The following is a 262,124-nucleotide window of genomic DNA, read 5'->3' as shown; positions in this document are numbered from 1 at the left end:
CCATCATCCATCCATCATCCATCCATCATCCATCATCCATCCATCCATCATCCATCCATCCATCCATCATCCATCATCCATCCATCATCCATCCATCATCCATCCATCCATCCATCCATCCATCCATCATCCATCCATCCATCCATCATCCATCCATCCATCCATCCATCCATCCATCCATCATCCATCCATCATCCATCATCCATCCATCATCCATCCATCCATCATCCATCCATCCATCGATCCATCCATCCATCCATCCATCATCCATCCATCCATCCATCCATCCATCCATCCATCCATCCATCCATCCATCATCCATCCATCCATCATCCATCATCCATCCATCCATCCATCCATCCATCATCCATCATCCATCCATCCATCATCCATCATCCATCCATCCATCCATCCATCATCCATCCATCATCCATCCATCCATCCATCCATCCATCCATCCATCCATCCATCCATCATCCATCCATCCATCATCCATCATCCATCCATCCATCCATCCATCCATCCATCCATCCATCCATCATCCATCCATCCATCCATCCATCATCCATCCATCCATCATCCATCATCCATCCATCCATCATCCATCATCCATCCATCCATCCATCCATCCATCCATCCATCCATCCATCCATCCATCATCCATCATCCATCCATCCATCCATCCATCATCCATCCATCCATCATCCATCATCCATCCATCCATCCATCCATCCATCCATCCATCCATCCATCCATCCATCCATCATCCATCCATCATCCATCCATCATCCATCCATCCATCATCCATCCATCATCCATCCATCATCCATCATCCATCCATCCATCCATCATCCATCCATCATCCATCCATCATCCATCATCCATCCATCCATCCATCCATCCTCCATCATCCATCCATCATCCATCCATCCCTGGCAGTGTCCAAGGCCAGGCTGAATGGGATTCTGGACAACCTGTTCTAGAGGAATGTGTCCCTAGGGGGTGGGACTAGATCTTTAGGTACACCTCTAAGCTCCCCTCCAACCCAAGCCATTCTGTGATTTTATGATTTACATTGTGCCCAGAGCATGAGGGGATCCCTGAGCTGTGCTACCCCATGGGACACTGAAGAGCAGCTCCTGTAGCAGAGGAGGCTCTCACCCCTGTGGCTGCATCTCCCTTACTGACCATGGCCTTGAAGTCAAAGAAGTTTGGTCAAATGCTGGATTTCATAATTTTGGAGGGCTTTTCCAACCTTAGTGATTCTATGATTCTAAGCAAAAGATCAAAATTGTCTGCAGTCCATCTATCCTTGGGTTAAGGAGTTAATCTCTTCTCATTCCTGCCCTTGGTCGCTCGCCTGCCTCCAGGGCAGCTCCTGGAAGTAGAGACTCAGCACAAGCTCTTTCTGCCCACAACATCTTGTGTAGCTGCTGATTCCTTCTGCAGTAATTCACTGGTGCCAAGATATAAGAGATGTGCTTTTTCACAGCAGCCTCTCTTCTCACTCTTCTGAGCAAAGCTGAATGTGCATGCTCAAATTTGTAGGGTAAGTTTTTAACCGAAGCCAGAAAGCAGCTTTGGTTTTTCTTGTGGCACCTGAGTTATCCTTTTTATGTCCCAGCCATAATCTCATGCTTTATTTTCTTAACGTACAGATAGCAGGGGAATTCCTCACCCACATGAAAGGGGAGGTTCTGTAGATAAATGAGATTTGGAAGCCAAGAGTTATAAATCATGATGAGACCAACAGTCGAAAGAGACAAAGGCCCTTAATGCTGAGACCTGTGCTGCCTTATCACTTTAATTTCCCCAGAAGAGGAAGTAAGATAGATGAGACGTTACAATTGCTTGAAACAAAAAGTAATAGAAGCACAAAACACTTCTTGTAATCGTGCACATAGCTAAGAAAAACAGAGGTTCTTCTGTGTTCATAGTATTTGACTTTCAAATCTTCTGGTTTATTTATCATGTGGAGTTTCTGGGTAAAATTCTGGTTAAAGTCAACATTGGCATTCTGGGCTGATAATTCTGAATTCAGCTAGAAGGGATTTTGTGCTGTCAGGATGGATCAAAATATAATATTCCTTAGCCATAGGAGAAAGTTCATGTTGGAGGTTCTCCCTCTTGAAAGTCGAAATGAAGCCTTGTTCAGGAGTAGAGTTTCTGGGATTATTGCAATATAAATACAATTTAATTAGTGAGAAGGAGAAACTCCTTACTGAAGACATGAATTATTAATTTTTTTTTTCCAATTTATCACACAGTTTCTAGTCAAAGGGTGCAGTGCAAATTCTGTACAAACTAAAACTTCTCCAAAAAGTTTTTTGGTACAGAAGATCTTTGCCTGTTCCTGGTAATTGTAAATTAGTCAGCATATGTTACCCCGAATTTCTGCCCTATGCTTGCAGAAAGCAGATGTTTGATGAATTTGGTATCACTAAGGGAGAACACTGAAAATGGAAAAATCACATTATGGCAGGGCCAGGGGAACTCAATGCTGTCTCTTTGAGGAAGAGGTGAATCTGAAACAACTCTTGTGTGTTTTGGTATTACCAAATCCTGTTCTTGGAGACTAACCCTTTCTGTGGAAAATGAATCAAGGAAAATGAATATTTGGAGTCACATTCCCAGAATATTGATATCTTTAGTGCTGCCAGCTTGCACAAGAACAGCTGCTGTTTAGGCTGGCTGGGTTTGAGTGAAGGGCTCTGTTATAAATAAAGTAAGAATTTTGACAACTAGGTCCCTTGGGTTAATGACAGTTTAATAAAAAATGAATACAATTTAGTGAATTGAATGGTAATTTGGTATAAAAGAATACAATTTAGTAAAAGAATTTAATAAATTTAATTTAATAAATTTAACAATTTAATAAAACAATTTAATAAAAAATCACAATTTATATATGTAATTTGCCAGTAATTAAGGATGATTAAAGCATAAGCAAAACTGACTGGGGTACGGGGAGGGCTTCTCACCCTGCCTCACATACAAAACAAAGCACTTCAAACTAAACTTATATACTGTATGCTTATACATATTCATTAATGTTTCTTGTAAGTTTCCTCCTATTTCTGATTTTTCTGACTTTACATCACTTTTCTTCACAGCACATGCCTCACTTGTTGTTAGGGGGTCTCCAGTCTTCTTTTGGGGGTCTTTTGGTGAAGGCTTCTCCTCTTCCTCGTTGTCCTCTGGATAACCTCACAGGTTTGTGTGTGTGTACTAAGTGTTGTGTTATCTAAGTCCACTAATTAGTCTGATATTTAATGAATTTTAGGCCCAATGCCTAAAGTCGTTCTAATTTTGTCCATCTCAAGGCCGTTTCCATCTTGGGACATTACTGATCTTCTAAACTACATCCTGTACCTCAATTTTAACATGTAACATCTGTAAAGGGATGCATCTGCCTTGTAACACTGATTCTTTTGATTGCTTCTAATAATAACTTTAATAGCAGTTCTAATTTAGTTAGCACAAATCAATTCCATTTATGACAGTTCAGTCCTGTGAGCAATTCCTCAAACCAAGTAATCTTCTGGGATCCCCAAAAGTGCATTTTTTCTGCTACATTCTCTAAGTGCAGCTGGTTTCCTTGTGCTAATTGCCATCACTGTCCCAGCCTGCTGAGGCAGTGGTGGCTGAGCAGCTCAGCCCAGCCCATGGCACAGGTGAGGTTCTGCTGCCAGGGGATGTTGTGGGGTGTGAATTCCGTGGCAGGTGGCACTGGGGAGTGCTGGGGACTTATCACCCTGAAATTACAGCCTTCTGATTGTATGGAGTATTATATTTTCCTATTACATATCCTTTTGATTGTTTATAATGTTGCTAGTTTCTTTGTTCTTTTTTCTTTTCTTTTTTTTAAACCAAAAAGGGTGAGATGTCGCCCTGAAAACTCAGCTTCTGAGCTTGCTGACACAGTTTTCTAAGGACTTTCCCAGGACAGTAACTGTAAACATAGATATGTGTACATTCTTTCTGTTCCACGTCTTGTGATGGACATCTCTCATGGCCAGTGCTGTGAGAAAGTGTTATCCTGACCACCCAATCCCTGGCTGGGGTCAGAAACCTATAAATCCTGGGAGGAAAAATAAACCTCTCTCTTTCTCTCACCACACCTCGACCTGTATCTGTGTGATCTATTCAGCACCAGCAGCAACAGGGACTGGCACACACCTTTGTTTGGAGCATAACCCCGCTGTGAAGTCACTGTCACACAGACTGTGCCGACACCCAGGGCGGGGGACACCAGGAAAACCCAACCTGGGGCTTGGGCTGACTGCAGGAGTGTCTACATCACCTTGTGCTTCATTCCTGGAAATGATTACCCACCTCATGCCTTACTGCTGACAGCATTCAACTCCTCTAGAGATGTAGAAACCTTATTTTCATGCTGGACGTGATCCTTCATCTTCAGGACCACCTTCCCTGCCTGAAGGAAGGGCACAGCATAAGGGAAACAAAGGGGTTTTGTTGTTGGCTTGTTTGGTTTTGCCTGTGTTTGTTGTGGTGGTGGTTCAGGTTTCTTTTTGAGGAAATGTCTCCAATTTACTGTCCTGAGCCTGAAACATGAGAGTGAAATGATAGACAAATGTCCCAGTTTTAGAGCATTTTTCTAACACACAGCTGCTGCCCTGAGCTGGGGCCACCCTCATTCCCTGGAGGGGCAGTGTGGGTGTGCAGCACAGGGATTAAATTGAAGGCTGATCAGTTCTGTATGATGTCTGCTGAATAAACTGAGTTTCCCTAAGGGTCAGCCTCCGCATCTTCCACTGCAAGGGCACAGGTGCTGCAGTGCTCAGCATAAACCAACCATGTGAATCCTTCCAGAATACTCTTTTTTATTTTCCCCAGAGCAAAATTTGCAAGCAGAAACTCCTTGTTTGGACAGTCTGGGCTGTGGATTGTGTGATTAAAATAGAGAGGAAAAGGGTGAACTGCAGACTGGGAGAAAGCATTGCTATTCTTAAATCCAGTTTGTGGCAGCCCAGGGCTGGGACTGCTGCTAGTGACTGGCTGGGGGACAGCTTGCACAGGGTGACAAAAAAAAAATAAATATTATTCTGTGTGTCAAAGGCAGGGGCCAAGTCAAGGTAAAAAATCTCATGGCTCTGTGGAGAGCTCTGGAGTTACAGGAAAGAGGGGAAAGGAGAGGGTCAGGCACTCTCAGGTCACTTCCCTGCTGTAACTTTGTGCTGCATTTGCTGAGAGTTAAAACCCGCTTTTTTAATTTGATTTGCCTCCTTGCCACCCCAAAAAACCCCACCCAAGAAAAGAGAGAAGAAAGCAGCAGATCTTACCCTCCTTCTGTGCCCTGTGCTTACCTGCCCTGGATTTAGAGCAGAGCCTGGGAGCCCCTGCATGGCCAGGCTGGGGAGCAGATCCCAAATCCAGTCACTTCACATCGCTGCTGCAGAACCTGGGGGACAGGGACACTGCCCAGGTACTTCTAAACAGCTCCTGGGAAGTTTTTGGGCATGCCATTGTTTTTTTTTCCATGTTTTCCAGCTGCAGTTCCTGCAGTTATAGCAGCACAGACTTGTGTTCTGTGACTGCTGATCCAGAAATGAAAGTGAAAATGCAGCTGCTTATGGGACTCGTTTAAAATGGGAGGGGCCAGTCAAAAAAGAGCTTTTTTCTGCGCTCAGGCTGATTTCTTCATTCCCTCTGGAAGGGAGCTGGATGAGTTGGGATTTGGAAGGGCTGTACAGGCACTTGGAGAAGGGAAGAGATGAGACATGAAGGCTTCCATGGACACAAAGAGCTTCTGAGGTACTTCTGAGTCTTCTTCTTTAGAAGGTCCTGTCTTCCACTCTGTTCTCTTACAAATCCTTGCTTTCTTGTTTTGAAATAGATATTCAGAAACAGGCACTGAAAAAATCTGTGGCAGGAAGGGAATTATCAGTGTGCTGCAGATTTTCTCCATAGGGAAGAGCATCTGGTGCTGGTGATTTTTGTAACTAAATAACACCACTTCTGTAGCCCAGACTGGGAACTTCCAGAGAGCTCTGTGTGAGCTCACACTGTTCATGGGAATGCAGAAACCAGAGTTTCCTCAAGTGGTGTGTTTATAGAAAAGTGTGAGTGACCTCAGGAATAACAGAATAAATGTATTAACAGCATTTTCCTGTTCATGTGATTTCTGAATAATTTTTCCCATATCCATTAACCTTTTTTTTCCTCATAGCTCCTTAGCGTGTCTTGCTAATATTTTCCTTTCCAAAAGTGCCATCCTGTCATGTTTGCAAATCAGGGAGAATTTGTCAGGAGGGTTGCAGGAGAAATCCCTTTTCCTTTGCTTTCCAGGGAGAAGCTGCCACACAGGCTGGAGCTGACCTTGCCTTTCCCCAGGTCCAGCTTGATTAATGAACAATCCAACCTTGTGGCTCTGAGTTCAGAATGAAACAAAACAGAACCAAATGCTGAGTTTAGACAGTGATTTTAAAATAGAAGAAGTTAAACCAGTAAAACACTTCATTCTACTTAATGTGCTGTAGGCAGTAAAAAAAAAAGTTACCAATTTTAAATTTAAATTAAATATTAATTAATTAAAATTAAATTTAAATAACCTATATAAAACCATGTCTTATAATGGTTGCTGTGGAAATTATTTTTTTCAGAGCAGGTGGAGGAAAGCCAAAGTGTCCTTTACATTCAGGATTTTTTGCAGAGATTTCCCAGCTCGACCACAACGTCCTGCTGGCTGCTGACTCTGCAGTGTCTTGTTGGAGCTGTGGATACAAACTGCAGTCATAATCTCACTCAGGAAAGAGCAGCTTTATCCCCTCACATGATTTTATTTTGCTTTGTTTATCAGTTTTTATCGCATAGGCTTATTGATAGTGATATACAGCGAGGGCAAAGTGACAAAGAAAGTGATACCAAAATCATCTTATGTAAATACTTCTCATTTTCTGGGAAAGGACTTAGAGTAGAAAATAAAACCTGTAGGATCTTCTGAAGTTCCTTAAGTTTTATTCTGTTACTGCCTTTCTTCCTTCAGTAGTATTATTTTCTCCAAACTGGCTGCAACTTGAACCTTCTCCATGAGACCCTCAGGGTGCCAGATAAATCTTTCAGAAATTGTTTAGAAATTGTTTCCACCCAGCTGGTTTTGACTATAAAAGCCACAGACTCAAATGCTCCTAAAGCTGCAGAGCTCAGGGTGTGTGGCTGGGAGAGGGACAAAGGGAGAGAAAATGCAGAGTTTACACTGGGGAGCAGCACTGGATTTTGTGTGTCCGTGACTGTGCTTAGGGAGAACATTCAAACCCTGGGGCAGCAGCTCTGCTCTGCTCTGCTGGCTCCTGGGGGTGCTGGGGGGACTCTGCTTTGGTCACTTTGGGGTCCCCACTGGACCTGTGCCAGAGGCAGAAAGCCTGAGGACATGCTGGGAAGGCAGTGAGCTGGTTAACCTGTGCTGGAGTAGGAAACATGGGTCAGCATATTCCAGATGATTTAATTTTAACTTTGACAGAGAACCTTTGCTCTGATGGAAGGGATGTCATTTCATTGGAGACCAAATTTCCTTCTTCTCTTGCTAAACAATGGAGATATTAATTGTCTTGTGTTTGTTATGGTGCAATGGGGGAAGGAAAAGTCTGAGAGTTTCAGGTACTGATGTTTCCTCCAACAGATCCTTTCAAAAGCAAAGCCAAAGGACCTTGTTATAGCTCTGCAGATTTCCTGTCAAATCCATTTTCCCCTGCTGGTCATCTCAGGTGGGCTGCTTTGTGGGTCAGGTCTGACTGGGGGAAGCTGAGTGTGAGTGGCTGGTGTTTGCTGAAGGAAATCCAGCTCTTCCTATTTGTTCCTTTATTCACCTACTGCTTGTTCCTGATCTGCTTTTAGGGGCTGGCTTTGCTCTGTTACAGCTCTGCAGAAAACTTCAGTTTCACTGACAAGTGAAAGTTTGTATTACTTTGAAAAAGAAAGGGAAGCAGACAAAAAAACTGGATGGAAAATACCTTCTGTCCAAAGAATGTGTTTCACTTTAGATTTGAGGGTTCTATTGAAGTAAGTTTAAACTGATGGCTAAGACAGCTGGAGAGTCTCCAGATTTTAAGACAGATCAGTGGGGGAAAACAGAGTTTAGTAGATGGTGTTCTGGCTGTTGAAACTGAAGAGAAGAGAGGGAGGAGGAGAGAGAAGAGGAAGGAAGATGTACTTTGACCAGAATGAGGAGAGGGGCAAGAAGACCACACAAGAGAGGACCAAATGAATGAGGATACAAGATACAGGCTTCAGGCTGAAAACTACTGGGGAAACACAAATCTTCACCTCTGGGCAAACAACTCTGCAAATGTGCTGCAGCTGTACTGTGCAGCTAATGTGAACTGGGGTATAAATGCTCTGAAGGCAAAGAAAGAAAGGCAAAAGACAAGAAGAGGTGGCACTCAGGGACATGATCTAAGTGGTGGATTTGACAGTGCTGACAGCTGGACTCGATGGTCTTGAGGGTCTTTTCCAAACTTATGACTCTCTGATTCCAAGATTGATGTCAATCTCTTGGAACTCTGCTCATCTGCAAGGTAGGAGTGACAGGCATTGTTAAGTGTGCTTTGAGAATCAGGAAATGGGATAAAGTAATGTGTGAAATATGAATGATCAGGGAAAAAAAAATTAAAGACAGGATGCCTCTGCCTCTCCTCTCCCTCCCCTGTTTTATTCCACAGGTAATTTCACAGCTGGTCTCAAGAGCTGGTTCTGCAGCTGCTGGCAGGTGGAACGGGCATTTCCTGTGGGTTGTGTTTCTCCTGGATCACCTGTTTCTGGGAAATGGGGTGGAACTCCCAGCAGATCTAGAGAGATTAACATTTATTAACTTCTGTCAGATGTATAATTAGGAATTAGTGTATGACTAATTTGGAAATTTCCTCAAGGTACTTCTCAGGTACAGCAAAAAAGTTGTTTTAATGAAAGTTTTGATGAAAAGCTCCCAGGAGCAAAGCAGTTTGTGTTTTCCAGAGCTAGTCTGGTGAGGAAAGTTAGGTGAATTTTCTTCATTTTTTCTCTTATTTGTGATGCGTGTTTTAGTAAAATACTTGCTAAATATTTATAAATACTTGCCAAGTTAATTTTAAACCATTTAAATAAAACCGTCACAACTTTGTGATATATGTTTTAGTAAAATACTTGCCAAAATCGTGATGGTTTTATTTAAATGGTTTAAAATGAACTTCCAGCTAAATCCAACGATGTTTTGAAAATAAATACCGAGTTATTGTTTGTTTGCTCATTTGACTTGAACAGATATTTCCCATCAGATCTCCTAAACTAAAAATAGAATTTGACTTGACAATGTTTCATTTTAGGCCAAGTAAAACATTCATTCAGCAAAATCCATCTTCCTTAATTAGTGTGTTTTGGAAGTGACAGCAAATCAAGCTGTTATTTGCTGCTCCTCCTGCGGGGTCAATCAGGGCCACTGCCTGGAGGAGCCCGAAGGACGTGGACACGGAAATCCTCAGGAGGGATTTTCCTCTGCCTGCAGAAGGACCTCGTGTCTCTGACTGCTGGGGTTGAGCCAGAGGTGGAAAGGGCTGAGTTTGGCCCTTGTGGAGAGCAGTAGAAGCTGAGCACTGTGAGGGTTCCTCTGCCTCGCTCCCATCGCTGTCACCTCTGCCAGCTGTTATCTTTTTGTCTGGACAAAGAGAGCAGAGATGCTGGGTGCTGAGCACTGCCTTTAATTCCCAACAGGGAGAAGACTGAGGCCTGCTGAGCCCGTCCTGGCACTCTGGAGGGTCTGGGAGAGCTCCAGCCCCGCTGCAGCTGAGCCCCCCGGGCAGCCCCATGGACTCTCCCCACCTCCTGCATTTGGGTTTCCTGCTCCTGGCTCTTGCTGCTCCCCATCCAAGTGAGTCTGGCTGGTTCCCAGAAACTTTCTGGTTCACCTCACTGCTTCTCCTGCACTTCCATAGCTCAAAACCTCTGAACCGTTAGGAGAAAGCTCAGCTGTGCTTAAAACCAAGACCATAAAACCTCTAAGGTGAGAAGAGAAATTAAGGTTGATGTGTTTGAGCTGTCACAGTCACCTCTTTTGGGAGTGGTGACTGTTTGGGTCTGTCAGATGCAGTGAGTCCTCTCCCAAAGGACTGACTCTTTCCCAGGAGAGTGTGAGGGAGGAAACCTGGGACACTACACCCAGAGTGGGCAGTCTGGCAGCTCAGCTCTGAACTTCAGTGGCCTTGGGATCTGGCAGTGTGTTGGAGGGACACCTGGTGGGATTGTGCCAAGGAGCTAGGGAAGGAAAGAGGACAAGAACAGATGAGCTCAGCAAGAGAAACATCTTTCAGCTTCCCAAACTGCCACTTTCCCAGTTAAAAAAACAGTGGAAGCAATGGAGGAATTCTATCTTGTTTCTACTCCAAAAATTATCCTGGGAACCGGCCCCAATACTGTATAAAATTTGCCCATTGGCAGACAATGTTTCCAAAGCCATGATTGAACTTGTCCACCAAAACCCATCCTCTTCCCTAACACTGAACATCCAGGGAGAAAACCTGTGGACATGTTTTTATTTTGTTTTTTTCTGATTTAGGTATTGCCATGCCCACTGTTGGCCCTGCTGAAGGGAGAGAAGATTCTTCCTCTGGCAGCACAACTGTGACAGTCTACCACTGTAAGGACTACAAGAGCTGCACATGCAAGTCTAGGGAAAATAATTTTAAAAACTTTACAATAATCGCTGAAACACAAAACAAGACATTTTCAGATGTACTAACTGAGCTGGTGACCAACGAAACACACATGACTGTTTGCTTTGAGCAAGAAAATTCCTGTCTTGAAGGAATTTATGGCGTCTTCTGGCAGAAAGCTGGGGGAGCAGGACTCTCCTGTGGCATTCTGAATTATGGAGGTATGCAGGGCTGGGAGCCTGGTTATTAACTGATGGAAAACCTCTTTCTGGGTAGGAAACTGAACTTATTTGGGCAGACAGCAAGGCTTTTGAGTTAATAAACTAGAATGAATGGGTTTATTCTGTGAAAAAAGTCATAAAGTAATTCACAAAAGTAAATTCAGTTCTTTCAAGTCAAACACTGCTTAAAACTACACTAGGAGAGATCCAGATAAACACATTACTCTGATTTATAAAGATATTATTTTATTTTAGGGTTTTTTTTGCTAACAGCTATTCCCATGGTGAAATTCTGTGCCATGTTGCAATGTGTGAATCCCACCAGAGCACACCCAGACCCAGGTCCAGCCTCGAGAGCTGCTCTGTGCTGCTCTTCTGTCCAACTCAATAAACACCCAGGAGCATCTTTCCAGCTTCCTCACAAAACTGCCAAAGTCAGGGATTCACACCCCTGTCAGTGCATGGAGCAAGCAGTTCCATGAGGGTAAAACTTCATTTTCCTTAGTTGAGCTCCATCCAAGTCAGTGACATTTCTGTCTGTAGTTGGTTCTCTGAGAGCAGCTTTTATCACCTCTCCTGTTAGAGTTAGAACATCCTTTCTCATTTTCTTGCTGACAGAAGAAAACAAAGAGTTCTCCCCTTTGTGTGCCTTTATTTAGTCCAACAATTCTGTATTTAATTTTTGGCCAGCATAAACCATTTCTCTCCTGTATTTATGCTCACCACTGCAAAATATCTACATGCTACTGTGTAAAACGTTGGTGACACTAAAACACTCACAGTGAAATGTGGAAATTGCTGTAGACAGGGATTCCTGTATCCCTTGAGAGGGGAAAGGGTGGATGTAGAGGTGAAGGTAGGAGGGAATTTTCCAGGTTCTCTTAGGAGAAGAATAAGCTCTATAATGGCACAGTGGCATGCAGGGTTGGTAGGAGATGAACTCCAGGGTCTTAGAGATTTACTCAGCTACTGGATTTGCTTGTTCCTCTTCTTCGGTTCCTGTGGGTAAGAGGCAGCTGCAAAATTTTTGAATAGATTTTTATTGCATTAAGGTAATGATAAGTTTTTTAGATATGTTTTGTTATTCTTAATTGCATGTGAAAACTTTCCTACCTTCTTCAAATATTTCCAATCTTGATTCCCAGAACAACTCATCAGCTTCAGTGAGAAGGAAATCTAATGACAATGGTTGATTTGGACTGGTAGGGAATGAAACATCTCCAATTCATAGCAATCATAGCAATCTCCAACTTTTTGTACAACATAATCCACTTTTTAAATCTATTAACCTCTTCAACAACTTTAGCCCTTCACTGAAGATCTTCTCCATGATCCATATTAATAATCAAAACTTTTTGCCTTTCCTATTTCTCAGAAAATGGAAGAGGTAACACCAATACTGAGGAGAAGAATATTTGCTGTGAAGCAGAGACAAATATCTGGAGACACAACCCTACCCTGAAGTGCTACACTCAAAAGTCACATTCAAAACCCATCACACTTCCAGTTGACTCTCCTGGTGAGGGAATTCTAGCTTAATAACTTCTTGTGTTTGTTTGCCTTTGGTTTTGAGAGGGGTTTGTCCAGACAGCTTTGTGTGAACAGAGTTTGGGTGGGGAGATGTCCTGTACATTCATAACTTGAGTCCACACATGCTGCAGCTGTTGCCATTTGATTCAATAAACTGTATTATTAAGATAGTAGCAAACGTTAACAGTTAGCATTAGTTGACATTAGTAGTAGTTATGCTAAGGCTTGGTAGGCCGCATGTAACCTGCAGATGAACTGTATAGCAGATATTGCAATGTAAGCAGTGTAACTAGGAGATAATCTAAGGAATGTACCTGTTGGCAGAATTTAAAGGTTAAAGAGATAATCGTACCAAGTAGTGAAAGTTTGTGATGATGAAGAAATCATGTAGAAAACATATAAAAACCCTGTGATTTTTCTGTGGAATGGGGCTCTGTCTTTGGACGCTTGTCCACAGGCTCCCGGGCCCTCAATAAAGCACCGCATAAACGACTTCGGTTGTTTGTGTTTTCTTCGGAACGGGCAACACAGCCATCCAGTCTCAGAGAGTATTTGTCAACTAAAGGTGACATTTATATATTCAGATTCCTTTCATGGCAGAAACCCCTGTCATCTTCCTTAGTTCATGGACAAAAAGGTTTTTAGAAACCAGTCAAAGTAGATTTCATTATGTGAACACTTCATCAAGGATGGGTCTCACACCACTTGTTGTTGGTTATTTTGGATAAGATTGATGTTCAAAGGTATCTGTTGTGGTGGGGTGACAAGAATTTGCTTTGGGTGTTGATAAAGTGAGCATTGTGGCAGGTACCTTCTGTAAGATGTGATGCACCAGAGGCTCTTGGTTCTCTCATTCATCTCAGTTCCTTCTCTCTTTATCAGAAGGAGCCAGTTCCTTTGTGTGGTGCTTACGAGGCAGCTCGTGGCTTGGCAGGCCTGCTTGCTTCACTTGGGTGCTCTGTTTTCTTCTACTCTGCAGGTAATCCTGAACTTCTCACCAGCAGCAAAAAGACCAGCATTGGCATCTTGCTCTCACTCCTGTTTGCTGGGGTTTGTGCAGGATGTGTCGCCACGTGTTACGTCCTGCGGCGGCGGCGTGGCCAAGGTACAGTCTGACAAATTCTGTGTCTCCCACACCTGAAAGTGGAAAAAGAATAAGGGGTTTTCCTCCTGGATCTCATCCCCATTGTGCTGCTCATGGAGTTCTTAATGATCTTCACTGGGCTGACAGCTGGAATGAACTCTCCTCCCGTGACAGAGCCCATCCAGAGGCTTTGTTAGGAAAAACAAGCACAGAAGTGTTGGAGTCAGAGGCACAGAAAATATTCCTTTATCTGTGCTGACAGGCTCAGACACTCAAGAGAACACTGAGCTTAATCTGAGACCATGGAGAAAGCTCCTAAAACTAAGTGGAGAAACTGGGAATGTGAGTAAATTAGATAGAATTACATTAAGTCACTGGGTGAGAAAGTTTGAGTTTAGGGTTTAAGCTGTATTAGTGAATGAGAGACAACATTGAGGACTCAGGGCGTTGTCCCTTTCTCCTTCTTCTTCCTCATCTTCTTTTTCTAGGGTTTTTGGGCAATATTAGGTGATTGGATAGAAGAATTTTTGTGGGACACAGCTGTTTGGTAATTGGGTTATAAGTGAAAATAAATTACTTGGCATTTCATTATTGGGTGGGTTGACACTTAAAAGACCTTGGAGAGATTCTTTGTCCCTCCATTTTGTAGTTTGTTAGCCCAGTGTTCATAGCTCCTCACTGTCTGTAAATATGGAATATAGATAAGGAAGAACAAACAATGAAAGCAGTTTCTCTTTCGTTAATCTTGCTCCTGGGGAAAAGAATTGAGCTATCAGTGTTGCACCCTGACAAGAAGGAATTTCCTCACTGCTTCCTCCTGAAACAAGGGGTAAGCACTGGCAGGACCAAGGAATCACAGGGCTCAGCCTTCCCTGCATGGGACCCTTGGAGCAGTCCCAGAGTGCAGCATTGCTGTGCAGCTCCCCTGGCAGAGCTGTGTCCCAGCCAGGACATGGATGGACATCCAGCCATGGGCTCAGAGTGCATCCCTCTCTCAGCCCTGCCCACTGCAGAGCCAGCTTTCATTTAAGAACAAATATTTCCCTAAATTCATCCAAGAGGGAAGTTTGTTTGGCAAACCAAGATGCATGGAGAGAGGTAGGATGGGTTCTGAGGAGATTTCTACAGACACTTCCTACCCTGCCATGCAGCTTTCCCCCTCATCCCGTGTCCATTGGCTCCAGGGATTTTGGCACCTTGTGTATGCCTGAGGCTGAGACTCCTCTCAGTTACCCAACTAGTCCATCCCTTAGAAACTGATGCTGGTTGTTTCTTTCTGAAAGTCAAAGGATTAAATTTCCAAGTGTGATTTTGTTTCAGGAGGAGTTGCACAAGTGCTTGCAAAGCCCAGCAAAGGGAGCACAAAGCCACTCTCACTGTTGTTGTTACATCAATAGATTAATGAGTAGATTGGTGTGAGGGGTAAAAAATTTACCAGTAATGACTGCCCTGAGGTCCTGGCCTGGGGTGCAATGTCCAGTGATGTCTCAGGTCTGCCCTAGAGCCCCACTAAGGCAGAGGCTGATGGGTCACAGCACCAGGGCAGGGTCACAGCAGAGCCCTGGACCCCTGTTCATGGCATGAAGCTGCCCCCTTTGAGGAGCAAGGCCCAGTAGCAGATGGGAGAAGGGAGGTGCCTGGAAGACTTCACAAATACAGGCATTTTGGTTATAATTCTAACTGGAATCTAACAGTTTCTTTGATGGCCTCACAGATTTTATTTATTTTTTTTTCCAATTCTGCAGCTGTTAGTCAATACAGACAGGCTTCTAATGAAGAAAACCTCGAGCGTCTTTGATAACCAAGCAAGGGAGAAAACCTCTTTGCCAGCAGCATCCTCCTCCTTTCTTACAATGTCCAGCCACCAGCTGAACACAGACTGATTTTCCATGAGAACTCCTGCTCTTGTATTCACAAAAACTCCCTTTTTCACAAATGTACCTTCACCACGTCCACACCTTCCCCGAGCACTGTGACTCTGGTCCAGCTCCAGGCCTTTGGGAGCAGCACAGGCAGCAGCAGGAGCCCCCATCCTCTGCTGGTGTTGGCTGCAGACAGCAGGAACCCCAGGAGTGTGGCTGACTGAGCAGCACAGGCTGGAACCAGCTGAATTCTCTGTGCCACTGTGTTGTGAGGTGCCTCAGGGAGACAAAGACTTCGCTTCAGAAATGCATTTGTCTACGTGAGAGGCGTGGCTGGAAGCCAGGCTACTGTGAATTTTGACCTCCTGCTTTGAAGGATGGGCAGTGTGAGCCCTGGATGAAATTACAACACCCCAGACCTCTTGGGAGGAGTGGCCCAGGAGTTCTGGTTGGGTTTGAGTCCCTGGGGGTTTCTCCTTTGTGTTTCTAGTGGTCCCTAACCCTAAACCCCACTCTCAAAGGTGGAGACCCTCAAGAGTTCTGTCCTTCAAAACCCCTCACCCTGCTTTTGTTCAGGACTCTCTGTCTCTGAATGACAGTTTGTTCCCATGCTGAAAAAATGGTTTCATGAACAGGGGCCTGTCTCTGCTGGTTCCCAGAAACTGTGGCTTCCCTGGCCATGATCCTGCAGTTGTGGACTGCAACACCTCTCAAAGTGTGAACTGCTCTGGAACAACGTCTTTCACTTGGTAATGCCACAGCAGCACGCAGGTTTTATTTAATAGTTCATATGTTTTTTAATTCTCAGGTCACCTCTGGATTCACCAAAGCCTTTTGCACAGTTGGCTGGTTGGTTGAGCTGGAGCAGTTTGGGTTTTTGAATAGATTTGAATTTTTGAATAGATTTTTGAATTTGATTTTTGCCCCCACCCACAGGCTGAGGACATGTGTGTGTGTTTGTTGCTGTGCAGGGCTGGGTGGGAGGCTGTGTCCAGCTCTCCCAGCAATGGCATTGTGTCACTGAGGCTTTGTTCTCCCCCCAGGATGAAGGTTGGTATCAATCTTCTGACAAATTAGGCAAGTTTAGACAGCATGAGATGAATACAACCCCTCAGCAATCCCACTGGGTGCTTGGTGTCTTTAAATCATTCCCCATTCCCGCCTGACTTGAATAAATCCTCACCTTTTGCATTGGATCTAATTTAGAATCGGGACTGTTTAGCAAAAATCAGTGGCAGCACAAGTGGAAAAGCAAATCTCTGAAGCAATGCGAATGTTTGCCATTTTCTCATGGTTTAGTTGCCCATAAACCTGGAGCTGAAACTTCCAGCAGGAAATCCCAAATGATATAGGACATTGTGTCCCTCTTGAACTTTGCTACAATCCAATCTAAAAGGAAAATTTCTTAATGCAAAAGATCCAAATAATTTTAATAATTAATTTTTAGAAAAATAGAAGGGCCTCTGTGCTTAAATTTACCTTTTTTTTTGGCAAAGGAGACCAATGCTTTGTTGGGTTGGAGGGGATTTTTTCCCCAGTCAGGGTTTTATACTCACACTTCTAACTCAGATCTCAGCTGATATGATGCAAATTTTCAATTTTAATGTGGTGGAATGCAGTCATATGTTTCTGAAGGGTTGGCAATCCAAGTATTCCAATGCTGCTAGTATTTACTGAGTTTGTGGTCTTGATTCAGTTGTCAGCTGTGTTTTATCATGAGGAATGTTATGTTAGCTCAATAAATCAAAAAACTAAGGTTGCCTGTAAAAAGGCCAGACTGTGGATGAACTAAGAAATAGGAGGAAAAATACTTTTCTACTTTATGTAGCATCTTATCACAATTGCATTTCCATTTTTTTCCCCTCAACAAAACCACTGGAAGCTTTTGACAGAGCAGAGCTGTGTAAAAGGAGTGAGGAAGGTTTTCTTTGGAAATTGCATTGACTTGAGGTGTTCATGAGGTTAATGATGTGCAGATTTAATTTCTACTCTGTAACAGCAGTTGAGGCCAGAGAGCCGGACGTGTTTTGAGAAGAAAAGTTTTATGGGCACCTCAGTGAGAACTGTCAGGAAACACAAGTCCCAGACTGATCTTCATGTCTCACTCACACACTCTGTCCTTCACATCTCTTCTTCCTACGGGTGATTATGCAGATTGTGATATTTGGGGACATTCCCTACCAGCTGATCCACTTTGCCCCTTTGGGGCTGTGTTGTGCTGGTGCACACCAAAGGTGCTACAGCTCAGGAAAAGTAGTGAGAACTTGCTTTAAAAATCAACAGTGTTTGTCCTCAGCAAGTGCATTTTGCTCTTGAATATACACATGGGGGTGAGTGTTTTTAATCATAGGATCATGGAATGGTTTGTGTTAGAAGGGCCCTGAACAATCATCTTACTTTTCTCATGGAATAAAAACATGACAGACAATACTAAGAGACCTGACTCACCAAAAGCCATAATTTGATAGCTGTTATTTCATTTGAGGTGTGATAATAATCACAATAAAACTTTGTCTTAAACACTGTCTGTTCATGGTGTGGTGGTGCATCCTCCCTGTTCCAGGCCACACTTTGATCTAAGAAATGCTGGGCCCTGATGAGCAGCCCCTGGCTCAGCTCCTCTGGGGTTTATCACAAGCACTGTCTGCTCCCAGGCACTGCTGCTGCCCAGAGAGCTCCTGCTTTCTTTAGGAGCAGCCTTGGGAATGATTTTTCTTGTCTGAATGGCACAACATCTCTATTCTCACACATCCAAAGAAGGCTGGTCTGAAGTGGGGCCAGGGTGAAACTGTTGAGATTAAATCCCATCTCTTGTGAGCCCATAAACAGCAGTGACAAACGGGACCCTTGGAGCTCTCCTGGACCAACAACCTTCCTCTGAATGGGGCCTCTCCAAGCTGGGATCTCTCCCATTTTCTTCTTTTGGTGGATCCCCAAACAACAATGGGTCCTGGGCTGATCCCCCAATGCTCAATCCTCCCCTTGGGGAGACACAAAAGCATCTGGAGTGAGCATTTCCCTGCCCTCCAGGGGAATTGCTCACAGGAGCCTTGCACTGACTTTCTGTGTCTGTGTGCAGGTGCTGTGGTGTGGGAGAAACACCAACAAGGTGCTCACACTGGCTTCTTTAAGTGCTCCTGTCTTAGAGCCAATCTCTTCACTTAGAAAGTGTTGCTCTTTCTACCTCTTAGGTAGACATGTAGAATATAATTGGCTTTCTGGGTTTCAAGTTTAATTCTCACTTTGAGAGAAGCTGCAGAAAAGGCTTTATTGTCTTGGTAAAGATTGGAATTATTTATTGTCTTGGCTTTGCAATGAAGTTAAGGGAGATGGAAAAGCCTGAAAGTTTCAGGTAATGCTTTCTCAAATAGATCCTTTTAGCAACAAGATCAAAAGACTCTGTTAGGGTTCTACAGATTTCCTGTCAAATCCTCTTTCTCCTGCTGGTGATGTCAGGTGGGCTGGTTTGTGGGTCAGGTCTGTCCTGGGGGGAGCTGGGTGTGAGTGCTGGTGTTTGCTGAAGGAACTCCAGCTCCTCCTGCTTGGGAATTATTCACATCTGTCAAGATGCAGATCAAATCTGCAGTGCTGGTATAATAACTGAGGGTTTTCCTGAAGTAGTGGAGCATCTCTCATCTCATTTCTCTTAATGAAGACAAGACTTTTGCCTCTGCAGCCACCAATCTAAGCCCGTGGGAGTCTTGACAAACTGAACTGATTGTACCAAGCCTCTGAATTTCCAGAGGAACCACAAATGGGGGACAACTGCCTGACTGTGTCACTGTGAGGAGCAAATTTGAGCCTCCCTTTTCTCAGATGTCTTCAGAGGGCAGGTAGACAGACAACAAAGTTGTCTCCCCATAGACAACTTTCTGCTGGGGGCTGGGGGTTGCTCAGGAGCAGGAAACCAGCGCTGGTTTAAGTGTGAAGAAACCCAAGATGCCCCTCCCAGAGAAATGGCTCTTCCCCTTCTATCACAATCATTGTGATACAAAGGCAGAAGCAAAGCTCTGTTTCAGCAGATAGCTCAAGAAGCTGGCAGGCAACAGCCACGTAAGAACAGCTTATGACCCTTTCCTTGGGACTTTAACTCATTGGTCTGACTGAGGGAACAACTAAAGAGACCTTTGAAAATGCTGTGGATGTCGTGTCTCCCAAATGCATTCCTCTTTCTTCTGCTCCTCCCGTGCTTCCCTGCCCAGAATGGTACGTACAACATCCATGCTCTTACATTTCTTACATTTCAATATTTCCTTTCCTTTCTTCCAACCTTTTCTAAGCTATATTTGTCTTAGACAATGCAATGCTCTCTATGTAATTTTCATCCCTTGCTTTTGGTGTAGTTTCTTTCAGGTGTTTCCCATCTGATCTCTCTATTCCTCGCTGTTCATTGCACAAGTACTCCCTGTTCAATTTCTTTGGATATTGGGGCCATTCCAGAACTCCAAGGGTCTCATTCTGCTTTTGCATGCCTTTGTTTCTTAAAATAGATTGAACTTACACCTTCTGCAACCCTCTTCCTGTACTGAATCGGAGAATCTGTATTATCCAGTTCCCTGATGTTATTAAATGCCACTTTAAAAACACAAGTGTGTTTTCTTCCCTTTTCTGCCACTTTTTCTTACTTTTAAATTCCTGATTTAGACCTGAAACAAATTATCAGGGTAATTTTAGTGAAGTTTGTATTTTGAGAAACAATAGGATTTTCCTGGGAATCTACAGACAGAACTACATTCTCTCTGTGAGTGACAGCAGCCACTTTTTTGCCAAGGCCTCTGAAGCTTGGGAAGGTGCTGAGCTGCTCAGGTCAGTGGGCATGAAAGGCACTACAGGTGCCAAGAAATGACATGTCCAGCACAGGGAGACTGAGGTCCAGTCTCACAGAGCAGTTCTGTTGATGGAGGAATTGGTTTTGAAAAGTTCTTTGATGTGAACAGACCGAGGGGAACTCTGATATTACAATTTCAATTGCATTTCTTATTTTTAGGTGGAGGAAATGAACAGTCAACAGACGTTATCAGTGCTTGGGAAGGAGACTCCGTCAGCATAACTTGCCCAATGAATGGTTCACAAAATCAAGTGGGGATGCACTTGACAGCTATCAGACAGAATCTCAATGTGATATATTTTCCCAAGGAGAAACCTCCAAATATCAATCCTGACTTTACTAATCGCATCAAGTATTCAGAGGAAGGGGAGAATTTCAGGATAACCCTGCACAGGTTACAGCAATCTGATTCCAAAGTTTACGTGTGCTCTGAGATTGTTAAAATCAATGACCATCACAAAGACCTGTATGGGAAGACAACCATTGTAGTGGTCAAAGGTACTGCAATTCCACCTTTTATGTCACGAATTAGTAAATACAGATCTGTATTTTAAATCAAAGATTGGAAGAATGGGAGTCTGACAAAATGTTTTCTGTGTCTGCTCAGGTCATGTACAGATTTGAAGGAATTTGTGGGTTTACTCCCTGAAACAAGGAAGAAAACACATGAGATAGTATGGTACCAAAAATCCCCCAAACCATCCTAAAAGATCAATTTGTGACTCATTAACTCCAACTACAGATTTTCACATGAGTCATAGGTTGTTGCAGCAGTTTGGAAACAGTGAAGTCCCACAGCTCTTTCCAAAACAACCTGTCAAACCTTTTTAAACAATTAGCAGAGCAAACAGGGTTTTTTGTTTTTGGTTTTTTTTGTAGCAGTTGTTTTTGCAAATCTCTTTTGTTTTTATTAATTCATCTTAAATGACAAATTGGTAATAATTGGGAAGCTGGTGTTAGAGTCTGCAGGTTGGGCCTGAATGACTAAAGGTTTTTTTCTTTTGTTAGTGAGGAGTTGTTGAATGGGCAGAAGTGCTTCTTTTGGCAGGTGTTTCTGGCTGGGGGAACAATTTTTGTGTCTTTATTTTTATTTTCTTTTCCATTACCATAATGTTGATTCCAGACTATTCTTTGTCAGTTTATTCCTCCATGTACCTGTCCTTCCAATGAGACCCTCTAACCTGAAACATCTTTTCCAAAGCTTTCAGGGTTTCCTTCCTTCCCTGTCCCCAAAGCATGTGAAACCTAATTAATTGCTGATCAGCAATAGTAATTTATATCCATGAAGCATTATCAGCTCCTTCCTTGTGCTTCTCCTTTCAAACTTCTTGGCTGTGTTTTCTCAAATGTATCACATCTTGTTTATTGTGTATTGTCTCTCTAAATTATTTTATTAAACTGCTTTAGATATGCTTGATCCTGATCCTCTTCTCTGAAATGCTTACAGCCTCCCCTTTACAAGCATGATAAATTCTGTCCTCGCTTTCTTATCCACTTTAATGATAATGTGAAATGGAACAAGTCCTGTCCTCAGAGGAACTCAGTGGAATGTGTTCCTGGCTGGACAGTGAATTATTAATAACCACTCCATTCTCACAGTCCATATTCAACACTGATGGGACACACACTGTGTGATTTGATCCAGAGCAATAATCCCCAGATCCCTCTGTGGTTTCATCTCACTTGAGAAAGCAGGCAATGATACATGGCTGCAGGATGTGCTGATCAGGCTGTATTCCCTATGAGGAGGTCAATATTTATAATTATTTAGGCAAATGCAGGCCCTTTACAAGCAGCTAAACCTGTTGGTCAGTCCTATATTCAGATCCTGAGGCAGGAAGATGTGCCAGGGTGTACTAAAATATATCCTTCTTCCCAAAGCCTGTGTAAAGCATGTTTAAAAATTCATTTTATCCACATTCCTGTGGTCTGCTCTTTCTGTCTGCTCTGTGCCCTTGCTCCCCAGTTAAAATGCACTGTGTTAAGATGTTGTAACCACCAATATCTCTGTTTTCAGCTAGATCCAGCAGGGCTCTGGAGCAGTCACCGCTCTACGCCAACCCTGAGCGAGGGCAGTCTGTCAACATCACCTGTGTGCTGAAGAGCTCACCTGCAGAGGAGGAGTTCTACCTGCTCAGGATTCACGTGCAGCCTGCCACTGTTCTGTCTGTGGCAAATCTGAGCGGCTCAGAGGTCTCTCCTGCCTTTGGGAACCGCTTGGAGTACTCCAGGGAAAAGAACACAATTGTGATAACTCTACACAACCTACAGGAACAGGACAGTGATAATTACATCTGTGCTGAGGGGCCCAAGGATTCCCCTCTGCTCTCAGCGAGTGGCACCATGCTGCTGGTTAAAGGTACGACCCTTGGGCTTGTTTAATCAGAAATATCTCTTGTGTTGTGGACAGAAAGCTTTTGGAACTTCAGTCAGGACAGGCAAAGCGAGGGGAGTTTGGAGAGTGAGCTCAGGCTCCTTTGTGCCCTGTTGAGCTTGGACACAGAACAGAGTCTGTGCTTCCACCTGCCTCGTACAGCCAGAGGGGAATTCAGACCTTGCCATAATCCTGCAGCTTAGAAAGAGAAAAAAGGGTCAAAACAAGGTAACAAACACCTCACTGTGTGCAATCAGTCAGTTTTAGAATATGAGTAAATTCTTCAGCACCAATTCTTTGACCTTAGCGTGACATAAACAGCTTTTAGAAATCATTCCCTCTAGCAAGCCTTGTGTTTAAAAACAGATCACACTGGGGAGCACAAACCAAGTCCTTGGGCATTTGCTTCAAGCACCACAGAGCAGAGCAGAGATGTTCTCACATACCCTTGTTACACACTGAGCACTCTGTGAGTGTGTGCTGCAAAGAGGGGATTTGATTTTCCTGTGTTCCAAAGAGGGGGTTTGATTTTCCTGTGTCCCAAAGAGGGGATTTGATTTTCCTGTGTTCCAAAGAGGGGATTTGATTTTTCTGTGTTCCAAAGAGGGGGTTTGATTTTCCTGTGTTCCAAAGGGGGGGGTTGATTTTTCTGTGTTCCAAAGAAGGGGTTTGATTTTCCTGTGTTCCAAAGAGGGGGTTTGATTTTCCTGTGTTCCAAAGAGGGGGTTTGATTTGATTTTTCTGTGTTCCAAAGATGAGTTTTTACCTTTCTGTGCTCCAAAGATGGGGTTTTTATTTTTCTGCAGGATGGTGCTGTACCCATTTGCTAAGCTCAAGTCAGAACCAGCAAGAGAGTTCTTGATCTTGGTCTCGTTGGTGGAATTTAACCCCGTGCACTGAGCTTTGCTGAGGCCTTTGTAAAATAAGGTTTACAAAGGCTCTAAAAGATGCAAAGGATTTTCCTGAAGTCTGCAAAGGCAACTGTGGTCCTGTTCTGTGCCACCACCCACAAATGGGGCAAGGACTCAGTAAAGTGAGGTGGGGGAAGTAACAGTAGCCCAGCAAAGCAGAGGTGTGATTATTAATTTATTACAATTTATTATTATAAATATTATCATAATTATAATTAATAAATAATGATAATTATTAATTAGTGTGTTATTCATATATGGATTAATTGAGGTTTTAGAGAGTTGAGACCCTTTCCACCAGCATTATTCTGCTCAGTGCATTTCATACCACAGCATCCTCCAGCTTGTGTCTGTACCTCCCACCAGACTGGCTCTTGGATAATTCAGAGCCCTCAGGGTTGCAGAAACACTGCAGGAGAAGTTTTCTGCTCCCATCAGGAGGGTGTGGTTCCTATCAGTGGTGTTGAAGCTGCCTTTGCTCCTTGCTGACCCAGCTACAACCAAAGGGAGCAAAGGGAATGCCAGTGGGAACACTGATGGACGATAAACCTGGCTCTGTAGCTGTTGGTACCTGAATTTTTGGTTAACAAAAAATTTGGTTAATAAAAAATTGGGGTTTTTTTCAGAATAAAAGCTCTGTCTGTTTGTATTTATAATAATTCTGCTGTAATTGTCAATGCAGGAGTGGAGCAGGCATGTGAGAAGAGCTCCTGGGATATGTACGCTCTTCTCATCGTGGTGGCTCTGCTGTTCTGTGCCCTGGTGTGCTGCACCTTGTACTGTGTGGATGTGAGTACTGGGCCAGGAGGAGCAAGCTGATATCATTTTTAATAATGCCTGAGTCAAGCAAACATCTGATAAACCTAAGGAATTGTGGCTTCCTATTGCTCTCCTATTTGCCCTTGTTTAATATCTTCCAGCTGTTGACTTTTGGCAGCTAACAGTGTCCTATATTTCTGTGACCCTTTGTAAATGAGATATTGTTTGTCTTTTGGTAACAAACCTCGAGTGAGCCGTGTGCTTGACACAGCCATGTGTTGTGTGTGTATATCCCTGAACAAAGCCCCTCTTTGTTCTTCTTTGCTTGCTTTTTTAAATTGTTTTTGTGAATTGGGACTGGAGCTGTACGTAGCAAGTTTGTAAGAGATGTAAGAAAATGTCTGGAGGGGAACACAAGAGCAACAAAAACTCCTAATATAGCCTGAAAATAGTGCTGGGAGAAAATGCTTTGCCCCTTTCCAGAAAAAAGAAAATACTAAATTTTTTTCCTTTACTGGGATTATTTCTATACATATACTGCAGAAAGTGCCCAGAAATTGTCTCTGACAGATCCTTCTTCTCCACAAAGATTACTAAAAATTAAGTGTATGATTCACAGGCTCCTGTCTCATCCCTCCAAATGTGGATCCAGCACTGCTAAAAACCAGTAGTGTAACATCATTCTGTCAAAGCCCAGTGGGACCTGGTGTCCTGTGTTACCAGTAACAGTGCAAGAAAGAGCTTTACTTATTATTATTGTCATTTATTATTTATGTCAAAGCTACAGTTACATCCAACTCTTGAAGGCACTTTTTGTGAAATTGCATCAGACTCATAAAAGAAAGTTAAATAAATAAACTGATAATTCCCATTTGGTTCTCTAAGACCTCACTGGGTTGTGAGAGGAATTTTAAAAATATGTTTCCTCTTCCAACAGATGATGTAGATGGACTCCTAAGATGGAAAATGACTCCTTGTTGGGGTCTTTCCAGGCTGTTTGAATGGCTGTTTTCTTTGCTTTGCAGGTGAAGAAATATTTCCAGAAGGAAAAGGCCAATGTGGTGTATGAAGACATGTCCTACAACTCCAGACGGAGCACACTGGTCAGAACCAACACCTATTCCAGAGGTGAATAAACTTCTGCCAGCTGGGACCATGTGTGCATCGACCATGCCCTCACAGGCAGCTCTGAGAGCTGCTTTAACCACCTGAACTGAAATTCCTATCACCTCCCTACTTCAGTGGAAAGAAAACCTCATTTCCAAGGCTGTTTCTACTTTTTTTATATAATTTTTTTTTTGTAATGTACAGAAAATGTAGCGAAATGCAGGTACCCTGGACATGTGTGTGCAGTTCAGTGTGAAAAAGCAGAATTTTGGGGCTAAATGCAGCATATGAGCTTGTTTCTTTGCTAAATAACCCTTTCTGGGAAGGTGGGATGGATGGAAGGTCTGGTTCTCAGCTTTGCTCAGGAAGAGCACCCAGGTCTGTTCAATGGTTGGCAATGGATCCACATGGATTCCAAATCTCTCAGGGGTCCTTGGGGTCTGCCCAAGAGCTCAAACTACTCAAGAGTTACAGCAGGGAAATCTATTTTGATGAAACCTCAGGGATGTGGGGGGTGAAATGCTGGATCCACGTGGGCTCAGCTGCTCCAAGGTCATGACAGAGCCAGGAAAACAGCATTGGCTCTGGATTTTAGTTCACAGCCTCTGTCAGAGCTGCTCACAGGACTGATGGAGATGTGGCTGATGAGCAAAGTGACTCAAGCTGGGTTCTGGTGGCTCGAGGGACAGCAGAGGTGTTTGTGATGTGCTGGTGTTGTCCCAGCAGGACGTGTTCCTCCAGCCCACTGACTCCACACTGTACAACACAAGGTGAAATAATCCAGGGTAGAGCCAATGCCTGCACTCCACTCTGGGTGGGGCTGATTTAAACCCCTCCTTATCAAAGGTGTGGGAATTCCAAGCACAGAAAATTCTCAAAATCTTGTGAGTGCAGGCCCAAACACAGAAATGAATAAAAAGTTCAACTTCAGACCTTAGAAAACACTTTGGGATTTAGACACCATAGACAAGAATGTAAGTTTGTAGTTTAAATAGAAGGACATTAAGCTAGGTAACAAAAAGTTTTAAAGTTTTAAAGATAAGCTTTAGGAGTAGGTATAAAAGTAATAAGAACTTTAAGATTTAGTGAGTAATTTTGTGTATCATCATATGATTAGTTAAGAATCTCCTCACTGCAGCAAAGACATCTAAAACAAAATTATTAACCATTAGTGTGAAAGTAGAAACATTCTTTTGTAGCAGTAATTTTTTTTGCTGTTTAACCTTTAAAAGACTTTATAACCAGTGGTCTTGTGACCATTGACCACAAAAATCTAGCAAACACAGTAAAAACATTCTCACTCCTTCATGAAACTGTAAAAAAGGAGTTATAAACCATGCTTTAAGATGTCTCCCAGTAGTCCCATCTCTCTTAAAATCCCACTGAAAGGGATTTATCAAAGCTCACATCAGGCAAGAAGAGGCTAAATTTGGTTTAGTAACAGCTTCTAGAGCAGGTGGGGAGCTGGGCCAGGGAAGGGCTCGGCCTCCCCCAGGGATGTTTTGGTTTGGGGCCTCTGTAGAAAGTCAACAATCTTCCAGAAAGGAATGCTGAATTGTTCCAGGGCAGGGCTGATGGGGTGGCCTCTGGCTGCTGAGGACAGGCTGAGACTGGAGTTTCTCTCTATTGATGCAATTGTTTTATTTTTATTTTTTTTTTGAGGGATTAGGGTCAGTTTGTCTTTGATGAGTGCATGTCTGGAGCAGAGCCAGGCACAGAGGATAATTCCTCTCCAGAGCTGAGCTCTGGCAAGATCCCAGCTTGCCAAGACAGCTCTGCCCCTCAGGAGAGCCCATTTCCCTCCAGACATCGCTCATGAAATGCTGCCCCCAGACCTGAGGGAGAAATCCCCTCACTGTGTGGGGTGGATGGTGCAGGTTCACCTTGTCAGCAAATTGCTGTCTTCACATGGCCAGAGCTGGATAAATTGTGTTTGTCTTGGGGTTTTGTACAGTTCCTCCATATTTTCATACATATATTAAAACCTGTTTAATATATCTTGCAAATAAATGGATGTTTCTTTCAGTGGTTTGTTGTGTTTTGGTTTTTTTTTTAATAGTGATTCAAGGCTTTTTGAAAATTCTGTATAAACTGCTCCTAACAGCATCCCACTAGACAACATAATAACTGTTTTCCACTTTAATTACAAAATCTGCAAGTGAGGATTTTCTTTTTAAAACCAGTCACTGAAGAAAATAGAAAAGAACCCTTCAGACCCTGTGTGTTCAATGTCTTGTTGCCCAAACTTTTCTTGAATTTTGCTAGACTTGGTGCCAGGACCAATTCTGACTTTGTCTCTGGAAAAGCCCAGCTCAGGGGTGGGTGAAGAGCTGGGGAAGAACCAAAAAATTAGGTACCAATCTAGGAACCATAGTCAGGCAGCTTTCATCACATTTTCAGTTTTAGAACAAGGTGCAGGTTTAGTCAGAAAGGGGCAAAACCCCTGAGAGGCAGCACAGGGAGGTTCACAATGAGCAAAGTGACATTTGAGATCAGCTCTCTGTAGCAACACTGCTGTGCAAACATAACCACAATGGTGAAGAAAACAAAAAAGCTGTGAAAAGAAACAGTAGTGGAGGTGGTTTTTTTGGGCTTGGTGTAAACAATGTTTTAAAAAAAGAAGTAACACCTTGCTGAAGACGATGACACACACTGTACCTGTGTAGAGGGGCAGAGAATCAGCACCCAGTTAACCCAAAAATGGTGAATGATCTGCTGGGGAATTCAGCTCCAGAGTGCCAGGGAATAATTGGGGATTTGGCTGCCCAAAGGGGTTGGAGCACTCTGAAGATGCAGAGTTGTCTCAGAACTTCCCTGGAGAGCAGAAAAACTGAAATTTTCACCCCCAGAGTCGCAGACAGAATTGCTCTGGGCTCATTCTGTTGCCTTTGCTTCTTTTTCTGTCTCAGCCTCTGGAGAGGGAAGGGATTTTCAAGGAGAGGTGGGAAGTGCAGTTTGAGGCTGGGATGGGACCTGCAGCAGTGAGAAGGGTGTCAGGGTGTTGGTGATGTCCCCAGCCCCATCCATGGGATAAATGACAGGAATTGCAGCAAAGCAGCCTCAGGTGGGAAGCAGGGCTGCAGCTTCAGTGTCAGAGTTTGTGGAACAGGGATGGAGGCAGCTGAGCAAGGGCAGCAGCTCAGAAGCAGAGAAAACCCAAGAGGCAAGGTACAAAGAGAGTCTGAAATGACTCAGGGGCCAGGTCTGAATGGAGTAGCCTGGGCTGGGTGCCTGGGAAGGGGAAGGCTCATCAAGAATACTTTTGGTTACTTGTAAAACTGAAGAGATCAGCCAGCAAATGTGGGTTAGTCTGATGGAGCCTATAGACTCGGGAAAATTTAGCTGGAAAAAGCATTTTAACCCCTTGACTCAAGTGTGGGTGACAAGGATGTGCCTGAACCCAGGTGCCAAGGAGGCTGATGAGCCGAGCTGAGCCACAAAACGTTTTGCAGGGGGGCAGGAGACAGGAGAGAAGCAGGTTCTGCTCTTTGTGACATACTGCAGGGCACTGGAACGTCTCCAGTGACTCCTGCAATCCTGTGTTTATGTGCTCCTGGCAGCTGGAAGTGCTACATGATCCATGGCTGAAACCCACTCTGGGAGTGCTCTGGAGCCACTTTCTCACACCTGTCTCTTGCTGGTGGCTGCTTGTGACTCCTTTTCCATCCAGGAACTCGTGAAGGAGGCATCCTATTACGGAATTCAGAGGATCTGACCAAAATATGTCCAGCACTGCTGGCTCTGCTGAAGGCAAGCTACTGACTGCTGATTTCTCAAGGTCCCTGTGTTAACAAAAGAACTATTTCCACTCACAGGATGCAAATTTTTGTAAGCACTTGTTTTCCAAAGCATGTAGTTTCTTTTTGAATGCTTTGGAACCTTCAAATTGCAATATATTAGCAGTCAGCGTACAGTCAGTTTGAAAACATGCAGGGATTTTTTCTGGTTCACAGATTTGGTTTTCTTACAGGTTCAAGCTTTGAGGTGCTGAAAATGCTTCATTGGTGCCATTTTTTTAATCTGACATATTTGGTTAATATGCTCCTGCACTAGTTAATGAATTCTTTTACTGCTTGTCGTATAAATTTAACAGTATTTATGTTGTTTTGCATGGTTTTGAACACTATTTCAAATCCTTCAGGAATGAATGGTTACTGGCTTTGTGCAACATGCAAGAAATCTTTCCAATTTTATTTGGAGTCTCAACAGGTTTTAACTCACTTTGTAGAAAATCAATATATTACTCATCATACATTAATCTCTCAAACAGCCAAAGCAACCCTGCCTTGTCTACAAGAATCTCACATAATCTTTTCATTTAAGAAATGGAAATAAAGCAACCAGCCTAAGTACTGACTAAACGGAATAAACCATTTTGTCCTAACACTAAAATTTTACAGTGTTGTCACAATCTGTCTGGTACAAGTAGATTATCTGTCCAATTGTGGATGGGAGGTGACTCCACTCTGTGTAATTAACTGCTGGTAGGGCTGGATGAGCTCTCTGGATGGTGCTAATTCCTGTGTAACTGCATCACAAAAACCATTATTTTCCTTTTGGCTGGTATTTGACTGCATCAACTGACTGACATATGTCTGAAACTCTCCCAGGAGAGCACATCCACGGCCCCAGAGATTTCACCTGAGATATTAGAAATGCTCTGCTGCACTCCTGTGCTTTCTGTCTGTAATGGGAATAATGTCTAAACACTGCACATGCCAAGTGGAAGATGATCTCTCATTCCTTCCATGAATTAGTAATTAGTAATTAGTAATTAGTAATTAGTAATTAGTAATTAGTAATTAGTAATTAGTAACTCTCTGGGAAAGCCTGTAAGTTCATCCCTCTCTGCAGTTCGTGACACCCTGAGACATTTGGAGCTCTTAGCAGAATCACAAAAGTTGTAAAATCTCCTTCTGGGGGCCATTGTAACGGTGATGCTTTACCAATGGTAGCAATCATGTCATCCTCAGGTGGTGGAATTTATTACCCTGCTCTGGTGGGACAGGAAAAAAGAGACACTTGGTTTGTGGGGTCTCTTTCCTCACACATCATCACCTTACAACTCGGGGCAAGTCTTCTGAGAAATCACTATGGTCACTTCACTGCTCGTGGTTTCCACTTCTGTTATGTTATCTCTGCTCAGAGATAATTGGCAGCAAGCTTGTGGGTGAGTGACATTTAAAGTCCCAGTGCAGAGATGACATTTTGCACAAATGCCTGTGATTTCTGAGAAATAAGATTGTTGAAGAAACTCTGTAACATTGTTGTGGATTTCTCTGTTACCCTCATTCTCATACTTTCTAATGCTCACAGTGGAAGCTTCTCTAGGAAAGTCTCCTCAAAGTGATGGTGTCTAAACTCTAACAGCTTTTGGATTCAAAACTCTTTATTTAATTAAAATTTTAAAAATCCTGAACAGTTCAAGGTTTCAAAAAAGAAATCTAGCATGTGTGTATACACTGCAGATAAAGAAATTACAGTTCCTGATGACTGTCAAGGCTAACATTAAAAACAAACATTCCTTCCACAGAGAGCACACACTGACAGCCATGTGCTCCTTCTTGCAAGAGTGTTTTGGAAATAAAGTTGTAGCATAGAAAAATAGATCATTATTTTCTGTCCTAGCCAAAAGAGGAAATAGAGAATTCCTACCAGGTTTAGAACTCACAGAGAAACTCAAATGAACAGCCCAAAGTGAGGCTTTGCAGCTTTTAGACTTGTCCAGGATCTGGTGAACCAGGAGGGATCCATCACCAGAAGGATGCCTGTTATCCTCCTGGTGCTTCTGTTGGTAAATCTCACCCTGATGGTCGTGGTGAGCTTCCAAATTATCTGAGTGTGCTTGGCAGAAGGCAGAGAAGAGCAGCTCTTCCAGTGCCTCTTACTCCAGGGCAAGCCCTGATGCTCAGACCTGGGGGCACCACCTGGGTGGAACAAAAAGAGAGGCAGAAATATCCACAATAAAAATAATGACATTCTGTAAGAGCCTGAGACGAGAGATGTGGGACATCAGGCAGCTCTTCAAAATGCTGTTTATTGTCTAGATGATTTTACAGCATTCCTGGGTCCTGGCTAACAGAACCACAGCTTTAGGCAAACCTGAAGCTCCTTCAGTTCTCGTTACAATCCATTATATATTTTTCTTTGCTGAGCATCTCAATACATAACAACCAATCAGAATCATGCACAATACCTTTCCTATTGCCTATAGCCCATCATAGCTACTATCATTGCCATATTATGGTCATTACTATCCAACCACATGAGTCAGTATGTTACAGGTTAAGCTTAAAGTTGGGGTTTTTTTGTTTTCTTGCAGTGGAAAATTCTTAGACTTTTTTTCCTACTTGCCACATCGGCATGTCTGTTTGCCTGTGGTATCTTCTGCTTTTCCTAAGACCTATTTCTGCTTAGTAGAAACATATTTTTTGTTTGTGGTCAACATATCTTTTGTTTTAGCCATAAAAATTCCTTCCAGCTCGACTTAACCTTTGCTTTCTTAGTTGTCCAGTAACAACTGTCTCAGCAATTCTTAATTTAAACATCTATTATTCTTCTATATCAAATCTTTCATTTCTATTGTGCTTTCAGGTTCTACATTCAGTGAGCTTTTTGCCAAGCATTCATATTTGTGAAACTTTCTTGCCAAACTTTCATCTTTCCCAGCATCATTCCTTAATACCATATTTTCAGCAGCTCGCTTCTCTCGGGCTGCTCTCACGTCTCAAGACAGAACCTGTGGTTTTGCGGTGGATGCAGCGAAGGCTGGCTGCTGCAGGGGGGCCTGGGCTGTTATTTTAGCTCAGAAGTGCTCTGGGGGGTTCTGTGTGCTGTGGCCTGTCCCCATGCTGAGAGGGACCTGTGAGCAGCTCCTGCCTGCAGCCTGTGGCAGGGCTGTGGCACCGCGTCTGCAGCGCTGCACCTCTGCAAACAGCCGAGCTCTTCTTCCCTGAGCTGCCACCCGCAGTGCCCTGACACCGGCACTGGCACTGGGACTGGCACTGACACTGGGACTGGCACTGGCACTGGCACTGGCACTGGCACTGGGACTGGCACTGACACTGGCACTGGCACTGGCACTGGCACTGGCACTGCCACTGTCACTGTCACTGTCATTGTAACTGTCACTGTCACTGTGCTGCAGCTGTGGGCCCTCAGTTCTGGCACTGGCACTGTGTTATAGCTGTGAGCCTTTGGTTCCCTCACTGTCACTGTCACTGTCACTGTCCCTGCCACTGTCACTGCCACTGTGCCCTGTGCTACAGCTGTGGGCCTTTGGTTCCCTCACTGTCACTGTCACTGGCACTGTCATTGGCACTGGCACTGTCATTGTCATTGTCACTGTGCCCTGTGCTACAGCTGTGGGCTCTTGGTTCCCTCATTGTCACTGTCACTGTCACTGTCACTGTCACTGTGCTACAGCTGTGGGCCCTCGGTTCTGTCACTGGCACTGTCATTGTGCCCTGTGCTACAGGTGTGGGCACTCAGTTCCCTCATTGTCACTGTCACTGTCACTGTCACTGTCACTGTCACTGTTACTGTTGCTGTCACTGTGCTACAGCTGTGGGCCCTTGGTACTGTCACTGTCACTGTCACTGCCACACCATGCTCTGTGTTACTGATGCCTTTTTCAGGCTTACCTAGAAACAGAGGCCAGGCAAAGTTAAAAGGATAAAAGCAGATTTATTTATTGAAGGGCCTTCAGGTACACTGAGAGCAGATGAAGCCTCCCGAAGGGGCTACGTGTACCCAAGCTGGACAAGGGTCACGGGTTTTTCAGACAATTAAAAGTTTGTTCTATTTGCATATCAGGGGTTAATTATCCAATTACAGCTTCAGGTAATGAAGTCACATTCCCCCCCAATTCACTTTTGTTTGCACTTTTTGGGGCCTGAGGCTGTGGTGTGTCCTTGGATCTCAGGCCCAGAGGGATTGTTTTGTCTGACCAAAATGTGAAGACAGTAACTAACACTCTATATGGAATTCATTGTTATAAACCAGTGGAGTACAGGATTTGAAAAATAAAAAGACTAAAATCTCAAGACATGATTACAGCTGCCTGTGACCCCTCAGTTCCCTGGCTGTCACTGCCACACCCTGCCCTGTGCTACCGCTGTCCCTGCGTGGGGACAGGTCCCTGCTGGCCCCAGGGCAGCTGGCATTGCAGAGGGGCTGTTGGCAGGTAAAAGCCACGGTGGTCAGACACAACAAGGAATTGCATGAACACATGGATGTGTCTCCCATATTTCCACAGCCACGCTCAGCCCCCGTGGCTCCTGCAGCCAGGGCACAGCTGCAGTCCTGCTGGCCATGCACTCGAACAGGGTTTGATCTGCTCCAGGCAGGATTCACTGCTTAAATGAACTCCATCTGCTGGTTTTCCCAGTTTAAAGAAGAGAAGCTGAGGCACTGGGTAGCTGATACCCCTGGCCTGAGGCCACTGAGTCAGGCAATAAAGCAGTTTTCATTCAATCCCACCAACATAAACACGTCCCTCATATTCCTATTCTGTTGTTGCAGGGACTGAGGTAGAAGAGATAACATGAAAATCAAACCTGTTCAGTGATGAGCTGGCACCACTCTCATTACTTCACATTTTTAAAATTTGATGTTTTGATGATAAAACCTCATCAGCTTCCTAGCACGAAGACATAAGAGAAATTGATTCCTGATTTTGCTTGTTTCTTTTTTCCAGCAGGATGTTCAGCATGTGCCAGTGGCACATTGTGTTTGGTGACTGTAACGTCTCCCTGACCACAAGATATGATCAGTGGCCGTGCTCTGACAGTCACAGATAATACAATCTGAAATACTATCTTTTGATGTGGTTTATTTATATCAAATTGAACCCCCACATCAGAGTGGAGAGTTGGTGTATAATATTTACAGCCACTGACATCCCCTGCTGAGCCTCTCAGCTCCAGCACTGCATCACTTTATTTGGGCATCTCTTCATCAGCCTGGGCACCTCCCTGTGCACTGCTAGCAGCAGCCTGGCTCCTGCAACCCAAACTCCCTCTGGGCTCAGAAACTCTGCCCACAAGCAGATCACTCCTGTTACCTCGTGTTAGAGCTTGTCTGGCTATCTTGGGTGTCCCAGTGTGGAGGCCATGCAGAAATGCACTTCACAATGCTCAACTCCTGGTGCAGCAGCCCTGCCTTCTACAAAACTCAGCATTTCTATAGATCCTGAATAAATCCAGTGGCTCCTGGGATGTTCTGAGCTCCAGCTCAGAGCTGTGATCGGTGCCTGAGCTTGCTGGGGTACAGCCATGAGCCTCAGCTGCTGTGTGGGTGCTCTTGGCACCTTCTGGAATCATGAATTCCTGTCTGGCAGGGACAAAACAGGGAGAGGGGACCATTAGTCTGTGGCATTAACAAAGAACCTACCTAAGAGACAGAGTAAATAAAAATTTATGTGTTGGAGGGATGGGGTTGCTGATTTTGGTTTTTTTTGTTGTTATGGAGGGTTTTGATTTGGTTTTGGTTTTTTTTTTTGTTTATTTGTTTCTTTGGGCTTTCTTAAATTGTTATTTGATTTATTCACTCTTTCAGCTATTGAAAACTGCTTTCTGGCTGGGAAAAACCATGTTCACACATACAGAGCTATGTCTCTGCTGGGTTCAGAGGTGTTTAGCAGTTACACTCAAAGGGTTACAGGGAAAATAGGGACATTCCTTGGAGGACTGGGCACTTCCAGGCATAAACCCAAGACTCAAAAGATCAGCAACTGGAGATAGAAAATGTTACCCACTACTCAGTTCATATAAGAGCTGTGTAATTACTTTTCTGCAGTGTTGATCTGCTGCCTCCAGTCCCCCTGAAATGTGATGAGACACGAGCTGCTACTGAACCCTGTCAGCTGCTGGGTGGCCCAGCTGGTCCATGCCGAGCTTCCTCCTAAAATGCTGATATATCCTTGAAGTGCCCTTCACTTTGAGTCCCATATGAACCAACCCCCAGAGTGTTTGTGTCTGCTTGGAGAGCATATTATCAGTTCTGAAATGTCCTTTGCTGGCTGAAAGATTCCTTTGCTGCTGGGAGTAAGTTTTCCCTGGTAAATGCTGCTCAGCTATACAGATAATTCTCTTTAAGTGACTCAAATGTTCTTACATTGCACAGCAGGGTATAGAGGCCATTTCACATCAGCAGGAGGCAGGAAAATAATTCCCCACTTCAGGTTCCCTGCAGTTCAGATGGCCAGGTAGTGAGGTGCAGCTGAGGTTTCCTAAGGCACTCGAGAGAGGAGGTTGGTTTGGCTGAGCCACTTAGCAGGATTTTTAGGTAAGTGCTGTTTTAGTCTTGTTGGAGGTAAAGCTGTGTTAGAAAAGCTGTACAAAGTCATTGTCTAGATCTGTACTGTGTTTTCTTGGGTGGTTTTTGTGTGTTCTGGGAACTGCAGGTCCTACAGCTCGAGGTTAGAGACACTGAGAGAACACACCTGGGTTTTTGAGGGAGTTGATCCTGGGGCAATCCCTGCTGGTATGGGTGAATGGAGCACCACTGCTGTCCTCCAGCAGCAGCTTGGTCTCGGAAACAACCCATCTCTGTGTGGTTAAAGTGAGAAACACGAGCTGTGAATTACTTGTAATTGTCAGACATCCTGGAAAGAGTGGGAGATGCTCACAGCTGCATCCTCGGGCTGCCTGCAGAAGGCAGGGAGTGCACCTGAGGCAGGTGTTTTGGGGAAGAAGGTGCTGGATGTTCCCAGTGTCCCCAGCACAGCCAGCAGCCCTGAGCTGGAGCTGTGCTCGCTCTGGGAGCGCTCTCAGCCAAGCCAGCAAGTGAAGGAGGAGATGTCACAACCTTTTGCAGCTCTGCTGTGGTTTAGTTGCACCTTGCACATCAGCTGGCATCCACCCCCAGCCCAGGCAGCACTTTCTGTCTCTGTGGCTGTCTCTTGTCTAACAGGGGCCTAAATCAAGCCCCAGGACAACTGTGGCCTTTTCATCTCCTTTGGAAGACTTTAAATAAAAAGGCAGGTGCATGCAATGCCTCAAAAACTCAACTCTTTGTTGTGAAATTTTCCTTAATATTTGTGCTGGCAGCGTATTTCCTCAGGAGCAAGTTTAGTTTGTAAGAATTGGAAGCTGCCTTTTTATTTTCTGGGTTCTTCCTCCCTGCTTTTTGTTTCCTTTGTATCAAAACAGGATGTGTCTTCAAAAACCACAAGTGCAACAAGTGTTAGCTGTGAGGTGCTTCAATTGTCTGCATCAGATTGTGGTTAAATCTGCCTTTAGCTCTGTCAAACAGCTTGGCCAATTGAGGGGAAGGGAAAGAAGGGTTGTTACTCTGGCACTCTTTTCAGCTAAAGAAAAAGGAAATACCAGTCTAAAAGAAGGAAATCCATAGTTAATACTCTGTGGCCTCAAACATCTTTATTTACATCAATGAAAGCACATGTAAAGGACTTTAAATGGTGAATACTGAGCAGGAGTTGGCATCAACTCTTAACAGGAAACCACGGGATCACATAGTGGTGTTTAATGGTGTAATAGTGTAAAAGCTTTTATTAATATGTGTTCCTATGCTTAGATTAGACACTGCCACACCTCTGGGCATACCCCTTAATGAGGGAGGGAACTCCCTGGCTGGTTAAAAATAACCATTTTATGAGAATGGAGAAAGACACAGACTGTTCCTAAAGCGTGGGAAGAAGGATGCTAAAGCAGTGTCATGGGCTAGGGCCAGCAAATCTAGAAAGGACTTGCACAACTCCAGCACACAAAATAATTCCCTGTGTTTAGGTCCTGCCCACCCCAGGGGTGAAGTGTCTGCCTGTCCCTGGAGCCTCCTGCTGGTGCCATCCTTCACAGTCTGTGCTCGAGTTGAATTCCCTGGTAAATGCTCTGAGCTGATACTGAGCTGTGCTCACACCTCAGCCTGTGCCCAGGAGTGCCAGGAAAACCAAGCTGCTCCCTTTCCTTGGCTCACCTCAGCGCTGGGGCTGGCCGGGGTCAGGGACCTTGAGGAGAGGGACTGGCAGTAAATCTGGGGCAGAGCTGATGCAGCCACACACAGGAGCTGCTGTGAGAGGGAGACTCTTGATGTCAATTTGTGCTGAATGAACCGCTTTAGGAACGGCGTTTTCTTGTGATAGGACCTGGAAATGCATCATGTGGTGGGGATTGAAATGGGGGTGAAGGGAGAGGCTGATGAACATCACAGTGAGGAGGAGTTGGTGCTCCCTGGCTGGCAAAGGAACACAGAAGGTGATGGTTGTGCTTTTGCATGGTGAAATCTCTTAATTTTAGACTCTTGGGTAGTGTCTCAGCCTCTAGAGCTTCCTGCATGTACACACAGATGTGTGTGGGAGTGAAGGTGCTCTCCACGTTCCATGCCCAGACTATTCCTATCAAATATTCATCAGAGGAAGATTCTCATCTGTACATCTTGTATTATTCAGGCTTAGAAATATTTCAGTGACTTTCATGTTGCCTACAGGATTTAGATACCAGGGATAAAACAGGAGGCTCTTTAATTTTCCACATTTAGGGTTTCTGCTTCATTAAAATTCTTTTGAAGATAAGTCCTAATGATAGATCTTCAGCTTTGACTCTTCCTCCCAGGAAAAAGCAGCTCAGAGCTGCAAACAGATGATCCCACTCCAGAGGAATCCCTGCCATCTCCCCATCAGCTGTGGGTGGAGGATGCAGGTAGCTGTATTTTTATTCAATATATGCCTTACCCCAAAGGGTCTGCATTTAGCCCCAGCGTGAAATAGCTTCCACACACTCCCCCAAGATAAAAACAGGAGGATTCTCCTTTGAGTGATTCTTTCTGAGACACAAACCAAATTATCAAGCTGGTTTGGATGGAGTTTTAAACCATCAATATTCAGCACTGTTTTTTACACACACAGTTCTGGTTTGATTTGTTATATTTGCCTGGTTTTTCAGAGACTTTGAAGCACCTGACTGGCTGCATAAAGAGACTGTGGGTGTTTTCCATCCTCTGCAAGGCCAGTGAGCTCTTTGCTGCCATCAAACCTGGGTTAGAGGCACATAACAGATGGTTCAAATCTTGGGAGCACTGTGGTGCTCTTCTTTTTTGAACATCTGCAGTTGCTGAACTGGGAGCTGAAACTAAACTGCAGACACCTGGTGATGTCCAAAATCTCCTGCAGAAGGACTTCTGCCATGGAAGAGTTACAAAGCTCTTGTGCTTTTGCTTCTCTTGCTAATTGGAGTTAATTGAAGCAGGGACCAGCACAGAGCTGCCTCTGGAGCCAAGCAGTGACTGGGAAGAGCTTGACTTGGAAGGTTTTGTCAACATTTCAAGAAATGGGTGAGAGAATCAAGTTCAGAAGATGTGACTGAACATGCAATATCAATGAACTGTACTTTCATCTTGCTGCCCTTCAGTTGTCCTCAAGGTGGGGGTGAAGCTGTGAGGCTGCTTCTAAAACCTGCTGGAGTAGCAGGATGTTGGCAGCACAGGATTAAAGAAGAAAGTGATAAATAAAAGGAGCTGGATGTGTCCTACAAACAAAACCACAACATCCCCTGGCTTGTGCCTCCTCTTCTCCCTGGACTGTGGCAGATTAACACCAGTTCAGGTGTCAATGTCCACGCTGCAGAGACCAGTTTGGACCAGTGGATCCCAGCTCTTGTGGTGGAGTCTCTTTTCAAAGCTCTGGAGGAAGAGCTGGGAGCATCCCAGCGAGGCTGGCACATGGAGAGAGGGGTGAAAACATTGCAGAAGCTTCCAGAGCTTTCATTCCAATCAGGGCTTTCATGGCAGGGCTTAAAATGGTTTACACTGAGCTTGGAAGAGTGTTGTTAATTAAATAATTAGCTGTTTAAAATGTATTTATTAGGGCTTAACAGCCAGGCCACAGATATGCATCAATTACAGAGCCACAATATCTGCAATAAATGTTTTTCACCCCATAATCAAATATGGCTTAATTAGGCAATGCTGAGAGAACAGTCATAATAAATAGAGTGGGTAAGACTTGCCTTTATAATTGAGATTTAATCAGCCAACTCTTGTATGTTCATTGAATAATTGATTATTCTACACATTTATCAAGGATTAAAAACTCAGTGGTAGATATGCAAATCCTCTCATATGAAATACATCTGAAATTCTCAAATAACATTGAATGCCTATTAACATTTTGATTAAATCTAAATGAGAAACACATTGTGGATCTCATGTCTGCAGTTGGCTATTTTATTGCTATTTATCACTTGTTTTTTCCCCAAGCTAAATTACTTGAGTGCTTGTGGCTTTTTGAGAGGATGTAGGAGATGGACAGAAATGTGCAGGGGGGTGAAATGGGAGATGGCACCTTGTGCACCCTGGGATGAACAAGCTGAGCCTGGATGGGACAGTGGGAAATGTTTTTACCCTGGCTGCAAGTGAGCAGACCAAACCAAATGAGGTAACCAAAACCTTTGGAAGATATGGTAATCCTCTGTGAGGGGCTGCTGTCATAATTAATGCTGTGTGAGACATGCTAAAATGGCCATGGACAAAAGCAAAAAAAAATAATAACCAAACCTGAAAATAAATTTAAAATAACCCAAATCAAACATAAAAGCCAACAACAACAAGAAGACAGTAAAACACCTCCCCACCCACAAAAAAAAAAAACAAACCCACCAAAGACCCAAACAAACACAAAAAGCTCCCAAAAATCAAACCCAAATGTAGAAATGATGGTGTGAGCTGGGGATGAGCAGTGCCAGGGTTAATGAGGGACCAGCTCCCAGTGCCTCCAGTTGTTTCTGGAGAGATGTCACCTCTGCAAGGCCCAGGAGAAAGTGCCTTGAGCCTGCCTGGAGAAAGAACAGAGAAACTTTCACTATGGAAAACAGGTTTGCCTCACTCCAGTGATGTCTGCAGATTTTTTTAAATTTTGTTTTGCCAAGGATGAAGTAAGCATGAGAAAGAACACGAAGTCGTGATTGGCGGTGACAGCTCATGTCTGAAGTGGCATCTGAGTGGCAGATTACCATCTCAATGAAAAATGAAATCCCTGTTTAGCTCACAGGACTGCCCCTTGGCGAATCCACCCCATCCCACAGCTCTGGGAGCACAGAGTGCCTCAGGGTCTTGGAGGCAAAGCCCAGAAATGTCCCAGGTGGGTGGCACACCGAGCTGGCAGATTTTGGTAGAAGTTTAAGTGTTAGGAGCAGAGCACTGGCTCAACAGCAGATGTACAAATATTTCATTCCTCTGCACTGATCCCTCCCTGATCTGTGTTTCCAGCCAGGCAGGCTGATTCTAGGAACAAGTGAGAGCCATGAAGGTCTCTCAGTGCTAAACTAGTATGCAAGTTAATTAATATCCATGTCATTTGACTTGTGTGTGCATGGAATCACTGCTTTTCACCTTTCACATCTTGCAGAATCCTAAATGAAGTGGGGTTGAGACCCTTGATTATTGAATTTAAAGCAGTGACAGCAGAGCACAACCCTTTCTTCAGGAGCTCTGGGGGCAGCTCCTTGCCCTCAGTCTGGAGACCACATCTCTAAATTCGGAATTGTCACCCCAGTGCTCAGCACCGTGCAGCTCTGGTGAGCTGGATGCCTTTATTTTCCACTTTTGGAGCATTTCTTGCTCGCTTCGCTTTGGACACAAGAGGGTGGTATTTCCTCAGGAATTTCTGTGTGTTGGAGAGTGAACAGGCTCGTAGAGGAACGTGCTTTAGGGAGAAAATGGCCATGTTTAGCTTCCCCTCCCATGGCAGGGTTATCCTTGCTTGGCACCACGGTGCCGCAGCTGGGTGGGCACCAGGACCTGCTGCCTCAGGCAGGCACAAAACCATTTCATTTCATTTAACCGACCAGCAGCAGTGGTTACAGCACTTCCCAACATCACCAGCACCTTCCTGAAGGCCCCTTTGCTTACCTGTTCTCAGGGATGGGTTGTGATAATCCTACAGCTCCTCTCCCACCTGCAGGCACAAACACCTGGAGCCTTGCTGTTGATTGTGCCACCATTAAATGGTTGATGGAAATGGAGCAAAAGAAGTTTCTACCCCAGGCAGGGATCAGGATTCCTGGCTGCACGGAGTGGTGTTGAGAGAAGGAGCTCTCTCCAGGATGAACATCCTGTTCCTGCACATCAGATCCTGCTCTGCCCAAACTGGGCTCACCTGCAGGCTGCTGCTTCAGGGGTGGAAATCTTAGGGGCTGGGGGCAGTGATGGTTCTGCTTCTCACTATTTGTACCTCCAGAATGAGGACAGGGGCCAGTGTAAACAGCCCCCAAATCACCACTCTTTAGAAAGTGACTTAGCTCAGCTCTGGAGGTGTTGGTTAAATCTGACCTGCTGCTGGAGGAGGTGAATGCCATCACTGCTGCTCCACCCTGCTGTGCCAGCCTCTGCCATCCCCCTGGCCTGGTGTGGAGCCTCAGTGCAGCCTGGTGCTCTGCTGGCTCACTGAGGTGCTTCCTCAAGGCTCTTGGTCTGCTTTGGTCTGACAGCTTTAGCTCCAGGCTTAGGTTGGTGGCACTGCTTGGCCCAGATGTTCAGTTACAGGTGAGTTTTGTCCCCTTTAAAGGCAGACAAATGAGAAGCTTTGTGTTCCTTAGGAGAAGGTGCCTCACAGCCATTGGCCTCCAAGTGTTTCTATCCAACCAAGCTCCCCTATCCAATCTCTCCTTCCAAGCAAAGTGAAGGAGCCTGAGTTGGAAATGGTTTTTTGCCAGTTGGAGTTTTTCTGCCATTTTAAGGATGCTGTGGTGGCTCTTGTGCCTCAGCCTCCCTGCCATGAAGTGCCCGTGACTGTGCCCTGGCAGGCAGGACTGCCAAGGACCCTCACCCCGTGCCCACAGCCCTGATCCCTGAATCACATTAATGACAACCCTCACCCTACTCCACACACTGCCAGCACACACAGACAGGGATTTGGGACTGTCTCCCCGAGCTGCCATTCAGCTCCTCTGAGTAACTCTGGACCATGAGGTCTCTCAACCTCTGGCAGCAGCGTGAGGAGTTGAGTCTCCAAAGCTCCAGGGTTTCCCAGAGTGCTGGATGCCTCACTGGATATGTAATTCCTGCGCTTGGACCCCGCACAAGACAATGCAAAGCAAATTACTGCAGACTAAATATATGGCCAGGATGTGCTGGAAGTTGGCAGCGTGGCTGGAAGGGATGGCCAGGGAGGGAGGAGGGACATGGTCAGCTTTCTTCCTTTGTGTTCAACTGGATAACACTTGGGATGCCTTAAAAGACTTTAACATGGGTTTGGAAGGGAAGAGCTGGAGGAGATTCAGCTGTAAAAAGCTGGATGGAGACTGAAGGGTGCAGTGTGCCTGGGAATTGAGAAGGGATCAGCAGCCAGCTCTCAGAGAGGATGAATTTGGGAGCAGGTAATCTTTCAGAGCAGTCCAGAACACGGCTGTGGAAATTCTTGTGGAAATTCCTGCTCTGATTCTTTCCGTGATCCACTGCTCTGTTCTGATCCTTTGAGTTCTGCTGTGTGTTGGCAGCATTTTCTCCAAGGCACTGTTTTTATCCTCCTTAAACACCAAACTCAAGATCAGTGTCTTGCCTGTTTTACTGTAATTCCTAATCTTGTTACGGGGAAAGAAATTGAAATTCAGAAAACTGAATTAGAGCTCTGTGCTTTAATGGAGTTATTTTTTTGTATTTCACCTGGTTTGCTCAGTGATATTAGAGTAGACTTTGCTTACTTTTTCTGTTCAGAGTCACTCTCTGGCCCTTTGCCCAGACCAGAAGAGCCTCAAGCTCTTCAGTACTGAATGCTGATTAGAAGTGAGGCCAAACTCTTCTCTAAAGTGCTCTGCTTTGAATAAGAAGACAGCTGTAATGATCACTGTGACCTTTACTTTTCCTCTCCTACAAACTGGAAAATCCAATTTGATGGTACTTGAAAACCTTAACATTTTTTGTCACTGGACAGTGCTTGTTAATGTAAGTAGTGATAGGAAAGGGGAATTAAGAATTATTATTTGTACTCTGAGGGCAAAAACCCACCTGGGCACCTTGGTTCTGCAACATTTAAGAGCAGCATGACATGTTGGATGGGGTCTAATGGTTGAAATGGCCTCATCAGCAGAGCATCCTGCCTGTGGGCAGCACATCACCCACACAGCTCTGTCATGAGTCACACTCATTGTCCTCTTTTCCCTGTTGAATGGAGAGGGCTTTGCTCAGAGCTTATCCACTAAAGAAACCTGTGTTTGATCACCTTTGTTCTCTCCCTGCAGGTAGAGTGATCTGTCAATAGATTTTATTTTAGGGTTTCAAAGGTAACATGCAGCTTCTGGAGTGCTGCTCAGGCTGCCTAATAAATTCCCTGCAAAGATCCCTTTTCTTGCTAGGCATTCATCCAGCCTGGGAAAAGGCACGGGGGACTCCCCACACACTCTAATCCAGACCATCCACAGGCACAGCAACTCCTCTGATAAGCCCTTCATACAGGGAGCAGGTGAATCATCCCCTCTGCCTGTGCAGGGATGGTGGGAATGGCTCTGTGTTCAACAGAGAAACCTTTGTGATAGACTTAAAAAAGCAGGGGATAAATCTCCTCTCCTAATGCCACTGGAGCTGGGCAGGTTTCCATCCCCTGAGCCTTGACTTCTGTGTGTATTTGAAACGTTCCCCAAGCTGCCCCTGTGCTGGCTCTGCTGCTGGGGGACCCAGATCTGTTCCCCAGGACCCCAAACCAAAAGCAGTGGGCACAAAAACTCCCTGCAGCTGGAGCCCAAGGGCTCTCTCCACCCCTGCCAGCAGCTCCTCCAAAGCCTTCCCTGCGTGGAGAGGTGGGAGCTGGAGCAGGGAATGGTTTGTCTCAGCTGCTGAGGAGATGGGGTTTGTGCTGTGCTGGAGGAGAGGTGACAACAGCACAGAGCTCGTGCTGCTCCTTGTGCTGCAGCTTTCAGCAGGCTGGGTTATCTCCAGCTCTGTGTACCTGCCTGCTGGAGCAGATTGAGTAATAACTTATAAATGATAGAATGATAGTCTCTGCTGCTGTTGAAATCTCCTGCTAGCACTCTCATTTTGCACATGTTGGTGCATGTTTGTGTGTACGTGGTTTGGTTTCCCTCACCCACATTGAGCTGAACTGGTGAAGGAGGGACCCTTCCTGTGTGTAAATACACACTGTGCTGAAAATGAATGTGTTTTTACAAGGTTATGTCCTTTTCATGACAGAACAGGACCATACTTGCAGCCATAAATAACATTAGATCTTACTTTATTGTTTGCAATCTGCCCATGTAGTACCGGGAGAATAAATAGATATCAGGTGCTCTCTCCCTCGATGGCCAAGGGGGCAACAGGAAAGCTTCAAAACCATTAAAAAACATTATGTGCTGGTATCTTGGCTTTCAAATTGCAATTCTGCTAAGGAGAAAGGGCATGACTGTGGGACTGACTACCCATAGGACAACTGAAAGCTGGAAAAATCCTAGGAGGAATCACAGGATAAAGGACACAATTGCTTCCAGCAATTCTTACCTGGCCATACAAAGCTGCTAAATATCAAGAGCTCCCCTTGTCCTTAGTGCTGGACCAAGAGACTCCATAAAGCAATTCCAGCTTCAGCCAACAGTTCAGCATATCTAATAGAGAGTTTATTCATTTCTTTACTGGTTCAGCTGGCAGTGAGAGATCAAATCAGGAAACCAAGGAGGGCAGGAGGAAAGGGATTAAGAGCTAAGACTCACCAGCCCCCATTGGGTTTTGTCCCCATGGGCAAGTGCTGATGAGCATTCCCCATTTTGTTTCCTCACTGATTAAACTAAGAAACCAAACCAAAGGATGCAGGAGAGAAGGGTTAAAGGATTAGGAGATGGTCTTTGAACTGCCATGTGGCAAGGTAATGAGGCATGAATTATTAAAATGATTTCAATTATAACTGGCAGCCACATGCTCCGCTTTTGCATTGGCTTTCTTCCTTGCTGTAAAAAGACAGCTTTTGTAAGTGCTCATGGTTTCTTGGAAGAGATATGCTCATCCAGGGCTGTTAATTGTATAAACAGTGTAATTTGTCATTGGCCAAGCTGCTCTTGTGGTTAGATAAGTTGAAGTGCCAATGGAATGGGCATGGCTCAGCAGCAAGACAGATTTGCTCCTCGAAAACCTCTGGGTTGGAACCACGTTGCTGAGGGGCTGTGGGTATCAACAACCTCTAATTCTTGAACCAGAATGGTGGGCTGGGAGGCACCGGCCGTGTGCTGCTAGTAATAATTATTAGAAACATGATTTGGGCTTTAATGGAAAGAGAAATATGTTTATAGTTGTGTGTTGCTCTCCTCGTGCATGGCTTGGAAGCAATGGCTCTGTTCAGACAGCGATCAGACTGATTTATGCTCAGCCTCTCCAAAGACAGGCACCGCACTGCTGGCTGTGCTCCCCACAGCTCTTCATGATAGAAAAACCCAGAGAAAAGGAAATACAATCGGGAACAGCTCCACCTGGTGACTGCTAAAATCTCTGCAAAAAGCCTGTATTTTGTGTCAAAATGAACAACCTTGGGTCTGACTCCTTGGGAAAATGCCTATGGCCACGAAAACCAAGCTGTACAATTGAGACTTGAAGGGTTTGGTCCTGCAGATGGCTGGGGAGATGTCCTGCAGAGGTCAGAATCTGCTGAATGCTTCAGGAAGAATTCTTTACCTAATGCATCCATTTATTTTTTTTTTGCTACTCATGAGCTGCCTGAAGGAGAGCTGAATCCACCAGTGCTCAGATCAGTGAGCAAATATTGAAATGTGAGGTATTTTTGCCCTAACACTCTCCTGAAGCTGCATCTCAGAGAGGTTTAGTTAAACTGTTACTGCTTTTCTCCTCTCCAAGACAGTGTTTACAGGCATTTATCCTCAGAATTCTGATGTACCCTGTTCAGAGATGCTGGCTGAAAGCCATGGCCAGGTGGATGCACCCCTAGTTACTTTCTGTAATTTCAGTTTTAGAGGGAAGGAAAAGGAATGGCAAAAGGATGATGTTTGTAGCTGACTTCAGGACACACAAGGACCTCACTGGAAAAGGAGCTGCCTGTGATGTTGGCTGCAGAGTTCAATGGGTTAAAGCCCTCAGACAATCACTACAACATGGAGCAGGGGCTGTAGCAGTGGGACAGCACCCGAGCCAGGGGAGGGCAAGGCAGGAACAACAACCTGAGTGGAAATTAATCCATCAGAGGGCAAGGCAGGAACAGTCACCTGAGTGCAAATTAATCCAAGAGAGGGCAAGGCAGGAACAGCCACCTGAGTGGAAATTAATCCATCAGAGGGCAAGGCAGGAACAACAACCTGAGTGGAAATTAATCCATCAGAGGGCAAGGCAGGAACAGCCACCTGAGTGCAAATTAATCCATCAGAGGGCAAGGCAGGAACAACAACCTGAGTGGAAATGAATCCATCAGAGGGGGCACAGGGGGTGAGGGCAGCAGCTGTGCCAGGCTGGGGACTGGCAGGGGATGGGAACCCTCCGTGGGGTCTGACTGCCCTCAGTCCCTGCTCCTCTGGGGAATCTGAGTTGTTAAACACAGCAACAGCAGGAAGGCTTTTGCACTGGGGCTTGTCACACCCCTTCTGTAGTTGCTGTTTTCCCTCTCCTCGGAGCAGAGCTGTTTGCCTTTGGCCACGGGTGAGGTGAGGGATTTTTGGAGCCTCGACCCTCCCAGCAGGTGAGTGTGTCTGCAGCTACTCCGTGGAGCTTCCCTTCGCAGCCCAGTGGGAATGGAGGCCAGATCCCCCTGGGGTTTCTGGATCACAACCCGCTTTTTGCAGCGGTTCTGCGCGGCCTGGGCCCGGGAGCAGCCGGGAGGCCGGGGGATGAGGAGGGAGGAAGCATTCCTTGCTGCTACATTCACAAAGCTCCTGGCACCAGCCAGCTCCTCCTGAAACCGCTCCAGACTCTGAATCATTTCTGTTGGGAAACCATTCATGCCCCAGCCTGAGCCCCAGCTGACTCCTCACAGCCCCAGAAACACTGGCAGCAGCCTCTGATGCTGCTCTCCTTGTCTTGGGCTGACACCACGGCCCTCTCTTGTTCTTGGGCACTGTTTTCCCTGCATCATTTTGTAGTCCCTGCCAGTTTGTAAAGAACTGGACTCAAACTCCAGCTCTGTTTGCTCACTTGCCCTTAATGCTGTGCTTGTCCCTCAGTGAGGAGAGAGGCAGCTTTGCTGTTTTGTGTGGCTGTGTTTTCTCTCCTCATCTCTGGTGCTGCCTTACAGGGCCTGTCAGCACAAAAAAACCCCACAATTTGTAAAGCTGAGGATATTTTAAAGAAACACATAAGATGAAAATACATATTCAGGCTCTAAGGTGCTTTTCCAGTAGCAAGGCTGGGGTTGTCCCCTATGGGGGCTCAGGGTGTGGGCAGGATTTGAGATTTGAGATTTGAGATTTGAGATTTGAGATTTGAGATTTGAGGTGTGCTCCTGCAGCCTCTCTCCCTGCCTGAAGCCCCTGTGGGGTGGGTATGTCAGGCCAGTCATGCAGGTACCTGCTGAACAGCAGCAGGCATGTTTCAGTGTTTAAATCACCTCCCTGCTCTTCTCTCAAGGGATGATTCAGGGTGATTGATCACTCGGAGCTGGCTGTGAGGGCAGCCCTGGCTGCATCCTCACTGGCACAGCAGAGCTTCAAACAAAGCTGATTTTTACCCTTAAAGCCACTGCCTGTTGCAACTCCTCTGTCTTTTAGATTTTCTCCATTCATTGTCAGTCGGAGAATCCCCCGGAGCTTTCTGGAGCTTTCCACAGGAATTTGCACCCAGCTAATTTGGAAGTCTTGGGCTTCTCAGCTTGGGGCTTGTTTTTCATGCGTGAGCTGATTGGAAGTGAATTTGGGTTTTGTTTCTCCACTCTCCTAAATCTTGGGCAGGTATTTTAGCTGCTGTTGGTTGATGGCAAAATCATCCTTTGAAATTCTGGAGTAAATGACATAGATGGAAGATCAAGAGCAATGAGAAATGAAGCTGTGCCAGTGCAAGAAAAGAGAAAAAAACAGTGGAATTATGTCCTTAGCAAGCAAGGCAGAGACACAAGTGAAGGCTGATGCTGGGTGACAGTATATCACAGATCAACCTGTCCCAGTTTCCAGGAATATTCAGAGTTTTATGTATAATGAAAAGTCCAGGACTAGAACTCTAAAGCTGGGCTAAACCCTTAGCCCTTTAGCTGGGCTAAAAAGGGCTTTCTGCAGCCCTTTTGTGTCTCAATTTCCCCACCTGTAAAGTTGGACAATGGTAATTTCCTCCCAAAAAGCTGCCAGTGCTGGCTGGAAGCTGCTCTGTGTTACAGCACTGAGGAAACAGTGGCTATAATTAATAATTCCTCGTATTTTTTCAACCTTCTGCATAACTAAATTTTGTTTGTTTTGATTTTTAAAACTTGGAATCGATAGCTGGACCAAATTATAGCTGGAAGCTGCGAGCTATAAGAAAAGACATCCAAATGCTGCTCAGTTTGTTCTGTAAAGGACAGAACTGCTGAGGCTGCATCACTTGTGGCTCCTGAGCCCGGTGCCAGCACACAGAATTCCCTCCTTACAGCTTTTCCATAGCACGTGCCAAGTATCCAGCTCCTCAGTCTGTTACAAATCATCCCTAATTCTGTAATTGCTTTGCTAGTGATTGTAGGCAGACTCTGGTTGATCCTTCAGTGGTTTTCCTTTATCCACGTTTTCAGTGGGCTCTTTAATTGTTGATTCTGTTTTCCAGTTCCTTGCTCCCCTTTCCCAGTTCTAGCAGGCCCCATGGCTCCAGTCCAGTGTTTTCCCTGCGAGAGACGAGGCAGAGCCCCCTGTGAATTTGGGGCTGCTTTTCCCTCAGGAGCTGTCAGGGGAAGGGGCACCTCGTGCCTTGCAGGCAGGCAAACGTGTAAGGTCATGCAGGTAGGAATATGCTCTGAATCACTCTCACAGGGCTGGGAGCTGTGCTCAGGGCTGGCTTTGGAAATCACAGCAGGCACGGTTAAGCAGAGCTCGCAGCACGGCTGTGCCATTCCCTGCCTAGCCAGGGATGTCTCTACACAGGCACAGCAGCAAACAAACAGTCGTGCCTGGCTTGTTGGCACAGGGTCAGCCTGCAGCCAGGCTGGTTGGTGCTGCTGAGGAGGTCAGGAGAGCTGCTGTGTGGTCCCTCTGCCTCCCCCAGAGCAGCCAGCCTGGCTTTTCACTGTGCTCTGCTCCCTTCTCCCCCGTCCCTAGGGGTCCATATTCACTTCTCTAAATGGCACTTGTGAAAATGCCCTGGGGAAAGGCCCTGCCCTGGGTTAGGTGTGATGCTGGGTGAAAATTAGGGATCCTTTCACTTGGTGGCAAGTAAGATCCAGATCCCTTCTGTACCACTAGAGAAGGACGTGACTGACACAAAGCTGAGGTTGTTGCTTAAGTCCCATAGTTTCAACTCAAACTCAGACCATAAAAGCCATAAACCAGGGTTCTTTATTTGTGAAAAATGGATTAAGCTGTGAGAGGCTTGAGAGTTTGACTTTGACCTGCTTTTGTTTTTTAAACTTGCAGTTAGATTCTGAAATGCTTAGCTGGCAGTTCTGAAAGCAGCTCAGGGATTTTACAGTGATTCTTGGAGGGGGGTGGGGGATGTATTCATGTGGGTCAGCTCATGAACCACCTTGAAGAGTTTTGTTTTCAGAAACTAGAGCTATTGAAAATGGAAAACACTTATGACCTTTCATTCAGACTTCCCTTGCATTCAGGGATTTTCCTTCTATTGAATGGGCATTGACTACTGCCTTTAATTTTTATTTTCTTGTCTGTTAATGCCCTCTTCAACTTTAATTTCAGGTTGGAGCATTCTCTTGCCTAACCAATCTATGAAAATGGCCATCTGATGTACCTTGTGGTTGAGCAGATGCTATCTTGTTTGGTAATGAAATTCTGCCCTGAGTAATTGGACATTCTTCCTGGTTCCTCATAATTAAGGCAGAAGAAAAGAACAAAATCTGCTGATTTGATACAAGTAATTGCTTCATTAAGTTATTTGCTTCCTTACCATAACCATCACCCCAACAGGAGCAGCCTCACCATCAGATCATACAGGATGATCCTTTAGTGCTGTGGGGTTTTTGGTGCTTCCTTGTCAGATGGAATCACAGGGAAAAAAGGAAACACACAGCTAAATTATTTACCTCTTAACCATATGCAGTTAAGACCACAGAGGGCCTGGCTGTGCTGTGTCCTAAGCAAATGAATCAACCTCTGGAAAAAGCAGAGAGAGAGAGTGATGAGGCTTTAGGTCACCACAGCTGCCTGGCCTCCTGCATCTGAGCATTGTGGATTGATGCTGACAGGCTGAACATCTGTGTTTTCCTGCTGTGGAGGAAGAAGGGCAGAGAGCTGCATGAAATCCTGCCCAGTGGCAAGGAAATGTGATTCAGGACTGGACTATGGCGAGTTTAACAGTGCTGGTGGCTTGTGCCATTGCTGTTGTTTGTGTTCAGCCATCCTGGGTTTGGCAGTCAGGTTTGCACAGACATTTGGGGACACAGGGATTTACAGGTGGCCACACTGTCCCCAGTGACACTGAGGACAGGGAAATAGGTGTGTTCACGTGCTAAATTACACAGATTTAGCTGAGATCTCAGCCACGATTTCCAGTAGGAGATTATTCCCCATCCATGTGGACCTGAGCTGCTCCCACACACATCCCACCACCCCATCTCCATGGTTCAGTGGGTTTGGTGCTCATCAATAACAGGTCACCCCAACTGCACTCCAATAAACCTACCCCTGATTTCCTACTTGCAAGCTTGAGAGTCAGGCTGCTGCATCACATGATTCCTATGTGCCTCCAGATGAAGTCAGGGCTTGGAGGATTTTTGGATGTGAATTCCACTGAATTATCCCCAAGTGCTGCAGAAAGCAGTTCCAGGTCACTGCCAATCAGTCCTGCAGAGCTCTGCATGAACAGCCTGTATGATCCAGGAATGCTATCAGGGACTTTGATCATCGAGCTGATTCCTATCTCCCTCTCCAAGATCTGGGCAGGTATGTTTTCATAAGGCTCCACCGAGCTTGGAGCAGCCAACATTCCTGCAGCTGAAAAGTTAGGCAGTAACAAGTTAGACAGCCCAGAGTTTTAATCCCAGTTTGGATAACCCCTTCCTCAAAGCTGTTAAAAATGAAAATATTTGTTTGCTTTTTTTAATAACTAAATGAGGGTAATGAATGTAAGTAAGCAGAGCACTGTATGGATTAACTGGCACAAGAGGTGCATTGTGTGAGTGAATGCTCTGCTAGGGCCGCAGGGGAAAGGGAGAGCCATCAGAGGTGCCTTAAGAGTTTCATTTCCTCAAGAAGGTGGCAGGGAGAAGGGCAGGTGCTGCCAGTGCTGGTTGCCAGGCTTTTGTCCTTTCTCACAAGCATCTCACTGTCCTGGGCACCAGCACTGGGAATTGGGCACAGACAGTGGGAATTGGGCATGGACAGTGGGAATTGTGCCCTGGAAAGGAGCACAGGCTGAGCTGTGCCACCAGCAGCCAGGCTGAGCTCCCCCAGTGGAAGTGAGCAGGTCCAGTGAGGTGACTGAACTCCTGGCCCTTTCTTCTGACTTAGTGAATCCCAGCTTTTGGGTTCTGGGGTGAGTCAGGTCCCACTGCACATGCAGCAGTGCCCAAAGCCCTCCTTGGAACCTGCCAGGGCAGCCCTGTCTTAGCCAAACCCCACAAGGTCTCGACTCTTGCTTCATTTCCCTTGAATCCAGGGGCTCTCCACGCTGGGTTTTGCAGGGATCCCCAGGCCAGGGTCCAGTGTCACCATTCCCCTCCTGCTCAGTTTGGCAGCTGCCTGCCAGCACTGGGCCCTGGGTGGAAAAGTCCTCTGAGTCTCCTCTCCAGCATCACAGCCACAAAAGAGTGACTGGTCAAAAAAGGAGCTTGGAGGATCATTTGTAAAACAAAGAGAGCTGGAGAGGGAGATGGGGGGAATTTATAGTCCTGACACCTGAGGTTCCACCCCTGTACCAGTCGGAGATGCTGTTCCCCAAGCTCAGGTCTGCTCTGCTGCACATGGACAGGTCTTTGCAGGGTAAATTCCTGCTTCTCCTTCTTGTTGGACACCCAGGGAGTTCTGTTCTCTCCATGACAGCCACTTGTGCCCACCAGTCAATGCCTTGGAGCCCCAGGAACCCTGAGCCTGACCACACATCCTTCTGGGAAAACCCCATCCTCCTCCTCTTTTGTGAGAGAAGCTTGCTCAGAGAGGCTGAATGAGTCAGTCAGAGAGGCAGTGACGCAGCCCAGCATTCCCAAATGTCTCAGGACATTTGTGTAAGTCCTTGTAATCAGTTTTTTTTCCATGGGGCTCATCCTTTCCTCACTTGTACCCTTTCCTCCTCACTCCAATGTGCATTTCTGGGTGCTGCTGCCTCTGCTGTCCTGTCTCTCCCTCTGACCCTTTCCTGGGCCTCTGGCTGCCAGCCTCAGCCCACGGTGTGGAGCTGGCCGTGCTTGTCTCTCCCTGCTCTGATCACTGCTGTGTTTAGTTTGGGAGATTGTGTTTCTGCCAGCAGGACCCCCACATGCTGGGGAACGTGGCTCCCTGGAGGAAGATGCTGGGGGAGAGACAGCACAGACCCCTCGCAGCTGATGCCTTAGGATTTTAGCTTTTTTATTTCTCAGATCCTGCACTGCATTAGTGCATAACTCTGAACCCCATACAGAGTGTCAGCTTCTGTCCTCACATTTTGGTCAGACAAAACAATCCCTCTGGGCCTGAGATCCAAGGACACACCACAGCCTCAGGCCCTGAAAACTACAAACAAAAATGAACTGGGGGGAATATGACTTCATTACCTGAAGCTGTAATTGGAGAATTAGACCCTGATATGTAAATGGACCAAACTTATTTCTGCCTGAAAAACTCATGACCCTCATCCAGCTTGGGTGCAGCCTCTGCAAGGCTTTTGGCTGCCCAAGGTGTATCTGTTAAAGGCCTTTAATAAATATTAATCTAATTAATAAATTAATTAATTTAATAGATTTATTTAATTTAATAAATATTAAATAAATTTGATCTGTTTTATACATATAAATTTAATAAATAAATTAATAATAATGATAATGATGATAATGATAATAATAATAATAACAACTACTTTTAATAAATACTTTTCTAGCCTCTGTTCTAGGTAGCCACCCCAAGGCATCCCAGCCAATGCTCTTCCTGCCTGCAACAATTCTAACACATGTGTTGCAGGAAGAACCAGCTGCTGAGGGCACCACAGCTGGGCCAGGCTCTGCAGCTGCTGCAGGAGGTGCAACATCTGCAGCACCTGTGGCTGAGAGCAGCCTGCCCAGGCTCATCCCTCCAAAGGTCAGTGCTGTGTGTGTGGGGCTGGGCACCCCGAGCTGGGGACACAGCCCAGCTCTGCAGGGTGGCCAGCCCTGAGCCTCGGGCAGTGCCAGGCTGGGGGTGTTTGGCAGGGGGATGTTTGGGGCTGGGGCAGGACGGGTGTTGGGTGCCAGGGCTGGATGTGTGCAGCTCACACAGCTCCTGCCAGGGCTGCAGCCAGGCTGAGCAGCAGCCCAAATCCCTCACTTTCAGCAACAGCAAATTCCCTCACTGACTTACTTATGAAAGAGCAGGGGGAGGAAAAAAAAATCTCTAAATGACTTACCTATTGGAAGCCTGTGGGCTCTGCATTGTATTAAACATTAACCTGCCCTTCTGAGCCAAGCTGCTGATTCTGTGGGCAATTCTGAGGCTGGGCAGGCAAAGAAAAGGATTCTTTGTCAGAGAGTATTTCAGAAAATTATCCCTTCAGCCATTTTCTGTCTCATCGTGTTTGTTTGGCCCTGCAGTAGGACGCCTGCCCCACAATTTGCTGTTTGTGTTTGTGCAGTGGAGCTGATCAAACGGCCACGGCTCCAAACAAGCTGCTCCCACCACAGCAGCCCTGGGACCACGGCACAGACACCCTCTGCATGTGTAACCACACTCCTACAGGACTGGACATTGAATTGCAGGTGGAATTGCACACTAAAGCTGCCTTTTGAACTTCTGTGAGGTGTATCCCTGTGAGTGCTGAGGGCCAGGCAGCTGTGACACCAGTGAGGAGCAGGCAGGAGCAGAACAGTGGCATCAGTGACCAGGAGTGGGTTCTGCTCCTGACTTTGCCCTTACTTTGGTGTACACGGTGGGACAACTCATTGTATTATTGTTTCTCCTCCATGAATTGTGACTAATGATTTCAAAAGCACCTGTGCAATCATTACTATTGCCTTAAATGTGTGCTTGATTAAGCAATAAACCTTTGGTGGTTCAAGAGGGTTTTTTTGATGGAAGTTTTGTTGATGACAGTTTTTGCAAACATCTCTCCCCTGCAGACCCCAGAAGTAGAGCGATGTAGTTCTGTCCTGCAGCCCTGGGTAGCTGTTGCTACAATCCTGGGAATGTGGAGTGCTCCTGAGCTGTTCAGTGCAAAGTCTGGCTGCTTAGCACTGAATCCCCCAGTGACTTCAGCCAGCTCTTCCAGTTTTGCACTAAAGCCGGAGAGAGACTCAGACAATCCTTTTCCTCAGATGTGTTACAGAGGGGATAATCTGTGGCTGAGAAATGGTAAGAAATGCTGATAGGACCATATCCTCTTAATCCAGCTCATCTACTGCCTTTCTCTGACCCTGTGCAATGCCAGGGTTACGCCTGGGGACAGAAAACATTTTTCCCTACTCCAGAAAAGTCCGAAACCAAGCTGAAAGCCCTTCCTATGGAATCCATGCCTTCCTTGGAGCTGCTGGAATTCTCTCATGTGAACAAGACTCGTGCTTTGCACCTTTATGTGTGGGTGACCCACCAGAGGGGCTGTGGAAATCTTTCCAGGGAGCAGCCTGGCCCTTCCTCCAGCAGTTCAGGTTCCTGCACTTCCCTGTGCCCTTAAAGCAAATTAAGAGTAGCTATGATTTTCTTCCTGTCTGTGTTTGTAATGCCCCCGGCTGATTGCATTTCTGTAATTAATTTCCCAACCTGCATGCTCTCCCTCCTGGCACACGGGGAACACTCAAATCCTTTTCCCCATACCTGGAGCGATGTCTGGGGCTGTTTCTGGGGTCCGTGGCTCTCTGTCCCCCCAGCCGTGAGTGAGTGAGGGAGGTGTGAGCCGGCTTTGCTCGGCTCGCAGCCTTGAATGAGCCCTGGACGAGCGGGTTTGGAGAGGAAAGAGGCGTTTTCACGGGTCACTAATGCACTTTGAACTAGAGACGGGAGAGCAGCGCTGACCTGAGCTGCTCCAGCAGCCAAGGGCTGAATCAAATCCATGGGGTGCGCCGGGCTGGAGGCGTGAAATTCCAGCCCTTCCCTTGGCTGCGGCGGCTGCAGGCAGCGGGGTTTGCAGGGCGGGGAGCCGGCAGGGCTGAGCCCCGGGCACGATGGGAGAGCCCCGGGGCTGAGGGGCAGCCCTGGGGGAGCCTGAGCCCCGCTCTTCCCCTGCCCGGCACCGGAGACTTGGAACAGCCCGCACCGGTGTGTGCGGCTGGGAAGGTGTGTGAGGCTGAGGAAGGTGTGTGAGCCTGGGGAAGGTGTGTGATCCTGGGAAGGTGTGTGAGGCTGAGGAAGGTGTGTGAGCCTGGGAAGGTGTGTGAGGCTGAGGAAGGAGGTGTGTGAGGCTGGGGAAGGTGTGTGAGGCTGAGGAAGGTGTGTGATCCTGGGGAAGGTGTGTGAGCCTGGGAAGGTGTGTGAGGCTGAGGAAGGTGTGTGAGGCTGAGGAAGGTGTGTGAGGCTGAGGAAGGTGTGTGATCCTAGGGAAGGTGTGTGAGGCTGAGGAAGGTGTGTGATCCTAGGGAAGGTGTGTGATCCTGGGGAAGGTGTGTGCTGGGTGCTGCCCCTGGGACGGATGCGGTGGCACCGTGCGCGTCCCCTCCCCAGCTCTGCCTACAAAAGGATCGCGGCTCCCCCGGCCCCGCGCACCCCACCCGGCCTCGCCCCTGCTCCCATGCCCGGACAGACGGCATGAAGAAATCCTCGTATTCAGGTGAGCCTCCCTGTCCTCTCGCCTCTCCCTTTGTGTGTCTACTGGGAAAAGGAAAATGTTTAAAAACCCCCCAAGCGCGACGTGCACAATCCCTCCTGGCTGTGAGCGCTCTGCGGAGGAGCCAGCAGCTGTTTCACTGTGTATAAACAAGTGGGAAAGCTTAAAAAGCAAAGCAAAGGCAGCGAGGCAGCTTGTTCCAGGCAGAGCCCGGCAGTGGGGGCACGGATTTGGCTCTCAGGAGGCTCCTGTGGCAGCCCGGGCTGGCAGCCAGCGCCCGGTGACCTCGGACAGCGCTGTGTGTGTGACACTGGCTGCCCCTGGGGCCACGGGCACTTCCAAACGGGTCTAACAGATGGCATCTCCTCATCCCGGGGTCTGTGTTCTCCCTTCTCCCCCGCCCGGCTTTGCCCTGTGGGGTGAGGGCGTTGTGCCCTCTGCTCCTTCCTCCCCGGCTGTCACAGGGTGCCACCATGCCTGGTGTGGTTCCGCTGAATTCCCGGTGGGATCCTGCCCTGGGAAGAGCCTGGTGCACCAGGGAGCGGACAGCTCTCCTCTGAGAGCTGCCCTGCTCACCCCGTGAAGCTCAGGTGCCTCTGGCAGCTCCTCCAGCTGCTGGACTTTGCTCTGCAGCTGATTTCTGCTCTGCTCCAGGCACCAGCCCCTGGCTCCGTGCTCTGCGAGCCAAGTTCTGCCCTGGCCACTGTGGGGACGAGGTGTCACCATGCCAGCATCCCCCCAGGGCCCCGAGCCACGGGACTGGCCACCCCTCAGGGGTGCTGGTGGCACATCATTGCCACGGGACTCTGCCTGAGCTCATGAGCCACAGGAGCTGCGGGTTTGGCTTCACTCAAAAAAATCCACTCTGTGATGCTGCTGCCTGTTTATGGTTAAAATTAATTAGCAACGTTTCTCTCTTGCACATTTTTCTTCTCTCATCAGAGTTGCTAAATGGGCTGCCGGGAGGGTTTATTAGGGCTTGTGTGCCGGGAACCTGAGACAGTCTGAGTGTGATGATTAGCACGTTGTAATGGATTAAATTGGGTATTAATGGTTGTGCAGTGTGTGTAGGGAAACCCGTTATTTGTTGTGGCCTCCTGAGGTGGTTGGAGCAGGGAGGAGCAGTGCGAGGAGAGGTCTGGATACAGCTGGCTGTCACACAGAAAAGCTGCTGTGACCTGCTCTTGTGACTCCTCGCAGATCAGGACAAGGGTCCTTGGCTGCTTTGCTTCTTTGGGGTGGGTTGAGCTGGAGTGGAGCTGGGGCACTGCAAAGCCCCTGAGGTGTCTCTGGTTGGTGCCAAACCCTCCCACACTCCGTGGGACAGCTGAGCTGGCATCTGGGCAGTGCCTTTGTTTCACAGGGGCTGTGGCTGCATTTTGGAAACCTTTGGAGATTTCCCTGGTGCAGCTATTTGAACAAAAAGAACAGAACTGCCGTGCCCAGAACGCACTGCTGGGAAGCAACAGGACAGCTGCAGTCCTTACAAACACCTCCCACCCTGCAAAGAGCACAGGCAGCGCTGCTGAGCTGCTCTGGGGTGCACAGGCTTTGCTTTGGGCGCTGCACCCAGCAAATCTCCCTGAATTGTTGGGCAGAAGGTGGGTGAAGGTGGAGGAATCACCACTGGAGAGGTCACCTTGGAGAGCTGCCAGCCCTCCGTGGCTGGTGTGTTCACAGAGCAGGGCACAGCAGTGGTCACTCGCTTTGGGGAGTTTCACTGGGAATCCAGATTGCTTGTGCAGACACAGATGTGCAGGGGGCTGCAGAGCCTCTGGGCTCCCTGCTGTCTGTCAGGAGCTGCTGATGTGACCAAGTGACTTCTCAGCTGATGCTGACAGCCCCTGGCAGGCTGGAGATGCGGTGCCTGGTTGAGAAACCCCTTAAAATGATGGCAAAGGAAAAGAAATGAACATCTAAACTCTTTTTGAAGCAAGGTACTTGTTTTGCTTGGCCTGATTTGTCCCTCTCTGGCATATTTTGGATCTCTTTTGTGGCCTGGATCCCCCTGAACCCAGCTGGAGTATCTTGCTTGACTTCCCAGGGCCGCACCTCCAGCTCCATCCTCCTCCATGGGTGCAGCAGTGCTCTCCTGTTTTCAGGCTGTTCCTTGCCCCAGGCAAGATTTACCTGCCCTAAAGCACTTCCAGGGCGATCCCAACCCATCTGCTGTGACTTCTGAGCACACACCACGTAGGTGGGGTCGGGATGAGGAGTTTACCTTGGGGTGCCTCACCTCTCAGGAGCAGAAAGGCTCAGTGAGACCTTTGTGCTGTAGCCACGGGCACGTGTGGCTCATCCTGGCGCTGCTTTTGTTCCTGGAACTCCTGGCAGCAGCAGCAGGAGGAGGGGAGAGCGTGGAACAGGGATTTTACACAGCAATAATTTTACTGAAGCCAGCTCTTACATGTGTGCCTTGGGGATATCTGTTATTTCAGTTGCTGAAGGCAAACTTGCCCTGGAATACTACTTTTTAAGGGCTTTTTTTCAATTCTCACTTTCCATTACTCAAGCCCAATTGCATCGCCAAAGAGGCAATAGACAGGATTTGTGATAAATGATATGATGATTTATAGGTATTTTCAAGGATGGTGCGAGTGGTTTTGGCCAAGGATGGTTTCAGTTTCAGAGCTGCTGGCACTCACTAAAATAAGGATCACCAGAATTACAGTGCCTCCAGAATTATTCATAGTGGTTATGTGTCACCCACCCTTACCTGAACTGCAGACTCCTAATTTATTGCTCAGACACTTAGGGAGAAATAACTCTTCATATATGAGCTAAAGCTGTAGGAAAAATTACAGGAATAACAGCAAGAGCTGTGTTTCCCTCACTGAATGAGGATTTTCCCATATTGTGACTTGTAAAATGATTCCCTATAAAACATGGGAAATAGAATATAAGTCAAATTGGATTTGCTGGTGCTGTCTAGAGAATTTGTGGCTGTCTCATCCCTGGAAAGTGCTCAAGCCAGGTTGGATGGGGCTTTGAGTAACCTGGTCTTGGGGAAGGCATCCCATGGCAAGGATTGGAATGAGACAATCTCTAAGTTCTGTGGTCCCATGTCAGCTGGGAAGCTTTGGGGAAACAGCTCTGTTGTCTGATTGTTGGTTTGTAGTGGGTTAGGGTTATCCCAGCCCCAGGGTGTCCTTGGAGCTCCTGCAGATGTTCTGCACCTCTGGATCTGAGCTGAGGCCAAGGTGTGGGGGGTTGTGCCCCACCAAAGGGCTCTGGTTTGTGCTGCAGTACATCCAGGGAGGGGAGAGAGACACGGGAGCTCTTTTTGGGCTGGGCAGGAGCTGTGGCAGCCCAGGGACTCGTGCCACAGCGAGTCCTCCTCCAGCACAGCGAGCAGCAGTGCAGGGGCTTGGCCCCCTCCAAATAATCCTCAAAGGCTGTGACTGGCCAAGCTCTGTCAGCTGGGGGGGTCCCCATCCATAGCTGGTCTGAAACAGGCTGGAAAACCGAGATTGGGTCTTTTTCAGGCTGATACTGTGAGAGAGAGACCCGGTGTGAATCTCTGAAAGGTTTTTAACCTCCCTGCCATAAAAGCTGCTGGGTGGGGTGGGGATGACCCGGTGTGTGCAGAACTCATTGTTTGCTCCTGAACCTGACCCCATCTCCTGTCACTGCACTGGCACCGTCTGTGTCAGAGCTGGGGAAAAATGAAAAGAGTTGTTCGGACCTGATTATTTTCGTATTTTCTTTTTCTCTAGTTCGCTGGCCAAACTGCAATATCAAAGAAAAAATACTGCTTGGATCCAACAAAAACATTCATTTAATTTTAGATTGTCATTTGCAACAGAAATTCAAAATAGTTTGTTTTGAAATCCACTTTAAAAAAAAAAAAGCAAGCCATTGTTTTTCAGCTCAAGCTCTCAGCTAGCTCTTACTCCCCAAAACTTGCATTGCTGGGCCAGTGAGAGGGAAAAAGGGGAAAAAAGAATGAGGAGAAAGTTTTGGAGCCTGGGAGCAGAGGGAAGGGGGAGGATGTTGGTGCTGGCAATGCCATCCTGGAGTGTGATTCCCCAGTCCCCCACCTGAGGCTGTGGAGGCTGTTCTTGCTGTGGGGTTGTGTTGCTGTTGTGTTACCTGGTGTTGCTGAAACAGCAGGAAGGAAAACACCAAGGATTACAAAATGCACTTGTTTTTGATATTCCCAGAACAGCAGGAGGCTCTGCACAGACAAAGGGCTTTGCATTATTCTCAGGATGCTGAAAGCTCTGCAGGTTGGCTGGGTCAGCTGCCAGGAATGATCTGCATCATTCACATCCACGTGAAAGCTGGTAGATACCAAACATCCACGGCTCCTTGTCCTTGCCTTAAGCCCCAAAACAAACAAAATGCTGTTCCTGCATGGCAAACCTTTGCTCTCTTTTGGACAGACACATCTCCAACCTGTCCGTACCCATCTCTCACACTTTTGAACCAGTGAGGAGCAGCCGTGGTGCCTGCTTACATTCACAACATTCACACATTTCTCTGGTGGGTTTTCATGCCCAGCCCCCCCAAACAGTAAATAAATGAATTATTTACTGTTTTTAACCACTTGATCCGTCACACAGTGCTGTTCCCTGCTCTGCTGCTTCCCCATTGCTGCACACATGTGGGACAGTGGCTTTTGATGTTCCCACTGGCTTCCCTGGGAGTGTTTGAGCTGTAACAACATTCAGAGATGCTCAGAGAGAGCAGCTGCCTTTGTGCACAGTGCTGGGGGGCCAAGGAAAAGCAGGAACCCCCTTTCCCCCCCACATCCCTGAATTTCTCCATGATTGGTGGGTGGCAGAGAAGAAGGCATAAGAGTAAGGCAGTGCTGCTCCCAAACCAGCACTGTGAGCAAGAGGCAGCATTGCCCAGGTCTGCACTGTGTAGTTAACACCTAAAACAATTCTCCTGATTGCTTTTAAAAAGAAAAAGTCGTATTTTTCAGAGAATTCGATTTCTAATACGCCTGTCCTCTCCTGTGGTAGCAAAGCCTGTAATTTTCTTGAGTGTTTCAGATTGTTGTAGCCTCTGTTGGATGGAAGCACCTTGATCCCTGGACAGACTGTTCTCTGCTGCCTTCAGAGCCTCATGCTCGGTTTCTGTGGCTTAGCAGATATGGAGAGCTGTTGATGGCACTTGGCATCAGTCCTGGCAAACTTTGCTCAGCTCTTCCTTGCTGCAAAACCAGAGGTGGGGGCTGTGAGAAGTCCAATCAAAAGGCACAATTGTTTTATTTTATTCCTGTGCTGACAGAATCCATTGCCATGGATGTAAATGCAATGTGCCATCACATGTTTCTGATGGCTTGTGATGATTGATGGAACCTTGTTATGAAAAACCCTCCTGTGGCAGCGTCGTGCTGTGCTGGGGTGGCCAGATCGGGGGGTGTGGAGGGTTTGGTTGGGTGTTCTGCTGTTTCCAGGCTTGGTGGAGTGTGTGGGCAGGGGTAGAGCTTTGCTCCAGGTAGGAAAAACATCCCAACATCTGTTAGAAAACAGTTTGGAGAAGCGAGGAAATTCCGCCTGTGAAGAAAGACAAATAACAAACCACAACACAATTTGCAGAACATAATGAAAGGTCCTGTGGGGCCCACTGGGGTGATTTCTGCCTCCCCAAAACACCCATCCTCTTCCCACCTGCAAGACCACCTGGAGGCCACCTGGGCTGAGCAGGGAGAAGCGGTGGCACGTGGAAGAGGGAGATGCTGACAGCGAGCCGGGTGCTTTGCTGAGGCCAAAGATGAGGGGTGTCTTGGGGTTTGCTGCACAAGGTGTGATCCAAATCCAAGGAAAGGTCTGTGGAAGAGGAGAGGGCTTTGTACTGCAGGGATTTGTGAGGATTGAACCTGTGGGACAGATGTGTGAAGCCAGAGAGCTCACAAAAAGCAGGCAGAGGTGAGCTGCAGGGGACAGCTGTCCCTTGGGGTGACACAGCCAGTGTGTTTAACACCCCACCAGGGAGTTCCCCTTGCTGCCAGGTCCTGGCACCCTCAGGAAAAGTGGCTGTGCTTGTGCAGCTCCCAGTGGGATCCCAGGAGCAGTGCTGAGGGGGCAGAACCTGTTCCCACAGTGTCCTCAGTGACTGACTGGTGACAGGGACAGCCCAAGGCACCCTCCAAGGTCTGTGTTCCAGAGGGGGACCCACAGCTGCCTGGGAAGCTGCTTCCTGCTGTGTCACTGCTCAGGTGAGCCTGTCTCGGGGCTCAGAGGGATTCAGGTGTCTCTAAAGCATCCCTGGGGGATGGCTCCAGAGCCTGGGAAAGGGAGGTGTTTGTCCAGTGCTGTGACACTGTGAGAACAGCTGGCTGTGCTGGGTGGAAGGGGCTCCTTGGGAAGTTCTTGCCTGAGTTTCAACACTGATCACTGCATGTTCTGAAGCACAATATCAGTTTTTAACATGAGCTTCTCATTTCAGGTTCAAATCTGATGGCCAGAGCATGTCACTGTCCCCTCCATTTCCCTCAAACACTGTGCTGCCTTCATTGCTCCCAGTCAAGCAGATGGAAGTTAAACTGGAGGGATGATTGCAAGTTGGAACTAGCAGCCAAAGGGTTTTTTTGCTTCCCTTTGTCCATGCCAGATGAGTATTATTTACAGGAAACACTTTGTACAGCTTCGAGATTTGTTTAGAGAAGGAGTGTAGGGGAGGAGACAGCTAAAGGCAGAATGGAAATTAAAAAGGTCACAGTAATGCTCAAGAAAATCCATAATTTCCTGGAGTGGGAGTGTTGCTATTCTGGGGACTGAGGGAACAGTGGAGCCTGGGCTCTGGCTCCCGGGGGAGAGCGTGCTGGGGATGAGCTGGCTCCCTTTGGGATGAGCTTGGCCTCATGGGGCCCAGCCCAGAGCAGCTGCTGGGGACAGAGGGTCCCTGACACCGCCTTGTTCCCTCAGCTCATCCACAGTCACGTCCCAAATGTGGTGCCCGTGCCAGGGAACCTCAGAACCCTCAGGAGCAGCCCCCAAGGGCACGCTGCTTTTGGTTATCCAGGGGAATGGGGATTGCCTGCAGCTCTGTGTGGTGGGGAGAAGAAACAAAGCAGCCAGGGTGAGATTCCCTCAGCCTCTGTGAATGTGGGGTGACTCAGTGCTCTGGGTGCCGGGGCACGTACTGGGGAGAGAACAGCACATCTTGGAGCAGGACAAGTCAGAGCTTGCACAGGACAGCTCAGAGAGGTGGCAGGGGGTGGGTGCAGGGACTCAGGGAGGCTGGAGACTCTGTTTTGCCTGCAGGAAAGGCTGCAAGTGTCACCCACCCTGGCTGGGGGGAGCCCCCAGCCTGCCCAGGTCTGTGATGGAGCCACCAGCACCCTAGAAAGGCTTTTCTCTCTCCGCATTTTCAACTTTCATCATTCTCCCAAAATGACTCTTAATTAACTTTTAAATTTAAAAGCAAAATCTAGGTACATTTTAATGGGTAGGAATGAGGATGGAACATAATTCTTTGCCAGCGTGGAATTTAATTTGAAGCATTGAGGTTGATGATGTCGCCAGTCCAAGCCCAATTCTCCTCGTCCTCTTTGCTTTGGGGAAAGTTTTCAAGCTCACTGATTTTCAGTGTTCTGGTGACAGAAGTCACATGTGCTGCAGTGTCCTTATCTGAGGTCAGTTGCTAGAAACTGAAATCCCTAAATCCGGACCTCTATCGTGTGTTCTTGCAGCCCTCTCTGCCACATGAAGGGCTTTTTCCCCTCTGGTGTCCTGCCTTCACGTGCTTTAGAGCATGTTTTGTAAAATCAGTTATACTGCTGAGAAAAGTGAGTTTGAGTTGTGCCCAAACTGTCCCAGAACCACCACAGGGTTCCAAGTGCTTGTTTTTTTTAATTTATTTTTTTTTAGCAGGTAGAGCTATGACTCTCAGAGCTGTTGAGTATCTACAACCTGAAGGACTGCCATTACTGCAGCTAATTACCCTTTGACATTAATTTCCATTCAGCTCCATCTGCATCTGTGAATGCTTTCCCAAATTGCTGTTCTGACAAGTGAGATGCCCCAGTTGCGGAGCCCCACATCTGAGAGCTGGGGAAGGCTCTCGGTGCTGTGGCTTGTTGGGGATGTCATGGCTTGGGTGGTCTCCTCATCCTGCTTGGCAGCTGGAGCAAGAGGCTGTGAGTTATTTCCCATGGTGGGTTTTTGTCAGATAAACCTCCCAGCAGTGATGTGAAACGCTCTGACAGCTGATTCCTGCAGTTAGTGTCGGGAGCAACGAGTTAATCCGGGCAAGGATGAGCTCAGCCCTGGAGAGCTTGATCCATCTGTGGAGCTTTCAGACCTTCCTCTGCTGTGCCTGGTCCTTCATGGGCCAGCCACTCTCCAGGAAATCATCATCATGCATGGGTGTTTTAAAATACATCTCTTTTAAATTGCACATGGAGGGGAGGAGGGTGTCTGTGGCTGTGCTCTGTGTGTTTGGCTTTGTTTTCAGAGATCATTGTGGGAAAAGCAAGAGCCCTGTGCTTGAGCCCTGATGGGGAGGGAATAGTGAAACAAGGTTTCATAACGTGTGTGAATTAATGTTCAGCTCTTACTGAGCCTTTCATCTCCTCTGGGCCCTGAATACAAGTATGGGAATGGGTATGAGGCAGAAAAGCCTCCCATGTCGATGTGCTGGGTGCTGATTATTGCAGGGTTTTGCATTAAACCCCTTTATAGACTTCACCTCTTCCCTGGTGGATGATTTTTGGGCTGCTGTTGACAGAGGTTGCAGCACAGGAGAAGGATCTGGAAGATTGGTACAGGGCACAGTCACACAGCTCCTGCTGAGCCAGGAGCAAACCCTCACCTTAGTCCTGGGTAAGAATAAGCAGTGTCCTCCTTGCTAGCCCTGTGGCAGGATTTCTGTGTCCTGGGCCCCTCCAAGAGGTGGACAGGCTGCTCTGGAGGCACACAGGGCTGAGAAGTGTTTCCCACAGCTCAGGTGTACAGAGGAGCATGGGTCAGTGGGTGGGAAAGGACAAGGGACTTGCACAGGACAGCCCAGGGAGGTGGCAGGGGGTTGTTGCAGGGAGTTAAGGGGGCTGGAGGCTCTGTTTTGCCTGCAGGAATGGCTGCAGGAAGCGTCACCCACCCTGGCTGGTGGGGAGCCCCTGGTCTGTGCTGGCAGAGATGTCCCTGGGCATCCACGAGCTGTGGCTTTCCTCCTCCTCCCCTCCTCGGGCTGCCTGGGGGCTGCCCAAACAGGCTCTGCTTCCCCAGGGCTGTTCACGCTCTCCTGCTTCCCATCTGGACGTGACCTTGTTTGAAGTTCTGGGAGCACGGGGCTGCCGGGCTGGCTTTGTTTGCTCTTCCCTGTGAGCAAACACCCGGCACAGGCGGCACCTCCTCCCCTTCCGAGGGGCTCAGGGACCCCTGGCAAAGCCTGGCTGGAGCACACAGCCTGCAGGAGCTCCAGCCCTGCTCAGGGCAGCGTGTGGGGCGTTCCCAGGAGGCTCCAGCCCCACAGAGAGGATTTGGCTCAGTGCAAACAAACCCTTGGACCGGGACTGCTCTGCCTGGCACCTGCAGCCTCTCTGTCCCCGCTGGGGAGCAGGGCACAGCAGAAGGGGTTGGCAAAGGGAGCAGTGCTGATGGAAAGCATCTCCTGGTCTCCTTTACACCGTTCTGACAGCCTGCTTCCCACCCTCACTCTGCAGTCGGGTCCATCCCATGTTTACAGGCACCTGCCTGCAGCACCTGTCACCCTCATCTGCTCCTGCAGCTGGTGATGACACGGCCCACGTGGGATATGGATCTCTTATGGGAACCTCCCACAACCACTGCCTTGAGTCTGGTGTGTCAATGAGCCCTTTGTGCTGGTCCTTGCCTGGTCACACTGTGTCCTGTTGGAGTTTTGCTTAGCTGGGAATAACCCATCAGGATGGCCGAGTCCAACTCCTGGCCCTGCACAGGACACCCCAAGAGTCCCACCCTGTGCCCCAGAGCATTGTCCAAATGCTCCTTGAGCTCAGACAGGCTCAGTGCTGTGACCACCTCTCTGGGGAGCCTGTTCCAGCCACCCTCTGGGTGAAAAACTGCTCCTCATATCCAACCTAAACCTCCCCTGACTCAGCTCCAGCCTTTTCCTCAAGTCCTGTCACTGCTCACCAGAGTGAAGAGATTGGTACCTGCCCGTGGTGCCCCTCATGAGGATGTTAAAAACCACAGTGAAGTCTCCCCTCTGTCTCTTTGTTTGGTTGTCCTTTTCCAGAGTATTTGGATTAATCTGAATTCTAATAATCTCTTAACATTCCATCCTCCCTTGGGATCGCCGTTATCTTTATTAAACTCTCTTCCCATTTCTGGTGGTTAATGGATGGTGTATCCTCAGGTCCAAACACAGCTGGGAGGTCAGATTTTGGATTAAGAGCTGCCTTGACATAGCCCCTAAGAACACCCTGGAAGCATCCAAGCCCGGTTGCCTATAGATTATGGGCAAAATAGGACTATAAACCAAGTAGAGGCCTCTGCTTTGGGGACTTAACAGCCTCCTCTGCTTTTCAAATCAGGTCATCATAATCTTTGCAAGATTAAGCACTGTTTCAGCTGGAGGGGTTTTTTTTAATTTCACTTTCTCATGGAATAAACTGATGGTGACAGATGCCCAGGAGCCCTGGAGGCCTGTGCTTTGGAACTTAGGGAGTGAAGGGTGACAGTTCCCCTGGAGAGGGACATGGATGTCACCTTCTCATGGAGCAGGGGTGTGTGTGGCAGTGACCTTCTCTGTGCTTCTGTCACCTGGGCAGGGCCTGCAGAGGGGTTTTGGGCTCCTCCAGGGGATCCTCTCTGTGGACATTTGTGGCCTTTTGCCCAGGGAACAGAGGAATGTGCTGTCTCATTCGGGTTGTGTGGCCAGCCTGGGGCAGCATCAGGAGCCCTGAGCCCTGCTCCTTGTCAGGGGACTGCAGAGGACCCAAGTGCTTCCCATTCTGGGTTCAGGTATTGATGTTAACGAGGGAGCTAATGGCCTGTGTTACTGAGGACCGAGGCCTGGAAAACAAGGTGGAATTTAATTTTGCCTGAGTTGAGCCATCTCAAGGCATCTCTGAATCAGAGCTGGTCCCTGCAGCCTTTCTCCAGCAGATGATTCACCCAATCTTCCCCCTCCATCTGGGGCTGGAGGTGACCCAGTGCTGCAGAGCCCAGCTCCTGCTGCCTGTGGCTTCTAGGAGCTGGTGGGGTGAGGATTCAAACCCTCTGGAGACCTTAGGTTATGATCCCATCCCTCCCTCAGGCACTAAAGCAGGTGGCTGTCAGCTCCCAGCCAGTGACAAGCCTGTGGTGGCTTCTTGCTGTGGCAGCAGGTTCCAAAAGCAGTGGCAGCAGCATCCCCCCTGCAGCTGGGGCTGCTGCCCCTGAGCTGCTCAGGGCTGGCTGAGGAGCAGCTGGGTCACGCTAAGGACAGCCACTGTCACAAATCTGATGTCTCAGACATGGCAAATACATCCAGTCTGTACCAGGGAATGTTCTTCTCTGGCTCTGAGACTGCTCACAGAGAGGTGCTTCAGTGGAGAGGAAGAGGAGTGCCAACAGGAAGCTGGCTGAGACAACACAGAAACATTTTCTACGCATGATCTCAGCCTCTGGAGATAAGGCTGGAATTCTGACACCCCCCAGAGCATCCTGCCTTGGCCCCGTGTCAGTCCTGCAGCCCTGGACAGGGGAGGGAGGTTCCTGCCTGGGTGATGCTCCTGCCAGGGGTACAAAAGGCAGGTTTGGGCTGGAGGGACGTGGCAGTGCCATGGATCCCCTCTGGACAAGAGGAGCTGGAGTGCCCAGGCTGCAGAAGGTGCTGTTTGTGGAAGGTCAGCTCATGTGGTGAACTCTGACCGTGGTGTCGAGGTCAGCAGAAGTGACCTGAGCCTCCAGACGGGGAAATACCTCTCAGGTCTGGCTGGCAGCAGGCTGTGCATGGCCCAGGGCAGGTTTCTCACTGGGAGTTCATTCCTTAGGGCACAAGGTGCCTGTGCAGGAGCTCCACGCTGTTGGAATCCCTGCTCAGCACAGCACAGGGGCTTGGCAGTGCTGGGGTCAGAGCACTGGGGTTTGGGTCACTCAGGAGGGGCAGAAATTGCCTTTTTTGTGGCAGGGATTTGCACAGTGGAGGCTGAACATCTGGGCTGTGGGGGTGAGTGACTCGGGGGGGTTCTGGATGGAACCAGGGCTCTGTTACACGGAGCGTGCCGTGTTCCATGGACAATGCTGCCTTTCACCACACCCACAGAATGGGCTTTGTGCCTCCTTGTGTGAGCCCTCTTTCTCTCTGTAAAGGCTTCCTCAGAGGCTGCAGGCACTGCTCCATGACTTGGCATGGTTTTCACCTGTGCCAGGAGTGATTTCACTCTGCCTTTTGCCAGGGCTGGGCTGTTTGGTGGTGCTTTGCTTTTCCCTTGCTGGCAGCTGGAGAAACCCATTAGAAGGAGGAGCTGGGACCACTTGGAACCTGGAGAGGGGTGTGTGTAATCATGGAGTAGCATCAAGAGATGGTTTTTATATCTGGGCTTTATTTAAATGAACCCATTCCTAATTTTCTTGCTGCTCTGCTCTAGAGGTAGTTTTTGGAGGAGAGCACGGCTTGGCAGAAAGGGAGGTGCTGGGTCTAGAATTATTCTATTCATAGAACCAAAAAATATTCTGAGATGGGACACACAAGGTTCATCAAGTCCAACTCCTGGCCCTGAACAGGAGAGCCCCAAAATCCCACCCTGTGCCTGAGAGCTTTGTCCAAACACTTCTTGAACTCTGGCTGGGTTGAGGCTGTGACCACTGCTCTGGGGAACCTGTTCACTGACCACCACCCTCTGGATGAAAAACCTTTCCCAATATCCAGCCTAAGCCTCCCCTGGCACAGCTTTTTGCTGTTTCCTTGAGTCCTTTTGTTGGTCACCAGAGATAAAAGATCAGTTCCTGCCCCTTGTCCCTTACAAGGATTTTAAAGGACAACCCAATAGGATATTGGCACTTACATATTGATTCTACTTCTTGTTTTTAAATGAACTTACTGCTTCTGTGCTGGGTATCTCTGATGGATTCCAGGGCACAACATGGGCCATGGGGACTTGTGAGAACCTGGCCCTTCATTAAATGCCTTTAAATGGTTTATAGAGAGAGTCTGGGAAGCAAAAGGGGAGCACACAAGAGATTTAATCTTGGAGATGACTGAGAGCTCTCTCTTCCATCTCCAAGTCAGAAAGACCAGCCCTGGTCCCAAAACCAGCTCCACAAGTGGCTTGAGTGTCTAAGTGCAGCATCTTGTAAGACCCAGCTGGAATTATACTGCAGTTTGTACAGGCCCTTCTGCAAACTCCAGTGAAAGCTGATCTGCAGCATTAGGCACTCAAATATGTCCTAAGTTTGGCTGAAGTTCTCTTCCAGCTTCCCTGCTGCGGCCACTATTAAATATAATTGTAAGATACAAGGAAAAACACCAAAGAATGTTATTAGTTTATGAAACTGGGTTGCCTTGGCTACTTCTGAGGTAGAATTAATAGGAGAAAACCCTCAATTGCATGAGGCCAGGGCTTCATTGTCGTCTCGAATTGTAATTTCCCTTCTCCCCCGTTTAAGGACAGCGGACATTATCTCAGGAATCTATAGATAGTGTCTGAGTCATTCTTTAAAGTACAGCTAAGATGTAAAACCATTAAATAATATATCCCTGCAGCTCTTCTGACCAGGGGAAGTGTTTGACACCTCATTTTACAGGCGGGGAAGAGTATGTGGAGGAGGAGAATTACGTGCAGAGAGTCATGTTGGAGCCCTGATGGTGGCTGAGCAGTTCTGACTCCTCTGCTTGCAGCTGGCTTTGCCCCATGGCTGAGCTGCTCCTCCCTGCCCAGGGCAGGATCAGCCTCACAGGAGCAGAGAATCGGGATGTGGCTGGGGTCAAGGATAAATGTGCATGTGTGATGTCCCAGGGGAGAAAATGCCATTCTGAGCTCAGGTTTTTTGTGTGGGGCTATGCAGGGAGCTGGCTGCTGAACCACAGCTCAGAGCTTGGGCTTTCTGACTTCCAGGCACCTCTGTGCAGTATCAGAGTAGCCCAGGGGCTGTGCAGACTCATCAATGTGTGAGCTGTGTGTATGTGGTGCTGAGAGTGTGTCCAGCCTGCTGCTGCACTGGGGCTGCTCAGGGAGAAGGGCTCTGGTAAATTTTGCAGCCTGAAGGATGTTTAGAATGTAAATATATATATCTATATCTGTGTGGGGAGAGAAGTCATTATCTGCTTGATCCTGATGCTCTTCCAAGGTTGCCTGTTCTTAATGGAGTGGCCAGAGAGTTTGTGGATCTTGACCCTGAATATTCCTCGGAGTTTCTGGCTAGGAAGGGGTTCAGTGACCGTGGGCCCTTGGCTGCTCCTCTGCCTGGTGCTGGTCCCTTCGCCCAGATGAAGTTACCTGGCTGCAGTGGAGCATCTCTCCCAGGGCAGAGGAAGGAAGAGGACATTTTCCAAATCTGGAATGAGACTGGGACTCGCACCTAAGGAAAATCCCTGGCTGAGCTTTTCCCTTTGCAGCATCTGCAGGGTCAGACATTGCTCTCAAAGCCAGAGGCTGTCCTGTTTCTCCAGCTGATGGGGCTGGGTGTTCCAAGGTGTCCAGGTCTGCTCTGGGTGTTCTGTTTGCTCCAGGTTGTGGCACCCCTCTGGCAGGGACCCTGGTGGGTCACCCCATGGTCACCCAGGCTCAGGAGAGCCCTTCACCCCTGCCCTTTGTCATCTGCTGCCCTTCAGCCACTGCGCTGCTGCCTCTCTGTTCTGGGCTCTCCCCTTTGTACATCCCCACCCCTCTCTGGGAAAAATCAACATTTGCCTTGCAGGGCCTGGCAAACAGAAGGGGTCTGTATTCCATCCTGATGGCAGCCCCAGGCTTGCAGGGCTCCCATGATAAATCCAGTGCTGTTTGTTGCCAGAGGGACCCTCTGAAGCACAAGTTTGGGAGTTTTGTGTGTGTATGAAACGAGCAGGGAAGCTGTGAGCAGTGACTGAGCAAAGGCTGGGGCTGAGAAAAAAAAATGTGATTGCATTGAGGTTATAAGAAGATGGCTAGAAATGGATTTAAAATCTAAGGATGACTTTTAAATTTTATTTTGTTTTTAATCTGAAGTACCACTTTGCTGCCTGGTGTGCTAGAGCTGTGTGTAGTGCTGGAGCAGAGCAGAGAGGCAGATTTGGGAAGTTTGCACCAGAACATCTCCTGTGTGGCCACAGCCAGAGCATTGCAGGCCTGTGGGAGTGGGGAGCAGAGCTTGGGGTGGCTCAGGAGTATTTGATCCATATGGAAATACCACACTGGAGTTTTAAAATTCCTTTCCTCTCCTTCCAATCTGCCCGTGGTTTTCTCCAGCTAATCCATGGCCATTGCCAGATGAACCCGAGGAAGTGAGGTGCACTTGTGAGGCTGGAAGCTGTAAATGTTGGGGGCTTTTGGAAGGTGAAGGATGAGTGGTGATTATTTGTTTTTCCTTTGTTTCCATAGTGCTCCGAGTGCTGAGCCTCGTCCACTTGGGCTCCTGGGGATTCTTACATTATTAATGTTAATTAACTAACATGTTTCTACCTTGCTGGAGCTCTTGTGGCAGCTGGTTAATGTAAGAGTTTGGTTATTAATGTAGGAGTTGTTTCCTTTTTTGAGCAAGGCTGCAGCTTGGGTGGGTTCAGGTGCCTTCCCTCCTTCCCATCTCTGCTGGGCTGCTGCAGGTTCTGCAGGAACATTTGGCACCAGGTCCAAGCTGCTCTTGCCATGATTTTACAAGCCCCAAACCCCCTCATTCAGTGAAAATGCCACGAGGCACCTGTTCACTGAGATCCAGTTCTTGGGTCCTGCTTCTCTCCCTTGGATTTTGGCAGGTAAGGACTGTGGGCAAGTGAGGAGCGTGGTGAAGACAGGGAATATCTAGAGGGACAAGACCTCTCTGGAAATCTGTTTGGCACAACAGTGGACTGCAGGGATTTTACACTTGACAGTGGTTACCAGGTCCACCCCCAACCCGCAGAGCTTCACAAGAGCAGTTTTCTATTCCCACATAATCCTTTTCCCTTGCCTCCTGCTGCCAAGTAAAAGAATCCCCTAAGCCAGGAGACCTGACAACAGGTACAAAAGGGCTGTTTTTGCAGTCCCTTCCCATTTGTGTGGACACTGGTGGTGTGAATATTCATCTGCAGGAGTCATCTGCTCTGGTGACGTGGCACCTTCGCCTCTGCCCGCCCGATTACTGGAACACTCCAACCAGAAGGATCACAGATGATGACTAACACACTTTTTTCACATGAAAAACTGCTTCTGCTAATTTATTTTTTTTAGTGCTTTCATGATTGTCCAGCATATCTCTGAATGAGTATCAGCTGTGAGGAATTTGTGGTCAGTAAAGAACAGATGATCACGAGGGGTGGTGAAACGATCTTGTTATTTCTATGAAGTGAATATCTGAGGACTGAGCTTACCTCAGAATAAGCTTGTGGGGAAAAGAGAGGGTCTCTGTATTGTCTGAAGGCCATTTTAAGTTCCAAAGCACTTGAGGTCACTCCAATGTTTTAGTCTTGACACTGAGATTGAATGTCTCCAAAAAGCCAAGATTTGGTTCAAGCATGAGCTCGAATCCACGTTGACCAGATCGAAGTGTGTGCTGTGGGTTTTGCAGGTCAGCCATGGCAATTTTCTGGCCTTGAGCTTTATGGATGCAGCAATTGATTTCCTGAGAATTAGTGCAGTTTAATTTGAGTTAACAGTTTGAATAAAAGCCTAAATTTGAGCCAAGGTTAAAGTGCTGTGTCCCCTGTCACCCTCTAGCACCATGTAGTCCTACCTAACACAGTCCTTTACTTCTGCAGACTTCTGCTGGCCTTGGGGAAGCCTTTCCAACACTGCAAAAATGGGGGCTTGAGTCTTGCTGCCTCTCATCATCAACACAAGCCTTTGGAACATTTTTTTAGTGTTTGAAAGCTTTTGGCACCTGCTGAAGTAGAGTGTTGTGGTAGGAATAGATGCATCTTGCTAATGCCAGCTTTCCTGTGGTTTCCTTGAGGGTGATTTGAGTTCTAGATGTGAATTCGTGGCTCCATGTGCTGGTGAGTGGGGCTGTGTGGCTCCAGCTCCCATGGGAGGGGAATTGGTGGTGTTTTAGGCTGCCAGTGCTCAGCCTTTGACCTGGACACAGCATCCAGGCTGTGCTGGGGAAGGCAGTGGAGCACTCCTGAGTCTGCAACCCGTGTCCCTTGGCCACAGCATCCCTCCATCCCAGCAGCATCCCTCCATCCCAGCAGCATCCCTCCATCCCAGCAGCATCCCTCCATCCCTCCAGCATCCCTCCATCCCAGCAGCATCCCTCCATCCCAGCAGCATCCCTCCATCCCAGCAGCATCCCTCCATCCCAGCAGCATCCCTCCATCCCATCATCATCCCTCCATCCCAGCAGCATCCCTCCATCCCATCATCATCCCTCCATCCCTCCAGCATCCCTCCATCCCATCATCATCCCTCCATCCCTCCAGCATCCCTCCATCCCTCCAGCATCCCTCCACCCCTCCAGCATCTCTCCATCCCTCCAGCATCCCTCCATCCCTCCAGCATCCCTCCATCCCTCCAGCATCCCTCCATCCTGATGAAAGCTCAGTTTGCTGCCAGAGATATTTGATCCAGAATGAAACCATGCACTGGGGTTGAAGTTTTTTTATTTTTCTAGCTGTGCTCAGCTTCTTTGTAAAGAGTTCCTGTTACACAGAATCTGGAAAAGTGTCTTTTATTCTTCAGTGCATGTTTCTGATTAGTACTGGAAATGAACATGAATTTTTTTTTCCCCTTTTTTTTTTTTTTTAAACTGTATTTCTTTTGAGGTTTATGTTGCAAGTGGATTTCAAGCTAATGGAAGAGGAGCTGTAATTGTGTGGTTCACTGGACTCAGAGCAACAGAGATTCTTCTTCCTTTGCTGCTCTGCACACCGATGTCCCTCCCTTGCAGTCGCTGTGTCCCCTGTGTCCCCAGCTGTCTCCGTGACACCCTGGGCAGGCTCTGCCTCCACAGGTGATGTCCTGTGTCAGCATTACAGCTGTGCAGCTCAGCCTCCAGCAGCTGGAGCACTGGGGAAGCCACAGAGGCAATGACTGTGCAGTGACTGCAGTGATTGTGCAGTGATTGTTCAGGGATTGTGCAGTGACTGCAGTGACTGTGCAGTGATTGTGCAGTGACTGCAGGGATTGTGCAGGGATTGTGCAGTGACTGCAGGGATTGTGCAGGGATTGTGCAGTGACTGCAGTGATTGTGCAGTGATTGTGCAGTGACTGCAGTGATTGTGCAGGGATTGTGCAGTGACTGCAGGGATTGTGCAGTGATTGTGCAGTGACTGCAGTGACTGTGCAGTGATTGTGCAGTGATTGTGCAGTGATTGTGCAGTGATTGTGCAGGGATTGTGCAGGGATTGTGCAGTGACTGTGCAGTGATTGTGCAGTGATTGTGCAGGGATTGTGCAGTGACTGCAATGATTGTGCAGTGATTGTGCAGTGATTGTGCAGTGATTGTGCAGTGATTGTGCAGGGATTGTGCAGTGATTGTTCAGGGATTGTGCAGGGATTGTGCAGGGATTGTGCAGTGACTGCAGTGATTGCAGTGACTGTACAGTGACTGTGCAGTGATTGTGCAGTGATTGTGCAGGGATTGTGCAGGGATTGTGCAGTGATTGTGCAGTGACTGCAGTGATTGTGCAGGGATTGTGCAGGGATTGTGCAGTGATTGTGCAGGGATTGTGCAGTGACTGCAGTGATTGTTCAGGGATTGTGCAGTGATTGTGCAGGGATTGTGCAGTGATTGTGCAGGGATTGTGCAGGGATTGTGCAGTGATTGTGCAGTGACTGCAGTGATTGTGCAGTGATTGTGCAGTGATTGTGCAGGGATTGTGCAGGGATTGTGCAGGGATTGTTCAGGGATTGTGCAGTGATTGTGCAGTGATTGTGCAGGGATTGTGCAGTGTGGCCCAACCCATGTCTGGGTTTTCCTCCTGTGACCAGCTCCAGGCCTTGCTGCCTGTGAGGCGTTCTCCGGTCACTCTTTTTTATCCCTGGAGCTTTTAGAGCCTGTCGGGGTGAAGCAAGGGTGAAATGCAGCTGTCAGTGAAGGTAATTCACCTGCCCACTCTCTGGATGTGAGAACAGCGAGAGACATTCCCCACCCTGAGCAGTCCTGGCAGTGTTGGACTTGCACAATGAACAAAGAGTGCAAACCCTCGTCCCAGCACTCTGCACTGGTACCTGAGCAGGGCAGTGACATCCTTGTGTCCTTTAAGTGCCCCTAGGGGACATCAGGAGGGCCTGGGGAGATGGCAGAGGGCAAGGTGGGGTGGAGGAGGTGGCGCTGGGGATGTGCAGTGCACAGGGGCTGCAGGTCCTGCCCCGGGGGGAGTCACCCCTGCCAGCCTTTGCTTTAAAAGCTGCTGGTGGTGTGAGGGTGCTGTGACCCCTCTGAAGGGTTGTTCTGCTGAGGATCCCCAGAACAGAAGCATCCAGAGGTGGCTCTGTGATTTGGAGTGTGGATATGTCCAGAGCAGGAAGCTGTCCCTGCATGGAGACATCTCCAGGGCTGTCTGGCCAGCCTGCTGAGCTGTGCTGGGTGAAGAAGGAAGCTGCTTTATCTGATCCCGCAGCCTGCAGTGAATTCATGGAACAGAAGCAAGGCTCACGCTGATGAGCTGGTGCCTCTCTGCTGACTCCAGCACAGTGTGGGATGGCTCCTGCTGGGTTTGGCCCATCCCTTTCCATCACCACCTTTGTTTGGCTTGGGTTCTTTTGTTTGTTTGTTTTTTGTTTTTACTGGACTGCATAGAGCGTTCCCGAGCTGTGTCCTCCATTGTTTGTCCTCACTGCGTGGTTTCTGCTGATAATGGGAATTGCTCACTTGTCCTTTTGGATTTTACATCATGTGAGTGTAGCAGCAGGGATGGCTTACTGTGAGGAGAAAATCAACCTCACCTGGGCTCTCTCTTCACTGCTACACGTACCCAGGTTTGGAGTGCCTCACCCAAAAACTCTGCTGTGTTTGGGACAATGGATGCATTGACTTCGTTTGAGTCTCTGAACATCTCTGGCAATTCCCTGGTTAGCTCTAGGTTCAGATTCAGCCAGAAAAGTCACACTGGACATTTCTCCAGATGAGCTGGATTCCATCCCCCTGCTGCCCTGCCCTGTCTGCATCCCCTGCAGCAGGATGAGGACCCAGAAGTTGCTCCCCTTTCCATGCTGAGATGCTTTACATCCATTGTGTTACATCAGCAGCTGCAAGAAGCACGAAACTGTAGAAAATTTGGTCCAGTATTGTCCAGAGGGAGCAGTTTAAATGTGAGCCTGGCACTGGCACGATCCTAGGGGTGATTCTGGGCTTTGCCAGTTGGGAAGGAGACCCCAGAGAAGTGCAGAGGGTTTGGGTGCTGCTGCCTTTCTGCTGGGCCACATGGCCCCAGCCCGTGGATCTGGAGGGAATTAGTCATTGATTGTAAAATGTGAAAATATTCTGCTCAGCCAGGGAGCCAAGGTGAGGCTGAGCTGGGCTTTGTCCTGCTGAGGCACATCCGCCAGGCTGAGCGAGCCACTCCTGCACTGAGTGGTTTTTAACTGCTGCACTCTTCCGTTCCGAATCCCTTCTGATGGGAACGAGGGGAAGAATTCCCAATTTCAGCTAAATAAAGCACATTGCTCTGTGCTTCTCAGTCCAGTGTGCTGCAGTGCATTTCCAGCGTGGCTTCGGGGCGTTTGAGCGGCGCTGAGAGGGGAGGCTCACAGACACCGTGTCTGTGCTGGAAATGGTTGATTTTCATTTCACAGCTCAAACGTGGGGCTCAAACTGCTGCTCCCAGGCTATAAATAGAGGTAACCCCAGAACAGGCTCAGCAGCTGATGCTCTCTGCCCCTGCCCCCTCCGCTGGCTTCCTGGCAGTGTGTTCACAGCAGCATATTTTTAGCTGTTGCTTTCTCGTTATTTATTTTATTTTCTGCCAGATCTTCTCTCCCTGCCTTGCCAGGCTGCCAGCTTTCCCTGCTGTTTATCTGCTTTCCAGGACTGTGTCTGGATCCTCCCTCTGTGGAGGGGCAGTGGGGCACCACAGACAGCAAGCTTGGCTCGGACTCTGCAGCTCTCCCTCCTCTTTCCAGGTTTTCTGTTAAGGTATTGAGCTGCCTGGATGAATTCCGTGTTTGCTCCTCATTTTCCCTTTGTCTGAGAGGGGATGAACAGCACTATTATGTATTATTAATGTTGTTAACAGGCAGTGAAGCAACAGCTGTCAGAAAAACCTCCCCTAATGCTGCCTCCAACACTGAGCAAACCAACTCAGCTTTGCAGAAAGGGTGTGAATGGTAATTCCAGCTCCCCAGAGAAAACCTGGGAGACAGGGCACACAAACAAATCCTCAGGAAGGCTTGCATAAAAGGCACAGGCTCAGCCAGGGCATGGATGCTGATGGCTGTGCTGGGTGCTCCAAGTGCTGTGTGTGTTTTTCCACTGCAGTTGCTGAAGGGAATAAAGCCTATTTCCTATATGTGATCCTGCCCAAGCTTGTAAGCTCCTCGTTCAGCTTCCGTCCTGCCTCGCCGCAGACTGAATGAAGGCTTTGAACATGAAAGGCTGTTTTAACCAGCTCAGCATGGCTGCAGATCTGCATTCCTCAGCCTGCCACCCATCAGGGATGGTTTTCTCTGGTTTTTGGAGCGATTCTGGAAGCTGGGTTCCAACACTGCACCTTGCCTGTGCTCAGGGAACTCGGAGGTGTTGTGTCTCTGCAGGGAGGAGAGCTGGGATGTGGCTGCTCTTGCAGCCTGGCTCAAGAAGAGCTGGGTAAAAATCTGTTCAGCAGAGGAAATGCAGCTTTTCGTCCTTGCTAGCGTCCAAAGGAGCAGCAGGCATTTAGAGAGGAGACAAGAATTAAGGAAAATATTCAGGCTCTGGGTTTAATCACAAAAATATGTTTAAAATTGAAAATGCTGGTTCTAATGCACAAGTTCCCAGAAGCTTCAGCCCTTGTCCTGCTGTCAGGGATGGCAAGTGAGGCTGGCTGCTGCCCTGCTGCAGTGCAGGGGATGCTCTGGAGCAGCCAGCCTGGTTCATGGGTGTGGATGGACAGTCCTGGATCGAGTTTTGGCTCTCTGGGGGCAGAGCTGAGGTGGGGGGACAGCTCTGGGTGGTGCTGCCCGTGGGTTCTCCCTGGGTCACCCTTTCCCAGGACCAGCCCTGTGGTTCAACCACATCACGTTGTAGGCACAGAGGCTTTTTATGTCAGAAAGGGAAAGGGAGAGAGCAAACACACACAGGCATAAATATATATATATATATATATGTGTGTGTGTGTGTAAAAATATATATACACAAGCAGGGTTCTGAGCATGAAACGCTTTTTCCATGTCCAGCTGCCAGGCAGCTTTTGTCCCTTCCCTCTCTCTATCCCAGGCCTTACTGGCATGAAAGTTTTCCTGCCTTTTTTCTATATAAATGTATCTATTTCTTTTTGAATATTTTTTTTTTCCTTTTATGATGCACTCTTCTTGCTGACAAGGTTTTGTAAGGTTGTGACTCTGTTACAAATCACAGTTTAGACCTGTTCTGCCTCTTACATTGATGCTCTTTTAATCCCTTTGCTTCCTGTCCAACAGATCTGGTGGATGGTGAGAAGATGGTTTAAATAACAGAATTTAATTATGTCACCACTCTCAAATCCTGGGGGCAGGGTTTGGAATGAGCTGAGGAGCTCCTGTGGCTTGGCAGGAGCCTGAGATGATGGACACTGTCCTGGAGCTGTGTCCATCCTGGACACCATCCTGCTCCTCCAGCAGGACCCCCGAGGCTGGGGAGCTGCCAGAGCCTCTGGGAATGTCATAGCAGGACATGATAACATCTGGGGGGATTCCAGGGTATGGCATCCCACCTGAGGTGGTTCACTGCATTTATTGTGGCCACTTTTATTGAGGTGAAAAGCCAGGAACTGAGGCACAAATCCATGTACAGTTTCACATGGCTGTGTTTTAACTAAATGGGAATTCTGGGGATTTTAAGGAGAATTCAGGTTCTTGCTGAGTGGGAAGCGAGTGCTGTGGCAATCAGCATTTTACAAACAGGCAGCTGGGATGGCAGAGGAATTAAAGAAGCTGATGATGGATTAGAAATGGTGTTGTAGTCAGCAGGTGCCACTGGTTTGCTGGGAGTCTGGGAGGCAGCAGGCACCTGGGAATTCCTGAGGACTCTGAAATGGGTGTGGAAGGGGAGGTGCACCCCTGTTCCACTGCTCTGACCCCACAGCAGGGCTCCCACACACGATGTGCTCCCAGCATGGGGGTGCAATCCACCCAGAGAGGAGTCTGTGAGTGCAGGACTCGTGCAAATCCTTAAATTCCTGTGTTCTCCTCTCCCAGCAGGGAAGTCTGTCTCAGGGAGTGCTGCACTTCTCTCTAGGATAAAATATCCTGGAGTGAGAGGTGAATGTGAATGTCCCACAAAATGATTCCTAAAGTCCCCTCTGGTGCTTCTGGAAACCATAAGTACATTTGTGGGTTTGGTGTGTTTGAATAATAATGTTTGACATCTTCAGGGAAAGGTGGAGGTCTCTCCTCAGGTGTTTTTTGGTTAAAATGACACGTAACTCTCCCTGGATCCGAGAGATGATTGTACAAAGCAGATTCCTGACAGAACTGTGCCTTGCCAGATGTAGAGTGATAGCAGGGAGGGATTCACACACCATATTCACATGGATTCCTTATTCCAACCTTCTTCTTGCTTTAGGAATCACCCGGACCTCCAGCGGGAGACTTCGGAGGCTCAGTGACCAGACAAGTCCGAGTAAGTGTGTGAATTTCTCTCTTTGAAACCTCCTCATCCGGTTTAAAAGGGAAAAAAAAAAAGGGAAAAACAGAGGGAATGCAAGAGGTGACAGTCAGAAATCACATATTCTGCCATGGTTTGGAAGGCAAACTGCTGCTGGTAAATGCAGAGCTCTCTGTGCTGGAGAAAGAAAGCAGTATGTGTGAAAAACAGAGTGAGATATATATATATATATATATATATATATATATATATATATTTAAAAGCCCCAACAAACTATGAAAAGAGAGAGAATATAAAATATTCCTTACTGTATAATGGGTCCAGAGACAATAATTAGCAAGCTCAAACCCAATTTAACACAAGGCAACAGAAAGCAGGAGAGGCCTGTGGTTGAAATCCCCTTTAGTCATTAGTAGCTCTTTTGGACTCTCTTTAGCTATTATTTTTTATTGAATGTGAAGATTTATGGATTATAAGTGCTTGTGGCTAAATTTACAGCCCTAATTGCAGCTTAATGTTTTGGGAGCTGCTTCTGATTCAGAAGGGAGGGTTTGTTTTTCTTGCAAAAGGTGTTTCCCAGCCTCAGGAAAGCAGCAGCAGGATTCCCAGTGCTTGTGAGTACCTGGGGCTGTGTGCTCTGTTTGTTTGTGTGTGACACGAGCTGAGGCTGCCCAGGGATTGTCTGCAAGTGAAAAATGTCACTGTTCTCATCTAAAATACACCAAGGGAAGCTGAGGCAGCCCAGATCTGGGCTTTTCCTTCTGGTAGCCTCTTTTGCTGGCAGTGTTAGCCCCTCTGAGGAGCCTGTGCTGCTCCCTGGTTCCAAGCCCTGTGGGAAGCAGTGGGTCTCCATGCCAAGGTGCTTTGGACATCCCAGACATTGCTCTCCACTAGCAGGTGCTTTGTTGCCACTGAAATCTTCCTTTGTGTTTCCTTCTCTGATCTCACAGAATCTTAGAATGGTTTGGGTTGGAAGGGACCTTAAAGATCCTCTAGTTCTAGCCTGGATTGAATTAGAAATTCTAGTCTAGAAACCTTCCCCTGACTATTGCTGCCTCCTTTTCTCTGCTGCCTGTGCCCCCCAGACCCCACTCACTTCAGCACCCAGCTCTGATCACACTTAGCTCTTATCCCCTCCTGTCCCCTTGGTCTCTCTGTCACTCAGTTGCTCCCTCCAGGCCAGATTTGCTGTTTCAATCCATCTTCTCATCCCTCATATCCTGCCTCAGCTCCCAGATGGACTTATCAAAACAGCGCTTTTCAGCTTTTCCCTCGGTGTGGGTGGCAGCAGAAATCCACCCTGGGGGAGCCTTCCTGGAGCAGTGGCTTCAGTGCTGTGCTGGCAGCAGCCAGCAGCACGTGTGGGATGGGGAATGGTCATGGCTGGCTGCTTGAACATTCACTTGAGTGCCCTGGGAGCTGGATCTGTGCCTGCCTGACCCTCTCTAGCTCTGCTCAGGGACAGCTGCTTGTGGCACAGGTGAGGGTGACGAGGGCTGGCTCACTGTGACACCGTCCTGCTGCTGCCATCTGGAGCTCCACAGCCTTGCACCATCAGTGGCAGGATGGAATTCTGCTCACAGTAGGCTACTGCACCCCAAACTGATGTCAAGGGGCAGCGAAGATGCATTGAGTGATAATTACTGGGGAGCCTTGGTGTTGTGTGGGTGTTAAAGCTCCGGGGCAGCAAGAGGCCGGGAGGACTGAGCTGAATTTTAGATCTGATGCTTCAGAACTCGGCCACCAGCGCAGAGCTGGCAGTTTGGAGCTGAAGTGTGTGTTTATCTTGTGCATATGCACAAACAAAGCTGCTGCCTCAGCCCTGGCACCGCCTGCTCTCATGTACAGACATCCGAGGACAGAAGGGGGAATTGGTGCAGCTCCAAAGGGAACTGGGGTGTAGGGAATCCACACTGACAGACACAGCACATTTGTTCAAGCTTGTTTTCCTTTGACTCTAATTATATACTTTTCCACTTTTCTGGTGAGAGACCTTGTAAATTTTATTATTTTTTTTTTTCAAGTTAAAAAATCAAATGAGCAGTTCAGTCCTTCGGTTTACATTGCAGTAAATATTTATGACTCCATATAACTGCAGCTCAATTTCCCCTTGTTTTAGGTCCAAATTTTCCCCTCTGCACATCTGGCCTTGCACCCAGAAGCTTTTTATTCCTGTAGAAGATAAATTGGGTTTGGGATGACTGAGCAGTGGTTGCAAGTGAGGCGTTGCAGAAGGGGCTCAGTTGCTTTGGGCTCTTTGCCACCCTAAACAAAGAAAGGGGTGATGTTCATTTCCACAGCCACCAACTCCTGGGATGCAGAGAGCTCCACAGGCATCCACACATGGCCTTGGGGTGTGCAGTGAGGGTAGGAACCTGCAGAAGTGATGCTGACCTCTTTTGGAAGCTCCACTCAAACGTTCCTCTCCCTCTGCACGTGGCAGTGTGGCACCAGCACCGGGCAGTGCTGGCTGAGCACAGCTCCAGGGCTGGGGAGCTGCTTTTGTTCAAACCTGCTGTGTAGCCCCAGGGGTGGGATTCACAAGTCCCTCTCCAGCTCTCCTGGAGCCTCTTCAGGCCCTGGAAGAGGCTCTGAGGTCTCCCTGGAGCCTTCTCCAGGTCACCCCCACCCAGCTCTCCCAGCCCTTGGAGCATCTCTGTGGCCTCCTCTGGACTCTGTCCAGCACTTCACATCCTTCTTGTGTTGATGGCTCCAGAGCTGCAGGAAGGGGTCTCAGGAGAGTGGAATAGAGGGGCAGAATCCCCTCCCTTGACCTGCTGCTCACAATTCTCACCCTGCAGCCCAGGACACATTTGGTTTCTGGGCCAGCAGTGCGCCTTGCTGGGTTTTATGGAGCTCTCATCAACCAACACCCCCAACCCCCACGAGGAATAGTCTTGATCCCTTCTCTGCCCAGCCTGTACCTGGGATTGCCCTGACCCAGGTGCAGGACACTGCCCTCGGCCCTGTTGAACTTCCTGAGGGTCACATGAGCCCATCCAGCCTGCCCAGGTCCCTCTGGATCGTGTCCCATCCCTCCAGCATGAGTTAGGAGCAGCGTGACAGAAAAGTTACTCCCACTTCGTTTTCCTACAACTGTACCTGATGGATTTGAAGCAGAGAAATATTTGCTGACATTTGCCATGTGGAGCAGTGGTGTGTTCACAGCTCAGCCAGAAAACAGCCCAGAGCAGTTGGAGTGGAAGGAACCGAGACCGTGTTCCTCTCGGGCAGCCAGCTGTGCTCTGTACTTTGATTTGTTTCCAGCCTACAACTCAGTTTTTGCTAAAGAGGAAGGAAGTTCCCTGGCAAGGGTAACACAAGGAGAGGGTCCATGAAAAGGTGGAGTTTACTGCTTTAGCTAAACCAGATTTTCCCTGTGTAGGTGAACGCAGGGGGGACGGTGCCTTCCAGCTGTGTTTGGGCAGCTCTGCTCTGGCCCTGTGCTATTTGTGGCTCAGGTGCTTTGTTCACGAGAGCTCCCAAAGGGCTGGGAGGGGAGCAGGTGTCTCAGCTTTCCTGTTTCAGCCTTTGTGTGGCCCTGAGGCTGCCTGGAGCAGGGGCAGCCTGCCAGGGCCAGGGCAGGCAGGGCTTTTCCATCCAAAAAGCGAGAGCACAGCTTCTGCCTTGTCAGCAGCTGGCTGAGGATCAGCCACAACTTGTCTCGGTGCTTTTTGGAAGTGCAGGGCATAATTTGGAGAGGCAGGAAGTCAAGGCCAGCTCTCTGGGTTGTGTTAGAAAGGGGCACTCACCGGGACCTTTGCTGGGACAGCTTGTCCTGTACTGCCCAAATAATTCACTTGAGGAGAAAGTGGAGGGGAATTTCCCTTCCAGACGTTGTTTGCACTCAAGCCCCTTGTTCACCCATCATGTTGATGGTGGAAGCTGGGCCAGAAGCCACAGTGGGTGGACCAGTGTGGGGTGGGGAAGTGAGGTGGTTCAAAGGTCAGATCAAGGTTTGAGCTTGTGTGCTTCTGCTCAGGGCATGAGCACCCCACTGACCCCATTGTCACCACACTGCCACACTGTCCAGGGCACCCAGGAGGTCTCTGGTACCTGGGACTAACAAAAATAAAAATATTATAGTCTTACTTGAAAATTTCCACAAGACTGGCACAGATAATTCTTGTCTTATTTGGTTTTTCCCTGATCAAGCCTTGCCTTTTCCCTTTAATAGTTATGGATGTTCCTATTTCATAGCTTGGGAAAACAGAGCAGCAGAGAACCTGCAGGCTGTGCCTTGAGTCCAGGGATCCTTCCCCATGGGCACTGAAATGGAAAGATGTGAGGCCAGGTGGGTGGAAGAGCAGAACACACATAGCTGTGGGCATGGTTTAAATTGGCATCATCGCTTCAGCAGGGTTCACTAATTTGGATTGCTCAAAATTCATGACAACAGATCTTGCTTTTTCCATCTCTTGACTTAATCCCTTGCCCTGAGGACCATCTCCTCCCTTTGTGCCTGGAGTCTGTGAGAGAACAAGTGTAGAAAGTGGTTTCTGTGAGGCTGTGGGTTAACCAGAACAGTGGAGATAAACAAGAGCGATGGCAGGAGCCGGGGGCTCCCCACTGGAGCGTGCATGATGCCTGTTACATAAGCAAATTCAGAGTGCTATAAAAACCATTAGGTGTGTGAGGGGTTTTTCCTCAGGGGAGTGCTGCCAGAACTGTCACACAAATACAGCTCAGACGTGGCCACTGCCACTCACAGCACAGCACAGCCCTCCACGTGTCGGTGTGGCATCCGAGCAAACTGAGCTTGGCATCTCCTGGATGTGGAGTCTGAGACACAGAGTGAGTGTCCCTGGCTCTGAGATCCAGGAGAACACTGAATTTCATAGAACATGAGATTTATGGGCATGTTCTCATGGTGATACATGAAAACAACTGTTAATGTTAGATGGAAAAGCTGAAAGTGTGAGTGTGTAGATTAGAGAGTTTTCTTAAGTCACTGGGTGAAAAAGTTAAAGTTTAAAGTATAAACTAATTTAGAAAATAGAAGACAAGATGGAGGGTTTAGAATATTGTCTCTTTTCCTTCTTCTTTCTTCCTCATTTTCTTCTTGTAGAGGTTTTTGGGTAGTAACAGGTGATTGGATAGAGAATGTCACAATGCAGCACACAGGTCATTGGGTCATTAAGAAAAATAATATACATGTCTATTGTTAATTGGATAAAAATAGATATAAAGATGAAACAGCCACGTGGTTCAGGACCATTTTGTGCCATCAGAGCCAAAGTGAGCCAAAAGGGCAGGATGAATTGAACTTGAGCAAAAAGTCTGCCAAGTCTTTGATAACATCCTAATAAACACGAGAAACAAGATCCTAACGAGGTTTGGAGTTTTCTTCCTGACCCAGAGAACTGAGATAGATGGAACTCTCCATGAGGGAGTATTCCAGAGGAGCTCAGCTCAGAAGAGACTGAGAAATCCAGGAGTGAGGAGAAGTGCAGAAGAAGTAGAGAAGCAGAATCAGAAAAACAGATTAAGAAGTTACACTGGAAACCTTGGTCCAGCCCTTCAACTTGTCCTGCATCTGTCTGGAGCTTCCTGCTGGCATCCTGGGATGCAGGCTGGGAGTGCAGCTCTGGGTCCAGCTGGAAGCTGGGGGGATGCACAGTGTGCACTGTGATGGCAGCACCTCTTTGCTGGGCGCTGAAACGTCCTCAGGCTGCAGCAGGGCTGGTTTAGATTAGCCAGCAGGAAAGGTTTCTTCACTGGGAAGGTGGTCTGGCACTGGGACAGGCTGCCCAGGGAAATGTGGAATTACCATCCCTGGAGATGTTCAGAAGTCGTGTGGGTGTGGCACTTGAGGACAGGGTTTGGTGGTGAACACAGCGGTGCTGGGCTGATGGTTGGACTCAATGAACCCTTGGAGTTCCTTCCCAACCCTAATTCTGCTGTGGTTCTGTGCCTGTAGCACAGAGGCGCTTTTCACTGCAGTGCAGCAGCTGAGGGGTTAACTGGAGCCTGTGGTTGCAGCCTCATGGCTCTGGATGTGTCCTTAGATGAGGTCATAGGAATTTCTTCGGGCAGCCTCTGTTCCCCTTTGTTCCAGGCACCAAACCGGTCACCCCAGCTGTGCAGCTCTCCTGCCACAGTGTCCCCAGGCACCACCCGCTGCCCTGGGCTCCCTGGTGACAAACCCCGGCTTGACACGTGTCCCTTCATCACACATGGCCTTTCTCCTCGCCAGGACAGAGCAGCAGAGGTCACCAGGCAGCCCAGAGAGTCCCCTCTGCAGGCACGGCTCTCCAGGTGATCCCAGCTCTGGGCAGCAAGAAGTTAAAGCTGTAAGGCTGCTCCCAGCTCAGGTGTCTGGTTCCTGCAGGGACACACACAGGGCACTTGTGTAATGCTGGCACGTGGACTCTGAGCTGCCTGGCACGGTCCTGTGGCTGCCAGCAGAGCTGGGTGTTCCTCACAGGGAGGGAGGGCACAGCTGAGAAAGCCCAGGCTGGTGCTGGGTGCCCTGGGTGAGGGGATGTGCTGGGGGCTGGCTGCTCGTGCTGGTCCCTCTGAACACCTCTGGCTCATCTCCAGCCTCAGGTGTGGTTTCAGTGAGGCCCCAAAGGCTGCTGAACCCTGCAGGTGAGGAGGTGGATCTCGATGCCTTTCCCACAGCATTTGACTCTGTGTGAGGAAAACAGAGACAGTAAAATATGAATCATTGGTTCAGGGATTTACTGCTCTGTAATGTTTGGGGGCTTCGGATGCTGACTGTGTTTTAAGATAACAATTTTCCATGCTGGAGCGTGATACAGATCTGCTGATGAGCACTGACAAGGTCCACAGGGCTCCCCTGAGGAAAGGAAATGTAGAAGTGCAGTGTGGCTCCTCCAGGACAGGAGAAGTCCTTGAGCAAGGTTGTTTCTCACCTCAGCAGCAGACATCTCTGGAGGAAGCCTTGAGAGCCCTTCCAACCTCAGGTGCAGCAGAGAGAGGGGAGAGGAGTGACAGTGGAGCGTGGCTTTATCTCATTTGTTCATCTTCTCCCCTTTTGAAGGATGGAGGAAAGCACCCTGAGTCCTCCAGAGTAAAAGAGTGCCGAGAGAGAAATTCATTCAGTGTCACCTCTGCCAGCCCAGCCACGTCCTGTGAGGGCACAGCAGGGCCAGGACACACGTCCAGTGTGCCAGTGGGCACTGGAGGAGTGGGAAGTGTGTGAGTGCAGCACCTGGCAGGGGAGGAACGGAGGGGAATGGATGGAAGGAGGGCTGGTGAGCCCTGTCCTGCTGTGTGTGTGCCAGCTCAGGGGCGCTGCTTCCCTCAGCAGCTCTGGGTGGCCACATTTCTCTCAGCTCACTACACGAGTCTCTCTCTGGTGTTTATTCTCTTTCTGCTGCTAAAACACCGGTTTGCAAATTGCTCCTGGGCATGTTGACGGGCCAGCTCGTGTCTGCTCAGCTGTCCCTGCTGCCCTCCAAGCCTGGTGTCCCTCATCCCGAGGACAGAGGACAGTTCTGGAGCTGTGGCTGCCACCACAGCCTCCTCTGAGCCCCCAGGGTGAGCACCAGAGCTGCCTGGTGCTTACCGAGCCCCAAACTCTGCCTGGGGCATAGAGCACGGATTTACTGCTGGTTGGGACTGCAGGAGATGCTGCCCTTTGTCACAGGGATGATTTTCCTGGAAGGCAGTGAGATTTGTGGCTGAAGCACTGTAGGTGTTCTGGGATGACCTGCAGAGTGTGAAGTCTCTCTGCCAAAATTTTGGTAACGATAAGTGAGTGATAAGTGAGCTCTTAGAAAAGCACCAGGAGCAAGAGACATTCCTGATGGACCAACTCAGTGCAGCAGTCCTTGGTTTAAATTTTCTGTGGTTTGATTTTTAGTCAAAAGTGTTTTATGGTGCTCAGGAGAGTCCAGGCTGGGATGGTTCTGCTGGTAAATGAAAATAGGGTCTGTTGCCCAGTTTTGGGGTGTTTTCTTCCCTTCAGTGGATTATCCCTTCCTCAGCAATGGGAATTTAAGGTAAAGGAATGTGATGGTTGTGTTGCAGTGTGGTAACACAGTGAAATCCATCAGAGAGAGGATTCCTAACAGAAACACTGTGAAAATCCACGTGTTTGGGATGCACCTGAGGGAGGTAAAACAAACATCTCAGCAGGTTTGTCCTCGTGTGGGGTCTCCCCTCCATGCCAAGGAGCTGGTTCAGTGCACAGGAACAGTGGGGCATGCCACTCTCCTCTGCTTGCCTGTGTGTAAAGTGCAGAAATTGTGCAGAAATTTTCATCTGCATCATTCAGTTGTGCAGAAATCTTCATCACATTGCTCAGAGCCACATCCAGCCTGGCCTTGAACCCCACCTCACCCTGTCTTGAGCACTTCCAGGGATGGCCAGCCAGGGCTTCCCTGGACAATCTGTGCCTCACCACCCTCACAGGGACAAATTTCTTCCTCACAGCCAAACTAAACCCTGCTCTCTGTCTGTGTGAAGCCATTCCCTGTGTCCTGTCCCTCCATCCCTTGTCCCCAGTCCTGGAGCTGCTGTAGGCCCTGGAAGGGGCTCTGAGCTCTCTCTGGATCCTTCTCCTCTCCAGGTGAACATTCCCAGCTCTCCCAGGCTGGCTGCAGAGCAGAGGAGCTCCAACCCTCGTGGTCTCTTCATATTTTTCCAGGACTCTCTCCAGCAAGTCCACCCATGTCTTTCTGATGTTGGGGACCCCAGAGCTGTGTGCAGAGACCCAGCTGGGCTCTCAGCAAAGCTGAATAGAGGAGCAAATTCAGCAGTGCCCCACGGGGCTCTGCCTTCCCCAGCAGTGAATGGCCACAGACCTGCAGGTGTGGAGTGACCCCCCCTGTTTGGGGCCCTCATGGAGCCCACGAGGGCAAGACTAATGGGAGGGAGGTGTTCAGGAAGGAAAACATCAGCAGAGGATTGTGGAAGAGTTAATATTTATTGAAACTCCTTCTGCTCTCCCGGGAGGGTGAGGAGTGTCCGGCGCTGCCTCGCCTCTCGCTCTGCCCTGCCAGCTGCTGTAAATTCTTGAGCACAGGAGTGTTACAGAGTGAGCCTGGCGAGGAACAAGGGGTTTCCAGCAGTTTGAGGCTTTCAGAAAGCGAGGCTGAGAGCCAGAGGAGAGCTCTGACAGGGGCTGTCCTTAAAATCCCTCCACAGTCCCCTCTGTGGGCACTGTCTCAGGGGGCTGGGTGGGACATTGTGCTGCTGCTGTCACAGCCACCCCTCGCTGCCACTGCCACCCCAGCTCTGCCTGAGATGAGCTTTGTGTCCTGGCAGGGTGTGACACTGGTGCTTTGGTTCTTTTCCCCAGGACTGAGATGGACAAGAGAGAGATGATTTCTCATGTACATGTTTAGGATATTTATTCTTTCTTATCTATATTACATATTTACAGAGTACAAGGAGCTATGTGCAGTAGGGTAACAAGGTGCAAAAGGGCTGAAGGAGAATCTCTTCAAGGTCTTTTAAGTGTCAGCCCATCCAATAATGAAATGCTAAGTAACTTATTTTCATTAATAACCCAGTAATTCGACATCTGTGTCCTGCAATGCAGATTCTTTTATCCAGTCCCCTGATATTACCCAAAAACCCCAGAAGAAGAAGAAGGACAGGAAGGAGAAAGAGACAACGCCCCAAATCCTCCATCTTGTGTCTCACATATTAATAAAACTCCCAACTCTAACTTTTTCACTCAGTGATTTAATACAACTCTAACTCACACATTCACATTCACAGTTTCTCTACTTAGTTCTAGAAGCTTTCTCTGGGGTTTTAAGTTAAACTCAGTGTTCTCTTGAGAGTCAGAGACTGTCAGCACAGATAAGGGAATATTTCCTGTGCCTCTGACTCCAACATGGGGTCTCTGGCTTAGGAAAGGTGGTAACTCAGGAGGATCTGAGTGATTTGGGTTCCCCTGTGTTGAACAAATAGAGATTTTTCATAAGAAATAGCCAGGGAGTGGCAAAATATTGCTTGGCAGCACATGTGGAGCAGCTGAGAGCTGCAGCCCCGGGCAGGGCAGCTTGGCTGCCCAGCTGGGAGAGGGGGATGGAGGCAAAGAAACGCCTGGCAAAGAGCAGGGCAGCAGCACTGAGAGTGTGAGTGCCTTCCTTGGAAAAAGAAGGATCTCCTTGGTTTGGTTTTAATATTTTTCCAAGTGAAAAGGACAGTTTTAGTCAAGGTTTTCTTTCTTCCCCATCATCAAGGCTGATAAAAGTGTAAAAGAAAGGTTTTTGGAGCAAACAGTCCATGGAGGCTCAGGTACTCTCAGTGCTGGCTCAGTCCAGCCTGGGGGTAAAAGGCATTGAGGGAATATAATGGAGTAACACTTAATTGAGTTGGACCTCTTGATTGGACCTGCATTTCCTCATGTGAAAATGCTTCACTAAACATAATTTGATTTAGGAATGCTGCACTCTGCCGCACTGTCCTCCCTCTGTGCTCTCCTCCCAGACACCCAGTGCTGCAGATAGCTGAGATAATCTGTAAAAGAACCAGTTGAATCCCCATTTTTCCTGCCTCTCCAGGCTCTGGAGGTCTTTGGCTGCTCTGGCTGCTTTCTGCACCTTTCCCAGTGCAGCCTGAAGCTCTGACCCCTGAAGGGACTTGCAGCACTCATCCTCTCCAGCTCAGGGCTGGGGCTATGAGGTGATACCCAGCTGATGAGCTCAAACCCTGGAGGAAGTGGTCAGCTGTGACTGAGGGGCTGCACTGACCTAGGCAGGAAAGAAAAAACATCTCTTCTGCCAAATGAAATACCCCAGGAACATAATCCCAGCATAAAACTGGAGAGGCAGACAAGGAGGGGCAAATAAAACCTGCCTGGATACCTGCAGGTGTCTGTGCCACTGCTGGGGCTGCTGACAGTGGCAACAGTCCTGAGCACCCTGCTGGCTGCCCTGGGCTCTGTGCCATGGCCACAGTCCCTGCTGCTCTCTGTGTTCCTGCACAAAGAGCAGCTCTGGCTCTGCCAGGGGCTGGGGGAGCCTCGCAGAGGTGTGTGAGAGCGAGCTCCAGCTGAGCCTGGCGCAGGGCTTGCTCGACTTTCTTGTTAGTGATTTCCTTCCTTGCTTTCTGTGCACCTGGCAGTGCTTCCTGCTGGCTGCCACCCCTGGAAATGTCCAAACCTGTGAGGGAAGGTGTGTGTGCCCTGTGCCAGCCCCGTGAGCACGGGGTGGCAGCAGAGCAGGGCTCCTGCTTCGTGTCCCATCGCTGTTTGCAAATGGAAGTTGGGGTTGTTAGCAATGATAGCAATGGTTTCAAAGTTGCTCCTTCCTCCTCCCTCTCCTTGTGGCTTTCCCAAAAGTTTGAACCCCAAGAAGGCAGCCCTGGCCAGGGGAGAGAGTTCTCTGTCCTCTTCCTAAAATCTGGGTGTGCTTGACTTTCCCCCACCCTTTAGCAGTACTACTAGAAAATGGAATTTATATTTTCTTTCTCTGCATACACTTCTGCAGTGCACAGACCACTGAACACCCATTTGAACAGACATTTGAGAAAACTGAGAAAAATGTCTCAGAAAGCAAAGAAAAATGGGAATTCCCAGCCCTGGAACATGTGGAAACACACCTCTGAAGGGACCAAACCCTGATGTTGACATCACCTTCATGGGGTACCCCTCTATTAATCACAGGCACCCCATTATTTGCCTTTTAGTGCTTTGTGAGCACTGCTTTGGAGGCACAGACTGCACCTTTAAAGTGAATCCATTAAAATTTTCATGAGCACTTCAGGTCTGACTGAGAGCAGCTACCTGGAGGTTTTGTGCATTTCAAGTTCAGCTGCATTAACCATAGTTTGGGCTCTCTTCCCTGAGTGCCTCCTGGTGATCTGCCCTGCAAGGAATGGTGCCTTTATCCTTCCCAGCACCTGGATCATGATGGGTTAAAGTCTGGAGGCTAAAATGCGTGCTGCCCCCATCCCTTCTTCCTTTCCATTCACCTTCTTCCTTTCTCCATGCTTCCCCGGGGTTTTTCCCTTCCTCTCCAGCCTCAGGAGCTTGCCCATGAGGCTGTTTGGTGGAGGCAGTGCAGTGGGGTTTGTGCTCCATGGGGCTGTGCACTCCCCCGTGTCCTTGCTTTGTGTTCAGCACCTCTGAGGTCTCGGGCAGGAAATGTGGCTTGAGCCTGGCAATGGGAAAATATTGCTTATTGTCCCCTCCAGAGCCTTGGGCTGTGGCAGCAGGAGCACACAGAGCTCTGAGTGAGCAGGATTTGGGAAGGAATCTAAACTCCTCTGCCCAGGGAGTAACATGCTGGGGGGGAGAAGATATTGGAGAGGAACTTCCCAGAGGACTGGGCTGTCTTGGGGCTCCCTGCTGCCTTCTGGGATGTGCAGGGCTGAGCCCACAGCTGGCTGCTGGCCCTGTTCCTCCTCTCATTTGGGGATGCTGATACTGTACCAGCTGCTGAACAGGACGAATCCTCAATATTGAAAAGTGATATAATATAAGCCCAGGCTGTGTAAAGGTTTGGCAGTGCCTGGAGTCTTTCCTTAGGGGTTTATTCATCCAGCTGGGCAATAGCCTGTCCTTCTGCCTGTGGCATGAGAGCAGTGCCAGGCTGTGTCACAGCTCTCACACTTGAGTTTTTCCATGTGAACTTGTGAGCTTTTTGGGAAAAAGCTGTCACTTGGACCATGCTGGTAACACGAGGGTCCTGTCAGCACACCTGGCCTGTGGCACAGCTGCTCCTTCCCTCCCAGCACTGTCTTGGCAGGGGGCTTGGGCGGTTTCTTGGCCAGCTCTGGGGATGGAGGCCGGGTGATGATCGGTGGGAATCAGTGCTGGCTGGCTCGGGAGGGTCGTGCAGGGTGCTCGGGCAGGGGCAGCCCCCGCGGGAGGTGTGAACACCGTGTCCCCACTGCCAGGGGGAGGTTCCCGTGTGGGGCAGCCCAGGTCTGCAGCCATGCATCACTGCATCCCTCCGGGCACAGGAGCACCGGGCACAGGAGCATTGGGTACAGGGGCACCGGGCACAGGAGCATTGGGTACAGGAGCACCGGGCACAGGAGCACCGGGCACAGGAGTTCTGGACACAGGAGCACCGGGCACAGGAGTATTGGGTACAGGAGCATTGGGTACAGGAGCATTGGGCACAGGAGCATTGGGTACAGGAGTATTGGGCACAGGAGTTTTGGGCACAGGAGCATTGGGCACAGGAGCATTGGGCACAGGAGTTCTGGACACAGGAGCATTGGGCACAGGAACATCAAACACAGGAGCATTGGGTACAGGAGCATTGGGTACAGGAACACTGGGCACAGGTACATCAGGCACAGGAGCATGGGCACAGGTACATCAGGCACAGGAGTACTGGGCATAGGAGTATTGGATACAGGAACATCAAACACAGGAGCATCAGGCAGAGGAGCACTGGGCATAGGAGTTCTGGACACAGGAGCACTGGGCACAGGAGCATTGGGCACAGGAGCACCGGGCACAGGAGCATTGGGTACAGGAGCATTGGGTACAGGAACATCAAACACAGGAGCATTGGGTACAGGAGCACCAGGCACAGGAGCATTGGGTACAGGAGCATTGGGCACAGGAACACTGGGCACAGGTACATCAGGCACAGGAGCACCGGGCACAGGTACATCAGGCACAGGAGTACTGGGCATAGGAGTATTGGATACAGGAACATCAAACACAGGAGCATCAGGCAGAGGAGCACTGGGCATAGGAGTTCTGGACACAGGAGTTCTGGGCACAGGAGCATTGGGCACAGGAGCACCGGGCACAGGAGCACCGGGCACAGGAGCACGGGGCACAGGAACATCAAACACAGGAGCACCGGGCACAGGAGCACCGGGCACAGGAACATCAAACACAGGAGCACCGGGCACAGGAGCACCGGGCACAGGAGCATTGGGTACAGGAGCATTGGGCACAGGAGCATTGGGCACAGGAGCACCGGGCACAGGCTCCACAGAGCCGCTCTCTCCCGCTGCTGCCCCCCGGGCACCGCACGGAGGGAGAGCTGCTCTCGCATCCCACCTCAACTCGGACAACACCGAGAGCTCCTGCCCGGGCCAGAGACTTTCACTATCGCTTTTGGCAGGCTCGGAAACCCTGCTGCTCCTGCCCTGCGGTGGAAAGGAGGGAGCAGCGGTGCCAGGGCCGGCGGGGAAGCCCCCGAGGGGGATCAGCAGCGGGGAGCGTGTGCCGGGCTCGGGCCCCGCCTGGCAGCAGCAGCAGCAGCAGCAGCAGCAGCCCGTGATGCTGAGCCCGGAATGAAGTCAGCCTTCATCAGCCGAATAGTTTATGCATGAATCGAAACTTCAGACCTGGCAAAAGGCGTGGGGGGGGAGCGTGCAGGATCTGCGCTCTTTAAAAATGCTGGAGCCAAGGAAGGAGGAGGGGATAGAGGAAATAGCAGGAAAATAAGACCGGGGAAGTGGGGAGAGATTTGAGAAGCTGGATGAGTTGTTCGCTCTGTTATTGTCAGGAGCCAAGTTCCTTAAGCATCTCCTGGTGGATATTAAGAGGGAGCTGTGGAGGCTGGAGCGTTCCCCTGGACACTCGCACGCTGTAGCTTTAAGACTGTTTTACAGAGGACTCGGGATTTCCAGTTTTCCTGCGCCTGGTGGAGTATTTCAGGGAGTTACAGGATTTTTCGGGTCATGTACCCCGTTTTCCTTTCTTCCTCCCCTTTTCTCTTTCTCTCTTACTCTTCTTTTTCATTTCAAAGAGACAAAGCTACTTCAGTTTGGAGCACAAACATATGATCAGCACATGGAAATGTGGTAATTTGGATGCATTCATGATTGCAACAGATTGAAGAAATTAGACCAGACAAAGAGCTTTTTTTGGAAGAGGAGGAGGAGGAGGCAAGGCAAGGAGGGAGGGAGAGTGGGGGAAAGAAGGGGACGCCACGGAAAAAAGGGACGGCCGTGACACGCGGATGCTAAATATATCCCGTAGTAATGGAGAGGGACCGGATTTCAGGTAGGCTATTGATCTTTTAATATGTTATATTCTGCCCCTGCCCTCCTACCTTTCCAGCAGCTTCTGTACTTTGAGAAGAGAAACAGCCCCGCTCCGGGTGGATTTCAGACGATTCCTTTATTTTTTTATTTTTTTTTTTTCCTTGCAATGCTTCCCTTCTGCATTTTTTTTTTTTTTATCATTATTTATTTTTTTTCCCCCATCCTCCTGAGCCCTCGAGACAGACGGTGATTCCAGCAGAAGCCGGGAGGGAGGGGGGCTAAGGGGGAAGCAGGGGGGAAGAAGAAACTGCTTTCTAGGTCTGGATTTGATTTGAGTGCCTCTCTCCCCCCCTCCGCTCCCATGTGCCGCACGGCGCGGGGGGATGAATGCTGAGCCTGTTAGCTCAGAGCTGCGAGCCGGGGAGAGGGAGGAAAATCGCCGAGCTCTTGGCATGGAGACGCGCTTCTGCTCTGAAGGTTGGCTCCTGGCTGTGCGTGTGTGTGTTGTGGCGGAGCTTTTCCTGCTTGCCAAAGCGTTTTCCCCGGGTTTTTGCCCTCCCATCCCGCCTGGCTGGGCAGGAGCTGCCTGCGCGTTCCAGGGCTGCTCCCTGCTTTATTCCGGAGCTTCACCTTGCTGGCTGGAGGGGGGCGGGCAGAGCGATGGATAATTCCACGGAATTCCCCGGTTTTCCCGCAATTCCTGCCCAGTGGTGGATGTCGGGGGGGTTCCCAGGGCTGCTCCAGCCCCGCGGGGCTGCTCGGGGGTGGGACAGGGCACGGCTGGGCATCAGCACCGTGAGCAGGGAGATCCAGGGAGGGGATATCGTGCCCAAACCGGCAGATGCGGTGGGTTTCCCTCCTCGCAGCCAGCCCAGCACAGCTCAGCCTCCTGCGGCACCAGGCCCCTGGTGCTGGGCGTTCCCAGGCGGCTGCCGGGCATCGGCGCTCGGAGGGAAACCGCAGGGACCAGAGGAAGCGCTCAAGCCAGGGTGGAGCCAAGCTGTGGCCGGGGAAGGGCTGCTCCCACGGCTGGCCTGTTCCAGAGCCGTCCAGGGATGTGCTGGGAGCAGCCGCTGCCCCTGGATAAGGATTTACCTGCAGGAGCATCCTGCACTCCCCACCGCCTCTGCAGAGCGCGGCTGGCACCTTCTCATCCCTCTGTCCATCTCCCTTGTGCTTCCTCCTCTGGTCCGAGCCACTTCAAAGCATTCCTGAGAGCTGCTTGTAACTCAGCCTGGTGGGTGTTTCAGCAGCCCGGGGCTCTGGGCTGGAGAGCCTGTGCCACTGGGCAGGGACATGTGGGAGAGAAGGGGCTGAGGGGGGATGATCCCACCCTTGGCTCCAGTTCCTCCTCACAGAGGCGCTGGGTGCTCTGCAGAGGGTGGCTGGGGAGAAAGGGACTCCCTAGTGATGTGATCCTGGGCTTTTTGCTCTGAACGAGCACGGAAGGTGGGGATCTCTCAGCCCTCAGGCTGTACATTGTGCAGGGAGCACAGAGCCCTGGTGCCAGGGCTGGCTGTCACTGCTCCCAGGGCGAGCAGCACACGGGTAGAGAGACCCCAAAGCATCTTTGTGCAAAGGTGCAGGACCTCCTGCTAATGCCCTGGAGCAATATTTGCAGAACGATGTCCAAGTTCATCTGTGTTTCCCTGACCTGGAACTGGCTTTTCCATGGCTGGCTCAGATGTGGCTGTGCCTGGTGACCTGGGCTGGGGGTACATAAACGTGGTGTGTGCCCTCACCTGAGGAGGTTGCCAGGATGATGAGCACAGCTGCTCTGCCCTCACTCAAACGCTGTGTGAGACCTTGGAAAGGTGCAGACCATCCTAGTGGTGTTTATGATACGTGACTTTGGCATGAAATATGGGATGGGGAAATGGATGGCCTGAAAGTCTGGTCTCTGATCCGTCCCTGCTTGAAGGGGTCAGCACAGGCAGGGGAAGCTGCTCAGCAGGGGCAGCGGAGGGAATGATAAACCATGTGTGGCAAAACTGTTCTTGAAGAGAACAAGTGACAAATAATGTTTGGAACCCATGATTTCAGGTGTCTTTTCCAAGCTAAGTGTTTCTGTGGTTCTGATATCAGCAGGCTGTGCTGGTGACTCCCAGGTCCATGGCCCAGCCTGGCTGCACGGGGAGAGCTGCTCAGCTCACCCTGGTCCTGCTGATGTGCTCTGGGGGTCCCATGGGGCCCTGGCACTGCTGGAGGAGAGGGGCAGGGAGCAGAGCTCAGTCAGGGCCAGCAGGAAGGCTGGGCCCTGGCTTTGGTGAATATCTGAGACGTTTTGGATGAAAGCAGATCCGTGCCACGCTGGGGGCCATGTCCCAGTCACTGCTCTGGCCCTAAAGATGCTTTTAATTAGTCCTGGGCTGTGGGTGGGAAGAGCTGACTCCTGAGCCGAGTGTGGGGCTGCTGGATGGGATGAGGGCACTCCAGGGCTGGTGGGAACCGGGCCTGGCCTCTTCTTTGAGATCTGTTTTCCCACAGCTGCTGGGCTGGGCATGTCCCCTGGGGTGTCCTCTGCCCAGGGAGAGCTCGCCTTTCCTCCCAGAGCCGTGTCCCTGAGCCAGGGTCCCGTCCCAGGGGATGAAAAACACCTTGATCTGCAGGGGAGGGCATGGCAGGTGCGAGCTGAGGCTGCAGCTCCGTGCCAGGCTCGGTGCCAGCTGGGGGGCAGCGAGGGGCTCCCTGCTCTGGAACAAGGTGCCCGTCTCAGGTGATGCCTGTGGGTGCTGGCAGAAGAAACACAATCTCCCAGAACCTGTTTGTCTCTTCTAATCCAGTTAACTCATTTCTCACACATTTCTGAGACCTATGAAAGCATGAAGAGCTCTAAATGGATTTGTTTCCAGGCATGCCTCTGCTCTGGTTTTGGGGCTCTGTTCTGTCCCTCAGTGCCAGGTTGCGCTGGTGACAGTGGCCTGGAGATGGCTCTCCTGTCTTTCCCTAGCGGCTGCTCCCTTTGACTGGCTCGGATCTCTCTACAGAGCTTTAATTGTTATTGCCGCGGGGCCTCTTCTTGAAAGAAAAGGAAAGGTCTGCAACTCCCTGAGCAGAGAGGATTTGGTCAGTGCCGTGGTGGGGTGAGAGGACAGGAGCAGCCCTGATGGGAAGCGATGTCTCATCTCCCAGTGAAATTACTCACATCAGTTTTGAAATTGCTCTGGGAAAGCTCATTTTAAGAGTTAACAGATGATGAATATGTGGTCATAACACCTGGCTGCAGTGAGTGGCGTGTGTTAGGCAGAGGGGGCTGTAGGTGCACAGAAAGAAGATAAAGGGCTCATTAACCCATTGCTGATCACTCTGATCAGTTATATCCACTACAGGTATGTTTATGTGTAAAATTCTTAGTTTGACATGGTTTTGTCCATCAGCCAGAGCAGCAGGGACACTGTGTGTGGTTTGCAGGGATGGCTGGATGGTCACAACAAAACCTCTTTGATATTCTCAGAGCTGCCTGGGGAGCACGACATGCCTGGACTGAGAAAGAGGAAAGGAAAGCAGAGGTGCTGTTTGTCATTGCTGGAGGTGTGAGGACAATGCACTTATTTCTTTATTTTGTTTTTATTAAAAGTTAATCTTCTAAATATGTGTGTCAGGGCAGAGGTGTTGAGGTTGCTTCTGATGACTTCAGCTATCTTTCCTGTCTCAGGTTTTTGTGTCCCTGTTACTCCTAGGAAATAGCAGATAGAAGCCTGACATGTCTCTTTTTTGTGTTTTCTCACTTAGTGGACCTTATTTGCCAGACATTTTCCTTTTTCCTCTGGCTTGCAGCACACGTGGGACACCACAGGCTGTGCATTTACAGTCTGCATGGTTCCACCTCCTGTCAGATCCCACTCAGCCAGCCCTTCCCTTGTGTCCTTAGCCCTCTGTGTGCTGCCAGTGTCCCACTGCTCGTGTCCCTGCCTGCTGCTGAGCCCTGCCTCTTACAGTGCCCTGTGAAAACCACCTGTACCTTCACCCTTCGTGTTCTGCAGCAAGCTGTTGTGGCTGCAGGTTGTGGCTCAGCGATCAGGAGCTCCCTGCAGTGTCTCTCAGGGAAGGGGCTGGGTTTTGGGGGGCTCTGGAGCTGTCTCAGCAGGAGCTGTGTCTGCAGAGAGCTCCGTGCTGCTCCAGCCCCTTTGGCTGCCGCTCCCGCCTGGCCAGCGGACGCCTTCCCGCAGTTGTCTGAGGCACGTCAAGGTATGAAGAATTGTCTATTTCCTGATGTCTGCTCTTAAATCTGCTGGAAATTCTGCTCATCTCCGTTAAGTATGGTCCCTCTGTGGGGCACAACTCATCTCCGTCCTGACAGCGCAGGTAACGCTCCTCGACACCGCTCTGCTGAACTCGGCCAGCCCCAGGGCTGCAGCTCCTCTGCAGAGTTTTCCTTTGCTGCATGACTTGGAGCCTCCCAGCAAGGCGATTCCCATGCTGCTGGGGTGAGGGAGGACATTTCTCATGCGAGTCAGGGCTCTTCCAAGGTCCAGCATACCATAATGCTGAGTAGAGGCAAGTACGTAGTTAGGGAAGTATGTCTGGGTCAACACATGTCTTGTGTTGCCTTAATGATCTCAGAAGCACAATATCTGTGTCCTGTTGGCTTTTCCACGCAGCACTTGCAGCTGTAACTGGTGGACAGAGGGGTTTTCTGGGGAGCAGTGGATGCCTCGTGCTGGGGGTGCTGTGCTGGGCTCCATGGCAGCAAGCCCCACGTTAAGGAGCAGTCTTGCACCTGAGAAAATGCAGGGAAAATTCCTTGCTCTGCCTCTGATGTTCTGTAAGTCCTCAGGAAAAGATGTTTGTGCTGCCATTCCCCTTTGATTTTGGGTGAGGATGTGGTGCTTGGGTCTCTGCTGAAGCTCCCTGTCAGTGAAGGGGTGCAGAATTGCAGCTGGGAGCTCGGAGCTGCTGTGACACTGCAGTGAGGAGAGTCCCAAAAACAGGGGTGTGAGTGGCATCTGGAGCTGTTCCACCATGAGTGCCTGGTGGCACAGCTGATGGAGACTGTGTCCTTTATGTGTGTGCTTCACCAATATCCACAGGTCTTGACCCATTTTAAAGAAGTTTCTTGGGCTCTATCCATTGCATCTTTCCAGCAGTGTCTGATTGCAAGGGCAGCTTCTCCCTTCTTAAGCACCAGCACTGAAAACTTAATTTCCCCATGGCTGAGCAGGACAGGCTGCTGAGGTTGAATTGATTTATCCTGTAGCCAGGTGCTGCTTCCCTGCCACAGGACAAGTGTGAGCCTGTGCTGCAGGATGGAGCTGCTGTTTGAGTGCAGGTGAAGTGAAATAGCCTTTCAGTGGAAGGTTTAACAGGGTTTTGGGTTGCTGATGCCAAGAGTGTTGTTAGAGACTTATAAACAGCTCTGGATTGTGGTTTTGGGGGGAGAACGAGCAGGGGTTTACAGGTGAATAAAATGCATCAGTTTTACAAGCAAATAATCACACAATAAATCTGAGAGTATATTTTTTCATGGAATGACAGCCCAGGTTAGAAAGGATGCCAAAAGATCACCTGGTCCAGCCTTTTGTGGGAAAGGGAGCCTAAATAAGATTATCCAGCACAGTACTCAATTACATCCTGAAAACCTCTAGCAGTGGGGACTCTACCATGTCCCTGGGGAGTTTGTTCCAGTGACTGATTGTTCTCCTTGTAAAAAATGTCTTTCTTGTATCAAAACAAAGACTTTTTATTTTTCTCTGTGAAGTCAGTGCTGCATAAACAGCTCTGCATTAATTTTGTGATTGCAGCATTACCAGGTACAACTAAAGGAGTTGTTCTTGAAGGTGATTCTGGTTTCCAGTGAAGCCAGTTTGGCAGGGGTCATTGTGACTGCTGGGATGCAGGGTTTGGGGGGGAGCCTGCCAAAAGCTCTCAGCATCTCCAGGTTGCAGCTTTGGCCATGATGTAACTCAAGGCCGTGGAAATAATGGTGGGTTTGCATTTCACTGCTGCCTGCTCAGTCTGCAAAATTAAACCATATTATCAAGACATTTGATATGGTCTCAAGTCCTTTGGTCTCAAGTTGGTCTCTGGCACATTGGAGCACACAAATACTCATAATTCGGTGCTTTTATTGTCTGATTTTTTTCAGAATCCCATTGGGTCAGGGCACAGAGGTGTGGGCACCCTCTGGTGTGGCTGCTAATGAGGGAATTGGTCCATATATTCTGAAATGACTCTCCCTGACTCCCCCAAAGCTGGGTTCTCTCTGCACAGCTTCCCAAGCTGTCGATGCCAGCAGCCCACCCTGGCAGCTGGCACTGCCTGCCTGCATGCAGCACTTTCTCCTTCCCAAGGCTGCAGGATGTGGGCTCTTTATTGGTCTCAGATGCTTTTTTCTTTCCAGGGTTTTGTGCTTCCATGTCTTGCTCACAGTGATGGAGAGGCTTTGGTGTCACAGGCCTTGCTGGTCAGAAGAGAAGCTGACATGAGGGGTTTGGGAGGCAGGGGTGTGTGCTGGGTGTTTTCTGGGTGTTTTCTGGATGCCTGACCCCTGGCAGTGCCAAACCTGCCCAGCACACACAGGATGAAGTGACCCAGATGAAGCCAGAGCCTCTGTCAAGGGCAAATTTGAATCTGTCTGGGTGGTGTAGGGGGACAGATGGAGAGCTAAAATCCTGACCTGGCAGGAAGGCTTGTTTTGAAGGACACCCATGAAGCTGAAAAGCAGCTCCTGGGGTGTGAAGCTGCAGGCTGAGGAGCTTGGATCAGGATTTGAACCCAGGAGATGAGTCCAGGGATAGTTTCTGCTTTAGCTGGGAGAAAAAGAAGGAGGAAGAAACGCTGCAGGTAACAGCTGTGTTGGGCAGACACATCTTGGTGTGGGTGAGGCTGGTTTTGGTGCCTAAGTCTGGGATTTTGTCCCTGTGCTGCTGACTTTGGGTGAGCTACAGCAAGTCATGAACTCCCTGAGTTTTGGTGCTTCTGAGATTCTGGCTTCAGGTTTGAGCAGGGGAGCAGCAGGGTCCTGTGTGAGGGGCTCTATCTCTGCACCTTCCTCAGCAGCTCCTGCTGCTGCCTGGCCCAGCTGCTCATCCCTGGCTGTGAGCAAAGAACTTTCCAGACCTTCTCATCTGAGTGGTGCTGGAAATGCAGAGTATTGAGCTGCCCTGACCTGGGGGGAATTGAGGTTTGGGAGGCTGATGCCAGCCCTGCGGTGCTGTCCTGCCCACGGGTGTTGTGTGTGGCTCTGTCACTGCTGCTGTGACACTGCTGCAGGGTCTGTGTCAGGGGTTGGGTGATGACTGACATGAGTGCAGCTGCAGGCAAGGTCCTGACAGCTTTTACAGAAACGCTGTGATGTCTTTACAAGGTGACTCGTAAAGAGTCGATTGCCTGGGGCTGTGCAGGACATCAGCCTCAGATCTCCCATTTTCCAGACCAGAGACCTGTTTCCTTGACTACACCGTGTGCAAAGGAGTGCAAAAAGGCTTTTTCCCACTGCTTCAGTGGACATTTTCAAACCTACACCCTGTAAAGAACATCCCAAAACTTCTTGCTGCTTTTTCAGCACATACCTGGGGGGGATCCCTGCATGACGAACACTTTGGTTGGCTTCACTACCCACCAGGATGCCTCTAGGAAATCTGCCCCATCTCAGGTGGCTGGGATTCCCTGGGCTGACCCTCTGGGCTGATGCCTTAAGATTTTAGCTTTTACCTTTTTCAGATCCTGTACTCATTAGTGTATAACTCAGAGCTCCATGTGAAGCTCTCTTCACAGTTTGATCAGACAAAACAATCCTCTCCAGGCCTGGGATTCAGGACACCATCTCAGCCTCAGGCCCTGAAAAGTATAAACTTTGGGGGGAACAAACTGGGGGAATATGACATTACCTGAAGATGGAATTGAACAATTAACCTCGGATATGCAAACAAACCAAACTTGTAATTGTCAGAAAAACTCATGACCATCATCCATCTCTGCAAGGCTGCCCAAGGTGTATCTGAGGCCCTCAATAAATACCCCCTTTATCCTCTTAACTCTGTCCAGCCTCTGTTCTACGTGGCCACTCAAGGGCATCAGGGTCACCCTGCCCTTCAGCAGCTGCATCCCACAGTCCTGGCCACTGCTTTCCAGCAGGGAAGGGTGGATGTGTCAGCATCTCCGGAGGCTTTGGCCGTCATCTCTTTGGCTCACGAGTCTGTCACTCCTGCTGACTCATCCCCATCCCCAGGGATGTGCTGGGGCTGACAGAGGGGTGCCAGGGGCCAGGCAGGGGGGACAGCTCGTGGGACAGGGGTATCGAGTGTGGGACAGGGGTCCTGAGTGTGGGACAGGAGCTCTGAGTGTGGGACAGGGGTCCTGAGTGTGGGACAGGGATATTGAGTGTGGGACAGGAGTCCTGAGTGTGGGACAGGGGCTCTGAGTGTGGGACAGGGACTCTGAGTGTGGGACAGGAGTCCTGAGTGTGGGACAGGGGCTCTGAGTGTGGGACAGGAGCTCTGAGTGTGGGACAGGGATATTGAGTGTGGGACAGGGGTCCTGAGTGTGGGACAGGAGCTCTGAGTGTGGGACAGGAGCTCTGAGTGTGGGACAGGGGCTCTGAGTGTGGGACAGGGGCTCTGAGTGTGGGACAGGGGTCCTGAGTGTGGGACAGGGGTATCAAGTGCAGGCCAGGGATATTTGGCTGGGAATTGGCAGTGCAGCACTCTGGGGGCTGTGGATGCCCCTGGCTCACCCCAGGGATGAGGTGGGCACTGCCACGTTCCCTGCCCAGCCCCTGGGAGCTGCCCGCAGTTCCTGCTCCAGCCTCCCACACCTGCATCACTCCTCACCTGTCCCAGGGATGTCCCTTCACTCTCTATGTGTCCACTTGAATTTCACCTCTGAAAGGTTGTGTCTGGCTGTAAAAGCAAATAACTGCTGAGGTTTAGAACTGAGGACAGTAAATTCTGATTTATGTCCTTGTAGGGAGGGGTTTTATCCAGTAGAATGGACAATGTTTATTAGTACAGTGTTAAAAGCATAGGGGTACCCCTCTCCTAAAAACATCAGGGTTCTCCTCTCCAGAGCAGATTTGGTTTTTGGCACAGCCTTTATTTACTAGTGAGTCAGGATTTAAGCAGCAGCGGGAGGGAATGATCTCGTGGCACTTTAAAGCAGGGCTGCTGGAGTCCTCTTCCTGCTCTGTGCCCTTGTGTGAATCATTTAACACGTGTGCTCTCACTTCCTAGATGGAAAATGAGGTGGATACTTTCCGCCTTTCCTTGGCACTTCAGGATCCACTGCAGGGCAGCTGCGAGGGATTTGTGGTGATAAAGCTGGGAATTTGACCCTGGGATGTGTCAGCACCCCCAGGCAGGGCTGGGATGGGGCTGTGGGCAGGGGCTGATGTGAGATGTGGGGCTGGGGTGTAGGGGGACATCAGGCTGGGGACACAAGCTGTTCCCACTGCATCTGCCTCTGCTGGAGGGTGTGAAAGAGCAGGAGCACAGGATTTATTCTCTGCTGGCAATGCCCATTCCTCAGGCATTGGAGGCAGGGCTGGCACAGGCAGAACTTCCTCTGGAGAGATGCTGGTGCTGCCAGGGCCCTGTTCACAGCTCCAGCACTGCTCAGCAGCTGATGTGTCCCTTCCCTGCCCCTCTCATCAGCAAGAACCATCTCATCTCCTCTGTTCCCTGGGGAGAAGGAAGAGCACATAAACCTGGTCATCCCTTCCCTGCTGTCTTCTGCTGAAGTATTTAAACTTTGCCTTCTCTTCCCCTGGGAAGGAGGATGATCCTGTAGGGGCCTACCACTTCCCCCAGTTCTCCCTCCCCAACCCTGAAATATTTAGTTTTGTTTAATTGTTTTCCTTCCCCCTGTGGCTTTTCTTGGCTCTGTAGAGTGACAAGGCTGGAGCTGCCACTCCAGGAACACTCACCAAGAGGGTTTGTGTTTAATTGCTCACAGATTTATCAAGATAGAGGCAAAGCAGGCAGCCTTGAGAGCAGATAAGCTGTTGGACCATGAAGAGGGCTTCAGCACCTAAAATATTTCCCACTTCTCCCCTTTCTTGCATTCTTTGATCCATTCAAGTGGAGAACTGGTCAAACCTGACTTTAGCTGCCTGAAAAGCCCTGGTTGGTCTCTGTATTGACAGCTGCTCCTCAAAAAGGGAGCCTGGCTGGAAACCACCAAGGCTGGTGAGCTGTTGGTTGTTTTGGGGGAGGTGTTTTGGTTTTTTTTTCCAGAAAAAAAGAGAAATTCCCGGTGGGTGGAGAGGGAAAGTGAACTATGAAATTGTGAGTCTCGTGCTCTCTATTGAAACACACCCTGGGGAAGGCATATCCTCCACAAACAGCAGTGTTGGCCACAGACCAGGAAAGCCTTCCCTCGCCGCTCCCCTCCGCAGCAGAGCCGAGTGCTGCAGGCGGTGTTCCCATGCACAGGGCTGCTCCTGGACCCTGCTCTTGAACCTCTCCAGCCCTTGAGACACCCCTGGAGAAACCTGCTGAACTGCAGGATGACCTCCAGGGCTCTCTCCCCTTTGCTCATCAGTTTGTTGCAGTAACTGGTGTTGGGAAGGATGAGAATTTAACAGAAAAGTTTCACAGAGATGAATGCTTAACAGAAGGTTCTCTAGAAATGAAAGCAAGCTTTGATATATAAAAAGATGTTTTTAAAACCAGTTGTAGCTGAAACAGCTGAAAGACCAAAGGTTTAGTTTGTTAGAAGGAGGTTTTATAGCTAAAGTCCAACAGGTTAAGTGGTCTTCAAACAAAGTATGTTTGCTACCAAGGAAAAAAAAAAGCACAGGCAGACAGAAAGATGTTTTATACCACAGCAAAAAGAATTTTCCACTGCAAAACAAGTTTCAAAGTTTAACATGTAATTACTAACTCAGATGATTGGTTAGTCAGTAACACAGTATGGTAATTTTAGCAGTTTTGATAGGATATATGGAAATGTAAAGGTATTGTGTATGATGCTGGTTGGTTGTTATGTAAGAAGAGATAAAATGCATTGTAACCAGAATTAAATGGGCTTCAGGACACAGGGCTTGTCTATGGCCAGCAGCTGTAGGACTGCCCCAGCTGCTGTAACCCAGCCTGTGGAATAAACAGAATTATAAAAGAGAGCTGTCTGAAGATCCCATCTCTCTGTGGGTTCTTACAACTGCTGCTCCAGTAAATGTTTGTAGCAGTAACTGGTGTTACTGGTGCTCCAGTAACTGTTTGTAGCAGTAACTGGTGTTACTGGTGCTCCAGTAACTGTTTGTAGCGGTAACTGGTGTTACTGGTGCTCCAGTAACTGTTTGTAGCAGTAACTGGTGTTACTGGTGCTCCAGTAATTGTTTGTAGCAGTAACTGGTGTTACTGGTGCTCCAGTAACTGCTTGTTGCAGTAACTGGTGTTACTGGTGCTCCAGTAAATGTTTGTAGCAGTAACTGGTGTTACTGGTGCTCCAGTAACTGTTTGTAGTGGTAACTGGTGTTACTGGTGCTCCAGTAAATGTTTGTAGCGGTAATTGGTGTTACTGGTGCTCCAGTAACTGTTTGTAGTGGTAACTGGTGTTACTGGTGCTCCAGTAATTGTTTGTAGCAGTAACTGGTGTTACTGGTGCTCCAGTAACTGTTTGTAGCAGTAACTGGTGTTACTGGTGCTCCAGTAATTGTTTGTAGCGGTAACTGGTGTTACTGGTGGCACTGGGCTCGTGCTCAGGCTGTGCTGTGAGGCTGTGGGGGATGTTGCCAAACCTCCCGTGGTGCTCTGAGCAGGGATGGAGTTCTGTGGTTTGGATCCTGCTCCTGGCCTTGCTCCACAATGATACAGCAGGAGGCTGTGCCATGGCGCTGCTCCTGTCTTGCTGTGGCTACACCTGTGCACCAGGGCTGTGCAGCAGCTGGGGTGCTCCAACTGCTCTTCATCTCGTGGCTGAGCCCCAGCTTGGGTAAAACCCAGCTCTGGTGTCCTCTTCTCACCCCATCACAGCTGCACAGCTCCCTCTGCATCTCAAGAGTGCTCAGAGTGCCCTTTGTCTGCAGCTGGAGAGGAAACTTTACCTTGCCCTGGACAAGGGCAGCAGGTGACAGCCAGAGGCACAAGGGCTGGAGGAAGGGGATATTTGAAGGGTGATGCAGAGCTGGTTTCCTCATGGGAGCTGAAGCAGTTGTGTATTGCCAGAGAGCTGTGGCAATCACACAACTGCTGCAGGCCTGAGAAGGTATTTTGGAGAAAAGGGCCTCCGAGGCAGCAGGAGGGGTATCAGGAGGGTTTGAGCAGCAAGGGTGGGCTCTCAGCCAGAGCTCTCCCTCTCTTGGCTCCTTGCCTTCCTCCCCCTCCTCTCTCTGTGTGCAGTTTCCCCGTGCAGGCAGCAGAGACCCGAGCTCTGCTCTGTCTCTGGTAAAGCTCAGGTTTGTCTGCTCACCCAGGATTTGCTCCTCTGCCGGAGCCTGTGTGTGCTCCATCCCCAGAAGTGTCCAAGGCCAGGTTGGACGGGGCTTGGGACAGTGGGAGGTGTCCCTGCCCATGGCAGAGGGGCTGAGACAAGATGATCTTTCAGGTCCCTTCAACCCAAACCATTTTGTGATTCTGTGATAACAAGAAAAGTTTATTTTGCTTCTTGTGCTCACAGAGAGATGTGAATCCAAACAACGGGCCCACAGCAGGACACCCATTTTTCTGCATTGAAGGATTCACCCTACAGCACCAATTATCCATCAAACCCGAGCATCTACTCTTTTTTTTTTTGCCAGTTCCCTCTGCAGGTTGTTCTGGTGGCTGTCAGTGCCCTCTTTCTGCTGAGACCCCCTTTGTGCCCCTGCAGCAGCAAACATTGCCCAAGTTAAATCATGGGAAATCCGATTCTGTGCTGGACACACTGCTCAGGGGCACCTTGGCTGTGACAGGACATTCAGCTGACAGATTTCCCCATGAAGTAAAAAGTTGTAGCTGTTGACATACGAATGCATCTGAAGTGACAGCTTTTCCTGTCAAACTCCACTGAGCTGGCTTCAAATCCAGCGTGAAGCCAAGGATAGCTTCAGGGGGCAGAGGTTGCCTGAACTTTGGCAGAAGTTCATGTTGTGTTTTGAGTTGAAATTCAGGTTGCTGCTGCTTGTGCATCCCTTCAGGTGGTGCTGCACAATCTCTGTGCAGCTGGGAAGGACAGGACTGTTCCCTAATTGCCTCTGGCCATCTGGGAGCTGTTTGAGTTAATTGAACTGTCTCTCGTGTTTCTTTCTCTGTTTAAATATTAAATAGGGATTGCACTGAACTGTGGAGGTCAGCAGTGTCTGGGGATGTGTAGAGTGTGGGAATCTGTGTGAGGATGGTGAAGATGAGGTGTGGAGGCATCACCTCCATCTGAAACCCAGCTACCTCTGCCATCCCCACCTCTGTGTGTCCCAGTGACTCTCACATTTCCCTGCAGGTTCTTTAGATGTTGACTCCCAGGTGCCTGACTTGCTCTTCGCTGCCTTTTGGATGTTTTTAGTGCTTTTCTCATTGTTAGGAAAGGTGAGCAACATCAGGAGCTGCCAGTATTTGTAAAGCTGCTTTCCAAGGCAGACTGCTGCTCACGAATGAGATTTTCTTTTTTCAAGCAGAGATGTCAGAGCCATCATCAAAAACATTCCCTTCACAGCCCTCTCATTGGTATTGCATGGACTTCAGCAATAAAGCCAGGCTGGTTTTCAGGCCTGTTACTGGATTGGAAAAGAAACTGGCTTCAAAAAAAATAAAGAGAAAGCAAGGACAAGGAGCAAACCTGGTGTTTTCCAGCAGAGATGCAGAATTGGCTCTGTGGGGAGCTGGTCTCTCTCAGGAAGCGCTGGAAGTGGCCACTTGGATTTAATACTGTGCTCATCAGCCGCATCTGCCATGAACAAGAACATCTTGCATTGCAAGGACTTTGCTATTTTCCATTAAATAGGAAGCTGCTCTTTTATTATTGTGAGTTCAGGGCAGAGATCTGGGCTGAGGTGGCTGTCAGAGCAGCTCCCGCAGCTGAACGCGTATTCCCGGGCAGTCCTGCTGCGCTTGGCGTTTTCCGAGGGTTACATAAACATCCTTCTTCCACATCCGAGGCTGGAACATGCACTCTGCAAACTGCTGACAGTCCCTTGCCAGAGGCAGAGCTGCCCAGAAGCTTTGGCAGCTCCAAAGGGATGGGAGTCACGTCAGGCAGAGCGAGGCCGTGGGGATCCCGCTGTGGGGTGTGAGGTGGCTTTGGGCCATCCCAGTGCCCGCTGCTGCTGCTGGAGATGTTGGGAGTGAGCCACACACAGCGAGAGAGAGACCAGCAGGGTCATCTTCAGGAGTCTGGGTTTGATTGTGTGGCTCCACCTGTGTCTGTCACCTCCCGGTGCCCCCCTGCAGCTGGGGATGCTGCGCTCCCGCTCCACCACAATCAGGATTTTCTGCCGAGGAAGGCGTAGGAGTGCAGGTTTATCTCCGGACTGGCAGCAAAGGAGGATGCCACACCTCTGGGAGCTTCTGGGGCTGGGTGGAGCGGGAAGGTGGAGCAGCAGGATGTGGGCTTTGAGGTGCTGCAGTTCATGGGCTTGTCCTGAAGCCACACTGAGATTTCCAGATCCCTTGGGGAAGGAGAATAGCGATAAATCTGGATCATTGTGACAGGGCCTGGCCCTCTGGGTGATTTGTGACACTCTGTGCCTTTCTGACAGCACATGCAGCAACAGGCTGTAATCCACAGGGGTTCCCTTGGCTCTGGAGCTGAGCTGGGGCTCACTGGGAGTGGGCTTGGCTGCCAGGAGCTCCCAGCTCTGCGTGTGAGGGTCAGAGGCAAAGGAAGCAAAGGCACAGTTAACACCTAGTGGGGCCCTTTCAGTGCCAGGCTGGAAGATTTTGTTGTCCTCAAAACTGAGGTGTGGGTAGCTCGATGGCTGTTGCTGTGGGAACTTGCAGTGCTGCTGCAGGAGAGCTGCACAGCTCCCTGAGGAGAGCACCAAAGGGAAACACAGGCCAAGGACATCCCATAAATGCTGAGAATCTGCTGGGTCTGGAAATCCATCCTGGTGTGACTGTATGGGCTGGGGGAGCCTTGTGACAGAAGTACAGACATACCCAGTGTGTCTGGATGTGGCTGAAAGGCAGGGTTATCATCATGTAGAAAATCAGGAGTGGTGATGAGATGCAAAGGGGTACTCGTCTTCGAGGTGGGAAACTTTTCTGGAGGCTCCAAGCAGGGTGGGACACGTAGAATTGTGCCTGGCTTGGGATGTTTCTCCCTGGAGGATGCCCAGCTCATCCCCAGTGACCATCCTTCTGTTGCATAATGTGAACTCCAGTCAGCCCTTCCCAGGCAAATCCCTGGCTGTGCCACACTGTGGCTGATTCCTTATGAGGGGCTTATTTTACTTTATTCCTTTGTCAGAGGCTGTGGCTGTTTCCTTCTAAGGTGAGGGGTTTATTTTGCTTTATTCCTCTGACAGCCTTCCTTGAGTTTTGCCAGCTCTTCTTCCTATCAGCCTGCAAGACCTAGAAGGAAAACACTGTCTTCAAAATGCTTTTTAATGCTTAATTCAGGCAAATAAAGATAATTGTTTGAGGGTGCCACTCTGCCTGTGAGTAACAGGCATTGCTGGGGGTGTGTGAGGGACACTGCCTGCTTCTCAGGATGGGGATGGGGTGTCTCCACATTCTCAAGTCTGCAAATGCTCCACACATCTGGCACGAGAGAACTGGGCTGGACTATTTGCCTTCTTTAGCAACTGGAAACAATCCAGCCTGCCAGTTCCTGCAGAGCTCATCCTGTGGTTCAGTGGATAATACTGATCCTTGTTCAACTCCCACGCTTCAGAGCCTTGTGAGAGGGTAGGGAGGGCTTTGCAGAGCTTGTGCTGTGCTGGGACCCCAGCTCACCGCTCTGGAAGGCAGCACGAATATTCACTGTTCCTGAAGTGCTTGCTCCACACTTTTAATAAAATCCTGGTGACACAGGGATGACTCTGGGGTGGTGGCAGGTGGTCAGCAGGAGCTGAGGAGGAAGGGCTGTTTCTTAGAGCTCCAGGAATGTCTTCCTGAGTGCATTTGCAGGAGTTTGACTCGTGCTGCCATTGTCTGCCCGGTGCCAGGACTGGAGTTTGTGTCAGTGTCCCCTGCAGGCAGTGCACGGCTGGCTGAGCTCAGGAGCGGCACAAACCTGTGTTTTCTCAAGCAATCAGCAGAGCTGCTGAGCGACACAAATCAGAGTGACAGCCACATCAAGGCAGATCTGCCAGGGATGGGCACGCAGGCTTTATTCTGGGACTGCACCAACGTGACCAAAGGTGGATCCAAGTGTCCCAAATCCTCAGCAGACCCAGGATGCTCTGATCCTCTGGCTGGGGAGGCTGTATCCTGCCCACAGAGCTGGGACAGCCCCTCTCTGAGAGGTGCAGAGGGGATGTGGGGGCAGGAAAGTTTCTCTGAGCAAGAGGTGACATTGAGTTTTGGTGCTGGATTGTCCCCCAGCCCCTGCCTGCGAGGCAGCAGGGCACAGGTGTGTCCCCTGGATGGGCTGTGCAGGGCTCTGAGCAATATTATCTGGTGGGAGACCAGCCTGTTTGTCACAGAGCTGGAGCAGATGGCCTTCAGAGGTCCCTTCCAAGCCCCACCATTCCATGATTCCCTGATAGAAATGGATCTGAGTTTGAGATGAGCCCCATCAAAGCTGCTCACGCAGGAGTTTTCCCCCCCTCTGCCGTGAGGCTGCTGCCCACCACGTCCCCCCTGTGTGTTAAACTGTGAGGAAGGTGTTTGCTGAGGGTGGAGGTTCCACCTCAGAGCCAGGACAGCACAGAGCAGAGGGGTTTGTGAGCGAGCCCTGCGCTCCTGCCTCGCTCACATCCGTGCCTGCAGAGGAGACAGACGAGGTGAGCAGGTTTTGGTGTGACTGTGGCTGGCAGCACACACAGATCATGGACTGAACATGAGCATGGCAAGAAAGGGGCTTTCTTGGGGCAGACAGAGTCCTGCTGTTGCTGCACAGCCCCGCTCCTCCCAGCCCCATGCTAACAGCATTATCAATGTGTTTACACCAAGCTTGGCTGCAAAATGCCTCAAGCTTTTCCAAGCCAGTCTGTAGCTTTGCTCAATACTCCTTTTGCTGTGCTGCCAGAGGCTCTCCCAGAGGCCAGTAAAGGAGGTGGCCTGTTTGGCCACAGCGATATCTGGACCGGAGATTGAATTCCCGCATGTCTTAAATCTGTCTCCAGACTGGCAAGCCACCAAGTGGGCATCTCTTTCTCCAGCTAATTGGCTGTTTATGTGCAAATTGGCCTCTGGCTGCTTCCACCAGGCCTGGCTCAGCAGAGCTGCACGAGAGCATCCTCTCACAGAGCTGCTGGGCTGGTGACAGGGACAGCCCAGCCCTGCTCCTGCCTCGGGTCAGCATCGCTGGCTCTGAGCGAGTGCCCAGGGCTGTCTGCACTTCTCTGCAGTGCAGGGATCGCTGCCTGGCCTCCAGCTGGCAGGAGATGCTGTCCCAAGCTCCAAGCAGGCGCTGTGGGGAAGGTTTGTTTGGAAAGCACCTCCTGAAGTGGAGCTTGGTTGGGGTGTGCACACCTGTGGCTGGGGCTGCTGGACACGGTGTCCCTGCAGTGGGTAAGGTCCCTGGTGCAGGAGGGTGTTTGTGCTAAGCCAAGGCACGTGTTTCTGCAGGAGAGTGATCCCCAGGGCTGGCAGGAGGCAGCAGGGCAGTTCTGCTTGGCTCTCAGAAATGCCATCTGGTTGTTGAACCGAGCAACCCGGGGGTTCTGTGGTTCAGGGGTTTTTTTCTGGAGGTGTGGGGAGAAGGGAGGTGTTCAAGGACAGAGCCCAGGTCTGGCAGTTTATTCCCTTGTGTCGAGGTAAACCTGGCTCTGTTGGTCTGTCTGTGATTACTTGTCTGGGAATAACAACATCCCCTGAGTTTATAGACACTGCCAGTCCCTGCTGAATGAGGAAGGCTGATGCTTAATGCATCCAGCTCTTTCCTCCTGTCATTCCTTTATAAGGAAAAACATTTCAGATTTAGTTTCTACCTTATTTTAACTTCTCGTAAAAGAGGGCAGTTTAATTCTTTTGGTGGAACATCAAGTCCAATACTCCCTGACCTGGTGAGGTTATTATGGGCACTTGGGAAGATGAATTAATAAAACAATTCAGCATGGCAATGCTGAGCTCATCAGAGAGGGGGTGGGTAATGGGATGGCAAGTGGTGCCTGCAGTCTGGGGGTGGCAGGAGAGGTAACACACGACCTCCCTGTGGCATGGCTTGCTGGGATGGCACTGACCACATCTCCTTGAAAGGAGAATTTGCCCTGCTCCCCTTCCCCTGCTGGGCATGGCCACGGGGGCTCATGGGCACGAAAACGATGGGAAGGGGCTGAGAGAGAGCCCAGCCCTGGCTGCCTCTGCAGAGGAACAGGGCCAGCTCTGCCCCTTCAGCACATTTGAGCTCTGCTGTGCTCGTTTAGAAACACGAGTGCCAGAGCTGATTGCCCAGCAGCCGACAGCGAGATGCTCTGGGGGCAGCCCAGGTGCTGAGCTTTGCCCTGTTCCAGACCCCCAAACTCAGCCCATCCCCCGGGTTTTACTGCTTGTTGGGGGGTTGCCAGTGGGGAGTTTCTCTCCCCTTGCACTGGAACTCTCCCCCTCTCCCTCCTGGCTTGGTGCCCTCTCTCCGTGCCTGGTGCTCACGGGCCTCTTTCCCATTTAGGGAAACGCTGGATGGCCCCTGCTTTTGGCCTGCTTGCAGCACATCTCCCAGTTGATATTTTTTCTGTTTTTTTCAATCCTCTTTTGTCTCTGGAGGCTGAAATCCCCAGTGTCCAGCAGTGTGTGCTGGTTGTGGCTCTTGGGAAGCTGCACTGGGGCAGGTTGGAGGGGGAAGCCCAGGTGTTTGTCCTGCTCAGGGTTGTGTGACAGTCTGTTCCAGCAGGCAGGGTGAGCCTGGGGCAGTGGTGACAGCATCAGTTCTCTCCTGCAGCAATGATTTCATCTCAGCAGGGAAGCCTCGAGCAGGCTCTGGGGCAGGCAGCAGGGCTGAGCAGGGGAAGGGAGAGGAAGCTGAAGGAAATTCCCCCAAAAACGTTGACTCATTGCTTTTTTTATCCTCCATATTTTAAAATCAGCTGTGAAACTTCTGCATCTGTAGAAGATGCTGAGTAGGCAGTGCTTGGTATGTGTTAGATGGATTGGGGAACAGAAGCTGGTGTGGTTGGAGGGGCTCTGCCATTCCCCTTGGAACGCTTTTCCAGCAGGAAAGGCAGCTGCACCCTGAGCTCCCAGGCTGCCTCCTGTGCTTGGGGTAAATCTCTTGAACCCACAGCTCAGGGCTGCTTCTTTAGTGGTGCCCAGCACAACTTGGCTCCATTCATCACTGGATCCTGCTGGGATTATCCTGGGATGTGTTTATGGGAGTTACCTTGGATGTGTCTGGGATTATCCTGGGATGTGTTTAGTGGGAGTTACCTTGGATGTGTCTGGGATTATCCTGGGATGTGTTTAGTGGGAGTTACCTTGGATGTGTCTGGGATTATCCTGGGATGTGTTTAGTGGGAGTTACCTTGGATGTGTCTGGGATTATCCTGGGATGTGTTTAGTGGGAGTTACCTTGGATGTGTTCTGTGCCAGTCTGAGAGGGCTGTAACAGACTTTTCAAGAGGATGGTTTAATGATGCCACAGCAGACCCTGCCCTTGCTGAGGGCAGCTGGGGTGCCCAGGGTGGTTCATCCCTTTCCCATCTGCACTCCTGGAGCTCAGCAGTTTAACAGCACCAATCCTGATTTAATGTGTGCCCATGGCAGCCTTGCCAGGCTCTCCCAAGCAGCAGTGGTGGAGCTGAGGACGCTTCCCCTGGCAGGACCATTGCAGGACATCCACATTCCCTTCTGCATGGAGACACCCCATGGACTCTGACAGCAATTCCTATCCACCTGTGCACCTTTCCCATCCCTGTGTGGTGGAGCTGGAGCAAAGAGAAGCTGCCAGAGGTGCTCGGTGCTGTGTGGACACCGATGATCACACCTCTGCATCCCCGCTGGTGCTTTCGCTGCCGTCTGCCAAAACCTTTAAAAGGAAAGGAAAATTGTGTTCATTCTTCCTCTCCTTCCTCTCCCCCTGCCCTTGTGTCCTCCTCCTGCTGTGCAGTGAGCTCCCACACTGTGTCCATGCTGCCCAGAGGAAGCTGAGTGGGTGTGGGGCTGCGGCTCCATCTGGGAATTGTTCTTATCAAACTGCTTTATGTCAAAAAGGAATAATAATAATAATAAAACCTCATAGTGGTAAGCGGGGAGATCAGGAGGTCCAGCTGCTCCTGAGGCCTGACCTGCAGCTTGTGGTGCTTCCTGAGCCTTTACAGGGAGTTTTAGGGTCTTTATTCTGCAGCAGATTTTGCTGCATGCCTGGAATATCTCAGAGGAGTGGGGAGAAACAACCGGGGGCTGGTGCAGGGAGCACGAGCTGCTGGAAATGGCTCTATGAGAAACAGGGGAGAAGCAGAAGAAAAGCAAGTTTCCTGCCATGAGGCTGGTATATTTATGACTGGAAAGTTTTGGGTTGAAAAGGTCGTGAGCAGGCGGCTGAGGGAGCAGCGGGGGCCACAAGAGGCGATTTCCCAGCTCAGGCCCTGCCCTGCAGTGGGCTTGGGAAGGTCCCTGGTGGTCAGGTGTGATGGGAGAGGGATGGGGAGCACTGGAGGGGTGAAGGACAGTGCCCAAGGCCCTTGGGATGTGTGTGGGAGGCAGGATGGAGTGGGATTTGTGCAGAGGGGCTGGGCTGTGCCGGCCTCCTCCCCTTGCTCTGCGGGGATGGAGTTTCCAGCCCTGCCTCGGACACCACGTGAAAATGAGACATGCACATCTGGAAGCGGAGTGCACGCATGTAGCTCTGCCAGTTTATTTATTCCTGCAAATTCTCCCTAATTAGGGGCTGCTGGGAAGTTGACAGTGCTGGAAATGGGCTCTTTCCAAGGGATTCAATATTCTGACTGACCTTCTCTTCCCCCCCTGCAACTACCAGAAGGGTGCAAGCAGTGAAAAGGTGTTCCCAGGCACTGCAATTCCTGCTGGACCCAACCACGCAGGAAGGTTTTCCAAAGGAAACGTGCTGAGCCCTGTGTGTGTTAATCTCATTAAGGATGAGCAAGGTTTCTGAAGCCTCTTGTTTCTATTAAAACATCTGTGCTGTCATGAGACACCGAGTTCTGTGCCTGTTTGGCCTTAATTAAGAAGCAGTAATTCATAATTCATTTTTTAAAAAAAATAATTAAAGTAATTAAGTCAGTTTTCTGCTTGGATCCTAAATTGCACCTCCCAGGTTCTTAGAAAAGTCTGACCTGAAACTGAGAAGAGCAAGAGCTTGAGACTGAGTTTGTTTTAACTGCCTGAGGTTCAGGCAGATGCAGTTCCTGATCCTCTTTCCATTTCCTTCCTCTGCAAGTGTCCCCTGCTGTTTAATCAACACCAGGGAGCTGTGCTTCCCTTCCCTCCCCTTTTCCCTGCCAGGCACGTGGGCTGTCACCAGTGGTGTGGGGACAGCAGGGCGCTGCTGGAGCTCAGGGTGGCTGGGATGATGAGCCTGGCCCTGGCTGGGGCAGCATCTCCCTCTGCAGGCTCTGAGCACGGACAGTGGCCGGAATCTTGTCCTGGCATGGAGTGCTTCGAGCTGGGCCATGGCTCTGGGGAGAGGGGGCTGCACTGAGCTCAGTGTCCAGGCCAGGGGGCTGAGGGATTGCTGCTTGGAGGGGGTGAGGCTCAGAGCCCGTGGGAGGGTGTTGGAGGGGGCAGAGCTGTGCCCCCCAGCCCAACCTGTGCCCCTGGAGCCACAGCATCCTTCCTGCAGGCAAGGCATCCTTCCTTCCCCAGCTTGAATCCCACCTTAGCACTGGGGGAGCTCTGGGTGACCCCACCAATCCCCAGGGAGGTGTTTGGGGCCATCAAGGATGAGCACAGTGGGACCAGGACAGCTCCAGCTCTGTTTCCAGGTTAGGAGGGTGAGGGGAGGGGTGCTGGTGCTCCCCCTGCCCCTCTCAGTGTAACCACACGTGATGCATCCCTTGTTCTGTGCACGAGCAGGCTGGTACCTCCCCTGTGTGCTGGTTTAATGGGGTTAAACCTGACAGGAAGGCAAGTCCTGATCCTCATGGCTCTGTCCCTGCTGGGGTGGGGAGAAGGGGCTGTCTGTGCTTGTTCCTCACCCATCCAGCTCCCATGGGGCATCTCAGCTCCAGGCTGTCCCAGAACACCAGCTTTGCTGCCTGGCCTGTTTGTACACTGGGTATCTGAGAAGCTGTGGGTTCAGGCACCTTCTCCTTCCTCGTGTCATATTTCATTTCCTACGAGCAGAAACCTCTTTGGCCTTTTGCTCCCTTGAGTTCACATCAGTCCCTTTACATTTTACCCCTCTAAAATCTTCTCAGTTCTGCTCTTATTGATCTGTTTATGCCATAACCATATTTGGGGTGGGATTGGGGTTTTTTTGTTCCTTTGGCAATGCTGATCTTTGCCCACAGCAGCTCTTCCCATCTGTGGGTGATGCTTCTGGCAGCCCCATCCCCTCTCCACCTTCCTGTGGGGTGTGAGTGATGCTGGGTAGCCAGGATGACTCACGACAGAGCTCTAATGGTTTCTGTTTGCTGCTAAAAGGCTCTCATTTAATACATTTTAGAAGCTCCTCACTTTAATTTTATGACATTGGTGGCTTGTGGTCATGCTGGGACCTACGGGGGCAGAGAGGTCCTTTGTCCTGAGGCTCTTTTCATGAGCAAAGACTTTATTAAAAGCCCTCTAAGTGCTGCCCTTCTGCCAATCTGCCAGATTTCGTCCTTTTCCTGTTATCCAGTCTTCAAAGTCACCTGACCCTGTCTGTGCAGATCCCTGGCTCTGTGGCACTAACAGACGAGATCCGGCAGCATTTTCTTTTAAAAAAACAAAACCAAACAAGCAAAACATAAAAAAAACCAACAAAAAACACCCCAACCAGCCAACCAACCAAACAAAAACCCAGTTCATTATCCAGAAATCTCAAATTAGCAAACCTATTTTGAATTATTTTAGCTTTTCCCATGCTCTTGGTTTCCTTGCTGAGGAAGGGAAGTGTGACGAGCACTGAAACGCGTCCGTCCTCCCTGTGTTTCCTACTCTTGGGAAGATCCTGGAGCCTTGGGAAAGAGCCTCTTTTCGTGACAATTCCTGCGTAATCAGGGCTGGATTCACGCCGTCATCTACACGAAAGCATGGGCGGAGGGGATGGGAACCGTGTCTGATTTTCCTTCCGGAGTCCCCAGGTCCCCAGGCAGTGACAGCAGCACTTCCCAAGGAGTGGGGGCTCCCAGCTCTGCTCTGGTCACACAGCAGCTCCCTGACTCTGAGGGACAGCTGATCCTGCCTCAGTTTCCCCACCTGTCCCATGGAGGTGACTGCAGCTCTCCCAGCTGGGTTTGGATGGTTTTGGGGCAGAGGCAGCGCAGGAGCTCAGCAGCTGCACAGAACAGAGGAGTGGAGGGGAGGGTAATGGCAACAACCTTTTATTTTTGGCTTGGAGAGAAGAGCTGTGACTCACCACTCCTTTACCTTTAAAATCTGCCTCATCTGGGCGATTATAAACCTGCCTCTCCTTGTGACCCTGTGTTGGTGCTGCTGAGGGGATGCTGCAGCCAGAGCTGCCCGGTGCTGAGCTGGAAGTGATGCCCTGAGCACACTGGGCTCGGTGGCTCACACTGCAGGTGCCTCCACCCACCCCTTACACCTTCCCATAAAAGCTGGGAAGGAGGTTTCACCTGTGGTCAGCAGCAAGGAAAGGTATTTGGCCTCTCAAAGAAACACTGAGTGGTTAATAAAAATGATATTTAGCTATTCCTACGTATTAGTTTTGGTCTGTAAGCCTCAAAGCATTTGATGGAAGAGGCCATAACCAATAAAGAGTTTTGTTTTCTAATTAAAATACGAGGAGGAAGGGGAAGATCCTGTGGATGAATTGCCCATTTTTGTGTAGGAGATTCTTTAAGGCTCAGGTAGCCACAATGACTCATGGCCCTGGTCTAACCCAGCCTGCTGCTCATGACTGCAGCAGATTGTGAGACTGATAAGAGCTGCCGGGTTCAGAAAAACTTTGACTGGTGGGAGGAAGAAAATCTGCCTGAAAAACTGCATTCTTAGCAGCCTGCAAGGAAAGTGCACAGTGCTTTTTGAAATGGGTTTGGATAGGAAACTTCTTTTTCTGCCTTAGCCTTTTAAAGGATCCTCTAAAGCTGGTACCTGCCACCTCCTTGTTTGCTTGGGTTTTTTTTTTCTCTTAAGACATTTTTTCTCCTTGAAGTGATTTTCTATGTCTGGTTGCTTTGTGGTCCCCCATGGGCAGAGGCTGTGGCCAGCACTGGCTGCTTCTGGAGGAGTTTGAGCTGAGATCTGGAGAAGCCCTGGAGGCAAATCCCTGCTGCATGGCAGGAGAGCCCAGGGGTGAAGCAGACAGAAAAAAAGGGTTAAAGTTTCTTGCATCCACCAGCTCTTGTGGCATCAATCCATTTTTAGCTTGGTACCTGTAACTGAATGATCAGCAGATTTTACAGACTGCCTTTCTGGGGGCAGGAAATCACTTCTAGGCCAATAAAACAACTTTGCAGGAAGTTTCTTGCTCATCTGAAGAGCAGAGTGATGGTAAAGGAACAAGGGCTGAGCAGTCACTGGTGGCCTGGCATAGAAAGGAAACAAGAAATATTTCTACTGTAATGTAACACAGCAAGGAAAATATTTACCTAAAATTCTCCTGCAGCCAGTGCTTTGGAGAACAGGAATTTTATCTTGGGCAGCAGTTGCTGTGTAGAGGATCCCAAAGGTTTTATCAAAGCAGGAGCTTGAGGTGAGGCTTCTGGTACAGTAAAAACAGTGAGACCCTTGGTTGTGTGAGCAAGGGGAGCAGCAAGTGACAGAAGAGATGAGATCTGCTCTCTTCCTCTTGAAAAGGGAGTTCTTTCTCCTTAAAGATAAGAATGGAAATGTAATTACAAACTCCTGTGATATGTCCGGAGAAAGGAGCGGGAAAGCCGGATAAGTGACTGAAGAAAACCCCTGCCACAAGGACAGAAGGAGCAGAACCTGATTATTTTATCAAAGGGAGTGTAGGTGATGTGATCACTGTGGGAGATCTTTCATCAGGAGAAGTCTCAGGATCCTCAATCTCCTCCATCTACCTGGAAAGGGCAAAGCAGGGGCTGTGCCAAAACTGCATTTGGCTGAGCAGCACAACCCACACTGCTGCTATGCTGACAGGGAGCCCTAAAAAACAATTCCAGGGGAGGAGGAAGGGTCTCCATCCCTCTGGGATGTGGGATCAGCTTCCCAGGGTTGCCTGCCTTTCTAGAAGAAGGATTTAGCTAAACATAAGCTTTTGGGTTGAGGATGCAGGTAGAAAACCAGATGAAGTGGAGCTTGGTTATGTGCAGCTTGGTCAAGGGGATGATTTTTCTGGTCTGATGCTCTTGTAAAGCTGTGCTTCTGACATGGCTCAATGAGATTAAAGGGCAAGAAAGTCTCCAAGAGAGAGAAGGATGGGTTTATCTCCCTGGAGGAAAGCTTGCTCCTCTTCTAGCAGGCGCTTGGGGTATGTGCTATGGGGTGAGCTGTTTACATACCTTACTGCTTTAAATATTTACTGCTAGAGCTCTGGATATTCTTGTTATTCTTTAGTTGCTGTAATTTTCCATCTTTCTCTCCCCCTCTCAGTGCCTTAGGTGCACATGGGTGCAATATGACCCAGCTGGTTTTAATGAAAAGGAACTCCTACTTCCAGCCCGGATATTTTATTTCACACTTCTGGGGGCTCTCCTCTTGGCTGCTTGATTTGCTAAACTTTTATTAGATCCAGGATAATAACATTGCCTTTGCTTGGGAAATGCAGAGTGACCCAGGGAGCTGGGACTGACCCAAACTGCCTCAACCTCTTCTGCTGAAGTGCTCTGAGCTTCTTCACCAGCTCCAGGAGACCAGCAGATGACATTGTGATGCTCCCTACCACAGCCCATCAAGAATGTTTTGTGGTTTTTTTCTAGTGGTTTTCTCCTTCTTGCCTCCTGTTGACCTCAAAAACAGGGTCCCCATGACAGCATCACACCAATCCCTGTGTCACCTAGTTCAGAGAGTGCCACCAAACTCCAAGCAGGGGCTCTCACATCGAATCTTATGGGATTTGCAAGAGGTTAGACTCTGAACATCAAAAAACGTGCTTGGTCCTTCCTCAGATTGCTTGTATTGCTCTTTTAAAATCCTCTTTACAACAAGGATTTTTAGTTTGTCTTGTTTAGTTTAAGCCCATTCTACAGCTTTGTGGTGAGGGTATAGTCAGGATGTTTAACAGGTTTTGGAAAAGGCTAATCCAGGTTGTGGTTTTCCCAGTGAGGGAGTCATCCCTGATTTTTAACAAAGTGGGACTTTTTTTCCTCGCTCAGTAACAAAGTTAATTATTGACAGCTACATTTTTACCTGCTGGAAATGGATTGCGGATGTGACCTGCATAAGAGCGCTTGGGCGGAGAAAAATAAAGACAATTTCTTTCAAAAATCGATGCCGGTGACAGGGGTCAGCCCTCTGTGGTGCTGTGCAGTGTGGCAGCTGCCACCTGTCCCCACACTGGGGACAGCAGGGACTTGGCCCCCGGGAGCTGAGCTCGGTGCCACGGGAGCCACAGGTCCATGGTCCCTCCTGTTCTCCTCCAAGCCATGGGGAACAGCTGATGGTGTTCAGCCAGGGTGACACCAAGGAGCTTTACAGGCAGTGAATTGCATGGAAATGAATTTTTGTTTCCACTCGTGATGCAGAGAGATGCAGAGCTGTTCCTCCCTGCTCTGCTCTGGTACGTCCCGTGGTTTCTGACACCACGAGGGGAGCAAAAAATGAAAGAGCTGAGCACTGCTGCCTGCCAGAGGAGAGGAAACCCACTGTACCTGCCTTAAAATACGGGACTTCTGTTGTAAAGGTGTGTTCTCAAGATTATTTAAACAGTTCCCACGTCTTCAAGTAATGCCTTTCCTTGTATAGAACAGAAAACCTGCAGCTTGTTGAGTCTGGGGAAACTGGTACTGTTGGTTTCATTTTCTGATTCATGTACACTCTGGGGGTGTCTGTGGTGTTTGCAGACTTTAAATGTGTGAAATTAAAAGGGTGACATCTGTGGTGAAGCTCATACTTTCCGCAGTAACTGACAGTAACTCTACTACTGTTTTGCATAATTTTCCTTTATGGCTCACCCAAAGTGGAGTAAAAGCCCAACCCATTCATTTTTCTTTTCCTGTTGATGTGCCTGGACACATTTCAGGGGGTATCATCACTTCAGAATGATGCTATCCAAACACAGGGCGGGGAGGATAAAAAGAGGGTCAGGAGGGCAGGATCTGAATCAACACCGGAAGGGAGAAGCATCAGATATGAGATGCTCAACCTGAGGGGGTGTGAGAGGTGGGGAAGAGGCTGCAGTGTCACGGGGCGGGCTGGGGTCCATGCCAGAGCCGGCTGGAGCGGAGGGAGCTGTGGCAGCACCGAGGGCTCAGCGCTGGGCTCAGCCTCGGGACAGGTTCTCCATCCCCCGCTGCCCCTGCAGGGATGATTTTCCAGAGCAGGCTGCTTGGATTTGGCAGCCGTGGGTTAGCACAGCGCTGGCTTGATTTTCAGGAATTATAAAACGGAGCGTGGCCGAGCTGTCCCTTTCCAAACAAGGGTAAACCGAGAAGCGAAAGGCTCATCAGCGCTGGGGAACATCGGGGGAGCGACCCACCCGTGTGGGGCCGGTTCCACCCTCCCTGGGGCAGCGCTGCTTCCTTCCCGAGGGCTGACACCCCTCAGGGCGGCTCCGTGCCGGGGACACAGCGGGACCGGGAGGGACAGCGGGGATCAGCAGAGCTGGGGGTCACAGCGGGACCGGGGGGACACAGAGGGACCGGAGGGACACAGAGGGAGCGGGGGACACAGAGGGACCGGAGGGACACAGAGGGAGCGGGGGGACACAGAGGGACCGGGGGACACAGAGGGATCGGGCAGCACAGCGGGGCCGGTGGGATCAGCGGGACCGGGGGACACAGAGGGATCGGGCAGCACAGCGGGACCCATCGAGGCGGGGCGGGGCGGGGGTCCCGGCCGCCGCCCCGCAGAGGGGCCGTGCCGGGCGGAGGGGGCGGTGTGACGGGCGTGGGGAGCAGCCAGTGCGCGGCGAGGGGCCGTGCCGGGCCGGGCCGGGCTGGGCCGGGCCGGGGGCATGGCTCGCTGCCCGGCGGGGCGGGGGGCGGCCGCAGCCGCTCGCCCTCCGCCATTCGCGCGGCCGCAGCGCTCAGCGCCGAGCCGGGGGCAGCGCCCCGCGCCCCGCCATGGCCGACCCGGCCGTCAGCGCCCACCTGGAGGGCATCATCTCCGACTTCGAAGGTGGGTGCCCCCGCGGAGGGAGCCCCGGAGGGAGAAGGCGCTTCTGGGGGCTCAGCCGGGAGGAGCTGCGGCCGCGGCGGAGCTGGTTGAGCTCGGCTCGGCTTCCCCCGGGCTCGGCTGCCGCAGTCTCCCCGCGCCGCCGGTGGTTCCCGGGGGGTCCCGGCCGAGGCTGGGGGGGAGCCCCGGGCAGGGAGGGCTGGAAGGAGCGGGATGTCCCAGGGCTGCATCCCCCGGTGCCTTTTGTCCGGAGCCTGCCAAGGCAGGATCTTACGGGATGTTTCTCCTTTCGTGCCCTTCCCGAGCTGATTTATGTAGTTTTTTTCAGCTGAAAACACCCTCCTGACGAGACTGAAAGTCTGGGGAAAAGAAAAAAAAAAAGAGCTGGGCAGAGGCCCTTCAGTTGCTTCCCCGCTTTGGGGTGCAAACCCAGCCGTGGAGTAGCTGGGATGTGATAACCATGCCGAGTTTCCTTAGCCCCGCAGCGGAGCCGCCGGCCCTGCAGAGCTCTGCAGTTGTCCCATGGCACAGCTCCAGCGGCCCGCAGCGCTCTGCTGGGGGATCTCCGTGCAGCCCCCTCGCCTTCTCCCGAGCTACCCTGCCGCTTCTTGCCTGCGATTCTGCTTTTGGAGGCGAGAAAATAAGCTGTCGGGGAGCGTGCCGCTGCCAGATGGGTCTGGCAGTGAGAGCCGGGCAGAAGAGGGCTGGGGGGGCTGTGCCTGAAGCCGGCGATGAGGGATGGGCTCGGGGGAGCTCATCTTCCCGAGCAGAGTTTTGGAAGAGCAGCTTCATCCCTACGCACCCGCGCGTCCTGGCAGCGACCCAAGCCGAGCTTTGTGCAGCGGTTTCTAGAAAGGAGGAGAAAAAAAAAAAACCAACAAAAACCAGAACCAAAAAAACAACAAAAACCCACAAGGAGCAGCGGAGATGTTGGGGCCGCGCTGAAAGCCTATCCAGGGGCTGCGTGTGCACCGCTATAGGCTGAGGCTCCTCCGCCTCCTGGAGAAGGCAGCCTGGCCGTCGGGAAGCAGAGCTCCGCTGGTTTTCCTGCTGGGGAGCCGAGGAAGCTCAGGGCACACGGGTTCCTCTTCCAGGTCAGGCAGGAAACGGGTGGCAAAGCTGGGGTCTGTGCAGCCCTGCTCGCAGGGTTTGGACACGGTCCCCTCCCCTGTCTGCAGCCCTGGGCTTGCTGCAGCTGCGGCTGGCAGGGGAGGGCAGAGCAGGAGGCGGAGGGGAGTCACGTCCCTCGGGAGGATTGGAGCTAACAAGTGTTGGGACACAGAGTCCAGCGCCCCTTTGGTGCTGGGGTTCAAGGGCGCCTTTGTGACTGTCCTTGAGGGACGAGTGAGCTTCCCCAGCGCAGGGCTGCGAGCGCTGCTGTGATTGCAGCTTCCCTCTCGCTGCCCCAGTTGCATTTAAATCTCTGAAGAATGAGTAATTCCCTACTTGGATACGATAAAGGCTCTGCTGTGGGCCCCGGGGCTGCCTGTTTGGGTTGTGTGTGTTCCTCAGTGGCACCGAGCAGCTCTGTGCTGCCTTTATTTTCAGTCTGTGGAGAACTTAATAGTTCCTGCCTGCGCAGAGGGAGAGGCTGGGGAAAGCTCCGTGCAGCTCAAGCCAAAAGGTCTGGCCTTGCCCTTGAGCAGGGATCTGGGCTACTGTTTCCCAATGAAATTAGCTCTCAGGGTTGCACAGCAGCTTCCCAAGAGCCAGCCAATTAATCTCCAGCCCCAAGGGCAGGAGATGCAGTGTTCCTGTCTGCTGGGTGGGTACCTCAACGCCACGCAGCCCTTGGCCAAGCAGGAAAGATCTGCCAAAAATACCATGGATCAGCAGCACCAGGCCATCCAGAGCTCCCTTTGTTCCCTCCAGTCACACACTGCCTCCCTCCCCAGTCACCCTGGCTGCTCCTCCTGCCAGTTTTCCTCCCAGCATCGCTGCTGGGTTTCTTGTCCCTGCTGTGTTGCAGCGGGCAGGGAGCTGCAGCCTGGCCTGTGGAGCTGCTGCCAGCCTCAGTGAGCCCGAGGAGGATGCAAGGGCCCTTGGGGACAGGGAAGCAGTACCAGGTACTTGATTCCAGTTTAGTTTCCAGATTAAAGTGACATTTGAGAAGAATACGGAGCACAGCAGAGTGTGTTCTTCTTCCTTGTGCCTGATGCTGTGATGGGGATGCTCACAGTGCCCGTTTTGCACTGAGCAACAGGTCCTGCAGGAGGGCACCAGAATAGTCCAGGGGCTTCTGCTCCAGAAAAACTGGGGATGTCCCATCCCTGGAAGGGTTCAAGGTCAGGTTGGACGGGACTATGAGCAGCCTTGTTTAGTGGAAGGTGATCTCTGCCCATGGCAGTGGGGTTGGAATAGACGATTTGTAAGGTCTCTTCCAACCAAATCCATTCTATAATTCTAATCCCCCTTGTTTGACTGACAAAAGCTTCCTCTCTCTAATGGGGCAGAGCATCATTAGGTCTGTGGTTTGCCAGGGTTTACAGAGCATGATAGCTCTGCCCCTGGGTTTATAGATTGTGGCAGGTTTTCAGGAGTGGCTGGTTCAGCCGTGGTTGCAGCAGTGCTCCCCAAGCTCACCTGTGCCTCAGAGGGGGCTGTGGGTCCCTCAGCTCCCCGGGGTCTCAGGCACAGAGCCTGAGCTGCAGGGCTAAAGCAGCCTGGTGAGATGCCTGTGCAGTGTGTTACCAATCCCTGCACCCCAGAGCTCCCTGATCCAGCCCAGGCTGGGTGATGTGGGAGTGTTTGTGTCCACAGCTCTCCTCTGAGGGGGAGGAGGATGTTCCTGCTCACAGCTTTGCTTGGTTGTGATGCTGCACAAAGATAATTCCACAGTGTGGTACTTGTCTTTCTGCCAGAGGTGCAGAGCACTGTGCACTCAGTATCTGCTGCCTGGTGGTGAGACAGGAGAGATCTGCTCCAGTCCCTCATCCTGGTGGGATGTGGCTGCTGCCGAGCACAGTGCTGGGGTAACTGGGGTGTGTTTTCACTGGCAGTTGCTGGTGGTGAGTGGCAGCACTGATGCCAAGCACTCCTTGCCTTGGCCAGTGCTGTCAGTCAGCACCAGATCCATCTCCCTGTAATGCTGAAACACAGATTGTCACCGTGGCTGTGAACTGTGCCTGGTGGAAATGCTGAGCAGGGCTGTGTGTGGAGAGGCAGGAGGGTGCCCAGGGGCCCTGTGTGGTCTCTGGGGGTACAGCTTGGTGGGGGCAGCTTTGCTCTGGCAGAAACCATGAGACAGCATCTGTTGATGGCTCTTAATCCCTGATTTTGCCATTGCTCAGAGCCCAGCTCCCTTGGGGAGCGAGTGCTGGTGGTGGGTGAGCCTTGGCAGTGCTGTGGAGCTGGGTGGGGAGCCTCCAGCCCTGCCAGGACACGTCACTGCTGATCAGAAGGTTTCTCTGGCTATTTTATTTATTTACTCTTCCTAACTACAGCACACTTTTCAGACACTTCTCTCACCACCCAGTGCAGGGTATTTTTAGTATTTCACCAGCAGGCTTTGTCTCAATGAGTTACAAACTCATGCTAAGTTACGTCCCAGTTTTAAGTGCCACCAAAAAACCATCACCCAGCTCATTTTCAGGAGGGCCCTGCATTATAAATAGGCTTTTCTACATGCACAAAACTCAGGGACTCGTCCTTAAAATTTCCTTGAGCAGATGCCCGGGATGTCTGTGGGACACGTGGCCGTGGTGCATCCCTGGGCTGTGCAGCGTTCCTGCAGCCCCGGGAGCAGCTGCAGCCGCGTGCTGCGGATGCTGCGACTCAGCCCCGGGCTAATATTAGCAGGAACGTGCCAGCGTGGGTGATGTGCCTCGAGTTCAGCAGAGTGGGAAGCCCTGGAGGTGGGATGTGTTTGTGTGAGTCCAAGGTGTGTTAGCAGGGCAGCGTGTGACTAACAGTCCCTGGTGTGCCAGGGCTCAATGCCTGGAAAAGGAAATGCAAAAAGATCTTTCCTATTTACATCTTGGATCATCCCAACGCTAGGAGTGAAGCAAAGCTCCTCAATTGTTGGATTTCCTGGGCTGTCCAGAAAAAGTCGCACTGTGACTGGGCTCTTCTGGAGCTCTTCATCAGCAGCTCGGTGTGGGCAGGGCCAGAGCTGCTCGCTGATGTGCTCTTGGAGCTGGTGCTCCAGCAAAGTCACCTCTGATACCCTCAAAGCTTGGCTTTACAGCCACCTCAGAGTGTTTTCTTTCTTACTCCACACCTATATTTCTCTGTCTGAGACAAAAGGATGGGCTGGATGGGAGTTTTCTGCCAAATCCTCACGTGGTGGCAGAGGAAGGAGCCAGAGGAAGGTGCCTGTGGGAAGGGAAGTTTTGTGTCTTCCCCTGCAGAACTGGCATTCGAGCCACCAAGTTAAAAAACTGCATCTGCCTGGTCACAGCAGATGTTGTGGGTTGGGTTTTTCCCTGTGTAAATCGAATTCTTTGGGAATAAAAAGGTTGTGAGGGAGTGGGAAAGGGAAGAACAGTTGATCTCTCTGCCCACACTCTGGGGATTGCCTCTGGCCCTGGTTAGGATGTAGGATCACGCAGAGGTTGTTGTTTACAGGGCTGGGCTGTGTGTCCTTGGCACTGGGAAGCTCCTTTCCCTCAGTGAGGGACTCACCTGGAGTGCTGCAGTCTTTGCTCGTTGCCTCTTGGTGGATTAGGGCAGTGGGGTGGGTAGGAAGCACCTCTGGATCATGTTGGGTCAGGTCTGATAGCTCTGAGTGACCATGGCTCTGGCTCTTGGCAGTACATGCCAGCAAACCTAAATTACTGCCAGGCATTAACCTGGCACCTCTGGGTGCCCCGTGGCCTCACTGGGTGCTGGTTTAATTTCTGGTTTGCTGCCCTTCCTTGCAGGAAGCTGCTCAGCCCTTTTTCCCAGGAGCCAGGACTGAGACAGCAGCCACAAAAACCTGGATGGGGACGTGTCATAAACCCAAAGACAATATGAAGACTTCAGAGCCCATAATCCCTCCAGATATTCACATTTCTGATATTTAATTTAAGGCAGTACCTTTGTGCAGGAATATCACTCGGGCTCTTTCCCTTTCCCAGCCTCCCTGTCCCCTCCTGCTGCAGTGAACTCTGGCACCTCTTTGGTCTTTAGAGATGGGACGTGGAGGCAGCAAGCCAAGTGACCCTAAATCCTGGTTAAACTTGTTTGAAGCCTGTAAAATGTGTCAGTGGGTGTGAGTGCAGTTCCTGGTGGGGCTGTACCTGTTGGTGGGGGTCAGGGTCCATCAGGGGAGCTCTTTGTGGCTGTCATGCCCTTCACAGGGATGGGGTTGTGTCCTGGCCAGTTCTCATTTCACACCTGCAGGGTATTGTTTGGTCCTGGCACCCCTCTGGTGGCACCAGCAGTTTGTACCCAGCTGCTGTGCTGGTGCCATGGTGGGGAGAGCCCTCCTGGGTGCAGGAGACCCCTCCCCACTTCCTTCCTCACAAGCAGTGCAGGCAAGGAGCAGCCCTTGGGCAAGAAGGGGTTTGTTGCTGGCTGCAGCTCATTCTGAACAGCTCTGATCTCCTGATGGCTGTGACTCAGGCTTTTACCCTGATTGCTTTTGTCAGGCTGCTGGATGGAACTCAGCCCTCGGGTCTCCTGGGGACACCTCCAGAGCGGTGGCCCACGGGCAGTGTCCATCCTTGGCTGGTTTGTGTGCCAGAGGAGAGATGCCGTGGGTGGTGTGACCCTGCATCCTCCCAGAGCTGCTGGCACCCCGACCAGGGCAGTTTGGGGTGGGCTGTTGGTGCCCAGGGGTAGGCACAGTCAGTGTCAGCCAGCCCTGTGGGCTGCAGGGCAGGGGACACGGTGACATCAGTCTGTGCCACTGTCCTGCTGGCAGTACAGGTGGCACTTTGGGAGCCAAGCATCACAAAAGTGTGCAGCCCCTTGCCAGGGTGAGGTGGGTGCTCTGCAGCCTCTCCCAGCCCTGGGGGTCGTGGCAGGGATTGGTGGTGAGGGCAGTGGCACTGGTCAGCTGCCCTGGTTTGGAGACAAGGAGTGTGCTGAGGACTGAGCTGGGGACTCAGGCTTTCTTTCATCTCGGCCACTGGAAGTGAAAATACAGGGAAATGTGAAAAGGATGGATTGTATTTTCTTCTTCAAAGCACGTTTCCCAGGGAGGAGGAAGGAGGAGGGCTCTGCTCTCTGGCAGCCCTCAGGACATTTGGACAACATCTCCCACTGCGGTGCTGGGTGTCCCCTCCAGGAGAGCCATCAGAGCTGGCAGCAGGGACAGCAGCAATCAGCAGGCAGTGCAGGCAGGAGTGGGCAGCACTGCAGGGCTGAATGGCCCCTGGGTCCCTCCTTTGCCCCCTTTACCAATTTACCAATAAAAAGCTTTTCTGTAGCTTTTTAACCAGCATGTTGCAACACCGCCCATCAAAGCATCTTCTCAAAGGGAGAATTCACTGATTAAATCAGGCAGTCCCTGCTGCCCAGGCTGGTCACCCCCCTGAGTCACTCCATGAGGCTGGGCTCTCCCTGTGTCACTCCATGAGGCTGGTCTCTCCCTGTGTCACTCTCCATGAGGCTGGTCTCTCCCTGTGTCACTCTCCATGAGGCTGGTCTCTCCCTGTGTCACTCTCCATGAGGCTGGTCTCTCCCTGTGTCACTCTCCATGAGGCTGGTCTCTCCCTGTGTCACTCTCCATGAGGCTGGTCTCTCCCTGTGTCACTCTCCATGAGGCTGGTCTCTCCCTGTGTCACTCTCCATGAGGCTGGTCACCCCTCTGAGTCAATCTCCATGAGGCTGGTCTCTCCCTGTGTCACTCTCCATGAGGCTGGTCTCTCCCTGTGTCACTCCATGAGGCTGGTCACCCCTCTGAGTCACTCTCCATGAGGCTGGTCTCTCCCTGTGTCACTCTCCATGAGACTGGTCTCTCCCTGTGTCACTCCATGAGGCTGGTCTCTCCCTGTGTCACTCCATGAGGCTGGTCTCTCCCTGTGTCACTCTCCATGAGGCTGGTCTCTCCCTGTGTCACTCTCCATGAGGCTGGTCTCCCCCTGAGCCACTCTCCATGAGGCTGGTCTCTCCCTGTGTCACTCTCCATGAGGCTGGTCTCTCCCTGTGTCACTCTCCATGTCCCTTGCATGGGCACTGGGATTCATGACACCTGGGGATGGCATCTGTGGCACCAGCACGGGGCAGGCTGGGCTCTGCCAGACCATCTGCATCGTGCTTTTGTCTCTGGGTAATCGTTCCGAGGCCTTTTAGAAATATTAGTGAACCAAACCAAATCTACAGCCCCGTGGGAGGCACAGAAATGATTTATTTCTCCTTCCTCCTCCCCCTGTGGAAGGAAACTGGAGCACAGAGTGGAGACAGGAGCTGGAGTGAGCCCGTGGCAGAGCCAGTAATGCAATCTGCTGGGCTGGATACCCTGTGTTTTATGTCATTTTCTGTACAAGTATGAAATGAATATAAGGGATGTAAAATATGCTGCTCTGATCTGGAAGCATTTTGCTGCGAGTTAATGGTTATATAAACCCAAGTGTAATAGAGAATCAAGCTAAAATCTTTTGAGAACTGCATTACAGGGACTGGAAAGCTGGGATTTTGTATTAATCTGAGTGTGGACTTTATTTTTTCTGTTCTCAGTCCCGACGTTGCTTTTGCACGTTGATTTCTGGGAAAGGATGGTTTGCTGCATCAGCCTCAGGCTGTTTAATACCTTGCTGTGAGTGAGAGAAATGCTGCCTTGAGTTAATTCAGAGCTCTGAATTTGCATTTATCCCCAAATTTCCACCAGAACTCACCTTTGGTACCGTTTACACCATCCAGGAAGGCCCTGCATAGACAGCACGTTGCCAGCATTTTCTTGTACATGTGATTCATGTCAGAGCAGGCAATCTACTGCAACTTCTCTTGGAGGCTGTGAAATCAGAGAGAGGATTTGGGCATAAACTGTTTATAACCTGACCCAGGATAGCATGGGAGTGAGGGTACAACAGCAGAGTGTCACTACATATATATCTATATATCTGTATCTATCTACCTATCTATCTATCTATCTACAGATACACAGATATATATATATATATATAGATATATATATATAGATATAGATATATAGGTATAGGTATAAATAAATATATATAGATAGATTTAGATAGATATATAGATATAGATCTATGTTTTTTATATATATGTATATATGTAGTGCAGCTAGGTGGGTTTTTTGGTAAAGGAAAGGTGTGAAGCCTCCTGGCACAAGCACAGGGAGGGGCTCCAGCAGCCCTTACCTCTTTCTTTTGTTGGATCACCTTTTTGGGAAAGGTGCTTTTAAATTTTCCTGCCTTGTTTTCTGTGGATGTGAGAGGGGATCTGAGTTTCTCGGGCTGTTTTGAAGCTGTGTGTGCTCACAAAATCCTGCCAGCTTGTGCAGCATCGCTTGCTGCCTGCGCCAGCAGGGATTTTCCATCTCAGACCTGTGATTTTGGCCCCACTGAGGGGCTCAGGGGAGCTGGGAGCACCTTGTTGGTGAGGATGGGGTAGAGATATCCTGCTCTGGCCCTGCAGCAGGGCTGCAGCTCCCTTCCCTTTCTGCTGTGGGACCTTCAGGTTTAACACACAGTGGATATACCCTCTAGGTACATGCAGAACACCCTACTTTTGCCCCCTTTAGTTCACTCCATCTCTGGTGGGGTGGTGGCAGCTCTTCAGTGCCATCACTCAGGGGAGGTTTGGGTAAGCCAGGCCCAGGTGGCCCCGTGGGCAAACGCTCTTTGCTCTCAGCCTGGGCCAGAAAAGCTCCACGAGCACCCTGCTGCCTGTCAGGGGGCTCTGGGAAGCTTTAAACGCTGTGTTGGGTTTCCAAGGGTTCCTTGAAAGATGAGAGCTGCAGCCTCCCCCCTTTCCTGCCCGGGAACAGGAGGTGACCATCTGGTAGCAGTTTAGAGCGAGCCCTGGCTCTCAAACGCTGCCATTGTGTGGTGGGAAATAACGGGGCGCCGGCTGCCCCGGCCCCAAAGGGCTCTTTCGTGTCCAAAAACCCGAGGAGAGCTCTCTGTGCTTAAGCAAGCAAGCAAATGTAACCCCAGGGTTACGGAGACCACGCCAGGGGCACCGGGGTTTAATGGGAAGCATTTGGGCGCTGCGGCCGCGACAGGGCTGGAGGCTCCGGCTGGGAAGCAGGTCCCGGAGGAGCCAGCATCCCTTGCTGTTTATTTTGGTCTCCTCCCGAGCTCTGTGCATAGATGTTTCCTTGTATAAAGCCTCCCCTGGCCTGCTGGCGGGATATTGTGTTTAAAAAGGGAAGAGAGGAGGAGCAGATGTTGCAGCTGTTCCCTGGCTGACCCCCCCGGGGTGCCCGGAGCCAGGCTGGCAGCGTGCTCCAGAGCTTCCAGCTGGGAGATGTGCAGTCCTTGTGCAGGAACCAGATCCCTTGGTGGCATCTGAGCAGCCCTGGGACTCCCGAGGAGGGACTCTGCTTCAGCCAGAGCTGTGCGTGTGCGAGTCCCCAGTGCCACTCACTTGTGACATCTCTGGAAGACTCTTGGCTGTTGCATGAGCTGCTGGGATTTGAACCAGACCTCTGCCCTCTCTCCCCAGGTTAGAGGATTTCTAAAGAGCAGCTTTAACTGATGGTTAAAGTATGGCTAAAGATGGTTAAAGATGGTGTGTGACCTGCTGGTGCCTGGCTGGGGGTGACCAGGAGGACACAGTGGCCTCACTGTGCAGCCACCCCCAGCACTGCTGAATGAAATAGAAAGAGAAATCGATGTTTTCTCCTTTTCAGCCCCTGTGCCTGCTTTTGGGGAGCATTTGAGCAGGATGAAGGCCAACAGTTCTCACCCCCAAGCTCCTGTCTGGCCTGGAGCACGTTTGGGTTTTCAGGAGGGCAGGTCCTTGTGCACAGCCCGTGCCTTCCTCATCCAACAAGAGGATTAGCAGTGCTATTTGTGAAGCCAGCCCTGCAGAGCTGGGTGGTGCTGAGCTAAACACTGTGACCTTGAGAGGTTTGCAAAGGTCTGGTCCCCAAAGGGACGTTGCAGTGAGCGGTTCCTGACCCTGACATGATGGTGGTGGTCTCTTGCATCCGATGGGAAGCGCTTGGAAATCTCATTTTAGGGGATTTTGGGCTTTCCCTGCCCAAAAGCTGCTGCCTTCAGCAGTGGTGGATTGAGCCAGAGATGTGTGGATGGGTCTGGAAGTGGATGAGAGAAGCACATGCCAAAGGCAGCACAGGCTCAGCCCCACGTGCACCTCCAGAGGAGGAGAAGGAAGGGTGGTGCTCAACTCCTGCAGCACCTTCCCTGCCCAGCTGCCTCCAGCACCAGCCAGGCAATGGCATGGGCTGGGGGAGCCCTGCTCGTGCCCAAAACCCCCTGCAAAGTACAACAGGGGGGACACTTGTGCAGCCCTGCTCAGGGCAGGGACACCTTGCTCAGGCTGTCAGGGGTGTGACAGGGACCTGGAGCCCTTGGGGACATGGAGAAACAGCCACAGGTGGCCATGTGGGACCCTGGCCTGGCAGAGGGGTGTGGGGCCCTACAGCCCTGCCCTGCCTGCAGCTCCTGTTTTTGTGAGGAATACGGACACTTCCCTGCAGGAAGCTGGGAGGAGGGTCATCTGCAGCAGAGGCTGTTTACTTTCCTTTCCTGGCTCTGGGCAGGACACACTATTTATAAGTTTTTTTCTCTTTTTTTGAGAGCTGTTGTGCTTCCTGAGGTCCTTCTCTCTTCTCATGCGAGGAGGAGAGAGGCAGTGCTGAGCAGGGAGCTCGGTCCCTCTGAGGGCCACCACTGCTGAAGGTGACATTCCTGAGGATCGTGTTCATGGCAGGGGGGCTCTGTCTCAGAGGTGGAAACACAAACCCTTGTGGTCACAGTCCTTCTCCTTTCTCATGCCTGGCATGTCTGACCTTCTCCAGGGCATGCTGAATTCAGGGCAGTGGCCAAATGTGCCAGCAGGACAAGCTGGTCACCAAAATCCCATGAAACCATGAGATGGACACCCCATCCTGCAGAGCTGTGGGTGAGGAAGCTCCTGGGTTGTCCCCAGGCGAGTCAGTGCCCCTGCTGGGGAGGGAATGCCACTGGGACCTGGGGCTCCTCATGATATTGATGTCAGAAACTGTGCTGAGCCATTTCTGCCCCTCTTTGGGGTGAAGGTTCCTCACCCAGCCCCCTCAGTTCATGGTTCTGCAGCTCTGCCTCGGGCTTTTTGAACCCCTTCGTGTCTGGGCTTTGACCTTTTTCTCTTTTCTGCAACAGGGCTCAGGAGGACCTGGAAAAAAGCTCATTTTGGGTGTTGTAATTCAGTCCAGCCCTTCGATAAGGACAGGGGCTGGCTGTGCTCCAGAAAGACCACATGGGTGGCATTGGGCAGGTTTACCCTGGGCTTGGGGCACTCTCTGGGGTTTAAAGTCAAAAGAAAGGGGCCATGTAGGTCAGCACTGCAGTGGAGTTACCCACCATTTCTTTAGGAAGTGGCAGCAGGGCTCAGAGGAGTGGAGATGATGGATGTGGCTCATGTGAGGAGCCCTTGGAGGTCAGCAGGGCTGTTTGTATCCAGAGCTCTTTAGCAGGTCAGAAAGAAATCCCCAAACCACTTGGCACTGAGGGGTCTCCAGGGCAATGTCCATTAAGGAAAGATTCTTGTCAGCATTTCCTTCACTGCTGGGCTCCTTGAGAGCATTTACCCTGTTCCTCAAGACGTCTCTCAGGAGGTTATGGGGCTGCTTGTTGAAGGGAAGAGGTGGAGACTGAGCTGGCTGGAGGAGTGACCGGCGGGTTTGAAGAGCCTGACGTGGACAGAACTGTGATTCCATCCCTCAGGGAGCTGCCAGGGCCGTGTCCTCTGCTGCTCTTGCCCACCCAGCTTTGCTCAAGGCCAGGCAGGGCTCCCCATCGGGTTGTCCCTTCCGCTCTCTTTGTTTCCAGCAAAATGCAAGCTGGGCTTGGCTGGAGCATTGTTTTAAATGTGGGGGTTTGGGGAAAAAAGCCCAGCTGAAATGTTAGTTTCTGGATAAAGTGTGTGATGGAGAAGGGAAACTGTAGAAAACCTGTGCTGGAGGGTCAAGGATGGAGACCTGAGAGTTCCAGCACATTGAAACATTTTCCACTGATGCTTTCCACTGTGGGGCTTTTTTTGGATTAATTATTCTGGGGATGCTGAGAGCTGTGACTTGGACACAGAGCTGCAGGGCAGGGAGTGCTGCAGGGAGCATCCCACCCCTGTGAGCAGGTGATGGCATGGCTGCGAGAGCTCTACAGAGGTCAGAAAACAGATAAATCTGAGAAAAAGCATTCTCAGTTTTCTTTATTGCCTTCCTCCCTTCTTCTACCAATGTCTGAATATTTCTGAGACGCAAGACAGACCATTTTGCCATGAGGTGCCCTTTGAGGACCCTTTCTGGGTTTACAGAGGGGGTGAGTGTTGTGCTTTGGTGCTTTCCTCTCTCCATGGCCACAGAGCGGCCCTGGTGCTGTCCCCATCAGGCTGACACTGGGGTTGGAGCTCTCTGTGTATCCCTCCCTGCCCATGCCAGCCGGGACCCCACCCTTGGGAGCCCATCCCAGACTCCTGTTGCTTCCCAGCAGTTCTCATGCTGGGGTCTGACCCACAGCTGGGGGACATGGGCGTGTGTCCATTCCTGTCTGTCTGTCCCTGAGCGCAGAGTCACTTTGCCAGGTCACTAATACAGAACATCCTGGGGAGGCTCCTGCTCTCAGGCTCCTCAGTGCCCATCCAGGCTGGTTTTACAGCCTGGGGTTCATAGTGAGGAGTTTTGGGGCATTCCCCCCAAAAGGGAAAGCAGGGCCAAGTCTGTATCCTCACATTTTAACCCCTGGCAGTGTCCCCAGTGCGCCCCAGCTCCAGGGCCCTGCTTTCCTCTCCATCTCCTCTGGGTTCCCTGTGCTGCTGCCAGGGGATGTCAGCGTGGCTGTCCCAGCCCCTGCTGCCAGGACAGAGGTGACATCTGCTGGTGTCAGCGGTGTTGGAGCGGAGCTGCCACGCGGCTGGGTCCCCTCCTGTCCCACCGGCTGGAGCCAGCAGTGACCGATGGCTCCTGTCCAGCAAACGGATGTGTCCGAGGGATGGAGGGACGATGTCCCCACGTCCCCAGGCCCTGCCCTGGGCGGTCACAGCAGCCCTGGAACACGGATGCTTCCATGGTGGCTCCTCTCCAGCTCCACCCCAGGGAGGGGAGGACCTCCCAGGAGGAGGCAAGGCTGGGCTCCAGTCTCTCCCTGGACGGCCCGTGGGATCTCAAGCCCAGGTTTCTAAAGGCTAAATCTCACTGCTCCTGTTCTGTTGATGTGAAGGATGTGTGGACTCATTGCTGATGCTTGTGCTGGCTGTTAGCAGTGTGGCTGTCAGCACACCAGCTCAGCCTTGCCTCCTCTGGGATCCCAAGGCTGCGCCTTACCCTGCCCTGCCCCTGTGCCTGCCTGGGGGTGCTGCAGGGATCATGGGATTTACAGGGATCCTGTGGCTTTTCGATGGAATCCAGCAGTGATTCCCTTTCTGTGGAGTTCAGCCTTTTGTTTTTACCGGGCTGGGTCCTGTAAGGAGCAGAGATCCATTGTCCCTTTCCTGGTATCGAGGTCTCAAGTCCATGTGCTCAAAACACTTCAGTCTTTGGTTCATGTGGTCTCTAGGTTTGTTTTTAAGGATAGAGCTTCTGTGGCTGCCACCTTTGGTTTTTTTGCTGCATTTATATTGATTTGGTGCTCTCTTGGGATTGTTTTCCTGTTTCCAGCTTGGACTTTGCTGGCAGTGCTCAGCAAAATCTGTTCATCCTTTGGATGTGAGAGGGAGAGCAAGGTGTTGGAAGATCTCTGTCTTCCCCCAAATGCAGTGCCCTGCTCCCCTCTGAGTGTGGGACGGAGGGCAGTGTGGGGATGATTTCTGTTCTAGGGCTGAATTTCCTGGCCCTGATTTGTTTCATTACTCTGTTTTTAATGTGTCTGAAGAGGCAGGGCCTTTAATCCCCAGCTGCTTAAATGGTTTACAAATCCTGGGGTGAAGGAGCAGAAATGGAGTTATGAGCCTTGTGCAGTGTCTGTAAGCATCTCTGGAGACACTCAGGTGGATGGTCACTAAATCCTGAACCACTTTTCATGTTTTTCAGCTCTGAAAAGATCCTTTGAGGTCGAGGAGGTAGATCAGTCTTCAAATTCCTCCACCCCACAAAGACGGGCCCCGAACACCCTCCTCAGGTCCACCGTGTCCAGCTCCACGCAGAAGTTTCAGGAACTCGGCGCCCGGAATTCGGAGCCGTCCGCCCGCCATGCGGAGCCCACAGTCCAAAGGTCCCCCAAGCCCCCTCTGAGGAGAGTGGAGCTCTCTGGACCCAAACTGCCCGAGCCGGTGTCCAGAAGAACAGAAATCTCCATTGACATCTCATCCAAGCAGGTGGAGAACTCCAGCTCGGGCTTGTCGCGGTTCGGCCTCAAGCGAGCAGATGTGGGGCACAAACCCCCCGAGCCCGCGGCCAGGAGGACTGAGATCACGCTGGGCAAGCCCCAGGAGCCGGGGCTGCGGCGGGCGGAGGCGCCGGCCTCCAAGATCCCCGAGCTGCCGCAGCGCAGAGCCGAGCCCGCCAACGCCGCCGCGCCCGACGCCGCGCCCCGGCGCCTGGACATCCAGGTGGCCAAAGCTGCGGAGGCCACGCGGCCAGTGGAGAGCTCCGAGCCCGCCCAGCCCCAGCAGGCAGAGCCCAAAGCGCAGCCCCTGCCCGTGGAGAGCCCGCCCAAGAGGGAAGAAGGTGAGTGCAGGCCTGGCTGAGGCTCGGGCTGGTCACTGCCTCGGTGTCCCACGGGAGATGCCGAGTGCTGCCTGCTGCTCTCGGCTCCCGTGGTGACGCCTCTGGAGGCTGCTCTGAGCTCTGTGCTCACGTGTGTCCACACGCAGAGCTGATACCCTTGGGCTTATCCTGCCTGAAGGAGCTGTCGGGTTCAATCAGAAATTCTCTCCGGTCTAGAAGGAAAGAAAAGGAAATGCCAAAAGCCTGGGTGCTGGGAAATGACAGTTCTGCCAGCTCAGGCCCTGCCTGCACACCCACAGACCCTGGCAGGGCTCCGAGGTGCAGGAGAGGTGCTGGCTCTGGAAGTGGTGTTGGGATATTGTTGTTTGGTGGTGTTGTTTATGGTTCTGGGGCAGGAACCGCCTCTTCATTAGCAGAAGTCAGGGATTTTTGACCTTGGAGACAAAGTCTAATAACATCATGGACCAGAGCCACTATTAAACTGGAGACCTGGCTTATATTAGCCCTATCTTGTTTTCAATTAGTTCCATATTAAAGCCAGCTTCCCTCCCTTACCAGCTGTCATTTATTCCCCATAATGTTTCAGAGATTTTCCTTTCAGACCTGTTAATTACTTTTCCATTCTCCATCCCCCATGAGCTCTCTCCTGTGAGGGATCCAGTGGTCGGATGGGGCACCCCCTCCCTCCCCACCCTGTGCCTCTCCCTGGGGGCTGTGGGATGGGGTGGGGTGGCTGAGCCAGGACCTGGGAGGTCCATGCCTGGCCCTGGAGCTGGAGCAGGGGTTCCATCCCCTCTCCTGGGTGCAGCCCTGTGGTCAGGCCCTGCAGAGAGGCCGGGCTGTGGTGTGTGCTGGTGTGAAACCAAGGCAGGAGGCAGCAGGGAAGCTGATATCAAAAAGTGGTTTTTTCTTAATGTGCCTGCTGTAGGTGTGGCTTTTCTCAGCTGGGCCATCTCCAGCTGGGCACAGCCGAGCTCTGAGCCCCAGCCCCAAGGGTGGGGTTTGTGTGAGCCCCCTGTCACCCCCAGCTGCTGTGTGTGGTGCCCAGGAGACCCATCCTGCCCTGTGGGTGGGTGCTCAGCCTGGTCCTGCTGGGTCTGGGCTGCTCTGAGGGTCCCCAGCTCTGAAGCCCACGGCTGGTTGGGCACTTTAAGAGCAGAGGGCTGGCTGAGCTGCTGAATCCTGCAGCTGCCCAGGGAGGGGAGAGGGGGGACAGCTGCTGGGATGAGTGTTACCCCTGAGCCCAGCTGTCTGAGTCTGCCCTGCAGCACGAGCCAGCCTGGGTCTGGTACAAAAGGGGCTTTCAGTCCAAATGTCTCCAAGAACCATCACAGAATGGTTTGGCTTGGAAGGGACCCTAAAGATCATCTAGGTCCAACCCCACTGCCACAAAGAGCCAGAAGACAAAGCTGGAGGGATTGTGAGGGCTCTGTCTCGTTTTCCCTGGGTGTCAGCACAAGGCTACAGCCCAGGGTCACTGCCAGAGCACATGTCCCCATCCTGATCCTCCACTGCCATGATCTGAGGTTGCCCTGGTCACACAGGACCCCATTTTGGGACGCTCCTCCCCTTGGTCCACAACACTCACCCTAAGGTGATGCTGGGCAGATGTGTGGCCTCTCTCCTCGTTGCTGGTGCAAGAGCACAGAGAGATCTGGGTGGGCTGCACAGGGACCCTCACCAGGATGGGTGCAGGCACACTGCCCGTGCTCACCAGCTCCACTGCAGCTTGGGCCCCACCACAACCCCCAAAGGAGGACGCTGCCTCTCTGGTGTCTGCAGCAGAGACAACGTGTGGCAGCTCCTGCTCTGGGCTCTGGGTCACCAGGAGGTGCTCCTGGAGCACTGGACACCCCTGGATCCCGTTGCTGGTGGCTCTGCAGCACAAACAGCTGAGCAGGGATGCAGGCAGCTGCCTCCAGCTGCCCTCACTCCTGTGCTGGGACTTGCCTTCCCCAGCTGTCAGGCTCAGCTGCCTTGGCCTGCTGCTGAAGGCATGCAGGAGAGCGTGTTGTGCAGGAAGGGGCCGGTCAGAGGAGAATAACAGTCACAGGGAGCTTGGCAGCTCAGAACAAACCACAGAGGAAAGGAGTAATTTCAGTGCTGAACTTCATTAGGGTAGCTGGGCCCGCTCCAGAGCTGGGCTTCCCGAGGTGTGAGGAGAGCAGGAGGTGTTTAATGGGGAAAATAAGAAATTAAGAAATATTCCTCCCCATCAGTGTTCTCCCTGTCTGAGTCTTTGGGCTCTCTTACACTCCCTGGGGAGCATCTGCTTTGTTTGTGCTGCTATAACATTGAACTGGGCCATTAGTGACAGAGAGATGGGACAGAGGCACCTGTCCCTGTGGGATGTGCCACTGCAAAGGTGGACTTTGTGTCCCCAAAATCTCCAGTGGAGATTTTGTGTGGCTGGTGCTCCCCAGCTGGGACAAGGAGATGTGGTGGGATGACCAGGTGGTGTGGATTGCCAGAGCAATGTGTGAGCTGGGCTGTGCAGTGGGTGCAGGCAAGGGAAGGACATGCAGAGGGCAGAAAGAGGCACAAACAATTAAAAATAGCCATAAAAACAAGGTGAAGGGAAGGGCTGTTTCTGAACCCGCAGCCTTGGGCACTGTGGGAGGCTGTCCTTGCTGTGCAGGACTCACCAAATGTGAATTATCCAAATGTGAGTGGGTGGGGGTGACCTCTCCCGGGCTGTGGGCACTCCCAGGCCCGGGGCACTGGGCTGGGATGGAGCTGGCAGAGGAGGATGTTCCTGCCCTGTGCTGGCAGGACAGCTCTCAGCAGGGCTGTGGTGCCAGTGTGGCAGGAGCTGGTTCATCCCTGTGAGGAGAGGATCAGGGAACTTCATCCAGAGAGACCCACCTGCCCTTTGCAATGGAGGGATCTGGTGGGATCCTCGGGAGCTGGATGAGGGACAGGAGAATCCTCAAATCTGTCATGGGTGATCCTGCCACAGCATCCCATTCCACTGTGCTTCTCATCCCTGGCACTGTGCTTGTGTGGTTGAACATCTTGGCCTTCTCTTGTTCCTTGCAAAGTCTGGTGGTTGGGCTTGGGGAGCGGGGAAGGCATTGCTGGCCCCAGAAAAGTGAATGTTTTCCATTTTGGTTTAATAGTCTGTTTCTACTTCCCCCAGTCCGTCGATGGCTCGGTGCTGGGTGAAGGCTCAGTTCTGGGATCTCAGGTGATGGACTGGAAGCACTCCAAGATGAAAAGTGAAAGCTGGATCATTCTGATGCTCCTGTTTGTCTCCTCACAGCTGCTGTGGTTGTCCTGGCGCTGGGGACAGCACTCAGCCAGCGATGCAGGCTCTGTCCCACCACTGCTCCTGCCCTGGGGGCCTTCATGGCAAGGATCCTCTGGAGTTTCTTTAGATAAATCAAGGCAGATATCATGAAAAATGGGAACATTCACCTAAAACAGGGATGTGACCTTCCTCTGTGGCCCAACCTGGGTCTATGCAAAACAGTCTGAACATCTCTGAGCTTTCAGCTTCGTTGGAGTTTTTGTCCCATGGCCACTTTGGGACAGCCATACGGGGTGCCAGGTGCACCCTAAAACTCAGCAGGGTCCCTCCATCTATTCTGCTGCACAACAAGCAGGGCAACACCAGGAGAGCAAAGCAATTCAACTGTTTTCACTCTTTTTTCCAGCTAGAACCCTTATGGAAAGACTTCTCTTTAGAGCTCCCATAGAGCTCGGTTAACATTTAAACAATAAAAAAAAATACTTAAAAATAGAAAGAAGGAAACATTGAGATCCACTGAAATCCCTGTGAAAGCCAAGACCTGTTGCTGTGTGCTGGGAAGTCGTGGTGGGGGATGCAGCCCGGGGCCCTCCCACAAGTTTCAAGCCCCAATCCTGCCATGGGGATGGAGAAGTGAAGCCACACAAGCCTTGGGGTGACTTTTCTCCTGTCCTGTGCTGCACAGGCGTGGGGCTGCAGGGGTTATAGGGATTTGGACAAACACAGCGAGGCTCCCTGGGATGGAGAACCCAGGGCTGAGGGGAGATGCAGTGAGTCACCCTTTCCAGCTCTCTAACAGTACAAAGAGATTAAAGCTGTAGGGAAATGTTTCCTCCAAAACCAGCTGACAGATTCGGGCTAGGTTATGGGCAGTCTTTTTTTGTTCTTGTTATTATTTTTAATGGGAAAATTCCTACAGCCCAGGAATGGAGAGGCTGAGTGGGAAACGCTGAGTCTCGGTTTGTGAACCGTGTGAACGCAGGTGCCAAAAATGAGATAATCTGGAAAAATCTAGACCTGCAGTGCCTGTGAGTTGGAAGGAAGAGCAGGAGCATGTGTGGGGGAGAGGAATGTGTCCCATCACAGAGACACTGCCTGATCCAGGAGATCCAGGACACCGTGTGCATGGGGAGGGCACTGCCTGCTCCCCCTCCCTGTGTGTGCCCCTCGCTCTGTTCTGGGCTGTGTTCTGGGCTGTGTTTTGGGCCGTGTTTTGGGCTGTATTTTGGCTGTGTTTTGGGCTGTATTTTGGCTGTGTTTTGGTTGTGTTTTGGACTGTTTTGGGCTGTGTTTTGGGCTGTGTTTGGGCTGTGTTTTGGGCTCTGTTTTGGGCTGTTTTGGGCTGTGCTTTGGGCTGTGTTTTGGGTTGTGTTTTGGGCTGTGCTTTGGCTGTGTTTTGGGCTGTGCTTTGCTTGTGTTTTGGTTGTGTTTTGGGCTGTATTTTGGCTGTGTTTTGGGCTGTTTTGGGGTGTAATGTGGGCACTGGGTGACATGGCTGTGGTGGTGCTGCACGTCTCTGTGTCCCAGGAATGTCCCCAGGCTCGGTGGGTTGTGTTCATCTCTGCTCACACTGGCACACACGTGTGCCCCTTTGCCTGGGGGTTGTTGTGTGGGTGCTGTCCCACGTGGAAGCTCCAGCTGGGCAGGATACACCCCAGGAGATGTCCACTGCAGCCAGCCAGACCCAGGAGGGTTTGTTTGCCTTGCTGGAAGTCCCTGAGGGCCCATAGGAAAAGCAGCGACCTCCCCAGTGCAGCTTCATTATGCAAAGGGATAGTTTCCCACAGGAAACACCACGGTTCCCACTTCCTTTCTCTGCCACACATCATGTCTGGGACCAGGAGAGGGCAAAGCTGGGGATGCTGCATCCAACATCAGAGGGACCTGGAGCTGCTGGAGAGAGCCCAGAGGAGGCCATGGAGATGCTCCAAGGGCTGGAGCCCCTCTGCTCTGGAGCCAGGCTGGGAGAGGTGGGGGTGCTCACCTGGAGAAAAGGCTCCAGGGAGAGCTCAGAGCCCCTTGCAGGGCCTGAAGGGGCTCCAGGAGAGCTGGAGAGGGACTGGGGACAAGGGATGGAGGGACAGGACAAGGAGAATGGATTGCCACTGCCATTAAATGGGATATTGGGATTAAATTCTTCCCTGTGACGATGTTGAGATCCTGGCACAGGGTGCCCAGAGCAGCTGTGGCTGCCCTTGGATCCCTGGAAGTGTCCAAGGCCAGGCTGGATGAGGCTTGGAGCAGCCTGGGATGGTGGAAGGTGTTCCTGCCATGGCAGGGGTGACACTGGGTGGTCTCTAAGGTCCCTTCCTACCCAAACCAGTCTGTGATTCCATGCTGAGCTGCAGAGTGACCCTGGCCTTAATGACCTGGCAGCCTCTTCCATGGCTGGGTTGGGTCTGTGGGCGAGGCTGTGTGTCCATGCCATCTCCTCACCTCCTGAACCTTGCAGGAGGGATCCAGGGGTGAACCTGTGTCTGTAGAGGTCAGAGCCTCCTGTTCCAGGCAGAAGGTGACCGACTGCAGGGTCCCCTGGCTGGGGCTCGAGGGTGAGAGCCCTGAGCACCCTCAGGAACCTTTGACTCTGCTCTGTGGTGGAAACTGGGGCAGCCCCTGCACGGAGGTGCCTTTGCTGGCTGAGAAAGGGGTGAGAGCTCCCGCCTGCCGTGGGCTTTGTGTTCATCCAAGAGGTGCTGAAAGGCAGAGGGAGACGCAGCCCTGGCTGAGGGGAGCGTGTAGGGACCAGACCCAAGAGTTTCTCTGTTTATCCCGTGGTATTTGCATGTCTGCAGCCCGTGGCAGTCGTGCTGGGGGAGCATGCTCCCCACCCTTCAGCTCCTTTGGATCCTCCAGCTTTCTCACATTTAGGCTAATCATCCTACAGGCTGATAAGGCAAATAAAATCCGTTATCTCGGCCAAGATAAAACAAAGAGTTTGCTTTGATCTCCTGCAGCAAGGCCTGGCCGCTGGTTTTGTGACTTCTCTGCTGTCTGCTGGGGGAGGGAAGCGATGGCAATGGTGATGAACCTTCTGTAATTAAGGAATTGCTCTCTTTTAAGCTATTTCTAGACTGCTGTCCCTGCCTGAGATGTTTCTGTTGGCCAGTGGTTGAAGGGACACCATAGGCTGGGTGCAGTGCCAACTCCATAAACTCTGGCAGAGGACTGAGTTGAGATTATAGAGAGATAACTTTGTTTTGAGAAGATCAAACGTTGTTGTGAGCAAAAAAAGATAAGTTGACAGCAAGGCAGTTGTGTTCCTTACACTCCTCCAGCAAACAAACAGACACAGAGACACTTCTACATTGTCCAAAATGCCGTGGTGAAGCTGAAGTGAAGGTGGCTATAAATGGAAAAAGCAGCTGGTCTTGGATTGCAGCCTGTGCTCAGACTGCTTTGGGCCCAGTTTTTCTTACATCTGTTCGAGGTTTTAAAGGAGGGATGTGAGGAGAGAGCTGCTTTCCTTTGGGTTGGTTAAATTTGGGTCACTCATTTCATTGATCTTCTGAACTGGTCTCTGCACAGGAGTCCCCAGGGTTTCTGTAGGGTCACATGAATCAATACTTCACCCTCTTGAATAATTTTGGTTTATCTTGGCACGAAGGTAACGCCGGGAGACAAAGCTGGACCCAAGGGCCTGGTCCAAAATATTTTGCAAACAACAAAACTTTGCAGATGTTTATGCATTTATGGAAAGCAAATAATTTTAACAAACCATCTAAGGTTGCTGTGCCAGCCCAGGAGTGACAGCGTGGGCATTTGGGCTTGCTGGGTTTGTATCAGGTGCAGTTTGTTCTGTGTGGAAGCTGTAGGCTGGTTTTTGCATGGCAAAGGCCATTTGTCCAACGGGAATGAAGGATGGCTGAAATGAAATATTTTTCTACACCTTGAAGTTCAGAGGTTGATGATGCTCTGTCAAATATGAGCATAACCTTGGATTTATGTTTAGCTTTTCAACCCTTGAGATGTCCAGGGTTTGTCTGAGTCAGGTGCTCTTTCCCAGGTATTCTCCTCTATTATTCCCAGAGTCAGAGATGGAGGTGAAAAGGGATTTGCAGCAGCACAGAACTGGGTAGGGCATTAATCCCTCGTTCTCATGAGTGCTTGAGAGCCTCCCCAGCCAGCCTGGTCCCCTTGGGTCAGGTTGTTCTGTTGCTGTGGATGATCATTTGCCGAAGTGTGTGTGTTAAGCTTTTCTTTGATGCTTATCCATAGTACTTTAACTTTTTATGGTGGCTCTGCCTTCCCCCCTTTTCTCCTCCGTGCTGCACATGGAGTGGGACAGGCATTCCTTCCCTCTTCCAAAGAAAAGCTTGTGGAGATCTCAGAATAAGAAGATTAGATGGGAATCCAAAAGGATGTGGAGAGAGCAGTGATAAAGTTAATGATATGGAAGCTCCTGAAAGGAGCTTTCTCAGGCACAGCTGTGTGGTAACTCACAGGTCTTGAATTTTAGGGCATTGCTTTCAACTCCAGCTCAAATGCACCTGGGGCGTGTTTTGTGTGGGCTGGGTAGATCTGGAGGGACATCACAGGAACTGCCCTACCCAGCTGGGGCTGGAGCCCCTGCCTGTGTTTGCTTCCCCTGTGTGTTATGACTCTGGATGGGGAATTTTGCTCTCTTTGCCTGGCATTTGCTCTGATCTGGGAGCTTGTGCTGTTCCCTGCTGATGCACCGAGGAGCTGGTATGCCCTGGACCCTCCTCTGAAGCTCTGGCACGTGGAGGCACAGGATGAGTTCCTGGTTTCAGTCTCTGAAGGTACAAATGTGCAGGCTCGTGCTCCATCCCATGTGAGATACATCAGGGCACTCACTGACAACTCCTCCCCATCTGCAGTGAAAATTATGGACCAAGAGCCAGAAAAACACTGAGGAGATGGCAAAAGTTTGTATGGCACGAGAGCCTGGTCAGGACCCTGCCTTTGCTGTCCACTCCTTTGTTGTCTTGGAGGAATCCCTCTGCCCACTCCAGCTTCTCCTTTTGTAACAGGGAGCTGGTGGATGTTGCAAGATGCCAGGTTCAGTCCTTGCATTGGGCTCTTTCTTCTTCCAGGTTCAGCTGGGGATTAGGAATTAGCTGGTCCTGCTTGCAGAGCTGCTGTGGGATTGTGCAGGGTGGGAGAAGCCACTTCCCAGCTCACTGGAGTGGCTCTACAGAGGGAGGTCCTGAGCTGTCCAGGAGGAAAAGGATCTATCCTTTTCTAAGGTGTTTTCTGCATCCAAACCTTGCCAGTCTGCCTTGCTCACTCCTAAATTTGAAAAACCCATAGTTAGAAGAGAAAATAAGGATTTGGAAGGCAGACTTTGGATGTGTGGGGAGCAGATGTGGGATGGACTGTGCCTCCTGATTGATGAGTGTTGGAGGCTGCTGGCACTGAGGGAGGAGCAGGAGTGTTTGGATGCTCTTTGCCTCATGTCCTCTTCCCCTGCTTCCATCTGGTGCAGGCTGGATGGAGAATGGAGATTACCTTGGAATTGTCCAGATATGTCCTGGGAAAAAAAGAGTAGATCTGAGCAGCTTTTCTGATAAAACATAATTGTTTGGACAAACTCTGGCTGAACTTGCTTCCTCCTGCATCCCAGCATGCAGATAAACGGGGTGGAAGTGGGAGGCCAAGTTCACTGCTGGAGCCCTCCCCGGGGTCACACCGCCCCCGAGACCCCCTGTCCACCCCTTTTGGTGGCCTTGGAGAAGATGAGAGGATGCAGTTGAGTGCTGAGGATGATGGCCTGGCTTTGGGCAGTTCAGTGCTCTGAGATGTGATGGGAACCTTGATAAGGCAGCACATGAGGGGTGTGGGTGGTCCTGGGAGGCAGCAGTGAACCCGTCACGGTCCGAGGCTGGACCGAGGCTGTGTGCTGCTCTGTGGGATGCAGGAGGTGAATTTGCTCCAGCCCTGTTCTCTCCAGGCCTGGCAGTGCTGGGTGTAGGGTGGCTGGGCAGATCTGTGCCCCTGAGGGTCTCCTGTTTGACCTGGCAGCGGTAGGGCAGTCAGGATTTGGGTGGGATGTGGCCACTGCTGAGGTGTTGCTGTGCCCTGTGTGGCTCCTGCCGAGGTCTCCAGGAACTGCTTTGTGGAGTCAGATGAAATCTGAGATGCTGCCATAACACTGATGTTCCTCCCACCATTCCTCAGGGAAACAGTCCTCCTTGCCCTACTTTGTGTAGTAAATAAAAGTTTATTTACAGCCCAGGAGTGCACGCCCCGAGGTTGGGAGGTGAAGGGTTCCTGCAGGGCCCTGGAGCAGCTCTGGGGTTTCCTTTCTGCTTCGTGGCTTTGGTTCCTGGATAGAAAAGTCTTGGGAAGGAGCAGCCCTGCGAGTGGGAGCTCAGGGGAAGCAGAGCCCTTCCTTGGGACATGGCTTTGCTTCCCCGTGTCCCTGCGTGTCACCTGGAGAAGAACTGAGAGGAGATAACGAGTGCTCACGGTGAGAGGGCTGGAGCAGCAGGGACAGCAGCAGGAGGTGAGCTGCCATCCCTCTGTCCCCATCCTTGCCTCAGGGTGCTGTGGGGACGTGGGCTCTGCTGGCCTGGGGGGTCTGGGGGGTTTCCAGCTCTGCCCTGGCACTGCCCAGAATTCTTCTGCAGAGCTTCAGGGAATGAGCATTTGTCTTCTGCTCCACTTGGAGAAGCGGGAAGGGTCTCTTTGGGGTTATTTCAGCTCATGTGTGGGACAGATTATTTATGGGGCAGTCGTTTGAAGGGCAAGAAAACCAAAGCCATGATTTGGGCTCCACAGAAAGAGCAAAGCTGGGAAAGCTTCAAATTGTGGCTGTGGAGACAAGGGGGGACATGTCTGTGGCTTTCTGCTGGGGACCAGTGTTGTGTCCCTTGGGAGAAGCACAGAGAACATTGTTTGGAGTTTCTGCTTTTCTTTCTCAATTTTCAGACATGCAAGATTAATTGCTCTCTTTTATTGTCCACAGCAATATTTATTTTGCTGCTCTGCAGCAGCGGGGGCTGGATAGGTTTCACAAACTGAATTTTCCCTGGACAAGCCCCTCCTCTGATCTCACACTTCCAGCTGCCAGGCTCAGTTTTAAAACAGTTTGCACCGAGGCTGAAAATATTTGAAGGGCAGAGCAATGCCTTGCAGGAAATGGCTTAAGCTTCCTGCTCCCAAGATGGTGTGAGTGCTAAAACAGATCTGGAGAAATATTAGACATCCTACATCCGGCCTGGCTGGGGAGGGTGACCCTGGGGTGAGGGGATGGAGAGGCTGGACACCCCCTCCCCCTGCTGCTTGTGCCTGGAAGCTTCCGGCAGGATGAGGGGCCCTGTGGGTCCCCCCTGACCCCCATCCCCCTGACTTTATGGGGGAAAAACGGGAAAATTGTTTCCTGCTCCTCTGGGCTTTGCTGTGTTTTGGTTTTGTGGGAGATGTGTGAGGGGAGCTGGTGGAAGGTGTGGGGCAAAATGTCATCAGAGTGAGTTTCCAGCAGAGAATGGGAGCTGGGAAAGCAGTGTTTGTGATGAAATGTTTGCAGCAGTTTATCCACCACCTCCCAGCCTGAAGTGAAAGGTGAAAGGCTGGGATAGCTGGGTCTGGGTTGGTCCCGTTAATTTGGGGCTGGAGCGGGACCTTCCTCAGCCATCACTGAAAATCTCTGCTGAATTATTGGCTTCATCCGAGGCAGCGGAATTCTTCCATGGCTGATGCATTCCCGCTTGGTGCCGGCTGAGCACCATCTACCTGGCCAGGCAGGGAATAGCAGCTGCTGTGTCCAGGACAGACGGACAGGGCTGGGAAATACGGGATGGAAATGGGAATGTGGTGTGCAGGAGCGTGGGGAAGGGCAGAGATGGGGTCCTGTGGGCAGGGAGCACCTCGCTGGAGCTCTGGGCATCTGTGGCATCTTCAGCTCCCTGGGTATGGAAAGCTTCTCCAAACCCTGGTTTGCTGGCTGGAGCGTGGAGATTTAGGGAAATTAATTCAGAATGTTATGGGTTGGATAAAGAAAACTACCTGAGCCGTGTGTGGGAGTCTGCAGGTGCAGGAGGAATGAGGTGGGGGCTGTGGGCAGAGAGGAGGAGGAGGAGTATGGGTCAGAGCTTGGGCTGGTCTGAGCTCGCTCACACTCACTTCCTCCAGCAGTCACTGACAATCCTAAAATTGCTCATAATGAAGGAAAAACTGCGCCCGTGCTGGGAGCTGAGTCCCTGTGGGAGGCTCCAGTCCCTGTGTTCCAGCTCCAGGAGCAGCAGCAAAGCGTGTGGGTGCATTTTGGGGCGGTGCACGGTGAATGGAGCATTATGCTGTGCACCCTCCTCCCAGGCTTTCCGCCCTGACCCCTTCCCTTCCTGCGCTCTTCCATGTGGGATGCTGGCAGCCCTGGCTGCTCTTCGAGAGCACGGATCCAGAGGGGTGAGTCCCATCCTCAGAGGCAGCTCTGGGCCTGGGGAGGTCAGGGTTTGATGCCCACCTTTCCCCGTGGCACATAACCCCCTAAACCCCGAGCAGCGCAGCCCTTGGGGCTCGGGATTTGGCGAGGCACACCCGTTTGTTTTCCAGGTTTCTCCGTGGGGTGCATTTCCTGGGAAAGCTTTGGCTGATGGACCTGGGGGAGGGGAAGAAGAGGCTGATTTAAATCCCAGAAGCAGTCACAGCTGGCTGAAAGCTGTCTGCAGCCTGCAGTACATCAGAGGTGCCCGGTGCTCTTGGAGAACGCCGGGGCTGGGGGAGTGGGAGCCAGTGGCAGGAGAGGAGGGGTGGGCTGCACCAGGCAGCATTGGGGCTGCAGGACTGGAGGGGCAGATGCTGGGGCTGTTTGGGGGCAGAAATGCAGTTATTTGCCCCGGAGTCATCCCCACTGGCCTGTGCCACAGGGAGCAGCAGGGTGGTTGGACACGATGTGGGGCAGGGGATGTGCGTAAAGAGGCTTTGCTGCCCCAAAAGGTGCTTGGGTTTAGGGCTGCTTTTATCCTCCCTGCCCCATCAGCTGGTGAATACTCATACAGACACTCATGAATACAGAATACAGATAGTCATGCAGCATCCTTGGATCCACAGGGCTCCAGGCAGGGTGGGGGAACAGGGGGAATTCATGGGGAAAGGGAACATCCTTCCACAGCAGTGTCCTGGCACCTTCAGGCAGCTCAGCAGCCCCAGGGTGTGCTGAGCAGCTGTGCTGAAGCTGTGGGGCTGCAGGAAGGAGCGGTGCTGCTGTGTAATCCCTGCATGGGGGATTTATTTCTCTTCTCCTGGCTGGCTGACCCTCGGTCTGCCCCTGCCAGCCCTTCCCTCCGTGTCACTGCGGGTCAGGGTGTCCCTGTGTGGGATGTGCCCTCCTTCCCACGGCTCCCACAGAGGGACACAGAGCCCTGGGAGAGGCACAGAGGGTTTGGGAAGAGGTTTGGAAAGGGCTTCTTGAAAGGCTCTGTCCAGGGCAGGGGGCAGTGCTTGTCTTGCTGAACCACAGATCTGCAGGGTTGTCTTAAATCTTTCTTAAAGCTTGTCTTAAATCTGAGATGAATGGATGATCTGGAGCCCAGGGAGTGAGTTTTAGCCAGTGTCTGTGAGATTGGGGTTCTGCCTTGCCCTGATGTGCTCTGGAGGAGCATGGATTGGGATGGGAATGGCAGGGATGTAGACAGGGCTGTGCTGGACCTGCCTGCATCCCTCAAGGGATGGATCCAGCACCCACTCTTTGCCTCAAAAGCTGATTTTCCCTGTTGTTCTTCATCTAGAAAATAAGTTTCCACCACAGCCTTTGTTTCAATGGTCCCAAACTCTGGATCTGGGGTCTTAAAGCCTTCAGTGCTTTTTCTTCAGGTTAAAAAAACATCACTGATGGTTGATAGATTCCCAGGTGTTCTTGTGGGGTTGTGGGGGGACCTGGGCCCCCAAGAATAGCCTGAAGTCAGCAGCACTCTCTGCTCTCAGCTTCAGGAGGGTGTCAGACATGAGAGCTGTGTTCTGCAGAACTCAAAACCTCAAACCCCATCGGGGCCCGTGACCTTTAAGCGGCAGCGAGTGTCACAGAGCGGAGCCTCAGCTTTATCTCAGGTTATGGCTGGGGAGGAGGCTCTGAGCAGAGCTGGGAGGCAGCAGAGCTGCCCTGCTTTCTCTGGGTTGGTGTTTGGGGGGCAGTGAGGTTGCCCTGGTTTCTCTGGGATGGTGTTTGGGGGGCAGCAGGGCTGTCCTGTTTTCTCTGGGTTGGTGTCTGGGGGGCAGTGGGGCTGCCCTGCTTTCTCTGGGTTGGTGTTTGGGGGGCAGTGAGGTTGCCCTGGTTTCTCTGGGTTGGTGTTTGGGGGGCAGTGAGGTTGCCCTGCTTTCTCTGGGTTGGTGTTTGGGCCCAGCTTGGGGGTCACTCGGTGCTGGCCAGGCTGAGATGAGGGTTTGGGGAGCACAGCACCCAGTGATACCCGTTGCTGTGGGGCAGCACATGCTGTTCTCTCCTCGGCTGCTCATGGGATTTGCAGTCTGGAGCATCCCCCTGCCACTTTCTTTAGTCCTTGTAGGGAATGGAGACAAGCCTGGGAGGACCCTTGGTGTCCTGCAGGTTTGTGTCCAGAAGGTGTCCTGTGTAAGGTCTCTGGGAACTGTGACCTGCTGTTACCCTGTTAGGTTTGTGGGTGCTGTAAAGGCGGGGATTTGGTGTAACAGAGCCAAACAGGTACAAATGAACCCCAAAAACATGCACCAAGCATGCATGGCAGCTCTGAAATGTTTCTCTCATTCACACCTGAAGCTAAGCTCTGCTTTCTTCTAGAAGGTGTCTCTTTCTAGAGGTGGCTGCCCCCAGTAACTCCTGTGATGACTCCTGATACTCCTTTGAGAGCTGCAGCAGCTTCTAATTGAGGTCTCTCCACTTCCCCAGCAAATGCAGCCACCAGCCCCCCTGGCTTCTGTCACGTGTGTGTGGACACCTGCCCTTGGTCTGAGTGCTGGTCCCAGTCCCTGCAATGCCCTGTAGGGTGGGTGGTGATGGAGACCTGGGTGCAGCTGCTGAGTGCTCATTCTCCATTTGGTGTGATTGTGGTGCAGGTCTGCCCCAAAACATCTCTCAAATATCTTATCCATCCATCCATCCATCCATCCATCCATCCATCCATCCATCCATCCATCATCTTCTGCAATCTCTTGAGCAGAATTACAGCCTAATTGGAATTAGGTGCCTAAATACCTTTCAGGATGTATGTCCTGGCTCTTCTGTGCCTCTGAAGCCAGCACTGCCCCCTCACCCTGATGCTGGAGGGGCATCAGACCCCAAGATGTGCTCAGTCATGGGGAGTGGGGTGATGGGAGCAGCTGGGGTGAGGGAGGAAGAGGAAGGATGTCCCTCTTAGACCTCCCAGGAAATATTAACATGACTTCTTTCACGTTGTGGTGGAGCCCATTGCAGGCAGATGTTGTGTGACAGCTCAGCATGACTGACTCAGGAGCTGGTTTGCTGTAGACACCTTCTGTATTCAGTAGGATGAGGTGTTTCTCCAAAGAGCAGGTCAGGACATCGCAGCTCCAGGTCTGCCACCCCACCTTTCCTATTGCTCTCTCCAACAATTAGGCAGCTTGAATCCATCCAGCCGCTCATTTAAACTCCTTCTTGAGCTACAGGATGTCCTGTGAGATTACTGAGTGTTTGAATGAGGGGCTTTCTTAGCTTGGCAGAGGCTGAGCAGACCCCAGAGAGCTCCCGTGCTGGGGGAAGAGTCTGTTGCCAAGTCGTAGGAGGAATTCCCACGTTCCTGTTCCTTCCTGCTGGCTGCCAAACGCTCGTCCTGTCCACAAAAGCTGATGTATTTGGTAGGATTTAACCTTTGCTCATAGAAGTGAATAATGGAGATCTTTTACTTTTGGTTTCTGGGTGTAAATCCACAACTCAGCGCTGGTTTTGCATGCACAGCACGGACCCGTGGTGGGAAAAAACCGAGGAGGAACAGAGAGATACTTTGCTTGAGTGAAGTCCTCTGTAGCCATAGCTGGGAGCCTGCAGAGAATTGCCCCTCCCTCCTGCCCTGATCAGCCCCCAAACCAGGCTTCAGGTGCCAACCAGACCTCACCATTTCAGCAGGAGCACAAAGGCAGCCCTGTGGGATGCAGAATTTGGGATTTCTCACGCCCAGAGTCGCTGCAGGTTCTGCCTGGACAGACAGACAGGCTCCCACATTTTCCCTGCTGGCAGCAAACATTCATGGAGTTTCAGGGAGGAGAAATGCTCCTTTTTGTTGCTTCTTTTCATGCTTAGAGCAGAAGACACAGTTTTACTCTGCCCTGGACCCTCTTTTTGTTCTCTGGTTTGTGTCCTGTGTGACAGCTCTGGTGACACTGGTGCTGGTGGTTGCCACCAGTCACATCATCAGGGGTGTGAACCACAGCTGGGCACCTCTGTGTGGGGCTGGCCTGGTCTGGGGGAGGTGAGGATGACCCAAAGCTCAGCTCTCAAATCTGTGCAGAGGAAAAGTGAAAACCAGCAGGGCCAGGCACGGCCTGTACTCATTTTTGAAGGACATCAGCCTTGTTCCATGGGTGGGATCAGCAGGAGAGGAGAGGTCTCTGAAATCCCGTGGTGAGGGTTTGGGGCATCACACAGTTCTGACATGCTGTGAAGGTATTCCAGCAGGTCCTGTCCTCACTTGGGTCTCTGTGTTTGCTGCTTGGCACAGCGAGCTGCTCCCCATCCTGGAGCAAGTGTTGGGTTGTGTCACACTGGACAGGCCATGAGCCAAAGCCCCACATCACCCTGCACCCACAATGAGCCAGAAGTTGCCCTGCTCAAGGTCAGCTGGCCAGCAGGGCAGTGTGTGGCCTCCAAAAAGCTGGAATGAGTCTCCAGTGCTGCTCCAGGGTTTGGTTCTAATTAAAGGGACACCCATGTAGGTGACCCCGGGGCAGTCCTCCCCATAGGGGTGGGGAGAAGCTGCTGATGGATTTTATTTAGGAGTGGGCTTGCAGTGGGACCCTGGGGAAGCAGCATAGAGAGGTCCAACCTTCCCAGTGTTTGCTGTTCCTGAAGCAGCAATTCCTTCCTGGAGCTAAAGTTCAGTGAGATCAGCAGAAGCAGGGGTAAAACTGAAGTGGTTTTTGCTGCAAGCATGTGGAAATCAGCCCCACAGATGGACGGGAATTGGAGTAATTGCCCCCCAAATGACAAGGTGCTGATTATAAGCCCAGCCCGTGGCACTGCAGCTGGCCCAGGGGTTATGACCAGTGCCATAACCCCACAGAATTCTCTTTTCTTGCCTATCTGTGTAAATCTCTGCTCTCCCATCAGCGCCTGCCCTCAACACTCCCTGAAAATTGCCCAAAAATTCCATCTTGGTGCAGTTTAGGATACGCTCCAGCCTGCCCCGAGCACATCTGGTATCTGTGTGTCGGTGATATTCATCACAGCGTGAACGCGGCCAAGTGTTAAACGGCAGAGCCCTCCCACCTCCCCCCTGCAAACGAGAGCTGTTTCCATGCTCCAGCAATAAAATGAACCTAGAATTGCCGGGCAGGCGGTGATCTGGCAGGAACCACTGCTGTGTGGGATGAAGGGATGAGGAACGCTCTGAAACAGGCCAAGAAACCATGTGCTCCTAAGACTTTCTGAAATCCCTGCGGTGTTTGAAGCTGTTTTCTAGCCCTCCTCATTTTCTGGATCCGTGGCTCTTCCTGCTGCGTCTGCAACTGCTCCCTCTGCCCCGGAATTTTGTGCTGAGGCCTTGTTTTGGGTGTAAATGCTGCTCCCTGTTTCCAGGCCAGGTAAACACCCTTCCCTCGCTGCTTTGCAGTGCAGATATCAAAGTGCTTCACCAAGCAGGGGGAGATGTTTCTGTTTTGCAGATTAGGGAGAGGAGTTGCAGAGGGGGCTGAGAAATCCATGGGAATCTGCTCACTTGGAGGGTGATTGTGGTTTTGCTTCAGGACACTCAGTGGCTTCCTTCAGCATTGGGCAATGAGCAGGCAGGACTGGCACAAGGGATATTTTTGCTGCCCTTTTCCTGGGGTGACCACGCAGCAGACAGTGGGCAAAACCCCACCAGACCACACTGGTTGTGTTGCCACTGAAGGAGAGCCTGGCCCAGATTTTCCCCCAGTTTCCCCAGTTTGTGGCTGATTTAAAAAAATAAAAACCAACAAAACAAAAGAAACCCCAAAAAACCAGAAAAAAAAAATCAAAACTGTGTTTTCAGCACAGTTGGCGCCTCAACCACTGAGGTTGCTGTGCTTTCAAGGGAGGCAGCCCCAGCACTGGTGCCTGGGAGGAATGGGGGGGAGAGAACTCTTGTGTGGTGCCTTTGATGTTGGAGGCTTTTACCCGCGTTACCCGGGGAGAAACTCGAGTGCTTTTCATGTCTGGTGGTGAGGGAGGCAGAGAGCCAGGAGGGATCTGCTTTGTGAGACCTTTTCGAAGGGAATTGAGCAGAACTTTTCAGAAGTTGTGGGGAGGCTCTCTGGGGCAGCAGCTGAAATAGGTGCTGAAGCATCCTTGGCTCTCGCGGGCGCCGGGCAGCGAGCACTGTCCTCTCGTCATCCTTGGCTGAGTAAGTCTCTGCTTGAGTTCTCCCCAGCCTCAGGGAGTAAAAATGTGTGGCAAGGGCTGTGCTGGGGTCTCCAGAGCCGTGCCAGTGGGGATTTGTGGAGTGGGGAAGCTGAGTGTGGCGCTGCAAGGAGTGTGTGGGGGTTTGAAGGGTAAGGAGGGGAAAAGCAGAGCAGTGGCTTAGCAGGGGGAAAATACCAGGGACTGATTGTCACAGGGGAATGGTTTGTCAGGGCCTGTGCTGAGGGAGGAGGCAGAGCCGGCTCTGCCACTGCTCAGGCTCCCTGTGGGGTGGGATGTGCTGGGCTGAGCAGGCAGAGGGTGGCACAGGGGAGTCACAGGGGGTGGCATCAGCTCCTGGGGGTGACACGGGGTGGCAGCGACCCTGACATGGTCCAGGAGGAGATGGGGGCTGCCAGCAGAGCAGGAGCCCAGTGCAGACAGGCCATCCTCACCAGGCCTGTGCTGAGGAGGAGCCCTGGCTGCCAGGGAAGGGAAGGGGAGGCAGCAGCCTGTGGTGGGGTCTGTGCTGGGTTTGGGGGCCCTGCTCCTTCCAGAGGGACCAGGTGTGGTTTGCACGGGGGAAGAGGATGCCACAGCCTCTCCAGCCTGGCAGATGTGTGGCTGAGAGGGCTCTGTGGGCTGTGTTGGAGATGCTCTCACGTTACTTTTGGCAAATGCGTGGCTGTGACATCGCGGGGAGTGTGTCTGGTGACGTAGGGAGGTCTGGCAGCCCAGGGTAGCCTCACTCCTTGCATTCTGCTCTGGAAGTTGGCTGTGAACTGATGTGGAAAAGGAACTTCCTGGTGCTTGATGGCCCCTTGTCCTGATGAACATTGGGGAAAACCCACCTCCTGAGCATCCCTGCATGCTTGGGTGGGTGCAGAGCTCCTGAGCTCTTTTCCATGGCTCTCAGTGCCTGTGTGGGAAGTGCTCCCCAAAAACAGCCTCCTGCTCTCCCCTTCTCTTGCCCATCCTGCCCCTCACTTGCAGCAGCCCCCTGAGCTGCAGCCTGTGCCCAGGTCACACATCTCCTACACACTGTGGGGTGCACTGGGATCACCCAGAGCCCTGGGAACACCCCAGCCCCTGCAAAAAGGGCAGGGGTGTGGAGATGCTGCATGGATGGGGACACTGTGAGGGTGGGAATGCCACAAGGTTGGAGACACCAAAGGGATGATGCCACTCCAGGGACGGGGATGCCATGGGGATGGGGACACCATGGGGACAGAGACACCACAGGGCTGGGGATGGGGCACATGGGGATGGCTGGCTGCCTGCCAGGGGAGAGCTGATCCCTTCCTGGGGGGAACATTCACGCTGCTGCATGGGACAGCCCCGAGAGCAGCCCTCACCTCCCCGGTCCCAGAGCATCCACTGCGGGTTTCTCTTTAATTGGCTCCTTTGAACCAGCCCCAGCCCTGGCACTGAGTGCAGGGGGACAGGGCTGGGGGTCCCTGCAGTGGGGTTTGGGGTGGGGGGCCACAGAGCAGCCCACAGTGGGGTCCTGGGGATGGCAGCCAGGTCACACCACGCTCCTGCTGTGTTTGTTCTGTGCTGTGTTGCAGCCCTGGAGCTCTGCAAACCGGCCCAGCTCCGAGCCTCACTTTTTTTTTCCTTCTCCTTTTTGTTTTTGGAATTCAAATGGCCCCTTTGCATCCTTGTCTCGCCACTCCTGACAGCTGTTTGCCCAGTGACTGTGACATGGAGTTTAGGTGGAGTGGTGGGACCACCTGGACTTGCCAAGCACAGGGGTTTTCCCTCTTGCCTCAGTCTGGCAGAGGCTGGGGGTGCTGGGTGTGGCAGCCCAGGCTGTGTCAGTGTGAGCCCCAGGATTTGCTCTATCTGTATCCCAATATCTCCCTGTCAAACAGCCCTTGGAAGGAGCCAGGGCTGCAGGAAGCCAGAGGATTTCAGGCTAGGCTTTTTATATCCATCCCAGTGTGACCACACTTCATTTAGGGAAGGAGCATCCGGGATGGATCTGGGCTGACGTATTCAGGGCTGAGACTATCTCAGCTCTGCCAGAGCAGATCTGGGCCAGGGGAGCAGCTGGGATCCAATGGGGCCGGTACTGCTGCCCTGTGCTGCGACTTCCAGCACATACTGAGCTGTTTATATTGGATTTCCTGGCGATTTCATCGGTGATTTGTCCACCCTTCTGTGAGTAGCAGGTCATTCCATCTCTCCCCTAAGCCCTGCTTTGGAGCCACGGGTATCCAGCTGTCCGTGAGCCGGGCGGGTGCGTGCCCTGCACAGCACACTGGGCTTGCTGCTGCTGCTTGCCAGGGTCAGCTCACAGGAACACACGGAGCAGAGGAGTACAGGAACAGCCTCCCATACAGCCAGGCAAGTTTTGGGTTAAAGTTGCTTAATTTTATTGAATTCCTGCTGCTGTGGATGGTGGGTGCAGCGGAGGGAGCAGACTGGTGGTGCAGCTCTGGGGTGGGAGGGAATTTTGTGGTGCTGTTGGACATACGTTGGCTGAGAGTCCTGGGTTTCCTGGTGCTAATTAATGACTGGTGGTTAATTAATGAAGGGTGGACTAAATTCCTCTGGGAGATAGGTGAGCCAGGCAATGGGGCATTTGTGTGTGCAGGCAGTGGGCTGAGCTTTGGTTTTGAGACAAGGTAAAAATGCAAAAAAGCAAGAATTGTGATTATGTGTGAATCCCTAAGGGCCGCTGCCTCGTCCAGGTGTGATTCCAGATTGTAGGATACAGCATCCAGGAGGAGTACAGCTGTCCAGGGTGTGTGCCCTGTTCAAGGGCATCCTGAGTGCAGATATCATGTCACAGCAGATATGGTGTCATGATAGATAAAAGTTGGGAACTTAGAGGACGGCACTAGCCCTGGGAGCTCTCCCATGCTGTTGTAGTTGCCATCCGTGATTTCCCATGTTGAGATCAAAATCCCTGTGTGGCTGTGGGGCTCGAGGGGAGCTCCATGGTGGGGTTTGAATGTGTTTGACCCCAGAACCCCTCAGCACATACCCTCCCACCAGGCTGTGCTGGCCGTGGCTTGAGGTATGCACATGTGGCAGGGTCTAATGGCTTGGTGGCCAATAACCCTGCAGCAGCGGTTCCTGGACGCCTCTCCATGGGGAATCCAGACTTCCCTTCTCTGAGCACGGTGGAATTTTTATAGCCTGTGGTTTTAAATGCTGTGATTTCCGTATGGCCTCGACGCCGAATGCAGCCCTGTCAAAGCTGTGCTGGGGCTGGGTGAAACACGGGCTGGAGCTGCTGCTCCTTGGGTAACATGTCTGAGCTTTGCTCCACTGCTGGGCTGGGAAAGGGAAAACTGGCTCTCCTGGGGTTGGTCCTGCTGGGTGCTGTGATCTTATGGCTGAATTCAACTGTACTTTATTTCATTTATCCCCAGAATTTGTCCGGCTTTGTGGAGTAGAGTACAGTAAAGCGGCCTCGTTGGTTAAAAAATAACCACCAAAATGGCAGTGAAAGAGTTAATCTTGCAAATACAGCTCAGTGGCATCCTGGAAGTGTCTGTCCAAAAATCAGGAGGGGAGTGGGCATGTGGCATTTTGAGGTGACAGGGTAGGGGGGCCAGGCTGGCCACAGGGAGGCAGCTGTGCCTGGGGCAGGGACGTGGCACTGTGGGATGTGTGCCCGCCTGGCAGCTGGGGGCCAAGGCACAGCCACATCTTGTGGCTGTGAGCACTGTCTGCCTCCAGCAGCGTCCCTGGCTTTGTTCCCTGGGGTCCCTGTCCTCGTGGGGATGAGGCAGAGTTCTGCCATTGACGCTCTGGAAATCTCTGCTGGCTCATCCTTACCATCCCCAAAATACCAGGCAGTGCTGGGTGCTCACAGGTCCCTCGCTGTGATCTCTAGGAAGGGGTGCAGCAGGTGGGAAATCAGCAGTGATGCTTTCTCCAGCCCCTGATGAATCCCCCAAAAACCTCTGCCCAGGTCTGGCTGCTCTAGGGATGCTTTGGGGCCATCAGATTTTCCAGGCTAAGACATCCATGTCCCTGTGGTCCTGCTGCAGGGATGCTGCCTGGGTCCAGCTGGCTCCACCCAGCTCTCCCTTCTCCCAAACTTGTGGAAAAGTGATTTCCCTTCCTATTTTCTGGCCCCTTCTCAAACTCAGACTGGGTTAACTCTTGCTGCAGATGCAAAGCTTGCTGGAGGGCCCTGGTCAGGCGGGGCTGTAAAAGCCACATTTTCTTTGGGAATCGGATTAAGGCCCCTTTTTCTTGGTGCTGGGCGGGTGACAAGAAGTCTCTCTTTGTCCTGGATGGTATTTCTGGCCCAGCTGCAGTGGGTTAACCCTTTGTCATCCCACGCAGTCCTGGTGATGAATGGCCCTTTGCTAAGCAACAGGGACCTTTTCCTGGGGTGGAAGCACTGTGGGGGCACTGTGGGCTGTGCATCCCCCGTGCCCAGCTGGGGGATGAAGTGCAAAGCCTCGGTGCCTGGCTGGAGGACGTGTCTGTGGGACAGGGACCTGCCCTAACGCTGCTTCCCGCTGCCTTTCTTTGCCATTTTTAGTCTCTCTTTATTCCCCAGGATAAATGGATGGGACTTTGCGCCCCAATCCTGCACTGGCACCAGAGGTATCTCCATGCTGGGGCAGCCCCAGGCAGCCTGGGTGGCACAGAGGGACATGGGTGGGAGAAAGAGGGGGCAAAAGTGACAGTGAGAGCAGAGGCCAGGCAAGAGCTGCCTGTGTGCTCCTCGGAGGGCAGTGACCGTGTCAGTGGTGCTCCCCGGGCACCAGTGCCCTGCAGGCAGTATCCAGGGCAGGAGCATCACTTTTCCAGGAGAGCTGGAGGGCTGGATGACCAGGCAGGAGCAGGGAGATGGCAGGCAGAGAGCATCCATGGGTATCCCAGGAGCCCTTGGCTGTGGTGCCCAGGATCCAAGGAGGTGCCTGGGTTTGTGCTCGGGGCTGGGTTCTGTGGCCAAGCAGAAGTGAAGGTGATTTCACAGCCCTGGAGTTTGGTGGCTGTGGGCATCTCACAGCCTGGGCTTGGGTCCATTTTGCTTTATTTCCCCACTTTGCTGCGTTGTTGCATCACCTTGGATCCATTCACTGCTGCTGTGAGCCTGGCTTGGCTTGTTTGTTTATGCAAAAGCCAAATGGTAGCAGGAAACATCCCTTTCTGGTGGCCTGGAAAAGCTGCCAGGGGCACACAATGCTGTTATCAGGGAGCCTCCTGATAAGAGCAGAGCAGGGATTTCCCCAGAGGGGGTCCTGGACCCTGTCAAAGTGGCATTGGGAGCTCCCCAGGCCTCCCAGCAGTGGGGGGAGTGCAGCCACAGGCCTGAATTCTCCTTTCCCTGCTGAGTTTTAGGATGTGATCACCCCAAGGCTGATGGAGGGGTGCCACACCTCCCAGATCTGACCCAGCAGCAGATGGGCACCGAGCAGGACTCGCTCACAGCGTCAGGAACTGCAGGGAAGCAACGAATTTCTCTCCCACCCGTGCTCCTCCTCCCCCCCATCCTCCTGACCTTTTCCCATCAAAATACAAAGCACTATTATTCGGAGCAAGGCACCTCCATCTGAGGAGACAGCTGGCGCTGCAGCGGCTTGCTGGGGATGGGTTGTTGTTAATTAAGCTGCAGGAGACAGCCCAGCAGCTTGAATGGAGTTTTCCTTCTTTTCAGGGTTAGGATGCCCTAAATTCTTTCTTCTTTACCTCCAAACGTCGTTTATAGGTTTAAAAGGGGCGGCAGACAAAGGATGGAGAAGGGCCCATTATGTGCAGCTTGCAGGGACGTGTATCCCTGCACGTGGCCTGCAGGGACTGTTAGGACACCCCAGCAACTTCTTTGCAGCTTGGTTTGTACCAGAGGAGTGCTGTGACCCCCAGGGATGTCACTGCCTGGGCATCTCCCCGTCTAGAGAGGAGATGCCACTTTGGGGTGAACGGTGTAAACCACTTGAACAAGTTTGGGGTGACTCAGGCGGGCGAATCTTTCACTCTCTGCTGTTCTCCCTCGCAAAGGTGATTTATTTTCACCAAACTCATCCTCTGCCCCTGCTGCTGGCTCTGCTTGGACCGTGCTGCTGGTGGTGAGAGGAGCAGAGGTGGTGATGGAGGATGCTGGGGCTCTCTGAGGTGCTCCCTGGTGTGTGAGCTCTGTGTGGGCTCCATCTGCTCCCCTCTGTCCACAGGGCAGGATACAGGGATTTGGCAGAGTGGGGCTCCAGGATGCTGCTGGGGTGAGATGCAGTTTTGCTTTACCTCTTTTGGGGATAATTTGTCCTTTGTGATAATCTGTGGGGGTGTCTGGGGAATCATTTCATGCCCTTGAGGAGGGGTGAGGATTGAGGATTGCTCCTAAGCAGCCAAGTGTGTTTCCTTGGGCATGGCTGGGCTGTGCCATCTGCAGAGCTGGCCCAGAGATTTGAGCAGCAGCATTTTGGTGCCAAGGCAGACCTGTCCCTGCTGGGCAAAACCTGTGCTCAGAGCTGAGGCTGTGGCAGTGCCTGGGCAGTGCTTTGTGTCTGTCCAAACCAGTGTCCCAACCAGTGCCCCCTGCAAGGTAAAAGGAATTTGGGAGGAATGGGGTTCCTTCTTTCTTTTCCCAAGTTTTTGTGACTGTGGAAAGCAAAGCGTGTTCCCTTTTGGAAACTGGTGGATTGCTCAAGCACGATGAGGAGCCTCCTGCCTGCCCCACTCGAGGGAGCAGGCGCTGCAGATCCTCTGCAGGAGGAATGTGCCAGAGGAAGGGAGGCTGCTGCAGGGACTCTGCTGGGATGTGACACCAGGAACCGAGGCACGGCCTCCCCAGGGAGAGGGTGACTCACGCCAAGGACATGGTGCCAGCTGCTCGTGATGGCTGGTGACAGCGTGTGAAATAATTCCTTCCTTCCTTCCTGGAGATTGGGAGCGGCCTGGAGATGTCCAGCTGGAGGAGACCTTGCGTTTTGGTGTGGTGGAAGCTGGGACAGTCCTGGGTGTAGTGTGGGTTCAGCGGAACAGCCACGGTGCAGCAGTGCTGGAGGGTCTGGATCCTGCTCCTGGGCAAGGCACGGAGGGGTGGCTGCTCCCTGTGCTGGCTCAGGATGTCCCTGGGGTGCTCCTGGCAGTGCCTGCACCCCATGCTCCTGCTGCCACCAAATTGATTGAGATTGAAGCCACCAAAGAGCAGCTTTTGTGAAGGAGCTGGTGGGGCACCTGCAGAGGTGTGTCTGACATGGGCTGCTCAGAGCAGCTGGTCAGTGCCACAAACCAGGTAGCTTAAAAGAAAAAAAGCTGCATCATCTATGGACTTGGGAGTTCAGTACAGCCAGAGGGGGGAAATGTCATTGATCTGTGGGTCTTGGAGATATTCTGGGGAGTTATCCTGTACGTGCTGAAGGGACCATGGTGGCTGCCTGCCAGAGCCCTCCCTGGGTGCTAACACTTGCAGACCTGCACTCAGGCTCTTAGAAAAGCTTTGGGGCTGGTTTTAGCTGTTCCTGGCATTGGGGGATCCTTTCTGTTCCTGCTAGAGGTGATGGTGTCTCTTTTGGTGCTAAAAAAAATTAAATTTTGGTCTTGTGATCTGCAAGCTCGTGTCCTTTTCTCGGTCATGCTACTTTCCACTGAGTTTGCGGGTGCTCTACCAAGGGCTCTGGATGTGCTTTTCATTCTGCTATTGATCTGAGATTATAAATATAGCTGGCAGAATTTCCATCTGTCTGTCAAAGTCACTGGGGACTGGCAGGTAGTCAGCATTGCAGCAATATTGAAAGAATAAAAATTATTTCCTAAGCCCTAACAGTGCACTTTTAACTGGGGACTGCTGAGGTGCAGTAAAATTGGAAATGTCCCTTCAGCATTCCTGCAAGAGAACATGTGCTGCTCGTGCTGCTTGTGCCCAAGTGATTTGATGTTTTCTTAAGAGCAGCTTGGGATGAAGTGAGTTTGTTGGCAGGTCTGCCACAGGCTGGGTAGTGCTGGTGAAGCCGCCTTCATTTGCAGATCTTGGTTATTGCTCAAAGTTGAGGATTTATGGCTGGAGCTGGCTGAGGGCAGAGCATTGCCTGGCACAGGGGAGGGCTGCAGTGCTGCTGGGGGACAGCCCCACTGCTGGGCAGTGTTCTGTGCCTGGGATTGTCCCCAAAACTCAGGGACTGTTGAAACCCTTGTTGGTGTATCCCTGAGCATCAGTGCTGCAGCACGTTCTCCAGTGAGCTCCACCAGCCCTGCACGGTGTGGTTGTGACATGGGGACCTGCTTTCACCTGCAGGGATGTCCCAAAAAGCAGCACAGATTGGATTGTGTTAACCAGGCAGGAATCTTCCTTAATATTTCAGATTAGTTGTGAGACTAAAAGCTGGATCTGTAGTTAGTTCAAGTCCCCTGATACAACTTACAACAGCAATAAGCTTTGTTGGAATTGCTCCTAACTCTGATTATTAGATTTTTCTATGCGAAGAACAATGAGTTTGTGATTTTAAAACCCTTAATTAGAGGATTTGGATCCAATTCTTGGCTCTGCTGTAAGATTTCTGTGTGACCCTGGGCGAGTCACTTAATCCCTCTCCAATTCATCTGCACTGGAGGGGTGAAGCTGCTTCCTTCCTCTGCCTGTTGGTCCTGCCTGTGCTCAGAGCCAGAAATGAGCAGTGGGAGAAGTGGGAAGAAGTGGGAGAAGTACCTTCTTCCTTGCAGGAATGGAAATGCCCCTGTAAGAACAAATCCCAGAGTTTGTCACTCCACAAGTGCCTCCTCTGTGCAAACCTCCCAAAGTCAGCAAGAGCTGTCTGGGGACCAGCAGTGCTCCCAAAGCCCTGCTGCACTTGCTGTGAGGCCAAGGATGACACTTTGTTGTCCTTCTGAGCTGCTCGCCCACCACCTGTTGCTCCTGGGAAGGAGCAGATATGGGTTGAAACAAAATATTTTCTATTAAGGACTACGGGAAGCAACTTGTACACCGTGTTGAGTTCCCGTGTGCCGTAATTTTTTCCCTGAGGGTGGTGAGGTCCTGGCACAGGGTGTCCAGAGAAGCAGTGGCTGCACCATCCCTGGAAGTGTCCAAGGCTGGGTTGGACCTGGTCTAGGGGAAGGTGTCCCTGCCCATGATTGGAATTAGATGGTCTTTAATGTCCCTTTCAACCAAACCAATCTGTGTTTTTATGGAATATCTTTGCAGAGCTTCATGACCATGGGGAGAACTTTCCTATGGTTATTTTTATTCCCTCACAGGCAAGACCAAAGTATGCCCATGATTTCAATCTGAAAAAATTAACTCGGAGGAGCGAGAGGAGCTGGTTCACGGGGCTGAGCACGCCGTGTTCACCCCTTTTCTGGTTTGGGCACATGAACCCTGTGCTGATGCTTAACTCCTGCACAGCCACAGATGTGGCCAACTTAATGGCAGGGACAGGAAGCCATCACACCTGAGATCCTCCCTTCACTCTTTGTGCAAACACAGCACCTAAGAGAGCTCGGCACAGCCTTTTCCTGCCTTTCTCCAGCTAAAACAAGGCTGAAGTGACTTACAAACAGAGCTGCTACTCGGGCAAGTCTGGTTTGGCATCTAGCATTGGATTTTCTTGGAGATTAGAGAGATTAAAACACTAATGCCCATTGATAGGGGTTAAAGCTTTAATAAGTCATAAAAAGTGGTGTAATCTGGCAGAAATCTGCATGCAGCTGCAGCGTAAGCAGATTGAGGTTGGGTTTCCTGCCGGGGTGCTGGGTGGAGGTTTCTCAGAAATCGGTATTTGTGGTACTTGCTGAAGTGGGGGGATGTGGGTCTTGTCTCCCCTCAGCACCCATCATTTGCAGAGCAGCCTGTGCCAGCCCTGCTGGGCATCTCAGGAGTGCTGCCAGCCCAGTGGTGGGGAGGGGCTGCTGCCAGCCTGATGTGTGGTGGCTGTGCTGCATGCAGGAAGATCTGCCACGCCTGGTGGGATGGAAGGAGAGGGAAGGTGACAGCCACAGGCAGGAGACAGAGCAGTGGTGCCACTGGCACGGGTGGCGGGGCTTGCATCAGGTGCAGGAGTGTGGCAGAGGCTGGTGGTGCTGGTAACAGGTCCAAAAGGGAGTACAAGTACTAACCCTGGGCTTGCAGGCTGTGCAGGGGCTGTTCGTGGGAAAGGGAGTCCTCTGGGTGTTGAAGATTGCAGATGTGCACATCTGTCTTAACCCTTTCATCACCTGCAGGCCTTTCTCTGGGAATACAAATCAGGGAGCTGCAGGGAAGAAGTCCTGAGGTCATAGGAGAGGTCAAAGTAACGTGTTGAACACAGGAGCCCAAAAGAGGGGGAGGTTGGCTTCACCTTGGCTGTGACAGGAGGGAGTCCCACCACCACTGCTGGACATCACAGAGGGGATTTCACCCCACACCAGGGTGTGTGCTGGAGAGAGCAGGGCCAGGTGGTGCAGCCCAGCATCCCTGGCCCCGTGCACCAGGCAGCTTCCCTCCGCTGGCAGGACATTCTGGGATCAAGGTGTAAGGCAGGAAGGAGTTGTGGAGACAGCTAATATCTTCATTCAGCCTCACTGACATCATTTTAGAGAGCAGCCATGCCCCTGGGGGTCGGTCAACATCTTGTCCTGGCAGATGTGAGGTGCAGCCCAGATATCTTCAACCAGCTGCGGAGCAAAGCGAGCCCACGCTCGCAGCACTCACAGCCGCGACTGCTCTGGGGCTCTGCTGGACAATCTCGGGACGCCGGGAAGCAAAAGGCTTCCCTGGGCATGGGGACGGGACCCTGGCACCCGTCCCTGGAGAACTGGGTGAAATGGGCTCCTCTGCCCCGTTGTTCCCAGCCTCTCTGTTTCCCGTGGAAGTTTCCCCGCAGCTCCTGCGGGGAGCCGGGCTGGGACGTGCCCCCCAAACTCTCCTTCCTCTCACCCTTTGCGGGCCCCCCCGGGCCGGGCCGGGCCGGGAGCGGCGGGGGGATGGAAACCGCCCGGGGGCGAAGCAACTTCCCGGCAAGAGGCTCCATCCCCCCGGGCCGGGCTGGAGGGGGAGGAGGCAGGGTGATGGGGGAGGAGGAGGAGGAGGAGGAAGGGCGATGGGGGAGGAGGCGGAGGACAGCGCGGGAGGAGGCGGGAGCCAGCGGCTGCCGGAGCCGCCGCCGCCGCGGGTGAGTCTCCGGTGCCCGGGGGCGGGGGCTCCGTGGGGCAGCGGAGGGGGCATCGTGGCGGTGGGGAAGCGCTTTTTTGGGGGGTGAATTATTCTGGGGAAGGGCCTGAGAGAGCGGGGCGGTGGGTGCCGCGGTTCCCGGGGCGGGGGTTCCCCCGGGCCGGGGCACCGGGTGCTGAGGGGGGCCCGGGGCCTTCTGCCGCCGCCGCTGCGCCCCTCAGGAGGGGCCGCGGCTCGGCACCGCCTGGCCGCGCTGCCGGCATTGTCCGTGGGGAGCAATAGATCAACCCCTGTCCTGCCCGGGGGGCACCCCTTGCCCCCCGGGGGTACCCCCATGTCCTCTGCCCCCGTGGGCACCCCTTTGTCCCCTGCCCCCGGGGGTTCCCCTTGTCCCCTGCCCTGCCCGCCCTGCTCCGGCTGCTGCCCCGCGAAAGGGCTCGCGGGGCGTCCGGGGCACAGCTGCCCTTGGTAAAGAAAGAAAACAACGGAAACAAACAAAGAAATTAAGTCAAAATCCATACCACCCTACCCGTCAAAGAGCAAAACCAAGCCGGGGGAAAAAATTGAAAGGGGAGAAAAAAAAATAGGGGAAAAAAAAAAAAAGGAAGCTGAACTGCAACCCCCAGGATGTAAATCCTGGCTTGATCCTTTTTTTGCCGTGGCTGCAGTCGGTGCCTCGTGGGATGGGGGCATCAGTCCTGGAGCGCAGCTCGGCAGCCCTGGGCACACTGAGCCGTGCCCGGTGCCCGTTCCTGGGGCTTGGCCCGACTCAACCCTTCTGCGGTGTTGTCTGGACAAGCTGAGTTTGGGGAGCGCTGCCTGGCTCTTTGTTTTCACAGCACAGAGCTCTGCAGAGCAGTGGTGACAGGAGTGAAGGGGCTGGGGAGGGTCCCCATGTCCCTGCCGTGCTCAGGACCATTGTCCAGGCTGGGTGGACAGGGGTGGGAGTGGATCCCATCCTCAGAGCCCCCATGGAATCGGTTTTGTGGGTGCCTTTGGACCCTCCTGGGCACAGGCACCCTGAGCCTGTCTGCAGGGAGCAAGGGCTGTGCTGGCCACTGCCATGGGCTACATGGGGCCTGTTGATGATGGAGCAGCTTCTGCTGAGATCTGTGTGCAGGAAGGTTCCTCTCAATGGGGTGCTCCCAGCGAGGGAGGATTGCTCTGGGGTCAGCCTTGCTCCAGCTCCAGGGCAAGAAGCTCCTTACAGAGGGTGGTCGGTGGGGCCGCATGGCCAGAGATCTCTGCATGCCCAAGCCAAGACTTGGGGTTATTTATGATCATCTCCTCCTTTTTAAACATTGAGGTGAACATCCTAACAACTCTTTGCGGGTTTTTGTAAGTGGTTTAGAGCTGTTGTCTCACGTGGTTGGAGGAGTGAGAATGTCGGAGTGTGGATTGTGCTGCCAGGGCAACACGTGTCGGACTGGGGCAGGGTGGTGGTCAGCCTCACACCACATCCAGGAGCCAGGGGCAGCAGCTGGAGGCTGTGGAGCTGGCACCATGGTTTGACCCCTGGGATGGGCTCCTGCATCCCAGCCCAGAAACTCTGGTGGCGACCAGAGCCTGCAGCAGCCGGAACGTTTAAGATGGGAAGGGAAGCAGTGATGGGGAGCCCTGGAGAATCCATCTCTTGTAAATAAAAGAGCCAGGAGGGTTGAGCTGCAGAGGGCAGGGGACTGCTGGGCTTCCGGAGCGGGAGGGGAAGCACACAGTGAGTGAGGACGGAAGCACACGTGGCTGGCGGGCACAGCTCGACCTGCATGTCATGTGTGCCCACAACTTGTGACTCAGGGCTGTGGCACGGACTGGTTGCCTGTGGAAGCACTCACACCACAGCAGGAATCACTGCCTCGTTTTTTAAACTCTGAAAATGGGTTTATTCTGTTTATGCCGTGGTCTAGTTGTGGTGTTAGGGCATGGATTGGACTTTATGATCCTGGAAGTCTCTTGCAATCTAGTCTTTCTGTTGTTGTTGAATTCCCCACGTGAGTAAAAGTCTTCAAGCCTGAAGTGTCTTGCATGCTCAGGAGGCACCTGGCCACCTCTCTGGCAGCTCTTGGGTGGGTTTGGTCTAATGAAGCATAGTGAAGCACACTCTGCTCTTTCTGGGTCGTGTTTGTTGGCACCCAGGTGGAAATGCAAGCTGAGAAGGAAACATAAGTGATTGATAGGTGGGCCTGGGCTGGTGGCCAGCCTGAAACTCAGGGATGCAAAGGACAGACTCAGCTTGGGTCTGGCAATGCCAGCCAGGTGCTGGTGATTGCAGCTGAGTAACAGGAACGTTACTTAGTTACAATTTGGTGCTGCTGTGGCACTGGCTGTATGTGCCAGGCTGAGCCAGCCCAGCTTTGGAGTGAGCTGTTCCTCACATTCCCTGGCACCCACACATCCAGCAGGGACCTGCTGCGTTCAGCACCGGGGGATCCCGTGGCAGATGAAAAAGCCAGCAGTGCCTGGGCCATGCTGTGGTTGCCTCCAGTCCTGGCTTTGCAGAGACTCCTCCTGTCCCCTGGGGAGGGAGAGCTGTGCCTCTGCCACCTCCTCCGCAGGTTGGATCAGTTTCCATAGCCTGTGGTCACTGGCTCAGTGTGCCAGGGAGAGAGGCCCTGGAGGCCGCGCGTGCCACAGTCCCCACAGCCAGCTGTTCTTAACCAGGAGCTGTAGATTCTCTTTTTGGAGCTACAGATGTCTCTGGGATACCCTACTGGCACGATTCTCCAAGAGAGCTGCTCCCAAAACTCGAGAGGTTAGGTGGTTCACACTTCCCCCTTGAAAACATCCGTGGACACTCAGCTGCCTGGGCTGTGCTTTCAGACCATGATACACCTCCATTCACTGCTCTGACCCCGCTCTCTCTGTTTGCACAAACCCATCCCACAAATCTGGAAGCCCATGGTATTGCCAGCATCTGTTGTGTGGAGGAAAGGGAAGTTACCCACAGTGTCCTGATATTCTGGGTGTTGTAGCTCTGCAGAACTGGTTGCAGCATCATCAAAAGGTGGCCAGTGCTTGGTGTTCATCCTAAGGTGTTTCTTGGATTTAGTCCCCAAACATTGCCATTTTGCCATTGATTGTGTGTGCAGCCCTCGAGTGGGCAGTGGTTTGGATCTGTTGACAGGCAGACATGGCAGAGGTGCCGCCTCCTGGCCTTTCTCTGGTTGCTCTGTGCAGCCACTGAGCATCAGGTCTGTGACCAGCCCCGCTCCAGGAGCAGCTCTGCTGTCCCAGATCACCAGCAGAGCATGGAGCTGCTGGGTCTAGCCAGGACCTGAGGTGGGTGAGGCACTCGCAGTTCAGCCTCTGCCAGGGTGCTTTAACCTTTGTGTGTCTGCAGTGCAGCCCCAGTCTCCTGCAGATGCCTGTCCCAGATCCTCTGGGAGGATTACCAGCCCCTGGTTTTGGGGGAGCCCATGGCTGTCCTTGCACGCCCTGCCCGCAGTGTCCCGAGCTGTGGCAGCCTCGTGGCACCAGCACAGCAGCTCCAGCAGCCCCTGGCCAAGCCCATCCCACAGCACACGGCGTCCAGCTGGCTGCAGGAGCAGGAGGGTCCCCGGGGGGCTCCCAGGGGCTTCCCTCCCCACAGGGTGTCTTTCATCTGCTGCTTCACAGATGTTGGCTTTGGCTGGTGTCTGACATGCATCAATTACAGAGCAACAGCCCCGAGCCTTTGGCAAAATCAACCTTGGAGCAGCTGTCCTGAGTCAGCCGTGCCTGAGCCAGAGCTCTGGCTCTGTCCCCGCTTGGTGCAGCGCTGCCCTGACCATCTCCACATCTCCTGTGCCCACGTGGACAGGGTTTCCCTGGCAGGGAAGCTCTAAATATGGCACAAGCACTTGTTCCCATGTGTTTGATGTTTATCCAGGAACACTTCAGTGGGAGAGAGGTGCAGACCCTGAGCTCTCTGCCCCATCAGCGAAGCGATGGGCCCGTGTGTGAGTTAAGCGTGGGTTAAGGTGACAATGGTGAATCATGTGAGGTGGTCCTGCTCTTGCCAAGGACTCGGTGGCAGTCAGGGGTTTCAGACAGTAATGAGGTGTTTATTAACCCCCCCCCTTGCAGTGCTCCAGAAGGGTCAGCTTGGTGACACTGGCCCTGACAGCATCACAGGTTTGATATCTCTGAGGTCCCCTCAGAGAGCACAGCAGGTCAGACAAATCAAGGATGTGCCCATGATGCATCCCAGGCATTCACTGCTCTGCTCCATTTCTAAGATCTTTATTGTTTAGACAATAAAGATCTCCTGGCTCCTGGGAGTGCTCCCTGCCACCCAGCACAGCATCCCTGTGTGCCACCAGGTGGTCCTGTGCTTTGGCTGCACCCTCCTGCTGGCACAACCCCCTTGGAGCTGAGTGTGACACTGGAGTTTTTGCTAAGAAAAGACCATCTCAATGCTGGGAAGCTGAAAAAAAATAAAATTGCATGTTTGAGTTGTGGCATTTCCCTTGGGAGTTTGCTGGTGCTGCTGGGGATCGGTGTCTGCATCGCTGCTGTCCTGCAGACACTCCAATACAATATACTGCAATATACTGATTTTATTGTATTTTTCCCCAGTCAGGACCCAGGTGCTTTAAGTCACAAGTTCCCCACAGACCATCTGAAGCACATGGGCTGTCCTGACAGGGGTGCTGCTCTTCCTGTGGCTTTGGTCTGGCTGGAGCCTGGCAAGCCCTGAGCCCTTCTCCTCCCCCTGAGGGCAGTTTGGTGAGGAGTGTCTGCTCCCTGAGCTGGGGACAGTTTGCCTGCACATCTCCCTGCCCAGAGACAGACCAGCCCCTCTGCATGCTGCCAGCTGCTCCTTGAGGTGCTGGAGATGCTCCTGGCCTTTATCAAGTGGAGGGTGGCTTTCTGCTCTATTTAATTTCTTAATTTCTCTGCACATCACCTGCCCAGTTTTCTGTCCCATCCTTGGGGCTGTCCTGTGCACACAAGTGGAGGAGTTAAACCCATTGCATAACCCGGCGTTGCTGCTGGTGGCAGCATATTTTCCACATGATTTAGTTGTCCTTTTGTTGGGGTGTTTTTTAATTTTATGCAGGGATTTTTTTCTTCTACTTTTGGCCTTGCCATTTTGGAATGGGGCTAATTTGGGATTTGTGGTGAGGCCTCGGGCTGGTTGGCTTTGTAAAGGGCAGCGTGGCAGTGCAGTTCCAGCTGTGCAGGGTTCCTGCTCCCATGGCAGTGCAGTCCCAGCTGTGCAGGGTTCCTGCTCCCATGGCAGTGCAGTTCCAGCTGTGCAGGGTTCCTGCTCCCATGGCAGTGCAGTTCCAGCTGTGCAGGGTTCCTGCTCCCATGGCAGTGCAGTTCCAGCTGTGCAGGGTTCCTGCTCCCATGGCAGTGCAGTTCCAGCTGTGCAGGGTTCCCAGGAGGCACAGGATGCTCCCCATGGTCTCTCAGGGACAGCATGTTTGCTCTCTAGCTGCTCTGTGAGTAATGCTCAGCTGCACAGCCTGGGACCAAGGGTTGGAAAAAAGTGTTCAAAGTGACCCAGCAGTCTTTGGGATTAGTTCTAGGTTTGTTTTTTCTTTCTTTTTTTTTTTTTTTTCCTGTTTGGCCTGTATTAAGCACGTGGAAGTGTGCTGTGCTTGCAGGAAGAGCGTGGTTCCACCTCACAGACCCCAGCAGGGTCCAGTCTGAGATGGCCAGAGGAAAAAGGATGATGGGCTTGTATTTGGAGGAGCCCCTTTGGCCCAGCCACACTCCTACAGAGGGAGGGAGGGAGAGAGAAAAGCAGGCAGCACATCATCAAAGGCTGGGAATAACTGGGGTGAGATGAGCTGAGAGCTCTGTTGCTGTCTGGAGGGGTGAGGACTTTGTAAATAATAATGTTTTTATTAATAATAATAAATGATTAAAAAATAATAAATAATCATTGCAAAACACTGAGCAACAACAAAATGCTCATTTAGGCTGGTGGCTGCAGGGAACCAGGCACTGAGCAGCAGCAGCCTGGGGTTGGGAGGGCTCTTAGAAGTGTGTTTTGCTAAAACCTCCCTCTCTGCCTGGATCAGAGGAATGTGCTGCATGTGGCTGGTGCCTCCAGGAGCTTGCAGGGGACTGGGCTGATCTTGTGCACACTCTGCCTTTGGGATATTTGCTGTATCTGCTGTGGGTGATGAGGAGCAGCTGGGGCTGGCAGGGGACAAGGCCACATCACCCCAGGGCACTTGGGGCACTTCGTCCTTCCCACGGCAGATGCTCCTGCCTGGTGCCTGGGGGAGTAGATAATTCCCTGTTTTTTTCTTAAAAAGCTGTTGGCTGAGGTAGTGGTTTTACATTTGCTTCTTCTGAAGAACTTTTGTTAGGCTGGAGCACCTTGCAGGGGAGACAGGCACCCTGTCTCAGAGGGAAGCTGGAGGGTTTGGGTTTCTGAGCAGATATTGACAGAATCAGAGCGAGATCACAGAAGCTCCGTGGCTGTGTGGGTGTTGTCTGGCACAGCCCGTCTTGATGCAAATGTGTTGGGTTTTCCACAAGCCAGGGCCGGCAGCCTCTGATCTGTGGCAGCTGGAGCTCGAGGAGGGCACGTGGCAGCGGATCCCTGTGTCTGCAAAGTCATCCAGCTCCCCCCCAGAACGTGGCTGAGCTGCTCACACCAGCAGTGTGCACAGTGCTGTAATTCCAGTGGTGTGGAGGAGTGGGATGTGTAGGTCTGCCAGCCTTTAACAGCGGTGCCTGGGCACGGGGCTGTGGGGCTGAAAGCCTTTGTCACTCCCAGATGTGGGCTGAGGACTTTGTAGGTGCTGGGTCCTGCTGTGTGGCAGCAGATCAGCTGCTGTGGGCCCTGGTGTGAATCCCTTTGCTGTGGCAGGTTTGGTGGAGCAGGCAGGCATCAAGGTGAACACAGTAAATGGAGAAAGGAAATCCCAAATTTAATACAATTACCATCAAGGAAGATCCCACACGCTGTCCCTGAGTCTCTGCACACGTTTTATTCCCGCTTTGGATGCTGCAGGCAGCTCCTGTGAATCCCTGCCAGGAGCAGCACCTCTGAGCATCCTGTGTTTGCCTCCACAGGTCCAGAGGCCGTTCCCAGCCACGCTCCCGGCATGACGGACGCTCCGCGGGATGCCGGCCCCAAGCAGGCGGCGCCGGCACGGCCGGACAAGCCGGCCGCGGACTTCGGCTACGTGGGCATCGACGCCATCCTGGAGCAGCTGAGGAGGAAAGCCATGAAGCAGGGCTTCGAGTTCAACATCATGGTCGTGGGTGAGCTGTCCCCCCGTGCCAGCTGCTCAGCTGGGTGCTGTCATTGTCCCACCACAAGGGTTGTCCCTTTTGGAGCCTCCTCGGGATCAGCGTGGGGGGCTCTGCCCTGGCAGCCAGCAAACCCTGCTCCCTGAGGAGCTGGAGTTAAAGCTGACCATGTGATGTGGACCACAATCCTCCTCACCCTCCTGCATCTTGGGGTGCATTATCCACAGGCACATCCCAGAGGAAAGCACCTCGAAGGTGCCAGGGCTCACAAGAGCTCCCTTGACAGCAGGGAGAGGAGAGTAAATCCTAGGCAAGGATCAGTGTGTGGTGATGGGACCTCACCATCCCTTATCCTCCTGGGAGGAACTGTGTAAGGCTGCCTGTGGGATGTCCCACAGGGTATCCTGGAGATTTGCCTGGGGTTGTGGAAGGGTCTGACCCAGAGTTTTTACTAATGCTGGTAAAGAATTCAGTGTGCCACAGCTTTCCATCAAGCTTTGTGGATGCTCAGCCTTTCCCATTCTGATACTTTCATTCCCTCTATGGGGAGGGTGCCCTGGGCTGCGTGATCACAGCAAGGCTGGTCAGTGCAGGACCAGTTCTTGGGAGGTGTTTTAACAAATCCAGTTCTTTGCTGCAAGCAGAGGAATCGCTGCACTGGTCCTGGGAGCCTAAAAGAGAGATTACCTGTGCTGAACTCCCATTTCCCTGTGGGAGCAGGCTCCCATCCCTCCAGGAGCAGGCTCCCATCCCTCCAGGAGCAGGCTGTGCTGCCTCAGCCCCACAGCAGTGTGCTGTGCAGACAGGGAGAGATGTTCAGGAGTGGCTCTGCCTTGGCAGCTCTGTGTGTGGTATGGAGGCCCGTGCTGCGGCGCGCCTGGAAAACATTGTTCTGCCCTTGGCAGGCGCTGGGCTGGCTGTTTACAGCCTGGGAGTTCGGGGCAGCATAAACAAGTCGGGCTCTGGCCCTCCCAGAAGATGCAGGAGGGATGCGGGAGGAGCAGCACCTCGGGGAAGGGGCAGCAGCCAGCCCTCCTCCTGCTGTGCCTCCCTAGGGATGGGTTTAGCTCCATTACTCCCATCCAGCCTGAGCTGCGAGTCCTTGAGCTGAAATTGTTCCAATCTCTGGCTTACAGGCAGGAGATGAGGGCAGGGAGGAGGGAGGTGTCCTCCCTTGTCCTGCAGGGGAGGTGGGAACTGAGCATTGCTGCCATGTGGGGGTCACTCCTCACTGGGTCCCTGTGATGGGGCTTTGTGAAGACCCTTTCCCCACTGCAGCAAGATCCCCATTCAAAAGGATTTCACAATCCCAACCAGAGCTGAGAGGGGGCTGCAGGCTATGGTCAGCTTAGTCCTTTGTCCTCCAAAGTTGCAGAGATAAAGAGAAATGTCTAAATTTTTTTAAATCCCAACCCCAAAGCACATCTTTTGCACCAGTTTTCCATGCAAAGCAGCTGGAAGGAGAGCAGAGGTGGCCAGGCTCAGCTGCATTTTTCCCACTGGATTTCAGTTGTGGGAAAGGGAGTGGGCTGCAATCCAGGGCTGTTGGAAGGGAGCTCTGCCCTGTGCTCAGATGCTGTGTCACAGCCTTAGGGTCCCCAGCTGCACCCCGCTGTGGCTCAGTGAGGTCAGCCTGTGGCTGTGGTGCCAATGGGACATCACATCCTGGCTGCTGGTGGCTCTCACCTCCTTTCCAAGCAGTGCAGCTCCAGCAGCTTGGACAGACAGGAATGCAGAGAGCCACTGGCTGGAGCTGGAGCTCTGGCAGCTCCAGTGTCACCCTGATTTCACCTGTCCCCAGGGGCTCCATTTAATGGTGAGCAGTGAGAGCTCTGTTTTTGTCTCTGCATGCCCAGCTCCAGGCCTGTTAGTGCCTGGCCCTGTGTTTTTAGGCAGCAGAGGACTGGGAGCACTTCCCCCCAGCCTGGTCCATGTGTTTTTTACTGCCCAGCAGTGACAGTGGCTGTCACGGAGAGTTTTTCTGTGCTGGATCGCAGCCATTGATGGTGTTGCAAACTCAGCTCTAAAACTGCTGTTTGCTCAGGGAGTGGGGTGATGCCAGGAGGTGATTCCCAGTCCTGGTTGGCCCTACTGTTGGCTTTGGCAGCCTGAATGGGCCAGGGCCCTGAAGGATGTGGGTGAAACCTTTGCTTAGGGACAGTCTGTGGGACAAGGACAGGCTGGTGGCAATGCCATGATAGCTGGCTGTAACATGTCTTGGCAGAATGGGGCCATTGGGTCCCCATGGTGTGTGCAGGATCTCTGCAGTGTTTGCAGGGGGCCCAGAACATCTGCTCCTTGGGTTTTGAGGAGTTAATTCTGTTCTCTTTGCTCTGGAAAAATTGTTCTCCAAGCTGATGAGACAGCTGTTCCTGGAGAGTCAGGAGCTGCTCGTGTCCTTTCCACACAGATCAGCATCAGCTCTGGGATATGAAGCATGAAAATGCTTTTCTAAAAGCTGTTTTTCTAAAGTTGTGGAATCTCATGTGCTTCTTGGGCTGTTGTTTGTGGGATTCAGAGAAGCTCCTGGCGTGGACCTGTGTCTGTGCAGCCAGCTGGGCCGATTGCAGCAGCAAGTCTGTCAGGGAAGCAGCAGCAGATGCAGCAGGGCTGAGGTTTGTAGGATTGTTGCTGCTGTTAGTCCTGTCCAGATAAAGGCTTGCCAAGCTTCTCCAAAGCCTTCCCTGTGGAATTGGACAGAGCAGACTGCAGGAGAGTGGAAGCACAGTTGGGATGTTTTTTCCTGGGGCTCCCTGGTCTCTGTGCCCTGCTGAGCATCACTGCAGCCCTTCAAACATCCCCAGCACTCTCTGCCTGTCCTTGGGGATTTTGCCTGGATGCAGGGAACCGGCTCTTGATTTGCTGCTTTGGAGCCAGGGAGGGGCTCTGCTACCTGCAGCATCCTCCTGGCTGGGCTGGACTCAGCTCCTTGGCTCGGGGGAGCTGCAGGCGAGCAGCTGCTCCTTGTCCCTCCCTCCATCCCTCTGGCAGATCCGGTGCAGGCTGAGTCTGTCAGCAGCCCCATCCCCTGGCCCCTGGCAGAGCAGGGAGTGCTGACTCTGGGTTATCCTGCTCTCTTGCAGGTCAGAGCGGCTTGGGGAAATCCACGTTAATCAACACGCTCTTCAAATCCAAGATCAGCCGGAAATCTGTACAGCCAACTGCTGAGGAGAGGATCCCCAAGACCATTGAAATCAAATCCATCACTCATGGTGAGGCTCTGCAGGTCCCACCTGCTGCTTTGCCTTTGGATCCTGCTCTGCCTTGTGTCTCTGGGGACTCACAGAGGTGTGCACCTCCATAAACCTCTCATCTCTCTGAATGGGCTTTTACCATCCAGAGATGCTTGCAGGGCTGAGAAAGCATCTGTTTTTTATTTACTCATCATCATTGAGTTAATTGTGTTGGAAGGGACCAGTGAGGTAGCCATGGGGGTGGCATTTCAGGGTGGATATGGGGCTGGATCCCTTTGGAGGGCAGATTTGTGCCTCTGAGGAGCTGTGGAGGTGCATATCTCCCCTGGGAGCAAGCTCCAGCCCTGCAGCCGGTTTTGGGAGGGTGGGCTTGGCCAGAGCAGCCATCACTCACCTCACACACCAGCTTTCCTCCCTTTCAGAGATTGAGGAGAAGGGGGTTCGCATGAAGCTGACAGTCATCGACACGCCGGGCTTTGGGGACCACATCAACAACGAGAACTGGTGAGCTGCCCCTCTGCCCTGGGTGCAGGAGAGTCCCCAGCACACCCTGACCCCCTGCCCAGGGCTGCAGCCTGGCACTGTGCCCCCCTGCTCCGTGGGCAGCAGGAAGGAGGTTGTTGTGGTGGCAGAGCAGTGCCATGCTCCCCGTGAGAGCCACAAACACCCTGCTGTTCCAGCCATGAGACAACCTTTGTTTGTGGCTGGGAGCAGCTGTGTGCCAGCAGGGCCAGCCCCCAGACCCTGCTCATGTGGCTCTGGAGGCTGAGCTCTGCCCAGGATCCCTGGCACAGTGTCTGGCTCTGCAGGATGGCCCCCGGGCTGGGCAGGGCTGGCCCATGGCAGGGACCTTGTCCCCAGCAGCAGCTGGGCTGGGCTTGTGGCTTTGATTCTGCTCATGCTCCTGTGCCATGACAGCATGCAAGGAGCCAGGGCATGGTCCCAGCACTGTGCTGCTCCACAGCCAGGCCCAGGAGGAGAGAAGGGAGCACCTTTTAGGCACTTGCTTGTCTAAACCAGCCAGTAAATTGCCTCCTGCAGCAGTGCATGGAGTTGCTAAGCAGTGAACACCTGAGGTTTGTGATTTAGGAGATGCTGAGCATCTGCAGGCTCTGCTTCACACAGTCAGGCCAGGTGGGAGGGTCAGGGTGGTCCAGGTCCCTCAGACCATCCTGTGTTCCCCTCTCTCTGCAGCTGGCAGCCCATCATGAAGTTCATCAATGACCAGTACGAGAAGTACCTGCAGGAGGAGATCAACATTAACCGGAAGAAGCGGATCCCTGACACGCGGGTGCACTGCTGTATTTATTTCATCCCAGCCACAGGCCACTCGTACGTACCCCCTGCCCCCCCAGCTTTCCCTCTCCATGTCCCATCAGCTCAGCCATCTCCCACTTCTGCCTGGGATCCTCCTGTGGTGTTTGGGGCTTGAGGAGCTCGAGGATGGCCTGAAGCCATCCTTAGTGCTCTATCATCTGGAGGCCTTGCAATAACACAGCAGAGCTGCTGCACCTCAGAGAAATGTGCTTTCCTCTTCTGAAGGGCCATGAAATCTTCTCTGAGCTCCAGGGAGCTGCTGCCTTTGCTGTGGTCACCTGGCTTGCTCAACCAAGGATGGACACAGGTCTCAAATTGGATGGAGAAGCTACTTTTGCTTGCTGTTTGCAAGCAGAACATTAATTTTTTTTGTTTTTTCTTTTCCCCTGACATTCTAAGGGGAGAGGCCAGTTTTCTTTGTGCTTCCAAGGCAGCAAACACCCTTACCCCATAAGGGTATTTTGTAGGTTGTTTGACTAGTCTGTAAGTGGGATGCTGTTTATTCAGCCCAGAGTTCTCCTGGCTCTGGCACTTCTCAAGTCACAACATCAAAAGGCCCAGATCTCACTCTGTTTTTTCTTTTCCCTTTTCTGTTTTGGTTTTTTTTTATCCCCCTCCTAGGCACACAGCCCACCCTGAAAATCTAGGGTGCTTAAAATGTCTTGAAAAATGTGACTTAAAGTATCACAACACAAAACAAGACCTAAGTTTCCTTTTGATTTGTGTCAATTCCTTCCACTTCTGGCTCTGTCTGCACTGGGGATGTTTTTGGGTCTGTTTTCAAAAGTAAACTTAAGCCTCCAGCACTGCATTCATGTCAGCCTTTTCCACTTCCCCGTGTGGAGATTTATTCCAATAGAAAAGACTTTGTTTTCCTTCTGTCAGTGGGTAGACCAAAAATGCATCCTTCACTGGAATAAAATGACTGCGTGAGCCAGTTATGCCCCTCTTGTGTAACTGATCAGGAGCAGAGGGGCTGATGAAACATTTATGGTTGAATACAATAGAACAGAGAAGGTTTCAAAGGGAAATGACATTTTTAGGCCAGTTTAACGTGTTGGTCTCACTAATCAGCCCAGATCTGCAGCCCCTGCCTCGGCAGCTCTGACCTGCAGCGTTAGCTGTGCTCCAGCTTTTCCTCACCTCTGTGGCTGTTTAACTCTTAAAAAACACATCAGATGCTCAGAGGGTTGGGAGTGCTGGGTGCCTGCAGTGCAGGCAGGGATGTGGAGCCCCGTTGCCGTGTCCCCCGGCGGAGCCTCTCCAGCCGTGCTCTGGTTTCTCTCACCCGCCGGCCAACAGCAATTGTGTGGATTTTCAGCTGCTTTTTTTCCTTCTCTCCAGTGAACATGTGTTTCCAATATCCGAGTGAGCCCGGCAGTTGGGGGCTGTTGTTGCTGAGCCCTGTGCTGATCCTCTTTCAGGAGCCTGGCTGGGGCTGTCCCCGCTGTCACCGGCTCACCCATCCCCTCCTGCCACCCCACAAACCCCCGCAAACCCCGCTGGGAGGGGGATGTTGGTGGGAAATTTTGCTTCTCTGAGAGTTCGAGCAGGCGTTGGGTTTCCTTTCTGCTCTCTTGTGAAGTCCAAATGATGTTTTTCATCATTGTGGACAGTCTCTCCCCAGCGGTGTCCATAGAAGGGTGACGTGGCCACCTCTCCTGCAGGGTGGAGCTGCTGTGACAGTGCTGTAGCAGAGGATCCCATGTGGGAGCCATGTCCTGGTGTTGTCACACACAGCTGGGTGCAGGTTTGTGCCCTGAACGAAGCAGCAGGTCCATGGTCCCTTGCAGCAGGGTGTGAGAAGGGCATTGAGGTCCTTGCTGTGATGCTTCTTTCTTCTCCAGGAGGTGGCTGGGAGGATGGCAGTGGCTGGTAGAGCTGTACTGGGGACATTGTCACCCAGCTCCAGAGAGCCCCAGCACGCCCTCATGGCACCCTCCATGTGCTCCACTCACCATCCCAGGTGCTCGGTGCTGCCCACCTGGGCTGTGCTTGCAGGGGTGTTGGTGTTGCCTGGGGAGCTGCTGCAGGTGATGTGGATGGACATGGCACAGGACTCCCTGTGGATGCTGCAGGCAGCTGGGTGAAGCCTGCCAGGGCACTGAGTGAGAGCTTTCCTGAATAAAAAGGAGTGAAGCAGAATTGGTGCAGAAATTTGGAGGCCAGAGCAGAGGATTGCTTGGCTCTGTCTCAGTCCTGCCCTCCCATCCAGGCAGTTCCAGGGTTAATCAGCAGAGAAGTTTCTGCTGCCTGAGGGAGTTCACAAGGGAGTTCAGGACAGGCTTTGCAGCCCATCCAGTTCACACACAGCCTGTAACACTCCCATGTAACCATGCCTGTGAGGGCTGAGGATGGTGCTGGCAGGGGCTTCCAGCTGCAGCTGCACAAGCCTGGCCCTGCCACCCAATAAATATCCCTGCTCTGACCCCTGCAAAGCTCTCTTCAGCTCAGGAATGGCTCTGGAACTCTGCCTGGCCTCATCAGTCCCTCCCTTGCCTCTACCAGGCTGGTGGCTCAGGAACTGCCACACACTCCCTGTTTCCCCTCTGGCTGCCCCTCTCAGGTACCCACCAGCTCCCGGGAACAGGTGATGGGGCTGGGCAGCTGCTGGGTCCTCACTGGTGTTTGCTGAACACCCAGCTCAAATTCCTGCTGTTAGTTTGATCTGGGGCACAACCAAAAGGAAATAACTTTGCAGCTCGCTGTGGATTTTGATTCCAGCAGCAGCGTTTCAGGGGAGCCAGCAGGAGCCTGTGCTTAGATGCTGTCTGTGCACAGTGGCAGAAATAAGGCGTGTTCTGGGCACCACAGTGTGTGCCCAGCCCTGGCAAGGCCTGCCCAGCCTCCCCCAAGCCCAGGGCAGGAGGGGGTGAGGGAACAACCAGCACCAGCTGGAGGGGCTGCAGCCCATGCTGCACCTCCTGCTGCAGCCACTCCCCTTCGAGCTGCTCCACCCCTCCCAGCAAAGCCCAAAATGTGGATGCTATAAGTTAGTAATATCAGGGCTCATCTGGGGAAGAAAATAGATTAGTTTTTTTTCTTGAGCCTTCCCTTCTCTTCTGTGATGTGCCTGGAGCAAATAGCACTTGTCACCACCTTAATCCGTGTGTTTTCCTTCAATGTCTTCACATGAATGTGATCTGTAGCTACAGGCAGGCATTGTTCTTAGTGGAAAGTTTCACTTTCTTTTACATAATTAAGGTTTTGGGGCAGCTACCTACCTAGCAGGAGCTGATAGAATATCTAGAAACTTGTAGAAAACCCTAAATACACACAGTTTGTTCTGCTGGGGTGCCTCTTGGTGGTCTCAGGGTGGTGAACTCTGTGGATGAGGCACTTGCAGGAGCCCATGGGAGCAGAAAGTTTTGTCAGAGGTGCCTGGGTGCAGATGGACAGGTCACTGTGCCTGGGGGATGCTGCTGGACACAGCAGGGTGTGGGCAGGCTCTGCCTCCTGTCCAGCTCACTGTGGCACCCTCGGCATCCTCCGGATGTGTGAGGGATCTGAGGGATGGAACTGAGCTTTTAACATGTAGATTTAGCTGGAACTCAAATGTCTGCATGATTGTGGATTCATCTGCATTTGCTCTGTATGCATCCTGGTCTTTAAAGAAAAAGCTGATGAAAGAGGCAGGAACACAGGCTCAGTGGGGAAGAAGCTTTTAGAGGAGAAAAATTGTTTGGAAAATAGCAAAGAGAGAGGAGGGGAAAGAATTCTGCTGGGAAAGGAGCATTACTGCATTACTTCCTTGGAGGTCTGGGAAATACATTATGCAGAGCTCCAAACAATGTTTGCCAGCAGCAAGTCAGCTTAGATGTGTCCATGGGGGGTTCCTTGTGTTTTTTTCTATTCTTTTTTCCCCTTTAATAGCCCAAATCTCTCTTTCCTGGGGCCCAGGGTGATCTGTGACCCTGTGTTTGTGTTAGGAGCTCGTTTGTCCCTGTGCTAATGATGTGCTGGGGGCTGTGTGTGTTGTTGGTGTGTGGGGACAAGATCCACCTGGCACAGTCCAGCTCCATCCCTGGGAGAAGGGGTGACCAGGGGAAGGTTCAGCTGGGTCACCAGTGCTGGGGCAGCCTTGAGCTGCTGTTTTCAGATCAGCTGGAGCTGCCTGGGTCTTTCTGGGGCTCAATGTCCCTCCCTCAGCACTGGAGCCAGGCAGGGGTGTCCCTGTGGGATGGGGACACTGCCTGGTGGCTGCTGTGGGGCTGGAGCAGTCCCTTCCCCTGTGCACTCCTGTGCCTGGGTCTGCAGGGCTCTCTGAGTGCTTTGTAGGGCTCCAGGAGGTCCTGGTGGGGTTTGGTTTGAGTGTGTTGGCAGTGAGAGCTCTCTTGGCCCTCAATGAGGGCTCATTTCAAACAGGCTCCTGCCCCAGAGGTGATCCTGGACCCTGGGACCTCCAGGTTTCCTTTCCAAGGCTCAACTGCTCAACTGTGCTGCATGTCCCCATCACCTTCACAGCCACCCAGGGGGACCTGCAGCAACTGGAGGAGTCCCAGGGAGGGTTTTCTCCTGGTTTGGGACCCCCAGCAGTTATAACACCTTCAGGGAGGGCTGAGGAGTCGGTGTAGATCATGGCCAGGTGCCTTCATCGCTGTCTGCAGGCCTCGGACATGGGGCAGTGTGGAAGTGGAGCCGTGTCCCTGCTGTCAGCAGGGAGGGATTTCCCGAGGCGCTGATCACTGGGGTTATGCAATCTCTGCAGCTCTCCTCTGCTGAGACTTCTGTTGTAGAATTTTCTGACATTTTCGCCCTCTGGAATGAGCAGCATCTCTTCTGTGCTCTGTGAGCCCCTGGAGAATTTCCAGAGCTTTTTTTAATCCCAGCTGATGAATGTGAGAGGCACTCCCGGTTTGTGCAATGAACTGGTGCTCAGCACAGTGTGAGTGTGAGCAGGGACGGTCACCTGTGGCCATTTCCACGTTGTGCTGTCCCTGGATGGTTGGTGCCAGCTGGGATAGAGCTGGAGCAGGTTTTGATTTGTACATGGCAGCGGGCTGGCCCTGCAGCCAGCATCGCCCTGCTCTCATCCCAGCACCACCAAGGACACCAGTAGCTCTGGGCAAGTTCCTGCAGTCCTCTGTGGCCATGCAGAGATAAAAGTCCTCTGCCACTTCACGGGGCTTTGTGAGGCTTCACAGAGGATAATGGCAGCTTTGAAAGGGAAATGTTTAAAAGTGTTTTCAAACCCTCTCTGCTGCTGTTGTGCTTTTAAGAAAATGTCTTTACTTGTCCTATCTGAAAGGAAGCGATTCCCTCTCTGTCTGCTCTTGGGATGCCCCTCCCTGCCAGGGGACTGCAGCAGCCTCGGAGTGCAAATCCCCTTTTTCCTGCTGTTCTCCAGGCTCCGGCCGTTGGACATCGAGTTCATGAAGCGCCTGAGCAAAGTGGTCAACATCGTCCCGGTGATCGCCAAAGCCGACACGCTAACGCTGGAGGAGAGGGACTACTTCAAACAACGGGTAAGGGGCTGCTGCCTCCTCCCCAGGCTGCCAGCCGTGGTCCCCCAGCCCTGCTGCCCCTGCTCCCCTCGTGGCTGTGCTGGCAGGGCTGTGCAGGCAGTGCCTGGCCGGGAGCCCAGCGCATTCCTCCGGCCGCAGCTCGGAGCGATCCCGCGTGGCCGCAGGGCAGGCCTGCTCTCCAAGCACTTCCTCGTGTTTCTCTTGGATCTTTGTCAGAGCAGGATAAGTTTGGAGCTCTACGTCTCCAGGCCTGCTTCTCCTGCCTCCTTTGTTATTGTTGTTGTTATTTTCAGGCTGGTTTCTGTTATTTTGGGAGGTTGATGCATGTAGGGGCTGGAAAACCCTCCCTGTGCAGCATTGTGCACTGATACAGGAACCAGTCAAAAATGTGTGGGTTTGCTGAGCTCAGCTGGGCAAGATTTAAGAGGGAAGCAAGGTATGAAATTCCCGTGGTTGGGAGCTGAGGAGGGGCTGCATCCACAGCAAGGCACAGGCTTTGCTCTGAGAGGTGCAGGTGGCCCATTTGGGGGTTTGGTAAGGGACTGTAAATCTGTTTGTGTGGGTGATGGATGTGGCTGCAGGCATGATGGCCTCAGCATTCCCTGCAGAAGTAAAAACCACCAAGCTCCTTGATCCATGAGTCTGGCCTGGGAGAAGTGAAGGGAAAGAGAGTCCTGCCAAAAGGGGACCACTCCTTTGGTTATGGACAGGATGACAGCTTAGGCAGAGGTGGTTCCATTCCCCCTTGCAGCAGAAGATGAGCTGCTCGTTCCTACACCAGTGTGGGAGCCTCTCCTTTGCAGTTCTTAACAATCAGCATCAGGCACTGAAATACCCAGTCTGGTTTTGGGGGGCTGAATCCAAACTCTCCAAGCAGTTTCCTTGGCTGGAGGCTGGCTGGGAATGGAGCTGAGGGGTGAGCCAGGCTGGGCTGGCTTGGCTTGGCTTGTCAGGCTGTTTGCACGGAGCTCTGCAGGGAGCTGGGGAGGGGACACGGAGGGGTGAGTCCATGGTGCCACATCTGCTCTCTGTGGTGGCTTCTGCAGGCTGCTGGCTCCATTCAGAGGTTACCAGTGCACACATCCCTGTGTCTGGCTGGCTCTGGCACTACCAAGTCAGTCTGGGACCTCAAATGTCACCTGGGCACCCTTGGCTGCTGATACCATGGAAGAGCATGGGGACAGTACCTGGCTCTCCTGCTCTGCACTGGCCCAGCACAGGACGAGCTCACCCTATCTCTGATTGCTTCCTGATTTTAACCAGATCTCCCAAATCCTTCCAGATGGAGGGAGAAACACATGGTGTGTTTGCTCCCAGCAGATGAGAGGGCAGGAAATCAGGCCAGGTGGGCACAGGCTGGGACCTTTTCCACTCATGCCAGTGTGCCTGTGTGTGTGCTTCCAAAAGCAGAGCCCTGTCTGCATCTGGGGGTGGTTGGTTTTGGGTTTGGATGGGGTGGGCAGGGGATGTGGAGCACCAGCCTGGCTGCAGTGCCAGTGCTGTGCTGAGTGAGTGCAATTGCTCCCTGGAGCTGGCTTTGTTGGGTTGTTCCCCTAAGCTCAGTGTGTGGGTTTGGTGGGGGGTGGGAGGCTGGCTGGGGGCATCCCCTGGGCTGGATCCACTCCTTTGCCAGCCTGCACTGTAGGACTGGAGTTACTGCCATAGGAAGTGGTGGGAGCTGCTGCCAGCCTGGGTTGGGGTTTGCAGAGTTGCAGGAGAAGGTTGATCCTTCAAGCTCCCTGTGAGCTGAACCTCTAGCCAGGAATCAGATTTCAGCATCTCTTGGCGTTGCACAGAGGCAAAGTCCTCCCATGCTGTGTCCTTGTCCCCTCAGATCAAGTTCCTTTTGCAAAGAGTGTAAACAAACACCAGAGAGCAGCTTTTCACCTTTGTGTTACAAGCCTGGCAGCTGCGTTCCCCTTTGTTTGGGCAGCTTGGGTTGTCTTGTTGTCTTTTCCAATCCCTAAACAGCATCCAGCTCGTGTTGCTTCATCTCACTCTCTGCCTGAGCTGTGTCTTGGCACCAGGTTCTTGCAGAGGCTCCAGGGCAAGCTCTTGGTGGGTGTGTGGCAGGTGAGCCCAGGTCTCTGTGCCCCAGGTGGGCAGTGTTTAGGATAGAGAGGGAGGAAGCTGCTGCTGGACATGGTGGCCATCACTCAGAGAGCCCTTTGGGAGCAGCTGCAGTGCAGTGCAGCTCCTGTGCCTGCCTGTCCTTCACCTGTCCCTCTGCTCTTCCCTCCTAGATAATGGCTGATCTCCTGGCCAACGGGATCGATGTGTATCCCCAGAAGGAGTTTGACGAGGACTCTGAAGATCGGCTGGTGAACGAGAAATTCCGGGTCAGTGTAGGGGCTGTGGCCCTGCAGCTCCAGGGGCTGGGGATGTCCTGGGGGTTCCCTTCCAAAAAGCCTCTGTGTTCTTCCCCAAGCTGCTGTGCCCTGTCCATGGGATCCTGCCAGAGCTAAGGGCAGGGGGGGAAGGAGGGTGAGAAAGGCTGGTGGGGAAGGTGTCCTGTCTGTACTCCTTCCCCATTTCCACTCCTGCCAGGTGTCCTCAGCAGAGGCTCCATGGCCCCTGCCCCAGGCTCAGGGGACAGAGGTGCCTGCCCATCCCTGGCTAGGGCAGCAGCCTTCCCAGCCCTGTGAGGGAATTTTATCTGTAGGCTGCCTGCAATTCCATGCTACAGGAATCAGATGGTATTTTTTGGCACAGTAAAGTGGAGTGGACAAATTGGAGGAAGAAAAATATTTTAGTGACTCTGAAGTTCAAAGACACCAGCTTGGATCAGGAAATGAGTTACCCACAGGTTGTCAGATGCTGGGGGCAATTCCCAGGAAAGCTTTGGGATACCTTTGCTCCAGCTGTAAATGGTGCCTGCCAAAGAGGGACTGGACTAGGCTGTGTTTGGACTGGCTTTAGGCTGGGCACATGTGCAAGAGCTGCTGGTACCCAGTCCTGTGGGCCCTGGCAGACAGCACTGCTCAGGAGCATCAGGGGCAAACCAACTCATCCCATGGAATCCTCCTGGAAATAGCTCAGTGCAGGACTTTGATCTCTGGTTTGATTTCCTGAGCAGTTCTCAGGAAGAAATCACAGCCTTGTTTTTCTCTTTCCACAGGAAATGATCCCATTTGCAGTGGTGGGCAGTGACCAGGAGTACCAGGTGAATGGAAGAAGAATCCTGGGCAGGAAGACCAAGTGGGGCACCATTGAAGGTACCTTATCCTTGCTTCCCCACCTGAGCCCACCTCCCTGGCAGAAGGCAATAAAATCCAAACCCAGCAGCAGGAGTTGAGGTGGATGTGGTGCTTCCCTGCCCCTCCAAAAAAGTTTGAGGACTGGAAACACCTTGGCCAGTTCTATGCTGGGCTCCTGGGCCTTTTTGTATCTTGGGGGGCTGCTGAGTGCTGGAAGGGACATTTCAGGGGGTCTCATGGCCTGGCTTGTGCTTCTTGCACAGTTCATTGCCTGATGGCAGGATTTGAAGGCACACCAGTGCCATCCCTGTGTCCCCAAACCCCTGTTAGAACCTTCCCCTGGCATCTGTACCCTCCACCATGCCTTTGCTTGGTGCCCTTGTGGGATCTCTTCCATTTCCCATCTCCCTTTTTTCTCCCCCATTTTATGATCATGGTTTCAAGGCTAGATGAAAGCTCCTGGCTCCAGCACATCTACTCATTTCCCTGTTCATGGTTTCTGCCAGCCAGCTGGCTCATCTCCAGTGCCACCCCTCTCATCTTCCTCCCCTTCACTTCACTGCTTCCTGTCATTTACAAGTCTTTTTGATAGGAATCCTGTGTTGAGGGATGGTTTAACAAAGCTGCCAGGAAAATCTGTATTTTGAAGCTCTGCTGCCCTCTTGTGCTGTGTCCCTGAACATTCTGAGTTCGATGGGGTTCATTAAACCCTCACCTTCTACTTGTGGCATCTGCCTTCAGCACAGGCAGACCCCCAGGACACAGCCATGGCCACAGGCAGCCTTTGCACAGCAGAGTTGTTTTTGTTTTGCCATTCCTGTGTGATATTTAATGGTTGCACTCGATGATCTTAAAGGTCTTCTCCAACATAAAGGATTCTTCTGTTCTGTGTACAGGATTGTTTGGGTAAAAAAAAAAAAAAATTAAGAAGGAATTCTTTCTCTAAATTGAGTAGAATTAGGGGTAAAAAAGCAGCTGTCAGACTGTCAGTGGTGGAGCAGCACCCCTTGATTTTTCACTATTGCAGGCACTCCTCCTGCCAGGAGCAGCCTTTGACTCAGGAGTTCATGTCCTTGCACAGCTGTCACCAGTGAGCTGCAGGATGCTCGTGGCCAAGCCACAGATGAAACTCTGTGGAGACATGCCTGCTGCTCACTGCAAAGCTCAGCATGGCCCTTCCCCTGTCTTGTTTGGGGTTCTGGGGGTCCCAGCACTGTGCTGGGGGTGCTGCTGGGAGCTCCCTCGTTGGTGGGACACTGGTGAGGGGCTGTGGGTGCTCAGTCAGACCTCACCAGGGCTGAGCTGGGGCGAGGACCTGGTGCCAGCTTTACAGCAGCAAAGAGGACTCCTGAGTCCTGCACTTGTCCCCTGGGGTGTCAGTGCCCATCTGAGCCCTCCACACGCTGGGGAAGCCCCCAGGTGCTGCTTGCCCGGGGTGCTGGCCATGGGTGCTCACTGATGGGTTTCTGTCTCTCTTGCCAGTGGAGAACACGACACACTGTGAGTTCGCCTACCTGCGGGACCTCCTCATCAGGTCAGTGCCCTGTCCCCAGAGCCTCTGGTCACCAGGTGGCATCCAGAGAAAGGGGACAGCCCAGCACAGCAGGAGGCAGCTGCTGGTTTGCTCTGCTGCTCCATCCCTCCAGCCTCCATCCCTGCTTTCCCTCCCAGCTGCAGCCCCTCTGCCAGGGGTGGCCCCGCTCCTCGGGGGCTTTTCTCAGCTGCAGTGCTGAGTTCAAGGGGGAGAGGAGCAGTGGAGGGGTCAGGACACACTCCAGGATTGCTGGCAGGGTGGCTCCAGCTTGCCTGCCAGCAGCTTTTGGCCTTAGTGGTCCCTCACCAGTGCCAGACGTCAGCCCCAGTTCAGTGACATCACCCCCCACTGGGGTGTGGTTGTGGGGTCTGGCTGGTGGCTGGTCCCTCTTGAAAGAAGCGTCCCTGCTGTGGGGGAGAGGGAGGCTGAGCCCCCTGGGCTTGCTAGAGGGGGGCATTGGGCTCCTCCCCAGTTTGCCTGCAAGGTGAGCTCTGCACACATGATCTGTTGCTGGCAGAGTTGTGTGGGGCTACAGAACCTCAGCCCAGGACTGGCAGGGTCGGGATCTCCCTGGGTGGGTGTTCTGCAGCCACAGGTCCTGTGTCCCCAAGCCCAGGTGAAGCCTTCTTCTCCTGCTGCCCAAAAATGCTGCCCATTATTGCCTTTACCTCCCTCCTGTGCCCTAAAGGCACCGTTAACAGCAAGGCAGGAGGGGACATCGGGACTGGGGCGTGTTTGGGGTGCAGAGGCCAGGCTGTGCCCAGCAAGGTGTGATTGCTCCATCTCCCTTCCCTGCAGGACACACATGCAGAACATCAAGGATATTACCAGCAACATCCACTTCGAAGCCTACAGGGTGAAGAGGCTGAACGAGGGCCAGAGCTCTCTGTCCAACGGCGTGGCCGACAAAGAGCTGGTGGCCAATGAAATGTAACCGTCCCGCGCCGCAGCCAGGACCTCGCTCGCTCACGCTCGCTATTTCTCCCCTCTTCCCCCTTTATTTTTATATAAATCCTCTGCCACTGTCCCTCTTGCCCTGGTCCCTGACCCCCTGCCGTGTTAACTGACCAAATAACCAGACGTGGAGCGGGGTGGCCGCTCTCCCCCTGCTTTGTGCCATGAGTTTTGTGCTCAGCCCCCAGAGCAGCGTCCCTGGGCCGGGGACTGTCCCTCTGTGGAGGCTGGGCTCTGGCTTGCCCCCAGCTCTGGCCCCACAGCTGAAGCCAGGGGAGCAGATCTGTGGGGCCAGCAGGGTTGGGGTGCTCTGGGAGCCCTTCCAGCCCCTCCATGCAGGGGCTCTTCTCCGTCCATTGAATTGAGGGTTCCTCCAGGTGAATGTAGCCTTCTGAAGCAAGGTACGGTGGGATGAAGAGAGCAAGGCAGTGCCATCCTTGTCTCCTGCCGCCTCCTCCGAGCCCTCTGCAGCCCTCTGGGACCTGCCAGCCCCCAACCCAGCCCCTGTACCCTGTCTACATGCAATAAACTGGGAGTGTTTAGGTGTCACCTCACCTGTCACCGACCCCCGGCCAGGCAGAGCGACCTGCTTTGGGAGAAGTGCCTTTTCAGACTGTGACCTTGCAATAGCATGGGAGAGGGGAGGGAGGGTCTGCCTTGTCTGTCTTTGCAGCCTGTAAAAAGGCTGTGAACCTCCACAGAGACTCTGGTTCCCTCTCCCTTGGGCCAGAGCTGTGGCTGATGTCCTGGGAACACTTGTGTATTTATTTGTCATTCAGTTGGGTGGTGGCGTTCAGTTGTCCGCTGAAGGCTCGGAGTGCTGCAAGGGCTGAGCGTGGAACTTCATCTCTGCAAAGCAGTGGTGGGAGGCAGAGGGTTGTCCTGTCTGACCCTTGTGATTCTTGGGCTTTTCCCTGCATCAGAGGGGGCTCTTGGGTATCTGTTAATTCCTTTTCATTTCCTGGGTCCCCTGTGTGCTGTGTGTCCAGGGGAGATGCTCCTGTTCTGCTGGTCCTTGTGCAGGGCTCTGTGCATGAGCTGACCGAGCCCTGCAGCTGTGGGGGGTGTCTGTGGGTGCTGCTCCCCCTGCTCTGCCCCCAGAGCCTCCTCTTTCCGTGTGTCTCCAGTAAATCAGACCCTGCAAGCATTAGGTAGCACTGTGACACAGGAGCAGGAGATCCTGGAGCAGAGCTCTGCAGTCCTGCCCCTCTCCCCAGCTCCCTTTGCCTTTCTGGTGTCCACCAGCCTCCCAATCCTCTCTAAGGGAAAAAACTTCCTGCAAATCACCCATTTTTGGGGGCACTCACTGAAGTGGCAGCGTGTCTCATCCTCTAGCACTGGAAGGCACCTGCAGAGCCCTGGGGGACAGAGCCTGGCTCAGCACAGGTGACCAGCAGGAGGGAGGATTTGCTCTCCCCTTGCTGGGGATGCCCAGGTGTTCAGGGGCTCCCCACACATCCCCCCCAGCAGCCAAAGGGGTGTGGACAGGGGGGTGCATTGTGAGAATCCCTTCTCCCCTTTATTCATATTCCCCCTCCACAGCAGCCCCACGGAGCTGTTGGGGAACAGCAGCTCTCTACTTGCTGACTTGCTATATTTTAGCAAAAACAACAACAAAATTGTGTTAACTAAGAAAAAAAATATATATTTCAAGTGTTAAAAAAAGACTAAAAGGGGAGAAAAAAATCTTGTGTGAGGCACTTCTGCAAATGCCATCTTAAACTTTTTTTTTTCCCTCTAGTTGGTATCTCAAGCTGAGCCAAGCAAGACACGCCGCTTTCTCCTTTGTAACCTGACTTTTTTTTTTTTGGAAGGAAAAAAAAAAAAAGAAAATAATACAATAAAAAGACCCTTCATCCAGATCTATTAAAATGGCCTTTTGGGGGTTATAAGCATTATGAAAATTTAGTCCATTTTTGTATAAATAATAGTGTTTAATATGTATTTCCCAAAATAAATGTTTCGAATGCAAATAGAAGGAGGCTTGTTTGGAAATGTCTGTTCCCAGCTGTGGGGTAATCATTGCTGCAGAGACCCTGTAGGGCTGGAGGACATGGGAGAGTCCAGCCCCAGAACTGCCCTGTTTAGGGTGAAAGATAATTCCTCATCCCACTTCGGATCCCCACCCCAGGTACCCTACAAAATGCTGGAGCTGATCCTGCTGAGCGTTTTTGGGATGGAGCCAGCCTGATCCTGAGGGGGGCAGGTGGATTCCATGGTGAAGCTGTTCCCACTGTGCTTCCTGGTTTTTTTAAGAAGTGTTTTGCCCCTAGTTCAAGAGCAAGAGCTTGTGTTTCACACCAGTGTGGCTGTGGCTCCATGGGCAGATGCTCCTCAAAACCCTACGTGAGTGCAGGGTTGGCCTGGGGATTCTCTTGGAAGCTGGCTTCCCTTGGAGGACTGGCCATCCTGAAAAGCACATTTTTCCCTGCTGTTAGAGCTCTGACACTCCCCTCTGGTGGTTTCATCTGTCTGATGTGTTCATTGCATTCTTCCCCCCAAGCAGGTAACTGGGAATCCACCTGGACACTCCTGGGTGACCAGCTCTAAGTGACCCTGCTTACCTGGGGCTGGAGAAGTGACTTCCACAGCTCCTCTCCAGCCTCAGCCCCTCTGGGATTCTGTGCACGAAGACAAACCCAGCAGAACAGCACTCAGGTCAGATTCCTGTGGTGCTCTAGAGCACAGGGCAGGCTTATGAACATTTTAACTCTGCTTTTCTGCTGGGTTCTGGTGAATTCAGTGAATTGTCTCATCTCACGTGGCAGCCAGTGAGGTGTGCAGTGATGGGCCCCCCTTTGCCCAGTGCCAAACCCATCAAAACCCTTCCATTTGTTGAGCTGCTCAGCAGTTCTGTGGTTGCTTTAGCCCAAATCCCCCTCACCCCCAGAGCTCACAAATGATTCCTGGGTGAGAAGCAGCAAAGTCAAGGTGCTCTCACTGTTGTAACCAGAGCACAACCCAGAACAAAAGCTCCTGAGGAGGGAGCAGGGAAAATCAAGGTGTAGTTGTAGCAACTACGAACAGGCCATGGCCTTGCTCCTGGAGGAATCCACAGCAGTTTCCCCCATACTGTGGGGTTTTTCTTGTGCTGGGATTTTGGTCTTTTTATTGAGTTTTCCTCATTGCTGAGCATGTGAGGGAGAGGGGACAGAGGGGGCTCCAGGGCTGCCCAGGCAGATGCTGCAATCTGAGTGTGTCCATGGAGGGAGAGGGGACAGAGGGGGCTCCAGGGCTGCCCAGGCAGATGCTGTCCTGGTGACACATTGAGAAACGGTTTGTGGATGGAGAGAGGGGAAAGCAGGCAAAATTCCCCAGCCCAGCAGTAAGGGCAGCTTTTGTTCAGCCCAGAGGAGGAGCTCAAGGGGTCAGAGGTCCCTTCATGGGAATGGTGCAGGGAATGGCTTCCAGATGTTGGGAAGCTCCAGAGAGGTGGGGTTGGCGAAGGGAGAGCAACAACAGCAGATGCTGTGATGGAACAGGGGCTTGTGTGGTGCTGTGGGAAAAATCCCAGCTGGGGGAAGGGTTGGCCATTGCAAAATTCCCTCTTGCTCTCCAGAGCCTTGGCCAAAGGGCAGGAGTGACCTGGGAGGGGCTGGATGGGGAGGGTTTGGGCAGAGGAGGGCGTGGGCAAGGAGCTGCTCCCCCTGCCCACACCCTCCCCAGCTGGCTCCAAGGGAAATGTGCCTAAGGATGCCTTGGCTGACAGAAAGGACCTTGCACTAATGGCTTATTGAGTGGCCTCACTTTAACAAATGAAGGAAATGAAGATGAGTGAGAGTTTAATTACCGATCTGAACAGGGCTTTCCACAGCAAGGATGGGCCCTCCTTACCCTGCCTGGCCCTGGGAAGGAGAGGGGACCCCCCAGAAGAGCTCTGGGGGTGCCTGGCAGCCCTGGAGGAGCAGCTGCTGGGCCAGGGAGGGCTGGAGATGGGTCAGGTTCCAAAGAGAATCTCCATCCAAAGAGGAGGACTATAAATAATAAGAATAAAAGGGAGTATAAATAATTAAAGCAGCTCATAGCCAGTAGTTCTCAAAACGTCTGCCTGATTTAAAAACTAATTACTTGGAGGGTAATCACCACCAGAAGTGCACATATTTACCCACAATGCTGCTCTTCCCTCCTCTTCCTTTCGCTCTCTTCTCCTGATTGCTATCCCAGGCACTGGCACAGACTTATCACTCACCCACAGCGCACAATAAACGCGCTTGCACTCGTCCATCTCCCTGATTAATACCATCATTGGAGACCTGCTCAGGGAGGAATAAATCCTCTCTGGGTAGGAGGCCAGGTGCTGGCAGGAGGGGAAGCTGAGCCGTGTGGTATTTGCAGAGCCCAGAGGAGCTGGGAGCCCCAAAGCAGGGCTGGAGCTTGGGATGAGCCGTGCCCAAAGCCAGGGCAGCACCTGGAGCTGCAGGGGGATGTGGCATCACCTGCTCGGTGTGAGCTGCTGCTCAGGGCCATGGCTGGGCCACCACTCACACACCAGAGCCTGCATCAACCCCTGAATTCCCTGCCTGGGAGCTGTCCTGGTGGGAAACATCTCCCTTTGATGTGCGAGGCACAGGCAGAGCTGCACGGCTCCGGCTTTAATGACGGGAAGCTCTGCAGCTGAAAGCTTGGGGGGGTTTTGATCATCTTCACTCCAGCAGAAAGGAGGATTTGTCCCTCCACCTCCAGCTCCTCACGTTGCCTCCATCACACAAAGTGCTGGTCCCAACCCTCCTGCTCCTTCTCACAAGCCCAGCAAAGCCTTTTCTTCCATGCCCACAGCAAGCTCCAGTTTGTAACTCCTCTCACGCAGTTTAGTTTGTATTTATTTGCCTGAGCTTCTCTCTTGGACCTTCACAAATTAATAAATAATTCTCACCATCAGGCTGATTTAGGAGCAGCATTGCACGGTGCTGATTCATTTAGCAAAACAGAATAATTTATTCCTAACTTATGGGATTCAGGAGACTTCCACCCGCAGCCCATGATATTTTCTCATTAACATTACCCAGCTAAGCTAAAAACTGCAATTTCATAAGTCATACTTCCTTCAAAGGCACATTACCAGCTTCCCAGGGATTCCAAAAGTTTACTGAAGCTTAAAGACATACCTCATAGCATGCAGAAATGCAAAATTCAAAAAAAAATTCCAAAGTCTCCCTTATTATTACTACTGAAACCATTTTTCCTGCCAGTTTCCCTCCCCTGAACTCTTCCCATCAGGAGGATGTTTAAGTGAGTGATGCTGGGCAAAAGACTAACACTGAATTTCTCTTTAACAAGAAGATAAAATGAAAATATTTAACTGGAAAAACAAACTGCTCTAGGGCATATCTGTAAATTACATAAGCCAAAACTTCCCTTTTTTTTTTTGTGGCTTTTTTTAGTGCTGGGGGTTGCCCACAGTGAAAAGGTGGAATGGAGGAGAGGGGTACAGGGGGATGGGTGACTCTGAGAGCTCGGGCTCATCAGGGCTGAGCAGTTATTTCAAGCTGTGCACCATTTTTAAAGCAGCTTGCTTTGGTTTGGGTTGTTTTTTTTTTTGTAAGTCACAGCTGAAAGCTCCTGCTGGCAAAGTTTACAGGCACAGCTCTTTCAGAAGTAAAAACTGTCACCTTTTAAAGGCCCATGTCTTGAAACAGCTTTGCAGAGGACAAGGACAGAGCCTGGACCCCTCTGTGTGCATCCAGCCACCCCTCACTGCATCAGCCCAGGGCTCAAATTGTGACCCCCACCTGCAGCATTCCCCCTTCCCTGCCCTTCTCCTCTCCTGCCACCAGCCTCAGAAAAAAGTCAAGATTAAAATCATATTCCTAAAGCAAAATTACACATCGCAGACTGCGCAGCCCTCCCAGGAGGATCAGGGCATTCCTCTATAAATATCTGTCTCGATATGTTTAATTTGCAGATGAAATTAAGCCTGGGAAGAAAGGGAAGGATGTCTTTTCATGTGTGGGCTGTCCGGCTTTGCCTTGAATATCAAAGTGAGGCGCCTCACAAAGCAGCGGCTCCACGGGATTATCTGAGAAACCTTGTAGGTCCCAAGTGGCGGCGCTTTCGGGATCAAAAGGTGTGGGACTTATGCAGAAAGCCAGGAAAAGCCAGCCCCAAAGAGCCAAATCTCAGGTCAGCTGGCAGAGTTCAGAGATTTCCAAGGAAACAAGAAGCTAGGTGAGGAGCCGGAGAGGTTGGGCTTTCACGTGGACTTTGGATTAAATATTAACTCGCTGCAGTGGGTTATGAGGATAAATATTTTCATTAATCATGTATGTGCTCATTATGATGGTGAGAATAGATCGTTGGAGATTCATCTGCAAGAGCTTTTCAACTCCAGACTCCCATTTTCTGCCTGGAGCTTTTGGTAAAACACCATCTTTTGCGCTTGCTCTCTTCAGAAAACTTTTCCCCCCACAAACAGTTTTATTGGTTTCAACATTTTCTTGGTTAGGCTTTGAAAGCCCCAGATGAAAAGGTTTAGCTTGAGGGTGAATGGAGAGGAGAAAATGCAGCTGTAGTTAAAACAAGGGAAGGAATGGGGTGATGGTTTTGGGGTGGGAGCCTGACCTGGGGTGGGACAACAGAGCTCACCTTCCAGGGATCTGCTGCCATGTACCAGTGACACCTCACCATCCATTCCATTAAAAATTGGATTTTTTTCCTGCTTTCCTCTGATTTTATTGAACTTTTCAATCATTATAACTTTCCTTAGCTTTCCTTCCTTTCTGTTTCTAGCAGCTCTTTTCAATTACTTGGTGCTTTCCTTTTTATTCCAGTAATTTTTTTTTTTTAAAGACTTGTCTAGAAGGAAGAGGGAAGACAGATTAAAATTTATACTAGAAGAGAAAGTGGATATATGGCCAAGAGTCTAAAACCCTGTCATTAGCAATATTTAATAAGGAACAAAATTACTGGGCAAGCTGAGATGTCTGCAAATTACTTCTGAAACTCTCCAGGATGGAAAAGATCTTCCCCAGCAGAGAGAGCTGACCGATGGGAGAAGACACAAAGGGTTTGGAAGGAGCACCCCTAATGACCACTTGTCCCACTAAAAAGATTTATGGATGTTCAGCACAGCTCTGAGGGACCCACCTCTGGGTGAGGGGTGACACTTTGGAGGTGCCTCCTGTGCCCTAAAACACCCCCTGTCCTGCTGGCACCCTCCTCCCCCAGGACTGGCTTTTTTCCTTTGGCACCAATCCCAGCCTGAGCCCTGTGGAGGAAAGGAGAGGCCATGGATATTTGATGTGTCCTTCTCTGAGCACCTCATGGAGGAGGAGCAGGCAGATTTGGGGTTGTGCTGGTGGTACCTGAGACATTTCCCAATGGTTTGGAAGCTCTGGGCTTGGACCTGTCCTACCTCAGTGTGGCACCTCTGATGTTTATCAGAGCACAGCACGCTCTCAGTGCTTCCTGCTGCAGGAGAAAGCTGTTTAAAGCAGGGTTTATTGGTGCTGCCAGCCAGCCCAGCGTGCTGGACCATCAGTGCCAGAGCTGGGGTTAGTGCAGCGTGGGAACTGTGAGACCTGCTGGAGTCAGAGCACAGCAGAGTGGCTGGGCTGGGAAAAGGGGCTCAGAAACTCCTCCCGTGCTCACAGAGCCACTCTGGTGCTTTGCTTTCCTATCTAGTGGAGCATTTATCTGCAACCTGAGTTCAGACTGAGGGCAAGCTCAGGGAAGCTGAGCCTGGTAAGGCCCAGTTTCAGCCTCAGCAGCTTTCCAGGGACTGTGGTGTGCCAAAGCCGAGCGCTCTGAGCGTGGCACCAGTTTGGCCCCACAGTCAGCAGCTGCTTCCCTGCTCCTGCTGGGACACGGGGGCACCTCGGGTACCTGCTGCAGGTCCTTGTCACAGCACAAGGGCCAGGGGAACGGGCTGTCCTGGCCAGCAGGCACAGCTCTGGGGAGCGTGGAGGTGGTCAGGCAATGCTGCCTTCCCAAAAGTGCCTCCAGAGGAGACAGCGTCTGGGCAGGCTGCAGTCACACAGACAGACAGACAGACAGACACACCACGGATAGCAGACACTGACAGACAGGCAGGAAGGGTCTCTGTGTGGAGCTCCAGTGGGGTTTATTCCAAACACACCCCAAAGGTGTCCAGGAACAAAGACAGGGAGCGATGGAGGAGCCAGGTTTATATGTGGGACTGAGGGGGCAGGTCCAAGGTCAGGGTCCAATGGGAACAGGGTGAGGTGGTGCAGAGGCGGGGTCAGGGGGAGCCAATGGGATCACAGGGGCGGAGCATTGCCCCAAACTGGGGCCAATGGGATCACAGGGGTGGAGCATTGCTCCAAACTGGGGCCAATGGGGACACAGGGGCGGAGCATTGCCCCAAACTGGGGCCAATGGGGACACAGGGGTGGAGCATTGCCCCAAAGTGGGGCCAATGGGATCACAGGGGTGGAGCATTGCCCCAAACTGGAGCCAATGGGATCACAGGGGTGGAGCATTGCCCCAAACTGGGGCCAATGGGATCACAGGGGCGGAGCATTGCCCCAAACTGGAGCCAATGGGATCACAGGGGCAGAGCATTGCTCCAAACTGGGGCCAATGGGGACACAGGGGCAGAGCATTGCCCCAAACTGGAGCCAATGGGATCACAGGGGTGGAGCATTGCCCCAAACTCGGGCCAATGGGATCACAGGGGTGGAGCATTGCCCCAAACTGGGGCCAATGGGATCACAGGGGTGGAGCATTGCCCCAAAGTGGGGCCAATGGGATCACAGGGGTGGAGCATTGCCCCAAACTGGAGCCAATGGGATCACAGGGGTGGAGGATTGCTCCAAACTGGAGCCAATGGGATCACAGGGGTGGAGCATTGCCCCAAACTGGGGCCAATGGGATCACAGGGGTGGAGCATTGCCCCAAACTGGGGCCAATGGGATCACAGGGGTGGAGCATTGCCCCAACTGGAGCCAATGGGATCACAGGGGCGGAGCATTGCCCCAAACTGGGGCCAATGGGGACACAGGGGAGGAGCATTGCCCCAAACTGGGGCCAATGGGGACACAGGGGTGGAGCATTGCCCCAAACTGGGGCCAATGGGATCACAGGGGCGCAGCATTGCCCCAAACTGGGGCCAATGGGATCACAGGGGAGGGAGAACTTTCTAGGGCAGGTAAAAAGGGGAGGGACAGCCCACAGGACAACTGGGTACAGAAACTGGGGTACAACAAAATGGAGTTGCAAAGCACTGTGGGAAAAGCCCTTCTTATTAACTTTAAAATGGGGGAAATCCTTACAGCCAGGAGGCTCCTTCCACACCCTGATAGCTCTTGGCTCTGGAGCCTGCACACACAGATGCCTCCCCTCTGCTGCAAAATCAGCTTAATTGGAGAGCCCTGAGTGCCATCAGCTGCTGCTGCAGGTGCTCCATCCCTAAACCCTCCAGAGGGCCTAAAAGCAGCAGCTGCTCGTGCTCAGGGGTGAGGCAGCGTTGTCTGGAGTCAGGATGTGTGTGACCCACAGCTCCTGGGCTGGTTCTGTCCTGCTGGTGACTTCTGTGAGAGCTGGAATGTGGGGAGGAGTAGTGTCAAGGAGTTTTATTCTGCTTTAGCTGTAAATGGAACTTTGAGTGCTCTGGCCCAGCTTTCTCCCAGAGCTCGCTCCCCACAAGTGCTTTGCCTCTAGCAGGGATAAATTTGGGTTTGATTATGCAAAGTGGGATATTTTGGGGGAAAGGAAAAAATGGTTTTCTATCTAGTGGAGCATTTATCTGCAGCCTGAGTTCAGACTGAGGGCAAGCTCAGGGAAGCTGAGCCTGGAAAGGCCCAGTTTTGGTCTCTGCAGCTTTCCAGGGACTGTGGTGTGCCAAAGCTGAGTGCTCTGAGCGTGGCACCAGTTTGGCCCCACAGTCAGCAGGCTGGCTCTTGCTCTGCTGGGTGTGGTTTGGCAGGGACTGGATTCATTGGTGGCTTCATCCCTACTAAACCAGGGTGAGTGTACAGAGCAGAGAGAGACCTTTAGCCTGCACAGACAGGCTGTTACTTATCACAGCTTATCTACACGTATTTAATATTGGCTTGGGGTTTTGTTTCTATCCAGACCCCTGTGTGAAACCTGCTGCAGATGGATGTGAGAGTGTCTCTAAGCCCCCAGAGCTGTAATCCCTTAATGCTGAGTACTTTCTCAAGCATGTTGGTGGGAATAGAAACTGATCCCAAGTCAGGCCTGTGTCTGCTGTGAGCCCTGTCCCTTTTCTTTGAGGTCGTGGTCCCCCATTTCTGTCTCCTGCTCCATGTGGGTTAAAATTCTCTCGTGACCAAAGCTTTTCCCAGTGAGCAGAGGGAAGGTGCTGACTGAGGGTACACTGGGGTCTGCAGAGCTGGGCTCTGAGTGACTGCCCCAGACACAGGCCTGGAATGTCCTGTATTGTACTTGAGTGCCACATCTAAAATACTTGGAGGGCTCTTGTACCTCTGCTGCTCTTGCCTGGGGCTCCTGTGGCTGCTGCTTGGCAACCAAACAGGCAGTGGCTTCATTCTGCTCCCTGTGGACAGGGATGGGCCTCGGGACTGCTGCAATCCCTGGATTTGCTGGGGCTGGAGCTGTGACACCCATCAGGTCACTGTGGCCAAGCTCCAGCTGCCCAGGGTTGTGTTTAAAACCAAACCTGCTGAGTCACAGGTGCCCACCACAGCTCTGCACCCCCTTGAAATAAAAATGGGGTCGGGTTTAGGACACAAGAGCTGCAGTGGTGCTGCTGAAGCCCCCAGCAGTCTCCTCAGAGAGCTCTGACCATGCTGAGCTGCTGGTGGTCCCCACATCAGCACAGGTGTGGGCAGGGATGGAGATCCCCAGGTGACTGTCCTGGGGGATGAGCACACACCCCTCCATCCCTTCCACTCCTTTGCTCATGAACAGTGATCAAAGTGCAGCTGTTGCATTTCATAACCCGAGTAAATGCTCAAAAAAAAAAAAAAATTACTCCCAAAATATTGCAGGGATGGTGTTTGGAGTCTTGGCTGCTTTGCCTGAGAAACAGTCTCTTCTGATTCAGCTTGTTCAAATCATCTTAACAGTTCTTAGCAAGAAAAAACCCTCTGTATCCTGAAGGCAAGTATATTTGGGCAGAGCAATAAGGGAGACTTTAAGAGGTTTGGAGGTTACAGTGGGAAATAGCAGTTATTCCCAATAAGCAGTCTTAAATGAAGTGCTGCTGACAGTAGCCTGAGGCAGGTTCAAGAGTTTCAAGATTTGCAACTAAGAGATTAACCAAAATAGATGTCTTATTACAGGCAAGTTTGTATCTAAATCATTTAAAGTACCTTCAGATGCTGTAATGTTTTTCCTCCTAAGTGCTGCTGTATCTGCAGCCTCCTCCTGCTTTCCAGGGTGAGCAAAGGAAGAGCCCTTGATCTTGGTGAGCTCAGGACCCCGTGATGAGGAACAGGGAGCCAGGGGACTGCCAGGCTCCCTTCTGGTGGGAGGCTGCTTGAGCAGTGATCCTGTTTGACGTGGAGGAGAGACCCTGGCCCGTCACTGTCAGACACAAAGTGATTCACACGGATGCAGCTCGAGGTGTGGTGAAAGAATAACAATCCTTTATTTGTTCTTTCAGTATTTATAGGTTTTCAACCATGACCAGGGATTGGATAGTGAGGTCAACACCTTCCCAACCACAATGGCTGTGAGAGATGTCCATCAAAAGGCAAATCTTTAATGGATGTATAAACATCTGTGTTTACAGTTACTTTCCTAGGAAAGTGGCTAGAATTTGTGAAAAACAACATTGAGGGCTTGATTGTCAGGGTGACACTGGCCCAACATCCCTGGATGTGTTTACAAAAAGGCTGGATGTGGCACTCAGTGCTGTGCTTTGGTTGGGCTGTTGGGGCATGGGTTGGACTCGGTCTTGAAGGTCCCTGACAACCTTGTGATTCTGTGGTGAATTCTGTGGTGAATTCTGTGATGAATTCTGTGATTCTGTGAATTCTGTGATTCTGTGGCTCTGTGAGCTCCTCCTGTGAGGATGCTTTGCTGTGTGGTGGCTGACAGTCACAGCCCAGACTGTATGGGCCCAGCTGCAGGTTTTGCCAAAGCTCTGGGTGTAAAATTCTTCTGGAAGAGGAGCAGCAGCATGGCTGGGAGCTGGAATAACCTGGCTCTTAATTTTCAGAGGTTTTAGGTTTTCAGGAGAGCAAGTGCTGTGTGTGGGGCTGTAAATAATGGCTCAGGTGAGTACAAAACATCTTCAACTTTGCCAAGGCCTGAATCCAGCTGCTGATATCCAATCTCTGCCACCCTGTGGGACTTTCATGTGCGTGGATCACCCACCAAAATCTGTTTGGGATGCAGGATGTTGGGTTTTTTATTTCTGTGCTGAACTGGAAGGAGATTCAGGGCCAGCAGCATGGGAGTTACTAGAACAAATTATCTCCACCAGCATGGGCAGCTGCTGGCACAGAGCAACCTGGATAAGGTAAATTTAAATTTGATGGGCAAGGAATCAACAGGTCCAGGGAAATTCTCTGCAAGAGAGGGGCAAGCTCCATGTGCTCAAAAATAAAGCAGGGGAGAAGGTCAGAAGGGTTTCAGGGGAGCTGGTCTGACCCTGAGGAGCAGCCTGGGCTGCTGAAGCTGAGACAGGAAAAGGGGTGTTGGTTATTTGGATGAGATCCCTGTGCTCACTCAGGTTGGCAGCAGTTGATTTCTGGCAGCTCTCCAAAGCTGGGCTGCCAGTTTTGCTTTGGCAATCCCACACCCCGTGGGGGTGAGCTCCACACCCTGCAGGAGTGGGGCCCTGCAGAGGAAGGGCTTTCTTGGGGTGTCTCAGGTACCTTCAGCAGCTGTGCCAGGGCTGATGTGCAGGTGGGACTGTGAGAGCTGGAACCAGAAGAATGACTGGAGATTCAAAGAGGATTTCAGCTATTAAATATGTGTTAAATGTGCTGGAACCATCCTGGAGCAAGGTGGTGAGGGCCTGGCAGGGCTGGGTGGCACCATCTCATGGGGAGGTACTAAAGCTGAGCTCTGGGAAATGAGTCCTCCTGTATGAGGCCTCCTTGAGCCATGCTCAAAATATAAAATACTGCTCTTTCTCCTTTCCCTTGCTTGCTTCCAGATTCTCAAATTCGTGACATTTCTGTGCCGTGCAATAAGCCTGAGATTGCAAGGTTTTCACTCCATGTGAACAAGGGAAAATGTCACCGAGTGTCTTTGCATTATTACCTTTTTTTAGAGTGAATCCATGTCCCTCCAGGCAATCAGATATTCATGGTGACCTGCTGACAGTGGCACCTCCAGCAAGGGTGCAAGATGTCACCTGGAAATCAGCAGAGAGCAAATGAGAGTTGTTTCATTTTCAGTCTCACGTGTTGGGCGAGCTGGTGGCAGTCACCTGCTGCACATGGACAGAGAGAGGTGACAGCGTGGCCTCACCTCCCCTCTGGTGCTAATGGCTTTTCCAGGGGCTGCCAAGGAATGTTGCAAGTGTCAGGTATGAATTATAGCACTTGTGTGGACTGAGGAAGGGCTGGTTTATCTTGCTACCTGGTGGGTGAGGGAGCTGCATCCCAGAGGTCCTGTTCTGCCACCAGCTGCCGGTTTTCCCTTTCAGTACAGCAGAGCTATGAATGCTGTGCTTGTCAAGGCTCTTCCACGGAGTTCACAATGGATATCTGGATGACAGCCATGCCACAAGCCCTCTTTAAGTGTAATGGGAGGCCCTGTGCAAGAGGATGAAGGAAACCAGGATGAGTGCCCTGCTTTTGTGGGATTTTTACCAGTTTGAAGGACCAGGTTGCTCCAGGCTTTCATTTCCTGCAGTGCATGGAACTAATGGGAACCTGACTTTTCTGGAGGCTGTAAGGACCTGCCTGAGTGCCACAACCACTGCAGCTCTGTGGGGTCCCTGGGCTGTCACCAGCAGCCCTTTGAGCTGCCTTCCCACGTGTGGTCCATCACCTTCTTGGTGTGCCTGCCCTCCTCGTGGGCTGAGGGTTTAACTGTGGAACAGCTGGGATGGTCCAGCCCTTGAGCCCTTTGGCTCCAGGGTTCCATCTGCCCTGTCCTGTGGAAGCAGCAGGGCTGTGCCATGTGGTGGTGATGCCTTGGGAGGCTCCTGGAGCAGAGACTGGGCAGGGTTAAAGGAATAAAGCAGGGATTTATTAAAAGCCCTTCCAAGGATGCACCTTGGGCACTGCAAGAGCCCGGCCGTGGCTGCACCCAGGATGGGCCCTGGCTCAGGAGTTTCACACTTGGATCAGTTCTGCTCCATTTCCAGCTTGGGGTGAATTGTGCAATTGCAGCTGCAGGTGATGCAGTCCCATCCTCCCAGCTTGCTCTCCTCAATTCCCTGCTGGTTGCACTTTTTGGGCCTGGAGCTGCAGCGCTGTCCTTGGTTGTGGGGCTGGAGAAGGATTGTTGTGTGTGCCTGAGCTGTGAGGAGACCTTGCTGACACTTTGTGTGGAGTTCAGAGTTAGGAACCAGTGCAGAACCTGGAGAATGTCACAGCTGAAACTGATGCATCAGCAGGATGTGCTGGGTTTGGATCAGGCTTCGTGTCACCTGTCCCTAAGCGTGTTCTGCCTTGTCATTGCTGCTGTACTCATCAGGAGTTGTGGACAGCTGGTGTTTGCATTTCTCCTGGAGTCTGGTGAGCTGAGAGCATCCCTCCTTCCCTAGTGAGCCTTTCTAGCCCTTGGAGGGGCAGAGAGGCACTTCAAGTGAAGCCTGGCACACTTAAAATATTTGTTTTCTGCAAATACAAGGAGTCCGAGCTTATTATATCCAATTATCATTAAATTGGCTGTAAAATGAACTATTTGGACAGTCTGGTTTATTATTTTGGAAAAAGAAGACAGCCTGGCACTGCCCCCAGTCTGATGGAAGCATCAGAGGTATTGCCCAAGGGCAGGTGGGGGTGAGAGGGCTCATCCCAGGTGAATCCATTGCCACAAACCCCTCTGGGGTGCTGTGGTGATCCCAAGCAGGGGCTGTGGTGATCCCAAGCAGGTGCTGTGGTGATCCCAAGCAGGTGCTGTGGTGATCCCAAGCAGGTGCTGTGGTGATCCCAAGCAGGGGCTGTGGTGATCCCAAGCAGGTGCTGTGGTGATCCCAAGCAGGTGCTGTGGTGATCCCAAGCAGGTGCTGTGCTTGTGGGACGTTTGGGAGCTGCCCATAAAGCCCTTGGCTCTCTCCAGAGGGAGCCTCAAGTATTTCCATCGTGATCTTCTGAGAGAGGGGCAGCCTGGGAAAGGCGGCCCTTGGGCTCCATGGAATGTGTCTTCCATGTCTGTTTGACTGGATTTTGGCAAAAGAGAGCTTGACTTAATGTGGGTTTTTAACAAAACAGCTGCTGTGGCTGTAAGCAAGCCAGGAGTGGAGGGAGAGCAACGCCTGTGGGTGTTTGGTTGTGGAGCCTGGCAAATGGGAGCCTTTCCTGCTGTTTTAATTGGCATCAGGAAGATCACTGGGACCTTGGAGCCCCAAACACCACTTGGGAGCATCTGAAAGGTGCTTCTGCACCCTGGAACTGTGACAGTGGTGTGAAGGCAGGGAAGGGGCAAAAAAAAGTACAGGAAGTGAAAACAGGGAGGGAGAACTTCCATCCATCCTTGCCCAGGCTGGTAAAGGTTTCAAAACACTCAAAGCCTTCCTGGGGCCCACTGGGTTCAGGGGTGTGTGCACAGCTTGGTGAGCACCCCAAGGCATCTCCCACCTGCACAGGTGTCACCCCAGGACAGGCACTTCCCAAGGGCCATCCCCTTCCCAAGGACTGCACTTGAGACGAGGTGAAGCTTTCCTGGGTGGACTGGAGGTCTCAGCTGAGTGCAAGGACAGCCAAGGGTGGCTCGTGCACACCTCCGTGTCCCACTCATGGCCACACACACACACTAGGGCAGGAATCCCCCTGTAGTCTCTGCTGGAGACCTGACATGGACAGAAAATCTCAAAAGGGCCTGTCCACCTCAGCCTCTCCTTTCTGGCCTTTCCCACCCAATGTTTTGGAGTAGGATCTAAGAAACCTGCTGTGATCTGCCTGGAGGAGAGGCTTGTCCCACTTAGGATCCAGCAGGTTTTATGCTTTGCATTAGAGGAGCATTCAAATAATTTAACAGTGGATATTCTCATCCCTCATCTGCCAGCAGAGTTGTTTTTGTGGCTCTCATGCTTCCCTGACCTCAATGATGTCTCCTGTGAGTGCGTTGCTCAGGTTAATTATGCATTAAGTTTACATAAGGCTTTTCTGTTTTTAATCAGTTCCAAACCCGCTGCCTTGGGCTGTGCTGGATGCGCCGGCACCCGGCAGCTATCGGGGGGCTTGCAGGAGAGCTGCACCCACCTTCCCACCCTGCCAGGTCTCATCCTCCCCCTGGGGTGGCTCCTCTGTTTGTCACCGTGCTGCACAACACTCCTGGGACGTGTGGCTCTGTTGTCACCTGCGCAGCATCTCCGACACCCGCTGCAGTCGCACGGCACCGCGAGGGGAGCCGACGGCTGCTGTGATTGAGCTCGCTCGTACTCAGCTCCCTTTCCTTCTCCACGGCTGGAGAAGTGTGTGTGTACCCTGGGAGAGGCTTGGGAGCTGCTGTCTTTCCTCAGACAGTCTTTCCCACGTGGCCTGTGGGAGTACAACAGAGAGGGTACAAAGACGGTGTTTCTCTTTCTTCTGGAGATCTGTTTCTCTTCTCTTTCTCTTTGCTTTCCTCTGGGCTTCCCCTTTGGTTTCACTGCAATCTCTTTTGAGCTGGATGAGCTTTCTGTCTCTCTTCTAAGACCTTGAAAATAAAGGTTATGGTGAGATTGCATAGAAGTTGGATAACGTGATTCTATCTTCAAGGCAAGCGCTCCTGTTTGCAAAGTAACTTGGCAGCCTTGTGTATTTTGGATTTAGGCATCCTGGTGCATAAGCCAAAGCTAACAGATATTAATTAGCTGGAGGACTGATACTGTAATGAGAGCAGTTGCTCACATAAGTTGGCATTTTTATTTTTCATGCGAGTAATTAAAGGGAAAGTTGTGTTGAAGAAGTCGGCGTTAAGAGATGTTGTGTAAATAACACACCCTGGGTGGTGAGAGCTGGGGAGGAACGTGAGGCAGAGAGGAGCAGCTGAGCTGCTGCTGTGATGCCTGGCTGTGGGAGGAGGGATTACCCCTGCAGCAGGGAAAAAAAGGAGCAGAGGAGAAGTGTGGTTGTAAAACCACGTCAGAGGAGAAGGATGGGGAGTTGGAAGATCTTTGCCAGTGTGTTTGGAAATGTACAAGGGCATCGTGTTTGGAGGATCCCAAAAAGATCCTGCTCGAAGAAGCAGGGATGCAGGAGGAGTCTGCAGCGTAGGCTCTGGGTTAGAGGAACAGCACAAGGTTCTGAGCACACAGCCTGGTGTTTATGGTGGTCCCCTGAAACATTTCCCAGCCAGCCATCCTGCTGAGACCCTTCAGGAAGAAGTTTGCATGGAGAAGTGCTGAGTGAAACCAATTAAACACTGGCATAACCTGGGAGACAGGGATGGATCTGTGGAGCTGCTGGAAGCACAGCCACACCTTTAGTTTGTGTTGCTAGGAGAGTGTGTGATGTGAGGAGTGAGAAAACAGCCAGGTCTGGGTTTGAGATACCTGGCAGGGGTGTCCTGGAGATGCCCAGGAGGTGTCTGGATCAGGGAACGATGGTCTCTGTCCTGTTGGGCCAGGGAAGTGCCAGCTGGGCACAGCTGAGCTTCTCTGCCCCTGCTGGTGATGGAACAAAGCCTTGATTATCTCCAGGGTGTTTGTCTCCAGCCTTGAGACAGAAAAGAGACTGGAAACCACGCCCAGCCGCCAGGAGCAGAGCCATGCAGAGGAAAAGCCGCAGTGCTGAGCACTTCCCACTGCACGTGGGCTCTGCAGCCTGCACTCACCTGTCCCTGGCACCCTGCTGCCCCAGCCAAGGCCTGGCAGAGCAGCCTTCCCACAGGGATCTTGTCCTTCCCTGACACAGGTCAGGGTCTGCCCCCCTGGGCTAACCCAAAACTCACCTCTGAGCAGGCTGAGCTGCCCCAGTTTGCGTGGTGGGAACCAGCATTTACCTGCTGTGCCGTGATGTGAGGCTGGATCTGCTAAATCACGCTGGACACTGCAGTCATTGATGGAATTTTAACCATTTGTTTCCCTTCTCCAAGAGCCAGCTGTTGGCAGTGATGGCCAAGTCCTTGTTCTTCTGCAGGTGGTGTATTGTGAAGGAGAGAGTGGGTAAGGAATGCAAATCAAAACTAAACCATGCGCTTTGCCATCTTCTTTGTTGTTTTTTTTTTCCCTTTAAGAAGCTCAATATATCAGCTAATCGTGTGTGTAAACAATCTCAATATGCAAACTGAAAAGTGGCATCATCCCCCCAGCGCCAGCTAGGTTGAGCTCCCCCATTAACCTCTCCAGAGCAAGAAACCCTTCCCGAACAGCCATTTCGGAGTGTGCAAAATTGATTTTGCATTCGGCCTCCGCAGTGGGAGAAGATGGCGGCGTCGAGCCGCGGGTGCCTTTCCCCTCCCTTGTCATTTTTTTGGGATATCCTCTTTTCCTGGTGATGGAGGACGGGCGTGTCTGGTGCCAGCGCGTCCCCCCGATGCCTTCTCCCGAGCAAAAACAATAAAAAACAAATTTACGGCGGCCCCTCCTTGGGTCATTTCCACAGCGCAAAGACCCCCTGCCTCCCACCCCCTTCATGTGCATCTTCTCTTAATTAATTAATACTGCATTCATCACCGCTTAATTCCCGTTTCCGTAGCACCCGAGGAGGGGGGCTGCCAGCTAAGGCGGGTGCTGAGACATTCTAGAGCTGCTGTCTTAGTGGAGGAGCTTAATTAGCCCCCGTGACAATATGGGCTCGTTTCCCACAGCCCGGGAACGGGTGGCTTCAAAGGGCTCCTGGTGGCCGGCAAACGCAGCTCCCTGTCCCCGTGCCAGTCCCCGTGTGTGCTGGGCAGGAAGGGTGATCTCCTGCAGCAGCTGCCCAAATTTAAAGTCAATTAATCACAAATTGGCCTCCTTTTGAGCTGGGTGAGGGACAGGGGGAAAAGCCGCCAGGTTTGGTCTGTCTTGGTGGTTTTGGGGAGCAAATCCCATTGGGTTTTGGTCTACACATCCCTCACTGCTCAGAGCTGTGTCTGTTGGTGTTGCAGGGGTCCTGCTCTCCTTTTCTATGTTTTTTTACCTTAAACACAACTTGTTGGCACTTGTGGTGCCTCCTCTGCTGGGAACACCTTGCTGCTGCCCTGGTGGGACATGGCTGGAGAGCTCTGTGGTGCTGATGGGGCAAACCAGCAAATCAACCAGCAAACATCAGCTGCTGGGGTGGCTTTAGCAGAACAGAGCTTTTGTTGGGACTGGCTGGAAGGAAAGGTGATGTGCTGGTCAGTTGGCTTTGTGGTGTGCATCAGTTTAGATGGGTGACTGTATTTTTCAGGTTTTTACCTCCCACTCTTTGAGCTCTCTTTACAAGAGGGAAAACCCTTGTGCCCCACAGCTCGTTGGGATGGTGAGCACAGGGGTGCTGTGCTCATACCCACGCAGCTCCCACCCACCTGGGCACCACATTTAGGATGAGATGGAGAGATCCAGAGTGTGTGTGTGTGTAGACAGAAGATGGAGAGGGAACAAAAGCAGCGGATCCAGGGCCGGGCTCCTTGCCAAGAGCAGCAGCCCTGGCTGGGGTTGTGGCTCCCTGCTGCCCTCCCCTCTGGGCAGGGGCTGAGGCTGGGCTGGGGTGTGAGCGTGGCTCAGGGCTGGGATGAGGGGTGGTGAAGTCGGGATGCTGATGTTGGTGTCCACGCTGGGATGTCACCTCGCCCTTCCCACGGCGTGTCCCGCGTGCCTCGCTGCCACAGCACAGCCACGCTCAGCCAGCGTGAGCATTGGCAGCAGGCTCGGGGTGTCCCCACACCCCAGTGTTGGTTGTGGGAGGGGAGGTTTGTGCTTGATTTTTATTTATTTTTTTTTTAATTTTTCATTTCCGTTTCCTTCTGCTCTTTCATTTTTCCGCACTGCCCAACCCACAGCGTTGAAACTCGGCCGCCTCGTTGGTGCTGGCTTTGGGAGGGCCGGGGATATGGGGGTCAGCTGGCCCAGCAATTGCTGCTTGGGGACAAAAGGAGCCTTTTTTGTTTTTCCTTTTTGCTTTTTTTTTTTTTCTTTCTTTTTTTTTCTGCAGCGCCAGTAGCAGCTGCCAGCCAGAATAGCAAATCCATGCGACTTGGCACCACTCCAGCTTCCTTGAGGGTTGCAGAGGGATGGTATGTTGGAGGGTAAGACTAGCTAATTAATCTTCTGGCAGGGAACAATGTAATATCAGACAATTACAAAGGCAGAATGAAATTGCTATAGTGGGAAGGCTGGCATATGAATTTCTCAAAGGGTCCATCCCTCAGTCCGCTGCCGGGGTACTTTGTATGCGGGAGAAGCACCCGGTGTACGTGTGCTTTTCTCTCCTGTGGGGGTTTCTGTGGGAATTACATTGTGGGGCGGGGGGAGCCCGGCTTGCTCCCAGGAGAAGCTTTCTGAGGAGCAGAAGAGAGAAAGAAGAGTCATTGTGAGCAGCCACGTTCCCCAGCAGCAGCTGTGCCCAGAGGACAGACCCGCTGCATCGCCCATCCCTCGGGCTGGCGATTGTTTCCCAGTTATTTTTCCAGTTATTGCACTCTGCTGTCTGATGGCTACGGCTTTAGGAAAGGGGCACAGGGGGAGGGATTTCCTAGAGAAAATTCACAGAGAAGCCTTCAAAGAGCTTTGGAGCTGCTGAAAGTTCTTGGGGGAAAACACCTACGAGCTCCGCGGTGGTAATTGCGGATAATGAGCTGTAATCACCGCTACCTACAGCCGGGACGCGGTGATGGATAGGGCAGTGAGAGCCGCATGGTGCAGGCTCCCCGTCTGTTTATTTGCAGCGGGGAAAGAATTAGGGAAGTCTCATTTATCCTGGAGCACAGGAAAGCATCGCTGGGAGATCAGCCTGGGCAGGATTAGCGTAGGAAAGCCCTCCTCCCTTCTCCTTGTCCTCGCCAGGCGTCAGGGATGAGCTAATGACTCTCCTCCCTCTGCATCTCCCTCCCAGGATGAAACTTGGATCTCTGGAAGTGTCATTAAAAACAAAACCAAACCAACCCCTCAATACCAAACGTGGAAACGGCATCAGACAAATTCTTTTCGCGATTTTGCGTCTGCGCGCCAGGAGCCGCTTCCAGCCAGGACAGGAATTGGAGCAGCTCCAGCTTCGTTGTTCTTTCTCCTAAGGAATTCGAGTAGGTTTTTGTCTGGTGCCTGCACACATCAGATGGTGCAGAGACGATGTTTAGAAACCACTGTGAGCTGCCTTGGCTGCTGGGCTGGGCTGCCACTTGTCACTGGAGCTGCTGGAAGGCTCAGGCTGAACAAGGGGCTCCTTTTAAAGCAGTGGCAATGTCAAGGGCTGGATTGGCAGGCTGGGGGCTTCTCTCCAAGATGCAGATGAGGAGGAGCTGCCCACAGTCAGTCCTTGGGTGCCCTGAAAGGCTTCGTGCTGGGTGCCCATCGTGGGTGCTTGCCTGGATATTTTTCAGGGCTGGCTGGATAGCAGGAACATTTCCCATTGGTTTTCCTTAGTGATGAAGGTCCCAGGGCTGGGTCCCATCAGAAGTCCCTTGGTGTGGTTCATGCAGGTGTGTGGCTCCTTCTGTGGCTGTATGTGTTCCCTGTGAGACAGCACAGAATTCCCTGCACACCCTAAAGGGATGGATCCCAAAACCCAGCCCTCTGTTCCCAGCATCTGCTGCGCCCTCCCTGTGCTTGCTTTGAGCATCCCAGGCACTCAGGAAACACTGGCTGCTCCTTCTCTGGAGGCAGAATGGATGCATCACCTCTCTCTGGAGGGTGCAGAGCTCAGCCCAGCCAGCCCTTTGGTTCCTGTCCTCATCCAGCACATCTCCTGAATGGAGGGAAACTCTTTCAAGAGCAACCCAGCTAATGTACCTGCAGGAGAAGGCCCTGGAGACTTCCTAGCCAGACAGTCATGGCTCTGGTAATGGACGCTTATGAGCAGGAGTGAAGGAACTGAAGTTATCCACATCATTTCGTAAATGATTTCAGTCAGAAATGATCACATCCAGTCCCTGTCTGAAGTCCTGCTGAGGACTCTCCCTCTTTGGTCCTGTGCCCAGGCCCAGCCTTGCCCTCAGCTCCGTACAAAGTCTGAGCCAGCAGCTCCTGTGTGGAAGTGGAAAAGACAATCTGAACCTTTTCACAGTCAATAATTGACACCAGGGGTGTTTCTGTAAATTAATGAGTATATCTTCTTGACTATACTTCAAAGTTTTCACTTTATGAATCTTTTATGGAATTCTCTACGCTGGGAAAAAAAAAAAAAAGATAACAACAAATCCTTGTAGTACTGAAATTTTACCTTTGTAAGTGATGCAATAAAAAAAAAATTACTTAAACCCTACTCTTTCACAATCAATTGACTTGAGAAAAATCATCCAGTGAGTCATTGTGTGCACATTGGGGCAGAATTTGCCCATGAAGGTGTGCACATCCAAACAGATGTGTGCTGAAGGGTTAATAATGGTCTGGGCACTCTGACCTGAACCTTAATGCTGCCAAAATTCCCCTCTTAAAGCTGGGTATGAACCCCTCCAGGTCCTGCTGAGGCTCTCCAAGGAAACTTCTGGAGTTAAGAAATTTAATTTGTAATAAATCAGCATTACAGTACAAGTAAATCTGCTTCAGTGGCTATAAAAATTAATTCCTTATCCTAAACATTATTATATAGCTTTCAAAATGAATTGACTGTGGTTGGTAGTCTAGTATGTGCCATTATTGGTAATTAGTGTAACAAAATAACATTGCTGTAATATTTCCTGTCTACCCCTCCCCCAGTTGGGGGCTGTTTCATATTAGAGAATCAGAATTGCAAATGCAAGGCTTGTGTGCAAGCTACTGCCTTTGATTTTTTCCCCCCCCCCTTTTTTTTTTTTTTTTTAAATATAATTTTGTATGTGTTGGAAGTCAATCTGTTCCTGTCTGGGGTTTTCTGGGAGCATTTCCTTCTGCAACAGCTTTGGAATGTCCCAGGGCAGCATCAGAGCCTGGTGCTGGAGGGGCTCCCTGCAGCAGCCCAGTGCTCTTGGGTCCCCTTTGGAGCTTTCCCTTGTGTGCAGTTGCTGCTGAGATCAGAATTCCAGGTTGGAAGAGACCCCAGGTGGGATCATCTGCTCCCTCCTCCCTGCTCAAGCAGGGTCATCCCTGGCACAGGATCGTGTCCAGATTGTTCTGGAATATCCCAGGGCTCACTCACATCTCCCAGCATGTGACATGTCCCGCCCACAACTTGTGTCTCAATAGTTTTCTCCAGTGATCCACCACACCCTGGTCTTTATCCAGGAGCTGAAACACCTGATGGATGTCCCATGGAGACCCTGGGGCAGCTCTGAGCCTGCCAGGAGCTGGAGGGAAGCAGAGATTCCCTTTTCTGAAGCAGGGGGCAGGTGAAGGATGGGCTGTGTGCAGCAGGAGGATCCTGAGGAATCTCACTGGGCTTTAGCAGCTGGAAAAAGCTGCTTTTCACACCTTGCTGGCCTGACTAATAAACGTGAACAGGCTGAAAAGGGGAGTGGAAGCACAGGAGGAGCAAATAAAAATGAGTTTATACATTTCTCCCTCTCTGAGATGGACATTGTTGGGGCTTTTCTCATCAAACCCCAGTGCCCACCCCAAATGTCCTGGATAATCCCTCAGGAACACCCATACTAAATTCTTCAGTGCTGCTGACCAAAACAACTCCTGCCATTTAATTTATGGAGTGTCCTTTTGGATTTTTCCCCCCCTCACCATCACAGTTCTGGTTTTCTTTTTTTCTCCTCCATTTTCAGTTTTGAGTGTTGCCTTTTGAGAAAATCCTCAGCAGCCATGGTTAGAAACTTGAGATTCTCCATGGAACTGGAGGATGGTTTGGGCTGGGAGGGACCTTGAAGGTCATTTAGGTCCAAATTTAGGTCCAAACTTCTGCTATGGGCAGGGCTCTTCCCACTAAACCAGGTTGCTCCAAGCCCTGTCCAGCCTGGCTTTAGGGAAGGAAAGTTCAAATTCTCCTGTGATTTTCTGGCTCTGGGATTTTTTTTCCCCTATGAAATGACCAAATTAAAACTTATCATCTGTGCAGTGAGAACCTGGGAGCAGAGGAATGGGGAGCTGTGGGGAGAGTGGATCCTTTGTGCTGTCCCCAGCACAGAGTTATTTCATGACAGTTTCAGAAGCCTGGAGATATGCCCTGCACTCAGCCACCCCATTTATCACTGAGCTGAAAAATGCAGAAATGAAGCAGTAAAACTGAGCAGGAGATGCATTTACCATCCTGGAAAACATTAAAAATGTAGATACAGAAATAATAATAATAATATTGGTATCATTGTTGGTCCAGACGAGGCTGGTAAATCATAATTCCAAATATCAGCAAGTTCCAGAGTGAACAGGCTGTGCCATCTGAAGCCTTTGATTTGGTCCAGGCTGGGTTTGGGAGCTGAGCCCGGGGTTTGTGCTTTGGCTGGAGTTGGACAGATGCAGTCAGCTTAAGCTGCAGGAGACAAATTCCCTCCAAGCTGAGGGAGGAAAATAAATTGCATGTTGGAAGTGATATAAACATGATTTCAGGACTTTCTCCAACTTTTCTTCCCCTCAGGGCAAAGGATATTGAAATGATTCAAACCAGGACTTTGCTGGGAATGAACTGATAGATTTTTTTCAATATAAACCCCACAATTGGTACCAGTAGAGCTTGAAGCTCTACCCCATTTTCAGGATGAGAGCAACACTTTGGGGGACTGGCCAGGAAAATCAGGATATTTTCTTCTGTCTAATTTCCTCATTGAAAGGTCTTTATCTCAGGAGTTTGTCTGGAATTAAATGTTTTTAATCCCTTAGACCAGTTCCTCCCATTCTCTTGCTTCTGTACAGAAAGTTATTTTCTGTGCTGCCAAACAGCTCTTCCTACCTGGGAGTTTGGTGGGGTTTATTTGCTTTCCTGTCTCACATCAGCTTTGCTGAAATCTTTGGGCATAGATTTCAAAATGCTCTGATTTTTCATCAAAGTGGGAAATACCTGTTTTTCTTCACGTGCATATTTCTGCATTTCTTCTCAGTTTTCTTCCTCCCAACATCAAATCTCTCCCTCATCATTGCTCAGCTGTTTCAAAGGACCCCATCAAAGTTATTTCAGCTTTATCCTTGGTGTGAGACCAATATTTCTGTATCTTTTTAATGAGCCATGTATCTGTGGTGGAGAGAAATTAAGTGAAGGAGTCCTTACTGGAGACAGCAGATCTCCTGTTTGCATGAAAACCTCTGCAAGTCTTGATTTCTCAAATGAAACCACTCTCAAAGGTTAAAAAACACCAAAAAAACTGAGGCAATATTTTGAGTCAAATTAAATATTTAATTTCAATAAAATCAAAGTATTTCAAACAGATTTCTTTGTCCATTTAATATTTTATGAGAGAAGCCTAAAATTAAACACAGAGTTGTTCCTCTGGGGAAAAAACAGAGGTTGTTTTTGTATGCTTTAAAGAAAAAATAAATCCATCTAGTAAAAGTACTTATTTTTTTTTCCCAGAATACTTTTTTCTTTTTTTTTTTAATACAACATGAGGATTTCCACGTGAGGTTGTCACTGCATCTTTTGCAGGAAGTTGTGGCTACGAGATCTGGTGCTCCAGGGACAAAGATGAATCCTGCTGCACCAGTGGAGTTTGGAGAAATAGATTTTTTTACAGAATTATTCTTTTACATGTGAGGTCCACCTGCAATAGATTTGGGTAAATATGAAGAATTAAGGTGTGAGAGGGGCTGTGGCATCTCCCAAAATCTGTGTGAAGGAGCTGGGGCTGTTCTGGGCTCTTGGAGGTTTTAATTTTCTGCTTGGAGGGTTGGGTGCAACCCTCTCATGTGGGGCAAGAAACCTCCCAATTTGTGCCATTTTCAACTGGGAAAGTGATTTTATTTCTTTTCTTTGTGTGCACAAAGGAAGAAAGGCTTCTGATAAACTCCAGAACCCAGTAAGGCACATTTGGGCTGTAACACCAAAATCTGTGAGTGCTTCCAAGGGAGACACCTCTGCCAGGTTTATGGATGCATAGGGTTAGGGCTTTCTGCTTGAATATTCGATATTTGAATATTTAAAACAAGATTGTGCTTTATCATCATTATGTAGACTGCTTCCTAAAATCATGGTAATTGATGGATCAGTCCTTAGTCTCTCGTCTGGAATTTCACTGTGGTGACTTCAAAATCCTGGCTTTTGGGAGCAGTAATAAATGGGGCAAAGCAAAGAAACGCAGGACTAAGGCAATGCAGAGCAGTTCTTTAATGTGGCTCATTTATGCATGTGCTGGTCTGGTGCTATTTCTCCTCTGCTGTTTGGCATATGTGCTATTTATCTGTTTTCTCTGACCCTGAATCACTCTGTCTGCTCTCAGCTTCCACTTCTGCTGCGAGATTTGCAGGGGGAAAGCAGCTACACTTAACCTTTTGTTTTCTTCTTGGGGTTTCTGACAGTATAAATGGTTTGCTGGTCGCCAGCAGGATTGTTGCACTGGCAGAAATAATCTTGTTTCTATCAGCTGTGAATGCCCAGGCTGTTCCCACTGTTCTCCCCATCACTAAAATGGGTCTAGGTGTCCCAGACCCAGCAAGGATGGGAGTCCATGGGACCTTTAAACCAAGATGTGCTTAATTTCAGCAGGCACATGGGGAATGGGGATGAAATCCAAGTTATTGCAGCCCCTGGCTTGGGAGCGCTCGGGCATCTGCTGCGGCTGCACCGGAAAATTCAGATTTGGGGTGGAAAAGTGATGTTCAGCTCCTGTGGAACTTCAGACAGGGCACTTTGTGTGATGCTGCCTCTGCTCCCCACGTGCAAGGGAGCGAGGTGTGCGTGTGCTTCCAAAGGGAAGCAATTTCCCAGGATTTTCTGCTGCCTTGGTGTGACCCCGGGCAGAGCTGGTAACAGCCCCAGCAGCAGCACAGACAATTCCCAACCCTGCTGCAAGGATGCTGCAGCCAGGCCCGGGAATGGGCACAGCAAGGGAATCCGGCTGGGAGTGCCCTGACAAACACAATTCTCCCTTAATTTAATAGAACGGTCCATTCAGCAGAGAATATATTGTAAAGCACTCTCAGGTTGGATGGCCTCCTATTGTGTCTGGCCTTTGAAGTGCTGATTAACTGGGCTGGGAACACGCTGATAAAAAGTTAATTTCTATTTGCTGTTGCTTTGTAATTGGATGAACACGAAAGCAATTAAATATTAAAACATACAAACAAATAACGAAGTCACTGTAATTAGCCAAAGTTTGATCACTGTCATATTTATTTAGGAGGAGATGATACGTCTCAGCAGGTGACATTTTAAATACCCTTGGCTGCTTTGGTGTTGTCTTCAGAGAATGCTGAATAATGTACGGAGGATTTAATTAAACCCCATTGTAAATCAGCTGTGATGACAGGGAAGTGACAGCCACATGTTGAAGAGAGAATTAGGCTGCAGCAAGAGAGATTAATTAACTATTTTCCACAGAGTTCAACCCAGGGGTTGTGCAGGGAGTCGGTCTGAGGAGGAGAACTTGATTTTGAAGTTGTTCCACATGAGGTTGGAGCTCGGTGTGGAGAAGGATTCTCGGTACCCAGAGGCACCACAGGCCCTTGAAGGGGTGGCTGAGATCATTCCTGGGGCTTGAGTAGAAAACTGAGGCACTGCAGCCACTGTGTCCCTTCCCTTTGGGACCATCCCTTCATGCAGAAAAGTTCTTCCACCTCGGTGGTGAATCCCAGAAATCCTGGAACATCCTGGAGAGCTCCTTCCAGCTGTGGAGCAGGAGGGGAAGGGAGGCTCTGGGGTATTTGCTCAGGGTTGGCTGCACCAGAAAACCCCAAAATTCCTCAGCCAGGGTTGTCTGAGCTCCCTGGGCAATGCTTTTGTGGGACAGGATTCCTGGAGCTCCATTTGGCACTTGTAAGTGTCAGTAATGAGATACAAAATTAACCATGGTGGGACTCTCCTGTGTCCAGCCTGGTGAGTCAATAGTTAATAGTTAATAGTTAATAGTTAATAGTTAATAGTTAATAGTTAATAGTTAATAGTTAATAGTTAATAGTTAATAGTTAATAGTTAATAGTTAATAGTTAATAGTTAATAGTTAATAGTTAATAGTTAATAGTTAATAGTTAATAGCTCCTGCTGGGCCTTGCCTTTGGCAGCTCTTCCCTGCAGCTTGGTGGATGAGCTGCTGCTGGGAAGAGCTCCCAGTGGCGAGGAAAGCACGTGAGGAAGGTGTTGGTGTCTCTGGGAAAGGACAGGGCTGGGAGAGGAGCTGTTCAGCTGGAAGGGAACCTGAAAACCCTCAAAAATCCTCCACGATAGCTGGAGAAGAGCCAGGAAAATGGAGATGGAAATGAGACAGAACAGGGAGGAGGGAATGAGAGGAGCTAAAATTCAGGATGAGGGGAGAAAGGGACACTGTGTGTGGTTAATCAGCAGCATTTGCATTTGGAGGTTGGCAAGGCTGTGGTGGAACACCCTGAACTAATCTGGACATTTCTGAAAGTGCTGCTGCCTTTGCAGGGGCTGTGGGGCAAGGATGGCTCAGCTTTTGTGCAAGGCAAGACCTGGCAAAGCATTTTCTCTCTGGCACCCCCAAGAAGCTTGTTGGGGTCCAGAAAGCACTGGCTGCCACTTGCAGGAGGTGTTAAACCACACCAGGCTATTCTTCCTTTCTTCTCCAATCAAGCAATAATATTTCCAGTGTGAGGTGAGAGAAAACCCATTCCCAGCTGCCAGCTCAGAGTGGATTTTGTCCGTGTTTACGCACTCAAGAAGAGAAAAAAAACAGGAAAAAAAAATTAAAAAATCCAACCAAACCTAAATGTAATAATTGAGGAGGAAATTGAGCTGAAGAATCCTTAAAATAGCAAATTGGGCTGAAAACCCCCAGACAGCCCCTGTGCCAGGTTTCCCTCCTGCTGTGCTTCGTGTTGGGGATGTGGTTAAGTGCCTTGAGCTCGGAGGTAGAAGTTTAAAATAATAAATGAGCTGGGCAGTGGAGCTGAGGGGGGTAAATTGGGAGAGCCCTGCAAGGGCAGCACGAGCCACGTGCCCGTTTTTATGGGATGCTGCCGTGTTCAGGGAAGGCACAGGGGGTTTGGTGCCTTACTGAAGGATCCCATTCATCTCCTCTGGCAGAGCCATCGCTGGTCCCCAGGGCGAGGATGAGCCTGGGTGAGCTGTGTGGGCAGCCCAGTGCAGGGAGGCACAGCTCCTTCCCTCCCAGGTAAGATCCTGCCTCACCTGGGATCACAGCACGGGGGGGATTTGCAGCTGGAGATGGTGATTTGCACAAATGACTTTGCATTTCAAAGGCTCAGTCTCCCCTTCTCTTACCAATGAAAACTGGGAGTAATTGTACACATTGCCAGGAAAAATCCATTTTATTCCCAGGGGTGTAAATTAATTGATTCAGCCCAGCAAAAGGACCTGGGCACTGTTACAAGCAGCTCTCTGAGGGCTTTCTCTTCGTCTATGGGTCTGATCAAAAATGCAAATAAGTTCCTAGGAGAGGTAAGGGACTGGAAAGGATGAGAAGTAAAATGAAAATGTAACAGTCATGATGTGAGTAGTTCTTCCTTCTCGAAGTACAATATAAAATACTGACTTCTGGTCCCCAAAATGTTCTTGTGACTCTCCTGGATGAAATGAAAATAGTGACCAGGGGCTGGGAAACGCCCCATCAGCACAGGGTGAATGGCTGGTTTTACCATGATGAGATTCACCAGCCCTGGGGCAGGGGAACTGAAGCTCTGCCTCTACCGAAAACGTGGGGATGTGAAGCTGCTGGGTCTGAGCTCCACCTTCAAGGGCTGCCACAGCCTGAGCTCTTCCTCTCCTGCCTGGCTTTGGTGGCTCCAGCCTGATGATGTCAGGGCTGCACCGGGGGCAATGTGTGAAGAAGGGACTCATCCTCTCCCCTGCCCTCTCCTGTGATGTTCTGACTCTGTTTTGGATCTCTTTTGTATCTTCTGAAGCTTGGAGAGCTGCTGTGACAGACTCACCACGTGCCCTGGCACCATTCCCCTGGTGCGGGGTTGGTGTAGCTGCTCACATGGGCTGGGTCATGCTGCTCCCTGGATTTAGAGGTGGGATATCACTTTTTTCCCACTGGATAGGGAATATGGATGAGCTTTTTGCTGTCTCCCCTAGTGCTGGATTGATGGGTTCTTCCCAATCAACAGGGACTGTAATTCTCTGCTGGCAGGGCCCCAGTCTGTCCGTGTTGCTCCTGCTCTCTCCTCCTTTGCCACATTTTTGCTGTGATTTCTGGTCTTCTTACCCAAGTTTTCAACTTGCCAGAGGTGTGTGAGGAAATGTTTAGTGGTGGGTTGTGTTATGGGGAAGAGATTCTCTCTGGGAACATCCCCAGTGTAAATCTGGCTGCCCCAGGCTGAAGGGATTATTTAGGCTGTGGTCAGAGCTGAGCATCCCTGAGGGATGTGCTGCTCCTGGGGGACTGGGTCTCTCTGGAGCTCCTGGAGGACTGCAGCAGTCTCAGATAAAATGTGGAGGAGCTTCACCTCAGGTGAAGCCCAGAGCTGTGGTGCCAGATGGGGTGGGGAAAGCTGGGGACTCACAGCCAAAGGTGGAGGTTGTGGATGTGGTGCCCTAAAAATCTTTGACTTGTACAGCTCTGAAAAATGGGTCCTTTCTGCATCTCAGTTGGAACTTCCAACCCCAGGGTGCCCTTCTGGTTTTAAGCTGGCTGTGCCTCAGTTCTCCATCTGCACAAGAATAAATTCCACTCTCTTGCAGGGCTGCTCTCAGGCAAATGAATGTTTGCAAACCACTTGGATACTGTGATAACAAATGCAGTGAAAGCCCAGGAGAAAATTAATAGCTCATTATTTAGGCCAGGACTTCAATAGCATGCCATGCCCAGGACACAGGACTACATATTGAAGGATGGGGATAAAGAAAAATATTGAATAGCTGCTCATTAAGAGAGCACTATCCATCTGGTGTACGAAAGGGGCTTTTTCCTACAGGAAAAAAAGTGCTCCATGATCTTATTATTCCACTGTGTGCTGTGATGCACCTGTACAAGGGGACTGGGCTGGGGTTAGCTGGATTCTGGCATTTTTCAAGTGCTCGACTGCAACCTGAGCACTCTTCTAACAGGGGGGGTTGGCTTTAATTTACAGCAAAGAGATAAAAATGCCAGTAGATGGCACTCCAGAATACGGAGCGTCATTGCTGGCTCCGGGAGAGCGATGAAATGTGGTGGTGTGTGCCACAAATGGCTTCCCTGCACAGCTCTTCGTGCTGCCTCTGCTTCCACCCTCTCCTGGCTCGAGCTTGGTGTACAGAGCAAAGGGAAAACAAGTGGGCGAAGCAGCAGACGTTGTTTAGGTGGTCTCTGTGCTCTCCTTTGATCTCAATTTTGTTTCTACCCTTTGGGCTTAAATTACTTGTCTGGGAACCCTGGGCTCAGCTCTCCTCAGCTGACCCTTTTTTTACGCTTTGCTTACAGCTTGTCTGTAAAATGAGATGAGAACTTAATTTGAAAGCAGCAGTTAATTGACCTAAATAAGCTAAGAACCGTCTGTTGGCTTTAATGTACACAAAACCTGCATAACCCTGGCTCTCCTTAAGTGTCCTGTGGAGCAGGGTGGTTTTCCTGGTGCATTTTCAGGCTGCTGCTGTTTGCTGGCGGTGGTTTGTGGTTGGAGGTGTCTGGAGAGCCCTGCCCTGGGGAAGCTGTCGTGCTCAGCACTGATGGGCAGGGATGGGGAGGCAGCACCAGCCTGGAACAGCTCCATTCCACTGGGACAGACAGATCAGGGCAAGGAGTCTAAATCAGGAAAGGGTCTGGCTACAGACACTGCTGGAAAGCAAATCCTAGAGCTGCAGGAAGGTCTCTTCACATCTGCTCCCATACTTGATCTCGGCACAGAGTCCTGTGCAGGCAGATTTCCTCTCCCCACGTGTTGTTGCAGGGCTGTCAGAGTGAGGGAGGAGCAGACCCATTGCTGGAGGTGTCAGGTGCTGGAAGAGCACCTGGTTTTCCAAACACAGCCTAAGGCTGACCTTTGAGAGCCACGATAACCCTTCTGATCTGATCCCTCCTCCCTGCTGGGTGTCAAACCCAGGCTGCCCCTCCTCTGCCCTCTCCAGCCACTGCTCTCCCTCTGTGCCTCCCCAGCCTGCCTGAGCCCTGCTTTGGGAAAACCAGTCCCAGGGTGAGCACACAGCTCCTCCCTGAGCAAGCAGGAGCTCTCATGATGGTTTAGCTTGATTCAGGGCTGCCTGGAATAGCTGAAGCCAGGAGGAGGAGGACTGTGTCCTCACCTGTATCAGTGCAGGGATCTCAAATGTTTTTTGGCTGCATTGGCACCGTTTTCCTAATCCAGACAAGTTCTTGGACTAGGCTGGGGAAGTGCAGAGAAGAGGAGGGGACGATAAAAGGCATCAGCTTCCAGCTCAGCTGCCTGGAACAGTGTGGAGCTGGCTCTGGGCATTGGCTGGGGATGAGGCACCTCGGTTTTCACCTCTGAGGCTGCTGAAACCCTCTGGGTGAGCTTGGTCAAGACAGGAATCAGCCACTTCCCTTCTCTGGGCTGCAGTTTTCCTCTTGGAAGCCAGGTCAGACAATAGCCTGGCTCCTTTGTGAGCGCTCTGGCAGCTCTGTGACCGGGATTTCCCTGCTTTCCACATTCCTCAGGTGGAACACTCGGGGAGAACGGGCTGGGAATGAGACAGTAAAATGAGATTATGGATTGAGATACGAGCACATGGCTGGGTATGGCTTTTCAGGAATGTGCTTTTCAGCAGAGCTGAACTCCTTAGGTTTTGGCAGGCTCTGGGGGATGGCAGGGGCAGCTGGAGTCCTGTGGTGCTGGAGGAGTCTCTTGTGGCACAGGCTGAGTGTGCTCAAGGTGTTGGTGGCATTGACTTGGGTGCAGGGTCAGAATGGGTGAAGTGGTTGGAAAAAAGAGATAAATGTGTCCAGGAATAACCAATTCAGCAGTGATTTGCTGTCTCAAAGCCCCTCCTTCAGTGCAATGACAGCGGATGGCTCTGCTCATCCAGGGTGTCATGTGCCATTGAAGAATTGCCAGTGCTCTTCTAATCTGGGTGGGAGAAGAGAATTCTGGAATATCCTGAGTTTGAAAGGGCCCTGTGAGGATCAGAGTCCAACCCCTGGCTCCAAACAGGGCAACCTTGGAGCTGAGCCATGTATCCAAGAGGGTTGTACAGGCTGTGTTTGAACATGGCTGGGGGCCATGACCACCTCCCTGGGGAGCAATTCCTGCTCTTGATCACCCTCTCAATGAAAACTTCTTCCATCACAGCCAATATGATCTTCCCCTGATGCAGCCTCAAGCCAGCTTTTCCAGCCTCTTGTCCCTCATCCTACACATCCATCCAGGTTAGCACAGTCCCGGGTGCAGAATGTGGAAATTGTTAAATTTAATTTGATTCCTGATTGCCCAGAGCTCTGCTGTAGCAAGATCTCTCTCTGTAAGGCTGTAAGGTCTCTCCTCTGCCTTCAAGGGAATCAACTGGACCTCCAAATATAACACTGTTGGCAGCTTTACTTAGTGTTCCACTTCTCTGACTGGGTAACTGATAAAACACAAGAACCTGGGCTCTGAAATCGAGAGCAGTCTTGACTGGCCCCAGGCAGATGTTACCCCAATTTCTGCTGGAGCCTGACCCTTCACCAGCTGGTTTGTACATGTCTAGCTGCCTGCTGGATGTCCAGAAGGTTCCTGTGAGAGACAGCATCAGGAGCTTTGCTAAAATCCCCAAAGCCCACACCCACTGCCTCCCCCTGCCCACTGGGAGGGTAATTTTGTAATAAAAGGATATTCAGGGAGTGTCAGGCCTGACTGCCCCTTCATCAACCTTGGTTTTGTCCACTGACTGAATTGTGTCTCAAGTGTTTTTCAATAACTCCTGGAATGATCTTCTCCATAATTTCACCAGGCACTGATGTGAGACTGACAGGCCTATAATTACCAGGGTTTTCATTCTTGCCCTTTTTTGAAAATTGGAACGACATTTGCCAGCTTCCAGTTGACTGGGAATGCTCTGGGTTCCCAGGACCGTTGATGGATAACTGTGAGAGGGCTCACAACAACATCAGCCAACTCCTTCTGTCTCCTGGGATGAATCTTATCAGCCCCCATTGTCTCAAATGCATTCAGCTGCAGCAGCAAATCCTGTACAATTTCAAAGCTAACTGTGACCTCATCACTCCCTGAGTCAGGATCCTCCAGCCTGGGGGCTCCAGGAATCCCAGAGGGGGTGGAGAAAGAGGTGAAGGAGTTAAATGTCTCTGTTTTATCTTCATCCCTTCTTGTGAGGTGACCAGACACCAGTGGTTGGGGTTTGGAGGGGAAGGGAGCACAGACCCTGGGCTGAGAGGGGTCCTGGGGGAGCCTTGAGCTAAACTGGCAGTGGGGTCACCTCAAAGCTGTGCTCTGCTGGGAAATGTGGCCAGGGACTGGCACCTGTTGCTGCAGGGAGACGTCCCTGCCATGGTAATTGAAATAATGACAGCCCACGGCAGCAGAGGGGAAATCGCTGGCCGGGGACGTCGCCTGAGCCAGCAGAAGGAAACAGATGTTCCCCACTACATTTACTCTCTAAGTGAGAGCACAACAGATGCAAAACAGCATTAAAATGGTAGCAAGGCTGTAAATACAGCTTCTAATTACTGCACCAGGTAACGTCAGTCACAACAATCCAGATTTCTCCCAAGGATGCTCGGCGAGCAGGCGGGATGTGTAAAGCCTTTTAGAAAATGGATTTGTTGGGTTTTTCCTCTCCCTTTAATGGCACAGAGACAAACTTGCTCACTTAGGGCAGCAGAGTGGAGCGTCACAGCCTTTCTGCCTGGTGTATCTTTGGTACATGGTGCTGAGAATAACCGAGGAGATGGGAACAGATCATCAAACACAGAGATTTGGGGACAGGGAGAGGTGGGTGGAGGAAGCTGCCTAGATTGGGAATAGTGTGAACAGGAAGGGAAAGGAAGGAGCAGCAGTGAAGAGTTCTGAGAGACAGCATGAGTGACAGAGGCAGAAAATAGCTCTGAGCTGGGTGGCCCCAGCTGACTTCTCGGAAGTTACAGTGTTTGCTATGGAGAGGAGCAATTTGGGATTCTCCGGGCTCTGTCAATGCCTGAGTCACCTTGGTGGGGATGGAGTAAAAGGCAAGTGATGCAAATATGGAATATTTCCCTGGCTCTCTGCTAACCACTCTGCTCACCAGTCAGCTCTGGGGTTTAGAACTGCTGAACACAGACTCAGCATCTCTGACACCTGCACAGCACTGGAGCTGCCCCTGCACATTCTGGGCTCTCCCCCTCTACAGTTTAGGACATACAAATACAAAGGAGTTTGGTTTGATTTTATTTTTTTTTTCTTAAACAGGAATCATTCATTTTTTCAGAAGTGACTTGGTTTGGAGGGGTTGGTAAGGATCTCTTGTGTCCCAATATTGTAATTTTTAAGGTGTAAATGCCTTTCCAAAGTGACTGACACTGCTGTTCCTGCAGCTGGGTGGGCTGTGGGTGCCCAGGTCCCTGTGATCCTTGGAGTCACAGCTGTTGGGTGCTTTGCAGCTCCAGACTGGGATTTCCTGAGGCTGGACCTTCAGCATTAGTATCATCCTGCTGGGGCTTGGGGCTTGTGGAGGGCCTGAGCCATGGGGCCAGCCTTGGTGTGGAATGGCAGCAAAGCCATGGGATGCCCTGGAGAGGAGATGTGCATTAGCACAGACACAGCTGTGTCAGCTTCTGAAAGAGCTGACTGGTGATTCCTGCATTGCTTCAACAAGTTGGGCAGGTTCCATGGGAAAATATGGATTATAGCAAGGTATTTGGAGTCTGGGTAGATCATGAAAGGGAGAGGAAAATGCATTTCCTTCACTTCCTTCCTGTAAAAGCTTCTCCAGCTTTGTTACTCTCTCTGCTGTTGGTGGGGATGATGTGTGGGCACCGAAGTGAGAACCTTCAGGATAGTCATGTATCAAGTGTATCAAGTGCGAAGAGCAGTGCCTGCCTGGAGTTTATTTTGGATATTATCATGTATTACAGACATTTCTGGAGCTGATGCTCAGCTCTCCTTTTGCTCCAGAGCTGCCTTGCCCACCCAGCTGCCCTCAGCCCTTTGTGTGGAGCTGGGGAGGCAGAAAGAGGTGGCTGAGCCTGAGGGGGGCATGGGGAAGGGTCGGGGTGTGGCACTGATAGCTCAGGTCTTCTCAGGACCAAGAGTAACGAGAGAGAGACTGTTTTCATTGTTTTCATTGTTTGTTCTTCCTTATCTATATTCCATATTTACAGACAGTGAGGAGCTATGAACACTGGGCTAACAAACTACAAAATGGAGGGACAAAAAAAAATCTCTCCAAGGTCTTTTAAGTGTCAACCCACCCAATAATGAAATGCCAAGTAATTTATTTTCACTTATAACCCAATTACCAAACAGCTGTGTCCCACAAAATTTCTTCTATCCAATCACCTAATATTGCCCAAAAACCCTAGAAGAGAAGAGGAAGAAGAAGGAAGAAGAATAAGGAAGAAGGAAGAAGAAGGAAGAAGGAAGAAAAAGAAGAGGAAGAAGAAGAAAAAGAGGAAGAAAGAAGAAGGAGGAAAGAAGAATAAGGAAGAAGAAAGAAGGAAGAAGAAGAAGAGGAAGAAGAAAGAAGAAGAGGAAGAAGAAGAAGAGGAAGAAGAAGAAAAAGAGGAAGAAAGAAGAAGGAGGAAAGAACATGAAAGAAGAAGACAATGCCCTCAATCCTCCATGTTGACTCTCATTCATTAGTATAGCTAAACCCTAAACTCTCTCACCCAGTGACTTAATATAATTCTATCTATCTTACACACTCACTTTCCCAGTTTCTCCACTTAGTTTTAGGAGCTTTCTCCATGGTCTTCAGGTTAAACTTGGTGTTCTCTTGAGTGTCTGAGCCTGTCAGCACAGATAAAGGAATATTCTCTGTGCCTCTGTCTCCAGCAGGGAAGGATGGTCCTGCTGGAGAAGGCAGGGGACAGCCTGGCTGTCCTGCCCCAGGCTGGGACATGCCACAGCCCCACGGGAGCAGTGAGGAGCAGGGATGTGCCACCACACACACGAACCAGCGCTGTCACAAAGCAGGAAACAAAATCCCCCCTCTTTCCTCCCAATCAAATTAAGAGCAGAGAGCAGCAGAAAGTGCATTAACTAATCAAACTGTGGTTTCAAATTGATTATTGCAAATTGCCAACCATAACAATCCTCCTAATGGCAGTGATTTAAAAATAAAAAATAATAAAAATAGAGCCTGCCTTAGGCACTGGGCTAACCCTGTCCTTGCTGGTGGGTGAGGGCTGGCTGTGCATCCTGGCTCTTCTGCAGGGCTCGCTCCCTGGCTCTGGAGGCAGATCAGCCCCTAATCTGGGCACTGTGGGAGCAGACGCTTGGCTGGCTGCTGTTTCTGCTCTTCCACCCTGGCCTGGCAGGGCTGGAGGCAGCGGGATCCTCGCTGGCAGCCGTGGTTTTGCTGCCCAGATGCGGGCAGCAGCCCTGTGCACTTTCCCAGCGGTTTCCCTGGCAACCAAGTCATCCTGCCAGCAGCCTGCAGTGCCAGGAAATAAAACAAGATGACACTACAGCTCCTCAAAAAGAGGAAAAAAATAAAAACAACACGCCAGAAGAACACCAACAACTCTGTGTCCTCTTTTCCACAGCCCACGCTGTTGGCCTCTTCTTCCTTTGGTTAAGCCTCTGTCCAGGGAGAAGCAGAAAGCACTTTGAAGGATTTCAGTGTGCTCAGGAAGATGCTGGAGGGCTGGGAAGTGGCTCCTGTGTAAGCTGGGCTCAGGGCCCTGCTCAGATTTTGGACAAGTTCCTCCCTGCTTGTTCCCTGGCCACCTGAGTGGTTTGGCTGTGTGTTTGGGGAGCACCTTGGGAAAAGGAGTTTGAAGGCACCTGAGCTGCCTCAGATCCTGATTTGGGCACAGGTAACAGCAGCAACAGTCCATCCCTGCCACAAATACGGTGTGTCCATCACTTTCTGGGCTGCCCAGTCTCCTGCTGTCATGGCCAGCCCTGTGTGGCCTCTGTGCTGCCTGCAGTGGATGTGACACCTGAAGAAAGGGTTCCTTTGGCCTGTGGTTCACTCCCCAGTGAACTGCTCTGTGGGGTTGGGTGCTCCTGGTTGGTGGTGGCACCATCAGGAACACCCCTAGAAGGTGTGGGAGGTAGCTCCATGTGTTGGACACCCACCATGGTTATTTTGGTTATTTTGGACTGAACCCTGCTTGCTGCCCATAACAGGAGGTCCCAATTCTTTCTTTTGGATGAAGTGGGTTGATCTTGTTGGGGAAAATAGATTATCCTCTCTCTTTGCCTCTCTCCTGCTTTCCAGCTCTTGCCCTCAGCAAAGGGTTTTGCTCCAAGAGCGTTGGTACAAAATCCAGAGCAGGTGCTTCCCACCCTGTTTCTTTCCAGCTTTGTGAAATCCCTTCCAAAGACACAAGCTCCTACTGAAGTCATGAAAAGTAGCTCTGAAGACTAAACATGAATGATAACAAAAAATTAAATCATTTAGAGGTGTTCTCCTATTTTTGAACCGTATATAGGTAAGCCCTTGAGTAACTTCCATGGCCTTCCTTTGAGCAATGCAGAGGTAAGGCAGGGGTGTTTTTTAGATCCACTTCTGGATGCAGCTCAGTAAGTAGGGGTTGGAAATATTGGAAGGTGGGATAGAGATCTCTGTAGTGGAATCTGTTGTTCCAAATAACTCCTCCAGGGCTGGGTGTGTGTGGACACTTGCAGAGATGCTTTTTCCAGGTTAAAATAGTGCTGAGGGTTGTTTGTTTCTTAGGCCATGCTGTCTTGGATTTTTTTCTCCTTTTTGTTTTTTTCTTTTTCTTGTCTGTTAATGCAGAGCATCTGTCTGCAGGTCTGTTTGTCTGAATTTTGCCCATCCCTATGTTCCTTTTCTGAACTGTTTGGACAATTCCTGCAGATTTTACAGGACAGGCTGCTTGTCTACCTCATTTCCTGGTGAAGCAAGACAAGACTTTCCTCGCATTATAAACTGCTATTTTTTGAATATAAAACTCGTAATCTCTGGGAGGGTCTCCTCCAAGGCAGTTACACTTCCAAGAGTGAAACTTCAAAACTCCTCCTTTTTCTGGGAGACATGAGGTAGAACTGGAGAGCTCCTCTGTTGCACATGTTGAGTAAAGCACGTGCTCATCAAATTTGTTTATCTGAAGCAGTTTTGCTTGGATAGGTCAAAACACTCCACTGGCAGAGTTGTGTTTGGGAACAGAGGTCCTACTTTCATTTGCTACTGATGCATTTGTTTATATCTAATTGGCTTTATTAGTCCAGGAGCTCATAATCACGAGTACTTGTGCCCAGGTTGCCTGATACTTGTGCTCACCCACTGGGGTCAAATATAATCACCATCTCCCTTTGATTACCATAAACATTTGATAACCTGGCAGTTGGAGAGGTTTTATCACTGTTCTCCAGGGAACTTGTTCCTCTGGCTCAGGAACACCCAGCTAATGTCAAGGAGATAATTTCTATGGAGAAGCTTGTCCTGTTTGTACAGGACAAGTCTTGGGACTATAGAGTTACCAGGTAGGTTCTGTTTGTCTCTGGCTGAGCAAAATGTTTTTACAATGGTGTCCTAGGGTGATTTTATGATGCTTGTACCCCCAGTTGTTCTGTTTATGCTGGATATTGAGTTCTGCCCCTCTAAGGCTGGGGGAGAGAAGAGGCCGCAGTTTGTTTACACAAACAGCACTGTGTGCTCCTGCTCCTGGACTGTGCTGTCTGCAGCAGGGACAGCAGCACACAGCTCTCCTTTGGCTGTTTTTTCAGCCAGCTGAGGCAGAGAAGTTCCCCAGACTGTGGCTTTTGTTTTTCTTGGAGCTGCTGGGCCCTGCTCTGGCCTGAAGGCCCAGCCAAAGCCCGGGAGCTCAGGGTGGGCCCAGCGGGGCCGGGCCGCGGCATTTTCCAGCCAGGAGGGGCTGAGAAGAGACTGAGCTGAGCTGCCCCCAGACAAGAACTTCGGAATTTGCCACCTCTTCAGAACAGAGAGAGGTTCCATTGTTTAATACGATCCATTTTCCAAGTTTGTGAGTACTTTGCTTGTCAAACGAACAGGTTTTTTTCCACTTTTCTCCAAGGAAATATTTTGCAGAACCAGTTGGAGGAGGAGCCACTCGAATCTGCTTTCTAGAGGGACTCCTTTGGAAGCTTCCTCCCAAATTTGCCCTAGACCAGAACCAGAAGATTGCTGCCCTTGTCTGCTTATGTTGAGGGGCACTCAGAAGGTCCCATCCTCCTTTCCTTGTCTCTTTCCCTCACGGGGCCCTGGAGATCCCCCTCAGCCAGGAGGAGAGAATGGCATCTCTCCAGGGAAGGCAAATGAACGGGTTTGGTGATTCTCTTCCAGCACCTGTCCAGCTTTGGGAAGACCAGATGATTTTCTCAATCATGTCCCATCAAATGTTGTCATTTTCCTGTCACACAGCTCATGAGCTACGTCCTGCTCCCTGCCCAGGGCTGCTGCATGCTGCCTCCTCCAGCTCCCTGCCCTTGGGAGAGAGCAAAAAGACAGATTTGTGAGGAGAAACTACTCCTGGGAGAATGGCAACGGGGCCATCACTGCTTCTTTTTCCTATTTCTTGTATTCTTCTCCTTCTGTGGCTGTACAAAGAAAGTAAAAAAAGAAAAAAGTGAAGGAAAAGAGAAAAGTTGAGGTGAAAAATCTGAAATAATAAATACAAACTTCTCTGAGTGTACAGGGAAGTAAAGAAATTAATGCCTAAAATATTTGGAATAGTGGTTTATTCTGAATACAGAAAACAAAACCAATGTCTTCATACAGTCTGTGGTATTTTTTCTGTTTTTCTCCTAGCTCCATTAAAACCTCAGTAATATGTAGGAGTCTATTAAAGATTTCCAGGATGAAGCCAAGTTTGGCCATTATCACAAATGGCTCTTTGGTGGGCTGTGTAAGAGGAGTGAATGGTGTCACTGTGGTTCTTAGTGGAAATGCCCCAGTTACAAACCCACTGTGATCTCTGCTGGCCTCGCAGCAGGACTAACAGATCCTGCAGGGAGCCAGGGGTGTGCCTGACCCTCCTGCTGGCCTGGACCAGTTCTGCCCCAGGCCCTGAGAAGGCAGAACCTCTGGAGTCCTTTTCTGGGGTAATCCTTCTGATTTTATTTCTGGGAATCCTCAGGGAAGTCTGAACTGTGGCCACTCCTGCTGCTGCTGCAGAGCTCTCCTGGGAGCTGGGGCCCAGCAGCTTTCCTCTGCACTTAGACCAGACCATTAGCATGTGTTTTTCAAGCCTGCACATCTCTTCCCCACGCAGAGAAAGGCTGATGGATGAAGCATTTCTGGCAGTCCTGTGTTAGGACTCACCTGTGGAGTGGATCAAGTTCTCAACCTTCCCTTTGAGCTGGATGCAGTGTTGGTGATGGGACCTCCCAGCAAAACCTCAGCACTGCTAAACTGTGCTCCCCAGGGCCAGGATTCAAAACTCACTTGTCTTTCCACTGATTGCACAGACCCCAAATGCATCTTTGGGATTGATTGATTCTTGGAGAGGGTCTTTTTAATCTACGAGACCAATCCCTCTGTCACTTTGCCTACTGAGAAGATGGGAGAGCCAAATTTAGACCTGAGAATGAAGCTTCTCTGTGGGATAGCAACAAAACCAACTCTGCCTCTTGAAAGTGAAAAAGAGAGGCAGCAAAAGAAGAGATTTTCTGGGATCTGGCAGTTTATACTGTCATTTTCTTTGGTCTATTGCCAAACAGCCACAGTCTGTGCTCGGGGAAAACATGAAGATGAGTCAGTTTTCTGCACCCAGGTTGTTACAGGCCCTTCCTGCAGGCTCTCAATTAGACTCTGCTCAGTGGATTTGAGTTCCACAACCTCCTGCTGCCCGTGGGAGGACAGGTCTTTGGCCACAGGGTCTGGCCACCTCCACACAGCCAAAGCTCATCAGGGAGGGGAAGTTAAAGTCTCCTTTGGGTGACATCAGGAAGAGCTGCCCATCACTGGGTGGAAGGAGCAGCCAAACTCCCCTGCTAGGGGCAGTCCCTGGGAAGGGATTGTGTCAGTGCCCATGTGGCTCCTGGTGCAAGGAGCAGGGATGAGGATGCCCAAGGGTCAGTGCTGCTGTCCCAGGGCTCAGCCACCCAGCATCACTGACAGCTTTGGTTTGTGTCAGACCCAAACTCCTCCTGATGGGGCAGTCAGCCCTGCCCAGGGCCTCTCTGCAGCCCTGCTGCCACTGCTGTCCCTTTTGTGAACAAAGTCAAGAGCAGTCCAGGCCAGGAGGGATTTCTTAGGGCTTTTTGTGAGCCCCTAAGCCAGCAAGGCTGCCTAAGAAATGCAGCCTCACGGCTGAGTCACCCTGCTGCATTCAGGTCATGCTGGGCACAGCTGCTGCTCTTCTGAATTGTCACCTCCATGGGCTCTGGAAGGGTCAGTGCCCACCCTTTTGTGGAGGGAGATGCTGTCCAGGCCTTGTTCTGACAGCTGCTACAGAGTCTTTTGTGGTTTAGGGGATTCTTTTTTTGCTAAGAAGGAAGAATTTTTTATTTATTTTTTTTTTTTACTAGTGTCCCTGTTAGATTTAATGGCAACCAGCTGGTGGAAGGGGTAATGTGAGCCTGTTAGGGTGCTGGTTGTTTGCACCATCTGAGCCTGTCTAGAAATCCTTATGGAAAGCTCCCTGAGTAAGTATCCTTGTAAATGTGGGGAGCTTGAGTCGGTCTGTGTGCCCCCCAAAAGCCACAGCAATGGACTGCAGGCTCTGCATGTCTGCAGCTGTGCTGGTTCCTCTGAGCAAGGCAGACCTGAGCCTGTGTGGAAATTTTCCAGACTTTTTCATCTATTACTCATAAAGTTTTGATGAACAGTTTGTGATCCAGAGAGCTGCTATTCTCTGCATCATGCAGTAAGTCAGTGGACAAGGACAAAGTTCCTGCCTGGCCAAACTGCTCAGAAAATGTACCAGTTCCTTTTGTGCTTTCTCTGAGCTGTTCTTTTCTGTATGTGCAATTGTAGCTGCTGTGGGTAGAAATAAGAAATTATCTCATACAGAGTATGATATAAAATAAAAATAAAAGGAAGGGGAAAAAAAGGTTTAATTTCTCTGTTCCCAGCAGAGAACTTCATCTGGAATATTTTACTGCAAATAGCAATTCCAGTGGACTTACAAAAAATAATTTTCTGAGCTTAGTTTCTGCTAAAAAGCAGGTCTGAGTGCAAGCTGTTTTTTTAATTAACTAGGTGGTTTGTAATCAATTCTACCCTGCCAGTGACGAAAGTGGCTGATTCAGTGTCATGATTGTGAAAATCCTAGCAGGAAAATGTCTCTATACCCAGACAAAAGAATTCTCCACAAACAAATCCTCGTGTCCAAAGCTAATTTGAATGTTAAACACAAAAGATATTAAGAGGTTTTTTTTTGATGTTTTACTCTTATTTGGACACTTGTGCTGTTTAACTCTGCAACTACCTGTTTGTTATTGGGCTGAATTAAGCCCTGCTGCATTCGTTAGCATATACAAGAGCTTAGTAATACAATCAGGCACTAATGCATTCATTTTCTACTTGACTGCTCATTCATTGAGATGTTAGTACATAGGAAGAATATGATCAGGGTGACTGTGGGATGAACTAATCAATTCATAATGAATAATCCAAAAATACAGATGTCCTCGGCACAGACTGAATTCAGCAGAGCTGGAGGAGAGCAGCTGGAGGAGACCCCAGCAAGGGAGGGATGTTCAGAGGGATGCCACCCCTCATCCCCCCCAAAAAAAAAGAAACCCAAAAAAGGGGAAGAGCTCACTGAGAGCCAGTTCAAAAGCTGGAAACTGGAGGAGCCTTGGGCTGCACAGACCTGGAGACCTTCAGTGGAGCTGCAGAGATCTCTATTTGCAAGGGCTGGTTGGGGAGACCTGCCAGGGTTTCCTCAATGACAACCACTCCTCCTTTCTGTTTGCCTCTCCTCATCCCAGCCCCTGCCAGGAATTTGTCATCTGTTGTTTTGTTGGGTTTTTTTTCTGGTTCTGAGCTGCTTGCTCTTACTGTTTTCACTTTAACGTCTCTCTCGGGAGTTAATTATTACAGATAGTTCTGTGTAATCCTCCTGACTGCAAATAAGAAACCTGAGCTGTGGCCAGAATCCATTTTAAGCTGGGGCAGCACAAACACTTGTACAGCAATCAGAGTGGGTGCAGGTAATTGTATCTGTGTGTCTCAAGTGACAGCAGAGCTTTGGAAAGACACTTTTTAAACTGCTTCAGCAACTCTCATCCAGCTACCTGAAAATGCTGCCTGGTAGGGACTGAGCATTGCCCCTTTATCACCACTTTTCAGCAGAGGATGTGGAGATCAGAAAGGGCTGGATGATGTCCTGAAGGCTGCCTGCATGTGTGCTACAGCTGATCCAGGAATAAGGGGGATTTTTTTTCCCTGCAGTGCCCCTGAATCCTGGCTGCCTCTCGTAGGAGTCTCCATCTCTTGCAGGAGAGTTGAAGGCAACTTTTAGAGCAAGGCTGGATGAATTATTTGCCTGTTTGCAGATTTTCACCCCTCTGCTTTGCAAACCTTGGACTTCCCCTCCACACTCAGCCCTTTCAGTACTGCTGGTGGCTGCTTTCTCACCCTTGGACTAGAAAATGCTCCTTTCCATTTCAGCCCCTAGAGGAAAAAAGGTCACCTGGGTTGCTCTGGCTGCAAAGTGGATGTGCCTGGAAGCATTTCCCTTCTTGGGTGTTGGCATGTCCTGGATTTCTTGGGAACAGCCAAGATTAGGAGCTGTGCCTCGCAGACAACTCCCGTTTCTTACACCCAGCAGCGCTGCACCCCAGTCTGTGCAGTGCCAGAGAAGGGATGTGGCAGCAAGGGAGCTTCTGCCTTTGCTTCAAAACCAAAATTCACTCTGGGAATGGGGCTTTTGATGCCCAGGAGCAGTTCAATGGTGCTGGTGTGGAATGATTCCTGCTGGCAGGGGTTGCTGTGGATGGTGGTGAGGTGATTCATGTCTCTGTGATTGTGATGTGTAGGGCTGCCCTGCCCATGCCCCTGTGTGTTACACCCTGAGCAGTGTGAACACTCCTGGGTTGCTTTCCTAGAGGGATGAGATTGTGTGGATAAGATTATCCCCCTGGGGAGTGAATTATATCATGCTTCATTCACTTTAAACCAAACGATTTTCCAGTAAATTCCAAGAAAACTGAAATGCAGGGGTGCCTCTGTCCTGTAGGGTGGAGGCTGCGAGGTCAGAGGAACTGAGGACTCAAGGAGAGAGAGATTCAGTAAAAAGAGGGAAAGTTCAGGCAGGGCTGTGTGTGCATCTGAGCGTTCCCCACTCCTGCACCGCTCCGTGTGTGGGATTTTTCCTTCCCCTTCTTTCACCGCCCCGTGTTCTTTATTGTCTCTTGCAGGTAGATCGCTCATTGCCATAAATTTTCTTATCTCTAGTGCTTTTCCAATTATGGATAACAACAGGAAAGCAGTCATTGGTTTCTAAAAGGTCATCAAGATATAGGGCCCGATTGGGAAGGGGATGACTTATGGAGTTGGCTTGTATAAATCTGGGGAAGTTTTATGCACAAGTCAGGCACGAAATGTAAGTGAGATTCATAAAAAACAGAGATTTACACTGGCTTCAGTTAGCAGGAATCAAAATGGTTATGAAAATTTGCCATTCTCTCTCTGCCTGTAAGCTTTAAATGTGTTTTTCAAGTGCCTGTGGTTCTGGGGAAGGGCTGTCCTGCCCCTCTGGGTGATGGACCAGTGCCTGGCCAGAGGATGATCAGGGTGCACAACAGGAGCTTCTCCCATGCCTTGCCTTGCCAATCATCCAGAGGTGACCTCCTCCACGCAGGAGAGGGAATTTGGTCCCATCCAAGTGTTGGCAGCACCGGGTGACAGTGACAGCTGGGGCAGAGCCACTTCTTAGGTGACATCAGGATTATTGCTGCTGTCTCTCTTTGCACCCACAAAGTCACTGCACATCTGTGGGGCTTCAGGCATTGAATTTGTCAGGTTGGTGTGAGGTCACAGCTGGAGACTCCTGCTTTTCCATCAGGTGCTGGGCTCTGCAGAGTGCTGGAGCCCTGGGGGCTGTGAGCAGAGGAGACACTTTAATCCTGAGCTGTGGCACAGTGACATCCCAAAGGGTTGTTTCCCTCACAGACATGTGCTGGCAGTGTCCATCACCTCTGTGGCCACTGCTGCTGTCAGGGACAAGGTGACATTGCTGTAGCAGTGCCTTCTGAGCAATCCCAGCAGGGTGGCACTGCTCACCTCGAGTGGTGCAGCCACAGAGCAGGAAATGTCTCTCCTGTTTTGTGTCCTCACTTGTCCCACAGCATCCCCAGAAATCAGGTTCTCCTCCTTCCATCTCCTCTCCTTGGATTTTCTTCTGGTTGCAGGAGTTCAAAAGATGCCAAGGTGTGAATGCTTTCATGGAAGATCTGCAAACAATGCGCTTCCAAGTGTAAAATAATGTCATTTGTGTACAATGCAATAAATAACAGGCAACAATTCATGGGACAAGGGGGAGGGCTGCTGAAAACTGCTCCATTTTAGGCTCTTTGCTGAGGTACTGAAGTGAGAACCTCATCAGCTCAGCTAGTGGAGAGTCAGAGGGGAAGAGGGGAAGCTCTGCCCAAGAACAACTCATCCTGTCTGGACCTGGATGTCCATCTGGAGACGGTTCTTGCTCTGTTTCCCATGGAGGGATCTGGGTCAGAGTCACCTCAAGTCACATGGGAGGAACGTGGGCTGCAGGGGTGAGCTGAGGGGTGAAGGTACCAGCCCTGCAGAGCCTCAGCAGAGCAGGACATGGGCACTCACAGCCCTCCTGCGAGGCTCTCAGCTCTGCAGGACAGGCCAAGTCCAGCCACAGCGTGTGAGATAAAGACCAGGCAGAAATGTTGACTTGCAGGTGCCTTTTCCAGACATGCAGTTTTCCTCTTTTCAACAAAAATGCCATGTAGGCACAATTTCCAAAGCAGCTGATGTGGCCAATGGCTGGCAGCAAGGCAAGGAACCAGAGGTTTTGGCAGCTCTGACCATGCGGCCTCTTGGCACCCAAATATGATGTACAACACAGCAGATCTGTTTGCCCCAAAAAACTGCTCCCAAACCCCAGAAAACTGCTTCCAAACCCCAGAAAACTGCTTCCAAACACAAAAAGTGACTCTGAGTCTGTTCAGGGGGGCTGGGAAGCAAAACAAGTTGTTGGGAGCTGCCATGAACCACTTAACCTCCTGACTAATGCACAAAGTCCTGTCTGTCACAGCTGTCTGAACAATACATTTGCCAATTAAGTTAATTCAATCAAATCCCTTGTATCCAACAGAAAGGGCAGAGCAAATCCAGGTGAGGGAGAGAGAACAGAGCCCAAATTCCCCTCTATGTCACACAAAAGCAGAAGAAAGGGCGTGTGTTTGTATAAATATTTATGAATAATTGCAGTGTGAAGCCGCAGCACAACTGACAAGCCAAAAGCCGGTTCCTGGGACATGTCCTCCCCAGCTGGGAAGTGATGGAGTGACTTGGGGGAGCAGCAGATGCTGTGCTGAGGACATCACTCCCACTTCTGTGATCCAAATACAAAAGGGATGTGCTGGAGGCTTGTTGGCCCAGCAGAGGCCGGGCTCAGCCCCTGCTCAGGGATGTGATGCCACTCCCAGCTGCCTGAAGCAAATCCTTGTGGAGATGCTCGTGTCCATCTCCAGCTTGGAGGGCAGAGGGGTGCTTGTGCTTGTTGAGAGGAATGAGGGATTTGTCTTTCCAAACAAGCTGTGGGTCTGCTGGTAAATAAAATTAACACTGAGAGATAAAAGAAACAATGGGATGGACTCCACTGATTGATGAATGAAAAAAAGATATTTGCCTTTACAAACAAACTGTAGGTTTGATGATAAATGAAACTGGATATTGAAAGATGAAAGACACAATGGGGAAACACCATAAATTCCATAAGAATTAAAAATGAAGAGGGAGGGTGATACATTAGAGGGGAATCTCAGGTATCAGGCACTCTGGGAAGTCTGTACCTCTCAAGTGCCTCAGCCAGTGGGGAAAGAAAGAGGGACATGGCTGGGAAATTGGGATAAAAAGGAGGCTGCATCCTCCAAAAATTGGAGAGACCCCAGGGGAATGGTCCATGGCCTCTCCCTTTATTCAAATAAAGTTCCAGGACTCCTCTGTCTCCTTTTTGGACATGAACCTCTGGTGTTTGTGGACTCATTTTCCTGACATTGTGAGCAGGAGTGGCTATCAGCACTCTTGAGTTCCTGTATTTCTCAGTGTTGAGGTTCTCCAGGTACCTCCAGGAGTGTTTTTAACACATCCACACAGGGATGTGCCCATACAGATTCAAGCACCAAAAGGAGTCCCAAAAGAAAGGATGAAGGCTTGTGGCAAGACTGGAACGTGCAGAATGTCAGAGCTGTGCCTGTTCCATCAATGATCAATGCATTTGCTGCAGCCATGCCTTTGGGGCACAGCCTGCTGGGATGGGGCAGGGAAAAACCAAACGAGGCTCTTGTTCCCTGACCTCTTCAACCCTGCTGGGGTGGCCCAAGGTCTGCCTGAACACGGATGTGATGCAGCCCCGAGGTGGGGAAGGGATCAGGGCCTGCCCATGATTAACCTGGGCTCTGCCAGGCTGGGCTGCAATTTGGCTCCTGCCAGGGTAAACACATCCAGAGCCATGTGGGGGTCAATCACAGCCAAATCCAGGAGATCCAACCTCATCCAAGTTATTGTCCTTACCCCCAGGTCTGAGAGAAGTTTGTGGGAGTGGTGCTGGTTGGAGCATCCCTGAGGTTTCTGTAACACCTCGACACTGGCTCAGAAAAATTGTCAGTCCCTTTCATTTTTATTTTTTTTTGCCTTTCTCCTCCGCTTTTAGGGCTTGTTGGCAGGACAAAAAACGGCAACTGAGCGGGGATGCCTGTTCCAGATTGACACCCGGTGGATGCTGCTGCTGTAATCAGCACCGAGGAGCATTTATCACCTCCTCAGACCCTGATGTGGGGAGCAGGTGTCTGACCTGCGACGACAAAAGCGCCGAGTGGCAGCAGGAAGAGAGGAAATAGATAAGATGTCATATTTTCAGCACGATTTTTCTCTCTTTAATGTTCCTGCAGATTATGGGAAACAATCATGGGATGGGGGACGCCGGTGTTTTATGGTGTCACAAGGGTTTAAGGTTTTAGGAGTTTAAAAAAAAAAAAAGTGATGTTGGATCTTGCTGTATTATGGGGTATTTATAGGACATAGTAAGTTGGGGTTTTTTTCAATTTATTTACTTGAGTCAGGAAAGATAAATGGGTGTCTGGATCTGAGTACTTGTATCCAAAGGAAATTGAAAGAAACTCAGTTCTCTTGAACTTGGCCTCCACTTAGGGCAGAAAAATGACACAGAAATGACCCTTCTTAGATTAAAGAACTGCTCACGCCTCAAAGGAGGTGGTAGAAATTAGTCTGTAAAAATCTCTCCTTCTCATATTACCCATTTTCTGCTTTTCTTCATCTCTGCTTTAAAAGATACAAAAATCCACCAACTTTGCTGTGCTCCCTTGCAGTGCCATTTCTGAGCACACTCTTCTGTGTGACCCAGGAATGCTGCTTTAATGCTGACTTCACTCTTCCATCCCTGAATGTATTTCAAGATGGAAAATGGTTTTAACTTTCCTGATCTGCAGTTTTGGGTTTAAAACCTCATCTCTCATTTTAATAATGGTAATAATCCTGTTCTGAGCTGCCTTCATGTTTTCCATCTGAAGAGCTGGCAAATGTCCTCTGCATTTAAGCATCACAACATCCTAAGGGCCAGTGAGTGCAAGCTGCCAGGATTCAGATCCAGTTCACTGCACAAATCAGAGCTGTTTGTGCTTGAAACCTTGTTCTAGACTCATTACTGCAATGTCCAGATGGGAGTGGGGGAACTGAGAGGCAACGGGATCCTGCACTGGATACAGAGAGCCACAGTCATTAAAGCTGGACAAGACCTTTAAAATCATCGAGTCCAGCTGCCAACCCCATACCACCACCACATTTACCCTAAACCATGGCCTCAAGTGCCACATCCATGAAGGTTTGGAACACTTCCCAAAAGGAAAGTGACTCCACCACTTCCCTGCACAGTCCATTCAAATGTGTTACCACCTGTTCTGTGGGAAAAGAAAAAAGAAAATCAGTGAAAAGATGGAGGAGCATCTCGGTGTCTCTGTTCTCGTGGGCAGGGAGAGCTGTTTGCAGGTCAGCCTGGTGTGAGGAACGCTCCCTTCAGCCTTTGTGTCCCCACATTTGTGTCCCCACATGCAGGTGAGTTACTGCAGGGCTCTCTGGGAGGGTTTGGGAGCAGTTGGTGCTGCTGTTGAGCACTGAGGGAATGGCTTCTGCAAGGAGCAATTTCCTCCTCTGTGGCTTAGTTGATTGATGGAGATTGATTAGCGTTAACTAATCCTAGAGATAATTTGGAGCCAGAGGCTGCACAGCACATACGATGGGATGGGGCTCTCTCTTCTCTTTGCTAGATGGGAACAAACCAGATTTTTCTTCTGTGGGAAGGAAGGAGAGGAAGGAGAGGAAGGAAGGAGAGGAAGGAAGGAGAGGAAGGAAGGAAGGAGAGGAAGGAAGGAGAGGAAGGAGAGGAAGGAAGGAGAGGAAGGAGAGGAAGGAGAGGAAGGAGAGGAAGGAGAGGAAGGAAGGAAGGAAGGAAGGAAGGAAGGAAGGAAGGAAGGAAGGAAGGAAGGAAGGAAGGAAGGAAGGAAGGAAGGAAGGAAGGAAGGAAGGAAGGAAGGAAGGAAGGAAGGAAGGAAGGAAGGAAGGAAGGAAGGAAGGAAGGAAGGAAGGAAGGAAGGAAGGAAGGAAGGAAGGAAGGAAGGAAGGAAGGAAGGAAGGAAGGAAGGAAGGGTGCAGGTCTCTCCCTGCTGTGTCACAGTTGGCACCAGGAGATCACAAAGTGCTCCCTGCACATCCACAGCAGATCTCCACAGCCTTGAAAGCCAACCTGTCAGAACTGGGAGCAGTGAGGAAGAACTCACAAGCCCACCTCTTTCTGTCCTTGATGGGTGCTCTTTGATGGGATTGCCATGGGACGGAGCCTTTTCGTCTTGTGCTACCAAAACTAAATAAAAACAAGGACAAAATTTTGGAGATGATGGAAATGAAATTAAGGGGGCTGCTTGTCTCTATCAGTAACAACCTTCTGGCTCGTAATCTGAACAGAAATAATAATTTGAAAGGGAAGATAATTGAATTAAACAGGCAACTAAACTGGAGGAATGAGACTTTTGATGAGGAAGGGCAGCTGGGGGAAAAGCAGAGAAGGTGGCAGGGAAAAGAAGCACATCTCTTTAAATTGTCAATCTCTCAGGGCAAGGTTGCTGCAGACATAATGAGTGTCCTAGTGAATTATCTCCTACTTTTATTGTCTGTTGCTACCATGGAAAGATGGGGAGGTGGGGAAACTAACTTTTTTTTTCCCTTTTTTTTCCCCCCTTTTTTTTTTTGAATTTGGACAGACTTAAAGAAGTGGCATCAAATTTGAAGGGCACCCAATCAATCTGTTGTCCTAGCTGCATGAAATTGTATTTCCTTGCCACTTCATATCTTATTTGCAGCAGCTGGGCTGTAAGTCATTGGTGATAACATTCTTTATTATGCAGCCGTGTTTATGAACTGTGCCTGGAAAGAGATGATAGAAATATGCAGCAATATGCAAAGGGGGGGATGCTGGGGGGAGGGGGAATAAATGCTTGTTGCTAGGGCAACCATGGGGCTATTTTGGGCATCAAATTTTGCAGATGATGAAAAGCATTTTCATGTGATGGTTGGTCTCTCTGGGAAGAGAAGGGGAGAGAGGGCACGCAATAAACGGGAAGATAATATTCAAGAAGGCAGTAATTTAATTTTTTTCATATATAAACACATCTATAGTTTCAGCTGCACTGAAAATGCATTAAAACCAAAGGAGTCGCTGCCTCTTAGTTAGGGGGAAGGAGAGAGGTTTTAAATAACTAAATAGGAGATGGAATGCTGGTGATTTGGGAGGCTTTCCTACATCACTTGGCACAGCCTAAATGCAGCCAGTGGTCTCAGGAAGTTGCTCGTGAATCAGGCTGGTGTCTGCAGCCACCCCTGCTGGCCCCTGGTCCCTCTGGCCACAGGCAGCCAACAGCTCCTTCCCCCAAAGCTTTATCCATCTCTATCCCAATGGAAGTTGAGACAATTAATCCACAGCCCCTTCTGGCACAGGTTAAGAAGATCCAAATTTTCAAAGACCGCTCTTGACTCTTGCAAGTACCTAATGATACCCATACTTGATACCCATTTAAATGCTAAATTCACAAAAAATGGGAATTGCTCTCAGGCAGTTTTCCTCAGTCAGAGATGCCCAGTCTGGAGGACGTGAGCTGCTCCCACCAGCTGACATGGGAAGGGCTGGATGTCCCCTCCGTGCACCCAGGCTGTTGGAGAAGATCCTGGGGGCTCTCAGGGTGAGGTCACAGGGTGGGGGACAGGGACAAATCACCAGAACTTGCCCCAGCTTAGGACCAGGGCAGGTCCTTCGTTGCTGGTGGGAATGGAGAGGGTGGTCCCAAGGTTTTGCACCTTTGCCTGTGGAGCTCTCGCAGCACTGAGAGGGAAGGAGAGCACAGTGGGGCTGCTTGGGAATGTCAGGGAATCCTTGTGGGAAAACAAAAACTCTCCAGCAACATTTCTTAGTGTTAAAGAATTAAGGCATTACTTTCTTCTGGCCAGGATGTGCAACAGAAATCATTTTATCCACACATAGCCCAGGTTGTGCATGAAAATCATTCCCTCACACCTGGTTCTTTACTAGATTTCCCAGATACCCATACAGACAAAACCCAGAGAATTTTGTTGGTTCGATGTTCTTTGGTCCCAAGTTACACAATTCTTAATATTTGATTGCCAATTGGTTATTGATCCCAGGTCCCCGTGCTTGGTTCTCTCATTGATCTTTGCCCAGCCCTGGTGTCTCCCCCCCAGCAGGGGGATGTTGGGGGGTTGATGTTCATTTATGGACCCCAAATCTGTGGATGTCAAACTCATCAGGCCTCCTCCAGGGAACCCAGTCTTTTGCAAAGAAACTTCCACTCCCTTCCCCCTGGGTGAAGACGAACAAAACCCCTGACTGAAATTAGTTTTAAAAAAAATAAATTAGAAGTTGTGTAATTTCCAACAGGAACAGTGGAGCGGGATAAGGATTTGTCCTCATTTCTCAGCTTCTGACTTTTCCAAGCATCAGGTTTTATGCTCTACACCATCTCTGTCGCAGCGCTGCTTTTCTTAATTTGATCTGAGTGGAATTGCTCCAAGCAAGAACAAGCTCATGAGTGTTGTTTGCAGCCCCTGGATGATGACTGGTGCTCGAGCCATTCTTAAAATCCTTGGGACTCCAAATATATTGGCACATTAAGCCGGTTAAAATGAACTGCGCATGTTTACAGCAAGAAATCTATTTCAAATGCAATATAATGTGACTCTCTTATTGCTCTAAAGTTGTGTTTTTAATTAAGTAGTTATCAGTGGCAGTGAGATTCTTCTTGAATAATTAAATCAAGGTAGTTTAGTGAGTAATTGTAAAGCGAATTGCTGAGACCATCAGGCTGCTGTTGAGACAGTCTGTTTTCTTTGGGAAAATTAATTCAAGTGACGCGTGTTGCTAAGAAAGTCTCAGCACATTGTGCTGGGTAATGGGCATTTGTCTTGGAATGCTTTGTGTCTCGGCACTGCTTCTTTCTCATTCTGCTTTCCCAGCTTTCAGCTGTCTTCTCCAGAAACAAATGCTGATGACATTCCGCTTTGCATCTTCCCTTTGCCTTAATCCGCCGCCCCGGGTCGTTCAGCAGAGGAGGATGAAAAGGGAGTGGGTGATAATTGAGTTACTCGAAAATAGAGCACAGACCTGCTCTGACCAGTTCTTGGGAGAATGAAGCGGAACTTTCTGGCTCCATTTCCAAACTTTCGGCCCAGGGACAGCAGAGCCAGCCCCGTCTTTTACACTGTCAGCATCTCAGAGATTTGCAGAAATAGGGGGGTTAGCAGCTGTTGAATGAAATTTGGAAGAGTTGAGGTGCTGCTGAAGGACTGTTTCCCTAAAGGCCTTGGAAGGAGAATTTGTTCATTGACCTGTCCTCCCTTCACTGATGAACATGTGGGGTGTGCCTTTTGCACTGCTGGTGTCATCGTGTGATATTTAAGGTGTCTTGCTTGGCACACGCAGTAATTCTCTCTCTGCTGGGTATTCCAAATGCAAACAGCCAGCAGATATCTTCCACTGTATTTAACTTTATTTGCCAGGAGATCAAGGGGAAAACCCCTGTGCAAACCCAAACGTGTACAGGTGCCTGGGGCAGGATGTCCAAACAGAGCCACAGTGAAGAAAAATTAGAGCACACTGTAGAAACAATATTTTTGATACATTAAAAAAAAAAAAAAAAATAAAATTTAAACATACCTCATGTTCTCTCAGCAGCTTCCCTTGTTCTGCCTGAGGAATATGTCTAACAAGCAACACCAGCATCACACAGATTCTGAGGGAGCTGGGCTCACTCTGAAGCAGCTTGTTGGTATTTTCCAAGGCAAAATGAATAATTAAATGAGGAGAGTCAGGCCAAAGTCCTGACGTTATCCTCAGGCACCGGCAATCACACAACAATTCACCAGCTGAAGCTTTTTTAGGGTGTTTATTCTGCCACCACGAGGTCCACGAGGACTGGAGGAGGAGGGGTGGATCCCGATATCTTACAGAATTATTTCTGAGAAGCGGGATCTTTCCAAAGCACCTCAATAATTCAGGATCTCAGCCTTGCTGAGAAGCCTCCTGGTACCTCTGGTGATGCCACTGACCGCTCTCCATCCTGCTGTGTGAGCTCTGGTTCATGCTCCAGGTGACAATGGAAAGCTCAGCCTTTTAGCACCACGCTGGCTTTTCCATCAGGAGAAACATTCACCACAGCCGGCTCCATTCCCCAGGACTTTTCTGGTGCCTTCCCGCTGTCACCTCCAGCTATTCCTCAAAAATTCAAGGATTTTCTGCCTTTCTGCAGCTCTGCTTTTCTGCTGTCGAGGTCATCCTTACCTGCCAGGGCTGGTATTGGGAGAAAACAGCTCATTTTCTCTGTGTTTGCAGCTCTAAAATTGAGATATTGGCACAACAGGGGTGAGGAGGAAGCTTTTGGGGTGAACAGAGGCTGCAGAACTGCAGAACATCCTCAGCTGTTGATGGCAGCTTCAGTTTTGATGAAATGTCAGACTTGAAAAGTTTTTGGAAAAATTGTCCCACTTCTTGCTGTAGAAAGTGGCAGAGATCTCACATTTTTCAGTCTTTTTTTTTTTTTCTTTAAAGAGGCAGTTTAGACAGGAAAATATTTTTACTTTATTCTATTTTTTAAGGCTTTTCCTGTGTGTTTCCAACCACTTAGTCTCCCAAGAACAGGCTGTCTTTTGTTGTATATTCATATCAGTGTTTTAAAACTGGAAACTTTTATTTCATCATTTCTGGTCTCACCTGCACTTGAGTTACCAGAAACTCCGAGCACAAAGCTGAAACCCTCTTTGTTCCAACAATATTTACACTACACAGGCACACAGGCACATAAACAGGTATCAAATTTAGGAATAACACAAATTCAGGCTCTTTTAATGTATTTTTTTTCCAGGATACGGAAGATTCTGCCTGTGGATTTAATACCAAAGACAGTGAAAGTCTCAGTGAGAGACAGAAGGTCAATCTTTTAGCTTTGTTTATTCAAGACTAAATTGTGCCTCTTAATGATTTCATTGGTGTCTTCTGCTCTGAGAGTTTTGTGTCCTGGCTGATAAAAACGAGCCTTTACCATAACTGGGATGATCTGGAGGCAGCCAGAGCGAGTGATGTTTTTGTCATGTGTCCAAAACAGGTTTCAGCTTTATTTGGAACTCGTGTTTAAGGTCATACCTTGTGACAGGTTCAATATAGGATGAAATGGATACAGGTATCACAGTCTGGTTTTTCATCTGGGAGTGTGAATCTTTCCTGCTCTCCTGGACTCACCCCAATCTCCTCTGGTATCACACATTTCTGCTCCTTTTTTTGGAGAGGGAGAAAAGAAATGGTGTTTTATGACACTCTGTGGGTCCTGTCTGGAGCAGGACAAGTATTTAAAAACAAATTAAACCCCACCTTGCAAATATTTGTTTAAATGTTCCAGTTTTACTGTTTCTATTCCACGTGGGATGTGGAAAGACACATTTTATTCCAAACAGGGACAAAGGGGATGGCTTTGCCATCTAACATTTCATGCATGACAACCTGAACTTTCATTTTTCTTAAAATAAACTTATTTATAACAGAGGAATGTAAATGGTAGTAAGAAAGAGAATGCATTTTCATGTGCCAGTTTCTATCACCTCACTTCCAAATTTTGTTTGCTGATTTAAACCAGTCCCTTTTCCCCAGCAGGCCCTTTACCTCTTCTGTCAAAGTTTGTCTCTACCCATTAATTTGTGTCTGAGCAGCCTCCAATTAAAATCAACTCCACTCCCAAGGCATCTCAGAGCGCCACTTGGGGAGGTTTTGGGGGTTTTAAAGAGTTTTTATGTACATGTATATGTTTAATGGATTTATACATACAAAATATGAAATACAGATGTGTATTATTTCGATGTGCATTTTGTAGTAATCTAAATGTCAGTCCTTAATCTGTCAGCTCTCCATCCCATCTATTTCATTCCCACCCTGGACAGGAACAGTGTGGTTACCCCTCAGCAGATGCTGTTAATTGTTGGTACCAAAGCCCACAGGAGTCTGTGGAAGTTTGGATAAGAGATTTTGATTTGATGATAAATGAGGCAGAAAAATCAAACAAGATATCTGAAGGCTGTCCCTAGGCAACAGCAGCACAGCCAGAGCATCTGGTGTTCCCTACAGCAACAAGATGGTTCAAAAGAAAATGCAGTGAATATCAGAAATCATTACTGGAATAAGGGGCAGCTCCAGGATTTTGGTTCAAAAACAAAACAGAACAAACAACAAAACACAAAAAACGCAGCTCCCCCACCATTCTTGCTCAGAGAATGTTCTCTTTGCTCTGTGACCCCCCTGCAGCCACCAGTCTCCACTGGGGCAGGTGGTTCTGCCTTCGTGGTCCTTCCCACCCAAACCTTCTGGCTTGGCAGAGTTGCAGGGCAGAAATGGGCAGTTAATGGCTCTCAATTTAAATTTGGAAGAGTTGAGGTGAGTCAGTGCTGCTGCAGGACTCTTTTCCTAAAGGCTTTGGAATGAGAATTTGTTCATTGAAGCTTTGGCCCCCATCCCGTGTGTGTCAAACGTGGTTTATTGGTGAGGGTACATGTGGGGTGTGCCTTTTTCACAGGCAGGTGCAGACCTGGAGAAAGTAGAAAAATAGAAAAGTAGAAAAATGGAAAAATAGCATCACATCTAAGAGAAGCTTTAGAAGGGAAGTATCACTCTAAATCACACCAGCATGAGCAAAAACCTCAAGGGCCAGGGGTGAAAGCAGGGTGGGCTGCTCTGGGAGGGGAGGGCAGGTGTTTAAAGCAGGACACAGCCCTGCAGGGTAAGCAAACCCCAGCTTTACACCCTTGTGGATGCTCAGACCTAAAGGATATTTACCTTTTTTTACCCAAGCCTCAGCTGCAGAGGGCTGGAAGGAGCCTCAAGCATTGCCAGAGCTCCTCTCCCTCCTCCAGTGATGGACCAGCTGTGCCTTTCCCTATAATTTCAGCTCCTAATGCCTTGTCCAGGTTCAAGGGGGCACAAACTTTTGCCTTTTCATTTTGAGCCTGAAACAATGGCTGAGCTCTTGGCCTCCCGTCGGGGTGAAGGCGGTAACCTCCCTCCTCATGGTGTCCTCATGAATAATTCCACCGCTTGCCCACTTGATTTCAGGTTTCCCAAAATAACCGACACTCTTCACACTGAGAGCAAGCAATCCTGGGGAAAATAAAATACATTAAACAGCTACACCACCTTGAGAGAGCCCTGAGTGAGTCTGTGATTTAAAAAAAAAAAATAAAAAAAATAAAAAAAAAAAGAGAGAAGCAGGAGAGGTTCTGTAGGAAATTTTGAGAGTTGATGGGGAAAGTACCATATCCCTCCACGCTCCCATTTGCAGTGAATCTCTGCCTCGGTTCCTTTTTTGGGGGGGGGATGTGACTGCCTTCTGTCTGTGAATGCACATTTGTGGAGCTGGATCCCTGGGGAGATGGGGAGGGCTGACATGGGTGATGCTCACAGCACGGCTTGATTTGCCATCGGGATCCATCCCGCCTGCCTGAGCAGCCTTTCCCCTTCAGACAATTCAGAATTTCCTTTCCGAGTGTGACTCCCCTCTTCAGATGTGCTGTACAATGTCTCTCCACTGGATACCCACCGAATGCCTAATTTTTAACCACTCTGTCTGTCAGATCCACAAAAGCTGTTACTGGAGGTGTTTGCATAAAAGAGCTCCACTGTAGGTATCTGAGAGCAGCTGGCGATGCTCTAGACAGTCTCCAGCCGTGCTGAGCCAGGCAGGATGCTTTAGTCTCCCTGCCTTAATGGCTACGTGCCGTTCCCTAATGTGCCCTCCCCCTCAATTGCCTCCCAAATTAGCATGCAAAACGTGTCCAGCCTCGCAAAGAAAAGAAGTTTGGAACCTCCTGGATTCAGGCAAGGCAGGTTGGGGTATTAATGGAAATAGAATGCAGCTCTGACAGGGAGAGGTCAGGGATGGATCAGCCCCGGGCTCGGGCAGCACAGAGCAGGGCATGGGGGGAAAATGATGGTTTTGTCTTGGATAACCCCTCTTGGCACTGTGAGCCCAGCCTGGGCCCTGCCTCTCCTGAGGTGAAGCCTGGCAGAAGGTGAAGCACCTCCTCAATGGTTTTACCTGGTTTGAACCCTATCACCAGCCTCCAGGAGGGGTTTAACCCACTGGGCCGTGCTGGTGTGGGGCAGGTGGAGAAAGGGAGAGCACTTGGGGCAACAGTTCAGTGATGGACTGAGCAGTTTCGGGCCAACAGCTGGACTTGAAGGTCTCAGAGGTCTTTCCCAACCAAGATGATCCTATTTTTCAGCTGGTTGCTGCAGCTGGATGTGGGACAGTGGAGCTCAAAACATTGGATTGACTCTTGTGGGCGATAAAATCATCAGTGTTCAGTGCCCACCACCTGCTAAGAGCTTTCAGATGTGGGGCCTGTTGGGTGTGAATGAGGCTTCCTGAGAGTCCTGAGCACTGCTGAGGTCCTTCATGGCTTCGTGCCCTTTAATCCTCCATGGATTAAAGCAGACCAAGAGATGTGAGTCTCCCACGTTCCTGACAGGCTTTGTGGGAGAGGCAGAGTCAGTGTGTGCTGCCCCAACCCCTGCTCCACGCCTTTGGTGGTTGCTGTGGTCCCCAGCTGTGGGATTTGAAGCTCAGATAGGTCTATTCAGGGGCTGGGCAATTTCTCCATCAAAGTTCTCTGCGTAGTTAAAGACCACATATAAAATTGTGGCAGCACTTGTGGCGTTTGATGCTGTGTTTTCTCCTCAATCCCTTTCTCTCCTGCCCTTCACCTCTCCTGCCCTGCAGCGCTGTGCTTTTAAGTCTTAAATCAATGTGGCTTTAGGTGAAGGGCAATCCATGACATGCAAGAGCAGAAATGACACAGGAGAGGCTGTGTTGGGCAGGAGCTGCTGACACCTTCCCCCGTGATCTGCCCCGGCCTCACTCCTCGTTCTGTGCTCACCTCGGTGCTCACCGTACCACCCCAGCTTTGTGTTAAACACATCCCTGCACCATTCCAAATGCCTGAAATCACAGCTTTTAGAGGTGCTGCTGCCCTCAGGAGCTGGGGTGGTGGGGCAGGAGCTGCATTTCCCTGGCAGAGCATTCAGTCCACCGTTGGTTTTTTGCTTTGCTGGTAACCTCTGGCATGACTGAAAACTTCCAGATGAGATGGGATAACGATGACAACAGTGGAAAAAACACTAAGGGAAATTTGCTTTAATGAGTGCAGCTACCCAGGGAAGCAGGTTCTGCTCTGGTCCTGTGGCTGACTGAAGAAGAACCACACGAGGAGCTGTCGGTGCTCGCGGGGCTCGTGGCGCGCTCAGAGGCGCAAATAACTGATTCTAAAGTTGATATAATCAGAGAATAAAAGAAGATTGGGTGTTATAGGTTAAGCTGTTGTAAATTAAAGCAGCTCTGCTGAGCTCATTGCAGTTGTTCTGGGTTATTGCAAATGTAAGTGAGAGGAGTTGACTCTGTTTTTCCGGCGGTGATCGGTTGGAAAATGCCGTTTTCTGCTTGTGAGGAAAAGTGAGTGGGGCAACTTGGTTTTCATAAAACAGAATATTTCCTGTTAGGGTCTTTCTCTGTGTACTGTAAGCCAGACAGACCTGTTGTCCTCTTACAAGCTGCAAATTACACAGGCAAATGTAATTACCCATTCTTTTTTATTAGTGTGCAGTTGGAAGCTTCAAGCAATCGTCCCTTTCTTGGTATTTCAAAGCTTACTCGCAAGATGCATCCTTGATATTGAACACAATGAGATGTCCTTTCTTTTTTTTTTTTAAAATTCAATTAAACATTTGCCTACTGTGACTCTTTATTCACTGCAAATTGTCTCTGTAAATAATCTTCATCAAAAGTCAGAACCAATCCCCATTAGTTGTTTAGATTAATTAATGAGTCCCCCTGGAGCCACCCAAATGAATTCAATTTAAACGTCAACAACTTGGCTATGGAGTTTCCCAGGTTGGCATTAAGACAATATTAAACCTGCAATAAGTCACATTTAAAATGTTAATTCAAAGAAGCTCTCCATTTAGAGCATTTAATTAAATCCTTAAATAAACTGCATGGGCTCAATACCAGATGGTTCTGCATTTTCATTGCAGCAGAGAGCCTTGAAGTCATTGAGGGAAGTAATATTGGAGGCATGGTGAAGATAACCAGGATATATAGTGTAATAAAATCTAATCTTGTTTCCAGCAGGGAGATTCAGTGTATGTACACAACCTAGGCTAAAATTGTAAGTTAATTACATTAACCCCAGTGTACTCTGGTATCTGAGCAGCCAGAGATGAAATTAGTCTTTTTCCTATCATAAGATTCTTTTCAACTTCACTATATTAATTTTTAGCCAAATACTTACTCATAAGGAAAATTGAAGTTAATGTAACCAAAGACAAAGTAATGCAGTCTTAATATTCTGAAGGGATTATGGAGGGCCGTGAAAATACACTTTGCAAATGTCACTCACTTTGAATGGATTTGTGGTGGGAAGGTGGGGGAAAAAGAATTATGGTTGTGATCCGCACCATGCTGGGGTTTAATAAAAGTCATGATTTAAGAAATTTGGGCCTTGGGAAAAAAAAATAAAGCTAAAAAAAAAAAAAAAGGGCAAGTCATAAATAGCTCTGTCCAAAGGCCCAAATTGCCAAGACATGGTGAGTGTCCCCCTCTGCCAGATGACAGATCCTTGAAATCAAGTTGAAATTCTGGGAGGTGATTTGGGTTAGGACACCCCATTCGGATATCTGTGTGTTTGGGATTTTGGTCCTTGTTGCAAGGAACATCCTTTTTACACCACCCATTTGCCTGGTAAAGTTTATGCAAACAAGTAAAGGCAGACAGTTTTCCCCTGGCAGAAACCAAAATTAATATTGGGATGATAATTTTTGTTCAGTTGTTCCTTTAAAAGTTGCTTTTGCGATCAGTCTTTGGGTGCCAGTGAGATGATGCCGCTGCTTCAAAAGTGAAACTCTGAAATCTCTACAAACCAGACCCTTTCCCAGTGCCAGGTGCCTCCTCTCTGGATGCTCGATGCAGCCTCCTGGAACAGCTCTGGGAGCAGATCAGCCCTTTTGGGTCTCCAGGGCTGAAAGGCACCACGAGAAAATTCAGTCTGCCAGCCATAAACCAGGGGTGTTATTAATGCAGCTCGGCAAAGGGAATAAACTTTTTCTCTTAATATTCAAGAAACTGTAATTCAATTTCCAAAAATATGGGTTTCTGCCTGTTGGGTCATAAAATGCTTCAGGGAGGAGAAATGACTTTGCTGTTGTGGCAGGGCAGATTTGCACAGTTTGGGCTTTGCTGGGACACCAGTGGCAGCCCAGGGAGGGACTGAGCACAAATTTCGTGTGTGGAGGCACCAAGGACCAGAGCTGGTGAGGAGTGGCCTGAGCCTGTCCCTGCTGGGGCTGAAAGGAGCCAGAAAAGTCTCTTCAAAACACTGGCAGGGGGTGTCCAGAGAAGCTGTGGATGCCCCTGGAAATGTTCAAGGCCAGGTTGGACAGGGCTCTTGAGCAAGGTGGAAGGTGTCATGCGGAAGGGGTTAGACTGGAGGAGCTTTAGAGGTCCCTTCCAGCCCCCATCCTGTGGTTCTAAGCCTCCATCCTGTCCCTGCCCATCCCACCCCATGCTGCTGGGGTGACTTGGCCTGGTGCCCACGTTCCTTTCCTGTTGTCACAGCTCTGAGTGACGCTGGTGGCACCCAGGCTCTGCACACCAGGATGTGGTCACCCCCCTCCAGCGAGCTGAGCTCTCTGTGCAGTGCCTGGGGGATGGAAACACCAAAGCTTTGGTGCTTTGATAATCCTGAGATGCCCCCAGAATTGAAATTTTGGCTGCAATAACCCCTCTGCTGCAGCTCCTTGTGGTCAGAGCCACTTCACTGAGGGCGCTGAAATAACCCACGACAAATTATTTTACATAACTTAAAGGCAACAAGAAAACCCCAAATTTCCTCCTACATCCCTGCCTGTCTCGTCCTTCTCCCTTTCAGGGAAACTGGAGCTATTTGGTGACCTGAAAACAGCTGGGGACAGTGGATGACCCAGCCTTGTGCCCCAGCTGTGCCAGGCTCCAGGGAGCTGCAGCCCTGGGGCTGTGTGGGGTCACACCCACACCCCACACTCTGCAGGGTCACAGGGGCTGCTTGGGATGGTTTGGGTCTAAAATGGGCCAAGTGTCACTCTGGGCTCGTTTACCCACACGTGTAGGAGTGACAAGATGAATTTGTAAAACTTTCCATCTCTTTGCTTAGAGAAGCCTCAACTGAAACGCTCTGGAAATCCCCCCAAACCCTGACCGACATAAAAAGCCACTGCAGCTTAAACAACACCCAGCCTGACAATTTCAGAATCACTCAAACTGAAAGTTTCTGAGTGCAGTGCTCTCCCCACTCAGTCCCTGTGCTGGGAGTGAGGCCAGCAGCTCAGAGCATGCTTTGGAAGGGATCCCCTGGAGGATTAGCTTTCCTCTTGGTGTGTGTCATGGTAATTGGGAGATGCTCTCCACCAGGGAATGCATCAGAAAGCATTGGTGAATTTTACCTGTTTTCTTGCCTTCTCAGATCGTTTGGTTTGATTTTTATCTTTTATTATCTGAGGGTTACTTCTCGATCCTGTGTGTCCTGATTTCAGCTGGGATAAAGCTGATTTTCTTCATAGCTGGTGCAGTGCTGTGTTTTGAATTTAGCATGAGAATAGAGCTGCTAACACACGGATGTTTCAGCTCTTGCCCAGTAGTGCTTGATTCAAGAATTTATCAGTGTCCTGTGCCTTGCCAGTGAGGAGCTGCACAAAAAGCTGGGAGGGAGGTGGCCAGGACCACTGACCCAGACTGGCCAAAGGGATATTCCAGGCCATGGAAAGCCATGCCCAGTGCATAAACTGGGAGGAGTTGACTGGGAGCTCCCAGTTGAAGCTCAGGGACAGGCTGGACATCATTCAGCATCACTTGTATTGTATCATCATTGTGCATCACTTGTATTGTATCATCATTGTGCATCACTTGTTTCTCTTGGCTCTTATTTCTCTCCCTCTCCTTTTCATTACACTTATTATTGTTGTTTCTATCATTAATATTATTAGTATGGGGGGTTTTGTTTCAATTATCAAACCAAGAGAAGAAAAGCATGAGACTGGCTTGGTTGTAGGGACTTGGTGGCTTGGTCATTCCCAGCCTGGTTTTATTTATTGCTTAATGATGATTCACTCAGTGTTGGGCACCTCTCCAGATGTTAAAGACAAATCCTTGCCCATCCCTGCCTGGTGCCTTGGCACTGCTGGGCACCTTCACCTTCTTGCTTGGCTCTGCTGCATTTTGCTTTCTGTCCCTTGGGTTTGTGCTCTGGGGCTTGGTTCAGTCACCTGAGGCTGTGGGGACACAAAGCCAAGGAGGAGCAGAAAGAACCTCAGAGTGCTGCTTGCATTGCCAAGCCAGCTGTTTCCCTGGCAACACAAAGTTCTTGTGATGTGGCTGCTCTGGGATCGCCCTTCCCTGCCCTTCCCTGCCCTCTCTGGGCTGCTGGGAGGGTGAGTGCTGCCCAGAGGCCACAGGAAACACCCCTGTTGCTGCAGACCTGGGCTGGGAAGCAAAAGGAGGAGCTGCTGCAGCTGGTGGTGGATTTTTTAAAAAAATTTGTAGTTATTTTTCCTTTATGAGTCCAGCTCTGCCCGATTCCTCCCTGCCAGACCTGTCACCTTGAGCCCACTCTCCTCCAGGTCCCTGCCATGGGACACAAGTGCCAAAGATGTGACAAAACGTTGTGCCAGCATTTTGGAAGAGGCCCTGCAGATGCCACTCACTGTGCTGGCTGGAGGCCCCGAGGGCTGGCGAGCTCTGCATTTCCTCACAGCATTTTTAAGAGTCAAAGCTGTATAAAAACCCATCCAGCACTGCAGTCTCAGTGGCACAGCTCTGATTAAAGAGCTATTGAGAGGTGCCTTTTGCAGCCGTGCTCAACCCCTGCACCTCCTTCATCCCCACGTGGAGTCACCCCGCAGCCACCTCGGGTTTTGGGGCAGTTTTTGGAGTTTCATCCAGCTGCTATTTACCTGCAATTTCCTCTGTTTGACTCCAGCAATTATGTTTGTCCTTTCCTCTCAGCTTACCCTCCTTGCTGCTCCCCCTGCTCTATGAAGTGGTAGGATAGATTATATTTAAAGCCACTTTTATTTCTCCAGGGCTTGCTGGGCAAGGATTTATGAGTGTCTTAATTCCACAGTACTTGAGGCAGGGGAGTGCTTGCCTGCTTCTTGGTGGCCAAAATGACTTCTGGTTTTGGATGTGTCCTTAGTTTTCCAGTTATTTGTCTTCAGGATATTTTTTATTTTTTTTAATTAATCATGGAAAAGAAGCTGTGCACAAAACACTGCACCCAAATTACCAAACACAGATGTCCCACGTGAATGAAGAGCCTTGCAGAGTCACTCTGTCCCATTCCCTCGCCTCCAAACAGCATTGAGGATAAAATACTAATATAATTCCAGCTTTTAGGAATAGCTGTGGCTCTGTTAACCAGATTTCATTGGTCAAAGGGCAGGGACAGGCTGGTGCAGTAAATTCAGTCACCAAGTCACTTCTGCTGGCCACCCAGCCCACCAGGCACTGATTTCATGGGAGTTCCCAGGCTTTCCTCATGGTTTCCCTCACTCCTTAAATAAAACTTCCTGGTGCTGTGATTAAGGATTGCTGTGGGTGTGAAATAGCCATGTATGATTGTTTTTTTCATGTAGGTGATCTTTAAAGACATTTCAAATGAAGTAAAAGAGATCAGATCTTGCCTGTTGAACTCTTGGCTGCCCCACGGTGCCAGTGCTGTTATTTTTAGGATGGTTTGGAAGTGCTTTGCTGGCTCAGTGCTTTCCTTGGAGAAGGATGGCAAACCTCTGCTTGCCCTCAGGGCTAACAATGAGCTGCTGTTTTGTCTGGCTGAAAATCCCACCCCTCCTGGCTCAACTCAGGGTGTCCTGCTGCTTCATCCTGGCTCTTTCCTAAACAAAACACCTCCTGAACTATTGATAGTAAATAAATATTTTAGCAAAGGTGTTTTTGCTGCTTTCACTTTTTTTGTTTCCCTCCCCCTTGCCCGCTGCATTCTCCTCAGATGAAGCAGCAGCAGAATGGCAGAGAGATCCATATTCAGCTAATTCCTCCCCTGAGCAGCTGCTGGAGTGGTCACAAGGAGCAGTCCCGTTCACCTCATTCAAAAAGAGATCCCACAGCTCGTGGAGGGAGCTCTGTGGGACATCCAAAGGCAAATGGAAAAGTGGAGAGCATAATTCGTGTGGGGCTTGGGGGTGGCGTTGACTCACTTGATATTCTGTGTGCTCAGCTCCAAATGAGATGTAAACCGAAGCTTCTCCTCACCTGTGGTCATTAAATGTCTTATGGCATTTTTCATAAGACCAGGGGATCTTGGTGAAATCCCAACTCGATTAATTATATCCTGCTTTCCTAAAGTTCTTCCTGCGGTTACGAGGAGATGCTGCATCCCTCCCTCCTTCCTGTGTTGTCAATTAGAGCTCAGGCTTGTTAGCTGATTTATTATCTGTTTCCTTTCTAAAGAGGCTCAGAGGTGGTTTTGTCAGTGCTGAGTGAAGTACAGAGTAAATAGTTTGTATACTGGAACACTGTGCTTAGGAAAGACTTTGGGAGATCTGGGGATGAAAACGTCTCGTGTGCTGCTTTTCTTTTTTCCCCCTTAATGAGAGCAAGCACAGCAAACATGTCAAAGGTATCAACCACCAAGCACTGAGTCCACCTGTGGCTGGAAAAAACAGCCCAGGAACTCATCTGGAAGATGTGACTGACTTGCCAGCTTTCTTTTTGTCCTCCTCTGCTTGCATCCTGCCTAATCTGTGTGGTGGCAGGTAATGCCTGGCTCCCAGGGACAAATCTCAAAGGGCTCTGCCCAGCATGCTGGAAATGCTGAACGGGGCCTGCAGCAACAACAAAGAGCTCCTGTTGTAGCCTAAAGGTTCCTACACAACAATTCTGGGGCTCTCCAAAAAGTTTGGCTGGCAGTTCTATTAAAAAAAAAAATAAAATTCTTGAAGTTGAAGGTAAAATTGGCAATTATTGCTGTCACAGCAGTGTGGTAGATGCGGGCTGCCCTGTCCCAGGCAGGTTCTTTGCTCTTGGAATGGGAAACTGGGAGCACTGGAGCCCCTGACCCTGGGGCAGGTTCCAGCTGCCTGTGGGGGATTTTGCTCGTGCAATGCTCCCAGCTGCACTGCAGCAGGCAAATGTGATCACAATGTGCCAGTTCTGGGCTGTACCCTCCCCTCCAGGCCACTCTGCAAGTCCAGGTCCATGAAACACACAGGTCCATGGCTGTCTTCTCTCATTGCCATCAAATGCTCCTGTGTTCCCCTGGAGAAAAGAATTTTTTCTGGGTTTTTTTGTTGCACCTGTTGGGATCTTTCTTATGCTGGACTTGCTGCTTTGCTTCATGGGCCAAAAGAGAAGTGAGGTTTTAGCTTCTTGAAAGGAGAAAACACCTCAGAGTGTGCTGGGAGCCCAAGAGATGCTGCTGCCCATCTCAGTGGGAATAAATCTGCTGTGGTGCTGAGATCAGAGCTCTGGGTTAGAGCCAAAGCTCTGCTCCCCTGGCTCTGCCCTGAAGCCCTGGCCCAGCTCTGGGGGGTTCCAGGCTGTGCCCTTTGCCCAGTGCTCCCAGAGCCGGGGATTTGGGGCTCAGGGAGGAGCTGGCAGGGCTGATCCACACCCTGGGGGTCCCAGTACCCACCTGCTCATCCAGGGGAGGGAAGGGGAGGCTCTCCACACGTTTGTGGCACGTCAAGCACAGCTCAGTTCTGGTAGCTTCTCCCACCTTTGACTAATTGCTGACCTGACATCTTTCTGATAGTGACCTTGTTTCAGCTAGTAATTCAAATATCTTTCAGTGTCAGAAATAATAAGTGCCACAGTGAGATGAACAAGCAGAGCTTAAGTTGAACACAGATTAATGGGGTTTTAATATTCCTAATTTAATCACTCCTTTCTGTCTGAATGTGTGCAACATGATGTAGCAGCTAATTATTTTTTTAACCATGATGAGGATCTTTCCTAATCATTTTTATATTTAACATGAATGAAGGGAGGGCAGTGATTAATGAGGGAATAAATCTTATGAAACAGAAGCAAGCACATGATCAGTTAAAAATACAGCTGTCTGATTATTTTTTTTCCTTTCCCTGTTCTGCAAATACTTAACCAGCTGCACCTTCTCAGCTCAATAGTGAGCTGTCTTCAGCCCTAAAGAAAGACCTGAAACTTTGCTTATCCCTCCAGTGCTTCTGTTGGCATCTCTCTGCGTGATCATCTTTGTGATGAATGCAGAATTATTTTACTTTAAAAAAAAAAAAAAAAAATTGCCCCACTAGATACATTAATGGTTGGATAGATGTCTTTTCAAATATTTGTTCCTGACAGGGTGTTTGGAATTGCAGATGAGAAGCAAACCAGCTCTCAGCATCTGTCTGTTGCTACTGTACATTTCCATTGTGTGAAGCAGAGACAAAGCCAGGCAATTCAAAGCTTAAGTGGATGCTCTTGAGATCTTTTATTTCCCCCACTCTTCCCTCCTTTTTCCCACACTTGGCTGCATCTCTTCTGTCTGAATTCTGCTTTCCCTTCCATCCCTCAATCCCCGTGTGCTGGTTTGAGGAGTCTGTCTTCTCTCTGTCATTTCCCCCTCCCTCCCCCTCCAGCCCCTTTGTGCACCCCACTGATTTTGGGGTTTTGCTGAGCTCTCAGGCTGCAGGATGGCTCAGAGATGAAGGCTCTGATTGTCAGTGGAGGTTTATCCTCACTGTTGAGGTGTGTCAGTCCATGGCACAGCCTGCTCTCGGGGCTGTTGTTCCAGGGCAGGGCTGAGCTGTTCCAGGGCACCATTTTTGGGGGAAGATCACTGGAACTGGGCACTGCAGGAGCTGTGCTGGAGCCCTTGCCCAGGCACTGGGGGCTTGACAAACTCAGCCTTGGGCTCAGGACCTGGGCTTAACCCCCAGAAAGCTGCAGCTGTGAACCCAGCAGTGCCCCTGTTCCCTATGGCCACAGATAATCTGTGGCACCAGAAAAGACTTGAGGGTTTTGATTTTGGCTGTGTGTTGTGGTTTTTTGGGTTTTGGGGGGTCTTTTGTTGCTGTCTGGGTGGGGAGAGTCTGTGCAAATGCTCCATTCAGCCATGGAGATAATTCACTGGGCTTCTCAGCAGTGTGAGGTCACTTTGGATGTGTCTCTTCTCGCCAGCTGACAAGCAGAATTTTAAAATCTGATCAAGATGAGCTGTGCCCGAGCAGTGCTGGCAGCTCCCCTCTAATCCTGGCGTCTTCTGCAGATAGTAAAAATTATCTAATTGGCTAAAAAAGAAAGATAGGCTTAACTGCAACTTCTGCTGCTTAACACCTTGTCATTCCTTCTTGTTGAGCAGAGAGCAACCAAGCTCAGAGAATCAGTGTTTCAGGCACCAGTGACACATAGCACTGGCTTGATGGATGCTTGGGAATTTTGGGATCCTGTCATGCAGTGCAGGCAGAGTCCTGGAGGGCTCTGGGCTGATGCAGTGCAGGGGGATAGGAGAACATGAGGAAATAATAGCATGTTGGAGCAGTTCCTAAAATTAGGTTTGTTTCTTTCTTTTATTTTTCTGGCAAGGCACTTAATTAAAATTTTGCTCTTGCAGATCAGATCTGGTTCTTGCTGTGCAAATGTTGCTCAGCCACAAGGAAAGCAGAGGGAAGATGGTTGTTTGCAGATCCAAGATCAGTAACGTGCTCTGGGAGCAGATGCTGGCTGGGGGATCCTGTTTGTGTGTGCAGCCAGCAGAAAAGATCCATTCTCTTGTTGAGGGAAGAGAGACACTCAAATCAGCAGCAGAATTCTTTCCAAATAGTTTTTTTTTTTTTTTTTTCCCTAAGACTTTTTTTTCCGTGAAGTTTCCTCAGCCACTTTCTGTAGCATTGCAAATGACAGTGGCATAATTACATTTGTCTTCCAAACTGCCTTTCCTTGAGGGCAAGCTCCACTTTGGCCTTGATTCGATTGTGTACTTTTAATCTCAAAGAAAAGCTAATGCATAAGTATTCATTACACAATTGCATTTTTCTATGGTCAACATCCCCTCTTATAATTACAGGTTCCAGCTGAATGTCATTTCTTTTCTCTCTACTTCAGCTCCCTCACAGCACAGGCGGCTGCTACTCCTGAAGCTTCCCCACATTCATGTAATAAATAAATAATCACACCTTTTCTGCTGTCAAAGCTGAAAGCATGCACAGCTGTGTGCCACAAGATACACTGGGACTGCAAGGTACAACATTTCTTAATTAGACTGACCTGAGGTTGTTGGGATTTTTCTTTTCCTTTTTCTGTTTTTTTTTCTTTCTTTTTTTTTTTTTTTTCAAAGCAGCTTCATTAGCTCAGGAGCTTAATTGCAAATGACTAGACAAGCTCTGCTCGTGGTTATTGGGAAAGGTTAGAGTATTTCTCACTGGGGATTAGATCCTGGGAGATGTTCTGCAGCTTGATTTTGTGGGGAAGGTTTTAGGTGTGCTCAGAGCATCTTAGCACTAGGCTCAGAATTAGCAAAATAATTAGAAGTTCAAAGCAGAGAGGGGGGCTGGGGCAAAGCCCAGCCAACCTTTTTGATCTTAGAAGCCACACTGCAAAATCCACATGGAATTGGGAGAAACAGGCCATGGCAGGCGAGCTCTGGAAGGAGAAGTGGGGGCTGCCAGGTTTCCACTCTGCTGTGTTATAGGATGGGAGTGGATGGAGCCAGGCTGGGCTGTGGGAGCAGCAGCTCACACAGACTGAGCAGCTCTCTGCAGCAGTGGGGAGCTGATGGTCCCCCAGGCATCCTCCCAGCACAGCTCCACGCTGATGTGCTCCCTGCTGGAGGACGTGCTTGAGGGACCTGATGGCCTCTGCCACTCTGTCTGTGTCACAGAGTTTGTTGGTAACACCTCTGTTGCTGTTACTTTGTTTTCAAAAGTTTTTTTTCTTAATTTTCCTAAGTTTTTGGGGTTTTTTTAAAGTTCCTAATGCACTTGGATGAATAATGAACTTTGCAGCTTCAATGTGTTTTAGGGGTGTCTTCCTCGACCTCATGGAGGTCACCTTGCCATGGGACTCTTCAGGGGAAGGGGGAGCTGGGGCATCACTGGGAGAGGTGTCCTGGTTTCCATGTGGTGTCAAACAGGTGAGGCAGTTCCCGACCACACAGGGGGCGCCTGCAGCTCAGAAAATTTGGAAAGAGGTTTATTTTGTGCTGGCTGGTGTGTCCTGGCCTTTTGTGCTCTGTACCTGTGCTGATGCAGGTGTGCAGCCCCATCCCTGGAAGTGTCCAAGGCTGGGTTGGACAGGGCTTGGAGCAGCCTGGGACAGTGGAAGGTGTCTCTGCCCATGTGGAATGAGATGATCTTTACAGTCCCTTCCCACCCAAACCATTCCATGATTCCATGACATTGGAAGACATCTCAAAGGCCTGCACTGGAGTGGATATTGTGATGGTTTATCCTCCCACAGCTCAGCTGCACAAGGCAAGGTCTGGATGTCTGCTGGCCCTCTCTGCCCCTTCCTATCCCTATCCCCATCCTGCCCTCGGTGTTTGGCTGCTGTCTGTGGGGATGAGCTTTGTGCTGGGGTTCTGTGCCTGGAGCAGGGATGCAGCAGCTGCAGGAGTGTGCTGGGCATGGTGCAGTGAATGCAGCAGATGCAGCAGCAGCCCCTGCAGTGCCCCGTGCTGCCCTGCCTGTGCTCAGAGCAGCCTCTCCCAGGGATGGCACTGGGATCCTGCCCTCCTGTCCTCTGCACACCCTCACAACAAGCTGCCTGCTGGGATGGAGCACGTTATGTTTATGTTCTGGCAGTTGCAATGTCACCAAGCTCTTCGTGACCCTCTGCAAAACTGAGCACAAAAAAACGAAGGCAGTTTTTAATCTCTATCAGCCAGAGCAGTGTCTGTGCTATTTGTCTGAAGGCAAGAGGATCTGTGACCTTATTCCTCCCCTCCTCAGTCTTTTGGCTCCCAGACTGTAAGAAGGCCCCAGTAATTCATGTCCTTTATTAGTCCATGCTGGGGAATAGAGGGGTTTGGGGTTGCTTGTGTGACACCCGAGTTCTGCCGCACAACAAATATACTTGAGAGGCTTTGTCGTATATAACCCACTTGAAGCGAGAGCATTCAGGTAAGGAAATGAAGGGCTGCAGGGCTCAGCTGTGCAAGAGGAAAATAATTAGGGCATGTTTATCTCATGCTCAAGCCTGCAGAGGTGAAAAGCAAGGGATGGGAAGGCTGCTTCAGAGGGAGCTGGGAGTGGGGAGGGCAAGACAGAAAGGACCTGACAAGGGAGTGAATTAAACTTCTCCAAAAGACTCGGATCATTGGGATAAATTCCCCCCTCCCTCCCTGTTTCTGCTCTAATGGAGGATGAGCTCTGCCTTGCTGGCTTTTCTTTTCAAGGTCTCAGAACCTGTTGTTTTCAAAAGGTTAAAGCCCTCGAGCTACTGAGGGAAGGGAACACTCTTTAAAAGATGCCAGGTGAAGAACATCTAGATTTCTAGGGGTTTCAGGTTTGCTAGCATAAAAAGGAAAAATAGATTCCAAATGTGAAATAAACCTTTGGTTCTTTTATTTTCCTTCCTTTTTTTTTTTTTTTTTCTAAACACAGCTGAGTTGTGGCTCTGATGAGGGTCCTGCCTCCCTCCCAAACACGAAGATCTGAGTGCACACATGGTTAAGCTGG

The 262,124-nt window shown here is 50.6% G+C and overlaps 3 protein-coding genes and 1 long non-coding RNA gene across 16 annotated transcripts; all 4 read left to right on the top strand.

Moving 5' to 3' along the window:
- Positions 1 to 5,640: 5,640 nt before the first annotated feature.
- On the top strand, positions 5,641 to 16,218 carry LOC131585845 (uncharacterized). Of its 3 annotated transcripts, none has more exons than XM_058852429.1 (6): positions 5,641 to 5,775; positions 9,703 to 9,859; positions 10,544 to 10,861; positions 12,237 to 12,380; positions 13,371 to 13,496; positions 15,221 to 16,218. In XM_058852429.1, exons 2-6 carry the CDS (start codon positions 9,796 to 9,798, stop codon positions 15,271 to 15,273), a joined length of 705 nt encoding a protein of 234 aa, XP_058708412.1. In that variant the 5' UTR covers positions 5,641 to 5,775; positions 9,703 to 9,795; the 3' UTR covers positions 15,274 to 16,218. The 3 variants fall into 3 exon arrangements, with proteins under 3 accessions (XP_058708412.1, XP_058708413.1, XP_058708414.1); XM_058852430.1 differs by having other exon boundaries at positions 5,662 to 5,802; XM_058852431.1 differs by lacking the exon at positions 5,641 to 5,775 and having other exon boundaries at positions 9,855 to 9,991.
- A 2,619-nt stretch (positions 16,219 to 18,837) lies between these two features.
- LOC131585957 (uncharacterized) lies at positions 18,838 to 27,331 on the top strand. The gene is made up of 5 exons (XM_058852640.1): positions 18,838 to 19,543; positions 20,325 to 20,663; positions 22,183 to 22,524; positions 24,133 to 24,239; positions 25,235 to 27,331. The coding sequence occupies exons 1-5, from the start codon at positions 19,471 to 19,473 to the stop codon at positions 25,343 to 25,345; spliced, it is 972 nt and encodes a 323-aa protein (XP_058708623.1). The 5' UTR covers positions 18,838 to 19,470; the 3' UTR covers positions 25,346 to 27,331.
- Positions 27,332 to 55,472: 28,141 nt separating this feature from the next.
- Positions 55,473 to 191,509, top strand: SEPTIN9 (septin 9). Of its 11 annotated transcripts, XM_058852464.1 has the most exons (14): positions 55,473 to 55,750; positions 55,826 to 55,843; positions 56,135 to 56,240; positions 79,946 to 80,002; positions 137,270 to 137,905; positions 173,696 to 173,887; positions 176,959 to 177,087; positions 177,492 to 177,573; positions 178,264 to 178,401; positions 183,734 to 183,851; positions 186,095 to 186,190; positions 186,970 to 187,066; positions 188,531 to 188,582; positions 189,381 to 191,509. In XM_058852464.1, exons 3-14 carry the CDS (start codon positions 56,219 to 56,221, stop codon positions 189,514 to 189,516), a joined length of 1,755 nt encoding a protein of 584 aa, XP_058708447.1. In that variant the 5' UTR covers positions 55,473 to 55,750; positions 55,826 to 55,843; positions 56,135 to 56,218; the 3' UTR covers positions 189,517 to 191,509. The 11 variants fall into 11 exon arrangements, with proteins under 11 accessions (XP_058708447.1, XP_058708448.1, XP_058708442.1 ...); XM_058852465.1 differs by lacking the exon at positions 55,826 to 55,843 and having other exon boundaries at positions 55,473 to 55,732; XM_058852459.1 differs by lacking the exon at positions 55,826 to 55,843 and having other exon boundaries at positions 55,511 to 55,750; positions 55,923 to 56,240.
- A 26,226-nt stretch (positions 191,510 to 217,735) lies between these two features.
- Positions 217,736 to 239,295, top strand: LOC131585915 (uncharacterized). The gene is made up of 3 exons (XR_009279062.1): positions 217,736 to 217,792; positions 218,702 to 218,789; positions 238,485 to 239,295. It is a non-coding gene; the product is annotated as an uncharacterized LOC131585915 (long non-coding RNA).
- Positions 239,296 to 262,124: the final 22,829 nt, after the last annotated feature.

This window comes from Poecile atricapillus, chromosome 17 (assembly GCF_030490865.1).
Source record: "Poecile atricapillus isolate bPoeAtr1 chromosome 17, bPoeAtr1.hap1, whole genome shotgun sequence".
Taxonomy (NCBI): Eukaryota; Metazoa; Chordata; class Aves; order Passeriformes; family Paridae; genus Poecile; species Poecile atricapillus.
Note: the sequence above shows the minus strand (reverse complement) of the source record. Positions and strands in the feature narration are given on the sequence as shown.

Bases quoted from the DNA above. Each gene is read 5' to 3' on its own strand.
- LOC131585845 (XM_058852429.1), top strand. From the start codon at position 9,796: ATGGACTCTCCCCACCTCCTGCATTTGGGTTTCCTGCTCCTGGCTCTT. The intron at 9,860-10,543 runs GTGAGTCTGGCT...TTTCTGATTTAG, and splicing joins TCTTGCTGCTCCCCATCCAA to GTATTGCCATGCCCACTGTT. The intron at 10,862-12,236 runs GTATGCAGGGCT...CCTATTTCTCAG, and splicing joins TGGCATTCTGAATTATGGAG to AAAATGGAAGAGGTAACACC.
- LOC131585957 (XM_058852640.1), top strand. From the start codon at position 19,471: ATGCTGTGGATGTCGTGTCTCCCAAATGCATTCCTCTTTCTTCTGCTC. The intron at 22,525-24,132 runs GTACGACCCTTG...TTGTCAATGCAG, and splicing joins CACCATGCTGCTGGTTAAAG to GAGTGGAGCAGGCATGTGAG. The intron at 24,240-25,234 runs GTGAGTACTGGG...TTTGCTTTGCAG, and splicing joins GCACCTTGTACTGTGTGGAT to GTGAAGAAATATTTCCAGAA.
- SEPTIN9 (XM_058852465.1), top strand. From the start codon at position 56,219: ATGAAGAAATCCTCGTATTCAG. The intron at 56,241-79,945 runs GTGAGCCTCCCT...TTCTTGCTTTAG, and splicing joins GAAGAAATCCTCGTATTCAG to GAATCACCCGGACCTCCAGC. The intron at 177,088-177,491 runs GTGAGGCTCTGC...CCTCCCTTTCAG, and splicing joins AATCAAATCCATCACTCATG to AGATTGAGGAGAAGGGGGTT.